The sequence below is a fragment of the Homalodisca vitripennis genome, chromosome 3 (assembly GCF_021130785.1).
Source record: "Homalodisca vitripennis isolate AUS2020 chromosome 3, UT_GWSS_2.1, whole genome shotgun sequence".
Taxonomy (NCBI): domain Eukaryota; kingdom Metazoa; phylum Arthropoda; class Insecta; order Hemiptera; family Cicadellidae; genus Homalodisca; species Homalodisca vitripennis.
This window is the reverse complement of record NC_060209.1, coordinates 143,594,961-143,883,318: the sequence shown is the minus strand read 5'-3', so window position 1 is coordinate 143,883,318 and position 288,358 is coordinate 143,594,961. Positions and strand designations below refer to the sequence as shown.

General features: G+C 33.6%; 1 protein-coding gene across 1 annotated transcript; it reads right to left on the bottom strand.

The window, feature by feature from the left end:
• Window positions 1–48,290: 48,290 nt before the first annotated feature.
• On the bottom strand, window positions 48,291–214,284 carry LOC124357614 (neuroglobin-like). The gene is made up of 3 exons (XM_046809554.1): window positions 213,756–214,284; window positions 55,668–55,899; window positions 48,291–51,767 (listed from the first exon to the last, which is right to left on the bottom strand). Exons 1-3 carry the CDS (start codon window positions 213,956–213,958, stop codon window positions 51,633–51,635), a joined length of 570 nt encoding a protein of 189 aa, XP_046665510.1. The 5' UTR covers window positions 213,959–214,284; the 3' UTR covers window positions 48,291–51,632.
• Between the last annotated feature and the right edge of the window lie 74,074 nt (window positions 214,285–288,358).

The following is a 288,358-nucleotide window of genomic DNA, read 5'->3' as shown; positions in this document are numbered from 1 at the left end:
AGCAATTTAATGTTCATTTTATTTTTGTACTATACACTATTATTTTAATTCTTCCATAACTTGATGTGGGTTTTATTGGCATTGTTTTTGAACTTTTAAATTATAAAAAATTTTGGGAATATTGATGGTTTTATTTATATATTTGGTTTTACTGTAATACAATGTATACTTAAATAGTATTTTATGTAATTGATATTCAATTAAAATGTACAGCTTTATAAATGCTTTTGTATAAATGGTAAACACCTTTATCAACAATGTACAAAGCAATATGCAATATTAAAAGAGTACGACCGGATGTACGGATGTACGTACGTAAGATGTGACGGCGCTATTCGCAGTTTAAAGACATCCGGAATTCAATTTAGTCCAGACCTGCAGCCTCCACTTCAGAGAATAGTGTCATTCTTTAGCGAGATCCTACGTTTGTGAATTCATGTAATTGCAGAACATTTCCAGGCATAGTATTTTTTTATAAAATAATTAATCATAGACAATTCTACACTCAAATGACGACTTCTAGGGCATACTGAGTTTATATAATGTTTCAAATTATTCCTAAATGACAACGTACACTTTAAGAAGAAAAAATAGTAGAACGTATTTTTAGGAAGTATTAATTAAAACACGCCTATAAGGGAGTTTATAAATTCTAAATTAATCTTACATACGTTTATGGAACTTTCCCAACATTATAATTACTATTATAAAAGTTTTACTATTGCTCAATTAATTGAAGTCTATAACCTACATTCACTAAATAAAAGTTATTAGTGCGGTACACCAGGTGTTGTGTAACGGGCTTCCTCGAAGTTAAATGTAGTGTTTTGCTTATTTCATTGAGATGTCCTGATGACAAATAGACAGACATACATAGAAATAACATTCTTTCTTATCTTTTTTTCTGACAGATAAGAGAGCAATTGATTCATTTTACTGAGTGATATACTTGAATGACGTTCAGTAAAATTCCATAGATGGAAATGTACCTTCACAGAACTTATTTTTGTCTGTGTGGTTATGAAGCTTCAAACAAAGTACAAAGTTTACAGATGAAATATTTATCGAGATATCTAACTACATGATTCCTTCACATATTTTAAATAAAGTTTGGTGTAATAGCAGTGTTTGAATAACAAAAGTGTTGGGGGTAGTAGTAGGGGTGCATAAGCCAAATTCAATGCAAAATGAAATGCACCATCACTGAACTCAATGATAACTATGTAGAAATTAAGCTTTTTCAAAAAATTTCAGGCCTATAGGTCAGTTTTTGAAACTAAACGAGAGAATATATTTAATGTTTACATTTTAAAATTAAGTATTACAAAAACTCATTAAAGCGGTTAACTACTTATGTGATATAAACATACATTTTTCACTTTTGAAATAAAAATGTAATTAAAGACGTGGTCATTGAAACTATTTTGATATAAACAAACTAATTTTTTTGGCTATCATAACAGCATATAATGGAAAAGTATAAATTTTATAATCGTGTCGTGCATTCCTAAGGTTTATGAACCGGAACTGCAGACACTAAAATTAACATTTCCCAGTTCCATAAATCACGAAAAGAACAAAAGAAATCCTTATCCATTTGATATATTTCCAAACTACGAAATATAAATGGATGTTTGAAACATATCACGCACTTAATATCGTGTAATATTTCATAGTATAGCGCCACATTTTAGGTACGGTACTTACTGAAAACGTATTAACATTTAAAATGAATCTGAATTTGATCTGCATTTTCGAAATTTTTTATCTCAAAACAGGAATTAAATTATATTAAATTTACCAATAACAACATAAAGGTTATAATTATAAAAAGAGCATGTAAATCCTTTTGATGTTACTGTATAAGGATATCTTAGACCGAACTACCCTTCCCCCTCGCTCTTCCCTACTCCCCAAATGTAATGTCGGCTGAAATGGGCGGTAGGTAAAATATCGCCCGGATACAACCTTGTCGTTCTACAACGCAACAATGTCTTCCTTTTGATATTGATTCAGTTTACAAGACATTGTAGGTATATTTCGACAATGAAATTGTTCCTCGAGCAAACAGAAAACTGGTCATTCATAGTTCATTAACTACTGCATATTGCTTTTTATTGTTTTACAATTCTAGGTGTTCTTGCCAAATAAGTTGAATATCTAAAATCGATCAGATTATTAATTATCTAAGATTAAATAAGTAATAAACATTTCCGTATTATCTTAAACTGTTCGTTTTTCAACATTTGGCACATTAATTGTTCGTGAAATTATGGAGGAGAGAGTCAAATTGAAATATCCATGCAAACTTATGAAGGTTCCACCAATCCAAGTATAATAATGTTTAATATGAGTAGTTTAATACTTTATAATATAAAATCGTTATTAGTTTCTCTTTACGAACACGTAAAAATTAAATAAGTGGTGTAAATTATAATTGAAAAAAATTTAAAAATAATCATACAATCATCGTTTTTCTTCTGTTTAATCGAAATTCCCTTGACTTAAAAGACAAACTGCAATCCTATGACTGCAAAATATTAATGTCGCAATTGGTGATTGAAACATTAAACCACAATATTTATCAGCACTATAAACACCCGCAACTCACAGATTGTTATAAGTATTGTAGATAAAGTGAGTCGTAACAAACTCCCCTGTGACGCTCTTCAAACTCAGGAAACAAACATTTACTCGAAACGTTTCCTCTGATATATCTTGTTCCGCTAAGTGGAATGAAGTAAAAATGTCTTTCCAGCATGTCTTAGGAATTCGTAATTTAAAAAACATTCACACTGTAATAAGAACAAAAAATAAAGAACTGGAAATTAATTTGAAGCTATTCATAATCTAACTATTGACAAAATTTTAAAAACAATACTGACAAAACACTAATAATTGATTATTTTGATGATAGCATATTATAATCACAACCTAAACTAATTTAATACGCCTCGATACTTATTATTAACCCTAACATTTAATCCGTTGAACGTATGACAGGAAACACACGTCTAATTGATAACTTGCCTTGTCAAATAACTTATGTTGGTTGATATGTAATACTTGTGTAGTATCAGGTGTAGAATACATTAGAACAAGTGATGGGAGCTGGAGGTGAGGAATAGCTCAAAGGTTATGAATTAACTGGCAAATTAGAACACTATTTTATTGCTTTCTTTTAAAGCATGTCTCCCAAAGATTTACACATAAATAACGTATTTATACCTTTAGGAATAGTTCAGTAAATATATTATATAATATAGTCAAATTACTCAAAGGATTTAAATAAACTACTAATACAAATAAATGTATTAAATTGTGATGGCGATGTCTGTATTAGCAATGTATCTCTTATATAACCTGTATTTAGTGAAGAGGTTATATTATATTTCTCGACAAAACTGTGATTATTATTTTATTTACAAAGTAAAATAAACAATGTATTGTAATCTTTTTTAATTATGGAATCTGAATTATTTAGTAAAAAACTATATCATTCCTGCTTAGAAACCATTATCACTAGATTACAATAAAGTTTTGTTAAGTTGCATATTTCTTTAGTCTGTGTAATATCTACAGACGCGTGCGCGCAATGATTAGATCGTGTTTACGTTCATTCGGAAATAATAACTATATCGTATGTCGAAAAATTTAAATTACTAATACTGCTAATACATTACCTTTCTACCTTTACATACCCAACTTTCAACACCACTTAGGGTAGTTTAAAATGTAAACATTAATAAGAAATAGTGAACAGTTTTGTATTGGTTCGTCTTATTTAACCTCACATAATAACGTTATTTAAAAATCTATGAAAAGACAGTTTACACGCAATTAGTTAGCTATCTAGATAAGAATAGATTATTAGATAAGGAGCAACATGGATTTCAATCAGGAAAATCTACAATAACAGCTGGAATAGACTTTATTAGTTCAATAATTGAATCAATTGATAGAGGAGAAAAGGTAGTAGGTATTTTCTTAGATCTCAGTAGAGCTTTTGACAGCGTTTCTCACAATGTGTTGTTAAAATCGTTAACTATTTTTGGTATTTCTGGTAAAGAATTAAAATGGTTTAAGTACTATTTAGCTAACCGTAAACAATATGTGGAAATTGAACATCTTGAGTCAGAAGTTAATGATAAATACATATATTTGAGAAAGTTTAATTCTCATAGGTTAGAAATACCACACGGAGTACCACAAGGATCTATTTTTAGGTCCATTATTGTTCCTTTGCTACATAAAAGGTTTGCCTGGGCTGATCCCTAGGGGCAATAATATTTGCCTGTATGCCGATGACTCTAATGTAACAATCTCTGGGAAGACCATGGAATGCATTGAGGAATTATCTTTTATTTGCCATTCAATCATTAAATACTTTTTGACAGTAAAAATCTTCTCATAAATTCAAGTAAAACTAATTTTATATCTTTTAATACTAAACAAAATAGAGAAAATGATCAAACAAATTTTTTTTGGACAACACTTTATTAGAACAAGTTGATCATACCAAATTTCTTGGCCTAATGATGATAAAAATCTTTCATGGGATAAACATATCGACTATGTTGTTAGTAAAATGTCATCTGGATTGTATGCCCTAAGACAAATGTCTAAAATAAGTAATTTGAAAACTCAAACACAAATTTATTATGCTATGGTCCATTCTCACCTAGCCTACGGAATTAGTGTGTATGGCGCTACAACAAAAAGAAATCTTGATAGAATACTGCTTCAACAAAAAAGGGCACTTAGAATAATGTTTAACTTAAAAAGAGACCAATCAGTGAAACATATTTTTGTAGAATTAGGCATTCCAACTGTTTTTGGATTATACATTCTGGAAACTGTAGCATATGTTAAAGTAAATATAAATTTTGTCCAAGAAACAAATAGGCATAATCATAACACTCGTACAAACAGGCAAGTAGAACCCCATAATTTGAAATTTATACTAAAAAAACAAAATTTGTAGGCATTAAAATGCTCTATCACCTTCCCCGGAAGTTTTTGTTGGAACAAAATTTGATTAAATTTAAAAAAGAACTAAAAGAATTTTTGATTAAAATAGCACCATATTCCATTGAGGAGTTTTGGGAAAGAAACTATAATTAAAATTTGTGTATACACTTTGTCTATTTATTTACTTATAAGCTATTATTTAAGTTGTAGTTTATGTATACACGTAGTGCCATAAACTTAAGAAAATTATGTGATAAGATCCTTTTTCTGTATAAGAATTTATGTTAGAAACTAACTACGTCTTGGAACATATATATGTGTGTGTGTGTGTGTGTGTGTGTGTGTGTGTGTGTGTGTGTGTGTGTGTGTGTGTGTGTGTATTTTTCTGTTTGGTGACCTGTTAATGTTGAATTGTTATTTGTTTTTAAATTTTTGCTAATTATTATATTAGTTTGGTTTAAGTTATATGTCAGCTGTTGCTTGTATTAATTTAATTATTATATGCAAATTTTAGTTATTGTTTAACTATTATTCAATATTATTAATTATTAGTAATTATACTTATTGTAGGTTGACGCTATTCATTGTACAATGTACATTTTATTGAATAAAGGATTTTTGAATTTGAATTTGAATGCCAGGTCACGTGTTTGACTTTCTAAATATTTTGTTCTGATTAAATGCCTACTATTTGATGAAGTACATAGAAATGTTCTGCAATTAATTAAATCTACAGTCGTAGGTTCTTACTAAAGAATGACTCTATTCTTGGAAAGTTTAGACTTCAGGTCTGGACTAAATTGAATTCCGAATGTCTTTGAAACTGCGAACAGCGCCGTCACATATTACACACATTCAATCATATCTTTTAATATTATTTATTGTTATGCATTTAATTGATTACATGTATACTATTATCGGTCTTGTATTTGAAAACAATTACGTTACCACTAACGCCTTCACACAAATTACTAAAAAATAACAAATCAATTACCGGTTTAAACAATATTGCTTTTACAGTGTAATTTTTGTGTTTAAAACAACATTACACAAAGCAAGTGTTGGTAAACATGTAAAAAATATATTATTATTTTTTTAATGCATATATAGCGGCATAAGATACGTTCCAACTTGAAGACAGCCGAGATAGTAGTACGTCCACCGTAATATGCGAAGGAATTGAAAATAAGGCCTTGGATAATGAGGCATAAGATTCTAACTGTATATGTATCAAACCTGTTTAATGATTAAATGTTGCTTATTCGTTTCTCATAAAGAGTTCTGCAAGGACATATAACGATCAAATAATTATCCGTTACACAGTGAAAATTAAAAATTAACCTTGTTTGTAATATTTATATTCAAGATGTTTGTAGCTATGGACGAAAACATCGGCTAGTTTCATCACCTCGCATCGACCGTTTGACCTGTAATATTCAGTAACTACCTGGAACTCCAAAGCTCGTACTACAATGGCTGTATGGGGCAGTTATACAGACATGTATATTGCCAGGAGATTCATAGCTGTGGCTGCGTGGGCGAGGTATTCCACCCACCACATCGCAGTTAAACGAGTTATATGCAGCTCGGAGTCTGAACTCCTAGTTACTACTGTCACATTTGTTATAAACTCTCCTCCTGTATTCTTCCTTCTCCCCTTCTAACTGTCTCCGTCAGTGATTAGTTCCTGAAATGAGATTTTATTTTTATAACTTGTATTTGCATAAATATATTAAATACTACTTTAGAATTTATTTTCTCCTGTAATATTGTTTCAATTAAATTTTTTGTATAAACCACAGAGTATTTTGCTGTCAATTTACTCATTAGAGAAATTCTGATCGATTAATTATTGAAAATCCTGCCTTTACTGTAAACATCATGGGGGTTGGTGGTGCATACCTCTTTTATGAAAACTGAGATTAAGTTAATAGTCTCTTTATAGACAAATATCGTATATTCTAAATCAGCATGTAATTTTTAAAACAAGATATTTCTAGTTTTTTCTTTTTTATTTATTAAACCTGTCACTTAAAATAAGCTGAGGGTGAATGAACAGAAAGGACTTATATCCAAAGATGAATTAAACAAGCAATTACCTCTGAATTTTACCACCCAGACTATTTAAAAATATCGTTTGGATTTTATACCATATTTGAAATAAAAAGTTTTAGTAATCTGAGAGTATTGTCTAAACCTGAACTATGAGGGTTGATTTTATGAATAAAGTGCTAATTATTGCTAAATCTGATATTCTACAGCAACTGAGTGTGTTACTACATCCTAAATACAAATAAAATTTCTACAGTAATTTTATTTTTTGACTAATTTTTTAATTGACTAAAATTAATGTTTCTTCAATTTTATTATTATGGAAACACGGAAGACTTCTCCTTAAATCTCTAAAATATCGTATTATCATTCTTTGTTAGATTTCTGTCACACCACATCTCAGTATTTTAGACTTGTGATTTCTAATAGTGGTGAAAAGTGTTTTAAAAATTAAACTCTTTCTCTGACGTTTTTGTATTTAAAGTAGCGCTCGTTTAATACCCATACAATTTGTCATTTATTTTTCACAGTTACTTTATGGTTAGTACACAATCTATTACTTCTACTAGAATTTACATTTGATTTTATTTATATAAATCAAATCTTAAGTCACGGGAGTTGTGATTAATCAGAACACCTATACTGAGCAGAAGATGATTGTAGTGGCTTGAAGAGTTATTGCAAGAGTTATATTAAAAATTGGGTACAATCTTAAAGTTTTGTAATCAATATCAGATTATTAGCACTGTTTAGCAATACTTTTTGGGCTCAGCTGATTGCAGTATCTTAAAGGAAACCATTCCAATGGTTTGGACCAGAGTTTGAATTCTTCTCCAACAAGTTGCTTGGGGTGGGGAGATGTTGTCTCTACGATTATACCATCATACAACATTATTCTGGAAGGAGTAAGCTTAATTATTCCCAGGCAATGTAAGATTCTACATAAAATGTATTTCATTAACTTATTAAATATAATATTACACCACTTATTTCCATTTTTTTTCAAGTTTTTAGTTTAAATTTTATTTAAATTATTCATTTATTTTTATTTTCTATTTTTACTCTTTTTCCACTATGCAATTTAATTTTTCTAATATTGTTTAATCGCGTAGCTGTCGAAAACTGTATGAAATATAACGTATAAAAAACTATGCCCCAACTTTATTAGTGTCCAATTAATGTAACCACTCGGAAGCTGTCTACAGATTACTGTTGTATACATTACGAAGCGTTATAATCGTATATACAATGTTATTTTTTTAGCTCCTTACACCTAATTTAGTATAGATTTCTGAATAACCTATATATCCCAATATAGAACAATCAACCCTATTCATCATGCATGAAATGAACTACCTATAATTATGTCTTCTGTATAAACAACTTTTAATTTTACGCCATGAAACGTTTGCCAACAAGTACTTACAGTTTGATTTGGACATTTATGCCCACAACATAGGTGTCTATACAATGGTAGAATGTATATTATAAAAAAATCCATAAACAAGGTGATTATATCATTGTTCATTGGCCAAAGAATATTTCTAAAATTTTAAATGTATTTCATATAAAAATTCTTAAAATTGTAATCCACTACAAATCATATCGTATCTTCCTGGCCTACATTATATCCACGTTATAACTTAAAACCTCACCTGCTATTTCAATAAACTTAGAAATCCATCCATAGAGACTTCACACTTCATGTCAAAGTACTTGTGTGAAAGCATCTTCAAAAAATATTATTGGTTAATTCATTATATATATATATATATATATATATATATATATATATATATTTAGTGAACAGATGCTTTCACAGACTACTTATACATCACACCCAGATCGGGTGCAATAATTGTTTAAAAAAAGACTACTGTACTGTTAAACTGTAAAATTATTTCATCAATACGAAAAGATCTGTTCAGATAACCCATGGTTTATTTGTCGGAATACAAACTCCGATTGTACCATAGATTAGGACTCGTCGATGTGATCTTGGACATAAATATTTAGTAAATCCTCCTTCTAAGTTTATGTAAAATTTAAATTTTATTCAAAATACTTTTTTAATTGCAAAATTACAAAACAGGCAAATGCCAATAATTGTATTTTTAATGTGGCTCGTAACAGTTTTTACTAATAAGTTTAAGAATTATTTGCGATACCGCTATAAAAGAATTCTTATTTAAAAATAATCCAAAAAATTCATAACTGTGGTGATTATGTCAGGTTTAAATCAAATACGACCATTTATTCACTAAAATACGACCGTATATGAGTTTTTTCACATTTCTCATTTATTACTTTACATAGTGCATAAACTTAAAAAAGTTATTCTCAGAACTTCCATAAAATAAAGATTAAGGTTTATGTAAACAATAACCACTAGCTGTATTTTTAAAATTATGGCTTGCAAGGGAGGTGATATAAATAATTTTTGGTATAGGTACAGTAGAGACAAAACAAATAAGTATCTAGTTTTGTAGCTCCTCAGAGACGATACAGACTGCAACATAACTTCTTCTGCAAACTAATCAAGAATTCATAACTTCTGAAATTAAGGTTATTTTTTTATGTAAGTTTCGTAGAAATCTGCCTACTGCAATCAACGTCATGACAAGTTTTGATGTATATGTACAGTCGACTCTCGATAACTCGAACTTCAATAAGTCGAATTCTTTGATAACTCGAATTTTTTTTTCCGTTCCCTTGAGAAAACCTGCCTAATTCGAAAAAAAAACCATGCGTAACTCGAATTAATTTTGTACCCGAATTTTACCTCAATAACTCGAAGTAACAGAAAATTTACCTCTATAACTCGAAGTTCAGTAGATAAGTCGAAGTCTTTAAATACATTACCTCTACAACTCGAAATTTTCAGATCAACCCTCGCCAACACGAAGCTGTGCTGTGTTTACAGCGAACCTGTGTTAGGTCATAGACTCAGCCGAACAGGTCTGGACATGTCGCTGAATTGTCCGACTGTCTACAAAAGGCCGCAGTGAACACTTTACGTAGCTACTTAGAATAATCAAGTGACGTACCAGACAACGTGTTCTCTGCTGTTGTTGTTATTAAGAACATTATAGACTTAAATTCTGAAAAAAGCCTTAGGCAGAAGAAGATTACGGATTATTTTCAAATTTGAATTGTATGTACGTATGAATTGTAGGCATACATTGCAGTGTGACAGTAAGTACAAATGCTGTATGTAGTTACAGTACATACATTAGTTTTGTAAAGGATGTAGGGAATAAAAAACATAGTTTATTTGTACCTCTATAACTCGAATTTTATTTTGTTTACCTCTGTAAGTCGAATTTCTCTGTAGTCGAATTTAATGAAATATTACCTCTATAACTCGAACTATTCTTAAGTCGAACTATACGTAACTCGAAGAAAACAGCCGATCCCTTGAAATTCGAGTTATCGAGAGTCGACTTTATATGTATATACCATGTATATTTATATGTATAAATATTTATAAAGTATGGATGTATGCAATGAAACGCAAACTTGTGAATACGACTATTCCCGTAAGTTTTAAAATATTTAGATTAAACTTGGTATTTAGATATAAGTACTATGATACATATAACTACTTACTTTTGGACAGACCTGAAATATCGTATAATTATGAAGGCAATATTACCTAAGCTACGATTTGAGTAAAAAGTGACTTTGTGTCCATTTTTCCGTGCAGTTTCGTTTTATTAGCATATTCTATATTTACATTGTATACTCTAATGGAGTTCAAAATACTTACAGCATCCTTAGTACATTTTATTACAGCTTTATTCCTTAGTACATTTAACAGTTCAGATTATATTGCTTGCCTAGAGTATTGGAAGAGGGGACAATATTTAACTGGTTGAGATACGGCAAATTTGTTATGACAAAACATCCATCCATAATTTACCATAATTTTCCTTACCTACTATCAAGTTTAAAATATTTAAGCTTGAAGATTTCTATTGAATGTATTAACCAGATTTATAACTAAAGTTTGTGTATTGGTATTTATTTCAGTGATCTTAACGTTCAATTAACTGTTAATAACATTATAGTAAATCTTTTACGCAACTTTTTAAAATTTAGTTATTGAAACGAAAATATTGGATAAACTTCAAACTATTCAGTTTGTTAATATTATTATTTATTACAGTTATTTTTAAGTGGCTCGTTTTAATTACTTTTAAAGTAAATCAATATTTAAATTTTATAGTAATAATATTATTACAATGATATGCTAGGACAATTTATAGACTTATTCGAGGTTTCTCTTAAAACAAGGTGGAGTATTCCACACTAAATGTCGTTTAATAGGCTTCGCTGAAGCTGCATGCAAATTTCGAGTCTACAGGGAAGAATAACTCATTTTATTCTTGAGATGTCCTGCTTATAGACATACAGACAATCATACAGAAAAGTGTTACAACCACTCGATAGAAAACAGAGAAACCCTACCATGCTCCAATAACACCTGGCCAAATCCCTTGGTTGAGTTTGTACCATGATAAGTAAAATTTTCTTTTTTGTGTAAAATGCAATTAATATCTTGAAATGAAATCTTTCTCGATGATCGCTTCACAGAATTTAACGATTGATTCAATCCATCCTGACAACGAACAGCAAAGTAAACTTCTTCGAGTAAATGTTTGTTTTTTAAATTTGATGAGAGTCACTAGGGAGTTTATTAGAACTCAATTGTATCTACAATACTTATAACAATCGCGGTATGTTCTATTGGCAAACGATAAATACATTTACTAGTCACATCCTGATAAACATTCAGGATAATCACCAACTCACTTTAAAATACTTTTTACCACCTGCAAATAGCGAAGTATAATTTTACATTAAGTAGTTGACACTGAAGTTAAACAGAAGAAAATAATTTTTATTTGTTATTATACTACCACAAAGTGTGTGAATGTGTGTGTATGCGCGTGTGCTTTCAACACTAATTGGCGCGTGGAGAGTTTTCAAGTGTTCTTAAGGGAAAACCGTTAACAAGTTTTTTTTTTTATTTTAATAAGTAGTTTACTACTCAAATTAAAATCTGTTAAACTTGGATTGCTAGAACCTCGAAACGCTTATGGTGTATTGATCTGACTCTTTTACTGCAACGGCTTTTGCCATTAATGTGTGTCATGTGAATAAAAGAATAATTTTTAAAATGAAGACGTGTGTTACTGATCCAGTTTAACAATGAAATTCTAAAGATTGAATTACAAAGAAATTACAAGATTGTATGTGTAGGATGTACCAAACCTATAGGTCCCATGTCCAATTGTGAGAAATTAGAATGTAAAATAATAGTTAGATTATTCATTGTTTTAAATCTCTTTGAAAACTTATTAAATCTCATTCCGATTGGAAATGTGTTTAAAATAATAATGAATAAAACTTATTTATGTTTACACATGATGGTTGTAATAACCCTAACTACAGAGCTTAATAATTCTGTTAGAGCTTATGTCATTGAAAAGAATGTTAAATTACGTGATAGTGGCAGGATTTTTCGGACATTTGCCACCGTTACATAAAGTGATACATAAAATCAGCAAAACTACGTTTTGAGATCTGCACCCTGATCTCTTCTTCGTGTAGATAGCTAACCTAACACATAACTACAACCTAGGTTCAAATAAACCAAATGATACCAGAGCGTTGTAACACGCATAAGTCCGGAATCACTACAAATAAGTGGTGTGAACCCATTCACAGTACTTCTGTAACATGCGCCTAACACGTTTACTCCCAGAGCTTACACGAACCGACTACTTTGTGCAGGCCATGATTAGACGCTGTGCCACTTAAGAGCCAAAGTGTTAATTGCGAAATCCATCGTAGTTAGAGAAGTAGTTATATAACGGGTATCCACAAACCAGTAGTACAATTTAGCTTATTAATAATAAAAATGCATGTACAATGTAAGCTTGTTTTGTCGTATTTATATAAAGAACCTAACATAAAGTTTCACTTTAACTCCATTGTGAACCCCTACATGTCGATTCGTGGCAAAAGCGTTTCCCCCAAAACAGAGAACCTCAATTTAGTAAGTTGTTTCTAGAAAACAGTAATTATATAAACATTATATATATTTTGTTTTTATGAAATTGTTAGTTACATAAAAAACAATTACAATGTGTTATTATGAGAAGTTTGATAAATATTATTACTGGCACTAATATCAAGTATTGAGTGCTCAATTTTCTAGCTAAAGTTGAGTAATTAAAAAGCTTTTGATCAGCTGGAGAGCATTAAGTGCTTTTTATCTGCAACAAGTAATCAGTCTGTTGCAGGGGAAGTGAGAGAAAGTATTTGTGTTGTCAAACTGAAACTATATTGTTAGACCATTTTTCCGGAATAAACACTATTATTTGTTTAAATTTTCGTAATTAATAAAACAAAATAAAGCCGCTAATAAATGTTTGAAAAGGATAATTTGAAAAGAAATAAACGCAATGTTGTTTAGTTTACTATAAAGCAACAGTTTCCAGCCTTATATTATTGCTAGACGCCAAGCGTATACAGCAAATTAATTATGTTCCACTACGTAAAAATAATTTCTGCCTCCTCTATCATTCTACCATATATCTTATCATTGCCCATTATATTTAATCTATGAGTGTTTTTTTATTTTACTTTTATAATACTTATTCTGAAACCCAAAAAATGTACGTTGAAATCTATTTTTAAAATGTACTAAGTCTGGTATGATGGACTTTATAGTAAAATGTTTGATGTATTAAGAAAACCACACAGCATAAACCTAACAATACAACACAAAAGTAAAAAAGAATAGAAGATCTTTTCCTCCAACCATCCAGTATACAAGAAATCATCCAAGATATACTTTCCTAGGGGAGAGAGCTCCACACCACAGCTTCTTATCCTGATACAACCAATCCTTAGTTTAAGGATAAGATTGGACTGTAGAAGATGCTTGTAAAGGTGGTGTGTTATGGATGCTCTGTCTATAGATGCCTAAAAAGTTGAAAGGCAAGATCTTTTGCAGCACAAGGCAATGTAGTGTACGGCGACATAACGTAAGCTGACTCCCAAGAGCTATCAGTGAACATTTATCTCCGGAAGTCTGTAGTTGTATGCTTCTCGAATAGGTACTCTTTCTGCGATAATTTCAAAAGCTGCTGATTCTGTTATATATGTTCTTGGAAACGGTACTGTACTGTAAAGAACCTCACACTGCACTAATATAGACCTTCTTGAATTTTATGTCTTGACGGTAACTGTGGAGGTCCATATATAGCAGCTTACCTTGAAAACCAGACTGATGATGGATATCCTTTTCAACCTGATTGTGTATGGACCGTCGCATGTTCTAGTTGAGCAGGGGAAGCCATCAGCCATAAAGCTGACAAAAAAGCTGAAGAATTTTTAGTTGCTTTGAACGACTGTAAAAGTGGGTGCTTAAATAGGAAAGTTTCAGGTGATTATATAGTAACGCAGCTCATTTTGTAGACGTGCCGGTGGTTATCATCAACAAATTTTACCCAGCTTCTCTATTATTTGATAGATTCAATGGGGTTTGTAATTAACGATCCCAATAGAATCGTATTCGATAGCTAAGGATCTACAAAGCTTTTCTCTGAGAGATTCTGAAGAAATTGAAGTAACAATTTATATCACACTTGATAGAGTAGAGACTATGGAAGTTATTTAACTAAATCCAAGATTATCTCGCACCAATAACGTAATATACTGTAAAGACCCATATACAACAAGCATTAAGTTTGTAAAACATTGCGAAATCAGTGTGGCGACAGCAGTTCCCAATCATAAAACATCATGCATGGAATCAATGCATTCACATCGAGACCTTTCACATCTCCGAGAGGAATCGCTGCCGCAGGGATTTTTTGCGTCTAATACGTAGCCTTGATAACCGGACGATTTCTTAAAGTAACCTACACTTATCACGTTATGTGAGGCTCTGAAGAGTTACACTTCCCCTTCTTTGGTTACTCGTGGGAGCAAAATGAAGAAGTCCAAGAACCAAAATAACAACAGGTCTTTTATGAACTGCTGGGAGACATCACCTTTCCGAGATAGTTGATATAGTAAAGCATTCTCTCCACGACGACAATTTACATGCCGATATAACCCGCCTAGAGACTTGGCGAATGTGAGAAGAATTTACAATGAAGTGTAGGTGGATGTGATAGAAAACACAGATACAGGACGTCTTCCTATCTTTTCGGCTATGAGACAGAGCATTCCTTTCAAAAAGGAAGTATACTGCATAGAAGAGGCGCCATGACAAGGGAATCCTTCTTTGGCCATCACAAAGACAACTAGGGGATTTGATAGCCCTCTTTCAAGAGGACTTTTTGGATTGATAAGAACAACAAATGTGAGCAAACTTCTTGAATAATGCTATTAACTTACTGTATACAAGTGTTTCTCGGTTTAGCAGCCTTGATAAAGGAATGACGATAAAACAGTAACATTTAATTACTAAGCACATGTAAAGATGTGGTATATATAAAAGGTTATGTTTATAATGGATGGATTATAATGATTAGTTTTGCTAGTATATAAGATAGTTGTAATGCATCTGAAGTATCTTTATTTATCATTGTAATTTTTACTGTTAATAATGACAGATTTGAGTCATGAATTGGATCTAGCAAAGAGGTGAGGCGCGATACACATAATGTAATGTTTATAATGAATCTCATACAGACCCTGTGTGCACATTCCAGCGACAGATATTTCATTGAAGTCTAGAAGCTAATTGCATACAATGTTAATTCGCTTTTATGTATCTACTTTACATACAGATTTATATTTGTGGATTAATTTTATAGCGAATATAACCAATGATTGGCCAACATAATTAATTATGGAAATTATGTTTACATCAAACTCGTCCTTTCAGTGTCTGACACGAATATCTTTTTGAAACGATAAAATTAAATTAAAACAATTAATTAAATTTGTATAAATGGTAACAGTTGAATTTCATTTCAATAAACATCGAATCTCAAAAAGTACCTACATTGAATCACAAAAATTTATCTTCAAAGTGACGATATTTTATTTATATGATACCATATCTGTAATTAAAAATGTTCTTTGGTAAACACATCACCTGAAAACGAGTGGAAATATTTGCAATATTTTATTTTAAAATATTTTTAACAATCCAATTTTGTCTTATGGAACGAATTATCAAAATTTGCAGATATATTCCAATAAAGGGAGCAATTTTTATGCGTTTATAGAGTAGTAGTATATTACAGTTATAATTGATAGTATTATTATTCACCTTTTATAGTGCCAGTGACAAGTAGTAACCTACTTAGTCTACTCTGTATATTAGCATTGCTATGAAGTTCAATTAGGCTTATTGATCACATATATTCAAATGCGCACGTAACTTATCCGATATTGGGTTCTCTTGATATTATGGTACGGAATATTTACAGTAGCTGAAGGAAAGAACATGAGGAATAATCAATAACGTACATGGATAACTCATAAATTCCATCACTTTAATTCAAGTAGCGCAACTAGCAGTTATATTATTGCACATGGAACTATAAGGCAAACCAGACATAAAATGCAATTTTTTGTGGATGAGGAATTATTGAGGGAGAAGCCCGTGTGTTTTGTTCTAATGAGGAATACGACACTGATGTGAAGAATAAACATATATTCCTATACTGAATTAATTAAATAGGATAATATAGCGAACAAAACTGCACAGACTGCGTTTTTTGGGAATAGAGTAAGGACTTGCACGGTAATTTATCATGTTTACAGATATTTATACTTTCCAAGATTGTAAACTCACAATACAAGCGATTATAGCAAACCGGGTTGTCTGCAAAACAGGTAGATTTTTTATATATATTAAAAGTAACGGTAAATATTATGGTTATATTTATTGTTTGCATTTTTGTTCTCCTGTTATGCACATATATGTATGTTTTGAGAATTCTCATACACGATAAAATAGCATGTTTCTCAAACATACTTTCTTCCGTTTCAAAATTATCATAAGACTCCTTCATATTAATTTAGTATCCCACTTTTGCCTGCGCTGGTGTAATGTGTAATAGTGAACATGAATTCGCGTGTTCGTGGCCTGCATCCTATGCAGTGACAACGCCAGGGTTCATTCTCTCCTGTCTGCACTCCAAACAGATTTCGCATATGTTTCACCCATTTTCTTTCCTTTCTTTTACATTTATTTTCCTTCTTTTGTAATGGACTAAATATTGTTTCACCTGAAGAAGAGGATAGAATTCAGTCCTAGAAATAGTGTGTTATATATCTTTTAACCTGATGAAGATGATAGATATCAGTGTTTGAAACGTTATGTTATAAAATTTGTAATATATAACGATGGCAAATGTTTGAAATTCAATTTGTTTTCAAACCTTCCATCATTAATAAGACACTCTAAACAAAGAACTTCATAAGTGCTCTCACTAAGAAAGGTAATCAACTCAGACTTTAGGATTCTGGTATCTGGTCTAAGATTAGTTCAAGTACTACTGATGTCATTTGAGCTGTCCGATAAAATGTGTTTCATTGTTGCACGGAAATTCGAGTGGGAATACATTCCCATAGGCATCATTTATCTCATGAGTGCAATGCCATTGATAAAAAAATATGCCTATAAAATCACTATTATTAAGCAAGTAATTCTTGCGAAGCAGCGATTTCGATCAACTGTATCAAACAGTTAAGACTAAATTCGTACTTTGTTGAAAAACAACTTCTGGCGCCTTAAAATTTCGGATTAGGTGTCAAGTTGGGGGGTTCATCCTAGATTTTGTGGACACGTTATTCATCATTCCTTGAATAACCCGCTGTCCTCATCAATCTACGTAAATGCATCCCGAGATAAGGATGTCCTCCGCCTTGTCAACACGTCTTTTAATCTATGTCTTTAAGTCTGTGTAGAAAAAACGTAGTGCGGAAAATATACTAGCTCCCTCATAACTTATCTGCTGAAACGATTTTTAACTAATATTGTTTTCTAATTATTTACAGCTTGAGAAACTTAGTATGTACTCCCACACGTGTTTTACGTAAATAACATTAGCATATCTCTTATTACTAGCTTAATATTTTATATGATTCATTTCTACAAGTTTTATAAACAACAATTAGTAAATTAAAATCAATTACTGAGAAAATTCAAAAATCTTTCTTTTAAAAGTGCTGAAATATAGATTACTTAACTAACACTTTACTATTAGTCTATATCAGTTAAAAAATTCAAAATACTCTGGAGTTTACATGGAGTTAGTATATATAGTATGCTTTGTCCAAAGTTGAGTTTGAATGTGAATGTACAGTTGCAGTAACAGCGTAGGACTGAAAGTGTAGAGTTTACGACACATTTGTTAATGATTGACCGCACCAATATATGGAATATTATTACTTTAGTAATACAGCTATTACATGTTGCAATCTGATGTGTAATTTACGAGATAATTTAACTACTAGCTCATTTATTACTAATTTGTCACATGGCCTATAAATCCTGGACATTGTCTGACAGTAAAATATTGATAGGCTAAATAACGATCTTGGCTAAAATAATGTGGAAATGTGTAACTGAGATATTTACATAAAGATAAATGTGTGTAAACTATATACCGTCAACTGGGTTATAATTTGTTCTATTTTTTTGTAGATTAGTGAAAATAATAGAGCTATTAAAATACAAAATATATTCATATTGTTTTTTTTATTTTTTCAGTGATTTTGTAGTAATTCAAATGTTACAAATGAATGGGCTGATGTTTGCTTGTAAACAGTGAGTTACTTATCATCCTTAGTACACGTGTTTACAAAAATCATGTTTATACTATTTTACAAATTAAACCAACACATTGTAAAATTGTTACATGATGAGGTTACAATTAAGTTGGAAGTAAATATAGAAACAATGATTTAATTTTTTAAACAGTATAAATTACACTTAAAAACAGAGTTAATTAGATAGCTAAATATTCCGATTCCGGGATAGTGTATATATTCCTATGGGATGCCATTCATGGCGGATTCATTTTTACAACCACATCTTCCCAGCCAAACATGAAACTGACTTGTTTTTCAGGTCAACGGCAACACTTAAGTTGAAAACTAATATTGAAATTCGCCTTTCCATTTTGTTTGTTTTTCATTCTTAACTTGGTACCGATTATTCTAATTTCCCTGATAATTACGCAATAAGATATTGATGTAATATATTTATAATAAAAACAAATAATAAATTTATCTCTATGCTGAACTTATGACACACGAGACTGTACTTCTGCTTCGTTTGCACGTTTAGTTTATAACCGGGAGAAGGTATTCATTCTGTATAAGATACAATTCATCTTTTTTAATTTATTCTTTCATCCATCTTTATCTGAGCATAAAATATTTGGTACTTAAATATCGAGTAGGTACCTCCGTTTTCGAAAAGGTTTTGATGGATTGATTGATGAATAGTTTCGTCGATAAAAATGTGTTTGTATCAGTATAAAATTATAAAAAAAAAACAAATTATCCTATATCATATAGCTTAATAAATAATTTTAAATGTTGCATTTTTGTACTTTAAAAATATTGCCTTGAAATAGAACCTGCAAATAACAATTCTTAAAACAAAAGAAATAAAACACGTTTTCGCAAATATATTTACATGAAGCCATTTTAACAATCATTCATGGTGACATGAATAATGACTCTATAATGAATACATGGTATAAAGAAAGCTTTCAGGCCTACTTGAGTATAACTAACTAAAACATGCAGCTCATGATGGCGACAGACATTACATTATCCCGAACCGAGCGAGGCTCACTTACCTGTCACTGCACCACTTTACCTTCCCGGCGACAATCAAGTTACTTGACTCTCCAAGTATGAATATTCAACGTTTTTCATTGCTATCTAGTCCATTACAAAGTAATATCGTCTAGTAATGGTTATTATCTTGATGTAAAAGAATCCTTGTGCTCAAAGGTTAGTATGGGAAATTTTATAACGATAAAAAAGATACTAGATATTACAGAGCAGGAGTACGCAAACCACGTTCTCATTTCGTCCTTGATATTTCCTGCAGACTGACAGAAAAACACACACACAATAATATAGAAAAGACATTTCTACATCATCCATACGTATATTCAAATGTTTGAGATTTTAAGATATACGTTTCATAGCAGAGTTAAAATTATCAAAGTTCCAGTAAGCAAGGGAGGGTACCAAAACGCAAGAAAGCGCAGAAATAAAATCTTTTCACTAAAATTGAACATTGACTTTCCAATATATTTCTTTCTCTTTACCCCATGAATAATAATTTCACATGATAAAATCTCATACGGTTGAACTCAGTTTGTTTACAAATTTATTTATTCTGCCATTTTCTCGTTTCCATCACGGTTATCCGTGAGACCAATTTAATAATATTTGCTAATACTCATCCAATTTTCATGTAGTGATCTGCACCATCATCGAACTCTGAAATCATAAAAGTGTTGCTAATATATAAATAAGGCTTCATTCCAAATCTTAAATCTATAACTCAGTTCGTTATACAGACGGACATATAGACGGCAGTAAGACAGAAAGAGAGAAATGGAATTTTTCCAGCCCCACTTGTGATAGCCTTCGCTGTAGATTAGCCATAAAGACTCTAACGAGTGTATGTATTGAAAGAACAAAACGCTGGCTGATAAATACAGTTGTTAACATTGTTTCTGACATCCACTTGTTCTTGTGATCGACTTTTAAATTCTAATTTGTTACTTCAGATTCCAAGAGTGATTAAAAAGAAATTATCTACAACCAATTATGTTTAGAATAAGAACTAGTCTAAGGACGTTTTTAAAAGTTATAGCTGTAAGAACTTTCCTACGAATTGTATTTGTTATAATTTGACCTAATTCCACATATTTAAATGATTATATTTGAAAGAATAAACATTCATAGTGCATTGCAAAATCGTATCTACAAGTTGCAATTCCAAATAACACAGTTTGTCAGTTAAAAGCATATCAAAGTTTATACCCAGGGATCACAGTTGCAAGTACTTTTTCTGTGTATAAATGGTTTTATATATTTCCACAGGTAATATAAACATACGATACCTGAATACATATTTTCGTTATTACAACAGTATAATGTTATAGTACATTTACACTGTTAATAAATCTGATATAAGAGGATTCATTTATTTTATAAATTTTCACAAACATAATAACATGTAAAGAATAACATCTGCAGGTTTGTTTTCTCATATTTTAGTATGCAGTTTCACTATGTATTGCAATAGAACATACGAGTATTCTTACTAATTAAAAATATTGTATTTTAAGAAGGGTTTGTACATAAAGAATTGATAAAGTTAAACTACCTAGCATGTCAATAGTTTAACCACTGTTACTACTGTTTTATGAATATTGACTAATAAGCCAATGGCGTAATGTAGCGGGTACGGCGGTTATCGCAAGATAACCAGATCAAGCAACGTCGAGCGTGGCTGCTGCTTGGATGGGTGACCGCTGAGCGATCCTGTCCTTGCAAACACCCCGCCTGCCCGGCCATTGGTGGTGGTTCTGAAGTCACCTTTAAGCCGTTGGTCCCCAGGTTAAGTGTTAGAGAGGGCTTCTTAGCCCTAACTTCGCCTGGTAAAATAAGACATTCTTTACTTTACTTCTTTACTTTAATAAGGGTTAAGCAAATATGATAATACCCCATGCTTGCAACGGGCCAGTAAAATGAACTATTTTGTAATAGTGTGATATTTTTATTGACAATTCTTAAAATATAAATTATAGAATAAACGATAAAGCACTACAGGAAGGTTTTGGAATACTTCGACAAGGATTAGAGTGACAGGTGATTGTGTTTAACTTTATCACGTAGGGCGTACTTTATGTCTGGAATGTCAGTTCTGCTTCGTTATGCTGGTGTTTGAGGTTACGTCATAAAATTTGTTTATTTTCATGATATATGACTATTTTATGTGAAAAGTGGTTTTTTCAGAGCGTAGAGTTCATAGTGAGTTTGGGTCGCATTTAGTGGATTCACCTCCAAGGTCTCCAAGATGGAGACCTGAAATGGAGTTAATGGAGTTTTGAAATTCATGACCACCAGAGCAGGTAAGCCTTGTAGAGATAGATAATACATCCACCAATACCATCCCTGTTGAATTAAACGTATCTATGTTGTGGCTAGCTGTCGCTAGCAATGCAAAAAAATTAGCTTCCTTTTGAAAATATTTGGGTACTTTTTTATTCAGCAACTACTGATAAGATAATAAATAGCACTATTGTGCTTAAAGTAAATATATAATGATTCTCAGATTAATTAGCACTCTTACCTATAAATTCGATAACACGTAAACTTTCCAGCAAAATTTTGTTCATATAATTATATTTATAGAGAAATTTTCATTTGAATTAAATATGACTTTGTAAAATATATTCTTTTGAAATAATAAGTTAAAAGGGTTGCTTGAAAATTAATGGTGAACGTTTTCAATCAATTTATACATTATTAATATCTATTTACTATGGTAATATTCAGTATGAAGAACTCAACAATTCAAGTTATTGAACTGAATAATTTGAGGTTTGAAGTGCAGTAAACTGCAATTATTGAAATTCTTCAATTATCATGGAACTAAAACGAATATTTACTTTTTCGCTGTAATAACTCATGATTTAACTTTAAAATCCTGAAGGAAAAACGTTACTTATTCAAGTATGAAAACACAAGTCAAGCCCAATTACCGAACTATTTATATTTAATCAAAAGATTGAAATATAAGATCTGACTCTAACATTTTAATATTAAAGTCGCATTCAAACATGTTGCTACTCTAAACTGATAAAATTTGTCTTCTCCTTCATTTGTCCATTTAACTTTCCTTTGAAAGAAGGTCATAGTTCTGTTCGCATTTCTAAGAATGAATTGAAATATGAAAAAATGAACTGCTAAATGTAGTATTTGTTTTATTCAGTGAAAATTTTCAGTATCCTTAATCTTAATTAAAAGGTAATAATTTTCTTTTCTACACTCGATGCAAGTGCAACTGTTAACTCGTTAATTTTCAATACCCACCTAATCTTAATCTTAGTACAAATTTTACATACATTTTCCAACTAAATAAAAATAGTTAAAAAAGTGGGTCTTTTATTTGTAATTAATGAATACTTTATCGTATACAGTATATTAAAACTGAACAGAACCAACGAGGAAATAAAAAGTTTTTTACAAAATAGAAAGATAAAATAGTAAAATTGTTAGTTATAATGTTCAATGTTTAAAGTAAAAGAGAGAAGGGAGAGGAGAGAGGGAGAAAGAGTATGTGACAAGAAGGAGTTAGAAGAGTAACTGATAATACATACTCCCACGAGCAAGAAGGCTGCATATTATAACCGCGATGTAGTTAGAGGAACGCCTCGCCCACGCTGCCACAGATATGAATCTACTGGAGTTACATGTGGCTGTATAACTTACAGTGCAAGCTCCGGTGTTCCAGGTAGTTACTGAATATTGCAGGTAGAACGGTCAATCCGAGGTGAACAGATACGTCTTTTCCCAATTTGTTACACATATTATACATCTAAAACATAAACAAGTTAGAAAGTTACTGTATAACAGGTTGATTTCTTACCTTAATATTTATTTTGTAAGCTCCAATTTACATTATTTATGACATATAGATTAACATATTTAATCATTAAAACCCATTTAAAATCAACCAATGGTTATAAGTTGTAACAATTTAATGCTCACCTTTTTTTCTTAATACACTACTCATTTAATTCGTTCAAACTCATTGCGAGTCTTGTTGGCATTGTTAATGTACATTTACATTATACAAGAGTTTTAGAATATTGATTTTTTAATTTATATATTTTGGTTTATTGTAATACTATGAATAGTTAAATAGTATTTTTTGTTATCGATTTTCACTTAAAATCAACAGTTTATAAATACTCATGCATCAGTTATGTACAGTACAGTATGTAATATTGTAAGATTGTGACTGGATGTACAAGTAAGTAAAATGTGACGATGCAATTCGCAATTTCCATGACATACGGAATTCAATATAGACAAGAGTGCATCCTCCACTTCAGAGAATAGTGTCATTCTGTAGCGAGAGCCTACGTCTGTGTTATCATGTAATTGCAGAACATTTCCAGGCACAGTCTATATTTAAATATATTAATTAGCTATGAAAAATTGTATTAAACTAAAAATATTAAAACTCACAAACTCAGTCGGAAATTAACTTACACTGAAGTTTCATGTAAAATGACCTAACAAATCGTATAAAACCTGCCCTACCTATTACTCCACTAATATACATTTTTGAGGGTCATTACAGTAAAAAATAATGTAGTTCGAATGAGTTTAAAAATGATACAGTGATATGTGAAATTTTACATAAAGGAAGAACCGGGAAGTTGTTACTTTATAACATATACTTATAATTCTAAAATACTGACAAGTAAATACACTTCTTTTTTGTAGTTTTTAAAAGGAAATGACAAATTTTAAAACTACGTATGTTTTTAAAGATTGCATAAAATTGAACCTGCATGAATTCTAAAATACTGACAAGTAAATACACTTCTTTTTTTGTAGTTTTTAAAAGGAAATGACAAATTTTAAAACTACGTATGTTTTTAAAGAATGCATAAAATTGAACCTGCATGAATTTAGGTTGATATAATTTAAAATTGAACAATTTTAACTTTAAAATATAAATTTTACGATAATCATTGAAATTGAACTATTTTAATATTACAATTGCGTATAAAGTAAAAGTAGGAATTTCATTATTGTGCATTGGTCGGTTTTATGGAAAAAGAATAGAAGGCACTAAAATTAAACTTTTCCCATTTCCATAAGTCCAGAAAAGAACAAAATAACTCCAATATAACAATTGTTTACACTTCTAAAGTACGAACTATAAATGTATGTTTAGAGGTTATTGTGTACTGCGTGATATTTCATAGCATGTTAACACATTTTAAATACTTATTCGGAAACGTATTTACATAAAAAAGTAAGTTTAATCTGTATTTTTGGAAGGTTTTACTTTTAAACTAGAACATAGTGGTCAGTTTAACACCAACAACCTAAACATGATAATTATAAAAGGAACATGTAAATCCTTTTGATGTTACTGTATAAGGATATCCTACACCGAACTACCCTTCCCCCTCGCTCATCCCTACTCCCCAAATGTAATGTCGGCTGAAATGGGCGGTAGGTAAAATATCGTCCGGATATGGCGTTCTCCAACGCAACAATGTCTTCCTTTTGATATTGATTTAGTTTATAAGACACTGTATCTCAATCCCCACTTTGAAAAATTCCCCCAGGAATTAGAAACCTCACATTTATTAATTGTTTCTTAAAACTACTGGTCATTCATAGTTCATTAACTCCTGTATGTTGCGTTTCCGTTTGTTTAATATTTGTCACAAATGATTACCAAATACGTTGACTTCCAAGAAAGCGTTAAGTGCAATCGGTTTAATAAAGACCTAAAATTGGTTCAGTAATAAATATTTCCGCATAAAATAAAATAAACTGTGTAACAACACTCGGCACATTAATTGTTCGTAACTTATAAAGCTAAATTGAAATATTCAATCCACACTAACGAAGGTTCCACCAATCCAAGTTTAATAATGTTTAATCTGAGTAGTTTAATAGTGTAAACGAATTAAATCTTTAATAGTTGTCCTGTACGAACACGTAAAAATACAATAAGTGATGCAAGATATAACTGAACAATTTTTAAAACTATACAATAAGCTTTTTTTATTTAATGGAAATGCCATATACATGAAAACCAAACTGAAATACTATATCTGCAAAGGATAATAGTTATTACGAGTTATTATCATTGCTATAGCTATTTTTTATTATTATTACTCCTAATATTTATTTGTACAAACATTGTTGTGATATTTGCTTATTGTTATCACTTTTAATGTTACAATTGTAACTTCCGCTTACAATAGTAATTATCACTTGCCTTTTTCAGCGATCTACAAATCTAATTGATTCTTATTTATTTTTAAGTTTGTTTGTTAGTCTTCTATAGCAATCATTGAATGAATAATGGAGATATATGTCCGTTGGAAAAAAATAAAAAAATAATACGTTTATGTCAGAATCAGTTCGTGATTTATATGTTTAAATTCAATATTTATCGCCATTGACTAGGAACACCCGCAACTCACAGTTTGTTATAAGTATTGTAGCTAAAAGTGAGTCGTAACAAACTCCCTTGTGACGCTCTTCTCAGGAACTCAGGAAACAAACGTTTACTCGAAATGCTTCCTCTGATATATCTTTTTTTCCGCTGATTTGAAACGAAGTAAGAATTTCATTCCAGCAAATCTTAGGAATTCGTAAATTATAAAAACTGCATACTGTAGTCAGAACGAATTATTAAGAGATTGAAATTAATTTCAGATGTATGTAATGTAATTATTGAAAATAAAAATACTGAAAAAACACTAATTAGTTTGATCACATGACATTATCTTCATAACCTGAACTAATCTTAGTAAGCCTCGATACTTACTGTTAACCGTACCTTTCAATGCTAAAACGTGACAGGAAACACTTCTGACTGATATGTTGCCACCTCTGTTAACTGAAAATTGGAGCGATATACAATTGGTTGTAGGTATAGAAACACAGTCTTTGTAAGCGAGATTCTGCCTCATCTAACAGCAGGCACGAAATGCCCGAGGTGATGTGTAGAGACAAAGTTTGTTTAGAGCAAGTGATGGGAGAGAGGTGAGAGATAGGAACAAAGTTCAAAGGTCAGGATTTGGCATTGGAACACTATTTTATTGCTTTCTTTTAAAACATGTCTCCCGAAGATTTGCACATAAATAACGTATTTATTCCTAAGAAATTATTCAGTAATCGTATTGTATAATGACATCAAATTATGTACAGAAGTTTTAGTAATTACTGGTAGAGATAAATATATATTAAATTGTGAATTGTGATGACGATATCTGTATTAGCAATGCATCTCTTATATAAACTGTACTTGGAGAAAAGATTGTATAATATTTCTCGACAAAACTGTGGTTATTATTTTGTTTATAAAGTAAAATAAACAACATGTAATCTTGTTTAACTATTGAATCTGAATTACTTAATAAAAAATTATAACTATGTCATTCCTGTTTAGAACCCCACCTATTTGACATTAAAGTTTTGTTAAGTTGTCTGTTTCTTTACTCTGTGTAATGTCTACAGGCATACATATTATCAAACACACGCACAAAAACATTAACCTAAACATAAGTTTTGGTATCGCAATTATTAGATCGTTTTTGCGTTCATTCATAATGAAAAATATCGTATGTATAAGAAGTCAAATTACGACGACATTCTCTTTCTAGCCTTACATATCCAACTTTCAGCACTATTTCCGGTAGTATAAAATATAAACATGTATAATAAATAATAAAAAGTTTTGTATCGGTTCGTCTTATTTAAGCTCACATAATAACGTTAAATTATGTGAGGTCAATTGTTTCATTTTCTAAATATTTTGTTTTGATTAAAAACTTACTATTTGATGACGTGCATAGAAATGTTCTGCAATTAAGTAAATCTGCAGACGTAGGTTTCTGCTAATGAATGACACTATTCTCGGAAAGTCGAGACTGCAGGTCTGGACTAAATTGAATTCCAGATGTCTTGGAAACAGCCAACCCCTTCACATTTTACACACCTTCCGTGTTATCATTTCAACATTATATGTTGTTCTGAACTTCATAAGTTAAGATATATAGTATTGATGCACTTGTTTGTGAAATGAATGTTAATCTATAAATAGAAAATCAATAGATTATGGCTTTTCTAAATATTCTTATAATATTACTTTAACACTTATCCGTTAACAAATCATGACCTAAATTACTCAAAAATCACAAATCAGTTATCTTTTAAAAACATTTGCTTCTACAATGTAATATTTGGGTTTTCAATATCAATACCGTAAAAACCAATGTTGGTAAAAATATGTATAATACTGTTTTTAACACGATACAGTAGTGGCAAGATATACACTATGTATCAACTAGACGACAACCGGGGTAGTAGATACGTACTCTGATTTTAAAAAGATTTTAAAAATAAGCCCTTTGAAAAATTAGCCCAAATTTTAACTGTAAAGGTATTGGTTATATGTTGGTTATTCGTTTCTCATGAATAGTAAAGACTATGATCACATAATTATTCGTGACACAGTAACAATCAACCTTGTTCATAATATTTAGATTTAAGTCATTTGTACCTATGAATGAATTCTTGGAGTAGTTTCTCCTCGGATTGACTATTTGACCTGTAATATTCGGTAACTACCTGGAACTCCAGGCTGTTGTAACTGTAAGGGCTGTATGGGGCAGTTATACAGACACGTATATTGCCAGGAGATTCACAGCTGTGGCTGCGTGGGCGAGGTATTCCACCCACTCACTACATCCCGCTTATGCGAGTAATATGCAGCTTAGAGTCTGAACTCCTAGTACAAACTGTCACATTTGTTATAAACTCTCCTCCTGTATTCTTCCTCTTTCCCTCTCTAATTCCGCCATTGATTATTTCCTGAAATACGATTTTATTTTTATAACTTGTATTTGCATAAATATATCAAATACTAGGTACTACTTTAGAATATATTTTTCCATTGTAAGATTGTTCCAACTAAAAGCCATTTATACAGCAGAGAGAAGTTGGCTGTTCATAAACTCATTAAAGAAGATTTCTTCAACATATTCTTGAAGACCACGCCATTACTTAGCTCTACTATAAGCATTATACGGGTCCTGGTGCATAGCTCTTTTATAAAAATTGAGATTAAGGTAAAATAACTGTTTTAACTCTAAATATTCCTGTCATTTTTTAAAATATATTTGTATTTTAGTCTTTTTACAAAAAAACCAGTTACTTAACATAAGCTGAGGGTAAATGACAAATAGGATTTATATCTAAAGATGAATTGAACCTCTCAATTCTAACACCCAGACTATTTAAAATATTGCTTAGATTTTGCATTGCTTAGTAAAATTAAACATTTTAATAATCCAAGCGTATTGTTTATTCCCTACCTATGATTTTTTTCTGAACGTGCTAAATAGTGTTAAATTTTGTCTTATTCCACAGGAAATCTCAGATACATTTCCACGGTAATACCATTCTATTGAAAACATTATTAATTTGCTAATATTTTTTATTTTCTTTTATTATCACAACAACACAGAAGGCATCTACCTCCTTCAATTCTTGAAATATTGTATTATAGTTTGTTACCAGACTGCTAGTGTTCGAAAGTGTTTGCTGAAGAGAATTGACGGTTTTCCGACCATTTCTTTATTTAAAGTAGGACTGGTTGGTATGGGTTTGGGGGGGGGGGTGGGGTACAGTTGTCAATTAGTCGTTTACAGTGATGTTATAGTTAGCGTACAATCTAATACATCCACTACGTTTTATATTTTATTCTATTCATAATAATCAACTCTAAAGTCAGGGGGAGGCTAATCAAAACAGATCATAAGATGGTTGTAGTGGCTTGAAGAGTTAATGTAAAAGGTATATTAAAAATTTATATTAAAAGCATTAAATTCTTCTCCAACAAACACAATTTGCTGTGATGGGGGTTGTATCCCCATCATAGCAACATTATTCTGAAGAGAGTAAGTCAATTATTCCCATAGCCAATGTAAGAATTCTCCGAATTGCATTTACAATCTTCAATAAACTTCTTGAATACAATATTACATCACTTATTATCGTTTTTAACCTTAGTTTGAATTTAATTTAATTTATTCATTCATTTATATTGATCTATTATCAGCCTTTTTCCGCTATGTACTTTCTTTTTCTTTCGTCTAGTATTACTAATTGCTGTCAATATCGAAAACTGTATGAAATACAATATATTAAAGCAAGCTGTGCCCCAACTTGATCATTTACCACTTGTGAACACTCGGAAGCTATCAACACCGTATTGTTGTGGACATTACGATACCTTATAAACGTATACACAATGTTATTTATAGCCTCTAACAACAAATTTAATACAGATTTCTGTATATGTAATCAAGCATAATTATCATGCTTGACGTGACCTATAATTATTTCACATGTAAATTTTTTTTAAATTTTACAGTATGAAAGATTTTGCCACCAAGTACATACAATTTAGTTTGAACATTTTTGTTCCTACTCTAGGTGTCTTTTAATTCGTCGCTATGAATTGTAACTCTAATGATTTTATGATTGTATGATTTAAGAAATCGTTATAAATCGTTTCGTTTAGTTATAATAATTAGTATTTGTTAATTGGATTCTTCATTCTTTGTTTGAAATTTATTTTTGACGATGGAAGGGTTGTGAAGACACAGGATTTTTCCGGACATTTGCCGTCGTTCAGTGATACAAGAAATATGGATTCTTGATCTGTTATATTATTTAAAATACTGTTCCAAGTTTTCGACCTTATTGATTTAAATACGTATAGAATTGGCAATACACCGAATAACTTGTGCATGTGTTTCTTTTTCCGCCTAAAAATCTGTTACCGTGTGAGTTCTGAGTGTGAGTGTCAAGGAATTCACTCGCAGTTTATTATTCATAGGTAGAATCTATATTACAGAAAAATCCATAAAACAGTGAATATATAATCGTTATTGGCTAAAGGAATTGAATACTCTATATTTTAATCCGTTTTCTAATACAGGGACAGACGACATAACAATACCACGAATTATAATGTTTCACTTTTATAAATCATTCTATTAAGTTTATTTAATATTTAAATGATCTAGCAGTGCAACTCGGTTTAATATAAACTTTCAGTTTAAGTTACGATGTAATATTTCTAATATTTAAAATTTATTTCGTATAAAAAATTCTTTACATTATAATGCGCAACAAAACATGTAGAATCTTGACTTAGATTACACCTACGTTATAACTCAAAACCTCACCTGAAACTTCAACAAACTTGGAACTTTATCCATAGAGACTAGACACTTGATGCCAGCGTACTTGTGTGTCAAAAGTTTTAAAACTGTTATTTCTTCAATCATTATTCTCTAACCTGTATGTAAAATAACCATACTAATTAAATAACAGATTATGAAAACTAATTTTTACGAACGAATGTTCTAACCTACTTATTTGTCACAGGCAGCTTCTGAGCAATAGTTTAATTTAAACGTGAACTAAAAATATTTCAGTATTCTCAATAGGCTGGAAAATTATGTAAAAAAACTATACAGACAGAATTTAGTGTTTTATGTACGAACTGCACTAATTTCTCTCTTTATTTAAAACTGTCTTAACGATCGTATGTACTGTAAAAGAGTCCGTGTGTCTGTTGTACGGAAAGATTTTTTCACATAATATATGGTTTATTTGTAGAAATACAACCCCTGTTTATACCATAGAAACAGACTCGTCGATGCGACCTTGGTCATAAATATATAGTGAAACCTCCTTCTAGTTTTATGTTATTTAAAACTTTATTCATAAAACTGAATAAATTTCAAAATAACAAAACACTGTGCAATAATTGTATTTTTTTGGCTCGCAAGTTTTTCACTAATAAGTGAAATAATTGTTTGTGATACCGCTATAAAAGAATTTCCAATTAAAAAAAAATCATACCAATTCATAATTCAGACAATTAAGTGAGGTTTAAATAAAATACGACCATACATACATTTTTCACAGGTCATGTTTATTTAGTGTTTAATTCTCCGAATTTCCATAAAATAAAGAATAGATTTTATATAAAAAATAACCACTAGTTGTATTTATAAAAGTATGGCTTCCAGGAGAGGATTTCGAGGTATAGGTAGAGTAGAAACAAAGCAAATAAGCATCTAGTTTTGTAGCTCCTCAGAGACAATACAGACTGCAACCTAACTGCTTCTGCAAAATAAGCAAGAATGTATCAGTCCGTACAATAACATAGATATTTGTTTTGTAGCTTCTCAGAGACAATACAGACTGCAACTTAACTGCTTCTGCAAAATAAGCAAGAATGTATCAGTCCGTACAATAACATAGATATTTGTTTTGTAGCTCCTCAGAGACAATACAGACTGCAACCTAACTGCTTCTGCAAAATAAGCAAGAATGTATCAGTCCGTACAATAACATAGATATTTGTTTTGTAGCTCCTCAGAGACAATACAGACTGCAACCTAACTGCTTCTGCAAAATAAGCAAGAATGTATCAGTCCGTACAATAACATAGATATTTGTTTTGCAGCTCCTCAGAGACAATACAGACTGCAACCTAACTGCTTCTGCAAAATAAGCAAGAATGTATCAGTCCGTACAATAACATAGATATTTGTTTTGTAGCCCCTCAGAGACAATACAGACTGCAACCTAACTGCTTCTGCAAAATAAGCAAGAATGTATCAGTCCTCACAATAACATAGATATTTGTTTTGTAGCTCCTCAGAGACAATACAGACTGCAACCTAACTGCTTCTGCAAAATAAGCAAGAATGTATCAGTCCGTACAATAACATAGATATTTGTTTTGTAGATTTCTTTAAAATCTGCCTATTGCAATCACCCTCTTGAAAGAAAATGTAAGAGACATTATTGTTTTTTCTCCCATCATGACCCCGAGAAACACCATAATCCGAATATATATATATATAAAGTATTTGTACATAGCTTGTGTGAGTTCGTCTTAACCAATGAAAAATGTCAAGATGGCGGCCATTCACAACTTTGCTAAGATTTTCTTCACTGAGCTATTTCCGAATATAGGCCCAAAATGGTAGGCATTTTTAATAATAGATAATGTAAAAAAAACTTTTTTTCCTATGTTTTTTCCGATATATGCTTATTGTTTCAAAATGAGTTCAATGCATGGAAAAGGAATTGTTACATCACAGTTACTAAGCATTGTACATTTAAACCAAAAGGTCATTTACAATAACGTTTATTATTACGTGTTATCTGTTAAGATTTCCAGATAGCAAACGTCCTTATTTTTTATTTTTATACAATAGCATTGCGGGATTATTGTGAACACGATAACTGTCGTAATTCTTAACTGATTCAGACAAAAGTTGGAAATAGACAGTGTATGCCTATAGCTTATTAGAGATCGTCTTATCCAACGAACATGTTCAAGATAGTGGCCGTTCAAAATTTTAGTGTATACAATTGAATCACTATGAAGGAATATGTTTAAAAACATAATTTTGGGTTAACAAAACAATGTACATGTTGTGGCGATGTTTTCTTTTGTAATGTTTCTAAATATTTGAAGGTGTTTTAAGAATATTAATTTTATGCATCACTTATAATGCATCTTCAGTTTGACATTTAGATATAACAGCCACATGTGAAATCTACTTTTATTTCGTCTAAGCCGGATCGGATATTTGAATATAGAATATATTCATTAATTCTTTCACATAACATTAAATATATTTTCCTGCTTTATAACCAATTACGATATTAATCATACGGTATAAGGATACTTTTAAATCAGGATAATAACTATTACTAGACGATATTACATTGTAATGGACTAGATAGCAATGAAAAATGATGAATATTCATACTTGGGGAGTCAAGTAACTTGATTGTCGCCGGAAGGTAAAGTGGTGCAGTGGCAGGTAAGTGAGCCTCGCTCGGTTCGGGATAATGTACTGTCTATCCCCATCATGAGCTGCATGTTTTAGTTAGTTATACTCAAGCAGAACTGAAACTTCATATAATATGAACGTAATATTATCTAAGCTACGATGTGAATGCAAATTGACATTTTGTTAATTTTTAGCGTGCAGTTTCGTTTTATCAGTTATATCTATTTTTATATTTTATGTTGTAAGGGAGTTCAAAATACTTACAGCAGTGTAAGTTTCATTCCTTAGTACGTAAACAGCTCAGAATATATTGCTTGCTTAGATTTTTAAGACAGGGGACTATGAATACAATACTATACCCATAGAAAAATATATGGTACAGTTGTTGTGCCGAAACGTCCTTTTATCAGTGCAATTTTCAATTTACCACTATTTACCTCACATACTTCCAAATTAAAAATATATAAGCTGGAAGATTTTTGTGGTATATAGGCCTATTACCTAAAGTTATTCCTAAATTATATGTTTCTAGTCAATCCAATGATCATTTTTTAAGTTCAATTAACTGTTAATAATAGATAGTAAATCTATTACGTGCATTTTAAAAATTTAGTTCTTAGAAGGAAAACTCAATATAGTACATATATTCAGTATCGTTAATATTAGTTATGCAGTATATTTTTGAACAGAAAAAAATCTTTTCCCGATGAAAAATGGTAAATTGTGCAAGCCTACGAATCTATAATTACGTTATGCCAAATCCCATAGTTGGACATGCACCATAATACAACTCATTCTTTTTTTTGTGCAATGCAAAATTTAAAAATCACAGATTAAATATTTCTCGACAGACAATTTCTTGAGAATTTAATTATCAAGGGCTGCTCGATAGAAATTCACGATTGATTTAACCTATCCTGACAACGTACAGGAAAGTAAACATCTTCGAGTAAATGTTTGTTTTCTGAATTTGAAGAGAGTCACTAGGGAGTTTGTTAGGACTCAGGTGTATCTGCAATACTTATAACAATTTGTAATTTTGCGGTGTGTTTTATTGACAAATGGTAAACAAATTTCCCGGGCTTGTGCTGATAAAAATTCAGGTTGATTAACATACATTATCAACAAAATTTGGATGATTATTTCAATGACGAACTAATAAATACTTTTTACTACCTGCAAAAAGCGAAGTACTCGTAATTGGCGGTGGTTGACATTGGGTTTATTTAGCAGAAAAACAATATTGCAGGGTTATTATTTTACTAATTATTTTTAAACAATAAGGATTATATTCATACGGGAAAACTATTATACAAGGGTTTTTTACATGATTACACCGCTCAAATAAAAAACTATTAAAATTGATTGGTGGAACCTTCAAAACGCTTATGGGATAATAATTTAGCTCTATAAAGTCAGCGATGTTTCACAGTTAATGTGTTCGATGTCGATAAACGAATAATTGTAAAAAATGGGCATCTGTATTACTTATTCCGATTTACGGCTAAATATATTTCATACACACTACTAATCCAGTCGTACCCAATGTTTTCACTGAAATCATATAATTTGGGTCTCTGTAGCCGAAACAGTAAGTCTATGAACTATATATTACTTAAACAAAAACAAAATTTGCAAAAGTTTATGAACTGTGAATTTATCTATTTAGAAACAATGAATAAAAACGTATAATGTTCTTAAAGGAAAATTTGCATATTGGTCAAAGAGCTACAATGTCTTATAAACTAAATCAATATGAAAAGGAAGACATTGTTGCGGTGGGACACGACAAAGCTGTATCCGGGTGATATTTTACCTACCGCCCATTTCAGCCGACATTACGTTAGGAGGGAGGGAACCAGAGAAGGGGTTGAGGTAGATTCTGGATAACGTGACCTGATGCAGTAACAATGGAATAAACACATAGTAGTTATTAAACTTTTGCAACGTAGCAAATGCAAATACGATTTTCCACCACAGTTTAAAGTGATTACATTTACTTCTAGTTATTATAAATTGTTTCAAAGACCCAAATTGCAAATGGATTTTGTATTATATGTACCTGTTACCCGTGCCAGTGGCTTAGCACGCAATTTCGGATTGATTAATAGATACGTCATACGCATATTCTTTTTAAACGGAATAATAAAATACTTTTGAGATAAGTAATAGTTACTGGAATTTATTCCAATATCCTGATCCATTTCAGAAAATTTAAGTTCAAAGAGTAATGTTTAGATGACCTGAAGTCGGATATTGAAACAGTTTTTATAAGAACCAATGAAATACACAGCGTTTCACAATATTAGCTTAAAAGTCTCCAACAATATAAGTTACACTTGCACTATTTTAGGCCAATGTGGAGAAATACTAAATCCGTTATATATTAGTGCTACACTATTAGACAATATGACAATCTTGAATCGGAAGTAGACATGTTCAAGATTCATATTTCATTGTTCACGATTAAGAAGTACAACTTTTAAACTACATACACTGACTGTTATTTCTGGATTAGAGCGTTAAGAAGCATTTCTGGTTGGAATGAATTTATTCTAGCTGACAGGCCTTAGTACATATTTTGTTGTTGCCACCCAAAGCAATATTCATAAATATTAGGTATGAGAAGCCTTCTTTATCAAACAGCATTTGTTACATGCTTTTGTAATCTATTTCCAGTCTAAGTTATTGCCAGTGCAGCTGCTGTAATAGCGTTTGCCTTGGTGCTTCGGTCAAGAAAACGTGCATATTTGTGTATGAAAAGTCTTCGTCAATCAAAAAGTGTCTACTTTTGATAATTGTAATCTACTTCTTGTCTTTCTAGTATTTTATTGTTTAATTGAATGTTTTAAGTTTTCACTTATTTTGTTTCATATTAATGTTGTCTCAATACTTAGTTTAAAAAAAATTCTACTTTAATATGTTATACACGTATAGCTTTGAAGTAAATGTTGACTTTCAGCCCCATTTCACTTTCCGCTTAATACATAGACTAAAATCGCTATCACGTCCGCCTGAAGAGATCCCAAAGTAATGTTCTTACACTGGTCACGTACATAAAAAAATAAACACAAAAAACTAAAACTATTTACATCTAAGTAAATGAACAAAAACCCAATGTGTTGTTTTATTTTATTTATTTATAGTGTTTGCACTTACTAGATACATAAGAAGGTGAATTATTTTATAACTTAGCATTGCAGGTTAAATTTAAACATTGTATGAAACCAACCAATATATAAAATTTACCGCATTTATTGATAAATTACCAGAAAATGTAATATAATTCAATTTTTCTAATTAGTTCCCTATGTTGCTCTTAATGCCAGTATATAACACAAATGTATTTAGAGTTAATTTTTGGCAGATAGAAATTGAGACTCCGAACTGAACGATAAGTGTGTATCGTTTTCAATACTAATTTAGAGGAAGTAGAAGTAGAGGTTTACCCTAAATTTCAACCCTCTAGGTGATCTCGTTCGACATTAAATCGTGCGTATACTGAGGCAGAAATCGGATTTCGTTTATCAGCAACTGGTGGAAGAGGCTCCGCTAAACGTTCAACTAATTAACCGTACTTTTCATATTCCGATTTCACTTAGAAATATATTTAAAATAATAATAATAAATACTGATTTATGTGAACACATGATGGATATAATAACTTTGACTACAGTAGAACTTAGATTAACTATTTTCAATTCTAAATTTTGTATATTTAGAGCCGAACTATTGAAATCCATATAGATGTCATAGAAATTATTTCATTTGTCACTTGATCCAAAGCTCAAAGAGTTATCGAAGGAATGCTGTAAAACCAACCTTAAACATTTCATCATTCAGAATCCTTCAGGAGTATTTAAAGCCAATAATTCTGTTAGACCTTAATTCTTATTAATTAATAATTACTTGAGGGCAATAGGATTTTTCGGTAATTTGCCACCGTTCAGTTATAAAAGAAATCAATGCAATTACGTTTTGATATCTGAAATCTGATTCATGTAGAGTACTAACCTAACACATACATACAACCTATATCATATAAACCAAATGATACCAGAGCGTTGTAACACGCATAAGTCCGGAATCACTACAAAAAAGTGGTGTGAACCCATTCACAGTACTTCTGCAGCATGCGCCTAACACGTTTACTCCCAGAGCTTACACGAACTGACGCCTTTGTGCAGGCCATGATTAGACGCTGTGCCACTTAAGAGCCTAAGTGTTAGTTGGGAAATTCATATTATACTATAGATAGAGAAATAATGATATAACGGGTATGCACAAATCATTTTACAACTTTTTGGGAATGCATTTTCGAAGTGTGGAACTCACTCCATGCAACACAGGGAATATCCACCAAAGCCGATACGGGCCACGGGGATCCAGACAGGCACCCTTTTTCGGTATTAATTCATGTCTAGCCATGTGTCTTGTTCCTAACAGATCCGTGCTACATTTCCGGGAGCCTAAGGGTCAGTCAGCCAATCATCCCCTCGGTGCGAACACAACGTGGAAGTACGCGGAAACAGCCTTCCACGTGTCCTCCCTTAGCAGCATTATCCCCACCACGGTTTCTACCGAGATATCATCGATAGTGGAGACAACTCTTCTTATGCGCTCGGTGAAACGCCAGCACTCGAAAAACGAATGATGGAAAAAGGGTATTTGCTTACAAAGTACATTTTCAGGAATAGCACTTCTTTGTACAGTTCCTGGACTTTTTCATGGCCCTGTATATACAGTGAGAAAAATTATAAATGAAAATTGTCAGGATTTCAACATTTTTTTATATAATTTCTAGCTCCTGGCAGGTAGACGTGAGGATTCCATAACAACTTATTTGTTTTATTAAAATCATAGGATGTATTAGCACTGAATGTTTTTAGAGATGGTCGGAATAATTATTAGTTTTGGAACAAGGTACTTGTAAATTTTATTTTATACATACATATAGTCATAATTACTAGGCGTACATTAATTCTTGTACTTGAGAATTGAAATACAGGGAACATCGTTCCCAAGTTTTTGTCGAGGGTGTGTAAAATCCTAGTAGTAATATTTAGCATATAATTAATCAAAACTTGTGTCTTCAATAGTTGTTCTGTGTTACCACTCCTTTCAGAGTGTTAGGATGTTATCAAGGGCTTTTAAAAAAATAATATAAACTGGACATGTCTAAGCAGTAAAATTATAAATGTATTATATCAAACCGTATTTAGCTTGTAGTAACACGTCTAATATTAGATCATTCATAAATACTTTTACACAATGCTCAGATCCTTTTCATTAGTACTGTTATGTTTACGTTGTACACTGTTGTTATGTACAAGTATAAAAGATTAGCTCTTTTTGTTTATTCTCCCCCCCCCCCACACTCATACACACATTCCAAATTGTTTGGAGACTGATTAAAACGTAATAGATTTTCCTGATTATTCTTGAAATGCTAAGCAATTGAATGAATCTACAGACGAAGGTTCTCGCCACTATGACACTATTCTCTGAAAGGTGAGGCTGGAGGTCTGGACTAAATTGAATTCCGGATGTCATTGAAACTGCGAATAGCGCCGTCACATCTTATGTAAATTCAGACCCACCTTTTAATGTTACATAGTGCTCTGTCCCTAATTGACGAAGGTATTTGATGGTGGTGAATATGTCATAGTAATTACTGATTAGTGACTCATTTATATTAATATATTTTGCAATATCTTTATTACAATATACAATGGTGTGTAAGTGTGTAATCAATATAACAATGAATAACTTTGTGTAGGGTAAATTGTTTTATTAAAAATGCCTATAAAACACAAACCTTCACTTGTCTTATAATTGCTTCTTAGGGACGAGAATCTTATAAAATATGTTTTCTCCTAAAACGCCAATTGCATGGAATAAAAAAGACAGAATCACACAGTTTTACCTAAGAATACTTTTTCTCACCATTATTATCCTTATAAATAATTTGGTTACATGCCATACCTTGACACATCTCAATCGAGGAAAATCATGGGTCTTTTTCGTTTAAGGGCCAGCACCTTACAAACATACTATACATGACTGACAGTGCATTTAATCGTTTTTTTGGTGTTATTAGTTCTTTGGGCAGTAGTCCAGGTACTACTTCTAGTATAAACTCGTCTTATCTTATCAGTGATAAACGCGCGCCGCTTATCTTTTGCCTGTAATAAAACCTGCGTTAGTTCTGTGAGTTATACTTAGTTTTTCTTGTTCAATAAAGCGTGGTGAGTTGATCCGGGCCTGGACTTTGCAAGCTCGAGTTAATTTTTTTTTCTAAAAGAGCAAGCAGCGCAAAGCGCTGCGCAGCGGGCAAGCATCGCGTGATCTGAGTTTTGAATAGGCAAGCTAGGGTCTTTTGTGCTGGCCCTTAAACGAAAAAGACCCAAAATCATTCTACACCACACTCCAATGTGCGTTAAATGCAACCATATTGTTTAGAAAACTATATTTATATTTAAAAAAACATGTAAGAAACTATTTATAAAATCCATGTTTTAAATTTACAATAACCTTAAAATTATAATAGGTATATAAGGCTTCTTCTAGTTTAGCTCAAAGATTTACATTAAATAGTAAAGAACAGTAAATCATTATTATCTTTATTTGTTTTTAATAAGCTACAAGTTTGAGAATATATTAGTTTCCACGCTCATCTCTACAAGTCCAAGAAAATCCCACATAAAGAAATACTTTCAGTTAGTTATAATTTCATTGACAATAAGATTTAAAACGATACACTATGTAACTATTATTTCAAACTAATTTTTGTGAATTGGATATAGGACCTCCATGTTTACTACATCCTGCACATACAATTATATGAAACTAGTTTACAATAGATTTTATAATGAGGTCATTTTCAATCTAGGATAAAATAAAAGGATTTTTTCTGTTTCCTTATTAATATCTCTAATAGTTTTCACTACTCAATTAGAACAACTGTACATTGACTCACCATGTACATTTGTCGAGGTTTGGAATAAATGTTGTCTTTTATTAAACTGCTAAGAAAATTCTTTATGTTGTGTTAAAAGTGAAAAATAATTTTAATCCACAAGGCAGGGTCCTCGAATATCCTATATAAATACACATTATATATTTTATTTTGATGGAATTAGTAGACACAAGAAAACAATTACTGAGTAGAAATTTCGGAGGTTTATTAAATATTGTTACTGTCTGTAATATAAAATATTGAGTGCCCAATTTTATAGTTAAAATGTTGTAAATCAAAAGATTTTGATCATCTTGTGAGCGGTAAGAGCCTTTTATCTGCAAAAAGTAATCAGTCTGTTGCTGGGGAAATGAGAGAAACTTTTTGTGCTACCAAAGTGAAGCTATATTGTTAGACCATTTTCCAGAAAAAACACCATTGCTTGTTTTAATGTTTGGTATGAATTCAATAATTAAAGCCGCCATTACATGAATATTTGAAAAGAAACAAAACGCAATGTTGTTCCAGAATAAAAAACTAATGCTTGTTTTCATATTTCTTATTAATTTAATAAATAAAGCTACTATTACATGAATATTTGAAAAGAAACAAAACGCAATGTTATTCCAGAATAAACACTATTGCTTGTTTTAAGGTTTGTTATTAATTCAATAAATAAAGCCGTTATTACATGAACAGTTTTCCGGCTTAGAATATTGCAACACGGCGAGCGTATACAGCAAATTAATTATGTTCCACCTCGTAAATAGAATTACTACCTCCTGTATCATTCTACCATATATCATATCATTTCCCATTCATATATACTTTTATTAGTGTGTAACAAAATAAAATTATCGTGGAAATAGTAGTTTTAAAATCCTTTCAACGATTCTAGAATTTTACCAGGTTATTGTCTTTCTTGTGATTAGTTATGACAATAATAAATGCTCGGAAAAGGTGTCGAATAAAACTTTAGAGATTTACATCAAAATAAGACACGTCCAAAATTAATGGTGAGCGATAACTTCTTTTATCTAAATGTAGTAAATTAATTTTACACTTGATAACATTTAACAACACTTTGATATCAAGGAGTAATATATACTTACATGGAGTTACATTACTTCCATGAAATACTCTGGTTATGAAAGTAGATCTTGTATTGGATTTAATATATTCACATCCATACGTTTACGAAATTAATCAGTTTTGATGTATAATGCAATTACAAACAAATGAAATTGTTTCAATAGGTGAAGATTTAGGGTGTGTTAGGGTACGACAAGGTTTCCGGCAAAATGGGCCACAATATAGCGCTCACTTTAGTAACATAAAGACTTTTCCTTATTTCCACAGCAACTGGAACAGACTGATTACTTTGTTCAGATAAAAGACACCACACTTCGGTTTATCAAAAGGTCTTTATTTACTCAACCTTAACTATACGAAAGAAAATTTGGAACTCAACACTTCATACTTTTTTACAGTAATTATGTTTAATACAACCCCCAAAATATCACATAGTAATTGTTCTTCAGCGCCGAACCTCGAATAAAACTAAAATACGAATTTCTCTTGAGACGAGCCAAAAATATATATGTACTGCCAAGCTCTTTTTTATATTACTCTATATTTAACACTAACTGATCGCATGTTAAAACAGGCGGCGATTATCCTGTGTCCGAAAGGGATGTTTTATTTTTATTGCCTTTTGTCTTGATACGTTAGCGTCTTATGTTAGTGAAAATGAGAATTTGAAAAACATCGGTCACATTGCCATTGAAACTCAAAGTGTGTATGTGTAGGTTTTAAACCTTAGGTGATTAGTATATTGACCATTTTTGTGGATTGTACTTCAAGGTACAGGCTTTGTACATAAAGAATACTCAGACAATACGATTTTTATTATAATTTCCTCTTAAAAAAAAAACACTTGTTGTACAACATTGTTACTGTGTTGGTTTTACAAGTTACATTTAGCAACGTTTAAACAATTTCTGTAATTGAGAGAAACAGCTCATAATTATTTCCTTTAAGCAAGAAAGGGTCCTGGGCCTAGCCTTTGTGTGGAGATCATTTCCTGTTTTTGTATATATGTACAGGAAGTTGGTTTTTGTGTATGCAACACTTTCTTGCTTAAAGGCAATCCACAAAAATGGTCAATATGCTAATCATTTAAGGGTAGGGTACGATAAGCGGACCCGGTTTTTTATATCGAAATTGGCAAACGATATTACTTAATCATAATCATCGATATAATCAATCGATACTGATTTGAACAATTAACTTAAATAATATATGTATATCAACAGCTGTTAACACTTTCAAATAATACACGTAGGGTAATTTGTGCTAAAGAAACAACTGTAACTGTGAGAGGAACAAATATGGTCGTCTTCAGTTTTCTTTATTTTGGTTATAATAATAATATGTTTGATCACTGCAAATATTAAATAAATAAATAAATATTAATTTCATATTTTAATTTAAAACATATGTTGTTATTGAGGACTGTAGATACTGTTATATCGATTGGTAGTCTAGGATTTGAGATGCGAATATTAGGTATCGGTGATTACATTCTTCGATATAAAAAACCGGGTCCGCTTTATCGTACCCTACCCGGTTTAAAACCTGTACATACACACTTTGAGCTTCAATGGCAAAGAAACCGATGTTTTTAAAATTCTCATTTTCCCTAACATAAGACGCTAACGAATCAAGACAAAAGGCAATAAAAATACAACATCCCTTTCGGACACAGGATAATCACCGGCTGTTTTAACATGAGATCAGTTAGTGTTAAATATAGAGTAATAAAACAAAGAGCTTGCCGGTACATATATATTTTTGGCTCGTCTCAAAAGAAATTCGTATGTTAGTTTTATTCGAGGATCGGCGCTGAAGAACAATTACTATGTGATATTTTGGGGGTTGTATTAAAAGTAATTACTGTAAAAAAGTATGAAGTGTTGAGTTCCAAATTTTCTTTCGTATAGTTAAGGTTGAGTAAATAAAGAACTTTTGATAAACCAAAGTGTGGTGTCTTTTATCTGAACAAAGTAATCAGTCTGTTCCAGTTGCTGTTGAAATAAGGAAAAGTCTTTATGTTACCAAAGTGAGCGTATATTGTGGCCCATTTTGCCGGAAACCTTGTCGTACCCTAAATCTTCACCTATTGAAACAATTTCATCTGTTTGTAATTGAATTATACATCAAAACTGATTAATTTCGTATACGTATGGATGTGAATATATTACAACCAATACAAGATCTACGCAGTGACTGAAGTATTTTATGGTATAAATTTGCTGAGTATTGTAGCTACCTCGTTTCGAGAATACATTCATTAGAAAGGATAGTGAGTACTAACGCTTCGTGACTTCTTGGAAGAAGAGGCATGTTCCATCTTCTACTAGTTAAAGGGGGTAAGGAAGATGTCTTTTTCATATTTACATTTAAAACGAAGGAATTCTCATCCACTCTCAATCAACTTTCGCAGTAAACTAAAATTATATTTCAATTATATTATTTATTTCAATTTTATTATTATTATTATTATTATTATTATTTATTATTATTATATATTATATATATATTATATATATATTATATATATATATATTATATATATATTATTATTATTATTATTAATTTTATTTATTATCAATTATATTATATATTTCAATTATATTTCAAATTATATTTTACCCCAATATTTCGATGTTTGCGTGGATTATGTGCCATGTTAAGGAACCGTAAACAACAGAAAATAGACAGAAAAGATATAAAATACGATGTTATACAAAACGTATTCTTAATACAATGTAAGCCAGTTAACACAACAAAATTAATAAAATCTGATTTTTTGTATGTTTTGGATACGTTGTAAACATTTAATTTATCGAGATCGAGGCGCAATAAGCATCATGAATATATACTAATTAAAAGAATTTATACTGTAAAATCTTCATATGGAAAAAATAACGTAATAAAAACATGAAATGTACAATATATATTACATATATTGCAAATTAATAAATAAATCAATAAAATAATTAAATATATATATATATATATAAAACACATATATATTATCACATGTAATATATATATATATATATATATATATATATATATATATATATATATATATATATTACCAACATTATATATATATATATATATATATATATATATATAATTATAATAAAATAAATAAGTAACACAAATACATAATAGCTGCATCAAAGCAAGTGTTCGACATTAAGATGATTACCAGATAACAACGGCAAAAATGAAAAAGTAATGATGAATGATAACATTAATATAAACCTAATTTTTTCAAAAGAAAAATATTATATCGATAAAAGTTTATTAGGAGGCTTGGAACCTCTCACACACTTACACACTCATACCACACATAACCAACATCTCTTTCTCTCGCACGTATAAGCATACGTTTGTATAAGCATTTAAAGAATATATTACGTTTATTTTAAAGAAATTAATATGATTCAACAAAAAAACACTTAACTTATGTTTAATATAAAGTTTTAAAGATGCAATTAAACAAAATATAACAGGCAATATTTAATATCGAGATACACCATGTTTATTCAATCATATTTAAAATATTCCAACATGAAATAAAAGTTTTGGAGAAAAAATTAAACATTTGGAACTAATAAATCTGCGATGATTTTAAAACGTAATTTCCTTTAATATTGTACATAGATTGATGTATTTACACACCAAATTTTATTTATAAGTTTACAGAAGTAAACTGTAAAAGTATGGCATATTTGAGTATTAATGTTTTAATACCCATACAAGGATAAGAAATTTTACATATATATATATATATATATATATATATATATATATATATATATATATGTATATATAGTTTTATATATATGTATATATATATCTATTATTATTATTATATGTATGATGTATAAATGCATCTTTTATTGATGATTTTTATTTTTCGTTCAACCAAAGCTTTATCAAGAGATGGGAAGTTTTGTAACAGCAACATACTGCCGACGCAGGAGTTTATATATTATATAATAACAGGTTTTAAAACGTATGCAGGAAGAAAGCCAAAAAAACGACAATATCCAGTACTGCCATAGGCTAAGAGAATAAAGAAGACAAGCTTAACCAACTCACTACAAATTTGATACCTGGAGGTAAAGATACAAAGAGAAGCCAATCTTGTAGAATCCCAATTCTTTGTACAATAAAGATACAAAACATACAACAGCTAAAGTAGAGTTTTCTCTCTCTCGTCCTTTTATTGGTAAGCTCACTGTACTTCATCATAAATTCTTAATATCAGTATTAGAATGTTTAATTTTGTGCCGTGAGTTTATACATTGTGATAAAAATAATCAAACAATTAGTATCATTCTACACAGTTATGGATTGTAACATTCATGTTTTTTATTTGACTTAAAATTAATATTTTAGTTGATTTATGCCAAATAAAACTTTTGGGTAGTTTCAAATTCAATTTAATTTTCATTCTCGTTATTAAGGACCTAACTGGTCATGTCGTTACAGTCTGTCTGTATGCCTTTCTATGAAATAACTCGTGATAGAAAGGTCATAGACTTGACCTTGGTACATAGTTTCATGTTCGTCCAAGGCAGAAAGCTATTGATTTAGAGGTCAAAATGTCAAAGGGAAGCACATATTCCAGTGTTAGGTAACTCTAAATAGAAAGATCCTAGAGATATTAAATTTTGTAAGTAGGTTCATGTTGTTCCAAGGCACAAACCTATTGTTATAGATGTCAAACGGTTAAAGGGCAGTAAATCTTCCAGTCCGTTAGGTAACTCTTGATAGAAAGATCCTAGAGATCTTAAACTTTGTACATAAGTTCATGTTGTTCCAAGGCACAAACCTATTGTTATAGAAGTCAAACGGTTAAAGGGCAGTAAATCTTCCAGTCCGTTAGGTAACTCAGATCATGTTGGTCTAAGACAGAACCCTATTGATTTAGAGGTCAAAATGTCAAGGGGCAGCACATCTTCCAGTCTGTTAGGTAAGTTTTAATAGAACGATCCTAGAGATGTAAAACTTGGTTCATATTGGTCCAAGGCAGAAACCTGTTGATTTAGGGGTCAAAGGGCACCACATCTTCCAGTATGTTGGACTCTTGATAGAAAAGTTAATTTTTTTTTTTAAATAATTTTATCATAATATTCTTATACGTTATTCTTAACTATTTTCTAAGTAAGTCTGGTCTTTTTTACCACTAAAAGAAGGCCGACTCACGTGCTCACTTGGTATTTTATGCCATATCTTACAGTTCTTCAAACTTAATGCCACATTTAAATTACGAACTTTAATATGACGAGATGAATACTGTAATAATTTAAGTAAATTACATGTAAGGTACGTTTTATTGTAGAATAACAGACATGCTAATCCATTTTTTGTTTAAGTTCCGGTATGAGAGGTACTACGAGTAATATGCTATTATTGTTACTCTTAGTAGGAGCATAACAATAAATGCTTATATTATTAATCTATTATTTTATTACTACACAGGACAAAAATAATAATTAATCATTTATAAATTAATTATTTCTTTTACACAGCGCATTGGAAAGTAATTTTTGTAGTGTGGAATTTCGCAGTTGTACCTTGCGATGGATTATACACAATACAAATGTATTTGTTACAACTTTATTTTTTACTTTGCATCAGAAAATACTCTTGATGCACTTTTAAGGCATTATGCAGATGCATTTTTATTTCCATGGATAGTTCATGTGTCGGTAAAACAATATTAAATTCATCACATCTGTTTGTAGTGGTTTTGTATGTATGTTTTGATTCTTTTATTTTAATATTTTTATGTTAAAAAAATAATTGTTTGTTTTCATATAGTAAAAAATTACAGGAAGTTTGGAACTATAATTACACTGCATATGCTATATAGTAACGCTAAAACGTAATTAATTAGATACTTGTGTTAGAGAACTATGTCCTCCTAGATCATGCAAAGTCTGCGTTCATTTATCTAATCTAAATAAACGTTACTTTATCTTCTCAGACTCATCTCTGTTTAGTAAAAGAGATCTAGAGAATTAGTTCTCGTCCTTGTAGTGATTTAGCAGAACTATCAGTTTTGATTATATTTCGATTTTTTTCGGTGAAATTACGTTCACCTGTGTTAGTACGAAAAACCTTACGGCGATCGGAGCGGTAGTCGCTGATCTTAATATTTACCTATATTTCTTGTATATATTTGTGGAATTGGTCGATTTATGGGCTTTAAGAAAGGGGTGCCCCCTCTAAAAAACATTGATGCAGAATTTTTCAAAACCACAGGAGAGTGAGACATGTATTTAAAACAACCATTACTAGGTAAGTGTATGTCTGTAATAATACTGCGAACGGGTTCCTGTTAAATATAAAGAACTAGAGCTGAACAAAATAAATAAAAAATATTTGGTCTCAAATCAAATCAATTTGGTGCTTTTATGTTTGCATTCAATCATGGAACATCTGTAACACTTCATTATGATTGCACTCCTAAAGATCACAACCTAAATTCAACCATGAATACGGTTACATGATAAAGGAAAAGCAGGTTGGAAATAAAACACTTTTTATAATAAATAATTTCGTTTATATCACGCTTATTTATATATTTTTACACCAAAGAACTATATAAATATTAACCAAACTAAAAATGTTACGCCTAGTATCTAGAAGTGTACAGGGTTATGTATACGGTGTAGTGGATACGTTTGCTGATGAAAGGCTATTGTCTTACGTTTTCCAGGTCGTTAGCTCAGAATATTGACACATCTCTGTAAAGTTATCTATCCCCAGTTGATGCAACGGTAGAATGTTACGGTACGTCTGAAGATGAGAATATTGAAGGGATTAAATATGTCTTTGTTATGTCATGAGTGAATTATGTAAGACAATTGCAATGAGTTCCAGGAAGACAGGTATTGCTGGAGGGGGTATTTTTTGTAACGATCTGCTAAAATAGGACGTTGCATTTTCTCGACGACACATGCCTTTAAACCCACGACATCTAACACGATACCCCTCCTACCAGACATACACACGCCTGCTCAGACATGTCGTATACTAGTACTGCTACGAGAAAGACCGTCTCTTTAATAAGTCTAATTGAAGTTAAAAAAGTCATTTTTAAATAAAAATGTACCTTTTATGGTATAAAAAGATGATTTTGTACGGAAAACAGGATTACTTTTTGTACAATTTTTAACCAAACTGCACACATGAAACGAAATTCTAACTTGCCTAAAACAAGAGTACACCACTGGTTAGGGAATTTCACTGGTGTGGTGGCAAATTGACTTTCCTGAGTTGTCAGTTAATTATAAAGGAGGCAGCTTTTTCTTAGTTCTTGTATATTTTGTACTGAATATCCCATAACACTGCATGCTTTGTAGAATTGATTCTTGGATTTTATGAAGTGTATTTACATACATTTTCTGTGCCTTTTCTTCATCTGCATGTATTTTTAACTAAAAAGCGCATTGAAAGTATAAAAGTTTTTAAAATCCTTATTAGGAAACATAAAATAGTATCCTTTTATCAATTCTGTTTCAATACCATGAAAAAAAAATTGAAAAATTCACTTTAACTAATGTAAAATGTGTTTAGTAACATCTGAAAAGAAAGAAACCTATTGCCATATTTCTCTACTAATGTTGATATTTCTACATATAGTTCGCACTTACGAAATTAGGCAAAAATGTAGGGTTCAGAGAAATTTTATATAAATGAGTAAGTCCTTTTAACATTTAGCAACAAGTTAGGTCATAAAAACAAATAAAGATAGTTATAATGTTATAAACTGCACTTGTTATTAGTTTTAAATGTTTAGCATAAAATATACATTTAACGTTAGTTTTAACTTCGAGATATTTAGCAGAACTGCAGGAAAAGTTTTGCTTCGCGTATAAAACACTAACACAAGTTGTCATAATATTGTATTTAAAATAAAATAAAATAAATTACTTAAATCATACAATATACATATTGTTACTATGAGTGTTAAAATTCACTACTTTGAAAAGGCATTGAAAACTGTATAACTCATTCAGAAATTAGAGGAACTATCGTTAATGAATAGGAAATTGAAGCCAGATGTAGTAATGTATTATGGGAAGAGGATAACTTGTTCTACTGAAGAATAGCAAAAAGGAATGTGTGGATGTTGGTAAGAAATGGAAAACAATATAACGTTGCCTATGTTGCTATTTGGTCCATTTTCATTTGTTTACCTTAATTGTGTTAAATTAATGGATCATGGAAAAAAATCTATTTTTCTGTTGTTTTAGAAACATCAAATAAATGAAACAACGATTATATCCTTTATACGAGGGTTACTTAATGTTACTCTGTTTAAAACCTCTTATTTTAACATTAACAGAGTGTTAATCACGTGCGAACCGAGGATTAACAAGTAACATACCAAAGAGGTGGTGACGTAGTTGAGTTCATTAGTGATAACATAAATGTACTTTTTATGGCTTAAAATTGCAATGTGTTTTCATTAGGTTTGTCAAAGCATTTCCCTAAGTAAAATTACATTCACATATTCAAAGTTATAATTACATTAATGAAAAACTGTTTAAAATATTCAAACAATAATGTGTTTGATTGGTTGACGTTTATTCGTTTTATTTATTTTGACTTTGTTTCTAAACAGTGGGCACATTTCTGGATAACACAGGGAGTAAAAACGTATTCTGTAATTTAGGCCTACTATTCAGATATTGTTTGTTACACGGTGGGAGTGCATTGGGGCTATTTACATAACTGTACGCAGGAAGATCGGTTTTTAGTTTTTTACCAAGTAAATGACAGTTTCGAAATCAGAACTAATTAAATTTAAATGTAACGTAAGCTATAAATAAGCGTCTAATTCTGACTTACGATATTCTACTTTGATTCCCGTGCTATACGTATAAATAAATACCTTTTTAGTCATATTAAAAAATACTTTTTAAATCAATAAGTAACAACAAAATCGTGACTGAATATGATTTTTTACCTTAATTTACAAACAGCTATAAACACGTCTGTACAATAAATCACTATGATGATACTTTGACTTTACGAACATCAATTTAACACTTTTTACGATCGTTCTTCTGTTCTACAACCATATCACACATAAAACACTTTGTAACAATGCTTTGGAAGCAGTGAAACAAAAACATCTAAAATAAAAGCGTTAATGATTGAAACCCCGATAACAATACTCGTTAAATAACAGCCAAACATACAATGTGTCCTAGCCTCTAACTGGTTCGGATGCATGATGATGATATTTATACAAAATATGTGGATACATGTGGTGGAAATTGATGCGCTTATGGTTTTTGTTTATACAGTGAAAGGTAACGGAATACGTATAAATGGAGAAGAGTGTATGATAGTTAATGTACACGACGTATCGTGGACATAACCTATTGCACTCATTAAGGTACACTCTTGCTGTCCAGATCAAGTCTTTTAGTTCCTAGGTTATGTTTGGTTCTTGTCGGCGGGATTCTTAAGGAATTCCTTGGTTCGTCGCTGTCGGAATCGTCAATAAACAAGTAAAATTTTTAAACAAAGCAATAAGGTTAATTTTACATCTAAAGACATTAGCAACTGTTTAGAACTATCCAATGATGTACTGACAGCAAAATATGTGTAACATTAATCTCCACCCGTATACATTTACACCACTGGGACACAATTAAAAACTAGTAGTTATTTACGAAACTGAAAGTCTTACATGACCCCGACAGCATTTAAAAAATGATATAGTAACTGATAAACAAAAGAGTTTTTATTCATTGAGTAGAGAGTACCCTCTCCAGCACTTGACCTAGAACACTGTGACCAGCTCCGTGTAACTGCTACTGCCAGTCACTGATACTTCCACCACACTGTCACTACTAGTCCTAGCTTCACGAGCCCTTGTATCCCTTCTCCAGAGTCTCTATGATCAGCTTGATCGTGATCTTGTAGATGTTCTCCACGTTATCCGTGTACCGGTCGCCCAACGTCATCTTTACCGCTTCCAGGAACGGCTTTTCGATTTTCTGTAACATATTAAACAATATTTAGTAAGGAACAACTGATATGTCTATCAAAGGTTTTACTGCTTCCAGGAACGGCTTTTCGAGTTTCTGTATCATATTAGTCAATGTAGAATCTTGGAGCATTGGAAACACTATTGTAGTATCACTAGTATAAAGGAATACAACATTTTCCAATATAATTTTTTATTTCGTGCGAGGCCTTTCTGAATCAAATATTCCATCATCAGGCACTTCACAAATTATAAGTCTGTTTAGATCACTAGGCTTGAGTGCCATGTTGAACGTAGAATCTTGGAGCTATGGAAAAACGGTTTATTGTAGTATCACTAGTATAAAGGAATACAACATTTTATTATAACACAAATTATAATTTTTTATAATAAATTGTATTCCTTTAAATAAAAAGTTATATTTGAAGAATCAATTTGAGGTCCTTTTTAATTTGGATTTGAGGTCACTTTTAGGCTTATAAGTAGTTTTTTTTGTTTAAAGAATCTTTTCTGGTTTCAGATTACTTTTAGTTTTCGCGGTTGAATTTATTTTCCAGGAAAATTAGGAGTTTCATGATAATATAAGGTTTCGGGTTACTTTCTTATGTCTAGATTTAAGCTCTTAAGTTTTCATGCAACTTTGAATTTTTTGGTGTGAAGCTCTTGGACGAGGAAGTTGTAAAATCGCCAAAGTGAACTTATATCAACTTTATAATATTTCCAATACGGCCAAACTCAAAACTATTAGATTCTATTCATTTGCAAACAGTGACCACCTTGGCAGATAACTATGATTCCTGAAAACGTTTGAAACTTTGCATAAAAAAATATAAAAAAGTATATATTTGTTACAAGTCAAATTGAAGTAATATAACAAATTAACATAAAGACGATATGAAAATTGTTTGTAACTTGTAAACTTCAGTGTTACAAGATTTTATTAGTTCTTGAAAGAAAGCTCTAATTTATTTATTTCTGTTATTCTTGATTCTTCTGAGTATTCAAATTGGTATAGCATAAAACGTATGGATTTTTAAAACTAAAGCTATTAAACTGACAGGCCTCTTTAAATCTAAGTATGGACTGCCGTTAATGTTATTTCTTTAATTCTTTTACATACAATTCTAAGGCGGGCATTGGATAACATCTCATAATAAATAAAACAGAATCTATTGTCTTCTTTGTTCTAATTGTAAATGCTGAATAGTTGGGAGGTAAAACAAAAAATGTACAATTTATAATAGGGTACTTTGAAATACACAGTGAAGGATATATAAATACTTAACTCATATCGTACAGGCATGTTTAATGTGAAATGAATATTCATGCTTTGATCGTTACATTTTTTAGCTCTGATGATAAAGCACGAAACATTATTCTACCGATGACATATCGTTTGTGTGCTTGTTCACGAGAGGTAATTTCTCACAGCTCGATTACTTGTTCGTCTCACTGATGTTCCACATTTCATCTGGAAATGGGATACAGAGTTTTGCATTTGACATTTTAGTCATAAAAACTCCTCTATAAAAATCACAGTGAAAATAAATTCTTAAAAAAGAGGAAAAGGCATGGGATTGATTCTTTGCGTCAAGAAACGCTCAAACCTAATTATAGTAGTTCTATTCCAACAACATCTTGTATTAATATTCGTACCTAATGACAGAATTTAGTTCGCTGTCACATGTTTTGCGTACGCTGCTGACATTCTTAATAAAAAATAATGGCTGGTATAAGTTGCCATAAAATATTTTCTTGCAATATATTCCTGATTCAGCTATAATGTAAAATGGTTATAACTTTTGGGTATTGTATTTGGGTACTCAGCTTTAAAATCGCCTTCTTTTAAGACAAACCTTAATTCAAACTGCTTGAACAACGTTTCAAACTTTTTTGTTTACCTTTTTTCAAACACACGGCTTTTAAGATTACTCAGATCATCAGATACTTTTTTAATCAGTAATTTATATTTCTCTTTAGAGCATCATTGATGAGTTTTGTAGAAATTAGGTTTATCCTCTTTAATGATGAAAACCCCTTGGTATAACAGTTTACTCTTGTAATCTTTACAACTCGCAGAGCTGACTGTCAGTTCCAAGCAACCGACTTGTCTTCTGGGTGTTTCAAAGTTATTAATTGGCTTCACTCAAAGCCACCTCGTAATTATCTGGTTGTCAACCTGCTTGTTTCAGCAGCCCTGGATATTTCTTCTGTAACATTACTCAATGGGATTTAACTTTTAACAAACTCTAACGTTCCACACGCAGTAAAGCTGCATCATAAGCAAGTTATTAACAAATACAACTTACTCATTTATGTGATACATTAAACTTATTAATTTATGAAGGTTCCCAACTCTCTCTCTCTCTCGTTGCATTTGTACTCAGATATGATGTAAAGAAATGAGTATTTTATTTTAAGCTGCTCTTTTTGTACAGTGTATACTTCTTGAATAGTTAAATAATGAAGTATAAGAAAATTAAAGATTTGTTTTCTGATTTATCTCAATTAAAACTGCCTTTTACTATCGTGTGTTACTCAGATACATCTTTTTTACAAACCAATTTCTCAAATAGGTAAGAAAAGGGAGGTCGCTATGCTACTTTTCATCTGGTTTTTATCTTGGTTGTAGTATTTTTTTAATGTGTTAGATTTTAATTTTTTGTAGCTCTGTTTGCTTATATCTTCTGTTTGTCATTTATATCTTCTATATATCCTATATAAAGTGGCATTGTTTCATGGACTCTAATGCTAAGCAGACCATAACTGTCAACAAAGATATGGATTCATACTGGGAGGCTGCCGGGAAAGTCGACGTACCCATCACTGGGCCATATAACAGGTCAAGGAAAGGAGCATTTGTTTTCCAACGGGTACGTTGCCAAACAAAAGGAGGAGTTTTTTGGCCATGCGATTTGGGTCAGTTTTCTTCCACTCTGCATACGGGGCAGTTATTGCGAAGATCTGAATGTGCTGCAATGTATGACAAATCAGTAGATCCCAAACAGAGTCGAAATCGGAAATACCTTCCAAAGAGTGAACAATGCTCATTCAAAACGTGGGGAGTTACCTAAGATCAATTATTACGCCAGACTATCCTCAGCTGTCAAACCACGCTAGTTTAAAAAAGCAGCGAGCAAATCGATCATGATTTTAAACTTAAAATACTTGAAGATTTCATAGAACATTAAGTGAAAATAACTTGAACAATTTATACTAAATCGATTTTGAATTCTTTTTAATTTCTCATTAATAAATGTATTAATTCATTGTTTTCTTGTTGCATGGACTTAGAAGAATATAGCGTAGAAGGTGTATACAAATATAAAGAATATAAACAGATAATTGAATTAGAAAAATAAGAAATAAACACTTTTAATTTATAAAAAAATCAAAAGGAAATTTGGTCTAAATCACTATTTAGACGATAAAGAAATTAATAGAAAGACAATTTAAATGTGATTATTGTTGTGATTATACACACACATTTGATTCCCCGTTAAGGGACCAAATAATCTATGAAATATAAAAACAAAATCTAAGAAAGAATAATACTTAACACTTTTAAGTGTTACTATATGTCGGTTGTATTAAAATCATCAAATTATTAAGAACCTAATCTCATATTAAATATGCTAAACCTCAACTAGATAAGACTAGCATTAGTTAAAGGATAGCTTTTCAGTATGTGTGGTTCATGTGTGTAGTATATCTAAGAAAGTCAAATAGGATACACTTCTTTGTATAAATATGGAATATTGCACTTAACGATTTAAAACTTAATTTATACAAGCAGATTATATTAGAGGACTGGCTCCGCAAGCTCTTATATTTGCGAAGAACATCACATCTTCATGTACTTATTACCATTTTACCATAACTGCAGTAATTAAATTTTAAAAAGTATTACCCAAAAATAGTCCGGTTTGAAGCCGGGGATTTTTCTGTGTGAAGCTCCAATTTGATGAAGGTACTCAAAGAAGGAATCGAGATCGTCTAGCTCCTTGATGCCCTCGTCTAGCGTGGACATGACCTTTGTTGCGTGTTCTTGTAACTCCATTGAGTTGGCTTGAGCGTCCCGCGTTTTGAGTTCCCTGAACCTTGTGAACAGGTCAAGTAACTCCTCGTGCTCCTCGAACAACCTGCAACAACCATTACAATTGTCAGAATTACAACTTATGTAATAAAATTCTTTTTGCTTAATTATAATGAAGTACAAATATTACACTTATTTGTTTGAGAAAGCGCCTAGGCCCAGCAGTAAGTTCTTTAGACTATTTTGGTGCCTCTGTCAACCACTTTTGGTCTAATCGATTGGGCAAGTACATAGAAAACTGTTTAAATAACCTGATAAATTATTAAATTTGAAGTGAATAGGTAGCTTACGATGTTTAACTGTCACAGTTGATTTTTACTGAATATTGATGTGCCACTAAGAATGAAACTGACATTTCATTCAGGAATAATTGAAAACACACCGAGAGTGAAGGTGTACAAACAATTTGGTGGAGATTGGGTCATGTTTTAATCCTTGAAGCCGATAAACCGCGAAATTGTAAGCCTGTATTCGATGGAGATATATTGAAAGAGAGTGAGGTTAGCTAATGTATATTTTGCACCCATCTCACGCCCCTAATCAAAACACAGTGATGCTGAGCTGTTACCTTAAAAAAATAAAGTTGGTAAACCATTATCTTTATTCTATATCGTTTTATGTTATAGGATGAAATAATTTAACAATGGTTATCGGAAGCATTTAACGCGAAAAAATCAACAACTACAAAATTATATACTATAAAATAATTAACATTGTTTAGAGGTAATCTGTTTTAAATTTGAGTTTATTTTCATTTTGAAATTTCAGTGATTCCTATTACCAATTTTTTATACATTCATCTATCTGACTATAGATCATATATCTGCCCAAAAATACACTATGAGCACATAATAAAGATATATTTATGCATTACTCATTTTACAAATGTTAAATACCTATGACAGTTTTCATTTACTAGATTTATTTATTAATAACTATGTATCGTTAGTGCAAAATGAATACACGAGGATCGTAGTTATGAGGCATCAGAATTTGACTTTCGGAATATGGTAGGATGTAACAGTTGCTCTCCAAGAACCTTGAAACAAGGGCGTTGTCGGAATTTACGTATATCGCAATTTATCTGGTACTCTTTAATGGTTTTCATAAATGTTATCAAGTACCATGTCATAAAACTCTGAAGTTCTAGTGGATCGTGGTTTACCGGCATTATTGTGTCGATTAGACGCAAAAGAACCAGTTTCACGAAGACGTTGCTGTATAGTTGAAAACTCTTTAGACAATGGGTACATTCTGTTAGAAAAGTTCTTTTATTACAACCGTCTAGCTTCAGAACTGTTGCAGCGTGCTAGCCCATACCTTAAATGCATGTCAGCTTTCTCCGGATAGGAATAGACATTATTATTAGCTGCCATTTTCAATAAATCAAGTAACGTTAAAGACATAACTCAGTTCGTAAAACAGAGAATAACTAAACTTTATTTTGAACGAAATGGAAATATGCGAACAATACATTCACATTAACAATGACAGGATCAAGAATGCATTCATACATAAGAGGGCAATCAGCTGATTTAGGACCAGCTGTTAAAAGGGTTTAACTTCTATTATATGATATTATATTATTTGTAAAACAATTTAAAATTATATTGTTAGTAAAAATACAAATTTTCCGTTATTTGGGAACCGATCATAACAATAGAAGTGTAAAACATTTCATCATTTAACAAGCTGTTTTATTTGCTTTTCATAGCTTATCTAATATTGTTTTCATTAAATTTAGCATTATAATTGTTAAACTGCGGCTATGTTTGTAACTAGTCAAGGTATTATATTTACCTTTTACAAAATGTTCTGTCTACAATACAAATTGACATGCGCAAAATTGCAAACCTACTGGTTTAAGAAATTTTTGAGTTGTGAGTATTTAAGTAAACAACACAAATATATGTACTGAGACCGAAAGCGAAGCATTTTAGGACTCCTGCAACCGAAGAATTCCTTGTGTTTACAGGAACGTTTTCTCTATTTTAGCATTAATTATCATTTCCTAAAGTTTATTAACGTAAAATAAATGTATTATAAAATAATTTGATTTAAATTACGTATTTTTGAAACTTAATTTAAATGGTGTTGGTAGTTGCGAACAAAATTACTAACAATAAATATTTTGGTATACTTCTTAAACCAGATTTAATTTCAACGTGGTAACTATGTATTGTACTGTGGTATTACAAATTCCATTACAAATATATCAAAGCAGCATTATAAAATATATTAAATAAAACAGCCAGAGGCTACAGAACATTAGGAAAACTAACTGTGTCGTAAACTGCAATGCTTTAGCTAAAGTGACATTGGTTACTCTGCTTTACGACATGTATACATACAACAAGTGTTAGTAAACACTTTATACTCTTGACTTTCCGTTCATGATCGCTTACACAGGCACACACTACTTACAAATATTAGATGTGCCAAGTAAAGCATTAAAATGTGACATTTTACACTACATATGCCAACAGATCATTAGTTCTGTGAGAGCTCTGCGTTTGTGAGATAAATTATACAATATTGATTAAGGGCCGACTGTAAGTTTACCCATGAGTTATGTTGAACTTCAAATAGTTTTACGGCCTTAGTTTTGGCCTTGTATTTACGGGAAACATATGGATTTAATGATGTAATTAATTTGCATGCATCTCGCTTTTCTTGTTAAAGTTTCTTGATATACTTTTAACTATTTAGGCCATTTTAGCAAAAGCGCTAGAGACATAACTTTACGAATAAACCTCATTCTGTTATAAAAAAAATGTCTTATATAAAAATATAAGAGCTCTGGTTTCGTTACTCCCTTTTTCTTATATCCTGCAATCAGTGATACTTTCCATTTCATTACAAACCTTAACACGTAAATAACTGTAATAGATCGGTAAGAAGAAAATCATCTTAACAAAGATTAATCGTAGGGCCTGGATGTTAAGTACAATCAACCATAGATTGTTAACGAGAGGCTGGACTCTCAGGCTCAGAATATTCTGTGCGATACGAGTCTCTTTGTTATTAGAACTTAACTATATGTCTAAGACAACGAAGCTTTTGTTATACACTAATCATGTGCGGTGTGTTAAAACAGTCTTTTGAAAACGTAGGGATTCAAATTCCCTTAAAACTAGATTCGCGTCCAGCTCTGACGCCAGGGTTATTAGGTCGTTTGTCCTTATATTTGATCGTAGTGCTTGGGAAAATCTAGTGGTAAGGTGTTACATGAGTCACGTATCCAAGGTTATTAGGAGCTGTTGGAACGAATTTTAAACATTCGCGTCGACAGGGACGGTTGGCGTAAGTAGCCTCACCGTGCCTACGTTAGTCATTCAATTTTTCGGTCCAGAGGAGTTCCTCAGTATAACAAAAACACTTGTAAGTCGTACAGCCAAGATTTTCAATACGAACTTACAAGAACTCTATCGCCTGTCCATGTAGGAAGTCATCAATACATCTCACTAAGTCTCCTCAAGAATATTAGAAGACCACAAGAGACGAAGTAAGAAGTACGAAAGAAACGGTTATACTAGTAATTGTGAGTCAAGAAAAATGGAAGATGGAAATCTTACGATTTGGTTACACTAAAGAAGCTGGTTAAGTATGAGATTGGAATGCAGACTACGAGGCTGGCTAGTATCAGAAGCAGCGTGATAGCAGAAGGAGGTATTTTTATAAAGTTTGATGAAACAGAAGGTTCTGCAAGAGTCTGGCTAAAAAATGGAAACCCCTCAAGGAAGAGGACTGCGATAGTGGTTTATAACATGAACGATGATCTGAAAGATGCTTACAGACTTCACGGTAGTAGGAAAGCAAGTTACTGTGCGGGAGACTTCAGATAAATATCGGAATAAAATGAAAAATAGAATGGTATTATCTTGCTCAAAGTGCAAGAGAGAAGGTGGTGTGGATGACTAATATATGGATGGATATTTTCATTTATCTGGCCTACAGAAAGTTTTGAAGAAGGAATGTAATAAACTTTTATGTGACGAACTTTTATGATCATGTGACGGGCCAGTAAAATTTCAAAAGAGCGAAAATGTTACGGCAATATTGATTTTTTTTTTTACTAAAATAGAGCAATTGATATGAGTTAGACCAAAGCTTGGAAGCTAGTAAGTGTCATGCATTAAAATATAATGAAAGAGGAATCATATTAAATTTATGACATGAGGTATTAAGTAATATAATTTCAATGTGAAAGTTTTATCTGAATGTTACGAATATAATTTAGGGAAGGAGTATATTCAGATCTTTGTAATCTCGACTCCCGATCTTAAATTATGTTTGAACAACCTATTTCCAAAGTCCTTAAATTGTTTATAAGGATGAAAGAGCGTTCGTATAGGAACAGATAATAGATAGATAACATTAATTAATTAACGTAATTAATTTACAACTGAGAAAAACGTAATTGTTTTATCTACGTGATCCAAACTGTTTATAGTTTTGTATGAAAATTAAAAATAATATTCATCCTAGCTTTAAGTACGCTGTAGGAATAAATTATCTAGGCCTATGAGAAAGGGAGGTTTATGCACCTTTATTGTAGTTAGCAGTTAACGCTTTGTTAGTTAGTTGGAAATACAATTAACAAGGTGACCGCCCGTGGCGTGGCGAGGAAGGCAGATAATTGGGACCCGGTTAGCCGTGTTATTGTATCAGATCCTGCTCAGCCGAGGGAAAACGTCAGTGTTTGAGGAAATTCAATTCAAACACGTTTGATGAATCACTTAAAACGAGGAAAATGGAGCTTTACAATGAGAGATCCTCTAACAACCCATTCATACTTTACATCTTGCGTGGCTTCTTCTATGCAGAAATTATTTCTAAAATATGATACATGTGAATTTCATTCATTAGGGGAATAATTTTATCAAATCCCTGAAGGGAGTCTTGAGTTCTTAGCGCCACGTTAATTTCTTGTGTTTTAGAAATCATTATCAGAGGTAGTTGAGCTATTACATTTAAGTTTTAAAGATTTATAAAATAAGACTTTTGAATTTCCCCTTTATTATTTTTTCAACCCATAACTTTTACTTATGACATATTTTTAATGTTTTAAATTGCCTTATAATAACATAAATAAATAATAATATTTTTTTAAATTCGTTTATATACATCAAAATGACTTAAATGTGTGTACTACAAATATACTCGGGTCAGTGTACTACAAAACTATAAAATAACTTTAATAGTTTCTAACAAAGGTGTTCCTGTATTGAAAATGTAAACTTTTTGTACAATGCCATTACATCTCAACATCCCATTTTTAACAAAATTCATGTATGCCAGGTCTATAAAACTCTTCTTCATTTTCTTCATCCCCCCCCCTCAAGCTTTCTTTTTATGTTTCTGTTTGACATTATTTTTTAATTATTTCGGCATATTCGTTGGTCCGAGGTAATGGTTCTAGGTTTTTAATCCCATGACACAATTTGTACCTTCATTGCCATTATCTTGAAGCATTCATTCTTTGTTATTAATGAAACCAGACTCTAATGTTTGAAATTTTAAAAACAGTATTTGTAATACGACTAATTTTAAAACTGTAATACTTGTAACTGCAGTTATCATTCAGCAATTGAAAGCTGTTTAGAAAACAAGTGCTTCCAACTACACAAGGTTACTTACATAGAATTTGAATAATTTTTATTAAATAAATTTCAATACTATTTTAAACGTAGGTTAGCGTATAATGCTATGTAAGTTAAATTACTGACACAATTAGGTTCAACAACTCTCGTATAAAGTAACAAGATAGAATGTACACTATCAAAGTGTGGGCTCAAGATGTCACGTACAACGTAGAATGAGGTTGTATTATAAAAAATCTAATATTTTGCTTACAAACTGACCATAAATACCTAAGTTGCACACATCAAAATCTTTAGAATAAAATTTTTTCTGAGCAGATAAATAGACAGCTTTTTTTAGATAGACGAATAATAGAAGATTCGTGTAAATCTGCCTTTAAATATAGTCTGTTTACTTTCCTGTCCTCAACTATCGACCTAAAGAGTAATTTATGATGATAATTTAAGTTGGATTCAGTAGAGACTAGATTTCCAAGTAAACACACTCAGTATACGAGACACGATCTCCACATGTATGTAGATCACGCTGGCAATTTCTATGATCTCTGCAAGTTACACGTGCTAACTTTTCATCTCCCAACACTAAGGCACTTCATGGACAGAACTTTCATGAACTAAATTTTAAAAACTGTTTTAAAATTATCCAGAGAATACTATATTATATTATGTATGGTTGCTACCTGATTATGTACCTTTTATGTAGGCTATACAAATTTAAACGAGCATGTATCATATAATTATACTAGTACTACGTTATATTCCAATGCGAATAATTTTTAATCGGGCATTTTTTATATTTATGAAAATATAAATATATATACATGAAAATGAAATATATATATATATATATATATATATATATATATTTCATATGTTTGTCAGTTAGTTACTAGTATAATCATTATAGTCGATTAGTACGAGAGTTTTTCACTTCTATTCTCACTCTAAGATATTATTGAAATATAAAACTGGGGTCATATTTCTGTTATTGTTCGTAAAGTAAACATTCGGATATTGAAAATAACAGCGGACGCTCAGTCTCGCAGATTAATCCATTCCTTTCAACTTCAGGCTGCGTTACTGGGAAATGTGAAAAACGTACAGCACCCCATAATCTTTTATATATTGTGCAAAGGCGATTATATGCATAACAATAATATTAATAATGATGTCTTTATTCAACAAAGGTTCATATACATGTAACAATACACCAGAACAACAACTGCAACAATTAACCCTAATAGACCAGTAAGTGCATCTTATGTGAATAAATGGTTCCCCTAAGCAATGCCTGATAGAGTTCCTTCAAGTTATTTTAATTGTTGTAAAGAAAGTCGTTCATATATTTTCAAATTTAGCTAAAACAATAACAATTTAAGATAGATAATTACTATTATACCAGTTCATTATATGACAGACGAAACATAAATCTCAAAATGTATTGCTAACGACAATATCGTTTTATTTTCTATAATTTAGGGGAAAGACTAATTAAATCTTGTAAATGAAAACTGTAAAAAACTGTAAATCGGGAATAAAAGGTACAATTCCATCGAAAGCTGTCCAATTCCACCGTCGTCCTTAAGACAACGTGAGGTCGAGCGTTGTCGTCAAGCAAAATGGCTCCGCTTGAGAGTGAAACATTGCTGTTGGTTCTGAATAGCGCAACGAAGCTTTATTAAGGTTTTACAATACCTCTCAGCATTTATTTTCATTCATAAAAAGCGCATTGTGAAGTCGCTTTTCAGTCTTTTCAAAAGCTATTTTATTTAGGTATAAGTAGAACTACGAAACGACTTAAACTACTTTCAATATTTTATGCTCTTTTTTAATTTCATGTCTTTATTGATAAACATATTAAAAGATACATTCTTGAAGCTCCTTTTTTATTGGAAATTATACATTAATTTAAACAAACTCTCCAATAATATAAGTTTTTATTTTTGTGAGGCCATTTGTACTCAATGACAACATTTTCGGACCCACACAACTGAATACAAAATTCAGAAAGGCCTCACAAAAAATTAAAACTTATATTATTGGAGAGTTTGTTTAAATTAACATAGGCTATATTAAAATATATTGAAATTTCAAGTCAAACTTAGAATCATAATATTTTCATGTAAACTACTACATTATCAGTATAACTGATGAGTTCCCGCTGTATATTTTTACGAACTATCAGCTCGGAAAGTTAGTACGCTATGCTATAAAGTTGTAGTAAAATATTAGGGTTAACAACTAAAGATATCTTCTTTTTTAAACAAGATATGTAATAATAGGTTTTTAAAACTGTACATAGATAAACACCGTGTTCACAACCACAATCAAATCTCACTGTTGTTCTACGTTCTGTTACAGATATATTGTCAAAATTAATTGAATTAATAAAAATTAAGCACGGTTAAAACTTTTATTATTTTTAACACGTAATCTGCATATTTCGGATTCAGTGAATCCATCCTCAGTTACAGTTGCGGGTTAAGCTAAATATAAATAAATACAAAGTTAATTGCTTATTTATTAACTTATTTCAGTAACTGTTATCTAAATGTCATGTAATGATTGAGTAATAATTTGGCTTCAATCTACCAAGTTTTACCAAACAGAATACTCCTTACAAGTAAACCAGGGCAGAAACTTTTAAAAAATTTAATACTGTAATGTTCTATAGACATTTGTGAATATACAGTATTGGTAAGTATATTAGTACTTTTTGGCTGAACGTTAGTGAAGCTTATGACTAGTAAGGTTGGAGAATTTTAATGTGCATGTCATTGTTATACAATAGGATTTGGTTGAGCTAGTGAACAATTAGTTAATGTAACCATAATGACAGCCAAAAATCGTGAATAAATAAATATCAAAACAAAAAGGAACAAAACTATACGAAATTTTAACATGCAGCCGGACTATCAGCATAATATATATTTAGACAGGTTCCATCTGTAGACTTTAAATTTTGTACGAAACTTTGTTTCTCCATAGACAAGAATGAGTTATATGAGTGCACATCCATCCAGAGGATTTGGTTGAGCGTCATTGAAGCCGAAAGTGAAGTGGAATGTAACAATGTATTATTTGTATGTCCGCAGTACAACTCAAGAATGAAATGAGCTGTATTTGAAATTTTGCATACAATCTCAGCGAAGTCGGTTACGCGAAATGTGTGTGTGGCATACACCTACCTTGTTTAATAAGTATAGACATTTTTATATTGACATAGAGTAATTTAAGGTTAAATGGTATAAAAATGTTATGTAATCTGTGTATATTTGATCATTCTTACTACCGAGCTTGGGCCATCAGAAATTGGCATGAAGTAGTAATTATATAGCAAGATAAAAATAAAATAAGTAATTACAGTTTTTTGTCTTGCCTAAACTAGGTGACGAGTTAAGTCACGTTAAATTAAATTTTTTGCTATAAGCGGTTAGGGACGGAGGTGACAGGATGGACAAGAAGGGGTAGAGAGACACCTGGCTGTCGAATCAATAAACACTCCTCAGCCGGGACTCCCTAACTGAGATACTTTGAGCAAGAAACTGTGGCAACACTTTGGGAAGAACGGATCTTGAACATCGTCTAGCAGCTGATCATTGTATGTAGACGATAAATTCAGCATAAAGTGTAGGGGCTATAAAATATTAACCATTGAGTTTTAAATACAAACGCAATTTTATTATATTAATGGATGTTGCCAGATATTTTTTCAATGGTGACAATGTACAATTCGAAACTTTTTTGGATATCTTAAAGATGTAATTTACTTCTACAATCAATAAAATACTACTAAGAACATTAATATTATTGCACAGGTTTTATCTGCTATAACTGATATGAATAAAACGATAGTACGAAAATTTAAATTTGGTTATAGGGATAGTTTTGGATTATTTAAGTTACAGAAGACTTGTTACATAATTAGGGAATAACACACTTTAAACAACTCAAGTAAAAACTAGTAGGCTATACAGTTCGGAAATCTATCTATTCACGTCTGAGGTATGAAAAGATTATTTACAGGGTAGGACTGAGCCATACCAAGTTGATTTGTAACAGTCTTCGCTGAGGATATATGGAAAAACCGAGTGTGTAGTTTACATGTTTTACTGAAACATGTTTTACTGCCATATGGTTGTACACGGTTTACACATTTATTTATACTACAATATTCTCATTACCATCACGGTTACAACAATACCACTTTAAGTTTTAACCTTTGCTAAAGCTCAACAAAATATCATGGAGAGACATATAACAAAAAACTCTCTTATCTAAATACAAATAATCCGATACAGTAATCTACAGAAGCATCCAACAAAACGTGACGAAAATCTAGTTTATTATTCATTCCATTTATCAATTGCAACGATTTACCAATTTACAATTTCATATTTTCTTATGATCCCTACTACAATGAATTAAGTATTATGTAACAAGTAAAACTTAATATTTTGGCCATAGACCTTCCAGCGATTCACGTAGCAATAGATAGCGAAACCAGCTTAACCAATAACAAACAACAATTTAACAATAAACACCTACAATAAAGACCTAAAGTTAGCAAGTGAGTAAGTAAGTAGTGTGATTAGTTAAAACAGCAAAAATCTCTACTATACAACGATAGTGTAAACTATGGAAGTAATAACAAGTAAAAAAAAACGGTAACAAATACTACAATTTTAAATAGAACTTCAACCATAGTAAATATACATATACGCGTACTAGAATCGTGTGCATCTATGATGAAATAAAAAAAAAACTTAGGTTTACTAATCTTGTAGACTGGTTTAAGTTGTAAGAAGTACTTAGCAACAAATAGCACTACTAGTTCAATAGACTAGTACAATAAAATTAGATAGCCATAAATACTGCAATAATATGCAACCATAATTATCCTGTGGAGGAAAGGCCTATTCTTATTATAACTGCGCCTTAACCCACTTTATTTTGAAGGAGACACATAGAGTAAGTATATGATCATTCGCGTCGAGATTGTTTCCTCCCTCAGCAGTCATTGGTTATTACTCGTACTGATTATATTGATTAATACTAGTATGATAGTAAGTGCCAGAGGTAGGAAGGATTCGCTCAAACAATGCGGCAGGCAGTCTAGTTCCTCTCAACACCCGGACGCCAATAGATGCCTGAAGTTCAGGACCTTCTACTATTAGTAGTTTGTTGAAAGAAGTCAATTATATCTCTCCTATATTTTAACGCCGGTAGATCCGCCACGGGAACCTCGTGATAACCATTGCACACCCAATCAGCCGAAGTAGGCTACTCTAGTTTGGATGCGTTCCAAGGCATCTATGTGCAGAGAAAAACGAAATGACCACACCACAGCCGCATATTCAAGGATGGGTCCTGAAGATTGTCTTAAAAAGCGTCTTGATTCCACAGAGTTTGTTTGCAAACGTAATTATTTTGCAATATTCTCGTTGCCATTATGTTTACCCATAAGACTGATAAAAATGTTCACTAAAGCTTGTAAATATCACGTGGAATGGTAGAACTTACCCATAAATAGAACTTGACATTGATGCCAAATTCCAAGTCTTAATGTTAATTTGTTCTCGAGATTTCTTTGTTAACACCAAGCCAATTATAAATAAATATTTGTATACATTATTTATAATTATTATTTTATATTTTTTGTAAATTAAGCACTTTATGCCTAATTTACAAAAATCGCAATCAGGTATTCATAGTAATACTTACATTTTTGCCATTCCAATAATTTAAATTACGAATGTCCTTCAGTAGGTTTACAGTAAGGAGTAAAATGGCTCCTTCTCCCTGCCCCCTTCATGTATCTTTTTCTCGGTATAATAAATTAACAACTTTCTTTTATTCTCTAAGTTAAAAAGTAGTTTCTCGGTTTTTATGAATTACTGCGTTACTGACAAATGTTCAATTGTCAAATTAAAAGTATCTACCCTAATTCTGAACAACGTGGTTAAAGACAGATGTTACCAGTACGTTTGTTAAACTACTCGTTTCAGTTTCCGATTGTAAATTATTTTTTCGGCGCAGTAAAAAATCCGCGATATAAAAAGATATATGGAATCAAGCTGGGCAAAGAACTTAGCCGCGATATTTATAAGGTCAATTTTTTATCAAGTTTTGACTTATATGCGCTTTTTGTGACTTTCAAAAGTGCTATCATGAAAACAATTGTAGTTGTTTACAAAATTTACCTAGTAGAAAACTGGTCTTTTTGTACTTTTCATCTTACTAACAAAAACTAAAAGTTTGTTTAGTTGAAATTCCCTGGAACAATTGAAAATAATTTAAAATTACTAGTAGTTATTCACAACATTGTTCCAAAATAATTTTTACTTTTAGGATAAAATAAAAATTGAATTGGATATATGTTGTTATTAGTAATTTACTAGTTTACTTATTTGTTAGTACATAAGCAGTTGCTGTGTGGATTCCGTTAGGCTCGTATAAACATATCATTCAACAAAAGACTAAGGATTAATATTTTCTTAATCAATTGCATTATGGAAATATAGTTGTGAAAATCGACTTATTCTTAATTCTTTATGTTATTCACTATCTGAAATAGCCTAATTTAAAATGTTTAGTAATAAAACATATTCGCCTTGAAACTACAATTATATGCTAGTCACTGTATCGTATGGTGAAGAGCCAAAATATTTCTCTTGTAAAAACAAAACACGAGAAATATCACTGCCTAGCCGCAGGCGTTTCAGCATAGTGAACAGTAAAAAGTGAAACCGTCGAAAAAAATGACAGTTTTCCAATAAATCTTGCCGCGACTACTCGCTTTTATCCCTTGAGGGAAAAATATGCTTTTTACCAAACACATTTTCTAATAATGGGAATTATTCAAGCATTAGCAGTTACAAGTGGCTTTGCACGCAATTTCCTACTAATAAACAGGGACATCTAGGGCATATTTCTTTTGAATTGCATTCTTAACCCTCCTGGGATAAGTGATAGTTACTGAACTATATTCTAACCTCCTATCCACTTAAGATTCTAATTTAAAGAGCAGTTTTTTATTTTAAAATTGGAAAGTAATGAACAAACCACTCACTTCAAATAACTTGAATTTCTCTTCAATATTCTACGACTTGTGGAGGAATCCTAAAGTCGAAGTCCTTAGCTTTTTTCAGTTAACGCACTAACGATGTAAAAATGGCTCTATGTAATTTGAAACAGAAGTAGGCATATTTTAAGTTCATATTACTATAGTCTTCACGGTAATTCTATGTTTGAAGTTTGTTTTTGACGATGGAAGGATTGTGAAGAAAACATGATTTATTTCGGAACACACACTTTTTGTATCACTGAACGATGACAAATGACCGGAAATATCCGGTTTAATGGTATAATTGTGATTCATAGTATTATCGTATTTTGATTATGATTCATATTTATAAAACTAATATGTTACTATCTTGTTTACTATGACGGTAAAGACTGATGGGTTTGAAAAATTGTAAAGGTTAAATTAGAAGAAAAGCCATTCAAAGCGAAAATTTCACCACAGAACAATAAAACGTACACAATACCACATATCCAAAATCCCATTTTAAGCTTCATGAGGCATATTGAAATAATCCAAGGGGGACTTGAAAAAATTATTATGAATCACAGAATTGCTTAATATCATTTCTGCATCGCAAATTCATTAGTTGAGATGGTCAAGGAATTTTAAGGCAATTATAAATGCATGATATGTGGAGTGTCGATTACTGCAATTCAAAGTTAATAGCAATGGAAAATTAGAGTAAGTAGCCACGTTACTACAATATTACTATCACTGTTACTGCATTGTAATGCACATATAAATAGATACAGAGATTACGAATAGCATGGTTACTGCGGTTACGGTTACTTTTACAGTTGGGAGTAAAATGGCTACTCCTCCCTGCCCCCTCTCTAATTCTTTTTCTCGGTATAAAAATTAACACATTTCCTTAACACCCTCCTTAATGGGGAGGGGGGTGGAGTTAATGCACCCGTGGCATTTTAAGGTAAATGTGAATTAAAAATTAGAATGAGTAGTTCTACGATTACGATTACAATTACAGTTACTGAATTTTAATGCACATATGAATAGATGAAGAGTAATGAGTAACATGGTTACTACAATAAAATTATGGTTACTTTTACTGCATTTTAAGGAAAATAAGAATGGATAAAAAGATAATGAGTAGCATGGGTACTACGGTTACTATTACTGTCTAAGGACATCTGTCTCCTATACTTTGGCATTACTAGTAATAATTTTTAAGTAGGAGGAAAACCCCTGTAATCGGATCTTTAGGCCACTTCAAAAAGTTCTTTCCTTTGTCTTACGATCACTTTATTCTCTTATTGTCACAATAGAAAAAAACAATTTAAATAGAAAGAAATCAAAAGTAAGTTTGAATGGTACTATTTAAAAAACGCATATCTAGGTTCGTGTATCGGTGAACTTGCTTGTATAAAGTAAGTTTTTCAGAACATCCACCACTTTTGGGTAGTAACAATGAAAAATTGGGATAACTTGAAAATTTAGACTCATGTTAATGAAAGGTCTTAACAAGCACTGCAAAAAAAAGAAATAAATTATATTGCCGAGGACTGACAGTTGTGAGAGGCTAGGCAAAAAATATAGTGTTTAAAATTACCATACTACATGGTACGGTTTTCATTGGAATTGGCTCACTAATTTAAAGGTTTATAATAGTTAATAACACCTACTATTTAGCGATAATGGGAGGGGAAGTTCAAGGATTGAAATATAATTTATAGTATGTGATGTGTCGTTCACCGACACCTTCTGAGGTTTAATGAGTATATAATTAAAATTTTCACTGATATTTTATGTACGACGCATGCATGTGTCATTCAGAATTGAGAAGTAATCGATTGGTGTGTTTATTTATCCAGGAAATCTCTTATATTTAGTTATTTAGAAGAAATTTAAGGATTTTTACATTAGTCTTGCACACAACCTTGATGCCAAAGAGAAAAGAATGCGGAGAGAAATTGTAAACAGAGTGTAAAGTAAAGGGTACAGCGCATTTAAAATTTTGAAGTAAGTTTTCAACACGTGTTAATAGTGGAATTCGATTTAAAGAAGTTGACATTTTACGATTGACCTGTAACGTCGTCTTCGTAGCAAGGTAACTGGAGGGTGTGCCAACGGGTTTAAACAGCCAAATGTTAAGAAGTATGTCCGATGAAAAATGGGGCTGTTGGTGCATGGACCACGTAAAGGTATTTCCACGGCGAAAGGGATAAAATGGTTATTCGGAAGCATAGTCTAGGTACATTTGCCTTAAAATCTAATTCTTACAAATGAACCTTATAAAAAGAAAGGATGTTTCCCACCGCGAAAGTAGTGTGGGATTAACACTCTTCGGCATTTAAAACGCAGAGACAGTATTTAAACCAAAGTTTTGCACTGGCATCATTTAATGGGAAAAAATTGAGTGGAAGTGGCATCGTATAGAAAAATTGTTGTTATCCGAAACTGAACATTAACTAACAAAGGAAAATAAAAGTGTTCTTGCACGACTTCAGAGTAATCCGAGATGGTCTGGTTGGAGGGTTTAGGCTACTAAACGAAGGCTCGTATATACGGTCGTATAAAAATACTACTGCCTTGATGGTTCGCTTTAGGGCATTATGGGGTTTTATGGGTAGGTATTAAGTAAAAATTTAAGAAGGTATTTTATACTCGACAGAAATGATAAAACGTACCCAAACAACATTGAAACATCAGTTTTAAAGTGGAATAATGTTTTATTAATATTTAATTTTTACAGGTTTTTAACTGTGAACATGATTAACCAAAACAACGAATTATTGAAGTATCCATCAAAATTTAACGAAAGACTTACAAACAAATCGCAAGTGATATTATGTCACATGATAAAATAACGTATGACCGTTAAAAGATTGTTAAAAAACATTTTATTTTATTTCATCTGTCGGACAGAGCGACAAACAAACCTTTCTTTGACCTTTTGATCTTGAAATCAATAATGTTCTTCACTGGCCCAAGAGGAACCTATGTACCAAGTTTCAAGACTTCAAGATGTTGCTATCAGGAGTTAGCGCAAGAACGGTCAGACAGATAGACAACGGCACGGTTTTAAGAAGACCCTGTCAGGTATTTAATAATTACAGTGTACATTTGGAAAATAATAAAATTGTCTCTTCATGACCACGTATACGCTTACTATACTTGACTCGCAATGTTGAAAATGTTTTCATCCATACAGGAAGGGCTTTGTTTTGTTAGCAGCGAGCCTTTATTCGCTCAACAAGGTGGCTGGAGGAGAGACAAGAGGGCTTGAGTTCACAGGCAATCGATGAAGAGTGCCTCAGCCGCGCCGCCCCGCGCCGGCATCACACACTGCGTGACCGAGCGACACTTGTCACCCTCATCGCTCCCGGGGGATACGCCGCGCCGGATAGATTCTTGATAGTTAATGTGTTCTTTCAAGTATAGTGATAGTAAAGTAGGTACTGTGTCACTAGTTTTTATCGTTCTACCTTGCTATTAGGAATTGTTTTTGGAAACGAGAAAGAAAACACTTTGTAATGTAGCAAACAATATAGTTGGTTTTAATGATTTTAAGTTGTTATTATTCATTTTAACAGTGTTACTGATGTTAAAATTATTAAAGTGGACTTATTACAATCATTTTATTAAATCTTCGAAGTTCATTATAGTTTCAACTTTAAGTGCAATGATTTAACGTAATACGTTTGGTATGCGTTATTTATTGTTCCTGTACGATACAAAAACAAATACGGAAAATTATGCAAGCATAGACGAAATATTTGTCTATGATAACGTCAACCTACTGACAGAACATTTAAAGTTACAACGTATCATCAGATAATTAAAGTAATATCTCTTCGCAACATTTACTTCAATGTCTTTATCTTTAATATGTAATACTTATTATAAATTTATAAAAGCCTAGGAAAAACAAAGATACATTATACCCATTATACCGTCCTATCAACGGTGACATAAAATTCAAAGACAATTTTAGTTGTCTAAATCAAAGAAAATTATTTTTATCGTAATATACAAAATAATTATTTTGACTTATCGATATTTGTCTTTAAAGTTTCTCTTCATGGTGCTTTAGAAAGTCACCTAGAACTAAATGCAAGTTATTTTGGTGAGCTAACTACAACTTTATTTTGATATTTTACTATACAACAACATGAGACGCGATGTAAAAATAGAAAATAGTAAACGCATTTCATTATTATAAAGAAAAAAAAACAATATTTTTAAATTGAATTAGAAGATTTTTTTTTCAGAATAATATGTTGTGCTTCACCATAGATTGATTGAAACTAGCTTACTAGCTATCGTATACGATTTTAACTTTAAATACTGGTATTATGGTACATTGTTTTCAACTAGGCTAGAAATATTTTACATCTTTAGCTGTTTCTGGACTTTAAACATTAAAGTACAACATTTAAATACTACGCGATTCATAAAAACATAACAAGCAATACATTTACATAATAATATACGACAGAGAATTCAATTATTTCTTGAATTAAGTGTTTGTACATGTTATTAAAAATTAACGCAACTTTTCTTTCAACACACGCATTACTTAAAAACATACGTATGCTGATCGGCGTTGGATAACCATTGTGTTAAATCCTGCTTTGGTCAAAAATTGCAAAAGTTTACAAAGTTAAGCAGATTTACAAAAAAATATAAAATAATATAGTGCAGTGTATATTTTAATGCAATGTGTTTTAATAAGCTGTCTGGCATTTAATACGTCTACCATCTCGTATTTTACCTCTAAAGATGGGAAAGAATTTCTGTTTTTAGAAGCAGTGAATACAAGCAAATGAAATCTTCTTTCGTACACTTTTAAGATGATTCTTTTCAATTAGCTCCACAGAGAGAAAGGAATCAGGTCTCTTTCAAGCAAGCACTTTTAAGTGTTCACTCTATTTCCTACGCCACTACACAGCTTGACATTAAAACCTCTTGTATTTACGCAAGTCGAGTTTGTTAGCAATTGATATGAACCGTAAAATGAATGTTTTAAATAAACGTTTAAAAACGTGATTAAAACAAACCTAATATTAAGGTAAGTTCATGCACAAGTTAGTTTATTTCAAGGCTTTGCAGTTACTGTATAGTCTGGGAGCCGAGAGAAAACTTGCATGATGTAAGGACTCAACTCGGTTTATCTTGAAATCGATACAGGAACATTTCTTTAAAAGGAAATTGATTATCAGCCCCGCTACTTTTAGTGGAAGTCGAAATGGGAGGACATAGAAAGAGTTAAAACATGAAATAATAAGTTTTTATTAGATGTGTTAGCTTGGTACAGTTAAAACCGACATAAATGTAAATAATGGTTACATCACCGCCAGACAACTAGACAAAGAGTCGCCACTGTAATGGCCTGTATATGGTTAGCTGTCGCTGATTTAACATTAGTCGTATAATTTACGTGTCTTGACGGTTCGTCAAGCTAAGAACAAAATATGATTTGTGGAAAGATTATCATGTCATATTCAAACATTTTGATACCTCCCACTCGATCTCAACCAAATTTGTCGCGGCTGACAATCACTTTGTTTCGTAGGATCATTTATTAATTTCAATAAAAATCGGATTAGTGCTTATACAACGTTAGTTGGATCCCGGCCCTTGGTAGACTAAGAAGTAGATTGTCACAAAATAATATCGAACAATGAAATATAATAAAGTTAAACAGTTTTATAGTGTTCTACATTCTGCAAGATTATATAAACAAATGATTTTAGTTTTGGTTATATAAATTTTCAGATTTTTAGTTAGGAAATATTTATTTGACTTATTTTAAAAACATAAAGTGAAAGACAGTACAAATAAAACATTAATGAGATACAGAATAATAATAAATCCACGACGTAATGACGTAATGGCACGTAACAATATGTTATATAATGATACAGCTAGGCACTCAAACTATTGAAATGGTGGAATTGTTGTGGAAATTATGGAAATTTTTAGGTTAATGTAATTCACTCCACATTATTTACGACATGTTTAATAAGAATAAGAAATAGAGAAAAATAATAAATGCACGACTATTCAATCTTTAGCGACTGCAGTACGTAATGGCGTAATGGCACGTAACAATGTGTTGGATAATGATACAGCTAGGCACTCAAACTATTAAAAATGGTGGAATTGTTGTGGAAAATATGGAATGTTTTAGGTTAATGTAATTCACTCTGCATTATTTACGACATGTTTGTTCCTGACGTAAGTTGAAATCGCTGGATTTTTCTGCTTGTACATCAGTTAGGCGATGGGTGCAACCACTAAATGAGGACCCACTATTTCAGGCGTTTTCCACGCTAACTTGCACGTTACACAATGTAATACCTTATAGGCTTAATTTCTTAATTGTGTGCTTAACAAATTTCAAACCTCTTAAAATTGTTTCAAGCCTGTGAGAGTGAAGAGCAATTGGATTCTACGTGCATGCAAAATTGGTGAAAACTTTTTCCAGTTATATAGACGGTTTGGAGTCATAGAGGGTCTATCATAATGATATTAATATGGCTATAATATATGTTAATGTATTATATACGTAAATTTCTAGAATAAGCTTCACTTGTTATTTTAGCTTAAGATTATGTTACCTTCATGAATGAACTCGTTAGAATGAAATAAATTAATAAGAATTATAAACAAATATTGAAATGATCTAAGGGTGTACAACATTTAGGTGCCCAATTCCATGACGGTTAGCGGGTGTGTGGCTATTCCATACCTAATTGAAAATTGCCACACAGCTCATAGCGATCATTGCGTCCGATTGACAAAGTACAACTAGCTTCAGTTTTATCCGATCCTAGTTAGAAGCTAGTACAGAAATTACTTTTCCTTATTTACTATGAATGCCAATATCTTAATATGGACGGTCTGCCAAAGGGACGGTTTATTCTATTGTTTATATTATTTATAAAATTGTTATTTTATGTATTATATAGTAGAGTTTCCACGTTGAGAGTAAATTTTGTACCCAAAACACACTATGATAATTTATGTAATTCTCATTAGTGCTGAATATTTAACTGAAATACACCTCCGATGCTAGTATAAACGTATTAATTTCAATCAAGATGACTAATTTATAATCTGTTTGTCTCAGAGTGGATAGAATTGGGTAAGGTAATCACGTTCCTGCCGCATAAAGGAATAGCATCTAGAGATCTCAGAAACAGTCGTATAGGCATTGTAGGCATCGACAGCCGTGTTAAATGGTTACTGGGTTAATCAGTGTAACTACCAGAGCTGAATGAGCTGTTCGGGATCACGTAATCTGTCCACGTACCTCACCTTTGTGATTTGGGTGAATTTAAAGTGGTCCAATAATACTGTCATCAGAACCTTTCCCGTCATTTCTAGTTTCTTATCTTTCGCACAAATTCGTAGAAGCGAGAGTATCGGTGTGGCGTGGATCTATTTTCATCGTGTTATATTTATATTTCCATTCATTACTTGGAAGAACAGTAACTAATTTCTAACTATTTTCGATTCAGCTTCATGGAAGTTGAAAGTCCTCAAAATAGACTTCCTTCTCTGAAATTTCAATTCTATTTTAACCATACCGTCTGCTGCCAGTAGTTTTTATTTTTGAGTAGAGGTGATAATCAAGAGTAACAAAAAAACGAGTTAGAGATATATTTTAATCCTCTTGACATGGTTGTGCCTTCAACTGGTGATACACCTCAGAAGCTCGGAAACATCCGTAAATATTTAGTGGCATACTTATAATTCTCAATGATTTGATGATCCATTCACATGAGGTTGCAGACGTCATTATTAAAGGCAAATATTTCGTACATGTGATGGTTGAAATTAAAAGAAACTGTACGTACTTGTTCTATTGATTAGGAGCAAGATCAGTTAATGAATCTGACGATTGGGTGCAGAGTGAGATGAATGAATATCCGGTCCATAGAAAAAAGGTTTTATTTCCGGTCACCACTTACAATTTGGATCCCCCTTTTTTCCTATGTTTTAAATCAGTGCAAACTGCTTTAACTCGTACAAACACAGAAATAACTTTATTGTTTAATTGATTTGGATCATGTACTCTATTCCCGGGTTAAATATTTTATGTCCAATAATAATGTTTTCATCTCGAATAGAACAACAAATTCGTATTGTGGTGGTGTACAATAGAAACCAGAATGTATTGTTGTGACGACAAGCATATTCGCACAGACGACGTGACGCAACGATCGATGTGACAGTGATACGGTGTTGCCGCTTTGTGGAGTACGATAATTTTTAACTGGAAATATTTTGGAACTTGCTCGTTCCCTCAAAACAGAGACGCCAGTTAGTTCAGTAATAAAAATATGTATTCGCGTGCCAGTGCAACCAGGCATGGATGTATAATTGTTGCGTTTTATGACGTCACCTGAAGATTTGATGAAACTCACCACCGTAAGTTGACTTTATATGAGAATTATTGACAAAATTAATGTCGATTTCGGAGGTAACTGGAGCTAAATGAAATATTTGAACATTTAATACACATCCACTTACCACCTACATTCTGATATTTTTTAAATGAACAATGTATTTTTATTTTTAGATGCTTCGAAAGTTTCTGTACTACACTGAAATGTGTTTTTGGCGGAAAAAGAAATATTAGACCCAGCGAAGTTATTCTTGAAATTACTTTCAATATTAATTATTACGTTCAATAATAGTGCATACTGTTAATATTGATCACGGTTGAAGTGTTTTTACTGTATATTCTTTTTATGTTTCGTTTATAGTTCCTATACCTCTTAATATTATTATTCATAGTATATAAAATATTATTAACTTCACACTTTTAAAAGTTAAAGTTACACACAGTTTTAGATGGTTAATTTCACTACTCTTGTGTTAAATTAACGCTAGTTTAAGGGTCATTTTCATTTTAATCGTTAAATGCACATGTTTTATTATCCAAGTCGTGGATAGCTACAAATGTTCTTTACTGAAAATATGTTCGATTATATATCAATATAGATGTATATATGCAGGTTTGTTCTCAAGATATTGTATGTACAGACAGACAGAAGAGACATTTTTCAGCCCATTCAGCCCTTCGCTAATGCTCAGCTAATAATGTAGATATAAAATAATAAAACGAATGAATAAGTAGTGCATTGATGAAACTTTGGTTATAACGTCGTTTTGCCAATGGAGTTATAACCCAGGAAGTTAATAAAAGTAGCAAAAGGAAACAGAAATATTATGGGGGAAGTCGTATTATGGGGAATAATCAGAATGAATAAACAGATACAGCGGAATATCGAACTACCCGGCAGAACGCAACTAAAAAGTTATCGCACAGATAGACAGACGGGCGCGACGCCCTTTGACCTTTTTGGTCTCAAACTCAATATAGTTATATTACTCTAACCGTATGTACCAAGTTTTAAGTTACACTATAACCCCAGAGTGACAGGCTTTACTAACGTTTAGCAAAGTATATGGAGCGATATGTCATCGAACCTGATCCTGGTTATGTTTAAATGAAATGTTTTCGTGATTTAAAATTCGTTATTTATAAGTCCTATAAGGAGACAGGCAGATAAATATTCAGATATACAGAAATGAAAATGTTCCACCCCATCGAGTAAGTGATAACGCTCATCCTATAAGTATATTTTAAAAATCAAATATTTGTATACGCTGATACTGATAGGTAAAATTACCGGCACATGATTGGTAATATTGTTGATAAAGCGGTTTATTTATCTGGTTTATAACATGAGAAGGTTTTAGAGATCCTACTATAATATAGAATCATTTCAATTGAAGTAACAAATGACACGGAGAGGCTCGTTATAACTAGTCTCCACGGGTAGCTGGGAACGCTAGGCGTCTGCATCAATGTTTCACCTGTTTTTGTTAATGCTAAGCCTGAAGAAATTAATGGCATCAGAATAAAAGGACATTGAACCGGACGAGTGCTGCTAAGCTACTTAGTCGGGTGCATTATTAACTGCAGTTATAGTACGTGATGTAATACGGAGAATATTCCAAGTGGAATTAAACATACTAACTGTTAATATTCTTGTTCTATAATACATGTTTTCTTAAATAATCAAATAATTTCCATTTACTAATTTATTTATTTCACGCAGAATTATCATTTTTACAGAATAATCAGTTGTCTTGAAACTGCAGTAAAATATTGAATTTGAAAGTGAATTAAGGAATACCATAACCGTGTCACGTGTTGTAGGTAATTTGTTTATTTTTTATTCGCTATATAAATTAATTAATTATATATTTCCAAATTGAAAACTGTTAATATCAACATAGATATAAAAACATAAAGTAGTGTTGTATTTTGGTAATGTTTATTGATCATTTTTAAATATTTTTATCACACGAGATTATATACTGGTATGATGATGTTATTTGAGCTCAAGGTGACATTTAACCTATTTGCACTGGTGTAAGCTCTATAAGGATGGTAATGAATTATATAATTAGAACTTGTTGGAGGTCAAGGGCCTTTTTGTGCAGAATTACCCAGATTGTAATATACGGGGTGTATAAGATGTAAATAATTGCATTATCATTGATTCCAGCTAGTTCTGAAAAATACCTAATTAAAGGGACCACCCTTGTACTTAATAAGTATTATGTACAATCATACAAGTGTATAATCGTTTATTCCCCTCAACGTTTTGCTTGTTAGCCATAAGGCAATGGATGCAAAGACTCTGTATTTAAAAATCTTGGAAATGGAAAAGTGTTCAAAGGCAAGTCCAAATAAAATCGGTTTATTTTTGAATGGACAACAGGATTACTGACATTTAATGTATTCATATTTGCTACTACAACAATATAATTACAACGTTTCTAGGACTTATATCTGCCCTCTTCTTCGGGTAATAAATCATAAAGCACTAATTCAAGAGAAGCAAAAATAATTTTTAAATGTCCCTTTCTGTTTCAGTTCTTTGTTTGTGTGCTTAACCTTTAAGATTAATTTTACATATTTGTGACACATCAAGAAAATACTTATTATTGATACAAGTCAAAAATCGTAACTAAAATTTACCGATTAAAAAAATTTTAACTGTACATATCAAAGTTGAATATGAAAATGTACTCTCGAATGTTTTAGCTGCCGTTAAAATCTCAATAAAATACGCATGGGTGAAAGAGAACCTGAAGTGACACCGTTGCAGTAATTAACCCAACGATACAATAAAAGACATACAATACGTCGATAATATAAAGTAGTACATAAAACAAGGAGGTAGATGATATTTTTATAAATTTCATGTATCCACGTGAATGGAAACAGCACCGGTGATTCCGGTTCATTTTACATGTGCAAATCATGTCTGCGGATGATCGAAAAGATATTATGAAATGCTCTTTTTAAAAGCAACATTTTGTTCGTTTATTTCATAATAATATTCTTAGGTAGACATTAATCGAACCCAATTTTCAATTCCTGTTTTAAAAACTAAATAATATTATTAACACGTAGTTTTGGGGCGTAAACATTTCTATCTGATGATTATCTTTTAAGTACGTGAATGTAATATATGATAAATTAATCAAATGAGTTACGTTATGACATATTTAGTGTTAAAATACGAAATTACTCTCATTAAATACAAAATATTGAACCAAAATGTTATGTTTAATTACGTTCACTTTTAGTAAATAAAAGGTATTTTGATCAACCGGGAAGCGGTAAGTATCGTTTATCGGAACAAAGTAATCAGTCTGCTGTTGTGGAAGTGAGAGTTATCAAAGCAAGCTATTTGTCTTTTACGAGATGCAATCCAAGCTCTATCAAAGACTATTGTTATTGGTAATTTAATTTGTTTGCTATTAAGTTAAAAATTAAAGCTATGATTAGAAACGTTTATTTTGTAAACTCTTCAAAAGGATGATTTGAAAAGCGATAAAAGCAAAGCAATTGTCTTGCCTATTTAGTAAAACCAACAGCAAAACGTTAGTTTACGGGCTTAGAATATTGCAACACACCAACCGTGTAAAACAAATTAATTGTTTTCCAACTCGTGGAAAGAACAAACAATGCCGCTCCCTCTATCTTTCTGCTATAGAATTTATCATCTCCATTTATATCTGTAATCCCAATTGTTATATTTTCGTTCTGTAATAGTTGTTTGGAAAAGTAAACTTTTGTGAGCTTATTACCATGTAATTCTTCTATAGTGAGTGTTAAATCTTACCAGCCCAGGTAATATAGTGAATGCACCTTATCCTGGACTAAATACCGTACTTACTGATGTTTTTATACGGCATGACTAGATTGCTATGGGATAATACTGAAATAAATGGTATACAATACTGCCAGAAAAAGGTTTTCCATTAAATGCGCTGAATAAAGCATAAACGTTGAGATCGCCTGTTCTAAGACAGGAGTAACAATAAAAAAAGGCATGTGAGCTAAAAGACTGTATAGGATGCTACATGAAAACTCTTAAATTCCAGAGGACTACTAGTTATTTTTTGAGTCCCATATTGTGTATATCAAATATGTTTTTTTAAATGTGAGGTTAACATTAATAATAAATATTATTTATGGCCGTTAGATTTTCCATTATATTTTACACTAACGTTCTAAATCCAACTACTACTTTTCTTGAAGCCAGTGAATCCAGTAAATAATTAAAGAACGAGTACTATTTGATGAGATTGATTGGTCGCTTGGAGAGACCTTTTAGAAAGTCAGAAGATATCGAAAATCAGTTTCTTACAATCTTTTTCCCAAACCAATAGACGAATAAGTTTTTTATGAAAAGGGACATTTTTGTAGGTCACCCGATTAATTTCACTAAATGGTTTTACTTACCTTTATTTTGTTCCAGTCTTATTTTATTTGATATTTTCCTATTAATAGTTTAATAAGATTATTTCTTCAATTAAAAAACAGTCTCTATTATTTTTTTTATTTTAGGAAAGGTCCTCAGTATTTTTCTTTATTTTTTTAGGTTACAACTTTGACTTAGAAATCAATAAACAAGTATGGCTTGGTACCTCTAAGTTATGTTTAACATTGTCATTATTACTTAAAGTCATTTATCACATGCATCAAATTGAAATTAACCTTTATACAAACCAGTGAATTCATATAATTCTTATTATGCATGGATTTGTCAAATCACCCTCTTCTGGAGTTTGAGTCATTAGTTGAAACCATTTTTTAGCTACGGACTTTAACATTAGACGCTTTTTTTGTTTTAAATGAAACAGACATACAGAATAGATTCTTTTGCGAGATACATTTACAGCACAGTTCCTTAATAACATTAAACTTTGGTTAATCATTTCCAAAATATAAAATATATGGTTAGTTATACCGTATTACGTGGTGTAGCATTGTTTGATAAGTGTAAAACAATGCTGTTGTGTCAAACTCTATTTACCTTATGTACTGTATGTAAAGATTAGTAAATAACTTTTACAATAAAACGTTTTAAGATTTACAACCGCTAGAATCCCCTGACATGTTTACGTTAACCATGAAACGCCACTGGTTGATTAATAAAAATAAATAATTTTAGTTTAAAATGTAATTGAAAATGTAATTAATAGAAATTATGTATAAAAGGCAGTGAAAGAATGGATTACTCCTGGTTAGCTTTATAAACCACCAAAATGAAAAACCCTCTTTAATGATGATATTTTTCCTGTCTCAATATTTTTAACACTTGATTAGTGCGTTTGCAGTTATCTTATAAATTCATTACGATGATCAAATAACCACACATTTTCCATTTATATTATTCAATACATCTATTTTACGAGTGTTTATCATACCACATATTGTTTGCTTTTTATACAGTGGGGTATGTACGCCGTCTAGTTTTTGGGATCCAACTTCCTCGCCAATAAGGGCGAGACATTGTACGATATAACTACTCACAGCTAATCACTGTTTGGGTGGCGATCGTTATCCAAAATAATTTAAGGATGAGAGTCGTTAGGTTCAGCACAAAATCGTCGTTACAATAAAAAATGTAACAATCACATACAGGATTTCAACCTGAACTATCTCTAACTCAGACCCCGTCCGATGCCCTAAACCGCTTGTTACAGGCTCTTCTGTGACATACTTTAGGCTTAGGTCGTACGATTATTTGTTACAGTCGGAAAAGGCCTTCCTCAGACCGGAATTCGATCCCGGGTCTCTTGGATTGTAATCTACTTAAACACCTGTAAAACAGGTAAGAAAATGTAGTTTTATTGGTATAAGATGAAGTAAATTGATTTTTGTATTGTTCATATTTTGCATTAAGTATGGCGGAAAACTTACTTTCGGTAATTTTCGTGGAAAAACATGAAACGCCACTGGTTGATTAATAAAAATAAATAATTTTCATTTAAAATGTAATTGAAAATGTAATTAATAGAAATTATGTATAAAAGGCAGTGAAAGATTGGATTACTCTTGGTTAGCTTTATAATCCACCAAAATGAAAAACCCTCTTTAATGATGATATTTTTCCTGTCTCAATATTTTTAACACTTGATTAGTGCGTTTGCAGTTATCTTATAAATTCATTACGATGATCAAATAACCACACATTTTCCATTTATATTATTTAATATATCTATTAGACTAATGACTGTCTAGACTCGGAGTTTAGTATGAGCGAATTTAATGAAGTATTGTTTAAGTATGAAAAGAAATAAATCGCCAGGTTTAGACAGAGTCCCGTACGAGTTTTATAAAAATGCCCCTAATTCCTTTTTAAAAAAACATTTTAAAGTATTTAATAAGATATTTAGAGAGGCAGCAGTACCGCCAAGTTTTAAAAGATCTATTATCTTCCCATTACACAAGAAAGGTGATTTTAGAATGTGTAGACAATTACAGGGATTGAGTTTCATTGATTGCGTAGCCAAAATATTTACAAGTTTATTAAACAATCGCTTAGTCAAGTGGGCGAATACACATCAAATAATCACAGAGTTCCAGGCTGGTTTCAGGAAAAATTATTCAACTATAGATAATATTTTTAGTTTAACTAGTATGATTCATTTAAGATTAGCTATGGGAGAAAGGAAAATTATATTGTTTTTTTTTGTGGACTTTTCCGCCGCTTTCGACAGAATTGATAGAAAAGCACTATTTTTAAATTGTTTAAATTTTGGTATTTCGTCACGTATGGTGGCAGTTATTAAAAGATTTATATGACAGGGCACGTCAGCGAGTGTCTGGACTCAAGAGGGTGAAACAAGGAGTTTTGACACAGGAATGGGGGTTAAGGCAGGCTGCATTTTCAAGTCCATTGTTGTTCTCATTATTTATTAATGAGCTTCCGGAAGTGCTGGGTGGAGGATGCAGTTTTGACACACACCGCGTCAATATTCTGCTGTATGCAGATGACTTAGTATTATTAGCTCCAACAAGCACCAGTAATGCAACACATGAATCAAAAAGCTAGAAATATATTGTACTACATGGAATCTGAAGGTTAATTTGAATAAATCCAAGATTATAGTTTTTTTAGAAAGGGGGGTAAATTGAGTGTTAATGATAAATGGTGGTTTAACGGGGAACGAATAGAAAGTTGTGAACAGTTACAAGTACTTAGGAATTACTCTTACATCGTCTCTTTCTTGGTCGGAACACTTCAAAGATAAAGCCAGGGCGTCAAATATTGCAATTAATTATGTTTGGAATCGACTGATAAATAACATTGATGTCCCAGTAAGCGCTAAGTTTACATTATTCAGCCTCGGTGGTGAAGTCGATACTTTGCTACGGGGCTCAGGGTCTGGGGATTCTCCGAAAATGAATACGTAGAATCAGTGCAGAAAAACTTTATTAAAAAATTATTTCGACTTCCGAAAAACACACCAAACTATGTTATTTATCTCGAAACGGAATTGAAAAGTTGCATATGTTTACTTTATCTCTGAATATTAAGTATTTATTAAAAGTTTTGGAGTCGGCCTGAGGAGCGGCTACCAAAAATTCTCGCTCGACAAATTGTAGAAAAAAATATTTTTTGGTGTAAAGATTGGAAAATTTTAGCAAGGAATGTGGGGAAAACATTAAATTTTGACATTGATAGTGATTTGCAATCACAACTGTCGGAAGTGGTGGAGGCAGAGCGGGCAGTTTTGGCGGGCCTATACAGTCGGCAGAGCCAGGACGTCTGTTTATCACAAACAATACTTGACACTTTGACCTTGACCTGGGCAACAGAACCTTTCTCACTGATAATTTGAAAGTTTCAGTTATGTCTTGGGCAATTAAGGTCAGAGCAGAGCTTGTTGATTTAAATTACAAACCCTGGATAACCGGCAAAAATTACTTATGCTCATTATGTAATAAAAACGAAAACGAAGACGTATTCCATTACGTGGCTTCTTGCCCTATTTTTGATTACTACAGAAAAAAATGGCTCGGTAAAACCTCCTTAAATAGGAACGAAATTTGAATCTTACCTCAATGGAAGGGATTGGCCTAATTTGGGTAATTATATGAAGGATACGTGGGCGTACCGTTGGGTTTTAATGTACGAATTTAATTTTTAATTTCTAAAATAAATAGTTAATAAACGGAAACCTTTGCATTTTATTTCATAATTTATTATAGCATATAGATGTTTACGAGAAGTGTAAGCAAGTTGAATATTATCTGTTTGTGTAAAATTGTATATTTTATATGTTGCTTGAATTTATGTATCTTTGATTAATTTTTCATAATTAGCTTTAAATAATAAGACGTAAAGTATACTTTTATTAGTTATTTGTTATTTTCATCACGGCACTAATTTATGTTATTTTATTTTCTTCTTGTTGTATTATTGTTATTATTTATGTTAAGTTTATTATGTTATATATATATATATATATTATATATATATATATATTATTTTATACATATAGATTTTGAGTTTAAGTTGAATACTGTATATAATTCTAATTCGTGGTATTGTTTCTTAAGCCAACCACCGACGGTCATTGACCATGGCTTATGTGCTGGCATCTCATTGTGGAACAAGAGACATTTTCTGCGTTTAATTTATGTATTAAAGTTTCATATTTGTAAATATGTTTACCATGTTCCAAAGACAACAAATGGTTTAATAAAAGCACTTTTCTATTCTCTATTCTCTATTCTTTCTATATCTATTTTACGAGTGTTTATCATACCACATATTGTTTGCTTTTTATTAATATTTTGTACATGTTTTTTACACTACTTTTTAAACTTAAGTCTACCATTGGGTCATAGCATATTAGTCTATATATTGTTATTTGTTACTTCTACCATCCTTGTCTTGTATTGCTCGTATTAAATTTACATATTACTATTATTGTTCATATCTTTATAGTATGTATTTCGATATTTGTTTTTGAATATTTATTTATTATTTATTTGTTGTTTTATGAAAAGTATTTTCTTTCTGTTAATGAACTGTCATTAATTTTTATTATTTATGTTTGCCTAATACACATTACTTCCACACACATTTTGTAATCACTCTTAATAAATTTAAAGTATAATGTTATTGAAATAGAAAGTTATTTCTCGAACATTGCGTTTTCACAGTGTAGTGTTGACTTGGTGAGACTATAATCTTATATTTTTGTAACCAGTAAATTTAATTCAATAACAAAATTATATGCGTATTAGATTGATAAAAGAAATTATATTACATCTTGCGTATACGGATTTGTTATATCCGTCAAACGTACAAATACAAAACCTCGAGAGTCTTGGAAAATGCTGCGATTTAAATTTATATAACAAGCTGGTTGCACAAATTGCGATAAGGCAGGAGTTCCATCTTGGGTTTTGTATTCGATGTCTAATCAAATCTTATCAATCTTTCTTGTTTAATTATCGATTGGTTTACAACGGTATTCAACAAAATTCGTTTTATAAACTCTGAAAATTAGAAACGAATATACTAACATTGCCCAAAAAATTCCATTGTAGTTACTACCATACAAGCTTTTTCTTTGGTTAAATATTACTTACTCGTACAATGAATGGATATATATTATATAATTGATTCATATTGTATACGATAATACGCTAGTGAATATTGTTCAGTGATAAACATTATGTATTTAACTAACAACATTATTTTAAAATAACATTTAAGAAAAATATATGTAAGAAACCATACCGTTAAATTATTGATTGTATGTTTAAAAGATACCCAATAAAAGCTTTAGTATACTTAAGAAGAAGAAGAAAGATTTTCGTCGAATGCGGCAAAAGAGATATGAAAAAGAGATTTGCGTCGATTTGGACGTTTGAATTATTTAACTTGAAAGACCTCAGCAGTTTTCCATTTCAGAGAAGAAAGTAATGCTTGCGGTTATTTGTTTTAATCATACATCCATGTTGTTTTGATATCCACTATCATTATGATACAATTGTGCAATGTTTAATCAAACGAAGGAGACCTAAAGCATTTTATATTTAAAACGTTGTTCATAATTGGGCTTCTGACTACGCTAGTTACATAAAATACATAAAAATACAATTTATTTATTGATTTCAAATAAGTTAATTCATTTTTATATAACTAATGAACTAAAACCACTAATGTTAGTATCTACACACATTACCAACCAAATGCTTTTACATATAGGTAATTAATAACAAAGAATAGCTATATTTATTTAAATTGGACGATCATACTTTCTTAAAAATTTGTTTACATTTAATAGAATACAAAGCTAGTTTAAATTCCCATACTTTAACATACCTTACATTCTTTGATTGTATACCAAACACAATTTTAAGCTCATTCCTTTTCTTAATAATAAGTTTATTAATAATAATATCTTTGCTTGTTCATAATCATTATATTTAAAGAATAAGAACATTTAAGTGCATAGTTGCCTCCAAATATGCTTAGTTTAACACGATAACATAATTTAATAAAACATCTTTTGTAATGTTTAAAAATCCTTAAAAATAATTTGAAGCAATTTTAGTACGCTTTATAGTGATTGAAAATAAGAAATTTATAAAACCAAAAGGAATCTCAATAATTTTATCTTATAAATTTAAATAATAGAAATCAATGGGCAATTTCGGAAGAAAGCTTCATATTCTTGAAAGTAAATCCATAGTGTATATAAATTTAGTAGATATCAAGTAGCAAGTAAGATTTTAAATAGGACGAACTAAAACATTAACGTAATACTAATTGGATAACAGGTACGTGTAGACCCATTATACACTTGGTTATATCCACAAATTGTGTCCATGCTTTTCAGATGTATATATTCCAATTTAAAAAAATTATATTGAAACCTATAACGTTTAATAATTATATTATAATATAATTATATAACGTCTTATCCGTCCCAGCTATGTTATGGGTTTACCAAGCATCATATCAGGCGAAATTAACATAGTCTAAAATTATAAAACGGATTTACATTTAGAAAGCAACATATCTTTGTAGTAATGTAATCAACTTTGAAATACACTTCATGCATTTATACGAGGAGAATTTCTATTCTAAAGGAGGTCATTGCTCAGACCCAGTTGAAAACTAATCTTTCTGCTCTAACATCACTTCTTATAAAATACAACCCCAAAACTCTTAAAACGAGGAAATATCGTAAATATTTAACTACATTTCTTTTTCAAAATGTATTAATATATTCCTGAATGTAAAACTACACATGGGGAGTTTTAAACGTCCTCCTCCTACATTTTCCCACATTTATTCAGATCACATTTAATTTATTAAATAATAATTTTATAATTTATTATTTTTAATTTAATTAAAAGGTAATAAATATCATTTATTATTTATTGTGTGAATATTATTAAATGAAGCTCATCTATTGCTTGTTATTAACTTAAAAATATGCCATCCCCATTGTTTAAGGAACCTCGGAGTACCTGTACCAAAGCCTCACACCAACTAACCTCAATATCCGCTTTTGTACATTTTCAAGTTCTTCCTTTAAGTATAGCTGGTAAAAAGACCACACGAAACTACAATATTCCAGATGGTCGTACTAGAGTACAGTATAAAATGTTCAATCAACATGTGTCCGGTAACGTTCTGGAGACATGACAGTGGAAGCCAAGGCTGTGAAGAGCCTTGTGGCAGACACCAAGTACATCCTCATCCTAACAGAGAACCGAGGAAAACAACAGAACAAGACCCTTTACTTCCACTTTCCTTTTTCAAATCTCCAATGGTAAAGCTAATGATGATGCTTTACAGTTGAAAAATATGCATATACATTTATCTTTATTTATAAGTTTCAAGCCGTACCATTCCTTTGACTCCAAGCTTCGACTATGCCGATGTCTTCTTGAAGGAGAGCAAAATCCTGAATTACTGATATTTAAGTATACATTTTCATGTCATTAGTAAACAATAGGACATTGGATTTAATATTGGAAACCATTTATGGAGTTGTTAAACAATAATGGGCCTAGGTGTGATCCTTGTCGCACGCCTGATGAAGCTGTGATTGACTTGAAGATAGCTTTACGAAATCTTACTGCAAGTTTCCTTCCAGATAGGTAACTAGCTAACCGCGCTAGAACAGATCCACCGAATCCCTATCTGCTAGCTTGTGGATGAGCTGGTGACTTACACTGTCAAATGCTTTTAAAAAGTATAGTTCAACCATATTCACTTGAGTCCTGCGCGATAAGGCATCGGCGACGTAGGAATGGAATAGGTCGAGTTTTGTATCAGTACATTTGTCAGCCTTAAAGCCATGCTGATGACCTATAATATGGCTAAAAATGCCAAATTTGATATTGGTCCTTTTTATACATGGGAAATATATGACCGATCTCGAAAATAGCCCGAAAGACGGACCTAGTAAATAGACTGTCTAGGAGTAATACGATCAGTTTAGAGCAGTATTTAACTACTGCAGGAGAAATGAACTCGGAGTCCGCCCCCTTTGTTGCCCAGAGGTTCTGGAGGACAAGTCTCACATCATTTTCTTCACTGAGAGAGAAGAGTAGCAATTTAAGACAGGGTAATAGTGAAAATCTGAGCAAAAACATCGTCAGCCACGAAAACAGAAGTGAAAAAGTCGGCATACATGTCCGCAATCTCTTGATAATCTGATGAGGATACATCACCGCTGGATATGGTAGCTGGAGAATCGTCTGATATGTTTACTTCTATTATGTAACTACAATATATTTTTTTGTTACATTTGAGATTATCTTGAATAAAGGAGCAGCAAGGCTCTGAGAATGTTTTGAATTGTGACTTTAGGCTCGAGAACTGATGATAGAGTAGCGGGTCAAACGTGACGCACCAGGACAAATACTTACTATTGATACATGAAAGAATCGCAACTAAAAATTAATTAATGTTTTTAAATGTGAACTGTGCATAACACAGTCAGTTATTAAAATGTGTACTCCACATCTTTCTCGCACATTGTAACCACCGCTACAGTCACCAAAAAATATACAAAGGGACATTTTAAATTGGTATATGAAACAAGAAGTAATACAAATTGCCTATAAAACCAATTAATACTAATATTTTTATATTAATCAACATCTTTTTATAATATTTTCATTCATTTTGTGTATCCATGTGAACGAAAAAAGCACCGGTGGTCCGGTTCACTTCACATGCAGTCTCTTGATGCAAATCATGTCTCATGATACACGAGAAGATATTATGAAATATGCTTTAATATCAAACTAATGTGTAATTCCTGTTTTAAAAATTAAATACTATTATAAAAACGTAGTATTGTGGCATAAAACATCTCTATACGATGATTACGTTCAGAGTACGTCAATGTAAATATTCTAGGTTTTGTTGAATAAGTAATATCAGTTACATTATGACATATTTAGCGTTACATACAATATTACTCTAAGGAAAAACTAAATATTGAAGCTAAATTTTATTCAGAACTGCATTTACTTAGTAAATAAAAACATTTTGATCAGCCAGGGAGCGATGAGCATCGTTTATCCGAACAAAGTAATCAGTCTGCTGCTGTGGAAGTGAGAATTATCAAAGCAAACGCAATTTACGAGATGCAAACCAAGCTCTATCAAAGACTATTATTATTGGTAATTTAATTTATTTGCTATTACGTTAAAAATAAAGCTGTGCTTAGAAACGTTTATTTTGTAAACGTGTCAAAGGGATGGTTTGAAATAGGGTAAACGCAAACCAATGATCTTTTTAGTATAAACAACAGCGAAACGTTAGTTTACGGGCTTAGAATATTGCAACACGCCAAGCGTGTAAAACAAATTAATTGTGTTCCAACTCGTGGAAAGAACAAACAATGCCGCTCCCTCTATCATTCTGCTATATAGTTTATCAACTCCATTTATATCTGCAATCCCAATTGTTATATTTACGTTGTGTGGATAAATAAGTTTTTGTGAACTTATTACCGTGGTTTTTTTGTTTGTAAATAGTGAGATTTAACTCTTATTATACTAGGTAATGTTCAATTACCATTTTGCATTTGTGTTATTTATTACATACATTTTACGATTATTTATTATAATACATATTGTTAGTTGTTTATTACCATTGGACCATAGCGTATTAGTCTATATTTTGTTATTTTTTACTACTATCTCTTTTTTATTTATTTTTTTATTCAAATTAGAATTTATTATTGTTAATAACTTTATAATCTTTATATATACATACAAAAGTACTTTTTGTGAATAAATGTTTATTCAAACTAAATTCGGCTATTGCCATTTTTACAAATTTAATTAATGTAAATACAAGTCGTTTGACCGGTATTTGGTCTTCCGAACATATGTTAGTTTGGTTATTCATACGCATATGTGACAGACGGCCAAAAACAAAATAATTGAATCGTAAAAAGTACGGGCTCTGTGGTGTAATGGAAGCACATTCACCCGGCAAGTGAGAGAGCCGGGTTCGAGCAAGTACTTTTTTGGATTCAATGTTTATTGAAATTTAATTCGGTTATTGCCATTTATACAAATTTAATTCATGTATAATAAATATCAGCATCATAAAAGCAGTCCTATAAAACAATTTACTCACATTGCCAGCTATTAAACGTATTTCATCTTGAGGAAATAGATATTGCAGAATGTGCATATACAAAACCTCACGGCTCTTAGGGAATACTGTTACTTAAATTTATATAACGAGCTGTTCCTGAAGTTGCGGTAAGGCAGGAGTTCCATCTTAGGTTTGTTATTTGATGTTTAATCTAATCTTTTATCGACCTTTCTCGTGCAATGATCGATTGGTTAAAACAGGTATTTAACAAAACTTTATTTTATTAACTCTGAAAACTATAACGTATATAGTAACATTGTCCAAAAGAAAATTGTATTATGTATTGTAGTGACTAACATATATATAATATATATATATATATATATATAATTCATTTTATAATTCACGCATATTGTATATACAGAAAGAAAATATCTTTCAGTTCTAAAAAATAACGTACATTTAATTTGACTAAAAACATTATTTTTTATGATATTTAAGAAGGAATGTGAGTAAGAAACTGAACCGCAAAATTATTGAATGTATGGTTAAAAATGCCGAATAGAAGCTTTAGTATTACTTAAGAAGAAGAAGAAAGATTTTCGTCGAATGCAGCAAAAGAGATTTGAAAGAGAGATTTACGTCGATTTGGACCTTTGAATTATTTAACTTGGAGACCTCAGCAGTTTTCCATTTCAGAGAAGAAAGAATGCTTACCGTTATTTGTTATAATCATACATCTATTTTGTTGTAGTATGGTACAATGTTTAATAAAACAAAGTATACTTGAAATATTTTAGATTTATAATGTTTTTCAGAATTGGCTTGTGACTACATTAGTGATTTTATATATAACTATATATATATATATATATATATATATATATATATATATATATAGTTATATTGATATATATTATAGTATATATTTGATATATTATTTAGTAGTTATATATATATATATATATATATATATATATATATATATATATAACTACCTATAAATTGATTTCAATCTTTTTTTATTGATTAAATTGATTAAAAGATTATTTGAAGGTTTATATAAATAATTATCACTAAGTTTTGCATTAATTGAAATGGGTTTAATAAAAAATAAGTATTACTAGTGAATAACTAAAGCAAAGCAAGCTATACGTTTTTAAACTGAACAACCAAACTTTCTTAAAAATTCGCTCGCATTTTTTAAGACAGCACGAGCTTATATTCTTTGGTAACACCATGTCACCATATATAATGATTTTAAAGTAATTTCACTTTTTTTAACAAACTTAAATTGTCATAATCACTATATTTAAAGAATAATAACATTCAAGTGTACATCTGTATCCAAATATACTTTGTTTAAGGCAATAAAATTATTCAATAAAACTTCTGATTATTATGATTAAAAACTATAAAAAGGCTTTAGACAGATTTAAAATCAGAAATTAGTGAATCCAAGAGCAATCTGAATAGGAAACACTAGAAGGATGCTTGAAAGTACAACTATAGTACTTATAAATAATAATTTAAGTAAGAATGAAGTTATAAATAAGATTTTAAATAGGCCTACTTAAAACATTTTACGGCCGTAACTCGTGTCTTTCCTTTACAGATGTTATATTTAATTTGGTTTATTATCTATTATTTTAATTTATATTAAAAAGTACTTTAGCCTCACCCGTCTCAGCAGTTTAAGACAAGTATGGGTTTAGCATCCATTCTATCAGGGGAAATTAACATGTTGTATATTCTATAAACTTAGTTACAACTAAGAAAGTAAGATATCTGTGTAACAGCTGATATGCAAAGAATTCAAGATATACGGTTGTGTAATTTGGCTGAAACCTTGGGTCTTGAGACACTCGAGATAAGGCACGATGTCCACGTTGCGCGTTGGCCCTATAATCTACTAAAGAACATGATGGACTGCCCTGGACTTCTCCGACCCATCTCCTTCAGAACGTCGATAGGCACTAGTTCACAGGAGCACTTTGGAAGGAGGCATCATTCCACTTCTTACCAGGCAAAGTCTACGACAGCCAGAGTCTAGAAAATGGGTAACTTTGAAATACGAGTATAAAAAAATTTATATTGTAAAGGAGGCCATGCATAAGCCTTCGTGGGTAAATATTCTGGTTTGTATTCTGTGTATTATAGCCTGTATGTTGTTTTTGAGGATAATAAAGTTATCATTTAATTTGAATCCCTTTATGCTGAATCGGTGATGGCATCTGGATATATGAATTTAATCAAAATGAAGTACTCGCTCAACAATTATCAGCAATTCTGGAGTCTGAAGAAAGTAGGGCAAATGAGGGGGAGGAGACATTTTAAAACTCACCCTGTACGATCATCATTCTTGTTGTCTTTCATCCCATTTATTTCTAACATTCTAACTACTATGCACTTCATAAATAATGCAAAATATATACAAAATAATGAAGTGTGATATTTTAGGCTGTGATATTTTGTAAAAATAAATAATTTACAAAATATTGAAGTTATACTTTCTTGGTATAAACTGACGTATATAAAAGTAAGTCCACTAAGACACTTATCTGAATTGAAATGTAGTTACATTGTGACAGCTTTAAAACCCTGGCCGTACTTACCATTCACTGCGATGTATGCGTTACTGTAGGTTGCCAGAAAGACTATTCTACTCCGGGTAGATTAAAATCTCCAATGAGATAGGGAAAGTAAAATGTACTCATTATATCGTTCAGGGTGCTGGTTAATACCTGGTAAGAAGATGGTATATTTGCGAGATGTTAAAACTACTTAAACGAATTCTGCTGAATTTTGCAAGATTACGTGATACAAACAGTGCCTCACACACTGTGTCGACTTGAATCATGGAGGAGTAAAACTGCTTATAAAAACTGCCTGATCAAAGACCTATCGCTTTTATAAACTAATCAAATCCAGGAATCCAAGCTCGAAGGAGGGAATATTATGTAAAAGATTACTTTCAGTTAGGATGTAGTGGGCTCTCTTTCTTTCTTGGTTTATGTTATCATGCAAGTGGTTGTTGACTACCAGAGTTCGTCGATGTTTTTCCTAAGCATTTATTGTAATAAATGCTTATCTTGGTTATTCCGCTGGAAGTACTAGTTAACTTAAATTTCTTTGTGGCTCTGAGGGAACCGTTATTAAATTTAATAGTAAGATCAACCTCCCCAGCTTTTGTGTGGTCTTTGATTGTCTTACGAAGTTCTTCTAAATACTTCCCCTTTTGTACAGTTCGATCCCGAGAAATGGTCACCTCAGATAGAGCTCCATCGACCCTCGAAAGAGATTCCTGAGAAAAGTGTTTTAATAGTACATACCTACTCACATATTGATGTTATCGAAAAAAAACCTTATGGGTCGAGAAGATCTACGAGGCCTACCACCAATTCGAAAAACGAGAATCCTTAGGAAACTTGAGGATAGCGGAAGCAAATATCTTGTGAATCAAAATTGTTCTTTTCATAGGATGAATTATTGGTAGATTCTGTTATATTACGCAGAATAATTAATGTCTTGCAATGTATTTCTAACTTTCAACAACTTACCTTATCTATTTTGAAAGTAAGAAACTGTCAACATTCGAAATCGGCGTTTATAATTAGTTCAGCGCTATTTATTTAATTACATTAGAATTAAACTAAACTAGTGTGATATACCTCTATTTATGATTTAAATTAGTTTTAATTAGTTTACGCCAAATTGAAATACTGTTGGTACTGGTGCGAGATAGTAAATAAATAAGAAAAAGAAGTCTGTGTGATGAAAGAAACTTTAGGAAGTCGCCTGACAAAGCTGACATTAATTGCGACAAGATATATCTGAGGCTACTGTTCAAAGTTGTACGACGACTGACAAACTTCTGCGGAACATTGTCCAACGAATATTTCTGTCATATAATACAGCGTTATTTGTTTTGTAACAGTAAAATGTACGATGTGTACTATTTAAGCTGTTAAACTTATTTTTCAATACAAGTATGTGAAAAGGTCCCTTTTTAATTGATTCTCGAATGGAATTAAAGTGTCGATTTGTTGGTTTTTTGTGAAAAGTCGTTTACAAGTTCACTAAGTACAGTATTATAAAAATGCTGATCATCGTTGCATCACGCCAGGTGCTGAGGGCCAATACTGATTACACTAAATGTGCATAAGTAAACCAGCTAGATTTTCTTGAAATCGATAGAGGTATCTTTTCTATAGAGAAATCGTCAGTTAGACATGTAGCTTTGGTTGAGGTCGAAATTATACTGTATCAAAGGGTTAAAAAGTATAAATCGATAACGTTTTCTTTGAGTTATATGTTTTTTAGACACGTAAATAAATAATTAATTAATTTCTGCTAACTACACACATACCCTGAAAGTAATAACTTTCAGCCATTGTCTAGTCGTCTACCGGTAATACAGCTACTAGTATTATTTGTGTTTGACGGCCGGTTTAAGTTTGTCAGAAAAAATATAGTCTGAAAAATAATACTTTTATATATTCCATTCTTTCAAAACCCTCTTATTTTGATCTCCAGCAAAAACTAGCGTGGCTGACCATAGATTCTTTCTTAGATAGAAATTACTAAATCGATTTAAAGAAAAACCGATCGATTTCAGGTTATGTGTTAATGTAATGCAGTTTATACCTCGCATTCTGGATTTATGTGTGATTTTTGTCATCCGCTGTTTATATTAATGTATTAAATCTTCTCCTTAGTTTTCTATGTTTTCGCCCTCTCCTTGTCCCATTTTACTAATCCCTGGCAGCCTCCGTTATAACGTTATTGTCTGGTTTATTCCAACAGCAAATCCAGCTGTTTTCTGTCAGAAAGCCTTGGGTATGTTTGTATTTTCCACTCTTTATCGAAACCATTCATAAACTCACCAACATTAAAATGCTTTATACGATCTTCCCACCAAACACGATTTTGGCGACTTCATTTACTTATATTTCAATTACATAAACTAGCAGTGTAAAACAATGTAATAATGTAATATATAATAAAATAAACAATTAATGTAATTTTATATAATGATATTTTGTTATCCCCTTATAGCACAGGTATAATTTTAGTTTAGTGTAACAACTGATTAGGTACTTGTAGAAAATAAATAGTTGTGTCTAGGATTTAAATTGATGTTCCTTTTTTGTTCCGAATAACTTTATCAAATTAATGCTCTGATTATGTTTGTTTTCATCCAGTTTGTTTCTATCATAATAATTATTACACTATCCATTTCTCCGGCAGTATCTCCCCCTCCACTATCCACTTGTAGGAGACAAGTGTGCTGTTGAATACTAGGTTATTTAACCAACATAGCAACAGGTGTTTTACTGTAACAGAATAGAAAAGGGCCAGTATTATATTAGAAAAATGTAGCACAGCGAAGCTTGCTTCCCTTTCTATAGTCCCAACATCACAGGACGTGAAATTCCCCAGATGCATCATCAGGTGAAGTACGCCCGGAGCAAACATGTCAGGTGGGGAGAGGTTGGCGTGAGGAAGGGAGGGGAGGCCTCCAAAGTTTAAAGGTTACGCTGGTATGCACTTTACGCCGTTCTGACCTCGTTACAGCTAAGGGATGTTTTCTGTTAGGGCTGTAAATAACAAGGATTACGCGAAGGCCCTATCTTGGAGGCAATTCTGGAGAAAACTTTCAGGCACACGATGGCTTTTGTGAACGAAAATAAATTTCACTTAGAAACTTTGAAGTCTACTGTTTGCACATATATAATAATATTAAATAACTTTTAGTTCAAGAATATATGGAATTATAGCCACGATTTCGAGTGTGATGACCTCAGTTATAGAATTACTTCGTTTATGGAGTTATTTGTTACCACTGTGTCGATTTAGTATAATAGTTATACAAGAATGCATAGAATTACAACCAAGGTTTCGTGTGTTACGCTAACAAATAATATAATGACTTGGATTATAGAGTAGTCTTTTACCATGGCATTGATTGAGTATAATGGTAGTAATGCATTTCGTTATGTTCTCTATAATCCAGGCTAAAAGAATATTTAAATTATGTATCGTATGAGATAAAACAAGAACAATGTACTTATTTGAAATATATTTTATTGTACTGTGTAATAGAACGTTTATAATAAAATTCGTTGGTAGGATAATACAATTTTTAAATAAAAATAAACCTAATTCAAATAATTTTAACATTTTTAGTACCCAAATCAATTAAATATAAAGTAAAAAGTATTCAATATGAAAAAAACAAATAATATAAACGAAAGTATCCGTTACATTGACAATTTACTTGTGTTATAGTCCTCCCTAAGTATAATGGGGAATGTTCCATAAGAAATAAAATAAAAATGTTATGTTTTATTACATATTATATTGAAAATTTATAGTTACAAAATATTAGCTTTAAGCAGTGAATATAGCTTTTCAACACTGTATATAATAAGTTGTACCCATTGTTAAAATGTGAATCATAAATAATAGTATTTAGTCCGCCTTGTCAGCAAAGTGATTGAATACAGAATTAAATTCTTAAGACCGGGTTTTAAGCCAAATTATATCCTTGTGAACTTATTTTGCATAACCGAGTTGTAACTTACATCCATTTTTTACAGTTTTACTTAGTTTTATTCTAGCTAACATTTTCCACCACCTTCAAAATGTATATGCCTTTGTTTTGAACAATATTTGTTTTCTCACTTAACAAAACTAAAATGTATTAGGAAATATAACGTAAGAAATTAAACGTTAATTGATTGTATTACAAACATTTTTAGAAAATTTTATTCAGTTCATTATTTTATATTTTTTTATTATTTTTTAGTTTTCGTACCTAGTGTTAAGTAACTTGTATTGTACTAAGGAATCCAGACAAAGATGTCAAACTAGCCCCTGCCGCTTGGATTTAGTAAAGGAGGGATTCTAGAGGACTCCGGATATAAATATAATGACTTTTGGGGTAAGCTTTGTCAATTTGAAAAATTTAATCAGTGCTTTCTATTCTGTTTCACTGCTCTAGGATAGATTCCATATTACCCCCATCAAGGACAGCACTCGGATCACGAACACCGAAATGTTATCTAATAATCAAGAAGGAAGTGATAGTCACTAGAAGCAAAATATATCTTTGAATCCCATTCTGTCTGATTACTAATAATAATCTTTATGTTCTAAAAAACAATACATTTATATGAATATTACTCAGTGGTATTTTTATGACTCATAAACAAGCGTAATCTGGATTCCTGAGATAAACAGGAGAATTTCTTATGATATCTCCAAGTTTGAATGTTATGATTCTATATCAAATTCCAACTCTACACCCTGTCCAGCCTCGCTGCTCTAGAAATGATTCTACAACTACCTCTAGTAGTGAGTTGGAACACCGTGGTTTTTATTAAATAAGCAAGGATCGGTGGAAGAAAACTATTTCTCGTCCACTTATTATATCCCAATAGTCCATGTAATATTGTATCGGCCTCCTAGAGGAGCATCATCTGCAATACAGAGTTTTCCACAACACTTTCATCTGAAAAATATCCATTTATCTAGTCCCATTGTTTCATGGCCCATTCCTTATTTCTCCCATTAATGAAATCATCCCGAACTAAAACGAAAAGTTATTTTCTATGATTACTAATGTAATTAATTGTCGTATTTTTTTAAGAATGTATTCATTGTTCCATTAAATCCTATTTCAAGTGTTTTATGTTATTTAAGGAAATGGTTATTGCGAAGAGACAACCAAGACAGGACTGGATAAATAATTGAGTTGTAAACCTAAAATTTTTAATAGAACCTGTTACGCGACACGTGGTGTACTCCTACATTACCTGTAAGGACGTAGGAATTGATATACTTGCAGTTTGGCCTCTTTCTTTTGAATGTATAGAATTAATAACAAGCCATAAAGCTGCAAGGAAAGTTATAAAGAGTAATTAAACACTCGAAATATACTGAGAAAATACAGAACACAAGGACTGAAATGCTCATTAAAACACAGTTAATAAAGTACTTAATAACTTCTACTCAGTCACAATGCTTAAACGGTGTTTATACAATATGGCGTCCTACCTACCCTTGTTTGCATATCTAATTTAAAACTACCGTATTAATAATAATCCATTGCAGCTATACAACCAATTAAGCACAGTCCCTCTTAAATTTTCACCCTTACTATGTACAGTATATTTTAATAGAATATTACATAGTTTAATATAAAAATGTAAAAGTGTCAGTAAATTAATATTATATAGCTATAATATAATTAAATTAATACTTGAAGCTAATAATATTTACATTGTACGAAACATAAAAAAGATCTGTTTTGAAACGATGATAGAGTAAATGCATTTATAATTAAGAGGAAATATCTTGCCTTTTCTACTTTGAAACCACGAGTGAAACATAGAAACGTAAAAATTTTATTCTCTCAAAAGACACAATCTCCAAGGAACCGAGTAATTGTTTTATTTAATCTGATATACATTTCAATAACATTTATGGCTTTTTCAGATTGGTTTTTGGTATCAAAAAATATATTTTCTGTTGCTAATAAAATGTATTTAGTTAAAAAAACTCTCCTTGTGTCAGCTAGAAGTACATCTTTATCTATCTGTATATCTTTATTTTAAAATCACAAAGTAGGCAGATTATCAACCTTTAACACGATGAGCTGAAAATGTGATCTAGGTTTGGAACAGTAAATGAAATAATAAACTCAAATGGTAAATCGATACCTACTTCCAAGAATTTGTAACAATGTTTGCCTCAAATTTAAAAAGTGCATATTACATAAATTCTTCTCCACTAATCCACACTCCACATATATTCAACTGTTCGAAGTTGATACTTCCAAGCTTGTTTAGGGTGATAAGGACCACCAATAAAAATTTGTTTCCGGTTAGTATTTATATTTAAAAACTGATCAGCGTTCTATATTTATATTCTTAGAATCAGGAGCATATAAAATGGGTGTTCAGGAGGCTCAAGCCTCATTCCGAAATGTTTAAAGACATACGTTACTATTGCACCCAGTAATATATATTAAGATGCAACACATTTACGAGTGCTTAAATATCAAAATTTTCCTCGGGAAACATTCCTGAGTTCTTGTTTTTGGAGGGTATTTTGTACCTCCTAAACAATCGAATGTGTCAGCCCTCTCTGAAATAATTTTCTATATTTGTTACTGCTTAGAATGCAGTCAAAGTCTAACTTTGTTGTGTATGAAAGTTTACAAAATAACTTATTTGTTGACACGTAACAATATTCCAACGCTTGTGTGAAAACATAATCAAGTCAACACAGTCTAGATTCCATCATCAGTCACTTAGGACTTGTTCAGTCAAAAAAGACATTTATTACGTACACAGTTCATGTTATGCTGTAATAACGTATAAAACAAATATACATTGATAAAATGTTTTGTAATGGATTTAGAGCATTAACGCCTAGGTTACGAAAAATATTATTTGTATAATGTGTGTCGGATAACTCAAAACAAAAAACCACATTCCGGATAGTAGCGACCCTTATGTATTTTTAATAATTTTGGTTTCGATGACACATAAACGTTAAATTATTATTCTGCTAAGGTTATTGTGAATTAAACTTGCAAAACTTAGAGAATACTATTAATAGTATCAAACCAAATTTATAATGTAAATCTCAGTACCATTGATAAAAAATTTATGTTTAAAAAAAAGGTTTTAGAAAAATTATTAACGTAAGAGGGTTATTAAAATTATTTTTTGATACAGTGGCACCAGTCCAACAAAACGCATATAAGAACTGATAAGACAGAAAACCTAAATTCCTCAGCCATAATTCTATCAGATATTGAAAAGTAATTGTGTGTGCTCTCACGTTTAGTTCTATATGACAAAAAGGTGAAAGGGTAACAAAATTTCGGAAACTTTCCATCGTTATATCTTTTAAACACTACTTTCTAGTATTGGAACCTATTATCTCTTCAGATGTAAAAAAATCTGAAAACAAAGCTACTAAAACATATATATATTTTAAGTATATATATATGCAATAAAGGTGTGAACCCCTCACACCAATAAAGGTGTGATGGAGAAAACCTCAATTGTTATTTCCTAATTCTCACGGTAAATAGAAAAAAAATTAAACTATTGTATATTGCACTAACTTTCCTACTAGTTTAAACAGGTTTAATGAACTCACGATTATAGATGGAAGATAGCTCAGAGGTACAGTTTCTTCATTCAATGTTTGATTTTCTTTTAATCGAAATGTCTGAAACTGGTATATTAATTTTACGTACAACTTGCTCTATGGTGGTTTATCGTTTAGGCACCTCAAGATGATGGATCCCAATCCTCGAAATGTAGTTTTTTATTTTTGTTACATATTCCGAAATGTGTTCTCTTTCAAATCACTTTATTAATTCGTCAACAATAATAACAGTAACCATATACAAAGAGGAAAAACAAGGTTTCAGAAATTCAGCAGGGTTAATCTTAAATTACCACCAATTAATGAACATATTAAATTTGATACAAATATGGCTTAGCGAATAGTAAATTTCGAAACTACACCCGTATTTAATTATTCTAAGTACTTGACTTAAATAAATATGTATAAATACGGCTTTGAGTTAAATAAGTTCTCGTAAGTACGCTACAACATCGTCAGGATTTTGCGTCGCAGCTGATGTGGGAGTCGGGAGGTAATGCCTTACTTGGTATTTGATAACTATCTCAACTATTGATTAAATGGTCCGAACAGAACACCGCCAACTCTATCGTAGCCGCTTTTCAGAACGAATCTCTTTGTTAGTTCATTTTCCAGACTTTACCTTGTGGATACTCCAGGACCAACGTTATTCAGCCGATAAATGTAATATTTCGTACCAGTTTATTATTTGAAATTATATTATGCCCTAGATTCCATGACTAAAAAGACGAAATATTCAACTATGAGCTATGTAAGTTGGCGTATAACCAACCTAAGTTACAAATTATATATTAAATTAAACTCTCCAATTTTGTATTGCTGTAGGTTTAATGTCTGTACTTAATAAGGGAATAAGTATGTAATCTTGGGTAAATCCAAGAATAAATTTTATGGACCTAATTAATTATCATTTGAAAGGATAATACGACTTCAGAAAATTGCCATTGGTGTATGTTGTAATTGCCCCCCCCCCCAAAAAAAAAGGATAGAGTTAAATCCTGGAAACGATGTGTTATATATTTTGTAACATTTAACAAAGGATAATTCCCTAAATCCTATTATGCTGTCAAAAATTCCATTGTTAATAACAAGCTTTTAAAAAAGAATTATCATTTAATATAATAAATATAGTTTTGATGAAAATCTGAGTAGTTTTTTTACGTACAAGGTTTGAATAAAAGAAAATTGAATATTTTAAAAGTTGTATTTTGTTTTGTTATTTAAAACTTCTTTTAATTGTTTAACATTGAATTATTATACATTCGGCCCAAAAAAGCGTGTTATACAATCGGGGCGAGATTGATAAAGACAGCATTTTAACCTCTGCCTAACTATTTTAATTAAAAAAACTCATTACCTATAAATTTTATATAAATACAATAGGAAACTCTATGTTATATTTTATATAAATATATTTGTTGTATATTCACAATTTATGTTTGTATAGCCTGCTGCATCTGGTTATTCTAGATATATAACAATACAACTTTTTTATGTTTCAACGCGTAAATATTTGTATTTATTTAATTTGCTTTGTTAAAGAGGTTACTTTAGGCACTGAGAAGGTGGTATAATTGTGAAAAATGTCTCGTGGTTCGTTTTAATGTTTTTTTTTACTGAGGGTGAGTATTTAATTTCCATCAATATATATCGTTGTTAAAATGTTTAATTTCTATTACCCACGTACGTATTAAGGATTTGCACATTATTGTATTGACTCCTCAGTACAAAGGTCACCAAATTTGAAACATACTTAATTTCTGTTAAAGATCAGGTCAGACTTGATCTAGATTTTAGTGCTCGATTACTTTAGTTGTATTTTAAAATGAAATCGTTACCCTAAGTAACTATATTTTTATAGAAGTAAAATAATGTATATTATTTTACATCTCTTGCATTAACTCTCTTGCATCAATATTATTTACCTTAGGTAAATAATATTGATGCAAGAGAGTTAGCTCACTGATTTTATCAATAACTAGTCTACAGTTTGCTCAGCTGTTCACGCTGAACATCAGTAACGTAAGAGGTTTACAAATAGTGTTATAAAAGTTCTACTGAACCCTTCGTATGTAGGCTACTTAATACAAACTTATCAATTTAAAAACTATTATTTTTTTATCTGATTTATACTTATTAAATCAGATTCTTGCTCTAACTTTTTGTGATGTAAGATTGTAGATGTAGATTGAGGCCGCATACAATTTTGAGAAGTATACTATTACATAGTTAATAGTACCATTAAATAAAATAACTTCCATAATTCTATTTGAATTGAGCAAAACGTGGTACCAAAATAGTTTAAACGGAGTCACAACTTTCAGGTAGTGGTAGTTTGCTTTTGTACCAAACATTTATCCCGGTGTTACACATTGTAAGCTGAATATAAATAGCAAATCTTTAGGAGTTCAAATAAAGATTTGAAGATAGCTGTTCGAAGAAATTTTTAAAATTACATCTTGGCTATTCAACTTTACAGGTCAAAACTAAAAACTTTATAAATTTTTATTGAACGTTATGTTTATATTTTATATTGGCTGTACAAATTTTGAAGAAGTGTACAATATCATATCGTTTACTCCATTACACAGTTCACGACGGTCAATGGGTTTATGACATGAAAATTAATGAGAACAATACAACCCAATTTCTGAAGTAGAAATCCAAATCATTAGTAATACCTTTTTTTAAATTTTAAGTTAAAGAAGCAATGAGTAATTTTTAGAAATATTTCTTCTTTGTCGTTTAAATACATATCATATTCAATAGTTAGTTAAAATGAGGGTCTTTAGGCTCATGCAAGATTTTAATTTAGGTTTTATTATCTTATTGTTAAAATATTATTTTTGAAAGTGGCATTGCTTCCAAAGATATGAAAATAATATAACATCTTTAGCAACACGTTTAGCTTTCAGAACTGATTTATGCATTTTCAATTTGATACTTTTACATGCCAGTCACGTATGACGTCCATCCTCTTCCGCATCGCCGGAAAGGATATTTTTATAAATAATGCTTTCCCATTTAAATTCAATTCAAACTCTTTATTAACAAATCATACAATATGTAAAATAAATAGCTTAAAACCCTATATCAATATATTATGCTATATTGAATGCTAACACAAATTACAGACCGTTAAGTTAACTATGTTCTAAATGTTTAAAGCTAGTTTATTTAAGTAAGTTTTTAAATAATAAAGACAGATTTGTTTGGAATCACATCAGCTTTTTTTGTGATTATTTAGATTTTTACTTGACTAGTTCTAAATTATGTGTGGAGCATAGCAACCTTGCTCCCATAAAATTTTGCTTAAAAAAAATAAAACGTTTGTGAATCTACACAGGACGATTTTTGTGGGTGTTGTAATTAAATTTCGTTGTTAAGTTTAAATTTGAACTTTCTTTACATGCAACACTATCTCTAATATAGGCTTATAAACACCATAAACTATAATAATAACTAATTTTGCAAAAAGATACTTGACGGAAACATCTTTTTTCAGATTGCATATAATTCTAATGGCTCCTTTTTACTTCAGTACTATACCCTGTACATATTTTCTTTAGTAGTAGTATCATATATGCTAATTCCAAAAGCTAAATGGGAATGAATTAATGAGTAATATATAGTTTTTAGAGTAAATAAATTGCTAAATTTTGATGTTAGCCTAAGAGCATATATTCCTGAAGCCTTGCTCTACACGTTTATCCATATTTAAATTCTTATCAATTATTAAGCTAAGATTTAGTGCTCGCTACTTGAGCCAAGCTTTGAGTGTCCAGAATTGTATTTGGTTTTAGCGAGATTGTTCGATAGAGATAGAAATAAAATTTACTTTACTTAAGCTTAAAATTGGGTCTTTACTGTCAAGGAAATAATCACTAAAAGGCTAGTAAATGACAAAACTTCTATATCTTCTGTAGGATTATCAGAAATTTTAATCTTAGTGTCATCAGCATATAAACAACAGAACAACCAAGAGGCAAAACGCCCGGTAATAATCTTAAATGACACAAGGAAAAGTCAGATCCAAGGATCGAACACTGGATTACACCGCACTTGACTAATTACTTGATACTTGTATTCTTCGTCAATGGACGGATTTCCCCGTATAGACTGCGTCAAAAGTAAAAAATGTTCATGTCAAATAGTTATAAAATTTACAATATTTACATATTTACATTTGTGCGGTGGTGTCACCCAAACAGTGGCTTTTCTTCCAGCTCCTTTAAGGAATAAAGCGGCCTCCTTATGAGCTCTTCATGCAAGGCTGTCTTGAACTTGGTATGCTCAAGATGTCTCACACTTATCGGTAGCAAGTTAAACAGCTTTTGACCATACCTAGGGAAACTCCTTAGTTGTACCGGAGAGTCGGCATCGTACGATGTTTAAGTCCCGGGCTCTGCGAGTGTCATAGAGCCGTGGATGTCGCTTCTGGAGAGAATACTGAAAGACTGCTCCCGTACCTGCAAGATGGAGTTGTAGACGTACTGGCTGTAGACTGTAAGGATATTCAGGCGGATGAAAATTGGCCGGCAGTGCTTCCAAGTATCCTGAAGAGGTTATAATTCTTACAGCTTTCTTTTGCAGCTTCAGCACGTCTTCACAGGCTCCAGAATGACCCCATAGTATCAGTCCATAGATAATGTGGCTTTGGAAGAGTGCATGATATGCTGTTTGTAAATAGGGTTCCGTTACCTGGTTCCTTAATTTCCTGAGGAGGCAGGAGCACTCTGGAGAGTTTGACACAGACCTAAGAAATCATGTGCCGTCCACGTCATTCTTCGGTCCAAATAAAAACCGAGCAATTTTACGTTATCATTGGTTTGGGAGCCTATGTCTCTCTTGAGTGTGCATATCAGGTGCTGGGTTTTGTCTGGGTTTAAAACTGCAAATGGTTGACTTCAAACCATTGTTTTGCCCTGTCCAGTAACATTATTGCATCCTGCCTCACTCTGTTTAAATCTTTCCCTCTTGTTGTTAAGGTTGAGTTCATCTGCGAATAGGAGAGAGCGACCCTCGAGTTTCCAGGTCATTGACCAGTATGAGGAAGAGTAAGGGCCCCAGAACAGAACCCTGAGGCACTCCGTGCTTGACCAGCAAGATCCCCGACTGCGCACCCCTCCAGAAAGACGGGCCTGTTTCCTGTTTAGCAGATACGATGCTAATGTCTTGTGGACCGTAGAACCTATTCCATAGTGAGACAACTTCTGGGAGCAGTAGTTTGGTGTGATAAGCAGTCGAACGCCCTGCTGAGATCGCAGAGTGTGTAAGCGCCATTGATTCACCCTCCTCAAATGCCTTGGTGTTATTTGTTCAACTAGTGATAATATTGCCGTAGTAGTGGAGTGGCATCTCCTAAAACCATGCTGCCCCCACCATGAACAGGTTGTTTTCTTCAAAGTATTTCACTAGCTGAATTTTCATGACACTTTCCATGACTTTGGCCAATACCGGGATTATCGATATCGGACGGTAATTTTCCAGTTCTTGATGGTCGCCCTTCTTGTAGATGGGGATCGTTCTAGATATTTTCATGTAGTCAGGAAAAACACCAAATCTTAGGCAGCAATTTATGGCTTTTGCATAGAGGGTCAGCTATAGCGTCGATGACGGACTTCAAGACTTCACCCGACATGTCGTAAACATCCTGACTTTTGGAGGACCTAAAGTTCTTCACTAAAGCGGTAATTAATTTGGGGCTTACCTCTTCCCATTCCCACAGTTAGGTGTTGGTAAAAAACCCAGGTCCAGGCTCACATCTGCAGCCTGCAGAAACTTACGATACAATATCTTCGACTGATTTGATGAAAAAGGTGTTTAAAATCGTCAGGGCTACCTGGATATGAAAATTGTTGAGATTTTACCTTGTTTTGGTTGATAACTTGCCAAGCCGCCTTGCAATCTATTTGGCGCAGAATCGATGTAGGAGACGTTTTGGGCTATTTTGGCCGCCGCCTTCAATTTACCCCTGTAAATTTTAAAATACTTACGGTACTGGGTGTCAAGAATGGTTTTTTACGCTTGCTAGAGTTACTTTCTTAGAAAGGTCATGCAGCATTAACACATGCAATTTAAGGTGTTTTCAACTCATCAGTGAACCATTTCTTGCCAGAACTCCTCGCAGCAGGCCTCAGAGTTACTTTAGGTTTAGGAGCACCAGTAGGAATAAGAGGAAAAAAATTCATTGAACTTATGACAAAACATGTGAAAAGGGAGTCAAAAACTTCCGGTTCACTGTTCCAGTCAATTTGGTATAGAGCCCTAAGCAAGAGTTTGAACCTTGTCATCTGAAATGTGCCTTTTATAAAAGTTGTAATTTTTTGTGCCATGAAATTGGAGGTACAACCTTACTCTCACCATAACGGATCTTGCCTTAAGTTTGAAGACGACTGCGCAGTGGTCCGCAATGAGAGGATTTTCCACACTAAACATCGAAGTCCCACTGGTCGAGGTTTGTGGCAAAGGTGTCCAAACAGACACTTCCTCTTGTTGGTTTACGGTTGCTATGAAGATATTATGACACCGCAGTAGGTTAGTGAAGGCCGCCTCTTCCTTGGAAGTTGTTTCCAGGTGTATATTAAAATCACCACACAGGATAATAGCTTTATTTTTTCAGTGATAGGCTTTCCAGACAATTGTCCAGTAGCTGAAGGAATTGCTCCAAGTCACCATCCGGGGATCGGTAAACCGAAATTATAACAATAGGCCTATGCAGACCTACAAAATTTAGTTCAGTAGCAGCGAGTTTCAATGGTTTTTTTCCAAACAAAAAAATGTTCCAGATCTACAACACGAGTAGTTAGTCCTTCATTCGCATAGATTGCTGAACCACCATTTTTTGTAATTTTTTCTGCAATATAAACTAGAGAGGGAAAGTGTGTCTATTTTTGAGAAATATTGGTATTGTTCAGACCTTAACCAATGCTCAGTTAAACACAGTTATGCTAGGCCTAGCTTCTTCCATATAATGTGTAAGAGCATTTAATTTAGTACTCAAACACTGTACATTTAAACAAACACAAACAAAACTGTCTTTATTATTCCAGGAGTCATGTAAATTGCTTAACCTAGTTGATCCTGTTTGGCTCTCCGGAATAAAAAACGCTTAATAGTAATGTTTTTTAGGCCATAGCGAGGATTGGGCTATTTGGTCTTTATGGATGTACTCAACACCTAGCCTAAAACTGTTATATTAGTCCTTTTGTATCCAACTTTTCTATTTCAAAAATCAATGTTTGGAAAGGTCCTGGTAACGAAACTTTCTACGTCTTTCACTTCCGTATTTTTTTTATACTTTACCTATGGTGAAACCACGCTTTTTTGGCCCCTGTTAGTCCGCAGTCTGTTTTTTGCTTCAGCAGTACCTATCAAGACTTGTGGTTTCCACGGTTAAGCACTTTTCACTGCACTAATTATACTTTTAGTGTCACAGTTTTTTAACGTTAGGAGAAGTAGGCCCACATCCATCACTTTGAGGTTTGATCAGCTGGTCCTTTTCCAGTGTTTTCTCTTATTCTTCTTCTTCTTCCCTTCCACCTCCTTCCAGCCATTTTGATCGGTTAGTAGATCTTCACCAGTCAGATTAACTACGTCACATGCAGACGGCAAAGCCTGATCGGTGTCTGGAATGGTGATCGACATGTCCGCAGATCGTCCGACACTTGTAGTTTGGTTGATCGAATTGATGGGGTTTGGAGCAGATCTGGTGATTCGTCGATGCTGTGACACAGATGTTATTGTAGATTTGTTTGCCGTAATGTTGGCAAAACTTATTGCAGTTTTCCGGCTTGGGTTCTGTCACATTGTCAATTTGTTTGGGGGTTAGGTTTTGTTCAAAATTAGAATTTAATACGTCCAGTTTTTTTATTTATCTCAATATTGTCATTGGTTATATCCTTTACATAGGTTATTAATTTACTAACTAAATTTTTTTCAGAAACGTTTAAAAATAGTAGAAACACCAGCACTCATACATTTATTGTGATTTAGATCTGCTGAGATGCAACGAGCTCATTGGATCGCGATTGACGTATCTCGTGCCTCATAAACGACTCAATACCTCTTGTAGGTTACCAAATTAAAGTTAAATGTATATTAAGATAAAGAATGAAATAAAACATTAGGCCACCAGCAGAGCGAACTGTTAGAACGGTGGGCCAACAGTAGACCGAATGGCTGACAGCGTTATGGCAACAGTAGACCAAGATGATTGACAGCGCTGGGACAATAGTATACCGAGCTTGCTTTCACGATGGGACAACAGTAGATCCAGTTAATTGACAACGTTGGGACAACAAAAGACTAAGCAGACTATCAGAACTTAGTCAAAAGTAGACCGAGCTGGCTGACAGCGTTGGGACAACATTATATCGAGCTGGATGACAGCACTGGGACTACAATAGACCAAACTGACTGAGAGCGTTGGGACAACAGTAGACCGGGCTGGGTGTCAGCGTTGGACTACATTAGACTGAGCTCGCTGACAGCGTTGGGGCAGAAGCAAGGCGCGCTGGCTGACAGCGTTGTGGTAAAAGTAGATCAAGCTGACTAACAGCGATAGGACAATAGTAGACAAAGTTGACTAACAAAAATCGTTTGGGACAAAATCAGGGCGAGCTGATTGACCGTTGGGTCAGAAGCTGGTCGAACTGGCTGACAGCGTTGAGAACGACAGTCCGACACACCAGCCACTATGGTAACCCAGCGAACAGTTGAACTTAAAAGATACAATATTTAATATATTCACAAAGCATACTAGTGCAATAAAATTAAGTACCATTTATATATTCTGTTTTCAAAAATCTAAATACAATTTATCACTGTAGATCCTGGTGTTTCACAATGACAAAATGTGAAAGGGTCCATACTGACAAAAGGTTGCGGCTGAGTTGGAAGTTGGCGGTGTTCGGGTTCAACATTCAATCAATAGTTCTGATGGTTATCAAGCACCAAGTGAGGCATTGCCACCCGACCTCCCACTTCAGGTGGGATGTAAATCCCGAACATTGGTGTAGATTTACTAATACATTTAACTGGAACTGATTCCAAGCAGTTAGTTTATATGTGATCTCTATGTAGTTCCATTACATCTAGAAGTACTCGATAGAATCTTTCCTTTTTTATAATTTGACCTTGTACATTAAAACTCTTGGGTCTCAATATTTGCGTTACAGTAGTGATAAGTTTATTTTTTTTATTTAGTAGTTATGTATTTACTAGATTCACGGACCAAACATTCTTTGTGTATAAAATTTACTTTTTTTTACAAATATATAATAAAATATTGTACTTGTTTCATACAAATAACAAAAAACTACGTAAATAACTTTTACTCTAATGTATTAGGTCATAGAGTAAGTTTAGTTTTACAAACGCTTTTTTCCCGATATACTCCGCTCAAATATTGCCCGTGGATATTTTTTGCCATCAAACATATGATTTTAACTGTATAATGTCCTCAATATAGAGACAAGGATATCCTATCTCTAGGGAGAAGCCCAAAGTTTAAGATATGATGTTGTAGAAAACTTTGAATGTGTTGAAAGAGAAACCTGGGAAGAAATTTATATCATCTAAGAAAGAAATACAAGCAAGCCATAAATAAGAACCAAATAGGAGGTAAAACATATGGAGATGAAACTAAGGGGATTCTGAGAATGAAAATTTCAGTAACCGTACAGGTTTTGAAAATGTTAACGATCTCCGAGGAAGGGAATAGAATAGAAAGAAATGAAGGGTAGAAGGAGAGAAGAGGCAACCTTGCATAGTGAAATGATCATAAGGAGGCTTTTAGACGTCGGGGTTCTACACGCAGAGATAGCAAAAGTCCAGGAGACTCCTAACATAAGTGAATTATATAGTATGACAATTAAATTTATGGTTCAATAGCTGTTATAACAAATCCTCCCATATTTATTGACAGTTCTTCTGACACGAATAATATCAACATAGTACCTGAAATAAAGTGAATTTATCAACTTGTACAAAAATATGTTAATATATTTCACTGCTGGCTGGATTATGTTGAGTGATATCGAATAGAGAAGAGCACTCAGCCTCTGTGCCGTAAGGCCCAGTCAACGTTTTAAACAGTACAATTATTTTAGCTATAATACTTGTAGTCTAAAAATTAAAATATAAGGAATATGTAAGCATATAAGGAGATTTTCGTGAGAAACTAAAAAAAAGAAAAACTATCTTTATTTATACAAAATTTTAATTTTCTCAATTATCTGCAGGCTCGCAAAATATTATATTACGTTATTAACATTGTTTTTTTTTAAGACAACGGTGAAAATCGTTTAAATAAACAAGTATTTTTCAACGTATTATGTATTTATGTACCAGCATAAAACCGTTTTATTTCTAGATATCCGTGTATTTATAAATATCTTGCTCAAAGTGTTCAAAATTATTCATTTAATATACATTTTTAACATAAAATGAAAAAAGAGAAAGCGTTTAAGAGGATCAAGTTAAAATTTTCCTCTAGAAAAGCCGAGATCGTCTTCATTAAAAATGTAAACGTCAAGAGACCGCTGCTAACTTCGTTTTCAGTAATACCAACAAAGCTGTTTGCATTGGGAAAAACTTTCTCGGCCAGTCTAAGAATATTTCTCAACAGTACAACAAATTGATACGGTTTTACTATGTTGGCCAACCTGGGAACTCATTACTGCCAACTATACAGAGTGCACCTGTCGATCGTAGTGCTCACTTCTGTTTACATCCCCGTATAAATTAGGTTTGTTGTAGCCACACTCTGCATAAAACTCACGGTTACAGTATTTACACGAATCTATTGCCTGCCTTTGAAGAAGATATTGCATTCGGCTATCTCTAAAAGTTGCATATAACTAGCTAGGATACACTGGTGCAATAAAATAATCTTTACTGTTTTTATGAAGCTAACACTTTTAATAAACCAAGTGCAAGTTTGGGAAATAAAGTTTACATTAACTATATATAGCTATAGATTATTACATTTTTAATATATTATCATCAACGTATAAAGTACTACTATACATGGGGAATGGCCGACTGTATTAGTTTGTAGAGCCATTTCCATTTAGCGCAGTACTATTAACTGTATTGCATGTAATATGTTTACCACCTTTTCGTAATTAATTATAACCACTGTTTCATTCGTTTGCCGCGAGATAGCGTGCAAACTCAACATGTAACAAGAGATAACAAATTTCAAAATTGGATTTAATATTTTTTCATAAACATAATCCTAAGCTCATAAACTATACTTAAAGAAAAAATAATTGTGTACCTTACCGTACTGGAATAGTGAAATTCGCCTTACCTGAAAAATAAAAAAAGATTCATTAACATAAAAACGTGTTATTATTTATTATTATACAGTTATGTAAGTCCTTAAACCCTTTAAAACTCTAAACTCATTTCAGTAACATAACTGCGATAAATAACAAGTACGTAACAAATCAGTACTTAAACAGAGAAAACACGTGAGAATATTATATATATATATATATATATATATATATATATATATACGAGATATATATATATATATATATATATATATATATATATATATCTTGTTGTAATTATAGTATTTGTTTATTCTCATACAACAGTTGATTAATTTAAATGCCAGAAAACACACACAAAATAATTATTGATACATAGATATCGCAAGCTAAATTTTAATTGAAATAATTTACATTACAATTTTTTTAAACCAATACATTCTCAAGATATTATGTTTTATAATTTGTTAATGTATTTTTAATATTTTTGAGGTAGTAATATTTTGCCAACACTTGTGTAAGGATTTTTACAATATTTTTAAACAGTCCAATGATTCCATGTATACTATGTACACGTTATAAATCTATTTTTAATCATTGTTTGGGAGTCTGGTAAATCGCGAGGCGTGACACTGAATGTTATCCGATTATGATTATGGTTATCGTTGTCATAAAATAGTCATATAATTTTGGAAAATGTATTGATATAAATGTATGTTTGATATTACGGTTTTAAACTTAGCAATGGATAACGTAAAGCTCTCTAACACAATTTATGGTTTTAAAATACGTATTAGTTTTTGAGTATCAATGTTCATTTGACAATAAAGATGAAGTATTAAAAGTAAGAAATATTATTTGAACTAAAGAAAATTGTTGAGCTGCATAAAAGTATTTACCTCTGTGTTCATAACCTGTTGTAGGTTGACGTAGATATTCATGTTAGATAACGTATTAAGGGCGGCACGGTATAGCGTTAACATTTTTTAATGTATTAAATCCCGAAATGAATAATAGATTACGTAAATTTATGTTCTACTCCCGTAATGTTTTGCGGTATTTTCAACTCATATTTGCTTACCAATGAAACTTTTTCCCGGTCGGATGTACACGTAAGCAGAACGTCGATAGAGGAAATGGCGATGGGAGAGAAGTTTTCACCAATAACAGACGGAGAGGCATCGACTGAACCTTGTGTGTCTGCTGCAATTTATTGTACGTATTCACATTTTGTATGGTATTTTTCAAGTACATATAAAATCATAATTTTTATCTATCGTCAAGCGCATTTCGCGTGTTTGCGTGTCATTCTCGCCCTCCTCACTCTCTCTTTTATGTTAAACATTTGTGTACGTTCTTTGTATTTCTGGTTAAAAATTACTTACTACATTCATGGAATTCACAAGTATTGATTTTTCAGTATGCTTTGTTTTAGATTCTAAACGATCGTTTTTACAGTACCATAGCACTGGTACTTAAAAATGATAACCTGTTACCTCAGTATTGGGATCGTATCAAATACATTGTCATAAGCACGGAAACGATTAAGTGTATATTAAGATTTGTAAATAAAAGAAAATTTGGAACTTATTGCTTATATGTGCATCAACCTACGTATCGTAGGTCTTTACATAATAACATATAATAACGTACAATAACGTAACAAACTAATGCGATAATAATACAGTAAAACAATATCAAGGCTGATTTGCTTGTACGTCATTGTTAACCGATTATATATCAGTCATACTGATTTAAAAGGTCTCATATTACTCACTTTTTCAATTTATAAGACTATTACAGTATTTATTAGGTAATAAAATTATCTATAACATTGTTTTATTGCACACAGTCAATTTAAAACGACGTTGTTGTTTTTAAATACGTATATTACTGAGTGAAAGTTTCATGAACTATTTTTAAGTTGGTATCGTTGTAGAAAACCGCAAGCAGTCTACAGTGGTTTATTTACTTATCAGACGTTAGTAAAGCCAACAATAGAATCTGGGCCGCGGAGAATAGAAAGGGTTTTGTGCCTTACATTGTCAAACTCACCAATCTATTATTTGGACGCAATTCAATGTTTGAACATAATCTTTAAAAACTATACTTGAAATCTCCTTATTCATAAATGGCATTACATTTATTTAGCTATAGTTGAATGCTGTTTGTAATAAATGTTGAGCAGAAGGCATCAAACAGACTGAAAAATTTTGGATTTCTTTTTAATGGGTAAAATTTAAGCCTTATCAGTTTCCTCTCCTTCGAGCATTAGGACGAAATGGCTAACTATTAAGACTTTTTTGAGACTTTTTAAATGGCAAATGAAACCATTATTAGTAATTTTTAAAGTAATCACTGTCCACTAGTACTTTAAGGAAGTAAGTAGATGCCTGGATTACAACTCCCAAACACCTTGTTTTAGTAGTTATGTTATTGTCCCACTGTTTTAAAATCAACAGTGCCAATACAATATCGGCTTTAGTGTTGTCAAATAAACTATAGTGGAGCTCACTTTAGTTAGATTGATTTTCCCTCAGGTTCCTTCCAAAATCATTAAACGAATTCTAAATGGAATTTTCCAGTTAGATAAGAAGCCTTTACATTGCCATTCAGGTGACTGGATAACTACTAGATCATCTATCAAACGGACGTATTGGTCCCCATTCCTATCTAGATGTAATAATAATAATAAATATTTTATTGCGTAAACAATGTACAAAATTGTATTGCAATTGTCAGTTTTATATGTTAACTAAAATTTACTATTCATTCACGACAATTGGACTCATTCATACATACAATAGTTTCCATTCTTAATCTCGTTCATTCGAATTTGTCCACTCTAGCCGCAGTGTCAATCAGCCAAATCAGCGGTCTCCCAATCGTTTGTTAAAATCTCGTCTGTATTATAAAATGCTGCACGGATTAATGCTGATTTCAGACGAGCTTTAAATGCCTTGGGCATATTTGCACTTTTAATGGAATTTGGCAGTCTTTTGACAAATTGAGCGCCTGCCTGTGAAAGCAAGCGTTCATGAACTACCGTCCTGTGTCTCGCAGTGCGGTAATTAGCATTGCCTATTTCATAAGAGTGTACATTACTACCTCTTAAATGTTCGCATTTGTACTTAAAAAAGAGACACACTTCTAAAGTATATTGGCAGGGTAGTGTCAACAGCTGCAAATTTTTAAATGCTGGCCTACACGACTCTCTCCATTGCAATTATTCTAACTGCTTTTTTTTTAAGTGAAAACATTCTGGAAAAGTTTGTGTTTGTGCAACTTTCCCCCAAAACCAATCCTTAGGAGAGGTGTGGGTAGATTACTCCATAATATGCAGTCATAAGCACCCGGGATGGGCAATATTCGGATAGTTGTTTCAATATATAGATTCCTGATGATAACTTGAGCAAACACTGTATACATGGAAATCCCATGTGAACTCCCGATCTAGGTATATTCGAAGGAATTCGTTGAGTAGACCTCGTCGATATAAGTTTCATCCAGCATGACTCTTGGATTGTAATCTGACTGACTTTGTCGCAGACCGAAATGAATGAATGTTGATTTAGCAGGATTTGTTTTGAGATTAAGTTCGTTGAATATTTTAATAGTACTGTTGAGCTCAGTGAATATTACCATTTCGAGTTCTCTGATTGAATTTATCTTAAAACAAAGAGTCGTGTCATCTACATACTGGACGAGTCTTCCATGTTGTAGCGATGAGCCAGCGTTATTATTATATAAATCAAGAAAAGCAATGGGCTGAGAATAGATCCCTGAGGTACCCCGTAGCTCAACCCTTTCTCCTTCGATAGTGAGTGGGAGATGTTCACAAATTGAGCTCTACCAGTTAGGTACGATTTGAGCCACTTGAAAGGCATGCCTCGTACCCCATAACGTTCCAATTTGTAAAGTAATGGCATTCCCGATCACAAACTCTTTACTTGTAAAAATGTTTCAATTAATAAGTGCTAAAAGAATAGAAAAGTTTTGAAAATTGGAATCCATCCTCTTCTTCAGGTGTCAGAAACCTAATTCATGGTGTTCAACAACCAGATATCATCATATTGTAAAAACGCACCAAAGAAAAAATTTAACCTAAAAAAAGTGTTGCATCGAAAAATCAAACATATATCTTAGGTTCATAGCCGTGAGGAGAAATCATGAAATTACTCAACACAGGTGCACTACCGAAAATATACTGTTCACACCAGAGAAGGTGAGACATTACGCGAGATGTTGTTATTGTCTCTACATTATTCTGTAATTCTTTGTGTTTCCTTAACTTTATGCCTTAGGTTTTTTGATACTTGAATATCATAGACTCCAATCCTCTTAAAGAAGTGTTGTGTTTTTGTTATCTTATAACGATGGAAATTGCATTAGTCAATAATACAATTTAAACAAAGAATGCATTTTTAAAAGAAAATAATTGGCAGAAAGCATACCTAAACCCCATCTATGTTTAAAAATGATAAACTCATCAACCACCACACTATTGTAAAGGTCTGTTATTGTTTAATGTCTCAAGGCTTGACATGAAACATCAAAAGGGACCTTATTAGACATTTTTGATAAAACGTTATGAAAAAAATTATCAACCAGTATTTTATTTAAACCTCAGTTTTACATCTAAAGCAAATATAACCACTATAATTATGGCGAACTAACCCCGTATTTATTAAATGTCGATTAATTAAATTTCCTCAAACTCTCCCTGGTGCACTACGGAGCAAAGCCGGCTGCGGCCCAGTCAAGTAATTTGTGTTTGATTACTTCGTTCTTACAACGACACAATTTAAAGTTCGATATAGTGACAGCGTACTCTTGTTGTTCAACTTTTTTTTATTAAAACACATATGTAACGCATTAAATCATAGTTCTGAATTACAATTCAGCATAGCAACAAAAGTCCAATAATTGAAGTTTAAATACGTTCTTTTGAATTACACTATTATGAATAAAACAGTTTTAGTAGAATAACATACATAATAAATAAAAATGCCTTTTATACCCAGTGATTGTCAGGTACAGCTGGTTTTCAAAACAGCTTCTAGTCATTACCTAACGTAATAAAACGTAGCAAAACTAACCTTACAAAATACAATACAATACTGCAAACTGCAACCCATGCACTCCATTCATCCTTACAAAGCATTCAATCCATTTACAATAATTTTAAGTTCTTTAAATGCTGTATAAGATAAGTTAAAGAGGTCTCAGGGTAGATCATTAATTTGTCGGGACCAGAAATATTATGATGCTGTGGTTGGTGAAGGATTAATTCAGAATAATTTTTCATTCTTTCATTGGCCTATTCAAATGTGTACAGCGATATAGACAAGATAACCCAGTCAAGAAACTACAAGCCTGTATGGCTGGCTCTCTATATTTTGTAGTCTAGCTGAATCTGATGTTTAAACTATGTAAACAGTTCATTTTGAGCTTCTACGCTAACTTGTTGTAATCTATTTACACACACGTGACTCCAGATTCAAGGAATCAAGACTGTGACATTGTCAGATAAAGTTGACTTGAGCTAAAGTCAACATTCACATAATTAACAAGTAGTTCAAAAAGTCCCCTGCAACAAAGTAAAAGTCATTAGGCACAAAAATAGCGGTGCACGAGGATCGGTTAAAATATTTCATCAAAAAAGAGCTTAAAACTGCTTACACAATTTTTACTGGACATTCTGAACGTGGATACGCAGGCCAAGGTACTAATTAAAAAAATACGCCATTTATCGTGGTCACCTAACAGCTGCAACAGTCCAAAACATCAGTGAACTTTATGTATATAGTGTAGTATAACTAAATGGTGTATGTATTGCTACGGAGCTCAAGGCAGCAATTACAGCCCTTGCCTCAATATCAAGTACGCACCAGTGATCACTATGTAGGTACTGTATAACTGAGTGGTGTATGTATTGCTACGAAGCTCAAGGCAGCAATTACTGCCCTTGCCTCAGTATCAAGTACGCACTAGTGATCACTATGTAGGTACTGTATAACTGAGTGGTGTATGTATTGCTACGAAGCTCAAGGCAGCAATTACAGCCTTTGCCTCAGTATCAAGTACGCACCAGTGATCACTATGTAGGTACTGTATAACTGAGTGGTGTATGTATTGCTACGAAGCTCAAGGCAACAATTACTGCCCTTGTCTCAGTACCAAGTACGCACCAGTGATCACTATGTAGGTACTGTATAACTGAGCGGTGTTAGTACTGCTACGAAGCTCAAGATAGCAATTACAGCCCTTGCCTCAGTATCAAGTACGCACCAGTGATCACTATGTAGGTACTGTATAAATGAGTGGTTTTTGTACTGCTACGATGCTTAAGGCAGCAATTACAGCCCTTGCCTCAGTTTAAAGTACTCACCAGAGATCACTGTGTACGTACTGTATAACTGAGTGGTGTATGTATTGCTACGAAGCTGAAGGCAGCAATTACTGCCCTTGCCTCAGTACCAAGTATTTATTAATAATCACTATCTGTACAACTGAATGGTTTCTTTTATGCGGCTGTATTGCTACGGAGGTTAAGACAGCAACTGAAGAACTTTGATCAGTACCAAGTACACATTAATGATCACTATGTATATACTGTATAACTGAATGGTGTCTGGTAGGCGGCTGTATTGCTACGGAGGTCAAGGCAGCAATTAAGGCAAGAGCCCTCGCCACGCTACCAATTAGCCGCTGCCTCAGCGTGCAGTTTGTCACATCAGCAACAACCCCCTTTCTTGATTCATCCTTTCAATTTTATTGGCTTGTTGGAGCTACCATCTACTGATGAAAATTACATAAAAAATTTGTAATTTATTTATTATGAAAACAAAAAAAAGCTCCTAATTTTGTTGTTTTCTATACATATTACTAAACTGTTTAGTAATCCAGTATGTTTTGTATTTTTTTCTTGATAATTTATACAAATATAAGTTTGGTTTACGAATTATCGAATTTTTTTGTATTTATACATAACTTTTTATAACCAAAGCAATTTTGAATGTTTTTAGAAATTCTCTTATTGTAATCATGTTTTAATTTGGTAACTGAAAACAAATCTTAAAACATGCGGATTTACCGTACGTAAACGCATGTTTTTAAATATTGCAAAATTTTTTGGATTGTTTAACTTATTTTTTTCGCAGTAATCTTAAGAATTTTAAGCTTTGTAATTTCTTTACTTCAAAGTTTGATTATTATAAAATGTAATGCATGAAACTGAGGGAAACTATATGGCAACAGATTTTTCAATTCAATTGGAGTGTAAATTACCATATTTACATTATAATACTTTAAGTGTAACAAACATACGTAAGATTTTTTACAAACACAAATAACCAAACTGTATCAAAAATTAATGATAGATAATTTGATACAGAACAGTACAAATTTTCACATTATTATAACCGGTGAAATATACACTCTTCAATGTAGCTCTTCATATGACTACCCAAATCATTTTTAAAACATTATAGCGTCAACTGTGAAATTGATTACTTTCTTCATTTTATTAAATTTGTTGAATAATAATTTTATGTCTGTAGTTGCAGAAAATAAAAAAAAAACTATAAATTATCACCTTTTAAATAAATATGTTCTTTTATGATGAAAATATTATTCATTAATTTCCTATTTTTGGCGGTTGATTGAATATGTAAATTTGCATTCAAAAAACAAAATCACGTTGTTTTTTTCAACTTTTTAATTTAGTATGCAAAACAATATTAATTAGCAAGTTAGCAAACGATGTGTAAAATTATGTAACGCACTGAAAACAGTTAAGTTTATACAGGGTGTACATAAAGTCCTGCACGGGTATAATATTTTCTGAACGATAACAGATAAATCAACAAGATTTGGTAGATCAATACTACACCTAAAAATCTACTTTTTGAAGGAACTATCAGTTTTTCTGTAATATCATGGGGACGTCCCGCAAGGAGTCGGAAGGAAATCTTAAATAGGAGCATAGGTCAATATGCACATCATTTTAAAGGGCTTATCTAGCAGAGTTTAATGCCGTAAACCGCACTCAAAAAGATTGATCCAGTACAAAAATGGCGGCTGTTCAAAGGTTTTACTTGGTTACATTTTATTAGTAGCCATAACCCCAGTAAAGCAAAACTGCAACCAAACGAATACTGCAGCTAACTACTACATTATGCTTGTCAGTTGTACAGAAGTGAGTTAGTTATCCTCAAGGGTTACAAATTTGGTCCTAATATATTGATAACGGGGAAAACCTGATAACAGTAACGATTAGAAATCTCTTATCTTTGGGTCGCAGTTAGGACTTTCCTATTAGCCAGTCTATTCGTAGTAAGGCTATTCTAGTTTTCTTGTTTTAGTAGTGCTGTCCATCCTTTCTATCAGTGCGCTTTAGTACAAAAGAGTTTGTCGTATTGCTTGTAGTTCTTCAACTACACTATGTCGCTTGACGAACGTGAACGTATAACACTTCTTATGGATGGTTGGTTGGGGAAATAACAGACGATCACACGAGGAAAGCATGCCATTTATTTAATGACTACTTTCACGAGAGGCAGCCAATTTCTAGAACAACTGAAGGGAGAACTGTTCAACGCTTTATGGAAACAGGAAGTGTTTCCGATCGTCATAGGTCAGGAAGGCCCGCTACTGCGACAACCGATGACAACTCTTTAGATGTATTGCAGTCATTTATTGAGAATCACGCAAGAGTCCCTACGCTCAGCGGCACAAACTCATGACATCTCTGTTACGTCTGTTAAAAAAACTTCTGAAAGGGTCTAATTTTAAGCCTTATAAAGTTCATTTGGTGCACGAACTCAACGAAGGTGATTTCGATCGAGGTATAGAATTTTGTGAAACTATGATGGCCAAAATAGATCGCAACGAAATTGATGTAATCATTTATGCTGAATGGAAGCGTAAACAGGCACAATTGCCGTTACTGGAGTAGCGAAAATCCTCACTGGATACGGGAGGCACATACGCAGTATCCCACTAAATGTGAATGTCTGGCTTGGTGTGATAGGTAACCAGTTGGTGGGTCCTTTCTTTATTGAAGGAAATTTAAATGCAATATCATACCAACGTTTGCTGGAAAAATGAAATTACACCAGCACTTTGAAACATGTTTGGAGAACATATCCAAAATATCTGGTTTCAACAGGACGGAGCACCGCCACACTACGGCATCGACGTAAGAGCCTATTTAAAACACTGTTTTTTGGCAAAGGTGGATCGGAAGGCGGGGACTGTAGAATGGCCAGCACGTTTCACCAGATCTGTCTCCATTAGAATATTTTTGTTTGGGTTTTCCTTAAGGACAACGTCTACAAAACTAAGCCTCAAAAATTTAAATGAACTGAAACAAAGAATACTTCAAGAATGTAAGACGATTCCTCAATTTGATCTGCAAAATTCTGTTAATAGTTTTTATGTGCGTCTTTCCAACTGTAAAATAACCGGAGGTGAACAATTCGAACATTTACTCTGAAAAAATTCGGTAAGTAAACATATTTTTTAAATAAAAACATTTGAACAGCCGCCATTTCGTACTGGATCTATCTTTTTGAGTGCGGTTTGCGGCATTAAAACTCTGCTAGATAAGCCCTTTAAAATGATGAACATGTATTGACCTATGCGGGATGGACAGCACTACTAAAACAAGAAAACTAGAATAGCCTACTATGAATAGACTGGCTAATAGGAAAGTCCTAACTGCGACCCAAAGATAAGAGATTTCTAATTGTTACTGTTATCAGGTTTTCCCCGTTATCAATATATTAGGACCCAAATTTGTAACCTTGAGGATAACTAACTCACTTTCTGTACAACTGACAAGCATAATGTAGTAGTTAGCTGCAGTATTCGTTTGCTTGCACTTTTGTTTTACTGGGGTTATGGCTACTAATAGAATGTAACCAAGTAAAACCTTTGAACAGCCGCCATTTATTACTGGATCAATCTTTTTGAGTGCGGTTTACGGCATTAAACTCTGCTAGATAAGCCCTTTAAAATGATGTGCATATTGACCTATGCTCCTATTTAAGATTTCCTTCCGACTCCTTGCGGGACGTCCCCATGATATTACAGAAAACTAATAGTTCCTTCAAAAAGTAGTTTTTTTAAGGGTAGTATTGATGTACCAAATCTTGTTGATTTATCTGTTATCGTTCAGAAAATTATTATACCCGTGCAGGACTTTATGTACACCCTGTATAATTGCTATGAGTAAAGTTTGAGTTGTGCAGGTCAATGGTCTAGATATTTATGAAATACTAGAACTTGCGTGACTGCACTTGCAGTTTCATGTTGAATTATTGGGTCAGTTATTCATAGGCGCATCCTTTTCTGAATGGCATAACAAACATTCAAAGATAACTGATGGCCACTGGAAGATATTCCTATCTCCAGATCCACTTTAGAATAATGGGAAGTTTAAGGAGAACCCTGAAGTGGGACAGTAAAACCGTGTTTAAACACAAAACACACACACACGAACTTTTTGATCGTCCCAGTTTACTAATAAAACTTGCAATACTTTAATTCCTTAAAAGTAAATCTATGCCTACTTTGCAGACCTCCTCTGATACAGTAGGGTACAAAAATACTTCCCAATGTCTCTTCGCTATACCATCCTATTTTCTTTTATATTGAATTACTCATACATACTCCAAATTATCCCTCATTAGTGAAAACTAGGAACTTAGTTAATACCTTGAAATTTAAAGCCCTCACCTCAAATGCTTTACACTTCGAAACATAAATTGTGTAACAGCCTTGAAGTATGTAAATAATTGTTCAGGCCGTACTTGGTCTCAGAAGTGGGCAGGAATAATTTACTAGTACTGTTTGAGCCGTTTTCCCTGTAGAGTGATTCAGTCAGGTTTCTTTTACATTTTCTATTGTTGGGTTTTATTGGCTGAACTTTAGCGAAGCCTGCACTCATGGGGCTAGAAAAATGTAATTTCTGTCTTTCTGCACTATGTATCAAAAACGAATTAAACTATAGGCTTAAACTTTTTTATGTGACTTCATTTCTATGCGAGAAACAGTAAGTTAGATGATGGTGCATGTCATTCCATGGGATTTGGCTGAGCGTCAGCGAATATCTTTACATTCGTCTAATACGTAATCATGATGGCAACGAGAAAATAGCTGAATAAATAAATCTGTAAATAGGATCATTACACCCATAAGAGATTGAAACATGTGACATATTAACACATGTAGTCTAACTATCCCAAAACATATAACATCATTTTATGGTTACTTTTTGTGTTGACTCATATTATATAAACACACATATAATATTATACTATAAGTTATATAACTTATACTATATTAAGTTTATTTCAATATGCAACAGTAGATAAGAAATTACTTTAACAGTAATTTAAAAATTATTTGACAATACATATTGTTATTAACTAATATTGATGTCATAAGGTTGCAATTTTATCCAACCTATTTGAGTAATCCACCAAAGCTCGAGATCAGCTTAGTTAGAGTATTTTTGTGCAAGAAACGCCGAATGAAACATCACAGCGGTTAGCAACAAAAATAAACAGCTGATGATTGAGCAGTTGTTACTTGGATTGATTAAACATAAAGGTGGCGTTGAAGAAAAGTTCAAGAGTTCCCACCGTTCAGAAGGAGAGTTACGGTGGGTAAAGTCGGGCCGGAAATAGCTGCTAATGACGTGGTTTGTTGTGCGGAAAGAGGGCGGTGGGGTGGACCTCTGATATTGTTACTTTCCAGCTAATAACGAGCACAGTTCTCGGGGATCAACTCACTCTCTGCATTCATTTTAAAACTCAAAGGTTACCTCAATGGTTTATAAAATTTGTCCAAAAACGTTATACATTCTACGTGTACAAATTACTTCATGTTTTATAGATCAATATTTTAAAGAATCTTAATTAATCTATTCTGTAACACCGAAATACAACCAATAACATGAAATGGTAAAAGGCAATGTGCAACTACTAACTAGATCCTACTTGGTTAACCCCAAAGAAAAATGGATTACATTGAAATCCACGAAAGTAACTCTAAACTGGCATGTTGTATCAACATTAACACTTAATGTTAACCAGAATGACTTCTCCTGTTTTCGAGCTCTTACATACTACTTTGACTAAGTGGTTAAGTAGGGAACTAGCACAAGTAAACATCAGACCATTGAGAGTCGCTTTCAGAGCCGGATGTTTTCCACTATATGACGGACGCAAAGCCTCCTATGCTGAATCTGGCTTGAGTATGACCTGGTACTAATTATTTAAATAATTAATTATACACCTCTGTTGTAGTGCCAGATCAAATTGAGAACATGCAATCTTTGAATTTCAACATTATGTCAATATTTGTGTTTCAAGAGTTATGATGTATATAATCATAAACGACTTCTATTCAACTGAATACTAAATATTTATAAGACCAGGAGACTTTGAAAACAACAATGAAACTGTTACTATGTAGTATCATCAGCTGCGATGAATAAAGTAAAGTAACGGCTATTGTAGCTTGGAGTGTAATGAATTTTCTCGGATCGCTGGCAGCAAGGTTGGCTCGGCTGCAATCAGCATGTAAATACTCAGATTACAGTTACTCTGAGTAACCAAAGTACAGCCCACAGTGCAGTTTACTCTGTGTATCTTTAATAACTAAGAACCAAGTAGTGAAGTATCCCGGTCTCGTCCGGATGTGATATCAGCCGCAACAAAGGGATTTTAAGCAGGTAACGCTCCAGTAGAAAAGTTACAACGATGGGCAGGCTAGAGGTAAAGTAACGGCTATTGTAACCAGAAATGTAATGCAGTTTCACGGGTCGCTGGCGGCAAGGTTGGCTTGGTTACAATCAGCAATGTAAATACTCAGATTACAGTTACTCTGAGTAACCAAAGTAGAGCTCGCTGTACAGTTTACTCTGTGTAACTTGGGTAACTAATAAAGTGGTGTAGTATCCCCGGTCTCGTTAAGGTCTACTTTATTTCTCATTTTTATCGTGAGTCCTGATTGATATAAGGATTAAAGGAAAATAAGCTAAGCATAAATTTTTGTTGAGTATATATTTCTTAATGTACAATTATTATGGCAATAATTCCATGGAAATGACAACTATTGAAGGTAAATGTATTTTTCGAACATTTGACATCGTTCATTAATACATAAATCAGTAACTAAAGAATACGGGTCACAATAGACATGAATTCAATAATTAGCCACGGACAACACTAACTTCTTTAGTTTGGTGATTTTGATACACAATGTCATGTTTGTGTGAGACTTATGCATTTCTCATCGCTTTGATGTGATTATTTTAAAATGTCACTGACCCTACGTATACCAACTCCACCCGATAACGCTCTGTATTGAACTCCCCCTCCAAACACATCTTCAAGAAGCACATCTTCCTCATCTGTCGCACTGTATGAAAGCTCAACTGTAAGCTGGGAGCATTATCTGTCCCGCAGACATTAGGATTATTTCTCAGAATCTGCCCGAAGAGGGGATTAACATCCCTGTTGACCTACCTGGTGCCTGAAGATTTATTTTATACTATTTTGTAGTTTTGTGTCAGTTAGCCACCGGAGGAAGATATCACATTGCATATTGAAACATAGAATTACTGATTTCTTGTATCACTGAAAAAAGGCAAATGTAAAAACTTAAATGTAAACTTGGACTACATGAAAACGCAAATAATATTGAAAAATACGAACGTGTGTACATGGAACTATTTGAACGACAAAATCTCTTCAGGACAAAATGAAAATGAGACTTTGTCGATTCTGACTTGTACAGGGTCCCCAAAGAAATCTTATGACTAAAATTTGCTCAATTTCCAACATGCGTTAATTCCAACCCAATTCCGATTGGTTTAATTGGCTCCATCTACACAAATGCTTAGTAAATGATTTCGTTACAACTTCTACTAAATATATTTCTTTGTTTAAATAAAATTATACCTTAAAGTAATGGGCTTCATAAAATCCACACATTTTAAACTGCAACGTATAACTTTAATAACAGTATGATTGCAGTCTATCTTTAATAAATTAGTTGATCCCAATTTGCACCGGATAGATTACTTAAAGATAATTTTAATACAAATGATTTACTGTGCTCATTTTGACCATAAATATACACTCCAAAAAGAACACTTGCATCTCGAATACAATGTTTTAAAAATAAAATGTAATAGTACAAAGACTATAGTTTTTTGAAATTTATTTCTAACTATATTTAATTCAATATAGATAGCATTTCATCAGATCGTGCTGTAGGTAGGCTTTAGAAAGAATCTATTACGGTTACGATGAAAGTCTGGAAACTTGTTTGCACGTAGGGGTTTAGTTAAGTATCACGTTCCTCACTTTTGATACAACTAACCACAGGTGGGTGGTTGTAAAATATCCTAAGTGCAAAGTTTCTCTCAGTGTAAAGATGGTGCAAATAACTGGTTAATATCTTAACTCAACAAGTGTCTGCGAGGTACAAATGGATGAAGATGTCTCATCTCGTCTTGTGAAAGAAAGAAGTGTAGCTCAAGGGACATGCTTTCTCTCTTTTGTGTACTCGGTACACTGCAGACTTTTCTACATGTGTGAAACATTGAAACATTAATTCAAGATGTCAGTCGAGCCTACCCTATTATCCACAGTCAATTTTTGAGTGAGGAAAAAGATAATGATGTGATTATTCATACAGCCTTGTTATTAATATGGACATATAAAAGCATCTAAAATGTTAATAAATAAAAAAAAACAATCTAGGTGTACATTTTAAAATGTAACGAGTTGTATGCGGAACTCTTTGTGTCATCGTAGACGGTGATGTATTTTTTGATCATACAGTTAATTTCAACATACAAATTATGCCTTAACAAACTTTCGGGAAACAAATATTTAGACAAATATATATATATATTTAGAAAAATATAAAAAAACAAAAATTCTCTCATGAAGGTAACGTAATATAATAGGTATTTTTCTTTATATCGGCCTGTGTTTTTCTATTAAGTTTCTTATCTAAAAAAACTAAGCTACATACTTGGGCAAAGCTACAAACTAAGAGTCATTGGTCTTATTGATAATGTAAATCATAATTTACAGACTGGCGGCAGCTTACATATTTTACCAGGGATTAACTAAAATAAAGTTTAAAAGAACTCATGTTTGCTAGCAAAATTAAATATCATACAATTTACTATACTAATTAAATAATAATAACACATAACCAAACAAAATTAAACTATGTACTTTATAACGTCGAAAACGTGTCTTTATTCTGCATGTTTAATCACTTAAAAAACTCTTATTATAGTTTTGAATCACACTATACAATACATATTTCAATCAGTTTTGCCACAGACTGCCAATTGCAGCTCGTTCAATGTCGAGTTCTCTTAGTGCTCAACTATTGTTACCCTGCTGACAGCAACAGGATCTGCAGAGATTATATCGGAAGAATACAAAGGCTCCCAGATTCTGCTTTACGGTTTGTATACTCGTACAAGCTGCTTGTGTCGACAAATCATGCTGTATCATTATTGTTCCTGGAGAGCTGTGTGAAAGCTGCAAGCTTGTTACACTTATATCAGAATATTAACACTGGGATGGCCGAAATATACAGCTGAGTATCTTATCTTCTACAATATCAGAATATTAACACTGGGACAGATGAATTATGTAGCTGAGTATCATATCTTCTAGAATATCAGAATGTTTACACTGGTACAGATGAATTATGTAGTTGAGTCTTATCTTCTAGAATATCAGAATATTAACATCTTGACAGATGAATTATGTAGTTGAGTATCATATCTTCTAGAATATCAAAATATTTACACTGGTACAGCTGAAGTGTGCAGCTGAGAATATCAGAATATTAACATTGAGATGGCTGAAATATACAGCTGAGTATCTTATCTTCTAGAATATCAGAATATTAACACTAGGACAGCTGTAATATACAGCTGAGTGTCTTATCGTCTACATTATCAGAATATTAACACGGGAACCGCAGAAATATTGGTAGCTGAGTATGTTATCTTTTAGAATGACGTCACTCTTGCCAAGACTCGTAAATAGCTCAACGTTTCACAGGGGGTTAAAGATTAATCGGTTAGGTAGAGGGATGATTATTTTCGAAAAAAATATTGTAATATTGATTTTATATGAAAGAGGTATGAATTATCAAATGTAAAAATCTAATTTCATGCAATAACTATAAGAAAAATTAAAAGCTCTAATTATTATTCGGGAAATGTAGATCCAAGTCTATGAGCTCATTGGGCGAAAGAGATGATTGATATTTATTTGGAATAATTTCGGTTTACCTGGAGAGTAGAACATTGGTGCGCATACTAGTACTTCTCTTTACTCATTTTATCCTCTAGAGTACTTTTTACGACACTTTCAGCTTCTAACAAAAGGTTTCTCAACTTAGTTATTGTTGGATTGCTGGGTGGTTCAACTTCTGAGTAGGCAACCTGAAATTATCTAATTGCGTCTGTAACGTTGCCAAAAGCAGTGGCCCACGCACAACACTTCACTTTTTGTTCAACATTAAAAGCCATTTCTCGAACTTCAATATCAGTAAAACTGTGATGGAGGAGGTTAGGTTATGTTTTTATAGCACAAGCAATATGCTTCAATCAAACAGCTGTTTCCAACAATGAGCGTTATTAAATAGCTGTTCTTTAAAACTGCAACGCAGTAATAAAATCAGGTAATTCTAGAAATGAATTTTCATAGAAAGCAAAATAAAATAAATGTTCAATATGTTAATATTTTGTTTCTGTAGTTGTTAATTTTTACAGAATATTTTTTAGTTGTGTATTTAACTTATCGTAAATATTGCAGTCGTATATTTAATCGATTTGAGTTTTGTGTTCCTTTCAAGGAAAATCTACTAGCATATTTACAATCGTTTTGAGATCCTGCATAAATCTTGAAATTATAGAAATACCAACTGTAAAATCAAACCAAAATGACATAGAACTCCTTCATATTACGTCATAAGTGTTAACACTAAGAATACTAACAAAGCTAACAAACTGCAAATTTATAATTTCTCCTCCTAGCCTAAGACAGTTCAAGTGTTACTGAATTCTTTTGAGCTATTCAATACAAATTAAGTTTAGACGGAAATTTGAATGGAAAATATATCTACCAATAGCCTTATTTTATTTCATGAGTCCTATGTCTATGATCTTCCTGTTATGGGACAGAAATTAGCTATGAAGCCACAAGTAACTTCTAATATTTATATACAAACTAGCTGTTTCCCGCGACTTCGCACGCGTCTCTTAAGCTTTGCCCGTATATTTCTTTGCCTTCAAATAGTGTTTGGATATTTTAATATACGTAACTACTGTGTTGTAATTGCAGTTTATAATGTGCAGGCGCTTTGATAACTTTTATATCTTGCAGTACAGCCTGGTGGTTAGTTACATCAATGGGCATTGCGTATAAACCTTCTACATAGAAAAATACAAATTTTTCATAGTGATCGGTCCAATAGTTTCTGAGTCTATAAAGGACAAACACACAAACATTCATTTTTATATATTATGATTGCAGAAACAGTTTAAACAAAATTTGTCGTTTCTCTTAAGCTTACTCTATGCTTTAAAACTATAAGTGTAAAGAAATTTATATATAAATATATTTTTTGTCGCATTATATATGTTTACAAAGAACAGCTGATTAAAAATTTGAAAAGACTCTTTCACTTAATAACATATGTTTGCTGCAATGCATTTCTTACGGGTATTTCTGTAACCAGTGGGGCGGAATCCTGAATCGGGAAAGGGATAAAAAGTATCCTATAACCTTCTACGGATCAAGACGAACAAATTTTAAAAAAAATTAGGCGAATCCGTCCAGCCGTTTGTGAGTGATGCTGTTACACACGAACAGTTTCATTTTTTATATATATAGATATTGTAATGATATAAAACCGTAATAATAACAAGTAGTACCTGACCTCTACGAGTTGTTAGGTAATTTCCCTCTACTAGTTCCCTCCGATTCTAAAAGCAATAAAGGTGGATCAAGCTGACTCCCCGCACTACTGTTTAATTACATTGGCCTGAAGATGCACATGCACAGCGTCTACCTCTGTAAAGGGTGATAAAAGTCTAACACTCAACATGAAGTAGTGGGGGATTGAACGTATTCAACGATTACACCTCACAAATTCATTTATTTGTCAAATGTGTTTTGTATGTATAAAGGTATTTAAAGATAAAACACAAATTAATTTTCTTTTACAAATATTTATTTATAAACTATTTGTAAGGAATACAATTATTGGCTGATCAGTAGCTAAGCCACAACTTTTTATTTAAGGGTTGAAAATTTTCATTTCTGTTTGTATATCTGTCTACATTATTGTGTTTTTATTATTGTGTCCACACAATATGTAAAAAAGGGACTGATCTATTGACTTGAAATTTTACGTATAGCTTCGTTTATATTTAGCCCAAAAGCGAATTGGATGATAGTGCGTTACTGCATAAGATTTGGCTGAGCGTTAGTGAACATTTTTAGATTGGTCTTATAGTTACTATGGTTGCAACAAGAAAGTCGCAGAGTAAATACATTTTTTAAGTAAACTGACTACAATCATATTTAACACATGACATTTCAACATATGACACAGTAAAATATGTACTTGACATGTATGTAGACTTGACATTTAGCGTGCAGCTCAGCGATGCATGTTACGCGACATGTAGTAATTATCTCATGGCACTAATAAATTAAAAGAGGGTTAACTAAGAATGTATGTATGAAAAAATGCAATCTCTTTAATTTTATAAAGTATAGAAATTCAAATTTTGTGATGGCAAGAATTCGCATGCAATACCAAATTTTGGTTCTGTCGACCTTGGAGAGAGGTGACATAGATTCTATTGTATTGAAATAATCGCCATTAATGTAAACAGTATTGTAGCTTTATATTAATTGTAAATTAGAATCAAAACATTACATGTTTTGCTACATTACCTCGTTTTCGTTTTAATTTCTTCTTCATTTTCATATTTTAGTATTAGATCAAAAATATGGTATTGCTCGTTCATGTAACAACTTAAAAACAAAAATAAAGGCCCTTTAGTAAGTTTACAATAAAAAATATTTTTGGAATTAATTTGGGGAATAAAAATTATCTGACCAATATAAGTGACCAACTGATACTTAATTGTTTTTGTTTTTTCAAATAATTTAAAAATCTAAGATGTCTGTAAAAACTGTCGTTAAAACAAATTGGTTTAATTAAAAACAGTTTTTAAAATTAGCAACGGTTCTTTTTTCTTTAAGTAACTTTGGAAATATTTTCCTACAGTATAGCCTTATAGTGATTTTAAAGACAAATAGCAAAATAAACAATTGTATAATTCAAAACTATTCATTAGATTTACATCAAATTCACTATACTTGTTGAACGAAGTGTTCACTTAAATGTGTTATCTGAAATAAAAATGTTTGTCAGCATTTTACAGGCTTTAACCGATAATAACAGGTGGACCAAAAATTAAATATCAGTATTTATTTTATGTTTAATTGGCCATGTTTTACGCGTTACATTGTATTTCATAGATTGTTTTTCCATTTTATACGACAAAGCTGTACGAGCGATTGTTTACGTCATCTAAATTACTATCATCAACTGCAGTCAATAAATATGTGTCTCCGTAAATTTTTTAGACAACATAACAAATATTAAGCGACTCGTATAACACGAACACATCAGTATACGTCAAAATAATATTTATGATTATTGAGTAGGCCATTTAAACTCAATTTTATAGATTTCGCATTTTCACATTTTATACCTACGTTAAAGTGTTCTACGGTGTAAGTAAAAACCTACTACTTAAATGAATTTCAACAATAATATAAGTCTAGAACTCCAATAACTTAATCTTTTTAACTTAGTAATTTAATGTTCAACAATCTTTTCATTCAATGATATTGAATCAATGTCTTAATTTTCTGTTACAGCTCTAGCATAAACATGTATACATGTAACTAAATTTCGTCAATAAATTTGTTTTTTCTACAATAACAAATTAAGACATAAAATTGTAATGAGCCATTATAAAATTGGAATTTATGCTTCTTAGATTTTATATCTAATTTAAAAGTTAACTTAAACAGCTGATATATAGATATCGAACTTTATCTACTTTTCAGGGACAAACTGACAAAAATATTTATTTATTTAGAAAAATTAATTCGAAAATCCACATAATTATAAAATTTTTTAAAGTTTACGATATTCAACGGGTTACGTTTTTCAATAATAAATTCAAGAAGGAAAAACAAATCTCAACGATGAAACTAAACTGCGATATTTATTTTTTTATCCTAAATATTTTTGGGGGAAACTGCCCAAACCACTTCCATATTTTGTGTTTACCATACAAAATAATAACCAACTCTTACTGTACTAAGATTGTCGAGTGCATGTTGGTTATATGAATAAATAACATATATTTACCCATAATCTTATAAACTATTAATTAAATCTTTAGTTTTTCATCAAGATGCCTGACCATGTAATGTCATTCAATACATCTGCAGCACAGCAAATTATATGTCTTTTCCTATTTGCAGGCGTTCAATTTAGAAGCGCTTTGTTTTCATAGCATTTTTATGATATTTTATGTACTTTTCACAACTTTAAACTTACTTAAATGATTCACTTTTGATAGCCTTTTGAAATATTTCCAGATAAAATCCAGAAATAACTATTAGGTACCTAATTTATTTTAAAGAAGCAGGGAGTTTATTTGATATGGGAGTGCATTTCGTAAAATCAAATTACACTATACACACTGGAAGAGAGAATCCTTCATAAAATGTTGTTAAAATACAATAAGGGCCATTCAAGACCTGCTTGGTCTTGAATTGTGTTTTCCTCAATGTTACTAGATGTGTAACTTAAGTGAGCATGAGAGAGTACGCAGACCCCCACGGGTTGTCCGTGTACGCCCTCTACACGTAACCTTCATCAGTGGGAGTACGTCGCTCCTTTGATCACTCTCACTCAGCTTCTGAGGTGTCCACAATTGTTACTCTGCCTGGACTATACACCTACAAGTTCCATATATCCGCAATTTCTGCAAATTTTGTCTACGAACAATTGTTCCTAATCCTGGCTATTGGAAGCGTGACTTACTATAAAAGTTATATATTTTCCCTCCAAATCATCCCTCCCCCTCACCACGCTCTTCTCTTGTATCAAATATTGGAGCGTCATAAATTTATATTACGGTTCTAACCATTATTATGTGGATTTTAAATGTAATTTAGTCCAACAGAAACTAAATTTTTAGTCATATTGTGTTTTACATCTACATTTTCCTTGATTATCTATGTTGTATTTTGTAAATAATGATAACTTTAAAGTGATTATTATATTGGGAACTGTACAGTACTATATAGAGAGTATATAGCACTTGTATAGTTAAATGTAAGACTTTTGTTGATATTCCAACGGATATAGTTAACTTGGATTTGTTTCATTAATTGAAGAAAATAAGGTATTCAAAAACTGGGAAAACATGGAGAATGCAACAAAATTTGAGCATTTTACTTTTACTTTTTAGGCTTTAACACACGTTGTTGTACACAAAGTGTGAATTCCGTTTTAAAAATATTTTTTCGTATGTTTTATATTACAATCAGGTTTTAATTGTCAGAAATATCACTCACGTTCTTGTGTTTGGTAAGCTCTTGGGATATGAGATGGCGATAATCAAGTTCATCACACTCCATCGTTAGTGGTTCTATTGGTTACACCAAGCAATTTCTTGTATCCTCGGTCTTACGAGTCCATTAGTTATCACCTAAATTCCACAAACAATTTTTCAGAACATTAAAGGACGAAATCCTGCAAAACAACAATTTTTAACAGCATTTTACTGCCTTGATAGTTTTGATGCCTTCATCAAATATTAACATTTCTATATATTTTATCACTCAAATCGGTATTATGTACTGTATACACAAACAAAAGCAAACAGGGAAAGCGGTGGTAAAGTAAGCTAGGAAAGTAATTAAATTAAAAGTAATTAATTATAGTCGATCCATTAACTACAGAAGCTGGACAACATACACCATACAGGCAATGGCAGACTTGTGATTACAGATTGGATCTTGTTTCTTGTCTCCAATAGTTTTTAGAGTTATCGAGTTACCCTGCAAAACTTCGTATTACGGTGCAAACTTTGTCTAAAAGGTCATATTTCATTACATTTCAGCTTATTGTCTTTTGAGTCAAAGACGTTATTTGTTTCTTCGGCTTATAGAGACAAATCATTTTGCTGTGAAAGTAACTTACTTCAAGTTATCTCATCTCATCTTCTTTACTCATCAAAGTTGTCTGAAGGGAATATAATATTATTCTTCAACAAATATATCGAGAGTGAAGTATCTTATTGTACTCATAATCTGATTATACTTTTCAATTTTTTTACTGATGTCAATACATTTTGACTTCTTTGGTAGATTTTGTTTTGACGATGGAAAGTTTGTGCAGGGAACCTGAATTTTCGAAAATTTGCCATCAATACGTGAGAAATAAACCATACCACTACATTCTGAGATCTTTGGAATCTGGGTTCCTCCTCAGATGGATAGCTGAAATGAATGGAATGAATCTTTTTAATATGGTGTAAATACCTTAAGGAAAGTACTACGGAGAACGGCGAAAAGTTTAATCTAGCCACTGACTCCTGATAGATTGATCGTATGTAAAAAGCCCAAGGTTTAGAATTTATAATTAACTTTAAAACCGTTTATTAATAGGACATCGTTCTAGTTTTCATACCTCTATGAAGAGATAGGTCTTTATATCATTATAACTTATTTACTCATTAGTATCATGTCATAAATCATTTACGGCGTTTATTGGCATGAGAACCTCAATTATTATTAGGACATCTTTACTGTAAAACGTAAACATCTTCAATTTACTTAAGATTATCTCATTGTTTGTTGACATTTCGATGTAAATCTTTCCTAAAAATCGTTAATCCATATATCGATAGAAACAATAAGATCAAGCAATGAAAAAATATACATAACTTTGATAAATTAATGGATAAGCATAAGTGTTTTCATATACTGTACGGACCTAATGCAGAACATCTAAATTTCACTAATATAATAAATGAACCTTTTAGAGAAGTAAAGTGAAAGAAAGCACTAAAACACTCAGATATTGTATAAAGTACATAAATGTACAGGTTTAAAATTAATATCAGGTTTCTTGCACGGTTTCCTGCACTGATAAGGTGAAAAGGCCAACTAAACCCCGATCGAGTGAGGTTTTACAATGACCGTGGGCAGCAAGCCTTATCAAACGACCGGGCAGCCAGAGACTGCTCATAGATTCTATTCCGAGCGGGATTGACGACCTAAACGTGTTAATGGCGCCATAACCGGACCATTACGGCCATTATTTGACGCGGCAAATGGCGACACCATCTAACTTATCTTTGTGGAGACGTCTTCTTAATGGCGGCCTCCTTTCAACAAGTCGCATTTGTAGAACTTTGCATTCAAACTTCTGCAATATAGACGCCATTAGAAAATAATGATGGTTTGAATATGAATCACTATATTAATTATGGAATGGCCCTACGGTGCAGTCCAATAGGAATAAATAGCCAATAAAAAACAATATGTGATAATCCCTGGAAAAAAAAAACAAAAAATGTTTTATATCACTCATATGTAATTTAAATGAGCACATATAAATTCCTCTACGATATTTATTCAAATATTTACGCAGAGTTATTTTATTTCAAAAAACCTTCATTCTCTGCATGTGCAATATTATGGAATAAAATGGAATACCTATTATGGATATGCACATAAGAATGGAATAAAAGAAACAAGAAATGTATTGTCATGATGTACACATTGGGTTTGGAACAACAGTAAACAATTGATGCTTTACCTATATCATGTTAGTGCCGACATATATACTGTATTGCCAACGTCAGGAACAGGTCGATATATCTGGTCACGCAACCTGCAGACCTCGTGGTCAACCTTAAAACTGTCACTGACTGGCCTAAACTTCTATTGTCAACAATACAGACTTTACCGTCAATACAACACTGAATTGTTGATGTTTTACTTAATGACAGTGCCAATATTATGGCCAAAATGACTAATAAATCTGTATATTTCATCACGCAACCAACAATCCATGTAGTGAACCTTGAAACGTATATTCTTCTACTATCGACAATGCCGTATTTACCATAAATACAACACTGAACTATTGACGTTAAACTTTATCTCCGTACTGACATATATACTGTATTGTCAACATTACGGAAATGACGTTATACCTGACCGTGTGTAAACCTGTTATCCTCGTGGTAAACCTTAGAACTCACTGACTGACCTTTGCTGATGTAAACAATTAATGTTAGTATTCACAAACAAACACACACACAAACGTGCGCGCGCACGCACGCACACACATACACATATTATATTATATTGACGTCACGAGCAGGTCGATATATCTGGTCACGCAACCTACAACCCTCGTGGCTGATCTTATATCTATCACGTACTGGTCTTTACTTTTACCTACAACAATCCCAACTAACTCAAACAAAATACTGTGTTATTGGTGGTTTACTGGTCTGTACATCAATTCCACTTTACGACAAACACAACAATAAATAACTGATATATCACACCCTACCAGTGCCAACAGATACACTATTTTGTAAACGCCAGAATATATCGAAATATTTGGTTACTGATTATCTGGTAGCCTTTGCATTTAGCATGAACGAACGATCCCACCTTTACCACAAACAATACTACTAGGCTTTGCTTTACAGGTCTGTACGCCGTGTTACTGCCAACATGTATTTGTTACCTACATACGTCACGAAATTATTGATAAAGAGCCATGAAATATGTTTCAAATAATCGGCTCTAATTAATTGTTTAAGTAATCGCTTTGTTAACCCATAATGTTGTGATTCTCACTAACAATGCGGAATAATACGAGTACTGCAGTACGCGGGCATTTACTGTCACGGCCTTTAAAATATCACGTAAAAACATGTTTTTTTTTTTTTTTTAAATGAAGGCTAAGCTAACGACTGGGAGTTTTCAATGGCTGTTTAAATAGTAAACACTGCTGATGTTGTTTCGTTAGTGGTTATGAGCGTGCTATTAGCATATTTAAATTTAACTACCGATGGAGAGTGTGTTAGCACCGGCTTGCTATACGAGACTACAATGTCACTGTAATGGATAGGTCGATACCATAGTCAAGTAACCTCTATTCGAAGTCGAACATCTACTACTAGGCTTACTGTCCAATGGAAGAATTGCTAGTCGTTGTCTTTCCTTTTAATGTAACTAAAAACCCACACACCAGTAATGTAAGCAATTTCTCCGTTTAACAAATTGAATAGCCTTTTCTTTATTCATATTTTATAACAAAACAAATTATTGTAGTCGCGTAATACATGCTGATTGCAAGGAGGCTAAGCAATTCTTAAGAATGTGAGTGTGTATAAGAGCAGATAGTTTAGGTATTCACACTAAACGAGTATTTAATAAAATTGGCTTACTATAAAATATTCAATAACAGTTTTTTAAATAACAATTTAACTCTCTATAATATATAATCATAATCATCAATTAAACTGAAATTGGATTGAAAATCTATTAAACGTTCATACAACATTCATACAGTAAATACAATATTGTTACAGTAAGTTTTCTCAAACTACTTACTAGGCACTAAACTGTTGCATCTATCTCTCAAAAGTCTAAGTAGCTCTCCACATCCATTTGCTGTTAAGATATTTCACGTTTGAATCCATCTATACATATATTTTTGTAGAAGTGTAAAAGATATACATAATAAGTTTTTATGAAATTAGTCGAGACGGTGAGTAAAGTATTCCTAAAGCTCGTTAAAATAAAATTAAGCGAGTTCACTATTGAATGGGTTACACGGAGGAAACAAATTACAGAGATAAGTATCAATTTGAGTTGAGTAAGCACCCTACTTAATTTTACGTAAAATTGATAGGAGTAACACATTTTGTATGAGATAATCTATTGCTAATTATGCTAGTTTTGGCAGTCGTGTAAATGGAAAGGAGGTTAGAGTAAAATACCAAACTATAGATTTGTTCCTAATTCAGTTTTTACCTTACAAACTTTACAACGCCGGCTGCACTGCAGTCATGTTGATTTTTAGGTCTATAATAACAATATTAAACCTCATTCACAAGTAGTCAAACCTTGATTTAGTCAAATAATTATGGGATATGTTTAATTTAAAAAAGAAAACTAATACATATCCAAAACCCTTTTTATTTTTCATACTTTTAAAAGTTATTCAGAATAAAACTCAAATAACTTTGTATGCCATTGTGTATTTAAAAGTATACTCTCCATAACGAAAATTAAAACTTGTTTGGATGTTTATTGATTATACGAGTTTATGTTTATTGATTACGTTTAAAATATGACATTTTCCATGATTCTACTATTAAAATTAAGGAGATAAAATTGCATTCTAAATATTGCTCTTATGAGCATAGAACTTAAGGTCGTTTTACCGGAGATGGCTTTTAAACACACCGGAGGACTTGTATGTAGCAGATATTTCAGTGTCGACCAACGAATTAATAGCCTGAAATGGGGGAAGAGGAATTGTGTCTGAAAAAAAATTTAGGAGTACAATGCAAATGACACTCGCGTCAGTAAGGGGATGGGCTCGATTATACAGAAATCTAAGAAGACATGAAGACTCCCTCATTTATGGGAAGTCGTGTCTAATTTATCTACCTCTATCTTCTGATAAATTTAATGGAAAGGATGAAGGAATATATCCTCAATTAAAAGTACGAGGTCATGATTCAGTCATCTTAATTGCAAATATCAACTCGATCGGTAAAATTATACATGACACAATTTATTCCCAGTATAATTAAAAAGACTGATTGACAGGTAAAAGATCACAAAGCAATTAACCCATTTTGTATTTAAAACATATTTTATTTTACAAATATTTTGTAAAATTAATTAGTTTACTTTAAACCATTATATTTGAAAAATTTTAATTTAATGGTGATTACTTAAGCACTTTCTGATAGGTTTTTTTATCCAGAAAACTGGATGCTGTAAAACTACGATATTAAAATTTATTTCTCACATCCTTTGTTTTGTTTTCACAGAGTAGGGCGTACGACAACCACTAATCACTCAGAGGTATGACAAAGCACCCCTTCAATGAAGGAGGGAGGCTGTCATCATTATTTTGCTTACAATGCTGTAAAATTGGTTTCTGTCGTTTGCTCAAAATTATAACGTCGACTAGTGACTGGAAAATGTTATAAACTGACACTTCTATGTTTATTATTATAAAGTTTCCGATCTATCCTGTCTTCGTCCTAGCCGGGATTTACGAGATAATGATTGCCATCTTTATTTTGTATTATAATAAAGATGTATGCCCTTAAACTATATGTACTTCAGTTATTGGTGACCGAGTTTCTAAAGATGTTACAATGAGCAATCCTACAACGTACCTGTAATGTGTAATTTGTATCATGAGTATTAATTATAAAGAGATACTCTATGTACTACATAAAACCCAGATAGACTTAGACACGTATGTGTAATGATTATAAATTAGGCAACCTTTAATGATATAACAATATTTTAAACAGCACATTACATGGAGTATGGGGTAACCTTTTTCAATGTGTTTCACCATATTCTAGCCATTATTCATAGCAGGTTTTTTAACGGATTAAAAATTAATTTTTATAGTTTTTTAGTATATAAGAAACATTTTATTTTACTATATTGTATCTTACATAAGAGGAGTGGTGGCATGAAATTCACCAATAAAAAATATTGTCAAACTTGTATGTTTAGTGTCGATATTTATTGTAAAGGTACGAGTAAACCGTTATGCGCTGAGGTCGAGGTGTATCTTATTTCCGGTGTGTAGAAGTCCTCTTATGGGGTGGGAGCCTACCAAGCTGGCCTACAGTCGGTCGTGTATTTTCTAATCTTATACTATACTAAAGGTGGGCGTGAATCTACTAATCTTGTATCGTACTAAAGTTGGCAGTGTGCCTAATAATCTTGTTCCGTACTAAAGTTGACCTTGTAACTACTAATCTTATTGTACTAAATTATACAGTGTATCTATTCATGTTGTACCGTACCAAAGCTGGAGAGTGTCTAATAATCTTATACCGTACCAAAGTTGGGTGGGTATCTACTAATCTTGTTCCGAACTATTGATCATTACGATAATCTTTTAAGCTCAGACTAAACTTTTAACTTTGAAAAGGTTTTCATTGAATTTTGCCTAGACACGTGGTAGGTCCGCAGTCAATTATAATAGAGTATGATTACTCCATTAAACTTTCCTTTAAGTAATGGGTTTTTCCGTTAAGTATAGATGAAATTAGTGTCTTTATAATTTTCATTATATTTACATCCATATTTCTTAAAAGTGTTATGTAATAATAGATGATTTAGTTACGTTCATTTCACTTTTTTGCATTTATTATAAATCGTTTTCATTAAGACAAAAATAAAATAATTTTAAAACTGTTTAAATGTTTTACTTCCACTTCTATTTTCTAAAATTAAAGATAAAAATTAATACGATCTGAGGACAAAAGAAGCATTATTATTTCGACAGGGCTAAGTGAATTATTGGCGCGTTCTTTAACACGAGATGTCCGTGTCTGCCTGGGAGATGTATGACAGAGAGAAGGAGGAATGTGTGTGATGGAGTCTCGAGATAGAATCCGTCACCGTCACAATCTTTAATCACTCCACTAATCTCTCTTACACCGAGCCAAATCTGATCTTATCTAACATTGATATCCTTTAATCCCTCGCGCATTAGTTTGAAGTTGACTCATTCGTTGGAAAACAGTTTTAATTATAAGTTTTGTGTTGAAATAGGTTCTCATTATGTTGTTTCAGTTTGAATCTTTCGCTAAGGACTACAACAATTGTAACCAAAGTTGTAAGTTGGCGCAGAGTAAGCTCTACCATTGAGTGCAGAAACTTGCTTAACGAATAAATGTATTATTCTTGACTGTTCGTTTGTATAATATTGGTTTTAACTTTGTGAATAGAATAATTATCCTTGTAGAGATAAAGTGTAACATCAACTCTAGTTTTATTGCACATTTAAACGTGAGTGACTTAAATACAATCTTATCTCGACTTCCAATTGATTTATTGGTTCATGTTTTTATGTTAGTCCCACAATATGTTTCTCAGAATTTCTAACAAAAATCCCTACGCTTTAAACATAACTGTGAGGAAAGTAAATCCTAATACTACCTAAAATGTTTTAAATGTTCACCAAAGCTAATAAATTCCCTGATTTTACAACAATATTGTGTTGATGTATTGATTTTAATTTAATCACGATATTTACTTTTACATATGCTATTGTAACGCTATGGTGTTCAACGTTATTGTTCTATACACTGTTTTATCTACAACTATGCAATATATGCTATAAAATTTATTGGCCTATGGGCCTATGCTGTGTCACTATTGTACACTGACTTATAGAAGATGGTACACCGGCATAGCTGACGCTGAGGCTTAAAAAAAAAACAAACAGCTGTTTGTAGTCGGTGAGGAACAGCTGTTAGCCCGCGTGTGAAGTTGCAGCTGAGTGTTAACACTGTTGGTAGCTTAAATTATTAACACTCTATGGCCAGATATTGCATTTAATCTGACATTGCGGTTACACGCTTTCTAGTGGCAAACGAACGAGACAGCAATTATATTTTTTTAATCTCATTTAAGCCTCAACGTCAGCTATGCCGAGCTTCGAAGTGCACTGGTTTTTTTATTAAAGTACAAAGTACATGATTGGACCTCCCCGGGATTTGAACCCGTGATCTCTCGAAGAGCCGAAACTATAACCATTAGTCTACGGAGGAGGACCTGTTGTATTAAGTAAACTCAATAGCACAAAATATAAACCTAAGAATTTAATTCTTAAAATAAGCTCGTAATAAGAATTGAAAGTTTGAACAGATTAAACAAATTAAAAAACCTATTTATTTTGGTAGTACTATCTATTCCGTAGTACCGTCACCAAACAGGCTTTACCGAATAAAATCCCCGTATGGATTCAAGATTTCTGTTCTTTTTTAAAGGCGGACATAGTTACAGTACTCATAATTTTATAATAAGACAGTTGTAGTTAAATAAATAGTAGTAGATTATTGGAAAGTTTACTAGATTAATCGAGTGCAAAAGCTAGGCTTTTACCCAAAAGATATTATTAAATTTTACAGTGTCTATAACACTATTTTTTAAAGATCTAGAATGAGAAAATATTTACGTCCCAATTTTTTAAATTATATTAGTATGAAATCATCAGTTTTATATAATTGCTTGGATTATTGTGAACTATAATATTGAAATAGTTGAATCAGGAATAATTGATACATATTATATGTCTACATTTCTTCTTACAACTTTTGCTTTCTTTTAGAGCTTACTTTCTAAAAACTATGGAAATATCAAAGTAACAATGAAATTACTTAATAAAATTAGCATTAACACTTTCAAACATTACCGCATTGAAGTATAAAGTAAGTACAATATTTGAGTTTTTAATTGTTAACTTAATCAAAATCATAAAACACTAATTACATTAATGGCTTGTAAGTGGTACACATTTTAAAAAATTGTCAGATGTTACAAAATTCTATTTAGAGCAAACACAAAATGTCGAGGTAGATTGTGATATCTCTGGGACATAACGGTTTTAAAATTAGAAAATGTCTTACAGAATTTTATGGATATAAAAACCATAATAATTATACATACGATTTAATACTATTCGATAACGATTTCATAATTGTATTCTGTCCTGCATTGTACGACCCTTTCAAATTTAACGTAAGGTTTTTGAAAATGTCGTTAATAATAACAATTTTAAAAATTTATTCTAAAACCACACATTTTAATGAAACACAGTGATTTCTAAAACAGTTATGATGTTCTTATTTAAGCTATATCTTATCTGAGTTTAGTTTAGTTTTTAATTACTAAGTTCTTAATCGTAACAAGAATCGCATCTTTCTTATACATTTCAATGTCATTATGTATTTCCTGATTATAAGACCATTTATTCTTTGATTTCCGAAATAATAACAGTTGTAAACATTATGGCACGTGCACCTGGTCAGATAAACCATACATAACAGGCCTGCTTTAATGGATTCCAACCCCTATAACAGCTTTACATGACTGTGAAGCGGACAGGAAATTACATGGCAACGTTGCTGACGTGATACACTGTTGGGATGAGGAATTTTCTATGACGTACAGGCCAACAAAATATATATTAACAGTTCACTGTCATACCTTGCTGTAAAAGACAATTACTACTGTTTTTAAGCCACTAAATTTCTTGGCAGTAAAAGATGTAGGTGTACTATTTCTATCGAAGTTTGGTACAGGCCAGTAAAGTATACATTGACAATTCATTATCACTCCTTACAGTAGAAAATAATTACTAATGTTTTTAAGCCACTGAGTTTCTTGGTAGTAACAGATGTATGTGTACTATTTATATCGAAGTGTGGTATAGGCCAATAAAGTACACATTGACAATTCATTATCACTCCTTACAGTAGAAAATAATTACTACTGTTTTTAAGCCACTGAGTTTCTTGGTAGTAACAGATGTATGTGTACTATTTATATCGAAGTGTGGTACAGGCCAGTAAAGTATACATTGACAATTCATTATCACTCCTTACAGTAGAAAATAATTACTACTGTTTTTAAACCACTGAGTTTCTTGGCAGTAACAGATGTAAGTGTACTATTTCTATCGAAGTTTGGTACAGGCCAATAAAGTATACATTGACAATTCATTATCACTCCTTACAGTAGAAAATAATTACTACTGTTTTTAAGCCACTGAGTTTCTTGGTAGTAAAAGATGTATGTGTACTATTTATATCGAAGTGTGGTACAGGCCAGTAAAGTATACATTGACAATTCATTATCACTCCTTACAGTAGAAAATAATTACTACTGTTTTTAAGCCACTGAGTTTCTTGGTAGTAACAGATGTATGTGTACTATTTATATCGAAGTGTGGTACAGGCCAGTAAAGTATACATTGACAATTCATTATCACTCCTTACAGTAGAAAATAATTACTACTGTTTTTAAGCCACTGAGTTTCTTGGTAGTAACAGATGTATGTGTACTATTTATATCGAAGTGTGGTACAGGCCAGTAAAGTATACATTGACAATTCATTATCACTCCTTACAGTAGAAAATAATTACTACTGTTTTTAAGCCACTGAGTTTCTTGGTAGTAACAGATGTATGTGTACTATTTATATCGAAGTGTGGTACAGGCCAGTAAAGTATACATTGACAATTCATTATCACTCCTTCAGTAGAAAATAATTACTACTGTTTTTAAACCACTGAGTTTCTTGGTAGTAACAGATGTATGTGTACTATTTCTATCGAAGTGTGGTACAGGCCAATAAAGTATACATTGACAATTCATTATCACTCCTTACAGTAGAAAATAATTACTACTGTTTTCTAAGCCACTAAATTTTCTTGGCAGTAAAAGATGTAGGTGTACTATTTCTATCGAAGTATGGTACAGGCCAGTAAAGTATACAATGACAATTCATTATCACTCCTCTACAGTAGAGGATAATTACTACTGTTTTTTAATCCACTGAGTTTCTTGGTAGTAACAGATGTATGTGTTACTATTTATATCGAAGTGTTGGTACAGGCCAGTATAGTATACGTTGACCAATTCATTATCACCTCCTTATCAGTAGAAAAGAAATTACTACTGTTTTATGCCACTGAGTTTGTCTTGGTAGTTAACAGATGTATGTGTTACTATTTTATATCGGAAGGTGTGGTGTATAGGCCAATAAAGTAGACAATTGACCAATTCATTATCACTCCTGTACAGTAAGAAAAATAATTACTACTGTTTTTTAAACCACTGAGTTATCCTTAGGCAGTAAAACAGACTGTATGTGTACTATTTATTATCGAAGTGTGGTAACAGGCCAGTAAAGTATACATTGACAATTCATTATCACTCCTGTCAGTAGGAACAATAATTACTACTGTTTTTAACCACTGAGTTTCTTGGTGAGTAACAGATGTATGTTTAACTATTTTCTATCGAAGTGTGGTACAGGCCAATAAAGTATACATTGGACAATTCATTATCCACTCCTTACAGTAGAAAATAAAATTTACTACTGTTTTTAAGGCCACTAATTTTTGGCAGTAAAACGATGTTATGTGTACTATTTATATCGAAGTGTGGTAGCAGGCCAGTAAAGTATACAATGATCGAAATATCATTATCACTCCATCAGTAGAAAAATAATTACTACTGTTTTTTAAACCACCCTGAGTTCCTTGGCAGTAACAGGAATGTATAGTGTACTATTTCTATCAGAAGTTTGGTTACAGGCCAATAAAGTATACGAATGACCCAATTTCATTATCACTCCTTACAGTAGAAATATAATTACTACTGTTTATTAAGCCACTAATAACAGGATGTATGGGCAGTTAAAAGATTGTAGGTGTTACTATTACTATCTAATCGAAGTTTGAGTAGGCAGGCCAGTAAAGTAGGTTTACAATGACAATTCATTATCACTCCATTACAACTGTAATTTCTACTGTTTTTTAATCCACTGAGTTTCTTGTTAGTAACAGATGTATGTGTAACTTTTTATATCGAAGTGTGGTTACAGGCCATGTAAAGTATACTTGACAATTCATTTATCCACTCCTTACAGTAGAAAATAATTACTACTGTTTTTAAATAAGCCACTGAGTTGTCTTGGTGACATTTATAGTCAGATGTATGTGTACTATTTTCTATCGAAGTGTGGTTATAGGCCAATAAAGTATAACCATTGACAATTCATTATCAACTCTTACAGTAGAAAAATAATTACTACTGTTTTTAAACCACTGAGTTTCTTGGCAGTAACTGATGTATGTGTACTATTTTATATCGAAGTGTGGTACAGGCCAGTAAAGTATACATTGACAATTCATTATCACTCTACCTTCAGTAGAAAAGAAGATAATTACTACTGTTTTTAAACCACTGAGCTGTTTCTGGTAGTAACAGATGTATGTGTACTATTTCTATCGAAGTGTGGTACAGGCCAGTAAAGTATACATTGACAATTCATTATCAACTCCTTACAGTAGAAAAAATAATTACTACTGTTTTTTTAAGACCCACTAAATTTCTTGGCAGTAAAAGATGTAGGTGTACTATTTCTATCGAAGTTTTGGTACAGGCCAGTAAAGTATACAAATGACAATTCATTATCACTCCTTACAGTTAGAAGATAATTACTACTGTTTTTTAGATCCACCTGAGTTTCTTGGTAGTAAAACAGATGTAATGTGTACTATTTATATCGAAGTGTTGGTACAGGCCAGTAAAGTATACACATTGGACAATTCATTATCATCTCCTTACAGTAGAAGATAATTACTAACTGTTTTTAAAAGCTCAACTGAATTTCTTGGTAGTAACAGATGTATGTGTACTATTTATATCGAAGTGTGGTACAGGCCAGTAATGTATACATTGGACAATTCATTATCACTCCTTAGAGTAGAAGATAATTACTACTTTTTTAAGCAACTGAGTGTTTCTTCGGTAGCAACAGATGTATGTGTACTATTTATATCGACGTGTGAATATAGGCCAATAAAGTACACATTGACAATTCCATTATCACTTCCTTACAGTAGAAAATAATTACTACTCTTTTTAAGCCACTGAGTTTTCTTGGTAGTAACAGATGTATGTGTACTATTTATATCGAAGTGTGGTACAGGCCAGTAATGTATACATTGACAATTCATTATCACGTCCTTACAGTAGAAGATAATTACTACTTTTTTTAAGCACACTGAGTTTCTTGGTAGTAACAGATGTATGTGTACTATTTATATCGAAGTGTGATACAGGCCAGTAAAGTATACATTGACAATTCATTAAGGGGACCTTGTAGTCCCTATACTGCGCATGTTAAAAATGTAATGTTTAGGTACCCTTAGAACAAGAACTACTTGGTGTACACATGTAAAACTTTGTACATTGCTTATTTGTATCTTTCTGAATAATGTTTACTTATCCATAAGTAAATATAACGTTAAAACAAAAAAATTACTTAAAAATAAAAAAACCACTAAAATTTTCAATTTTTTCCTTATAAATATTGATTTTTAATTATTTTCTGACAGTTTTAACAATTTAATTATAGTTAACATTGTAGGGCACACAGATATACATAACATAAAAATTCAGGCTGATAACCAAAGAGGTTAATGAAAAAAGTGTACCTGAGTGTCAGGAAAAGTGATTTTCCGGTAGGTGCCAAAAACTGCAAACTTGTCCTTTTGTCACACTAAAAGAGTCCAGCACCATACACAATAGTTTTTTCTTCTTCCATATCTTCCCTTTTTCTTTTGGCATTTCGTTTTTTTTTTTTTTTTTTTTTTTTCTTTTTTTTTGACCCTTTGAGTGCCACGGGTATTTTCCGAAGGCATATGCATAAAGTGCCACGCTTTATGCCACGCTGGGGTTTTCGCATATTTGTAAGCTTTTGGGAAAAAAGCTGTTGTAAAATAACTACCAAACAGATTTCCATCATTTTGTTGTTGTTGTTTTTTTTCTTATTAAATGCAGAATATGATACATATCGTTACAAATAAAATTTTATTTATAAAAATTTAAAAATTTTAGTATTTATAAAAAAACGTGTTTAACTTTTGTATAAAAAGTTAAGTTTCGACCTAATTTGTGTGTATGCGGTATTTTTAAGATTTTTTTTCTTTATACCATGATAAAGGCCATATGATTCTAAATAAAACCCATGTGTAATATCTTATTCTAGAATTTTAAAAAACAAGGCATTATATGTATTAACAAAATGCTGCCCGGTACCGACATTTTATAAACTGTACTTCATTTGTCAGAGTTTAGAAATTACTTAGTAATGATGTAGTTTTCCCAATAAATCTAATAAAACATTAATACAACACAAATAAATATGATTAGTAAATTTATAAACAAATACTTGCTAACATATTTACATAAAAGTTTACATTTACTAAATAATAACCCTAATAATATTTACATTGAAAATTCACGTTTTTCGCTTGAACACAACTCATATCATACATTACTTTTGTAAAGAAATACAGTAAAATACTGTATAAGTTACTATTTTATTTTGTATTTACTCAAATGCTTGGTTATCGGCACATAAACAACAAGAAAGGCCGTTACGCAACACGGTATTCGTCCGCTACGTCGCGTGACTGGAAGACAGAATCATCGTACAGGTACTTATCACAGCCCACTATTTTTGGACGAGTTTTCCTTATCAGAGATCAAAATAAACTTCATTATACGTTCCTTCTTCCATAATGAATCGAAAAATACTCGATGAGTCATACTTCCTATCTCCAAATCGTCTCCAAATAGACACACGAATGACCTGACATTTTCGAATAATGAAATGTTGTTCTTATAGTTTTTTATTTAATTGATTGTCGTAATAACTTGTAAATTCCAAAATAGGTTAAATAAACTCAGTTGTTTTTAATACTGTAATTTATTTTGTCCCCGATAAGGAAAACTCGTCCAAAAATAGTGGCTTCTTGATAAGTACCCAAACAACATAAGTTTTACAGATAAAATAGTAGAGAAACAACATAAAACTCGTATTTATTGATAGTTTGGAACCTATTGAATACAGCCGTCTGATTATTTGGCCAAAATAATCTTGTACTATATAAAATATATTATCGAAATACGAAACGTCAAAATTGGAGACGCTGGCACTTTATGCACTTTTCTTACCGTCAAAATTAGCGACGCTGTGGCACTCAAAGGGTTAAAGCATTCTAAGGCTGCTTTGTTGGCATTTAAAACCCTATTTTGATCAATTTCTTTTAGGCCGACTACACAATTTTCTCCAGCATTACCACATACTTTCTGAATAACTTGCACCTTACCCAGAGCACCACAGTTACATGCAATTATGGCATCTAACACTCCAACTTTTAATGTTTTTATTCAAACAAAGTTGTTTTTGGGAATTCTCGTCCAGATGACGTTATTTAATGACTCATTTGGATTTTGTGTGCGGCCATAAAGACATTTTTGAAGTAAATTTGTATTTGAAAGGTCCTTAACACTCCTTCAGTAGAAGATAATTACTACTGCTTTTAAGCAACTGAGTTTCTTGGTAGTAACAGATGCATGTGTACTATTTATATCGAAGTGTGGTACAGGCCAGTAAAGTATACATTGACAATTCGTCAATGTATACTGAATTGTCTTCACTCCTTGTAAGGATACTGTAGTAGAAGACAATTACTGATATTTTTAAGCCACTGAGTTTCTTGGTAGTAACAGATGTATGTGTACTATTTATATCGAAGTGTGGTACAGGCCAGTAAAGTATACATTGACAATTCATTATCACTCCTTGTAAGGATACTGTAGTAGAAGACAATTACTGCTATTTTTAAGCCACTGAGTGTCTTTGTTGTCTTGTACTATTCCTAGCAATTTGTCGATACATATTGATTTTTTGATTACATATTTGATACATATTGCATTCTACAGTACCAAATGAGTAGGGCATCGGCCGTCTTAAATTACTGAAATTATTGTTAGTGATGTTCTCGTAATATACTATGGCTAACGAAATTTTGATTTAAATCATGTTTCATATTACATTCTACAGCATTACAATATAGTAATATTTTAATGCTGGAGAATGTTATATTAAACAATAACTAAACGATATTTAAACAATAGTAATTGTTTTGTCCTAAGCTTCGTGGCAGTGAAAGTTATCATATACTATCATATATTGGAGCTTATGGATAGTTTATACATTATCGTATTATTAGTAGCAGACGATTATTACAGTTTTTAAGTCGCCGAGTCCTGGTCAGTGTAAGTTATCGTACAGGATAGTTACAGGAAATGATGTATAGTATATTTACTATCGCATTTAACAATAGCAGACAATCACTACCGTTTAAGTCACTTTTTCTCAAAATAGTGAAAGTTTTTATTGTATAGTATAGTAGGGAACATATTATCTATAGAATGTTTATAATCATATTGAATAAATAGTAGCAGATGATTACTACCGTTTTATATCACTGAGGTTCTTGGTATTGAAAGTAGTTGATATGGTAGTGAAAGTATACAACGGCAGTATAAATATTTAAATACTACAGCATTAAACAATAGGAGAAGATTACTACCGTTTATGTCATTAAACCTTTTATGGATCTAAATGTTAATATTGTACGTGAACACTATAGTTAGATCATTATTGTTATGTATCCCAGTCTACAGTAGTTAACGATGACATCTGTTATAACATTAACCACTAAATCGATGAGTAGTTTCAATATTAACTACGGGTACATTCTGTTCTAAAACATTTACAGCATCGCTACTTACCATATCAGTGAATGTATTCATCAGATTATAGCCTATCAACTGCCAAACACACACCTTTTGTAACACATTTCCAGTTATGTACTATTCAGAATAGTTTATGACCTTGAGTGTCACGTGTAAAGCCAACCGGTCTGATACATGGTGGTCCCAGAATAGCGCGTATATCACATATGTCAGTCATGTGGGAAGTTAATGTGACAACACATACACAACGGCACGCCAACATTTAGGCCCTTGCTGAATAACAATGGCGCTAAGCCATATGCCGTTGCCGCACCGCTTAGCTATACCTTCCTTTGTCCTTCAACTCACAGCGGGGTTTACTTGAGTACTTGTGCCGTATTCGTGATGTTCTACACAAATCCTTGGGATTTTCAAAACCGGCAACACCTCTCATGTACATAGTAAAACATAATATATACTTTTTCAGCGTACTCTGTCCCACAAAGGTGTAAATATTAGCAGATCATTTGGTGTTAAATCATCAGAATATTTAGTCTGATTACCACAATAAATTTTACCACTGCAATTAATACAGAAACCCGATGGGATTGTCAACATGCGAGGCTATGTATGTATATTCAAGATCAATTTCGATTGATTTTTTTTAAGTATTAACTTCTTTCATCTTAACTATTCACAGTTATTATACCATCATTTGTTATCCAAACGCTTCATTTTTTCTTTAATATAAAATATATTATACTGTACGAGTATGTTCACTATATATTTTGTGGAAATGCTATTTTGATTTTATAAAGAGTAATAGAGTATAGAACCGGGCAAATAGTCAAGAGAACAGAAAGAACACATACTGTGTTTGTCAACTTGCCATTGTCTGTCACAAACAAAATATATCTAAAAAGCAATATTTAGGCCAATTTTAAATATCAGTATTTTATTTGTTTCATCATAATATAGCAATGCATAATGTTTAAAACACTCGGAAACTTCGCAAAGAGTTGAATGTTTCTAAATAAAGTTACATAAAGTTTTCATTTTATTATCTTCAATTAACCGAAACATTTAATCATCTGACTAAAAATCCTAAACAATAATAGCTATAACAACGTTTAAAACAACTTTTGTCATATTACAATCTTGAATTGAAATTCAAAAGGAGGATTATAACAGGGAAATAAAAAAAGAAAAAGTTTAAGTGCACTGCAGCAATGCTACTATATTAACATGTATCAACTTGAAAATATATGTTAATAACACATATAAAAAAACAACACACAATATTGTGAAAAAAAGGTTTAGTTTGCTCTGAGACGTTATCGTGTTCACTTCTTCCTCGCCTTCTGTGCAGTCATTTTGCACTGGTGAAGTGTGGTCAAGTGAATATGCCTTCAGGACATTTACAGGGTGGAGGAGTGTTGTATATTTATAATATTTTGTAAAACTCTTTTAATACATTTTCAAATAAATTTCAAAAGTTCAGTATATTTTCAAAAATTAAATTTTAAACTTATGAGTATTTAAATTAAAGTACAGTACGGAAAATTATTTCTCCTGAGTAACTCAAATGACAACATTAATACATTTTGAAATATTAAAAAAATATGTTTTTATTTACTTTAAAAGAGCTCGAAACAACTTATTTATTGACACCTGTTTCCATTTTTTATGAACAAACATGTTCAAAAATTCCCAACGATGCAGTTATATATATATATATATATATATATATATATATATATATATATATATATGGTTATAAAGAAATATTATGTATCATTATAAATACGTATACCTGTTTTTACATAAACTAGTACCGGAACTTCAATACGTACACATATTACACATATTTTTGAATTGATTCCGTAAGTATAGGTTACGAAATATCACACCATGCGTTATTTATTACATCTCTCTCTGTACATAAACATACCAAATAAATTTTAAAAAAAAAATTATAATTAAAACTATTTAATATATTGTTTGTTAGTATTACGTTTAAGATGATGAAATGCTTTGTACCAATATTAGTGTCAAACTAAATGAGTCTATATGTTTGGTTCAACCTATTTATTTAATTTATAGGGGTTCTTGTTATATTGAAAAACTTAAACTGAAAGTTAAAATCCAACAATAAAATGTCAGTCTAAAACCAATGGATTGAACCACCGCATGAAATATAAGGAAAGAAAATCGTTATATAACAGTTCGGATAGGAAATGTATAATATAGAGAAAAATATTCAAAAAAAATAAATTATTTCATACGACAAAATTGGTAGCAGAATGGCTACTAAAATGAAAGTGAATGAAAATTGAAAACCTGTATCTGACATGTTTATTTTATCAAATCGTGTTTTCCCTTTGATCATGAGGTTTTACCTTTTGGCCAATAAAGTAAAATCTGTCTCCTGCAAACTGTTGTATTCAATCCGATGAAATTCTAAAAGTGTTAAATTGTAACATACGTAATTTTTACTTGCTTTACAAAATACCGTTATACGTCATATATGCACTTAACATAGTGGATAATATGGATGACTAATTAATTAAATTTTATTTAAAAAACATTAACACATATTTTGTACGTACTTACATAAATTAGAAAAATATTCATTACGTGTAACAAAGTTTGTGCGCACTTTGAGGAACAATCGGATGACAGATTAGGTGGCCCGTATGTTCTACGAAAGTTGTATATTTAGCATGTGTAGTTCTATTTTTAGATATCCTTTATTTCCATACTTTTTACGACTTTAAGATATCTCGTTTATTTATACTCTATTTTTGAAATTTACTATTATTCTCCAATTTGTTATAAAACCAAAATTAACACATTTATTAGATTACTACGTGCTACAAGGCATACATTATGATCATTGCCATCACGATGGGGAAATCCTGCTTGGGAACGATTTGTCTCATCCTCAATTTGTTGATTATCATCAATGTCTAAAAATTCTGAGACTCCTTCGTGATCACTGTTATCACCCAGATGAATTTCTTCAAGGGGCAATTTTGTCCATTCATTCGCCTTTTGAGTGTCATCAGCATTTATGAATTTATGTACTTCGTTTTCAGAAGCAGTGTTATTCAAGTACACCTCTTCTATAGTTATAGTTACTACTTCACTAGTACACTGGTCAACATTAATAAATTGTGGAATATAAAGAGCTGTTTTATAAACAGACTATGAAAAATTCAAATTCGATACCACTTGTTTTTAATAACCCGGACCATAGCAAAAGGCTCCTGAGGAGTAAGAAATACTGTCAACTCGATTCTTAGACATTCATTTGTTTTAAGATTGTTGTTTCTCGAACATTGTGTATTGTTATTGTGCGTATAATAGTGTGTTTTCAGTTTTATATATGTTAATGTACATTGTGAACTATATGTAGTATTATATGTTTTCAGATCTACAGATATAAAAATAAATTACAAACAAATATTTAAATTTATAAATAAACATAATACACTTATTTCAACATTAAGACTATGTAACGAATTTGAATTGTCTGAATGATCATCCAAAGCAATAACTTTAAACAATATGACCTCATATTTAACAATACGCCTGCACACTAAATAGGCTACAGTTCATATAAATAATCTTTCATCACATATGAATATATATGTAAAAGGATTGTATTAGGGAAATAAAAAAGTTCAATTACGCTGCGGTAATCAAGATTTGGGTAGGTCTGAAAAAAATGTTGCAGGCCTATTTAACCAGACTTATTTATTATGGACTGTACGCTTGATTTCACAAGAAGTGGTGCAGACTTATTTTGCTTACAGTCCGAAAAAATCCGAAAACTTCTGAAAATAGTTCCTTTTTGTAAATTCCATTTTAAGATATTTACAGTTTATGTTTTCTTGGAAACATAACTTCCTCTGTGTTTTAAATAGAATATAGATTGAACATCATCATATGCGTCTTAAAATATCGTTTAAAACATTTAAGATCAATAAATATAGTAAACTAAGCAAATATTTGGTTCGTATTGAATATTTCGTATTAGTTTGTTGTTTTGGTAAATAAAAAAAAAACAGTAAATAAATATTCGACTGAAACCAGTCTTGCACAAGTTAAGATTGGGCAAATTCTGAAAAATGAAGTTGACCTATATTCTTTGACTAAGTTTCTTTATTGCAAAACGGAGAGGTGGTTCACTTCGTCCTTACCATTCTCCGTGTGGAGGACAAGCAGATTAATGATGAGGAATAGATTGATACAGTGTGAGGTGAACAATAGTCTGCTGATAACCGTACTCTTTTTTATCACAAAAATTGACTTAACAGTTATATAATTGTCGGAAAAGCTCCACTGAAGCTAAAGCTAAAGACTGGGTTTTACAGCCCCGCTGTTTTATTACTACCTTCTCATTCTCACCCGGCCTTTACGACTTATGATCACTCGTTTATAAAACTCAAACACCTTTGGCGAACGCTTTAACTTCATTATTTCACCTAAGCTAATTATTTTTCAACATAGATTGAAGTGTACATCGTTAATCCTTTTAGTGAAAGAAAATTGCCATGATTACAAATTTTTCTTGATAATTAAGATTTTAAAACGACGACAAAGCAAAGTAATATGTAGCATTCTTATTTGAAAACAATATTTAGTTTACCATTATTGAGACATCTCTTTAAGTTGACAACTGTTAAAACGTCGTTCTACTATTGAAAATACAACAACTAGGTGAGTTGTTTTCAAAATGAATATCACACCTATTTAAACAGCAATAATAATAGCTTGTTTTATCTCTTTTTAGAACCCAGCTACGTCAGTCGTATTTGTATGAAGCTAGCCGATTCTCGTGTTGCGATCGCATTCCCCGCGGATCGATTGTTTAGAATTCTTTGTTTACAGTTTTATTGGTAGTCAGGCTCCATTTGTTACATGTAGCTATCATCTGTAACTCTCACCTGCACACTAAGATCACCTTGGTACCTCACAACGCCAATGGTTGTCATTGCAAAAGATGATTACCTCAGATACTCTAATGTGGTGAACCATATAGGTAAACGTCAGAACTGTGCATCATCATGTAATTGTATCTGAGAAGTCCACCATCGTAAAGCAAAGTAAATTAAAGATGTCTTATTTTGCCAGGCGAAGTAGGGCTAAGAAGCCCCTCTCTATTACAACCTAGGGACCAACGGCTTAAAGGTGACTTCCCAACCACCACCAACGGCCGGAGCAGGCGGACTGCTTGCAAAGACAGGATCGCTCAGCGGTCACACATCCAAGCAGCAGCCACACTCGACGTTGTTTGATGTGGTTATCTTAAGATAATCGTTGTACCCGCTACACTGCGCCATTTATATGTTGATGATTTGACGCTACACAACGATATGTCGATAATTTGTTGTGTTTCATCGTATGTATATGAAACACACTGTTCTCTCTGCACCACGCTATATCTTAAATGTAATATATTGGGGAAACATCTAATTTGCCCGTGAGGGGGCTGCTTAGAATAATTAAACTTAGTGAAGATAATTAATTTGAACGGAATGCCTGAAATCCCTAACATACCACCAGCCCGAACGCCATCCAAGCTTAAATATGATCGGTTCAGGATATTTTTCAATCATCGATTAACCTATTGGAGACGCTAAAGCGAGAGATTTCACTGCTTAAACTGATAACACAAGTTTAAATAGTTATATTTTGAAACTTTACTATCCGGCGATGAGTGGTCATGCAAGTCGATATTTATTATTATAACGTCTGTTTATGTTGACTTTGATAAACACGGGAATAGTAAATATTATTTAACCGTATAAATTAAAATAAAACAACACAAACAATAAAATACATGTCAACTATTACATTGAACATTTCATAAACGCTGTGGGGTCATATGGACTGCATGTCCCATTCATAATAGCAGAGAGGGTGAATGAGGGCTATTCTCGGCTCAGAATAAGTGAAGTAGACAGTTCCCAGATATGAGCGTATTGGGCGCGGTCTGCCCGTGAATAGCTCGGTCAGTCTCTTTGTACATCCCCCCTCCAATCTAGCTCACCTCTATTGTAAAGCCAAGTGCACTAGAGAAAATTATATCGATTAAAACACATAAAGTACCCAGAAATGTTTTCCGTACTCTATTCGTGTTCATATATTATCTTCACAGTTTTTAATTAAAAAAAAAACACACACACAATGTTTTGTTTTTTCGTGTTACATATCTTATAAAAGGTTCTCAATTTCGATTTCTTTCATATTTAGAGTCAGTACTGAAAATTTAAAATAACACTGTCCAGACAAGATCTCTATTATTATTTTCAACTAACCCTTTGCCTATTTTTAATACTCAACTTTGAAAACACTAAGAATCTTGAAGTTTTCAATAATTGAATTTCTGTTAAGGTCGTTCAAAAGTTTTCGTATCAATGTTTTACTTTAATGACAACTTAAAAAATATATACAATAAACTGCATGCGTGAAATTAATTAGTGATTTTTCTAACAAAGTTTTTACGTTTTAAATCTCCATATTTTTAAACATTAAATATATATCAAGATATATAGGTCGCAAAATTTCATTTCATCTTACCGATGTTTTATTGCGTAACAATTTAAGGTTATTTACTATTGCCCTGTGTTTTTATTTACGCTTTTCTACGGATACTAAATGGATCGCTCCTCTGGCTGCAAATCACTAGCGGTTTTTAATATTAAAATGTCCTGTTTTTGCAAAGTGAACATTTTAACAAGTAACGTTATAGCTAAGAAAAACACTCAACTTGGCAACGAAATCTTAATTGTGATTTCTAATACCCATGTATGGGTAGGGGGTCTACTTGCAAGTATAAAATCGGTCACCAGACGTCACCCATCAACAAATCTGTCACGCTTGATGTAACTTGCGAAATTCTGTTATCTTGCGATAATTGCAGTAAGCAACTTATTATTCTAGGGATATACAATTATTTGAGTTCTTTTTGTATGGTTCTGAAATACTGAGGAGACACATTTTCTCGATATATTTGAAATAGCTTTACCAATACTCACGATTAAAACAAAACACAAATGTTTGATATCGTTACATGGGGTAACCATCCTTATCGGTTTGAAAAATTCATTTACCATTAAAAGTTTGGATGTCATCCAAGCAATATAAAATCGGTTTTGGCCAATGCCAGAAAGTCACCTTTCCGGACGGTCTTCTTTTCCAAATTGTGGTATCAACGGGAATCCAGATTTATTTAGTGACGTGTTCTAAATTAATCAAAGGTTCAGAGACAACCATTCGGAGAAATCTTTCTCTTTGTGTTCTACAATTCCCTACATCCACCAGGCCTCAAATATGTGATTAAAAAAGAAGCTTTCATCAGGATTCTCAATTAATCATAAAATATTTACTCTTATTAGCTAATTGAACGAATATTCATGAGAGAGATTTCACTGTCTATACTAAATTATTACTATCAGGTGATGAGAGGTCATTGAAGCCTATTATATATTTATAATTATAGTAACAGCACCGGAGTGAACCTCTGCCGTGTAACAGGAGGCAGTGCAGGCCTTGATTAGAACCCGTCACCGCCATCACTCCACTAATCTCTCTGAGTCCGAGCCAAATCTGATTTGAATTTAAAATTCACAACCTCATCTCTGCTATAATGTGGCTCACAGATGATGAATCACGGTAACAGTCTGTCTCAATCAGGGAATATCTCTTCGTAGCTTAAGGATGTGTTGTCTCGCCCAGTATATTACAATATAGAAAACCAAACGAACAATTATTTTAAACACTATACCTTTTAACAGACAATGCTAATAAACTATTAATATATGATCTACACGCCTGATTTCGGGTAAGCATAGGAAGTTTTGGCGTTCACCTAATAGTGGAGAAAATCATGGACTCTCAATTAATGCACTGATGTTCACTATTTTCAATTTTATTATAGAGGTAGTAGAAGTTTATCTCAAGCCAAATTCAACCCTCAAAGTTGACTAATTCAAAAGGCATCCTATATACCTTCAAAGACAGAAATCTGATTTCGTCGTCGAGGGACTGCACTGAACGGACAACCAAATAAATCTGATGCTGGCTAATTTTAATTTATAATTAAAATGGCGTTAAACAGTTTTTTTTAAAACAATACTGTAGATTTACAAGGAATACATTTGTGGTACCATTTTCGTGTATATCTTTTGTGCATTTTTTGACACCAAGTTCACTTGGCTCTTATGTCAAATTTAACCCTCTTGAACAACCCATTCGATACTTATCGTACGTACAGGCATACAGAAAACGGATTTCGTTCCCCAAAAATTATAGGGGAGGCTTCGCTAAACGCTCAGACAATAATGGAGTTGTAGATTCAAAGTTCTGAAATAAAAAATATTACCTCTTCTTTACTTACTTGAGGTAATCTTGTAACAACGACGAAACGGGTTAGACCTACGGGTCTACTTTTGAGTATTATTTACAGCTAACATGTAATGAGGGGCCTTTATGAGGTGATTGAAGAGCTATTAGCTGTACATTATTGGAAATCTATATCAAACAGGAACTAAAGGGATGCTCTGTGATACAGAAAGGGTACTGACCTCAGTTTGAACCATCAATCGTTAGATAGTTAGAAATCATTGCCGTTGGAATGCTCCAAAAGTGCAATTTACCGCCACCGTATGGATTCATTACAGTAAATTTCCAATATCTCTCCTGGTGGTTTATGGGCAGTGTCAAATGTGGGGTCAACCGATCTGATATATGGTTGCCCCAGAATAGAGCGTATATCACATGCGTCAGCCACTGGGTTAGTTGATGTGTGACTCCGAGGCACGCTAGTGGTCCTCTTAGCAGAACAGAAATGACATTAAAGTGTAAGCCACAATCTTTACCCCGACAAATATACGAGCGTTTTTGTAAACGTAGCCTTACAGACGATAGGGCATTCAGTTCCGTTTGGGTTAAATTGGATTACCATTTATTGGAATCCTTCATAACAAAAGATGAATATTACGACCTGAAGTGAAATTGACTGGAAGCGCTTGAAACTTGTGCGGTATCTTTGCTATGAAAGCTGTTATTTTATCGCCATCATTTCAGAAACAAATAATTACAGGGGAAGGGAAATCTGCGACTTACTAATTGTTTTAAACAGGTTATGTTTGATTTAGTATAATTGTAAATATTTCTTGTTCCTGTTGAATTTTCTATTACAAAACATTAAAACAGCTGGTAAATATCTAATATAAGAATAAAATTAGTTTAATTCATATCTACAGCCAAAAAAGTCGTATGGGCTTTGCATTTTTTTTAAACTTTACTGTCCACAGGACAGACGTACTGATCAAAACAAAATAGTGCAAATTGAGTTATGAATGGGAATTTTTACATGAAGCTTCATTTTTATATAAGCAACATCGGGTTTGATAATGACCATCAACAGAACGTGGCTGAGCGTTAGCAAAGCTCCGTACTCCGAAAGATATCTTGAGATCATATTGGGCTGTAGATTTTATTTTGCACGAAACATAAATTCTACATAGACTAGTTTGTTGATGATTCATGCCCCTCTATGTCACGTGCCTAATTTCATCCTTAGCCAATCCTGTTATGCTACATGTAGTCTGGCCATGTCAATATAAGGGGATTTCCTAAAATAATAGTAATAATAACAAGTAATAGTCAAGGTTTAATAAATTTAACAAACACCCTTAATATCTTTCTATCCTTAACCGAAACATTGTTCGTAGCATTGTTAATACATTTCAATAGGTGATCCATTGTTTACTAGATAGACATCAAAACGAAAAATGTCGTGTATATTTACTAATCAATAAACTACTGCTTCAAGCATATCTTTCTCAAACAAGGGACACATATACTAGGGTCATCTAAGTTTTTAACTAAATATATTTTAAAATAACAAAAACGTTACAACGGAGATAGGTTTGAATTTCTTGGGAGGGTGGGAGTAATATTTGTCGTTACCACTTTAACAATCTTTACGAATATTTGTCTTTTAATGTCTGTACAATTATTACACTCAGTACAAAATAACTCTCTGAGTGATGGGTTACGCTAACGCTCAGGCAGTTCCATTGATATTCTTCTCGGCTTAAGTGAAAATTTCAATAATATGGTTCAGACAGAGACAACACCTTACGAGAATGTTTACGTTCAGATTCCTAGCCATAAACTACAGCTCTGATTATAGTCACATTATAATCACTGATATACGGAATGTTTTTGAAAATTGAGCCATAATATTGTTGTACCTGGCTTTGTCCTTATTGAAGACCTGAAATAGCCGTTGATTGAGAGTGTAACAATATATCATCGCATTTACTGTCAACATTAAAGGATATAATCGTGGCAATTGCATGGTAAAAATTAGGATTTCAATACGCACCCCTATTGGAGGCAAGGGTAAGTGAAGTATTATGCAGTGGATTGGAGTTCAGAGCAATGATGAAATAACCCAATATATTTTCCGACGTTTCATCGATTATTACAAAATTCCTTTGGCCGCTACAAGCTTCGAACATGATGGATTCTTTAGGACAACATAGTGTTTTATTTGAAAGCCATGAACATCACTTTAACGTATGTTGCGTAATCAAGATAACGAATGTATGACCAATGTAATCAAAACACAAATCATTCTACGGTAATACAAGTGGAACAAATAAAAACTGACAAAACATAGAAAAACGCCTGGTAGAATAATATTTTGGTGAAGTGACTGCGTGTTCGTTTTAATTATGCTGAAATGACGGTGAAGTGTGTGTGTGTGTGTGTGTGTGTGTGTGTGTGTGTGTGTGTGTGTGTGTTTGATCGATAAGTAATACAACACAACACGGACGGACACAAACACCCCCTCCACTCACCAGGATGGACACACTAATGGATTGCTTTAGACTGTGCAAACTTTCGCTAATAATTTGCATTCTTAGAAATATTTGTGTTTACAGCTAACTCAAAGTGTTTTGTTTGACAGTTTATAAACATTACCTTTCAAAATATATTCTGAAATTGGTCGTGGTCATAGCCCACTTTTAGTGGACATGTGGACAATCTCACTACTCGGGCGGAAATAACTTATATTTTGAGAACTGTTGGAAAACTGACCACAACCTGGGTACCAGGGATTTGAGGCATACCTTGGCAAAAGATCTTTCAGATCGTGAGTATTGGCCACTCCTTTTTTCTTTTCTGTACGACGTATGTATGTCTAACCATCTACCCATAGAACATCTCAAGAATTGAACGACCTATATATAGGCTTGAAATTTTGCAAGTAACCTTAGCAAAGCCTGTTATGTGACACATACTGTGGCTTACTCATACCCTGTGTATTTTGAAATCCCTCATTCGTTCCAATCTGACAAATACATTCTTTTAACCTGGGGTTTGTCTGCTTGTCTTTAATTAAAATAGATTTTCGAATTGAATCCTTTTTTATATTGGCTTGGAGGCCAAATTTAGAATATGGCTGTTGCTCTGCCAATGTACGACATGATCATTTTTAATCCTGACCTAATTACATTCCAAGTAGTGATATCGATCAAACTATGTAGACGAATCTGTTAAAATTAAAAAAAAATAAAATAAAAATAAAAAAAAACTGGGGTCAGTGACTTAAAGAAAAAGCTTAACAGAACACCACCTAAGCCTCGAAATACTCTTTTTATATTAGTTTACTTAGAGTTGGAGTTTACTTGTATCACACGTATCTAGGAAGACATAAACGGTCTCTCTATCTCTTTACATTTGGAAATATTCTAATAAATGACGGCATACGCAGTTATATAACTGCTCTTATATTAATACACTTCATTATAACATTCCTTTTTTTAAATTACTGATAATTAGGAAAATCAACCCCTTTGTAAAGATTATTTTGTTGCAAATTGTCAATCCAATTTTAACTCCCCCTCCCATTATTTCAACTCCCACACCAGCAACAGCCTGCTGATTAAAGTAGAAGCCACACACTGGCGTTTACAGCTCCTCTGTTTTACTACCCTTCCGCTTCCATTTACAGCTTCCCTATATGATTGCTTGATATCTCAATTTCACATTCAACAACTTTGTTGAGCTACACGGTTTTGGCTAACTTTACTTGTTGATTGGAATAATTAATTTGAAATCATTTAGCAATCGAGTTCCTATATTATTTGAAAGGATTGTATGATTTGAATTGAAAGGTATCAATAAAAGCAGCTGAAAGTGTAAGCGCCATGCTCCATAAAAAGTTGTGTTTCAATGCTAATTCAAAGCATACTGGACTTTACTTTAAGTATTTCTGTCAACAAGTTAAATTGAAGTAACAAATATTACTCTTTTAAATTCACAACTAAATTGTTTGAATAAGTAACATAATACAAACTTAATATTTGATATCAATATTAATTAAAAAATGTTACAAATTCGAGATAAAATATATTTATGCAAATTTACTTATGGATTACAATATTTTGAAGCATAAATATTGTTAAATTCAAGATGAAACCAGTACTACAGTGAAGAATATTAGCTACAAGAAAGGTTGTTTCTACAGTCTTACATAACGGAGAGGAGGGGGCGGAGGCCAATAACAACCAAGAGGGTGAAGAGGAGGAGGGTGAGCTGATGGCTCGGCTCCTTCAGGAAATAAATAACTTTCTGATTGAATAGCACCTTTACACTGTGTTATTGCAGGTATTAAAATATATGAGACCAAATACAGATTAAAACCCGTAATACTACAAATTGATGTTTAATTTTTGAATACTTAATCAGTTAAAACTCTTTTATGTACGCTATTTTGTAAATAGACAAGTAAAAACTAGTATATTAACGATCTGTAATACACTTACAGAAATATCATAGTTTATTTATATTTATCACATTGACTGTGGTGGACGCATATTGATACTAACCCCTCTGTCAGTACATGGCTCGTGTCGCTGTGAAGATGTTAACACAGATATATGTTGTATGAAAATAAAGTCAAATAAGCTTACATGATTACGTAAAAGTGTCACGTACACTGTCAACCCGTATTACACTAAATTGTATTTCAACCGTGTCACGTAAATTATTATTTATAGTGTTTTCTAACGACGATTTATGCTTTAATACACTACCCTTTTATACATAATAATCGCATTTATAAATAATAGCTTAATAAATAGTAAAAGTTAGGAAGTATATATATATACACATTATATATAATGTATATATATATATATATCCATTATATCATTATATATATATATATATATATATATATATATATATATATATACATATATAATAGTATAAAAATGACATGAAATACACATAATTATATTCATAATATATTATGACATATAATTATAAATATATACTATATTTAATATATAATTTAATATAATATATTAAATTATATATATATATATATATATATATATATATTATAATATATATGAATATAATATATGCATTATATATTTAATATATAAATAAATAGTCAAAGTTCAAGGTTTAGGAAGAATTAATTCTTTTCATTTAATTGGATTGTCTGTATTTTAATAGTTATTGGCTGAGCTTTAGTGAAGCCTATCACTCGTAGGGCTAAAAAATTAATTTTTTGCCTGTCTGCACGATATCTTTAAAACATAATTAACTATAGACTTCAATTGTGGATGAGGCTTCATTTCTATATCAGGAACACTTGATTCGATGATGGTCCACGTCATTCCCATGGGCTTGGCTGAGCGTTAGTGAATATTTTACATCGGGTAACCATGAATGCAACGAGAAAATTACAAAACAAATAAAATTGTAAACAAACCCAATACACCCATAAGAGACTCAAACATGTTAGGTAATAACATATGTAGCGTAAATATCACAAGACATGCAATTTCATTTAATGGTGACTTAGTGTATAGACTTTTATTATTTTAAACGCTTACTAAAAAAAATAATGTTTATTCAATATTATGTGGTAAGATATGTCGATAAAATGTTTCATTTGTAGACTTTAAATTTTTGCATGAATCCTTTCTACAAGAATGAGATCTATGGTCCGCCATTTTGTGGTAAATTTTTATATGAATATCTTCCTGTTTATGTGTCCGCAGGACATTTCGAGAAGAAGATGGACTATAGATTTGAAATTTTGTATACAATCTCAGCGACGCGTATTACAAAACGTGGAGTGGCGTACTCCTACACTACATTTACAATATTCAAACATTTGGTTACAATCTGAAACCGTCAATTTTTACTTTACTATTGAATTCAGGAAATAACAATGTATGTTTTATCTAGGTTTGTTTAAAATCTCTCAATAATACGTAGATTGGTACTTTATATTGCACTTACAGGTTAATATTTCTTTAAATTTAATTCAGTGTAGAAGCCATCGAAATAAAGTTCGTCTAAAAGAAAGTAAACATTTACAACTACATAAATAAGTTTATGTGATCTTAATAAAGCGAGTTTTATTTCTAAATGCGGCCAACAACAGATATCTAACAAACGACAGAAGCCACTGGACAGTTAGGGCCTAACTGGAAAGTACTAACCCCTCCCCCCACATGAGACAGATCCACTCTTTACGACTCCTAGATTCAGCTCTGAGTTCACTCTGGTGATAAATTCGTTTCATTATTCCGCAAGTCAGTGGGAATATAATTTATTAGTCATTATGTGTATTTCATGTCACGTACTCTTAATATATTTTACCGTACGTTAACTAATCAGCTTAAGGAACGATATACGTTAATAATAAAATATTGTTGAAGGCCTTTCATACCAATTAATCACCACAAAAACTCCTTAATTTGTATAATTCTTTTGAAAATCAAGACATCATTATGCGTGATTGACGGTTCATATGAGATTATCATATAATAGGATATACAAGACGTTTCAGTTCAGTGAGCGGAATTTCCGAGGTCGAAATTCTCGACTGGCTAAAATAGCTGTTTTGTCAGCAAACAATTAGAACCGCCGGGCAACGTTGGGCTAACTCTACATTTTCCATTTATTGTTTTTTCTAACTATACTCGAGAGAAATTCCTGCAACCAGTGTATTATTTTATGGTCCGGTATTTCCAATAAACGTATATTCCCATTATTATGACCTTAAGAAAAAGTAAAACTACACATTGTAGCATCTTCTACGAATCTTTTTGTTTCTTTCAAAGTGTGTAATATTTGAATATGTAAACTAAAAAGATTGAGATATTTTCTGAGAAACTCATAAAGGTTAAACACTGAAAATCGTTTGTATGGGAATTTGTATGAGATATATCCCATAATTCTACGACTACAAATGACGTCGTAAAGTCTTTGAAGTTTAGCATTTGGGTTAAAATTAATATGGCCATCAGTGCAGCCGGCTCTTAAGTTTTCTTTGCACACTAAAAATACATAAAAAAATTAATAGTTTTTACTTATATTTGTGATTTCATACGTTTTAGTATGTATACTAAATTTAAAAGTATTTTCAGTGCGTTGATTTTAGAATTATTATCAGTATTTTTACTGTACTGCCAGAAAAGTGTCTTGTTAGTTAATTGCGAAGAGACTATACGGCCCATTTCTTTGTGGCAATCAGTAGAAACAACGGTGATGTTTATCAGCTACATTGAAAATTAAATAAATTAGTGTGTTGTAGTATTTAGTTATGAAATTAGATATACACAAACAAATTCGTTTGGAAACATAAATTTGTACTTTTCCACACTGTTTACTTGTCTTATCACTATAATTTACCAGTGTCACTTTATTTTTATCCTTTGAAAAACTAGTTATTGTTATTGAAGAAAGTGGTTTTATAATTTTTGGCATTAACTTTCAACTCAGCTATGTACTCCACCTTCTAGGTATTTACAATTATAATTGTAATTCATTATTATATCGATTTTTTAAATCAAAACCCTAGCAAAATAGGAGTTTAATTGATCAGTAATATTCCAGTTGTGTCGTTGGTCGTTAGCCAGAGAACTGTTAACGGTTGTGCTTGATGTCATAAGTAATGGCTCTGGTTTGATCACAAAGCCCTCATTATACTCGCTATCCATTGTCCCTAAGCATAGTGTGACACAAGCCTTGAATTTTCGCCCTGTAATCCCCATTACAATTCTCGCCCTCTATCATCTAATTGTGTAATCTCTCAGTGCCAACAGTTTAGTTTACGATGTATAAAATCGGGTTAACATTAAATATTAGATATAACATAATTAGTGCACAAACCCACGGTTTTTGTGTTTTGAAAGCCATAATTATCTAAACGAGGGAGTACAGCGTGAACAATTAATAATATTATAATAACTACCCATTTATTGTAAAAGTGGTAGCAGAGTGTGAAAGAAGAGCTACTCCTGTTAGTATATGTCTTGATTTGAGTAAGGCCTTTGATAGTATAAACATATATGGCATATGTGGTATACGAGTAGCTGTAAAGGTTCTTCATTACGAAATAAACACTAGTGTCATTAAAGTGTTGGAGAACATAACAAGGGCTATTTTAAAACTAAAAGAGGGATTCTTGTGAATTAGCATTTGCAGAGTTGAAAACTCCTTTTCATGCATATACATTTATCTTACTTTACTGTACTATAAAGAGCATTTAATAAGAAACGACGTCAAATTTTATTCTTACAATTAATGATATCTATCACAAAATGTAATATCATATAAAGTTACACCTCATAAGTTGCCTTAAAAGCTGGAAAGTTAGTATTTAACTGTTAACCTGCCAAATAGTATGAAATAAATCATAGAATTGACACAATCTAAAAATAATCTTGGACCATTTCTTATTTCAATGTCTTTAGTTGCAGTCCAACAGTGTTACAATAACAATTACATATTTGGTTTTCTGTGATTACACACATAAGAATACGTCAAATTTAATTTAAGTCGCAGTAAATGTTAATAACAATATTTTACATTGTAGAGAATGGGTTTGATAATTATATTTAATTATAACATATATTACATGTTCAAGTCAAAAGCTGGCTGCTTCACACTACCCTTATTTCAACACATATGGTTATTCATTTTGATGACTAAGTAAGTACCGAGGTTTCAATTGATTTACTTTTATTTTAGAAACACTTAACTAAAACTTACATTATCCTCTTCTTGCTAGGGTTGTCGGTCAAAAGAGAAGATTATAGGCTTCATCAGTCTGTCAGCTCCATCAAACTTTTCAAGTTAACTTTGGCAGCCGGAGACGACAGCGCTTTCATAACTAAATTTTGTTTGGATCTCCTTTAGAGCATCATAAACCATGAATCGTAGCTCTTGGTTATTTGTCGATTTTCCTCATTTGATAATGTTTTGGTGGTTAATTATTCAAACTACAAAAATACATTATTCGTTCACAATTTCGCTTTCTTTACAAAGTAGTCACCTAATTTATTGTATAATTGAACTGATACTGGTTCGAATATGGCACTAAAGCAGTTGTCCGACACTGATGCCAATACAAACCTGATGTAGTGTGTTTATGAAGCGACGTTTATGGAGATAGACTATTGCATACTGTGAAAAGTAGTCATGTGTAGAGATATCTATCTACGCTGAATATTGATCTGTCCCAGGGATGTCGAAGTCGAAGCCTTCAGGCTTTGCTGTTTAAACCACTCGAAAGATTTTTTGTCTTTTTACAGCGCTATTTGTTCATTATTTTTGTCAATTCGTGATAATTGTGAGACGAAGAACAAAAGGATGCTGTATGTTCCAAACAATCACCATCCTAACCCCTTTTTCAGAAGATGTGTTACGAGTGCTCATACTGATGTTCCTGTCTTTCACGTTCTCTAGTGGTTGTGATATATCGTGCAGTATAATCGTGTGTAGTTGTATGGTTTGTATTTATTCTAAACAACCTGACCCCAAGTTATATGCTTGAGTATTTTTAATAGCCTCATCGAGTTCATCGATTAGTTTTTGATTGCTGAAGACAAGAATAGGCTGCAATCATCGAAACGCAGTGTTCTATTTCTGTAACATTAACAGAGGCAAAATTCCAAAATCCTAATACCGTGACAATTTTTAATGAGTGTAAAGGTCTCACTTCTTGTCTACCAAAAACCACATGGACATTTGAGGCTACAACTCGTTTATGAATGTTTTATGAAGATGGCCACCGGGAGCTTTGCAAGATCAGACTACTACCCAGTTATCCCACATGAGAGAGTTAGCTGAACCAAAGGGTTCAGTATTATAGGTAGTAGTGTATTTCTTATTAAACGTTTTCACTTCGGTTGTTATTCCTTTTCTCGTGTTTCGGCATCTTTAAGGTATCGGATACATTAAGATAATAGTATTTTTTTTAGTTGTTTATTAACGGTTGTATAACTCAAATGATATTTTGAGTAAATTATATTTCAAGATGTCATCACTAATTCTCTAATTTATGAGGAATGTAACGTAAATATATGTCAAACTAGAGGGTGGTGTACAAATTTGCGCAACAACCTTTGTGTACACTCTTATCTGATTGTAAGTTTAACCTTATTAATTTCTTATCTTAGTAGACACGTTTAAAGGGAAGTAAAACACATTATCTCTTAAAGACAGAGAACAAGTTGTTAGTACTTTAAGTTTCTTAGAAAGTACTCCATCAGCTTAACGTGTTCACCTTGTAGGGGAAATCAAGTTAGCGCAGTTACAAAATAAATCCTACCAGAAGTTGAGAATGGAACTGTTTGTTGTATGGGTCCGTGTTGGGGGAGTTAGGGATGAAAGGGGTCGTGAATCTTACACAGAGACAGTAAACAAACTCTGCTCTTTCCCACGAACAGGGTTTCTCGCCCTCGTCTTTTCACAGTTTGGCAGTGTAAGAGCACATTAGGCACGGTTTGACACACAACAACAAGGATAGGGTATTCACCAATGTCACAGCGTTATCTCGGTGCCGGCGTGAAGCTGTAAAATTGATTTCTGTCGCAGAAAGGTAATGACTGGAAGTTTGCTCTGTCAACGCGGCCAGCCAGTGGCTCTAATTTATTCAGATGCAAATTGAACGAGGCGGAAAATTAACGTGACTTAATTTACTAGAAAATTTAAAACCCTTTCTGAATAATGTATAACGTGTTGGTTGTCAATATGCACTTACGAGTTTTAAATAACAAATCGAGTACATCATTCATTGCTCTTGTGCTCAGTATTAGTCTCTCTATTATGTCAACAATCTGCCTCTTCACCATTTAAATTGGCGTTCTAGGTATAGGCAGAATAAGTCCAACGTGTTGTAAATATATAATGGAAAAACAATTAGTGATAGAGCAAGTTTATTTAAATGTTATTTACCAATTATGCATATTGTAACATAACCTAACAAAAATAAATTGATGCACAGGTCTAACAATAATACTTAAAATAGTTTAATTTTCAACATTGAAACAGTTTTAGAGCTATAAAAATAATAATTTTCAATTACTTTAAAATTAGATTCAACATGGCTTCTTCTCTTTTTTGAACTATGCCTTTTTTTCCTTTATTTTTATTTTTTAGAGTTAGAATATTTTGGTAATTATGGTCTTGTGACAAGTCATTTTGAAGAAAAATTATATAGATGCGGCATTTTTTTATATTCAGATCCACTACTTTGAAATTTTTTATTTACTGTGTTTGGCAAAAGTGTTAACACCATATGATATGTAACACAAGTTTTCGTTTGTAAAATTAAAAATATGAAAAGTTACTAAGTAATTAATGGATTACATTTTGCATAGATTTTGAGCGGTAATGTACAGCGACGTACATATAAGCGTTCAAGCATCAAATACACGCATATAGTGTCTATTTAGTGTTAGAGAAAGCTTCTTAGCCCTAACTTCGCCTGGTAAAATAAGACTACTTTACTTTACTTTTTTTTACACGTCTTATTCGATTGTCACCTTAAAATGCGCACATGACAACAAATAAAACAGATCTAGATAATCAAAGAATCAAAGTATGACAGAGACGAACTAACTGCATGAAAATATTCTGACGGTTGTATTTATAACTAAATGAAATTTTACATAACTAAGTCTGAGGAACTAGCTATTTATTCACATAGAAATAACTATTTTGGGACATTTTAAATGTTTCCATAAAAAAGCTTTGATTTATTATCAAGAAAATGAAAAGTAACGATAAGAAAATTATAACGTCTAGTATAACGGTGAGGTCGCTTTAAATTCCACACAACAATGGTGACAAACGTTTTCGTGTAACGATCTACGATCCTTTCTACGTTCTCGGTTGGGAATGGCGCAGGGAATGAGGCAATCAACAGTGCAGATTAGGGAGTAACCTACATAAGTGTATTCTTTGAGATGGACGCAAAGCTTCTCACGTTTATCCAGAGTTAACGTATATAAAACCCTGCTGTACCATTATAACTTATATACTGTAAAAACATATTTATTCGAAAATACCTTTCGATTTGATTAAGTGATTATAATATGTTTAATTTTAACTTCACATGTATAACAAAAAACAAAATTTATAAGCACAAGATTTTTAGGGATTTTAGTTTTTGCTATATTATACACATTTTAAGCACCATTGTTAATTTGAACTGCAGTAAATTTGAATTGTAAAATAATTGATAATTTTTATACTTAAGCTCTATTCCAAAACCTTTTCTAATGAAGAGAAGGAATATAAATTACAATAACGTTTACGTTTAGTTTAGATCACTTTAGCTTGAATGTTTTTAGTTATTTTTGTATTAGTTACTACTCTTATTTTAGAAGGATACAGTGCATTGCAGAAATATTAAAGTATTGTTAAATAATTTTCTTTTTTTCTTTACTTTATGATATACGTATTAAAAAAATATGTATGTCTTTGTTTAACCGATTTCCGATTTCTGTTCATTCTATTGTTCTATTCCCTTTATCTTCACCTACCATTATGACAGTTTATTTCTAATTAGTAACATGTACCTCATCACTGCCATGACTTTCTTGGTTCTCAAAAATTGAACTTATTGTATTATTTTGTATCTCTTCAATGGTCAAGAGCTTGCTAGTTCCTGGGTTTGTAGGCTCGAAGAGGGCCCCTTGTTGTGTGTAGTATGCTGCCTTTAAAGCATTTTGTGTGACCAACGCGTCCCTTTAATATTTCCTTTCCTATCCGAAAAGCAAATCGACATTATCGAAGTCACTTTCTTGTACATTCCGTGAGCATATTCGTAGTTTTGGGTTTTGTAGTAATGTTTTAGCAATGTAATGATTTGACTTTGTCATTGTGTAATTTGTAGCAACACTTTTGTTAATTCTATTTGCAAGTGCATTCTCCATCAAGGACTCTAGTAATAACTTCGAACGTTTGTAGGTCTGTAGATCATTCCAATGTTAAATCCTAAAAAGTTTCAATTCAATTGGTTTAGTGGTTTCTACGTTATAATTGGACAAACGTAAAAATATCCACACGCCAAAACTTTCGCTTACATAATATTGGTAGAAAAGAGATCTTTGCATAAATACAGTAACTAGTACTTCCCATAGTTTATTTAATATATTAAAGCCACAAACTTTTAGTTTCAAGTTATTTTTATCTAGTGGTGTACACTAAATCGTAGACATAATACTATAAATAAAATTAACAATAAACAAAGGCCATCCCTAAATTATCCATATGTTTATTTTGCTCTAAATCCTTAAAATAAAAAAGCATTGACAAAGAGACGAATGCCGACAGCAAAGTGATATGTTTTAAATCAGCTGGAAAATATGTTACATAATTATATTTAAGGCAATTTTATTGTTACAACTATTATAAACTGTCCTTGGCCTTACTTAAAGAATGAGCAATAAATCCTGAGTAGTGACGATGAACTGTTACAAACGAACTGTGATATTGTGAGGGACGGTACGGCCGACAATGAAGTCTGTGTTCGACAGAACAATCTAGTGGCGGGTAGTCGCACGATAAATGACGGCCATTGCCTGACCTCCCCGACCAAATAGGAATTATTTGTCCTCCCTTCTTCTACAGTCCTCAGAGTCTGCGATTTAGTTCTCACAGACAAACGACACTATTTGAGAGGGTTTCCGATTAATTTAAACCTCTCCGTTATACGTAACTTTTTCAATTTCCTCTTTGCGATGGGGAATGGAAACAATGAGGTTTTATTTTGTTTTAGCTGTTGCATAAACGTCACGAGGATTGCTCGCTTGATTTCGAACATGAGGCAAAGACCATTATTTCTAATTGGCTGAGCGTTAGCGAGGCCTATCGCTGGAGGGGCTAAAACAAATGTATTTATGTCTATCAGTTCACATGATATCTTGAATGAGACTTTAAATTTTCACCAAAGTGTTCGATGATGGTGCATGTCAACCCATAGGATTCGGCTGAGCGTTAGAAACATATTTACCTTGGTCTTATGGGTAACCATGGCGCCATCAAGAAACTCGCATAATGAATTAATTTTTAAACAAACTGAGTAAGATAAATAAAACTTAAATATATGAAGAAATACTCACGAGTAGCTATAGATTTGAGATTTTCCATACAACCTCAGTGCATCTCACTACACGACACGCAGTGTGGCGAACTCTTACCTGCTTTTATTCATTCATATGTAGCAAATTAGTACACTAATTTGTACTAGATGGATTGCGTTAGATGGATTGATCTCCATGACTTTAATCTTTAAGACGTTTTATCAAATATTTATATTTATTACATTTGTGTTCGACAAGTAGGCCTTCACACCTTAAGGTACCCATGCTTCCTCGTAATACACGTTTGTTATAAAACATCCAGGTGAGTAGCTCGTCACGTTCCGAGATTTCGCTATCCTTGGACTCGTACAATCGGTAGTAAATTAAAGTAATAGGTCTTGGTACACCAGTTTTATCTCAGAGTGATAAGATAGTGTACGTAAGCGTAAAGCGTGACATAATTTTTCACTAGTGGAGTTCTTATGAAAATGATAATTTAAGTCATTGGTCGACCAGTATTGTTGAGTGTATTGACCTTGATCGATGATTTTATTATTTCGTTTTAAACATCTACAACGCAATTAGAGTAATCGCAAAGCTACTAAATAAACTTAGTCCTAACTCGGCCTTTCACTCATTAGTAGTATACGGATCCACGCATGCAGTCGCGATAATAAAAGTTTTCCACAAATATCGAGTCGTGGCTCAAGAACAAGAATGGTCGAACGCGGTTTTAGGAGAGAATGTAATGAGGGCGAATTGGGGGAGTGCTTGATTATTAGAGTTATTTGGGTTAGTGTCTCCTACATGTTTTTCCACTTGATGGATTAAGCGGGACTACTTGCAAGGCGATAAAATCACCCTAGGGCATTTAAAATTAAATAATTTTAAACTAAGTAGTAGTAAATTTATTACTCGAAATTACATATAAGAAAAACTGGACATACAATATTCTGTTGTTTGTAATTGATAAAGGTTGTTACTAATTGTTTTAAACATAACTACTTGATAACCCTAATGTACACTTTTTTAATAGTAAGAATAGGTTTGATAGCGTCAAAAAAATAAAAATGTAATTATTTCATGGATATAAAGTAACTCTCGTTTTAATTACGTACATAATATTTAAAAGATCCTTAGAATAACTTTTACTAGTATTGAATCATATCGACTTAATTGTTTAAGAGCAAATCCGTTTTCCATCCAAAGCTATTTGTTATGTCTTTTAAAGACATGTTGGGCAGCACTAGTAGATCTTAGATATGCTCGTGTATGGATGCATCCGTTTCGAGAGATTTAAGAAAATAGCTTTAGCTCTGGACAACGAGCAAGATGTTTTGGTTTTGATCTATTCTTGAAAATAATGTCAGTCTTTTGGTACGATCCCCTTTTTACTGGAATGTTTACAAAATTTACTTTTATTTTCTTCTATGTACATTGGCCTTGAAGTGTGACATTCGGTGCACGAAGAGGAGGTATTTTTTGTATCAGTAGGTTTCAGCTAAAATATGTGGAATGAGAATTTGTTTCTTTGACATATCAATGGGCAATTTCTTTAGTAGTACAGGATGCTCTGCCAAAATATGAATGATCATTATTGCCAAAGTATCCCACATTCTGTGTGCCAACCATAGAGAGAAACTTCCCAAAGTTTTCCACTTCCGATTGGAACGACCGCAACGTCAGCAAAACCCACTTAGCACTTACGCTGCTCTACATCTTTAGTATCCACTATCTTAATAAAATGCCTTCAGTATGTTTTAGTTTCATTTTGTCTGGAATATGTTTTATCTCCATAAATAACATTTTATTTTGTTAGGTTAAATTTAAAAAAATATTATGCATTACTTGTATTTTCTTTATATCATTGTACACTAAAGCAGTATCACATTTTTCTCAGGTCTGAAGTTTACACCTTCATTGAGACTCTACATTGCGGTATCTTGACTACTCTTAAAGGTGTATGTTGCACAAACGAGTCTGCCGCAGTCAACGAGTTAATGAGAGTAAACATACAACTCAAGTAGCGAACATTGACGCCAAGATAAAGCACATGCTGCTTTATACCCAAGTATGTGTAGAGGCTAACCACTCTCAGTAATAAGTCATTCTACTTAGAGTAAAGCTACATTTGCAATGCTGACAATAGTTTGACAGTTTTCCTCTTCCTCTGTTCGTGAATAATAGGAAATATTTGAAATAAGTGGTTAAGTACTATGGATATATTTCCCGATAAAATTAACTCGTCATTTTTCCTTCCCTTGACTGAGAAACCTGCTGTTGATAAAACTAGCATTTCTGTCTTTGTTTCCTTCTCCCGTGACCTAGATAAAAGTTTTTCCTCAACTACAGCTTTTTCTGATGTTTTTTATGGAATCTCCAATTATTATAATTCTATGGTAACCTACATGCTATTTTGGGAAATAACACATTGTCTCTGTTATTGCTCATTTTCCTTAATGGTATATATTATTTTTTTAAGTGAATAATTACTGAAGCAACCAACACTGACTGCTTGACGAATGAGCCACTATTGATTATTAAGGACTCTACTATCGGCAGGTACTTCTTAAATCAGGTCACTCTCTGTATGTGAGTCCGTCTGTGCGATAATTCCCGATAAAAAGTCCTAGAGCAATGGTACACGGTTGTAGTAGGAAGAACTCTGTTGATTTTAGGGTTAAAAAGGTCAAAGGACGGTGCATCCGTTTATATGTCCATCTGTGCGATTATTCTTTCGTTACGTTCTCTCGGGCCCTTCGATACTCCGCTGTATCTGTCTATTCCTTCTGATTATTCACCATATTAAGCCTTCCCTCACTAACATTTATGTTTCCTTTTGTTACTTTTATCGGGTTTGCCTCTATTGTCAAAATGAAATTTTAATAAAAGTTTCATCAATACTACTACTTTTACGGCTTTTAACAATTTCGTTCGCGAAATGTGACTCGAGGGTCTGAAAGCATGTAATGTTATTTGTCTGCACACCCATAATAACTATAGACTGTTATATGAAGTTTCATTTCTATGTAGGCATCATCGAGTGCTATAATGCATGCACGTCACTCAATGGGATTTTGCCAAACTTTAGCGAAAATCCTTACATTGGTCTTATGGGTGGCAACGAGAAAATGGAATATAAAAAATGTTTTAACAGATTTTACAAAACTTTATGACATTTTAACATGTGAGATTTGGTGGATTGGTTGGTAAGGCTGTCATAACCATTGGGTACTTCTACAGATACCTTGTAACAGTTTATTTCTATAGAACCAAAATAGACTCGATTATGGTCTATGGCCCTTCATGGGATTCTAATGAGCGTGAGCGTCAGAAAATCCAGAGTGGTATCTCGAGAATTATTTGTTTCTTTCACTTTGACCACAGTATCGCTATCAAGTATCCAAAACGATTACTATCTAAAGAAGATGTTAAGATAATTGATAACAGGCGTTAAGAATTCAGATAGAGCATGATGTTATTTGGTAATGGAAAATATCAATTTATTCATAATTATTGAATGTGTGTAAAAAGGTTCAAGAGTTGAGTCTGCATACAATGCTTAATCTTCTACAACACCTCACATAATCTCATTCGAAAGTTGTAATCTGCACGAAGCATTCATTAGCATTAGTGAGTTACTTTAAGTATCCGCAACAATAGAGGTATAAATGTTTCCTTATGGTTTAATAAAAATAAAATAAAACAATATTAAGTAAAGGTATAGTGTTAAAACAATATTCTGTACCTTATTTAAGCCGTTAAAGCCAATAACAATTGAGTGTAAATTGATCACATGATGTGCCTACTATACATATCAATAAACATTTCAGTACATATAGACAGTGGTTTGATATGGGGCTAGTATAAACGTATCTACAAATCCGTATCACAATGATGTAGTGTAAACCAACTAACTAGCTAAACAGCCGCCCACAGGCAATCAGCGAGTTAACCCAATTAAGCATAATTGGAGATTGGGCAATATAACAATCTTCTAGTATCCCAATTAATTGTAATTAGCAATAATTAACTCCTTCGATTAATTTATGTGGAAGTTCAACTATAATTTAGACAATCTTAGAATCAAAGTACCTTAATAGAGTCTTTAAATACATATAAAAACTTCGTATTTTTACATTCTACAGAGAATATTGATTTTATTTAAATTTGAAACATATATAGGCTACCCAATAATTGAATACAAGGAAATTCTAAATATAACAAAAGGACGTTACATAAACGTTGAGAATGTAAGTTTATTGGTTTCAAAAATAGATTTTTATGATCCTGTGACCCAAGAATCTCTTATTATTGAAATATGAAAGTTAAACATAGACATTGGGCTAACACACAACAACAAAGCCTAATAAGCTAAATAGGCAACAAAAAACGCGGAAAAAATTATAAATAATATGACTATAATATGAAACATCTAGTTGATATCACGCTATAATAGCGTTTCTTTGTAAGGATTATTTCTGCCACCATCAAATCAGTGATGGGCGTGCGCACTTTAAAAAGATCAAACTGGAGCATTTCAATGCTGGAACAACCCAACGACGTTATTGGTTCGATTTTTAAAATTAGTATTGTTCAATAAGATTACCGTTACAATGTGTTCGGCACCTTGACGATGTACATCAGAGATATAATGGGTGCCAGAATTAGACCACATTGAATTCGAGTATAAACTGGGGAAAAAATTGGTAAAACTTCCTTCTTATATCTCTTGATGATGTTACCTCAGATGATCAACTTAGATGAGGATGCGCGCGTCAAACTCTATAAACTAAGAAAAATTTTATGGAATTTGGAAAATGATTTAATCTCCATCTGAACAATGTAGACTTGAACCCATGTTTGACATTTCCCCTTGTGCCAGATACATCATGTCTATCAAAGCTTATCTCTGTCTCCTGGTAAATTTATTCAATACTATCAGAGGAGTAGTTTAGAGACTTAACATTTGACAACTGTCTAAAAACTGGTAATCATACAATAGATTAGTTTACATTGTTCATAGTTTTTCCAACTCTACAGTGGTTTTCCTTTGTAACGTTTATTTAACGAGTAATTTTTCAAAACAATAATTTATTAGTTTGGTCCTATATGTTACAGTCAAGTTTACTTTGTACATGTATCATAATTGGATGGGAATTAGCAGGAGTAGGTTATATTTCCTTGGGGTCAAAGACTCGATGAAATTTGTTGTTTTCTCCTATCTCCTAATTTTATAAAAAGACTCATGTTAAATATTAGTGATTTACGAGGAATATGCATAATTTTACGGCAGTTGCTGGCTGTGTCTCAAAGGAATATCTTAAGTGCTTAATTCTCCAACTTCCTGATGCCAAAGAAAGTTTACTAGGAAAACTAAAGCATTTTCATAAAGATCAAACATTCATAGGGGTTTAATGAAGGTGCAACCCCTAGAAGAGCTATCAACTTCTCTATGTCTTACAGAGATGATATTTTACACATACACGGCTTATGCTCTCAAGACACAATTTTTTTGAAGAACAATCTCGCATGGCCGTTGAAATAGGATTGGAATCCCTAAAATAACTATAGTTTTTATTTCGTACTATTTCATGTCCTAGAAAAAATAAATTTGATGCTCATGTGCATATGTACTCAACACATTAAGGGCACTGAAAATACCTTAGACCGGAAGTAGACGCTTTTTTAGACCTATATAGTTATTTATATACGTCCTTGATCAGCGCAACAATACAAACACTGATACTACACCAGAGTTTCCTTGGAGCGGAATTCAATTACTGTGACCGGAAGTTTACGCTTTTTGATCAAAATAAACTTTAAAATCCAACTTATATACGCTACATATTTTATTAATCTAAATAACAATGCAAATGCTACTACAGCGCCAGAAATAAATTAGACCGGAAAATTGTAATGTTCTGAAGTATTTGCTTTTTGAGCGAAGAAGACTTTTCTCATATGTACATATTTTCTCCATTAGTGTAACAATACAAACGCTACTGCGGTACCAAAAATACTTTATACCGGGAGTTGATTACAGTGGCAGGTTGTAGGTTCTTTTTCACCGAAGAAGACCAATGTATTTTTATATCTTGTGACTCGGGCACCGATGTTAACGCTCCTACGGCGCCGGAATCACTTTATACTAGAGGTAAATTAAAATGGTCGGACACTTTTTGACTGAAGTAGAATTGTCTGACCAAGGTATGTATATATATTTTATTGATTAAGGCAACAATGCAAATGCTACGGAGACACCGGGCGTAATTTAGACAGGATGAATACTACAGAGGCCGAAAGTAGAAATGTTTAACTACATTAGGCCATTTGTAGACAGAGTATGTATATATTTTTTGATCTTAGGAACGAGTTAAACTCTACAATAACGTGTGGAAAATAACTTATTCTTATCAGTAATGGTTCTTCACGTTATAAACCTGAAGTAACAGCTGGTGCCAATCTTGTTTCACTTTTGAACCTCATAACATTGAACATTTAAATAATATATTCCTTAAAACATGTGTATTTCGATTCAACATTATTAAAGGGCTCTATCATATTACATCATAAGTGCTTTCACTAAGATTACTCTATAACAGTTTAAGTGTTACCGAAATTGTTGGAAATATTCCTTCAATATTATAGAATGTTGAAGAGAATTTCATTGGTACTCTTAAAAACTGTTCGATTTTCCGACTTAAGGGCCTCAAAAAATCGATCTTTAAACTTAAACTTCCAATTTCTCTGAAACGGCTAGGGAAGTTTGCATATATTCCAATGATCATAACTCATCTTCAGCAATGTTAATTATACCATTTACATAGGATGTGCTTAGGACGTATTTGTTATACATTATTAAATTTTGCGCAAAGCCGCGGGTAACTTCTAGTAGTTATAACATTTCTAATTATCTCGTACTTCTCATAAACTTGATACATATTTTCTACGACACCCAGCCATGGACGTAATGGATAATCCGTTACTGCAATGAAAGTAAATCACTATAATAACCTATTCTACACTGTCCAAGTGTTAAATATAAATATCTATTAATAGTATTAAATTTCCAAATGGTTTGGCCTGGACCGTCGAGACCTACTGGGGAAACATCTGGTTGGGTCATATAACGCGCAGAGAACAATTATGGCGTATGACGTCGACAATATCGGGTTTGCATTAACCTATCACAAACTCCATGTTAAAGTGCAGTCAAAGTGTCATAATATATCTAGTATGTGGTATAAAAGTGTGTTTAAAACGAACACCTCTATTGCATCGATACTTTATCTGCAATCTTGGCACCAATAATTAACTGAAATCAACTCAACCACAGAGATCAGTTACTATATTTACGAGTAAAAACGTAATATTACAAAGTTCATAGTATATAGATTTTATGTTTTAAATCGGCTGTTAACATTCATTTTTATATCTGTCTATGAGTCTCTCTGTCAGTTTTCCAAAGTTTCGAGAGTAAGTTATTGACTTAAATTTTGCTTCAGCTTTATTTCTTCATATGCAACATCGAGTTTTATAATCATGCATGTTTCTCTATGGATTTGATTGCGTAACATTAGCGTAGCATAACTGTCCGCAGAAAATCTCGAGAACTATTTCATCTGTAAGAAAAAAATGTTCGTTTCATGTTCGTAACTTCGTTTCAGCTTACATCAGATCAAGTTTAGTGGTGGTGCTTATCCATGTAATTTGGCTGATCATTTGCAAAACCAAATCTTACTTCAAATTTTATATGTATATTCATTTCGGCATCATGCTAGATGATGATGTATGTCCCTTTATGGGTCTTTGTTGAGCGACGTTAAGTCTGGCAGGTGAAAAAGTTCTTTTATGTCTGATTGTTTTTCCGTTTTTTTCGCAGGATATCTCGAGCATTAAACGGGTTTAAGATTTACAAGTATTACAACATCAGCAAAGCCTGTTATGCGACATGCGGTCTAGTGTACCTGCACATTAACCAGTTGTATATGCATACTATTTCATTGAAATATAATTAAAGTATTAATGTTAGGGTACTTTTGAAGTTCTCTAAATGAAAGGTCCTTAACCACCGATTGCGTCTTGCCCTTTGTAGTACTGAGAGTGGTGATTAAAGCTTGCCGAGTTTCAATTCACTAGTAAATTGACAGTCCTAGATTCGGAACACGTATTTCTATGTAATATATTTAGTTACGTGTAGTGGAAACGTAATTGAATTCTTTACATTTTGGTTTATTAATTTACTGATGTTAAATTGTTGACCTCTTCTATTCTGTGGTAACTATATGACTGATGATATTTATTGAAAGAATAATTAGGTCTTACTACAATTATAAATATAAACACATTATTATCGGTTACCTTCAAAAGCAGATCATCACCTTCAAGCACTCTATATTCCCATGTGCAATTCAAAAATTTACCCCAACCCGACACAAAACATGACATCGGTTGAAATCAACACTCTTTTATGGAAGTCAACTATAAACTAACAGCAAAATACATACGTACGGAGACTAATCAATTTTACTATTGTTATGGATACCCCGGTGGTATATCGAAGGCCGCTGTATGAAACTGTACAGTATTTATTTAGCAGGATTTGTCCAGAGTATCCAAGAACAGTCCCATAGCGATGATTGTTTAAACAATTTCCTTAAAAATGAAGACTGCGAAACAAAAGACAACGTGTAGCGAGCTCTTTGTTGCCCCGCCCCTGAGCTAGCGACGACAATTAAAACCCAAGATGAAACACTCCGCTTTGTGCTTTTAAATGTCAAAATAAATCTCCAACTGACTAATAAATGTAGTACTGACTTCATCTTAAAACAACATTTTTCATTATTTCAGAAACGGATCAATGATAATAGTATTAATTTTCATTTTAGAATTATATTTTACTTAGTACTAAATAATGTTATTTGTCACTCAGGTAAAAATGAATAATAGCCCTAATTGACTATATATTTGCAATACGTATGCATGGGTATGTGTAAAGCAATTTTTATTATATTTATTGATATTAAATTTTGATATTGCCACCCACACAGATTTGTCGTTTGGCAGATATTTGGCATTTCCATCGCGTGTTAGTTTGGTTAATAAACACGTGTGGCAAAGATAAGCAAATATAAAATAATGTATGGACAAAAAGTAAGGGTTCTGTGGCATAATGGTAAACTTTTTCTTCCGGCAAATAAGAGATTGGGATTCGAATCCCGGAGAGGCAAGTACAATCTTCATCAATCTTTATTGATATTGGGCTATTGCTACTTATGCAGGTTTAATGAATATATGAAAGACAGTTTCGATGTTTTCATGTTTAATGTTACAAATCTCTAAAATTATTTACAAAAATAATCAGTGTGAACCATATCACTTGTATGGTAATTTATAAATATCTTATACTACGGTCTTATATTTGTTCAATTTTTTCTCAATATAAACAATTTAGCTTGTTATATTTTATGGAATACGGTTTCATTATGTGATCATTAACCCAGTATAGATATGTACATTTTGTTGAATTAATTAATTTGAAATGACGCTTAAGTGTCCGAGGAAACAAATAAGTTGACAATTGAATTTTAACCAAAACTATACTTAGAATTCCTGTCTAAATCGTCTTTATTTAATGCGTGTAAAAGTCAAGAGAAATAGTATTACCCTTATAAATTCTATAATTCTCTCTCTTTATACTCCTGTTTTACAAAAATAATTTTGTAGATGTTTCTTTGGGAATTCTGTAAAGAACCACAGTAAAACTATCGTTAAATATTTATAGTTTTATATGCACACATCGCTGCTTCTTCATATATAGCGCAGCTCACTGCACTTAAAACTTGACTCAAGTTCTTGAAACTGGATTCGTTGTTAATAGTATTCTGAATTGCATTTACCATAGTCTTGGAAACACTCGAACAAACTCTGTCCATTAATACTTTAAAACCAGTTACTTTTATAAAACTACAACTAAAATTTAACTAAGTTAATTACTAAACGAAAAAGAGAAAATATAAGTTTACGTAATAATAACTATACATATAATACCGCATTAGAAATCGTTTAAGAATATCTCGTGCCTTTTTTTTTTGTTTTTAAACAGACTATGAATATTTCCAATTCCATGATGATTAAAAGAGAGCGTATAAGTATAGAAAATTGCAGTGGTGTAAAGCAGCTTGTTGTTTACATTTAGTGATATAAGGAATATTAAATTTTAAAACATTATTCGGTGACAAATTAATCAAGAACAGCTATAGTCTGTGATTCTTGGAAATATTCAGAATTCCCTGAACTAAGGGGCTTTTATCATGTTTTATTATTGTGGATGATAATTGGCTGACATACCATCCCTTTATGCATAATCTTTGACTCACGGTACCCTCTTTATATATGAAAGGATATTAAATACACATACCATCGTCATGTACTCAAACAAGCTTTTGTCGGTTAATTAGATATTCAACATCGATTGACTCACCAATAGTCAGAGTTTCGAGGTACAAACGTTTCAAAAGCCTTTAGAAGCAAAGCCAAACCACTCAGAGTACATTACACATATAGAACGAGTAATGTCGCTCAGACTTACGATGCACTGTTAAACAATTCTCTATAAACACAATTTTATGCCATATAGCCAGGATTATACGGGGTGCACAAGAAACGCTAGAGAAAGTGATGACTGGGGTGAAGGTCGGGGCTGTGAGCTACCCAGTGTTGATGTAGCGCTTACACTAAACCAGCGGTAAACACACTTAAAGATGGCTCAACTTGGTCCCTTCACACCAGTGGCAAATCCTCGCCAGATAGGACTTTCAAAGATGAGACTGCTGCGATTTAATACATCTGCAGAATATTCCAAATTTTCCTAAAATATGAGTTTCTAGTTATTGATTAAACAACCTACTCAACTCGTAAAGTGTTCGTAGTAAACTAAGTTATTAGTGTTGTTTACATGAATAGTGATAACACAGAGTTGTTATTAAGAGCATCAGCATTTGAACGTTTTCATAGTCTTTCAAATAAAAACTTTATTTCTTAAATAATTTTAATAGTTTTCTTCACTAGTATTTCTCCTCCTTCACAACTTTTATCATTTTTAACCTCCCTAATGGCTTTGTTAAATCGATATTAAACGCGTCTGTCTCTGGCTGTTAACTTCATTATACCCACAAGTTACTCACTTAGATCCAGCATTATGTTCGGTTTAAAGAAATCAATCGAAGTGTCAGGCATAAAACTGTCCAGAGTAAACAGAAACATACCGCGAGCAGAGTCGCGACTAGTGTCGGTCAGTTAAACATTCTAGAGTAAACAGATACGTACCACGAGCAGAGTCTCGACTAGTGTCGGACAGTTACACTGTCCAGAGTAAACAGAAACATATCCGCGAGCAGAGTCGCGACTAGTGTCGGTCAGTTAAACATTCTAGAGTAAACAGATACGTACCACGAGCAGAGTCTCGACTAGTGTCGGACAATTACACTGTCCAGAGTAAACAGAAACATACCGCGAGCAGAGTCTCGACTAGTGTCGGACAGTTACACTGTCCAGAGTAAACAGAAACATACCGCGAGCAGAGTCTCGACTAGTGTCGGACAGTTAAACATTCTAGAGTAAACAGATGCGTACCACGAGCAGAGTCTCGACTAGTGTCGGACAGTTACACTGTCCAGAGTAAACAGAAACATACCGTGAGCAGAGTCTCGACTAGTGTCGGACAGTTAAACATTCTAGAGTAAACAGATGCGTACCACGAGCAGAGTCTCGACTAGTGTCGGACAGTTAAACTGTTTAGAGTAAACAGATACGTACCGCGAGCAGAGTCTCGACTAGTGTCGGACAGTTCAAATCAAATCAATCAAATCAAATCAAAATGCCTTTATTTACAAGCGTTTCTCAGTACATACACTGTTTTGCAGAACAACTCAAGTCATTTAATGGCCTTAAATACTAAATAACAAAGACTTGTGATTAAAACTAAAAGGAACAACATTGGATTATACTAAATACTAAAACTTATACACTAACAACTTAAAATACGTTATTTATCAACACATATGTAGTCCTTAAGTTTTAATTTAAAAGAATTGCAACTGTATTGCTTAAGGCTAAGGGGGAGGTCATTGTACAACTTAGGGCCGAAATACGAAAAACTTTTCCTCTCGACTTCATGCCTGACTTTTCGGCGAAAGTCAAGAAGGTAGCCATGGCGGGTACTGCGCTGCGAGACCCCCTCCCGGAACAACAACCGCTCGCTAAGGTACTGCGGTTCCTGGTGTGATAGGACCTTGTGGACCAATGAGCAAGTCAACATCCTGCAGACGGACTCCACTGGTAGCAGGCTGGCAGCATCTCGAAAGGAGGACACGTGATCAAAACGTTTCAAGTTGAAAATGAAACGCACCGCAGAGTTTTGAAGTCTCTGAATACGTTCTACGTCCCCCCGCGAGATGCTGTTACCATAGGCTGGATAGCAGTAATAAATGACGGAAAAAAACCATCGACTGCATAAGCTGAAGCTTCGCAAATTCCGGCAGTAGAGATCTGAATCTGTATAGACCTCTTAATCTGCCAAGTGCACGTTGTATGACATAAGTGACGTGTTCAGAGAATGTTAGATCGCTATCAAGCATGATGCCGAGCGTTTTCACCCTGTCACACAAGGTCAAAAACTCCCCACCAAGAGCAATCCCCACACCACTGTCTGTTAAGGCCTGTATTGTGTTGTGTGGTATAGTATGAAGGACAGTGCACTTGCCTACATTGAGCTTTAACCTATTGTCTACAGACCATTTACTGATGTTTTCAAGATCAGAGTTTATATGGGCAAAAGCCACCTGAACTGAGCTAGGGTCATAGGACAAATGCAACTGGCAGTCATCAGCATACATATGAGCCGTACAGTGTTTAATACACTTTGGGAAATTCAGAGGTGTACAGGTTAAACAGTACAGGACCAAGACAACTTCCCTGAGGCACACCTCGCTCCCTACTTAGAGAGGCAGATGTCTCGCCCTCAACCCTTGTCACCTGGCTTCTTCCTTCAAGATAAGACAAGGGTGTCTTAGGTAACAGTAGTTAAACTGTTTAGAGTAAACAGATACGTACCGCGAGCAGAGTCTCGACTAGTGTCGGACAGTTAAACTGTTTAGAGTAAACAGATACGTACCGCGAGCAGAGTCTCGACTAGTGTCGGACAGTTACACTGTCCAGAATAAACAGAAACATACCGCGAGCAGAGTCTCGACTAGAGTCAGAAATTTTAACTTTCTAGCGTAAACAGAAACGTACCGTGAGCAGAGTTTCGTACAGTAAAACCGTCTAGACTAAACAGATCCTTCCCACAAGCAGAGTCTCCACTAGTGTCGGACAGTTACACTGTCCAGAGTATACAGAAAAAAACCGCGAGCAGGGTCTCGACTAGTTTCAGACAGTTTAATTTTCAGAGTAAACAGAAACGTACCGTGAGCAGAGTGTCGTACAGTAAAACTGTCTAGACTAAACAGATCCGTCCCACAAGCAGAGTCGCGACTAGTGTCGGACAGTTGTTTACGAGAATTGGAGAGCAGTGTTAGATAATAAAATTTGAATTATAAACATTGCCGAGATATCACTTTCGTTACGTAAACGTATTTTGCATTGACTCCCACAATAACTAGAGATGCAGCTGTCACAAGAAAAATCCCTCATCCTTGTTTACATTTTGCGGTAATAGCTGCGAAAGTTCCCTCGCAACTATACTAGCTAGTGTAATTGTAGCACTACCATCTCCTACAGCACAGTAATTACTTTTGTGGCCTCATGGCTCTCCCCTCGAGATAAGATAAGCGTGTGCGGCTCACTTGCTGTCTATCTACCGACGAGATGTTCTACTCAAATCACTCTAATCACCTCTTCTTGATGTCCACTAGAGTTATGAGACTGTACCTTATGGTGTAACTCTCTAAATGAGTTATGTAAACAAAACACTGTTTGTAAAGAACAGAACTTCAACATAATATAACCTCAAAATATAAAATTCAACCAATGATATCTTCATATAAAATATTCAGCGTGTAATTCTCTACATGTGTCTGAAAAAGTGTTCTCTCAAGAAAACTGGATTTTTATTTTTGTCTCTACTGCTAAGTACCTGACGATTTTACGTTTATTTAAGAGAAAGGTTCATCCAGTCATGATGTATCGAAGACGTGAAGTTTACTACCAAAGGTGAGTTTGGAGCCGGTTGTTTGGCCTAGTAGCCAAAGGCAACGCTGAGCTACAGCTACTTGATCACGATGTATCGAGGTGCAAAAAAGTATGTTTCTAGTATTCTCCATTGCTAAGTATCGGACGTTTTTACACTTATTTAAGAGGGAGGTTCATCCAGTGACGAAGTATCAAGGATGTGAAGTTTACCGCCGAAGGTGAAGAGTGGAAGTGGTTGTTGGGACAGGTGCCGGCGGATGTTTGCCCTGGCAGCAAACGGCAATGCTGAGCTACAGCTACTTGAAACTTGGCCATTCGCCACTCCCAACAACACTGTAAATCAATAGAGAATATTTCATAGTGGATCTATCATTGTAGCTTTATATCCTATCTTTAGATTTTAACTAGTAAGAGGCTTTCCTATTTTATATTCATATATCTGGATTTAATTTGAAATGATAAAAAAATTTCAAAATTCATGACAATAAATATAAACATACAAAATCTTAATTTATCTTTTTGTTTATTAGTTACTAGAAACATTTTTTATATTTAAATAAAATGTATAAGAGTATTTTTTAATAGAATCAAATGTTAGAGATTGTCGTAGAACCGTTAAATAATATACTTTTTACAGCACACTTTGTATAAAAAATAAAATGTTCATGAAATATGAGGATTTTTAATTTCAAATTCCCTTAAAATTAATTACAATTAAAATTACCTTCATACCAACAACAAAATGATTTCTACTAGTTTTATTTGGTATTATTCTATTACGGAATATATAGTATAACAAAGAAATAAATACAGTGTATCTTTTGAATATTTGTCATCTATGGTTTTTATAACATTAAATTTACAATGTGATATCTGAAACTATGAAAAGTACATTTAGGCTAATAACTGAATAACAATATTGAATAATTTTTATGGCGAACATGGAAATGTCTCTTTCTTCTGACCTTAAAAGCTTGGTTTACTTAGTTACATACTAACACGACGTGCCGTGTTATTACTTAAATTGGTATCAATTATGAGACCCCTCAAATGCAGCATTAAACTAAAAATTTGTTCTTTTTCAATATAAAATTGTACATATATTTCTTTATAAAGCCAAAATCCAAATACCGTTACTGTCAACTTAATAGATGGATTTGTCTAAAGATGAGTTTTAAGCAAGTTCGACACAGTAGTTTTATAGATATTTTAGTGTTTCATAAAATTTAAATCAAACATTTAATATAATGCTATTAATAAACGAGTAGCAAACATCGTTGAAGTATTAGTAAATTCCCTTTATTACAGGAAATATTACAAGAATGATACTCCATTACAGTGTACTGTATTTTGTAGATGCGAATTTCCCCGTATAAGGAAAGTAAACTATGAAGCTTTGCACTGACAATAACAGACCCGGCAATACAATCCCACTTGCTTTTATTGTGGAATGATTCGGCACACGGTTCTCAAATGAAGTTGACACTAACCACCGAGATAGATAAAGGCGGCATTAGTACCTTGTGTTTAATGATACATCTTACTGAACGACAAAGTGTTGTGTTTAATTGGTTTAGCGGAGCAGGGAGTTAGTGTGTTTGTTGACACCTAGCCGCCGTGCGGTGCCGTCCTTGAGGCTGTTATAAACCAAACCCATCATACATTATACAGTGAGCTCCGCCGTTTCTGAGGTAATATACTTGATATGTTATCTTGTCACGTGACTAATCGTCCGCACATTGGCTGTTTTCGTTGTAAACGAAACATCCAGCTCGAATAAGGTCTATTCTACCTCCTTTATGGGATCTATTACAATCCACGCCTCTAAACACTTTCAAATTAATATATATATATATATATATATATATATATATATATATATATATATATATATAAACTTGGTTTGAGTTCCACGTAAGATATTTGTTTGTTTCTTCCTGTAAAAGTTATTAATTATTGTATTTAATACTATGCACAGTCACTATGCACAAATTCCTAAAATGTTCCTAAAAATCGGTAACAGATCTTTTTCATTTTTTCTCCTTTTTTATTTTATTGAGCTAAAACATTTAACTGAAATTGACTAAAGATTGAATACAACCAAACACTTTCAGGAAACCTAAACCTATAGATTCATGCTACACCAAAGTTCTATTACTTTCATGGCATTCATTGCAGCATCACCAAAAATTCAAATACAGATACTGAGCTGTAAGTTACTAGTGGGGTCCACTACAGTCTATGTTGTGAGTTTTTACTCTTTGTCTTTATAACAAAGTAGTTTATTATATGTAATGCGTAAAACAACACACCTAGCTCTATTTGATTTGTAATAGTGTAAAATCCCTATAGCGCTAAAGTAAATTAAAATGTCCATTAATGAATAAAGAATTGCACGATGAAGGAGTTGTATGCATTTCGAAGTATAAAAAAGTATCATATTCCTGTTTCTGGAACTCGTTAATGTCCTTAGAGTTTTATCGCTATATGGAGAAATGCAGATTATTATACTTCAACATAATTTAATATGAGAGTTAAAAATATCAAGTTACCTCACGAATGTAGTACATTTATAACGACCATATATGAAACAAACAAACCATGACAAGACTATCTATTGTTATGCGGTAAAGCTTGATACATACAGATCGCTCTCCACTGGCCCGAATACCGCACGTCCCGCTTGTGTTGAACATATTGAATTTCAATTACTACCACATGAACACGTCTTCGTTGCCGAGCTCCTGAAGGAAGGAACTTTAATCCGATGAATTAGTTCTATTCGCGCAGGCATGATTTTATTATCATTTCTCAAAGCAGAATAAATTTCAGGTTTTTGCAAGTGCACTTATTGCTCTGTGAAGAACTGTCTTTCAGAAAACAAAAACATTTATCAATAATTAATCATTAAAATGTAGTCCTTGCTTTCAATTAAACCTTGGTTATCTTATTCTTTGATTTAAATATCTTCGCTGCGATAAGAATTAAAATAGTTATAAATTATTTTACCTTATTATAAATATTGTTATTTGTTTCAAGCACCTTTTACATATACCAAAGTTGAACTTAAAATACCAATTTTAAACATACGGCCCTCATTTTTTTCCCAACAAACTTCTAATGAATTACATCTGTCGAAAGAATTCGAAGATACCCCAAGGTTCCTTGGCTGCAACGTTGAGTATAGCATTCATAGAACTAATCGAGCTGGAAACGAAAGCTAATAAGGATTTGAGAACAGGGATATCGGATTCCAGAAGTGAACCTTGTGGTATGACGTAATCTCAACATTCCGTGACCCCTCTCCCATTCTGCTGAACCCCTCCATCCCTGCCGGTCCACCCACTTCCCTCACGTCGCAGCACTCTGTTCAGGCGTCCACCCTTTTACATTATTCTTTAAGTCACGTGCTTTGTCCTCTTTCTATTTCATTGCCTGAACGAGTTTCCCTTTTGATTGACTTCTCCTTACAATTTTGTGAGGAGATATGTATTGTGACTCATCTCCTTTACCGAGACCGTCATAATTTACGCGTATTTTGTGAAAACACACACACACACACACACACACACACACACACACACATATATATATATATATATATATATATATATATATATATATATTACATTAGTACATCAAATATGAAAAACTTGTTGAAATAATATAAAATTACTAAAAGTGACACAACCGAGGTAAGCAAACCATCTAGGAGAAGTTTAATTTGTTTCCATGTGGTGCTATACAGTTATATCAACAAAAGCAGATATAAACAAAATGGGAAAAAAACATGATTACATTAGTAGGATTTACGCTAAGTATTCAGAGTCACATTAAGAATTAAACTTGTACGGGAGGGGGAGCCATAGTCGTTCAGGTGGTACTACAATTCTTTCTGTGATAAAGGAGCCATTACATTACATCACCCTACCGAAATTTGTTTCGTATTTAATTTTATAATTGCCTTTTTTTCTTCTAGGTAGGGAGACAGCTCCCCTCTGCTCCTCGCTGGGTACGCCCATGTCAGTGCTGACATTTATATATCGGACTAAAATACATAGGATAGATGGCGCGATACATACTTTTCGCAACCTTTATACCTCTTATGGTAATTTTTCCGCAAACTAAAATTCTCGTGTTGTCTTGCAGAACTATATAGTATTAGCAAATAGATACTGCTGCTAGAGCCCAGGTACTGTAGTTTCACATCGACACACGTAGACCCCAAACACGCAAGAGCTGGGTATAAGTTTCCGCCCTATAAGATAGTTACCTCGTACAATCCTCCATGAAACGTATTTCTAATTTAACACAAAGTGATAATATTGTTAACACCAAACGATGAAAATGATGCCAAACAATGTATAATTTATTGAAATCGTCTCGGAGTATTGCTTAATCTTGAGTCCATGATGTTATGGAATAACCTGGGGCGGAAATCGGCAGGTGCCGGGCTGGCCTCAACCCTCTGCGCTCGGGAATGTGAGGGTGGATGCGTGCGTGCGAGACGAATACCTAGCCTCTCAGCTGCAATCCTTACTTGCTAATACTATAGTTGTGATTATAGTCGTATTGGAAATCCCTGCTCTGACACAGCGCCAAGCGGTCGAGCACCATAAGGCGATTCAGTGCGTCTAAACAAAGCACCTTAACCTTTACTAATAAACAGAATGTATTGGTTTATAAAAATACCATATTAAATAGGAATGAAGATGACGAATCGGCAGACACTGAGATGAAATGATGGACAATAATATCCATTAGCGGTCTAGTGATGAAGTGATGGTTTATGCAAAGGTCCATAACATGAGTCCAGTGTTTACATAATGCATATGGGTACATTAAACACGAGCTGCTAGGCACACCCTATCCTCACAATGTGGCTTTATGTTAATGAAATAGATGGGGCACGTATTGGGTTCTTTATTTTATTGTGCCTAGGGTATTATTGCCTTCAGAAAAACGCATCTTTATACCTGTGCTTAAAATTTTATCAGTTCCCCTTTCCATTAAAAAGGGGTTTTCACAAATATTTGTACGAGTATATTGATGAATTTTAAGTGAGTGCACTTGCATAATAATCTACTACTTTCGTTCCATTAATTAGAAAGTATAAATTTATTCCTACTAATGACCATAGCATAAAAAGGATCTATTAGTTCGGAGCCCAATTTACGTGTAAATTGGGTTAATTATTTACTTGTAATTAACTAATCACTAATTGATTAAACATGCCACCAATCCTTACGCACAATGAAGCACAAACACAGATTGGTCGGTTATTGAACACAAATACGTTTTAATCTAATATGCATAAATACCTGTTTGTGATTAAGAGTAAAGGTGTTTGTTGAAAATATTTGTCTTTTATGACGACGGCAAATATGAGAGTATTTTGTATATTGCGAGTGCTAGTTAGTGACAGTTGAAAATTACCTCTGAGAGGATATTACTATATCCTAGGTCTACAGACAAGAAAACAGGAGTTGAAATTGAATGTAGGTAATCCAACATCGTTGCTTCGTTAGTCAGGCAACGAAGCAGCAACATAACCATCAGACCTGTGACTTAATACTAACGTAAATTAAATTACACGCTGGTTTTACAGTCAAAACATTTTACTGAAATAATACTTACAGTTCAAAGACGGTTTGAATTTTTAAAACTCCTTTCTGAATACACATCAAGACAGCATTTAAAAATGATGTCTAGGCAGATCTGTATTAAGTAGATTTTAGACACAAAATCAGCCTTTTGCATATTGTTCTCGTGGGAGCACTTACAGAAATTTTCTGCACAATTTCACCCAACATGAACTCCAGAATGCTCAACCGCCCCCCCCCCCACAATGCGAATGCTCAAAAAAACGCCACACAGTATTGTAAAAACTACAACTGCCCCAAAATTATAATATTGGTACAAAAAATGGATCATATAAATATATCCGCTTAGTTCGCTAGTCTACGCATGGTACACTATTGCGTTTCAATATGGCGGTCATTCATAATATAAAAAAATGGTGACTCCGTTATTCATCAACCTATAATAAAGGTGTTTTGAAATGCTTACAGGATTTATAAATATTTAATAATAATTATTATTATTGTATCTCAAACAGTTTTCATTATATCGATTACACGCATATACCCAAGGATAAATTTCTTTTTTAGCTGTCTCAAAATCTACCAACTTTTTCTAAAAGAGCCGGAAGAATTATTCATTAATCCAACACATTTTGTAAGTATTGTAGATGTTTATTAGTAAGTACGAGAGGTCGAATTTCTTATAAAACGTAATAACGAGTAAACTAAACGACAAATCGTCTGACAAGTTCGCTAATAATCGAGCCATTAAATCCACCAACAGCTCTAATGGAATAGCGGTGTTTGTGAGATCAAGACGGAATTTGTTAAGTAAACTTCTCTCTAACCTATGACCTCTTTCCGCCAAAACTCATAACTCACGGAACGAACCCCTTTCCCTTGTCGTCCTCTCATCACCCCCGACCAACAACTCCCCCCCCCCAATCCCACAACACAATTGCCCACGCCCTCTTGGAATTGCCAAGTTTGCCCTCAATTGCTTTATTTGCACATTTATCGGGGCCAGTACGTTTGGCCTTCGGAACTTTTATTTTAATAAATGTTTACATCTGGCCTGGACATTCCACTTATTTATAAAGGAAGTTATCGTTTCATTCAAGATTCTTTGATCATAATATATAGTAAGGATATCGGATAGCTTTAAAATGGATATCGGCTTTAAAATTAGTGTAATTTTGTTGTAGGCTATTAATTTCAAGTATTAGTCAATACGTTTACAATGTGTTGCTACGATCATGTTTATGAATGATTATTGTCTCGAAACATTAATTAAATAGAGATAATTACTTTGTCGTTATTATGTACGAGTTTATCGAATATTATCGAAACCTTATGTACCTCTTAGAAACATTCATTATATAGATATAAGATATTGCAATAATATATATGATAATAATATGTACATATAGGTATATTAAGCTGTTTGCAAACCGTCTATTCAGGAACGTTTGGTCCGCAACGGTTGACAGGTGAATGATATATATATTTGTATGAATAAGAAAAATATTCATTTTCCTCAATTAGGCGAATTATAAATTCTTATAAATTCTAAATATAAGCGGCTACCACATTTAAACTTAGAATTACTGTTGTAATAAGCTTGATCTACAACTATTGAAAAATGCTGTAATGTATTTTATGATATGACTGAAATAGCTGTACCAACGAAATTATTGTACCAGTTCTTTTTTAAACGATATGAGAGCGAACAAAATTCGTTATCAGTACATTGAGAATACAAAACCTTATTTATTTTAGTCTGTGACTCTTGTTGGCTAACATTTTTTTTATGTAACACAACACTATCTTGAAACCTGGGTTTCTTAAACGCTCTTCAATTTTTCTTTGCCTTGAGTCGTGGGCAAGGAAAATGTTGCATTAAACATAACTTCCGTAATCTTAAAACTAAAGATCACAAATTGAGATGCAAAAACTGATTTAGCGAGTATCATTTGATTTTTTGAGGGAGAGGGAGAGAATTATTATTATTAGTTTCATATTCCTTATTATGTTTGTTCAAATTTTCTATCTGTTAGCATATAGGTGGTTAGATGGATTTGTTCTAACATTTTGTCTCAGACATTCTTTAACTGTAATGAGATTGTTTTTACGTCGTAAACAGCAAAGCATTAGCCTTTTCCAACTAGTAAGTCTTTTTATAAATATAATAAATAATAAAATTATTTTTCTAGGTTGCTTTTTTCCAACTTAGCAAAATTAAACTATTTCCATTTACTTCATATAGGCTGAAGTAAACTATCTTTATCAAAAACGTTGTTTTCTTTGTTATTCCGTCTATCTGGGAAAATAATCCGTGTATCCGTGAATTAATTATAAAATTTAATTATTAACTCTAATAATACGTAACATTGGTTTGCAAAATATTAAGTTGAGGCAGTCAATGTACATTTTTCTAGAATACATTTTAGCCTTTTGGTTAGGGGGGGGCAATACCGTTAGAAATTTATTTTATTTTTACTTGTTATCCTTTTTGCTAAGCTGCATTCTCTTGTATGTTTAAGCGGTTCTTATACTCAGATCCACTAAACTCGGATTAGTTCATTTTCGCACATATGTAACTTTTTTATGAAAATCCGCGATAGAAAAAAAATGAATTCTATATTTACCGTCCCAAAAACCATTCTAACTTTTCCTGTTTACAACTTTGCTATTGAAACTTTACAAACAACTTATCGTAGAGACAATACATGTTCGTGACGCCAATCCACTTAAGTGCGACACAAACACTCGGAATATTCCAAGGACAATCAGATATGTGTCACGTTTCCGAGGGCTACGTGTTATAGAGAAGAGTAGAAGGACAGTCGCAGGTGAAGGCGAGATTTTCTACAACACATGCCGCAATCTAAACATACAAACAAACATGTTACGTAACGTGTTAGCAGCTCACGCACGCTTGAAGTGGATGTTTGGTTACAGTAGCTCGGTATCAGATTGGTTGTTGACTATCGCTGTGTACCTATAGAGCGGTATATTGCCAATCCTTAGATAAGCCAATTACATGAGTCACAGTATGCTCGCTGCTGTTTGGGATCAATGTCAAGTTTTATCGAAGTGGATGTTTGGTTACAGTAGCTCGATATCACATTGGTTGTTGACTATCGCTGTGTACCTATAGAACGGTCTATTGCCAATCCCTAGATAAGCCAATTACATGAGTCACAGTATGATCGCTGCTGTTTGGGATCAAATGTCAATTTTTATCGAAGTGGATGTTTGGTTACAGTAGCTCGATATCACATTGGTTGTTGACTATCGCTGTGTACCTATAGAGCGGTATATTGCCAATCCCTAGATAAGCCAAATTACATGAGTCACAGTATGATCGCTGCTGTTTGGGATCAAATGTCAAGTTTTATCGAAGTGGATGTTTGGTTACAGTAGCTCGATATCACATTGGTTGTTGACTATCGCTGTGTACCTATAGAGCGGTATATTGCCAATCCCTAGATAAGCCAATTACATGAGTCACAGTATGATCGCTGCTGTTTTGGATCAATGTCAAGTTATATTGGAGTGGATGTTTGGTTACAGTAGCTCGATATCACATTGGTTTTGTTGACTATCGCTGTGTACCTATAGAGCGGTATATTGCCAATCCCTAGATAAGCCAATTTACATGAGTCACAGTATGCTCACTGCTGTTTGGGATCAATGTCAAGTTTTATCGAAGTGGATGTTTGGTTACAGTAGCTCGATATCACATTGGTTGTTGACTATCGCTGTGTACCTATAGAACGGTCTATTGCCAATCCCTAGATAAGCCATTACATGAGTCACAGTATGATCGCTGCTGTTTGGGATCAATGTCAAGTTTTATCGAAGTGGATGTTTGGTTACAGTAGCTCGATATCACATTGGTTGTTGACTATCGCTGTGTACCTATAGAGCGGTATATTGCCAATCCTTAGATAAGCCAATTACATGAGTCACAGAATGATCGCTGCTGTTTTGGATCAATGTCAAGTTATATTGGAGTGGATGTTTGGTTTACAGTAGCTCGATTATCACATTGGTTGTTGACTATCGCTGTGTACCTATAGAGCGGTATATTGCAATCCCTAGATAAGCCAATTACATGAGTCACAGTATGATCGCTGCTGTTTGGGGATCAATGTCAAGTTTTTTATCGAAGTGGATGTTTGGTTACAGTAGCTCGATATCACATTGGTTGTTGACTATCGCTGTGTACCTATAGAACGGTATATTGCCAATCCTTAGATAAGCCAATTACATAAGTCACAGTATGATCGCTGCTGTTTGGGATCAATGTCAAGTTATATCAGAGTGGATGTTTGGTTACAGTAGCTCGATATCACATTGGTTGTTGACTATCGCTGTGTACTATAGAGCGGTATATTGCCAAATCCCTAGATAAGCAATTACATGAGTCACAGTATGATCGCTGCTGTTTGGGATCAATGTCAAGTTTTATCGAAGTGGATGTTTGGTTACAGTAGCTCGATATCACATTGGTTGTTGACTATCGCTGTGTACCTATAGAGCGGTATATTGCAATCCCTAGATAAGCCAATGACATGAGTCACAATGATCGCTGCTGTTTGGGATCAATGTCAAGTTTTATCGAAGTGGATGTTTGGTTACAGTAGCTCGATATCACATTGGTTGTTGACTATCGCTGTGTACCTATAGAGCGGTATATTGCCAATCCTTAGATAAAGCCAATTACATGAGTCACAGTATGCTCGCTGCTGTTTGGGATCAATGTCAAGTTATATCAGAGCGGATGTTTGGTTACAGTAGCTCGATATCACATTGGTTGTTGACTATCGCTGTGTACCTATAGAGCGGTATATTGCCAATCCTTAGATAAGCCAATTACATGAGTCACAGTATGCTCGCTGCTGTTGGGGATCAATGTCAAGTTTTATCGAAGTGGATGTTTGGTTACAGTAGCTCGATATCACATTAATTGTTGACTATCGCTGTGTACCTATAGAGCGGTATATTGCCAATCCCTAGATAAGCCAATTACATGAGTCACAATGATCGCTGCTGTTTGGGATCAATGTCAAGTTTTTATCGAAGTGGATGTTTGGTTACAGTAGTCGATATCACATTGGTTGTTGACTATCCGCTGTGTACCTATAGAGCGGTATATTGCCAATCCTTAGATAAGCAATTACATGAGTCACAGTATGCTCGCTGCTGTTTGGGATCAATGTCAAGTTATATCAGAGCGGATGTTTGGTTTACAGTAGCTCGATATCACATTGGTTGTTGACTATCGCTGTGTACCTATAGAGCGGTATATTGCCAATCCTTAGATAAGCCAATTACATGAGTCACAGTATGCTCGCTGCTGTTGGGGATCAATGTCAAGTTTTATCGAAGTGGATGTTTGGTTACAGTAGCTCGATATCACATTAATTGTTGACTTTCGCTGTGTACCTATAGAGCGGTATATTGCCAATCCTTAGATAAGCCAATTACATGAGTCACAGAATGATCGCTGCTGTTTTGGATCAATTGTCAAGTTATATTGGAGTGGATGTTTGGTTACAGTAGCTCGATATCACATTTGGTTGTTGACTATCGCTGTGTACCTATAGAACGGTCTATTGCCAATCCCTAGATAAGCCAATTACATGAGTCACAGTATGCTCGCTGCTGTTTGGGATCAATGTCAAGTTATATTGGATGGATGTTTTTGTTTACAGTAGCTCTGTGTCAGATTGGTTGTTGACTATCTATGTGTACACTATAGAACGGTCTATTGCCAATCCTTAGATAAGCCAATTACATGAGTCACAGTATGCTCGCTTGCTGTTGGGGATCAATGTCAAGTTTTATCGAAGTGGATGTTTGGTTACAGTAGCTCGATATCTCATTAATTGTTGACTTTCGCTGTGTACCTATAGAGCGGTATATTGCCAATCCTTAGATAAGCCAATTACATTGAGTCACAGAATGATCGCTGCTGTTTTGGATCAATGTCAAGTTATATTGGAGTGGATGTTTGGTTACAGTAGCTCGATATCACATTGGTTGTTGACTATCGCTTGTGTACCTATAGAACGGTCTATTGCCAATTCCCTAGATAAGCCAATTACATGAGTCACAGTATGATCGCTGCTGTTTGGGATCAATGTCAAGTTTTATCGAAGTGGATGTTTGGTTACAGTAGCTCGATATCACATTGGTTGTTGACTATCGCTGTGTACCTATAGAGCGGTATATTGCCAATCCCTAGATAAGCCAATTACATGAGTCCACAGTATGATCGCTGCTGTTTGGGATCAATGTCAAGTTTTATCGAAGTGGATGTTTGGTTACAGTAGCTCGATATCACATTGGTTGTTGACTATCGCTGTGTACCTATAGAGCGGTATATTGCCAATCCCTAGATAAGCCAATTACATGAGTCACAGTATGAATCGCTGCTGTTTTGGATCAATGTCAAGTTATATTGGAGTGGATGTTTGGTTACAGTAGCTCGATATCACATTGGTTGTTGGACTATCGCTGTGTACCTATAGAGCGGTATATTGCCAATCCCTAGATAAGCCAATTACATGAGTCACAGTATGCTCACTGCTGTGTTGGGATCAATGTCAAGTTTTATCGAAGTGGATGTTTGGTTACAGTAGCTCGATATCACATTGGTTGTTGACTATCGCTGTGTACCTATAGAACGGTCTATTGCCAATCCCTAGATAAGCCAATTACATGAGTCACAGTATGATCGCTGCTGTTTGGGATCAATGTCAAGTTTTATCGAAGTGGATGTTTTGGTTACAGTAGCTCGATATCACATTGGTTGTTGACTATCGCTGTGTACCTATAGAGCGGTATATTGCCAATCCTTAGATAAGCCAATTACATGAGTCACAGAATGATTCGCTGCTGTTTTGGATCAATGTCAAGTTATATTGGAGTGGATGTTTGGTTACAGTAGCTCGATATCACATTGGTTGTTGACTATCGCTGTGTACCTATAGAGCGGTATATTGCCAATATCCCTAGATAAGCCAATTACATGAGTCACAGTATGATCGCTGCTGTTTGGGATCAATGTCAAGTTTTATCGAAGTGGATGTTTGGTTTACAGTAGCTCGATATCACATTGGTTGTTGACTATCGCTGTGTACCTATAGAACGGTATATTGCCAATCCTTAGATAAGCCAATTACATAAGTCACAGTATGATCGCTGCTGTTTGGGATCAATGTCAAGTTATATCAGAGTGGATGTTTGGTTACAGTAGCTCGATATCACATTGGTTGTTGACTATCGCTGTGTACTATAGAGCGGTATATTGCCAATCCCTAGATAAGCCAATTACATGAGTCACAGTAATGATCGCTGCTGTTTGGGATCAATGTCAAGTTTTTATCGAAGTGGATGTTTGGTTACAGTAGCTCGATATCCACATTGGTTGTTGACTATCGCTGTGTACTATAGAGCGGTATATTGCCAATCCCTAGATAAGCCAATTTACATGAGTCACAATGATCGCTGCTGTTTGGGATCAATGTCAAGTTTTATCGAAGTGGATGTTTGGTTACAGTAGCTCGATATCACATTGGTTGTTGACTATCGCTGTGTACCTATAGAGCGGTATATTGCCAATCCTTAGATAAGCCAATTACATGAGTCACAGTATGCTCGCTGCTGCTTTTGGGATGGGATCAATGTCAAGTTATATCAGAGCGGATGTTTGGTTACAGTAGCTCGATATCACATTGGTTGTTGACTATCGCTGTGTACCTATAGAGCGGTATATTGCCAATCCTTAGATAAGCCAATTACATTGAGTCACAGTATGCTCGCTGCTGTTGGGGATCAATGTCAAGTTTTATCGAAGTGGATGTTTGGTTACAGTAGCTCGATATCACATTAATTGTTGGACTATCGCTGTGTACCTATAGAGCGGGTATATATTGCCCAATCCCTAGATAAAGCCAATTAACATGAGTCACAATGATCGCTGCTGTTTGGGATCAATGTCAAGTTTTATCGAAGTGGATGTTTGGTTACAGTAGATCGATATCACATTGGTTGTTGACTATCGCTGTGTACCTATAGAGCGGTATATTGCCAATCCTTAGATAAGCCAATTACATGAGTCACAGTATGCTCGCTGCTGTTTGGGATCAATGTCAAGTTATATCAGAAGCGGATGTTTTGGTTACAGTAGCTCGATATCACATTGGTTGTTGACTATCGCTGTGTACCTATAGAGCGGTATATTGCCAATCCTTAGATAAGCCAAATTACATGAGTCACAGTATGCTCGCTGCTGTTGGGGATCAATGTCAAGTTTTATCGAAGTGGATGTTTGGTTACAGTAGCTCGATATCACATTAATTGTTGACTTTCGCTGGTGTAACCTATAGAGCGGTATATTGCCAATCCTTAGATAAGCCAATTACATGAGTCACAGAATGATCGCTGCTGTTTTGGATCAATGTCAAGTTATATTGGAGTGGATGTTTGGTTACAGTAGCTCGATATCACATTGGTTGTTGACTATCGCTGTGTACCTATAGAACGGTCTATTGCCAATCCCTAGATAAGCCAATTACATGAGTCACAGTATGCTCGCTGCTGTTTGGGATCAATGTCAAGTTATATTGGAGTGGATGTTTGTTTACAGTAGCTCGGTGTCAGATTGGTTGTTGACTATCTATGTGTACCTATAGAACGGTCTATTGCCAATCCTTAAATAAGCCAATTACATGAGTCATAGCGTGTATGCTGCTGTTTGCGTTCAATGTCAAGTTTGATTCACATGATCGTGTGTTCTCTGAATCATAGATAAGCGCACTCTCTGGAAGATTATGCTATCAAGTGACATAGACTACATTTCGAATTATCTTCGATAAAATTTAATACTTCTTAGTTCTAAATTATTATGTACACAGCATGTTCTACTATTGATATTAAAAAGTTCATTCTCCTGCATATTCTTCTTCAAGTACCATGTATATAAAACACAATATTGATAGTCGAGGCAAACAATGCAGCTCTTTATCTCATATCTCTTTTGACATGATTATAAAGAGTCCTTAGTCCTTTGGGGGGGGGGGGGGGTTCTTTGGGCTTTAGGCAGGTCTTCGTTAACATAAAAAGCCCCTGCTCGATCATTTACGTACCAAACGATTCTTTTCTTAATTTATTATAAACGTTATATAATTTAACTTAACAAATTTATTGTCAATGTCGTATTTACTTAGCCTTCACTCCACTTTCTCCCTTTACAGTAATCCCAAGAGTAGTTTGGTTATCTTTTATTGGTTATTTTGCTATGGAAAATATACCCAATGTTCTGCATAAACCCTAGTAGTACTATACAAGTACTATAAGAGTACAATAAAACATGTTAAGGATTTTATTTATTTTACTAATGTTGGTCCATTGCTACAAAGCAGATGTCTTAATCTTATAAAGTGGATCACTTGAGTGATTTTATGTCATATATTTATTTAACTGAAAACCTTTTCAGGGTCAAAATGTAAATAAATTTGTACATCCATCAATATATTTTGCATCGCAAAGAATACCACAGCGTAGCACGTAGATACACCACAACTGTTTTAATAACAATAAAATTACTACACTCATTAACAATTGCACACGTGGGGAATGTTGCCAAAAGCTTGCTGTTTGGCCGTGCACAGCTAAACGTATTAACACTAATGGGCATTACAGGCCACTGAACAAACTGGCGGATTTGTTGCCGTGTTCAGTGCGATATAACAATGTTCATTCGCAAAAACCAAGGGTGAATTAACAATCACTGTATTGTTATGTTAACCTCTTTCAGAATTCATATGAAGCACCGTTTGTTCTCGTACGTGTTTAAGTATTTAAGCTTGAGACCGAGTATGTACACCATAAATGTTAAGTTTCAGTTTAGGGGATACGTTCTGTGTTGGGATATTGAATATTTAAATAGGGAACAATGTGACTAAGGCTCCGGAAGTGTTGCTGTAAGATCGGATTTTGAGAATTCTTGTATTTTGAAACTGAGTTTATAGTGCCGACTGACGTCATCTCTAATGTTTTCGGTGATATAGCAGCATTGAGAGATCAAGTGAGTAATGAATTACGTTATTTAGAATATGATTTTTAGCAAATTAACAATGTACACATTATATAAATATTTTTATTTATTTTACGAATTTAAATGGTGTTTAACACTAATAAAAATTTGTTTTAAATAGTTAAATTTTGGTTTTTAGATTTAGTCATAATATGATTGCAGCTATAATAATGCATTTATAAAACCGAACAACGTATGATTATGTATTATTTATTTTATTTACGCTGCTCTATCGAGTTGTTGTAATTCACATTTTTGCCCTCTTACGTTATTTAACTGTGGTCCAGTTTGCTCCATAATCACTTATATAAATATAATTCTTTAAGTAATAAACTGACTCCAATATTTCAAGTTGATGTTTTTAAACAGTTCATTTTTATTTAGTTGTTTGCTGTAAATGTAACTAGTATATTTGTGAGGAGTAATTCTTATATATATTCTTATATATATTATATATTCTCTATATATTCTTGAGAAGTCTATGAGTGTGAGTTCAACCTGAAGTTCATTTCAATAAATTTAAATTTATGTAAACGTAAGGTAAAGTTTCCTTTGTATTTATTCATTTGTTAGTAAAACAAGTTTCAAAGTAATATTTGTTTGGTTGACTGTTCCATCAAATTATATATATTAAGAGATAAACGTTATTGTGGTAAAGATTATTTTTACCGTAGGCTGGTTGATATCACTGAAAATTCGAAGAGAGAGTTACCAGGTACAAATTATATGGATACATACCTATATTGTGAGGAAAATAAAAGACACAATACCGCACAAAGAAGCCGCATGACTAAGACGCCAAGGATTAAAAGTGAATGAAGAAAGTATTTGTTTATGCTTCTGTTGAGCTGTTCTCTTTCATAACTTCTGTTACAAAAACAATACTGTCTGGCAAAATGCTTAAACTGAATATTTTTACTCTCAAACTGTAACATAATAAACGACTGTTTCAGTTTTGCGTTACTTTAATAATTGAGATGACGACTTTTATTACTTAATATAATTTAAACATTTTTAATGGTTTTATACTGCTTTAATCTGTATAATATGTTTGAGTAATTGTTGTTAAACCTCTTTACCAATGTTTATTCTTAGACTATAACTCTGTACAGGGATAGTGTGTTAATGCCCTGGATTCTGATATGAACTGGTTGGTATTTAAGAGTAGATTTGTAGTGCTTTAGTTCTGATTAGTGAGTCCTAATGTACTTAGATCTGCGATTATATTTCGAAAATAAAAAACCAGTACAGACGTTATACTACTCGTATTATTTTTATAACATTACAAATTACATATAATTGACAGTATTATTTATATACAGTTTTATATAGTTATGGCTTTTTTATGTTATTTCTCTATTCCAAAGTAATGATAGAGAAATTCCTTCACTCCGAAAGACTTTCCATTGCCCTCTTGATAGGTGCATTTGAGTTGAATGTGTTATCAAGTAAAACTCTCAGAAAAAAATATAAAATGGTAGTTTGTCAAAAATTGACGTTCACCTTGGAAGTCGATAAATATATTGAAGGTTATATATTTTGCTACCAATAACAAAAAACTGGACTGTGATCAGCGATTCACGGTACTTTTCCGTTCAATGTCGAGTTATATTTTATGTAATGCCCTGTGTTTGAAAATGTGCTTTCTAAACTCTCTTTCATATCAAAACAATTTATCATTTTACTGTCTTCTTAAAGATATTCTAGAAGGTAATCAGCCATTACAAAACAGCTTGACATCCTATTTCTCCAAATCACCCGTTTTTTTCATTTTGCGGATGTTGTCCGATGCTTAACACATACTACTCCAAAGCCACCATTATTTGGAACAAGGACGGAGCTGTAAAGATGTGGCGATCTAGACTCTGCAGATGGTCTGTAAGTTTCCAAAGTTGGTTGGAGTATTTGTACGAAAGTAGCTTTGACTCCCTGCCCTTTCAGTTTGACATACTACGGTTGCCTTATTTTTCTTCTGCACAGTATAGATATGTAAGCAGAAAACTGTGCAGTGCTATATGTCACTCAAAACGCCCGTTTGTTAAGACTACTTTAGGATTTGAAGCTCGGCAATAAGATGTACTGAGATAGCGAGTGTTTTAGTAACGATTATGTACAATAATAACATATAAATAACGTAAATATATATTTATACTGTTTTTCATACTATTTTAGATGTGCGTAGAACTGAATTTATCGACAATTATCAACATTCCTTACATTGTTCTAATAAACTTATTAAAAAATATAAAATCTAACAAAAGTCATGTAAAGTTTAGTAATGTTACAATTAAAAGGTTAATTCTCCTCAACTCACTACTGTTAATGATACTTACAGCTAATAATGTTAAAAATTATAATGTTAATAATGTTACTCATGGTATAGTAATGATAAGCGATAACGTTTCACTCATTATCCAAGAGACCAGATCCAGTATTTTAACCTGTCTATACATACATGTAACATTTTATTTCTAAATTGTGGCATTATTTGTTTAATGTCGTTTATACTAGCAAATTTTAGCCTTAAAGGATATTAGCATACATGTATGACATTACTCAGAGGTGTTTTAGTTTTCCATATTATTTATTTAGAATTCATAATTGTGTTTATCATTCTTGTTTTCATTGTTTCATACTCTTTACATAACATTAACTGAATACATTACATACTAAAATAAAATGTTTGTGATGATTACTGTTACTTTTTATGGGTATGGAAATTGTTGAAAAAGTATGAAACATTCGACAAACGTATATCATCAATGAGTTCTTTTACGCAATTTTATTATTATGCCTAGTACTATATGGCCAATCAAGGTTATGTTTCATATTTTAGCTGTTTAGTAAACTCGACTTCGGACGCCAGGATAACACAGTTCACTAGCCTTCTCACTAATTTCATTTTACTATGGAAAAAATGTTTTTAAATTACACATTTGAATGAATGCATAAACTAATTTTATCGAGTTCGGCCATATTTAATAATAATATTACCTATTGCATCATTGTTATAAATAAATAATAATTTACTTTTTAAAAGAAGGTAGGAGAACGCCATATCACATGTCACGTAACATGCTTTGCTAAGGCTGTACGTCCTCCGTAGACAAAATATGTATATTGTGGCAGCCTACTGAGTAAAAGATAGGCTTCAATGAAGGCCAGCCAAACATCATGGTTGTAAATGCACCGTTATAGACTTACTCTTGTCTCTGTATAAATGAAAAGCTTAATTTTAAAATAACATATTACGAAACTTAGGTAATATTGATAATAAATAATAATAAAGTATTGTTCTATTTTTCACATAGCAAAAAATGTTAAAAGCATTAAAAGAAAAACAAACAGAAAAAGGAATTGTTGCCAGCCTTTCTAGTGATACAAATCGCTGACACTCAGTATATCAATATAATATAAAAATAAATACTTCGCCATAAGAATATTAATTTTGTTTTCCAGATTACAAATCAATGTGTCTAAAGTAATAAATTGTATTGCACAATCTTGTATCATAACGTACCAGTTTCCGAGCCGAGAAGGTAACAACTACGTCAGTAGCAAGATCGACGTGAACTTGTAATGCTGTCGCTACAGACCACTGTGACTGTAACTTCTGACAATTCATCATTCAATGTTAACATTGATTACAATAGCCATCCATTCTACTGTAACGTAACGCTCTATAAAACGGTTTTCAATCCGAGAAGGGAACTAAAACGTCAGTAGCGATAACGACGTGAACTAGTGTTGCTGTCGCTACAGGCCATTGTGACTGTAACTTCTGACAATTCATCATTCAATGTTAACATTGATTACAATAGCCATCCATTCTACTGTAACGTAACGCTCTATAAAACGGTTTTCAATCCGAGAAGGGAACTAAAACGTCAGTAGCGATAACGACGTGAACTAGTGTTGCTGTCGCTACAGGCCATTGTGACTGTAACTTCTGACAATTCATCATTCAATGTTAACATTGATTACAATAGCCATTCATTCTACTGTAACGTAACGCTCTATAAAACGGTTTTCAATCCGAGAAGGGAACTAAAACGTCAGTAGCGATAACGACGTGAACTAGTGTTGCTGTCGCTACAGGCCATTGTGACTGTAACTTCTGACAATTCATCATTCAATGTTAACATTGATTACAATAGCCATTCATTCTACTGTAACGTAACGCTCTATAAAACGGTTTTCAATCCGAGAAGGGAACTAAAACGTCAGTAGCGATAACGACGTGAACTAGTGTTGCTGTCGCTACAGGCCATTGTGACTGTAACTCCTGACAATTCATCATTCAATGTTAACATTGATTACAATAGCCATTCATTCTACTGTAACGTAACGCTCTATAAAACGGTTTTCAATCCGAGAAGGGAACTAAAACGTCAGTAGCGATAACGACGTGAACTAGTGTTGCTGTCGCTACAGGCCATTGTGACTGTAACTCCTGACAATTCATCATTCAATGTTAACATTGATTACAATAGCCATTCATTCTACTGTAACGTAACGCTCTATAAAACGGTTTTCAATCCGAGAAGGGAACTAAAACGTCAGTAGCGATAACGACGTGAACTAGTGTTGCTGTCGCTACAGGCCATTGTGACTGTAACTTCTGACAATTCATCATTCAATGTTAACATTGATTACAATAGCCATCCATTCTACTGTAACGTAACGCTCTATAAAAACGGTTTTCAATCCGAGAAGGGAACTAAAACGTCAGTAGCGATTAACGACGTGAACTAGTGTTGCTGTCGCTACAGACCATTGTGACTGTAACTCCTGACAATTCATCATTCAATGTTAACATTGATTACAATAGCCATCCATTCTACTGTAACGTAACGCTCTATAAAACGGTTTTCAATCCGACAAGGTAACTAAAACGTAGTGGCGATAACGACGTGAACTAGTGTTTGACGTGTTTGCTGTCGTTATGTTAAAACATTGATTACATTAGCCATTTAATTTAATCTAACTTAATGTTTTATAAAACTTTATAAAAGTTTTATAAAAGCAAGAAGGACCTGAACTAGTGTTGATGTCACTGCATACCATTGTGACTGTAACTTCTGACAACTCATTATTCAATGTTACCATTGATTAGAAGAGGCATTCATTCAACTCTAACGTAACGCTTAAAAGATATAATATAATACATACAGAGTTCTTCATAAGTATATTTGTCTTGTTTTCCAGATTACGAATCGATGTGTCTGAAGCAAGAAATTGTACTGCACTTTCTTGTATCGTAATGTAACCCTCTATAAAACAGTTTCAAAGCCTAGAAGGAAACATCTACGTTAGTGGCAAGAATGACGTGAACTTGTATTGCTGTCACCACAGACCATTGTGACTGTAACTTCTGACAATCCATCATTCAATGTTAACATTGATTACAAGAGCCATTCATTCAACTCAGCACTTTGCCTAACAACCCCTAAAACTAAAGCCATACAGTTTCTGTCAGCGTTAGGGTGATTGAAGTGGTTACGACCCTATTACTTAACTGTCGGGATACAGTGTTTGCTCAATAATCCAGCAGAAGTGTCGTTAGTCACATTAATACTAGCATCAACTGTTTTAATGTAACCCGTTGCAACGTTAGGACTTGTCTCCTATGTTTTCGTTTATTATGTTTCTAATTTCTCAAACCTTACTCAGTACTTAAATTCTTCCTTTGTTGTTAGTTAATTATAATTGTATGCTATTATTTACGATCTGGGTTTAGAAGTTTCAACATTTACTAAGTCAATTTACACATAATCGGACTAAAACAGTGCAAATTGTGCTATGTCTGGATTGTACAAAGTCAACAGTACAGTCCAATAGCAAAGAATCAATTTGCATTCTACAAGCATACAACCGGTCTTTCTTGAAATCGATAAAGAAATGTACCTTATGATAAAAGTTTATCTCAGTCGCGCTGGCTGTGGTGGAGGTCGTAGTTTAATGGCACTGAAAGGGTTAAATGTCTGAAACAATTATATTTTCTCAGAGTACAGTTTTTTAGCCCGACACGATTATATCCAACCTTGAGGCACATAAACAAATGTTTAATTAGCATCAGCTAACCACACACATACCGATTATTTGGCTGAAAGTGGTGACTTTCAGTGTCTTTATCTAGTTCAGTGATCGTGATATATCTACTTACTTATCTGATAATCGGCTATGTGTAAAACTGAAAAAGCTTTGATTTGAGAAAAATATATCTGCTCCCATTTTTAACCATCGGGTTGGCAATCTATTTCATTCTCAGGGGAAATTCATCCCTCAATTTCAAGAACAACTAGATTGGGTATTACTCAACGTAAATTGACTGGAAGCTGTTAGACTAGTTTATCCGGTACAATTAAATATATCCTGGATCTTTACTATGCAAATATGTAAGATGTAAATAGTATTCTACCAAAGATACTATGCGAAGCTACTCACTGTCTCACCTACCTAAGATTATGTAAACATACTTTAAATTACAAAGTACGATGTAGCGGGCGGGGCCGTTTTGTTTGAGAACCATTTCTGGCTTGTGTACTCTTTTATACTTGTAACACTATAAAAGCTTGAGTACTTCCAGATGAATTTGTAACATAAATGTTCTGTAACATTTTTATAGCGAAAAGAGGAGATCTGTGCAGCCGTTTCTAAGGTCATGATGATTTGGAAACACCTTTTTTCGCCTTAAGAGAATAATGTAACTCCACCAGGTCAAAATGTCCATACGTTCAATTGGGGCGTCACAATTAACCTGAATAATGATGCATCTCTAAGGATTACCATTAATATTAAAGTTCGTATTTTGGTAGAAATCCCAATCTATACATTCCCCCTGTTGCACTGTAGATTTTATAATTTCTAACACACGAGATAAGTAATGATTACCTTAAGAAATATCTGCACCTTTAGCAACTTACTGTCTATAGCAGCTTGTGGTGCCCCAAATGGGTAAAATCTAGAGATTCTCAAACGACAGCTCGTAGGAGGACCGTTAGTTGAACTTCGGCGGTTGTACAATGTATGAAAACAACCTTAGGTTTACATAGACATAACAGTCTAAGAAATACACCCAAAACATCTTCACAAACAATTGTTGACAGAAATGAAGTATTACTCTCTCGTTATTTATCTAGAACCTGAAAGATATAAGCCTATCCAAAGTTCAGAAGGTGGTCTTCTTGAAATTTATCTATTCCGATTATACTCTATGCTTCATCTGAACTTAAGACAATGTTCAAACTAACCATTCGTTTAAACGTGTGAACCCTCTGAACCCAATACTTGGTTCAAATATGTGTGTCTTGAGACAAACGTGCGCGTCCGAACGTGGCCTGTTTGTAGATCTATTGAACACAAAAACTATGTAAATACGATTGATTTCAATTAAGCATTGAAATATCAATGTATGTGCGTATATTTGGTTAGAGATACCTTGAAGGTATGCGTGGTGGAAACGTTCCTTGAAAAAGTTGAAACCTACTCACACAAATTTATACTTATAAAATAACTAAGGAGATGTGTATATATATATTGTATTTACAGTGTGGAATAATGTATGTGGTGAGCTCTAACTCACTTGGCACGGTATAAATAAACATTGTCATGAGCATATTGGCTGATGGGCGGAAACCGTTCATCCGGCACGCTACTGACTCTAGCGGCATTGGCTCTGGTACTAGGAATCTACCTACTTGTTTATGGCCTTGTATATATAATTCGTTTGATTTTTTATTTATAAATAGTATGTAAAATTGTTTTATCAAGAATAAAATTAATTCAATCCATTACTATAAAATAAATAATAAATGTTTATTTGTAATAGGTGTACCGGTACAAATTAATGTTTTTTTAGGAATAATTTAATAGTACCATCCCAGGTTTCACAACCAAACCTAGTTAGTTCAATTCGAATTTAACATCCAATTTCTAAAATATTGGGCAAAATCTTTGAACAACTTTAATTTTTCATGTGAAGACCTCCTCTATACTTCTTTTTGCAGAATAATCCACATTTCTCTTTAACCCTAGATGGTTCTAGTAAATAAAGTGAGTCTTGAACCTAAAAAGTTGAGACTCCTAGCGTAATCGGATATTCTCAGATTATCTACAAATAAGGAACCAAACAAGCTTGAGTCGTTTTAGCGATTGCTTCAGCCAAAGTATTGATTTCATAGATGTTCTTATATAGCTTTATCTTCAGTTTATGTGATGAATAATGATAAAATTTATAGAATTGCAAGAAGGATTATTGATTTCTTAGTCTAGAGTGTTTTTCATCTGGTAAATTCCTTCGACAAATCTCACAATTGTGAACTGTGAATTTTATTTCTTATAGACCATTTAACATTTGTTGTTTAGATTTTGTATAATGTTTACATCGTTCCAGGAAAACCCATCGGATGAATTTAAACTGATCACTAAACAATCTACACGTTTCTGTATTATACGTATTATAATACGTAATCTAAATTCAATATAATACGATCTAACACGAATATGATTACAAATCTTCTGTTTCTGTATTTGCAACTTATTGTCTAGTAAATAGACTTCTGTGTGTAACTGTCAGATTTTTATCGGAGGCATGAATAAAGTAACAGCTTCCATAGCCTTTTAATCAAATCAGTGCTAGTGACATCGTTGTTTCATATGGAATTACTATCTGTGGTTGAAGGTTTTAAAGAAAAAGATTTCCATTTTACGCGCTTCAAGTTTCATAATTTTCACAAATGGGCAGACTCAGGCTGTAAAAAATATCGATCGAAAAAACATGTTTATATATTATTATATTTTAATATTAAACATTGATCTTCAAACATATATAAGACATATGAATGATAGAATTCATATGCGTATGCGTGTTTATGTAAACGAAACGTTTATAACATTGGATTATACTATGCATTTTAACAACAAACACAAAACAAGTTAATTACAAAATAGTTATACTTATGTAATAGTTACACAGTACAAAGCGGAGCCAAGGATGTCACCTTTCTTTTGAAGGTTACAAGAAGCTTTTCGCCGGTATTAAATATTAAGATTCCACGGGAAGTATTATTTTTCTACAATAACCTTAACAGTTTAAGATTATTTATTTTTGAAAACAGTTTGAATTTATTCTCTACGAAGACAGACTACGTCCCCTTATGCACTAAGCTGGAGGATTCATTTTTTTGAAATGAATATATAGTAGGAAAGTGTATTAATAGGTTCCGAAATTATTTTAGAACTTCATTAAAGTTCTGTAAAATTTATATCCCATATAATAATAAAAATATTCTTGTATATTATTAGTCAAAATGTTTAAATAACGGAATAATGTATATTTACTAATATTTATAATTAGTCTAGTAGTCATGAATATCCAAATCCTCTCTGTCTGAAATACCATTTTTGTAAACTGTTAATTTATTTTTTGACGGAACTTACATAAGTTACTCTTACTTTATTTTGGGGAGAATCAGTCGTTTTCAAAAACACCTAGCAGTAAATAGCTTACATATTATACACCTGAGTAAAACAAATTGTCCGTAAGATATTATCTAAACCGTTACCGTACTATGATGTGTAATTGAGTTGAAAACGTTGGAAATCATTTCGTTAGTTATTTCCGAATCTTAGAGATCTCTAAAGGAGCTATTTGTAGATGAATGTATCAAAATATCGACATTCCAAAAGATTGCGTAATCTTCTTTATAACTTATTGATAATACTGAAGACATCTAAAGCTATTATGTTCTATTATTGGGAGTAATATATCTTTACAGTTTCAATACAAATAAATAAGGACGTCTAAGATTATTTGTCAAGGTTTAACACAAACGTGATGGCTTTGATTTAAAAAATTTAATTTTCACTTGTTGATCTTACGATTATAAAATATCCTTACTTGATAAACATGTAGACTCCGGTGGGTTCCATGGCCCTAGATATTCCCTTCCAAGAGGCCAGCATGCTGTACTTCTGTTTTGCTGTAAGTGGTAGTCGAGGGTCGGGGGGTGCGGGAGCCGGGGGATCGTCAGCCCCCCTGTTAGGGCCCCCCTCGGAACCCCCTCGCTGCATCTGAGCCAGTTTACCCAGTTCACAACCCATTGTCAACAGGTTTCACCACGCACACATTGTCAGCCCTGATTAGTTAAAATTTTATACGCGCACTGTTTGTAAGAAAACCACACTCGCACTTTTATTAAGTTGTTTTTATTCCACTTAAGTTTAAATTACCAAAAGAAAAATAACAAAAAAGTGAAAAATCGTCCGAATACAGAAGAGGAAAAATGAGAGAAAATCAAAACTCAAGTAACACACTAGGCGTAGTCCTACAGAACATGATAGTAAGTGACTGAGTGGAGGCAGCGTCACTGGCGGACTTACCGAGCACAGACTGACTGACATACAAGATGGCGGTGGCGGCGCGACGTGCAGGTGGCTACTGGGCCCGGGCAACCAGCGCCTGCGTCGTGCCACCCACCCACCCACCTGGGCACCTGGGTGGGCAGATAGTGCGGTCACTGACAAGTACACTTGTACACACTCATAGGCCAACTTTTGTTCAGCGTAAATTAACGGTGCATTTTTAAGAAATGCAAATTGGTCCAAGTTGTGTCAAAAGTTAATTTTGATTTTTAAATAAATTGAGGAGGAAATCAGTCGATGCTATCATAGATACTACCTCGCTCCAAAGTTGATATGTATTATGTAAATATTGAAGAAAACGCAAGTTATTATTAAAACCACTATTACATTCTGTCTCTTTGATAAAATTCAATAAAACATGTCTTTATTGAATTGAATGACATTAATATTGGAAAACAACCCCGATCACTTTCGTCTTAATTGTCTTTCGTCTACGACATAAAGAAGTATGTGATAAATGTTACTACGGTGGAAAACGAATTTATTAATTTCTTCAGTTCCTAGACGCGGGTCAATACAGAAATATCAAATTGTGTCAAATAAATTAGGGACACACTAATTCTTCATAAAACAGTCAGAACGAACGTAATCTATCTCAGTAACAAAGTTGAAATAATCTAGATTAGTGTCTAATCATAGAATAAGATTAAATAAACACAAAAATGTTAAAATGTTAAGACCGCCCGCGTCTGTTCCAATGTGTTCTTTAGCAACAAATCTGCATAAATGCTCCTATTACAAGGCACTTTAATGTGCATAACTACACACTCATAAAATTTTTTGATAAAAGTAATTATAATTGGGAAATACTCCTCTTCGCAATCCAACACATCACGCTGTAGTGAATGTTAGATCATTCAACAGCTCAATGATTAACTTAGATGGCGAGGTTACTACAAGAATCCCGATGTGGTTACTGGCATTGTACTTGATCTGACTCCAAATACCGTGATTGGTTGTAAGAGCAAACCGATCTCCGATCCTAACAAGTACCGCACTCGCTCGCCCACTTGGTTGTTTTCTTAATTTGTTACGGTTTTTCTTGAGGAAAACATGCGTAATTCTTTGAAGTAGTAATATTTGACACAGACTGACACATTACTATATTAACACACATCTCACAAAACTGCGAGCCAATAATACATTTAATTGTAATACTTTCTTTCGTTTTGAACGAATAATTTGTAGCAACTACCCTACAAGTCACTCTCAGATTTCCACGGAACTCAAATCCTAAATAAATACAATTTTGTAACAGGCGCTCAAACAGCAAGTTATTGAACAATCTGAACACAATGTTTGCAAACCGTACTTAAAACGTATTCAAGCTAATTTCGTTATAAATGATATCCTAGCCAACTCAGGTGTTGCTAGGAGTGCGGTACAGGCTTAGAAGCCGTTAATCACAAAATGCTGGGGGGTAACAGCTCTTTCCGTTCTCTCATCGACTCGCACGCACAAAATGCCCTATTTATTATTCAACATCGCCCACATTTACTAAGCACGCACTATAATAATGTGTTATTTTTAATTTTACTTTTTATTAACATTATCATCTTAAATTCCAATGCTAAAAACGTAGTTTTCTGTTTTAGTAACATATAAGAATGGAAAATGTCAGAAATTTCGTTATCATTTAAAACCTACGTATAGCGTTAAACGCACTGTGGTTATAAATCTTTTTAATTGATAAATAAATCGTCGCTAACTTTAAAATATTTTGCTAACAAAGAGCAATTGTTAATCAGAATATGGTAAACATCAGAAACAAATTTGAGTTGCGCTTATTAAGGTCCCAACTTACTGAAAACATATCTTTTTTCGTCCGCCTTTTCGTCCGTTGTGTAATAATTCCTTCTAAAAAGATATAGCGACTTGAAACTTGTTAAATAGCTTCTTATTTGTCTGAGGAAGATTTCTATTGATTTTAGAGTGAACAGGTCAAAGGGCAGTCTGTTCTCTCTGTCCATCTATGTATTAACTGTCGATGGAAAGGTTCTAGAGATTTGAAACCTGAAAGGAAGAATCCTTGGTTCCTCTCAGTCAAAGGAAGAATCCTCTTAATTTTGGGATCAAAAAGTTCGCATCTCTGTGCGATAATTTGTGATAGTAAAAACATATAGGCTACTTAAAAATTCGGTAGATTTCACGGAAAATTATGAATTTATTTTAAATGTAGATAATTCATTTTCTCATCAATATAATTTCATTATGACTGTTACATTTTTCTTTACACCATCTATTTAAATGTAAACTAGTTTTAGTTTGCTCCATGCCAAAAATATGTTGTATTAAGGTCATTTTCTGTTCATGCGAATATAAAAACGATATATATATATATATATATATATATATATATCAAATAAATTTATAGTATGAGAGATATGAGCCAATTTGCACTGTATAAGAAAAAAACTTAATTTTTGGTGTATATATATATATATATATATATATATATATATATATATATATATATATATATATATATATATATATATATATTTTACTAAAAAAGAAATTGATCGTAAGTTGCGCTATTACGATTGGACAAAATATGGTTAGGGGCGGGCGGGGTAGTGAAAAAGTTAAAAATTACAAATGATAAACTACTCCACAAATAATGTTTCTTTAGCATGATACATTTTAAAATCGTCAAACATGTAAATATTTTTATATCTTATCAACCAACGAGATAAAATCTAAAAATCAAAAAGTCAGTTATTAGTTGCTTACATATTTTTGTTGTATTTCCCTATATATATCTACCAAAGTTATTGTGATGTTAAAACAGTCTTGGTTAACACTTATAGAGACTGATTCTCCAAAATCCTTTGATTATAAAATTCTACTGATTCACTGTCGGACCAACTGACACACCGTCCATTGTAGGAACTATTATACATATGTATTTTTATTAAATATATTTACCGCCTTCGCTGTGGAAAATATTATATGATGACTTGTATACAACTGGGATTTTTCGACTTTCTCTAGGAATATATGTTCGACTACAGAAAGGTTTGGTTTGAGCGTTCACCGCATGTGAAAGCTTTTTAGGAGCGTTTACAAACCTATCACTCTCTTGGATTTTCATTTGTGTTTCATGTCCGTACAATACATAAAAAATTACCTATAGACAACATTTTTTATTAAGTTGGATGATGGTGCATGGGATTTGGCTGAGCGTAAGCGAATATTTTTACGTGGGCAACAAAAAACAGAGAATAAATAAATAAAACAAACACAGGTTAAGATAACATAACATTTTAACGCGTGACATTTTTATTCATAGATTAAATGGATTCATAGATTGGACATTCTAAGTGAAAAGCCGGTGAACAAATCTTATTTCAGTCCGCAGTTGCGTTGTACTGTTCCCTCCCTAGCTCACAGAAATTGTTGTTATTTACATTGCTATGAGACTTAACGTATTGAACAAAAATGTGAATGTATCATATGGAAAAATATCTCGAAAAAGATTTCATCTATACATTAAACTTTTTAAGAAACTTCATTTATACATAGACAAAGATTGGAGGTTAAGTGGTAGAGAGGACTTTTAAGGACTAACTTCGCCTCTGTAAATAAAGACATTTTTCATTTATTTTTTTTTATTTTACAAAGATGAGTTTTATTGACTACTACCATCTACATGATGGTACATGTCCAACCGTGGAAGTAAGCTAAGCATCGATGTAACCTGTTACTCAGTATGCTGACAAATTACTTCTCTTTTGTCTGTAAGAAAAGTAAATAAACATTGATGTATTTTCTTTATGATTGTCTGTATATCAATCTATGTGCGGAAAGTGATATGAGCTATAGATCTGAAACTTTTAATGAACCTCAGCGAAGCTTCTTACGCGACACGTGATGTGGCGGAAATATTTAATATTGTTATTATAACAAACACCTTTACCAATTCAAAGATGATTTTCACTCAAATAAAAAAGCAGGTACCAGTTCTTAAAACTACTTTGTTCCACTTGTTTGTGTAATATAAAAATGGGTTATATCCGCAAAAACATACGATGTTGAGTGCTTCCCCATTCCGAAGAAGGTATCCAACTGCAGTAAACAATTGCTTAAAACGTGTTACTACTTAAAAGTAATCTAATCAAATTTTGATTAGATGCATTTTTAATAATTAATTATCTAAAATAGTAGAGTTTTAATTATCCATGATATGAGTTCTACTAGCCACTTCTAAGCAGCGATCTTTTTTGTAAGAAGTATTTTTCCTCTATGATTCAGAAGCTTTGATTATTTCCTATTGACATTGCAGAAACATAAGCATTGCTTTGAGCGGTCAAGTTTTAATCTCTTCTAAATTAACTCGAATTTCCTTATTTTAACAGTATATTTTTCTAAAGACTAAGTTTTGGCCCTGAACATGAATTATAAACTATTTTCAATTCTGACTGAAACATCGTCACTCTCCCGAATGCGACGACGTATCAGATTGTTGTATCAGAATGTTTAGAAATCTGCAATCAGTATTGTTTTTCTTTAATTAGAAATTTGGCTCATAGAGTTATATACCGAATTTAAACTTATATTGACAAGCCGTTTTCAAATTTAGTTTGTCTTTGGTACAGAATTATTACTTGACAAGGTTGGTAGAAGGTTCCGGGATATGCTGTATATTATTTTAAAAGCCTCTAGGGAAAATAAGCAGATGTATAAAACAAACTAATAACCTCCAACACTAAAAATAGCAGCCTTACAAAGTATAAAGTAGACATAGTGCTAAATAAGATTTACCATCCTTCTAAAGCAATTTTTTACATTCGCTAAAAATTATTGATCAGCTTTTATGACAGATGAAAATAACCCTAATAGCCGATATTTAGTTTATTATGTGTAAACTTCATTAAATGTGATTATACTCAAGCTTATGTGTTTTCCTAGTACTTTGTGCGTGATTGGAAACTACAAATGGACAAGTACTTAGAAAAATTGTTAACCTTCCGAGCGTCTATCATTGTTTATATGCCCACCTATTTTTACAAATTTGTTTTTAATGTAAAACAACTACCGCAACATACAAATGTTTTCTACATCTGTATATCTGATGTGTTGCCACTATATTACATTTATAATCTTTGAAACTTGTTGTACTTTAAGCAAAATTGTTATTTCGGGTATTTCGCAGAATAAATCAATACTGACACTTTTAAAATAAACTCATCGATTAAGTTCCAGCAAATTTTATTCCGACTATGTTTATAACTTAAAGTTTCAAGATAGCGGATACTTTAAAGTTTTAGAAGTATACAATATCATTGTAAATCATTATAAGCGAATATCTATACTAGCAATAAATGATTATAACTAAATAAAGTCCACGCTTTTACAAACAAATTAGTATGCTTCAAAAAAAGCTGATGGAGTTTTCTAAATATTTGGAAGTGTTACGAATATATTACGGTGGCAACATTCAGCCATCGTACAAGTGTTGTGCAAATTTAATGTCAAGACTAACACAACAAAATAGTGAAAACATTAAACACGAAGCTTGTATACAATTTCCAGGTATATATAATCAATTTAATGAAATAATTAATGAAGCTAACAACATTATGTCCAAAAAAGCCTAATCACTACTAAAAAAACTTTCAAAATTGTGCCTGGAGAGAAAATTTGGTCATTCTTTCTCATACCAACGGTGTTTAAGGATATGTTTAATCCAAATTCAGAAGATACTTTAATAATCAACAATCCCTCAACCAGTAATACAGTCAAACCAGTCATAGCAAGTAATGATCAACAAAATGCAACAAATGTTGGTGAAAGTTATAAAATAGTTAAAAATATCTCAGATAACTGCAAATCGATTGAAAATTTATCTGGCTACATACCTAATAAAGCTGAAATGTCTGTACTCTCTAAAGGATTGACTTTTTCACCTACTCCTAAATTCAGTCATATGGACTTGTAGCTGATGCTCTTGCTTTTGCAAGAGATGTCAGTGTGAAATTTTACTTTTCGCAAAACCAAATTCCACTTCAGTCTCATATACATGAATTTATTATGAAGTTCAAGACACATTCTGAGTGGAAACCTCCTATCCTACCGCCTAATCATCCTGTGGAACAGTATATTAATACCATAATATAAAATATAGCAAATCCTACACTTGGTGATTCCCTTCTAAAAAAGCAAAACTTGAGTTATAATGAAAGAAAAGCTACCTTCAGACAAAAGCAAACCCATTGTTATTCAAGATATCACTGACTATACGATAGAGGCTGAAAGACAGCTCGGTAATACTACTACATACAAATTATTGTCAAAAGATCAAACTGAACAATTTAACACTGAAATTTCTGAATTTTTGAAAATAAAAGGCCCAACTCAAAATTTGACCGATCAAGAAATCAGTCTACTAACACTAGACTCACCTAGAAATCCAGTTTTCTACACTCTACCTAAAACACATAAACCGATTCGCCCTCCGCCTGGACGACCCATTGTTTCCAGCTACGATTCACCAACAGAAAGATTTAAAGCTTCGTTGACGCTCATCTGCAACCTTTGGCCAAATCTTTACAGTCACACATAAAGGACACCAACCACTTCATTGACAGACTTTCTGAAATACCTTGGACGGTGAACTAATTTTGGCGACGGTTGACGTGGAATCACTGTACACAAATATTCCTCATGACGATGGAATAAGAACTGTAGAAAAAAGTTTTTTTTCTATTTAGGACCTAGGAATTCAAAACCTTCTACTTCCTTTTTATCTGCCCTAGTAATCTTTATTCTTACCATGAATAATTTTAGATTTAAAAACGAAAATTACTTACAAGTGAAAGGGACCGCAATGGGCACCTTCATATGCAAATTTATTTTTGGGACTTCTGGAACAAAAGTTTTTAACATCTGAAAATTTAAAACCGTTAGTTTGGTTCCGGTTTATTGGCAATATGTTTATTATTTGGCAACATGACATGGATAGTTTAAAACATTTTATTCAACAATTAAATTCCTTTTCAGTTTTAAAATTCACTTTCAATATTTTTTTAAATCCTGTTACGTTTTTTGATGTCGATGTGTTTTTAAACCAGGGACACCTACAAACAAAAATCCTTGTCAAAGATACAAATTCAATGCAATATTTACATTATTCAAGCTGCCATCCTGGTTACGTTAAAAAATCTATTCCTAAAAGTCTAACTATTAGAGCAAATAGACTTTGCTCTAATAAATACGATTATGATTGTCACACTGAAAAATTAAAAAATGCCTTTAGAAATAGAGGACATCTTAAGAACATTGTAAATTGTAACATCAAAAATTAAAAAACTCTACTCCTAGGAACTACAACAGCCAAAGAAAATTTATTACCGCCTACTATTCAGGGCTATACAAAATTAATGGTATAATAAAAACGGCACACCATATTCTACAAGCTTCACCTGTAACCAAAGATTTATTTACTAATCCACCTAGAGTAATTTTTAAAAAGCCTCAAAATTTGAAAAACATATTAGTAAGACCAAAAGTACCCTCTGATGACCTAATTCAAAATTTAAACAAACCTTTTGGCTGTGAACCCTGTTTTAAGCCTCGCTGCAAAACATGTAATTTAATAATAAATTCAAAACATTTCTGTAGCAGCACAACGAAAAGAAATTATCCAATAATTGGTAAAATGACTTGTGAATCCAGCAATGTTATTTATCAATTGTCATGTAAAGACTGTCCGAAAGACTACATTGGTCAGACCATAACTCCATTGCACATAATAATGAACAAAAATCGCAGTGATACAAACCTTAAAATTAAATCCAATCCTATTTCGGCCCATGCAATAGAGCATAACAAAAAATTCGATGAATGCTTTTCTTTAAAAAGTATTAACAAAATTCAGAACCCCCATAAACTTAAAATGAATTATTCAGAAATAGCTCATCAGAGGGTGCTACAAATTAAACATCCGGATGGTCTAAATTTAAGATATGGATAGCTGTATGTATAAATTACCATTTAAAATTTGAATTTGTTTTATTTTATAACATTATACATTTAACTACAAATTGAATTTATAACTTTATATTCCTTGTATTAAGCAAAATTATTTACTCTTTGTACGTAATTCAAAATTAGTTTTATTAACATATATGATGTTCGTTTGTTTATTATTTTTTGTTGATATATTAACTTATATAGGTATCTCTTGAAAATCTCTTAAGACGAAATATAGAGAATTTGTATGTTCCTTTTTTTCTATTCTTATTGGTGTCTTATTTGGTGTTTTTCTTTTTATAGGTGTCAGTTTGATTTACAATATATATAGGTGTAAAAATATGCCACCTGTATACGCAATAATTGATACTGGAGATACGAGCTACTTGAAATAACTCTTATTAAAACAACATAAACTTAAATATTGCTTTAACTTTCGACAAATACAAACTCAACTATAGGTAAAGAATAATTCACGAGCTTTCTATCGATATGGCATACATACAAGCCAACGTAGTGATAGCAGCACTGGTAGCATTATGTTTACTGGCGAGTGTCTGCCGTTGCAATTTGCATCGATGGCACTTAGGGAAAGGTTAGGTCAGACGCTTAAAGTGGACGCTTGTGCTTTTACTAGCTGTAAACATTTTAGTGATATAAGTTTATCTATTAATTATATGTCTGATTTTTAATTATTGTATTCAAACTCTTAACCTTCTTCCCAAACACGGAATAAATTAATTTTAAAATGTATATAGTTCCATTTTATATTAACTTGTTCTGCACGTAGGCTGTAGTAAACTGTAGAATAGTTGCGAAATTTACATCATAATACATAACCTATCAAGATATTTGGTTTCTGTTGATGTCAATTAACAGAATGTATAAACATTACTTATGACAATGTAATCATGAAATTGCATGATTAAATTCTTTCCACGCTTTTTATTTTTATGAATTAAGTAGTTTCGCATTCAATAAAGTGAACATGTGCCGTGACTATTTATAGGCTAACAATGTTTGTCTTGAGCTGAGCTAAGAGGTCAAAGAATTATAGTTAGTCACAAGAAGGAGCACGTATGTTTAGTTAAGTAACAAAGATTGAGTAAGAGCAAATATTTTAATGAGTCTATATTTAATGTCCTCATCAGTATCTTTATCATTACCATTACTAAGAAAGCTTTTCGTGTTTGTGATATTTGTGTTGAAATGAAATGTGTTAACCATACTTTAGATGTATTACAACAATAACATTAGATTTTCTAATTATAAATTAATTTAATTTATATTTTTCACGCTGTTGCCCGCGGCTTCACACGTAATTGTCAAAATCTAAGTTCTTGTACAACTTAGTAAAAGCACTTATAATGTAATAACATAGAGTTTTATGAAATTGTTCAAACGTAAGTATACATAAATCAGGTAAATATTATTTAAGTATTCATGGTTAATAGTATCAGAGTTTAACCTCATCTTATAACATGTTTTGCTTGTGTATGAGCATTTCTGGTTCAAATTAATTATATGTCTACTCACAGCTGAGTAAACCTTGTGAATGTTGAGTACAGCTCTAGTTAAACTTCCTTCTTAGTACAGCGTCTGAAATCTGACTTTGTCAAAGATTTCTGGAATCGGGAAGCATGTTAGTCTGAATGGACAAAAAAACTCGGTGACGAAGAAGTTCAAAACTCTTTACACCCTTTCGCCATCAATGACACATAGCATTCATAATATAGTTTAATTTAGGTGAAGGGGTATCCTCATTGTTTCATCAGTTGCACAATTGTAATATTGATCAAGTCTGTGACAGTGTCAGATTCCAGACAATACACTACAATTTAGTTCTATGTGGAAAAAGCTGGCAGCACTGAGAACCATATGGTTCTATCTGATGCTTACTTAGTTGGACAGCAGCTGATGTTGTTACTGTAGCTATATTCACACAGCAAGGTATTTTGAGGTTATGTTTCATATTATTTGACTCATAAGTGATCTATTACAGTTATTTAGTGCACTATAAAGTGAAATGGAGTATTCACAAACTGAATATGATTCAGAAGACAGTAGTGGGTCTGAATATTTGCTTGGGTCATAATCAGAAAATGAGTCCGAAGAGCTAAACCCCCATGAAAAGAAGAAAGTTGACCAGAAAAAAGGAAGAGGAATCCTGAAAATTGGAAGAAGAATATTCGTAAAATCAAACGCCAACGTGGAGAGGAATACATAAGCACTACAGATAAAAAACAATTCCAAGTAAAACAATTGAGCATAAGGACTGCAGATGCAAATACAAATGTTTTTTCTAAAATATCAAAGGACGATAGGGATTTTATAATGATAAGTTACTACAAACACCCTTGATGAGAATGAGAAAAAAACACTTCTTTAACACAAAACTCCCAATGTAGTTCCACTCAAAACATAGCTACAAATTCAACAAGGAAAAAGAATGCATTTAGTTTTTTTTTTTTTTTGTAAATAATGAAAAGACAAGAGTGTGCAAAAGTTTTTTTTTTACTTTGGGTATAAGCCAAAAGACAGTCTACAATGTGTATTTCAAGAAAGACAAAATGTTTAAACACACCAAAAACGTGATGAAAGAGGTAAAAAAACTAAGGACAGAATCAAACAGTCTGACAAAGATGTGATTACAAAACATATAGAATCTTTCCCTCGTATTGAGTCACACTACTGCAGGGCATCAACTAAAAAGGAATATTTATGTGGTACTCTTAATTTATCTAAATTGTTCCAACTCTATGTGCAAAATTGCGAAGAGAGAACAGCTTGGTGCCCTTAAAGGAATCTATGTATAGAATGAATTTTAATTACGAGTACAAAATGGACTTTCTCGCTTCAAAATCTGACAGGTGTGATCTGTGCGAAGAATTTGCAATGGCGAAAAAAGAAAAACAGATTGACGACAGAGCTTAACAAAATGTATTGAAACGCACATTGTTGAAAAAAAACATCATGGGGCAAGAAAGAAAGTTAGACAAAGAGAGAAAAACCTTAGCAATTTTGATTTGACCTTCAAAACGTCATCTCTTTGCCTCGAGCCAAATGTTAGCTGTTTTTTCTATAAACGTAAGCTTTAATACTTACAATCTAACAGCCCATGCGTCAGATGGTACTAATAAGCATAGGTTTTATGCAATATGGCATGAGGGTTTGTGTGGTCGTGCGGGAAATGATATCGCTAGCGCAGTGGTTAAACTTTTGCAGAAAAGAAAATAAGTCCTCTTTATCCAGGAGCAAATGACATTATCTGTTGGAGTGATAGTTGTGTGCCACAAAACCGAAACTCATTAATTTCTTCTGCTGTAGCATCTTTCCTTCAAGATAACAGAATTTATAATAGAACAAGATAACAGAATTAATAAGACAGAATTCAGTCCATAATTTTTGAAATATTCTACACCTGGCTACTCCTGCATTCAGGAGGGTAGACAATATACACTCAAATATAGAAAAGGTTTTTGGCTTTATCCGAGGTTTGGTCACACCTATCTCTAATGAGGAGTTCTTCTGTCAGCAAACAAAAGAAATCCATATCATGTCGTATAGGCGATGAAAAAACGACTTATTTTTATTTTCAAACAGTGGCCAAAAGCATGTATTACAAAACTGTTCCATACACTAAAGTAACTCAGCTAAAATTTTATAAAAAATAACTTATTTCATGTCTTTTTTTAAGTTGAGCCATAATGAAAGTGGCGTGAAAGTGAATGGAATCACGCCGCAATTCCTCAAAAAGAAACCAAACAGGAAATGTGTCATCCCACGGGTTTCCGCACCCAATGGTAACAAAAACCAGGCCTTCTGTGTCAACTGATAAGGTTAATGACTTAAAAAGCATGTACAAGTGGATGCCTTCTGTCGATGTTGAATACTACAATGCGTTTTTTTAAATAGAACTATAGAGAACTCAAAAGAAAAGTATTATACAAAGCCATAAGGTTCTATCTAAGTGTAAAACATTTTTAAGAACACAAATATATACGAACTGTTTTGTAATTTTTGTATAAATAAATTATATTTGTGCTAAGTATGAATTCATATTCCTATTCCATCCAGTTTATAACTAGATATATTTAATTTGTATGGGGTAGAAAAAGGATGCAACATTAAAAATAGTCTCCTGAACATTTTTCAAATACTCAGATAGAACCCTCTGGTTCACACGTCACGAAATGTCTTTTTAATTCCAAAATATTCCAGCTAACTTTTAAAATATGCCTCTTCATATAACCATGGATTTCAATGAATATTTTTTTAATAATTAGCCGAATTGGACCAGCCGCTCTCAAGAGTAGTGTTTAGCAACACATTTAGCGATTCTTTTTTTATTTATTAGAAGACGAGAAAAAAACAAATAACTTATTTTTAATACTACCACAGGTTATCTTGAACATTACCAATGATTCTAACTACGACTTTAGGGGAGTCAGGCGTCAAAAATTGGCAAAATTAAGTTTTTCTGTTTATTTATTTTTTTTTTTTTGTTAAATCCCTCATTCTTTTTTGTTTAATAAGATAAAAAAATTATTAATTTCTTAGCTTTACTTTTTGAGTTATGAATTTTTATCTAACCGCGTGTATCAAACCTTTTGACCACTACATGCGAGTCACACTGTAGTATTCTAGTAGTATTAATAGTTGGTGCAAATTTCAGAGGGCGCAAGCTAACAAAGAGGCTTATGACCACAATGCACACACTCACTACCCAGAGATAGTAATGCTGCAGATCAAACCAATCTTTCAAGACCTAGCTCATCCGGACCTTCTTCGACGATGTTTGCACGGCGGAACACAGAATGCGTGTGAATCTCTGAACAGCGTTATATGGGCAAGGCTTCCAAAGTCAACCTTCGTAATGAAGAAAACTCTGGAGATCGGTGATTATGAAGCGATATCCACCTATAATGAAGGAAATATTGCCAGACTTCGCATTTTGAGCAAGCTAAGAATTCCCCCAGGTGAAATTGTGTCGAAAGAATGAAGCGAGTCGACGTGTGTCGTATGAAAAAAGCAGACAAATGTATTGAAGAAATCGAGAAAAAGTGCCGGCAGACCAGAACCTTACTAAAAAGAAAGCTTGAGGACATCTACGAGAAGGAAGAAAACCCAGACAACCCTTCCTATGGCGCTGGGGTGCACTAAGGTAGCATTCTTGCTATAACTCAATTTTTAAATTGCGTTTTCCGAAAGTTGTGTTTTTCCAGGAATAAAATATTTTTTCTCCATAACCGCTTGAGATATCTTCATGATTTTTGTGTGTTCTGTTCATAAGACTAAGCTGCACATTTTAAGCTAAGGAATTGTCATTATAATGAATGTATGGCTAAAATATGACATTTTTTCAAAGACAAACAAACAAATTGCCTAAAAATATATACAATTTTTAAAACATTTTGTTTTTTTATTTTTTTAAGTAAAGGAAAATCCTTCACTTAAAACAAAGACAAAGATAGTAGTTTAAAAATATAAAAAATTATTGGAATAGCACAAGTAGTTTTTGAGAAAAGGTATCTCAAAATCAAGCAAAATAACATGGCGGAGATAGAAACGCCCGACTCCCCTTGTGACTTTACAGTATTTAAAATCAAGGTAAAGCAGTGGCTTATGAAGAATGTGAGGTTGGTGGTCCAAAACCTCCAAAATGAGTACAATACTACTTATTACAAATAGCCTGCAGGGTATTTGTAAAATGTGAACAAAAAATTAAAGCATTGACTAAAACCTTTTACCGTTATCAAAATGTCGTTCTCATCTGCTTAAGTTGTGTGATGATGTACGATGGTGTGACGAAGTTAAGATTTGGAAAATATTTTTAAGTTAAATTTATAGCTCTTTAAGATAACTTTCCTGAATGCAGAAATCGTAAAAATATTTTGATCACTACTCATGAGTTTAGTGTCACAGTAGGTAGTTTAGACAGTTTTGCAATCAGCCCAAGTTAAAAACGGCTGAAGAAAAAATGTAACATTTTAACACTATACAGGGTGTTCTGAAAAAAAGGTGCCCATAAGTCAGGGCGTGATTCCTCACATCAAAATAAGAAAAAAAGGTCTAATTAACATAGGTCCGAAAATGCTTAGTTACCAAGTTATACAGGGTGAAAGATTTCGTCTGAATTTCAGTTCCCCTGCTGCAACGAAGCCTACGGGTATTTGTTGGCTGTTAATTAAGATGTACAATTTAGCGTACTTTATGTAAAATGAACTGAAAAATTGAATAAAACCGTTTCCAGACCTGTAGCTACAGTAATTTTTAAGATATGTGACGAAATACGCGAAACTTGGTCCCGAAAAACAAGTTTACATTTAGGTTTGAAGCAGATTACTATGTTAAATGTACAATAAACACAAAATATTTTTTCACGGTACTTGTAGAAAATTTAATTTCGAAGAGAAAGATGTAAAATAAGTCTATAATAGACAAACGCAAACTTTAAAAAATAATCCTTAATTACATACAAAACGCATGAAAAAATAGACAAAATCTGTTAAGCTCTCTACAAATGTAATATTGAAATTAAAAACAGCTGTTTTATTAAAACAAATTAATGAGTTACTATTATTTTTTATCAAATAAATATTTTTAACAATCATACATTATCATACATAAAAAAGTTATCTGAATTATCATTCAACAAAAAAGTTACACTGGTCCTAAAAAAACTAACCACGTCACAGTAGATGTTCAAAATGTTTCCCCTCATTCAAAATACAAGCATCCAGCCGTCTTCTCATAGACTGCCGAACTCTTTCGAAGATCCCAGGTGTCTCACGTATCCTTTGAATCCCGTTAACAATCCTTATTCGCAACTCTTCTATGGTATCCACAGGCGAGTCGTAGACAAGCGTCTTTAAATGTCCCCATAAGAAAAAAGTCTAGAGGATTGATGTCAGGTGACCTTGCAGGCCATGCTACTGGGGCTCCTCGACCAATCCATCTGTTTGGATATGCTTCATTTAAAAATTCTCTTACTTGTAATGTGTAATGAGCTGGAGCTCCATCCTGCATGAACCACATGTTGTTGCGTGTGTATAGTGGCACATCTTCGAGTAACTCATTCAGATTAGTCGTCAAGAAATGTAAATAATTTTCACCATTGAGCGTATCAGGTAAAAAACTAATAAAAATTTTATCACCCAGAATAGCAGCCCATACGTTTATAGAAAACTGATATTGGTGACGGTTTCTCTGAAATAGCACGTGGATTTTCAATTGCCCACATGTGAGTATTGTGGGTGTTAAGAATAGCCATTCTTGAAAATTTTGCTTCATCAGTAAAGATAATGTAATTTTAAAAAAATGTGGATTTCTGCACCTTTGGGATAAGGCATTGGCATAGCTGAACACGAGGAAAGTAATCTCGAGGTAAAAGAGCCTGGACCCTTTGATAGTGATAAGAATGCAACTGCTGCTCGTGTAAAATCTTCCAGACAATTGAATTACTAACACCGAAATCCAAGGCTAGTTCTCTAGTACTTCTTCCAGGATGATTCTCTATTTCGTCCAACACGCCCTCCTCGTAATTCAGCTGTACACGTTGTACGTGGCCGTCCTGATCTACCAACTTTTCCAGATTTTAAAGGTTCCCGTCTCGCTTAGCCTTCTATGAATGGAAGAAAACATTTTATGAGTCGGTAACTGTCTATGAGGAAAATGTTCCTGATAGAGTCGTCTAGCCTGACGACTGTTGCAATGTGTGCAAGACCGTACATTGCCGTGAAATGCATGTCTGCCATTTCACCATTAGTGTACATAATATTCATATTACCTGCCATGATGAATAAGATATTATTAGCTATCAAAAATTAACTTCAACGGCACTCGCACTAACTTGTATTAAAGTACAGATCAACACACGCACTTAATGAGCAATGGAAAAATAGCTGCTTGTAATGTTTATTTAAATTATTATAAACAATGTTACATTGTTAAAACATATGTTTTAAATAGAAATTATTTTGTTTCTCAAATCAAATATTTTAATAAAACAGCTGTTTTTAATTTCAATATTACATTTGTAGAGAGCTTAACAGATTTTGTCTATTTTTCATGCGTTTTGTATGTAATTAAGGATTATTTTTTAAAGTTTGCGTTTGTCTATTATAGACTTATTTTACATCTTTCTCTTCGAAATTAAATTTTCTACAAGTACCGTGAAAAAATATTTTGTGTTTATTGTACATTTAACATAGTAAATCTGCTTCAAACCTAAATGTAACTTGTTTTTCGGGACCAAGTTTCGCGTATTTCGTCACATATCTTAAAAATTACTGTAGCTACAGGTCTGGAAACGGTTTTATTCAATTTTTCAGTTCATTTTACATAAAGTACGCTAAATTGTACATCTTAATTAACAGCCAACAAATACCCGTAGGGCTTCGTTGCAGCAGGGGAACTGAAATTCAGACGAAATCTTTCACCCTGTATAACTTGGTAACTAAGCATTTTCGGACCTATGTTAATTAGACCTTTTTTTTCTTATTTTTGATGTGAGGAATCACGCCCTGACTTATGGGCACCTTTTTTCAGAACACCCTGTATACATGATCTATATTTAGGAAGTGACCCGTTTTTACTCTTTTACAATTTAAGGAAATTATATATTTTTATTGATTTTAATTTAAGTAAACTAAATTGTTTCATCAATTTTTCTTAACGAACATTTATTATGAGCTACTCATGAAATAGAAGTACCTGTAATTTTTAATTGATATAAAAAAATTTCTGCTTTTTTTGTATTTAGTTCAATGATCTAAAAGTGTGATTTCCATTCCCTAAATCGATTACGCCACTGTAATTACATGCGTCTCTATCTACTATTTTCCGATAGATAACGTTAACTAACTCACATATTTACTTTCCCTAATCCTATATAAGTGAAGGTCGTCTCTGGAACTACTGCCGAATTGGATTGTAGCTCGTAAGCATGACGGATGTAATTTATATCAACCAAGTTTGCATTGAATAATGCCTGATTTAAATCGTATATAAAAAGAGGTGCTAACCAAATAACTAAATGGACGAGTCTAAATATCCGCTAGGCTACCGTGCTACGGTTAGAAGTGTGGCTATTGCACTCCCAAGTGCTTGGTACCACTGTATAGATTAATCAGGCTTTTATCAACCTAGGATAGGCTAAAAACGGCTAAATCAAACGCACCACTTCTAAATAAATACATAAACTTTTTATATGAGTTTTAAAGTTTATTAAATCTATAAATTAATTTAACGCTAAGTTGTAAGAGGGACAACTATAATATTGACTTTAAACATAAATTTCAAATTTTTGTAATTTGAAAAAACTTTTAACTTTTAAATTTTTTGTTTTTAATGTCCGATTAGAAATTGAAATGCTACCATACTACAATTTATATTTAATTGTACATGAATAGACGGAAAACTGATTTATGTAGAAATAGTTGTATTATTTTTATTGTGATAAAATCGCAGTGATTTTAAAAGCGTGACATGGAGATTACTAATATCATATTGAATGTAACTGAAAAGTACGTTTGTGGGTATTCAATGCCCCGAACAGGACACAACTAGAACATGTGTACATTAATGCTCTACAATATTACTACATGTACCAATTTCCAATGGACATCCAATATTTTTATTAATGATGTAATTTGTTACCAAGTAATTATTCGGCCGCATCCCAAACCCCGAATGATAATTATTTACTGAGGTAGAACTAAAACAATATTTACAATGAGATGTTGGAGGATTAAAATTGTATATACGAGCAAATGAGAGAATTGGAGGAAACCACATTTACTGTGTTCAATAGGTCTCTATTGCAAAATTGTAACGTTTATTTCACTATTGTTATCTCTTGATGTATTCATCCGATAAATATTACGCAGTTTTTTAGAGTTTATGAGCGAAAGAGTGAGCTTTTAAGCCCGAACTTTATCTTGATAAATAAAATTATTGTTACTAATGGCAAGCTACTTTCTTTGCCTTACTTGGGAAAACTGTTTAACCCGTTTAACGCGAATAAGAAAAGTGGAAAGCAGTGGACCGTAAATAACAACACATTGCTTATTAACGTACATAATGCAGAATGTTATGTTGTTTACATATGTAAAAAAAACTATTTTTCTACTTATTGGGCTGATTTTTAATTCATTTGTTTTGTTTTTATGTAAGGAAATAAAATGTCTTTGTATCAGAAGAGGCAGTCTTATTAAACCTTTTAAAGTATATGAAGCCTTATTATAACTACTATTAGAGTTTTAATTCTTATACTTTTTCTATGTATGTACCCAGAGCAGTTTAAATTGAAAGGTAGATAGTAAAATGATGTTTAACGAACAGCTGTTTAATAGTAAACATCACTCCCTAGCAAGATATTGAACAAACCTAGTGTGTTGGTTTAAACTAGAAAAGGCAAACATATTCCTTATAATATGTATTTATACTTCATATACGTACTATAAAAATGTATTATTCATGTATTAACTAATATTATTTATTTTAACTTTCTGATGGATACGCCACACAAGGAATTGGTATAAAATCTTACACCGAATTATGTATTCTATATTTATATACCGTATATATTCCTCGTGTGCGTGTGTATGTCACTGAACCTCTCCTATATGGCCTAACCGATTTTTTGTGTGTTTTCAGGTGGATTCAAAATTAGTTTAGGTTTAGAAATTTAAGCAAACAACATAAATTTAACAAATTAAATTTAGAATATGGAATATAAAAGTTTTGAAAGCTCGCACTTTATAAACTGCAATTGCGAGACAGTCACGTATATTAAATAGCCATACACTATTTGAAGTCGCTAAGTTATGATACATATATTTAACTTTAAAATAAATTTCTGGTTGTGACTTAAAGCTTAAGTGTTATATAATAAAGTACATGTACGTGTTGCATGCGTCTTCTTATAATTTTGTTGTGGTTTGCGGGATAACTCAGCCTAAAAAAATTTAAATCATCCATAATTCAATTTATAAATATGAGTAGCAATGATCATCATGAAGTAATTTTCACTATTTAGTAACGTTACTTGAATTATTGTGTGTTTGTAAAACTAACTTGATTTTTTGTCATTACTTACGGATTAGAACTGTAGCAACAGATGCTTTTACTCTTGTTACAATTACTAAAAACTGTATCTACAAATCCTAATCTTAATAATATTAATGCAAAAGTGCCTTTGTTTGTTTTTTTCACGCACAAATTATTCAATCGATTGCGCTGAAATTCGACATTGACAGTCTTAGGATCCTTGTTATGATTGTAGGGATATCTTAGTTCTAAATTCCCTCCGGACTACGCCCCCCCTGGTTTTTAAAGTGGCTACAAAATGTCATCTTGGGCTCTAAAGTTGTGAAATATTAATGAAAAGATAAACACTTTTGTATGATAGTGTCTTGTAAATTACAGATTCTCTATAGGGTATGGTTATAAAATACTTATTTAAATTATTTACAAGTCCACTTGTCTGTCCATTCATTCGATATTTCATGGAAACAAAATTTGGTTCATAAGTTCCTCCTGGTTCAAGGAAAACCCTAGGGTGCAAAGGTCAAAATCTTAAAAATAAAATTATAAAATCTTACATTATCCATAAGACCAAATAATTACCCTTAAGGATTGATTTGCCATAATGTAGAATAAAGAAATTTATAAGCAAACTAGTATAGTTATATGATATTTTTATCATGTGACATAGTAATACAAGTGATAAAGTTACAATGGTTGGTAAAACTCTCGTTATATTCTGTAGGTCCCTCGACACGCCGTTGTATCTGTTTATTTGACAGTAATGATTTCATTGTTCGTTTGAAAAATGTATTGCAACACAAAAATCATATTTTGAATAAATTGGTGTTTTATTTTATTACTAGGTAAACGCTGCTCAATGCAGAATTCCTAATGTAAAACGGTTACTGTAAAATTTAACTGCCATTTTCATTTAACTAAATAGTATAATTTATTTACAGTTTATGTCCCCATTATAAACATTGAAATAAATATAGACTTGGTAGTAGTCAAGTCCTCATAAGCCTCATTGCGTATTAACCTCGAGGTCGATTTTATTAGGAATATAAACAACAATGTTTAGAACTACTATACCACAGAACAAAACGTCACCATTAACGAAAATTAATTAACAGCTTAAAAACTTGGCGTGAAACCAATAGATTGCGTTTATCAAGGTATATGTTCTACCAAACGGCTATGGTACTATTTACAAATCAGTTATAAGCAGTGCCGTATGTAGGATTTTCAAAGTAAGGGGGCTAAATTGAATCTGTGCATATGGACAATGGAACATATGGAACAAGTATATTTTAGATGGTTGGCAATGTTAATATTGTTAGGCGTGGATAATGTTTTAAAATAATTTTTTCTCTTTGATTCAAAATTTGGACCCTATATGAAACAATTTGGAGTTCACTGCTTTATTAAATATGGTTCACGATACTATTTATACATCGTGAAAATTAACAACGCTTTATCCAATATTTAGTTGACCAATATCTCCATTTTTGCAATAAGCAAGTAACCGTAACACATTCCTCCGCCAGACAGTACCACAGTTACTGCCCTTCACTCTTTATCTGAGAATTTAATTAATTAACGTGGTGACGTGGTTACTTGGTCAGCCCGGTGTTACTTAGTTCAATTGCCAATTCCATTTAGGTCCTATTGTGAACACAGACCGGTTGAAATGCATTTCAGTTTCAATGTTGCTGGTAAATTGATAGGATACATGCACACATTAGTGGTTGTATTGATACATTCTCATAACAAAGTAAAATTAGATACTGCATGTAATACGCTTTCATTAATTATGTACTTATTTTCCAACTGTTGAAGTGGTTCAAATCTACTATATTGTTAAGAATGTTAAGTATGAGAATATTAAACAATGCTCCTTCTATACGGTATTTCTTTCCACGCAACAAGGTTGATAGACATTTGAATGTCTTAATGCTGAATATTGAATATTGAATGCTGAATATTGAATTTAAAGTCAAGTAAAGATGTCTTATTTTACTAGGCGAAGTTGGGGCTAAGAAGCACTCTCTAACAATATTAACCTGAGGACCTACGGCTTAAAGGTGACTTCCGAACCACGACCAATGACCGCTTGCAGGGACAGGATCGCGTAGCTGTCACCCATCTAAGTACCAGCCACGCTTGGCGTTCCTTGATCTGGTTATCTTGCGAAATGGAAAACGCGGACGTATACCTGGAATACATGTTTGAAGCGCGTACCAATGGTCAGACTCAGTACTATAATTTAAAGTCAAGTAAAGATGTCTTATTTTACTAGGCGAAGTTGGGGCTAAGAAGCACTCTCTAACAATATTAACCTGAGGACCTACGGCTTAAAGGTGACTTCCGAACCACGACCAATGACCGCTTGCAGGGACAGGATCGCGTAGCTGTCACCCATCTAAGTACTGTACCAGCCACGCTTGGCGTTCCTTGATCTGGTTATCTTGCGATAACCGCTGTGCCCGCTACACTGCGCCATTTAGGTAGCTAAAATAGCACAATTACCAAATTATGTTGTCTGGTCCCAGTTACCAATCTCAGCGAGACATCTTAGATTAGACAAATATACGTGATGATATTAAACAACATTAAAATTAGCGATCGTTTTCAACATTTATCGTAAAATTACACCATATAATTAACCGATTTTTTTTGTTATTTAAATAAAATTTGAAATGCACTGTGTCAGAACGTTTTCCCGAAATTTTATAAATAGGATCTAACCAATCATGTCACTGGATTTAATCATTTTTATGTTATAACATGGTCCAATGATAACATTTGGGATTTACACAAACAATGTCAATTCTGACGTGTTAAATTTTATATTAACGATATGTAAATTGCAACTGTTAAAAGTTTATATGCTCAATTATTGTTATTTTAAGAGAAAAGATATATTTCATATTGTAAAAAGCACAAATTTTGTAAATAAATCACATCTGACGTGTAAATATATCTAGTATATCGTAAGCCGATTGTTTATGAGATGGCCAGAATGATCTAATTGAGGAAAATATATTGTGTTATTACCATTGACGTCAAACATATAAACATATCCTCATTTTTAACTTAATTTAAACAACATAGTAAATAACTGTAGTAATGGGCTGATCTAAAATAAACAATAATTTAATTGAACACCAATTTATTTCTTTGTGCCATTTACGTTTGTTCAACTTTCTCTTTTTAAATAAAACAGCATCAACTGAAGAAAGTTGAATTGTTTTTAAAATAAAATTTAACCAATATATGTTATGTTAAAACAATTATGTCAAAACTAATGTCTGAATCATAATAAACAAATAATACAGAATCGAAAGAAATAAATTGAATATATCGATTTTACTATCATACAATTAAAACAAGATAGTCAACCTTGAATCTTGGGATTATTTTATATGAATTATGAATGCGGTGATTTTTTTTATTTTTAGACCAAATATTGCAACGGCATATACAATAATACTATTTTTATAATTTCCGTTCGAAATTAATTCTTCTTAAACTCGGTCTTATTAAGAGATCATTATTTGAAATAACAAAAACTAAATAATTTCATCACTCATTATATCGGATGGTCCAAAATAACCTGACAGTTTTCGAAATTAAACAACGTTACACGAGATATACTTAACATTTATTAAATAGTCAAAGTATGTAAATATTTATGCCATTTTCATTTATGAAATATAACATCACGTAAATGTTACCAACCAACATCCACACGTCTGTAATCTTTTCTGAAAATTTACCCTTACTTGACGTACCATGGACATTAGTATTGCAGCAACCTCATTTCTTATGCAGTTCTTTCACTCGGCAATGGCGTGAGGTTTCGTAACAAAAACTTAAGGTCTTAATGTAGCTCTACAGCCATAAATCGCAAGCAGTAAGATCCGGAGACAGGGCTTACTGCTACAGGGCTAAAGGGCTACAGGGCAGGTAATGCGATATCGCCAAAACGCGAACAGTCCCGGCAACAGTCTTGGTAAGAGAATCATTGAGACATCTGCCGTGTGCGCAGTCGCTCCATCTTGCTGGTACCATAATGAGTTTATTTCTATTACCAACTGTTACAATTGTGGAACTAAGAAGTTGTGAATCATTTCTACGTACCGTTATTTATTCACAGAAACTCTTTCACAGTTTTAGTTTCAAAAAATACGAGTGTAAGGCCCAATAACGCCAAATCGTGCAACAACACACCATACAGTCACCTTTTCAATATGCAGAGGTCGTTGATGAATTTACCTAATATTCTTTTTTGATCAGTAACGACAATTTTGCAAGTTTACATTACCAAGAAGATCAAAATAAGCTTCATCAGACATTATTAAATCCTGATGAATTTTTGTAATGTAAAATGTTTCAATGATTAATGAGGTGCCATAGCTTTTCACAAAAAAAACACATTATTCAGGATCAACAGGATAGAGTTTTTGTGTAACTCCTAATTTTTAGAGATGAAAATTCAAAACGATGTAAAGTTCTAACTTGTCTTTGAAAGTCCTAATGCGGTAGATTGCTTCCGGATTGATCGATTTGGGGTTTGCAGAACAGGTACACGCACATTTTCAACGTTTTCTGAAGTACGTACAGATCTAGGCCTACCGCGTGATTTCACTATTAATGTAGAAGCACAATTTATGTAATTGGTCACCCACCCAGCAGTATTCCTACAAGAAACAGCTCCATGGTGAAGAACGTGGAATTTGTTACGAAATAACCGTTGCGTAGCAGTGACAGACTCATTATTTTTAAAGTAGGCTTCAATAACAAAAGCACGACGTTGAACCGTCTACCGCTCCATTTTTACTGAAGTTGCATCACATGTTTTTTTTTTTAATTATTGCAACAATCAAGACTATAAACATAATAACAGCGGAAAACAGTTGTTTAAAATGTAGTTTTATTGTACCACCCGTGATGATTACCACTAAAAAAATATTGTTAGTATTTTTGGTGTACCAAAGCTCGATAGGAGACTTTAAAGCTTCAGTTTTTCATTTCATAACTGCGCTTGAAAATACAAGACAAAATCACATACTATGATTGAAATGTTGGTGAACTGAGCCTTACGGATCATTCTTTGACGTTAGTCCTAAAAGGATCTTTCTGCTGCTTCTAAAGTGAAAGGATGTTCTGGATGGTTAGGGGTAGGGGCCGACTCATGTCAGTTTCTGTAAAGAGAAATAACGGGCATTATCTCAGATCCCTTATAAGACATTGAGGCTTGCTCTTTTTCAGCTTCTTCCAGTCAAAGCGGATAGAGGGAGACACATTCCTTCATGTTCAGGCTTGTAAATACCTTTAAAGTTAAGGTCGTCCCACCCACTCAACAGTCATCCTCCACAGTAAATGAGACTAATTGGCCAACCCTTTTACCTGAATATCTCGATACTTGCGGTAAATGATGTGCCACTCCTGAACATCATTTGGGTTGCCTAGATTTAGGTGACACATCGTTTGTTGCTGTACCTAGTTTAGGTTTTACTTACACGTATAAACCAACCAGAAGTGAACCCTGATTTCTTAATATAAAAAATAGGATATTATTTAAGACACAAATTTTGGTCCTACACCAAAGTCAACTGTGTAACTGGTCAAAGTTATATGTTACAAAAACACATTTTAAATTAAAATGATCTAAACCTCTCAATTCTAACACGAAGATTTGAACAATCACTTTCGGTATCGAATACTCAAGGGCTGGCGCCTAGACCACACAGGAATTCTGAGACGAATAACAAATAAGTCTGACTTTCATCTGGTCAATACAAACCAACACAACGTATCTAATAAGGAACTACGGTGACAGCACTCCTGATGGGTAGATGACTGACCACCCGGCACCTCCGTGACGTGGTGCGCGGCACGTCCTCCCCACTTCGGCATAGAGATGGACTCATCGGAGGTGACCTCCACCATGCCTTCCTGCAGTCGTACGTGCGTGACACTAGAAGTGGTTGTCCAAGTTTGGCAAGTGTCGTTACAACTTCAACTGTTGAAATTGTTTACAACTTATGTTTAGAAATAGAAACTTTGACATAAGACTACTTCGGGATACAAACTCAGAATGCAATCGATCAATATAGTACTATCGGTTGGTAGATAAAAATACTACCAATACCAGCACTGGTTTTCTTCCTTAAACACACATTATATAGGTTTTAAGTTTTAAACTAAAACACAATTAAATATATGTTTGAAATACGATTTTTAGTGAGTAACTAATTTTTTGCCATATCATAACAATACATGAACATTTGTCATTCAATTTAACTGTCTCTATGTTATAATAGAGTTTATCTGATAACAAGGAATATATATATACTTTGTGTAATTGTATTAAAAAGTTACATTGGGGTTATATTTCGTTTAGGAATTTTATTTTGTCCATTTTTGCTTTTACTTCACAGAACTTTTAGTTTACACATTTTCTAAAACTTAAGCACATTTAAATTTTGAGTGAATATTTGTTAAATATGATGTTCCTCACTCCATGCGAAAATGACATAAAAACCTTTTAACTGTTAGAATGGGCAAGGGTGCTTGCTAACATCCAGTGTTATCAAGAAATGTTGAACTTAAGAAGTTAAAATCCATAAATATTATTAGTGGATATTAATCGATGCATATACAGGGTGTACATAAAGTCCTGCACGGGTATAATATTTTCTGAACGATAACAGATAAATAAATAAGATTTGGTACATCAATACTACACCTAAAAATCTACTTTTTGAAGGAACTATCAGTTTTCTGTAATATCATGGGGACGTCCCGCAAGGAGTCAGAAGGAAATCTTAAATAGGAGCATAGGTCAATATGGACATCATTTTAAAGGGCTTGTCTAGCAGGGTTTAATGCCGCAAACCGCACTCAAAAAGATTTATCCAGTACAAAATGGCGGCTGTTCAAAGATTTTACTTGGTTACATTTTATTAGTAGCCATAACCCCAGTAAAGCAAAACTGCAACCAAACAAATACTGCAGCTAACTACTACATTATGCTGGTCAGTTGTACAGAAGTGAATTATGACATTAGTTATCCTCAAGGGTTATAAATTTGGTCCTAATATATTGATAACGGGGAAAACCTGATAACAGTAAACAATTAGAAATCTCTTATCTTTGGGTCGCAGTTAGGACTTTCCTATTAGCCAGTCTATTCATAGTAGGCTATTCTAGTTTTCTTGTTTTAGTAGTGCTGTCCATCCATTTTATCAGTGCGCTTTAGTACAAAAGAGTTTGTCGCATTGCTTGTAGTTCTTCAACTACACTATGTCGCTTGACGAACGTGAACGTATAACACTTCTTATGATGGTTGGTTGGAGGAATAACAGACGATCACACGAAGAAGCATGCCATTTATTTAATAACTACTTTCACGAGAGGCAGCCAATTTCTAGAACAACTGTAGGGAGAACTGTTCAACACTTTATGAAAACAGGAAGTGTTTCCGATCGTTATAGGTCGCTGAGATTTCTAATTGTTACTGTTATCAGGTTTTTCCCCGTTATCAATATATTAGGACCAAATTTGTAACCCTTGAGGATAACTAACGTCATAATTCACTTCTGTACAACTGACCAGCATAATGTAGTAGTTAGCTGCAGTATTTGTTTGGTTGCAGTTTTGCTTTACTGGGGTTATGGCTACTAATAAAATGTAACCAAGTAAAATCTTTGAACAGCCGCCATTTTGTACTGGATAAATCTTTTTGAGTGCGGTTTGCGGCATTAAACTCTGCTAGACAAGCCCTTTAAAATGATGTCCATATTGACCTATGCTCCTATTTAAGATTTCCTTCTGACTCCTTGCGGGACGTCCCCATGATATTACAGAAAACTGATAGTTCCTTCAAAAAAGTAGATTTTTAGGTGTAGTATTGATGTACCAAATCTTATTTATTTATCTGGTATCGTTCAGAAAATATTATACCCGTGCAGGACTTTATGTACACCCTGTATATTACGCATGATTATAAACCAAAAGAATGTCTATAATTTTGATTATATAGATTTTTTTACAGAAGAACCACTTGATAATTGAGGGGCTCAGAGGAAAACTAGGCTAAGTGAAATTTTTGTAATTTTTCGTATAAGCGCATTTTTGGAATATAGATACTAAAATTTATCATAGAAAAATTTTCAAGATCTCAATTATATTTATATATATATAATAGAGATCTGGAAAATTATTATATATTATATATTATAATATTATATATATTATATATAAACAGGTGAAAAAATTACAAAAAAGTTCACTTCTGAAATAAGGCCAACGCCTTAAAAACAGGAGGAAAAACAGTCTAAGTGATCATATGATTTTATTCTGTATGTTGTTAGACAGCCAGCTGTTTTTGTACACCAGTCTAACTGTTTGTTGCTAAACAAGAAGGTTATGTTGGACTTGATATGGAGAATAAAAGTTTATTTAATAATAGAAAGCTCCTACTTGAAGCTTTATCAGGTATGTTATTACATATTATTATACTTGTTTTTCATCATATAAATACTAAAAGCCTTTATTGTATCTCAACGTTTGATTGAACCAAAACTATTGAAGGTTAAACTACTACATGGCTTTACTAACGATATAGTTATTGAGTTGGATATATATTTGTTTATTTAACAAAGATCTCACCCAACCATCAATTAGTTAATATAAAGAGAAATTGACAAATAATTCCAGTCTTGGTACAAAGAAATCAGACATTATAAGGAAGATCACATCAATATTTTATTATTTACCTAGGTATGTGTTTTGTTGTTGTGAGAAATACAAATAATTTTATTCATACTGAACTATAAAACTATGAAGTGTGAATGTTACAAATTTACTTTAACATATTGTATCAGAATAAGAAATGACCAAAAATATTTTAGAGAAAATAAACAGACTGTCTAGATCTACTACAAAAAAGGCTAGCCTAACTGCCACAGAGTGCTGTCAGTATAAACTGTTAACTTGATTTTCTGGGGTCTATTCATAGCTATTTAAAAGAAACTAGAATCTTAGTAGGCTTATTTAGAAGCTTAATATAATGTAAAACTAAACTACCTTCAGGCACACAATTACTTGTACATTGTAAAAGTTTGGTTATTTTGAAACCTGTTTTGCTTTCAGGAACTACTATTTTACATACTTATTTAATGGCTCCTAACATAAACTTTCTTTTTAGATTCTGATGACTTGTTCTCAAGTGACGGTGAAGAGGAATGGCTTCCGGATGATATTGTGCCCCCAAGTAGTGAGGATGAGGACTACATAGTGCCTAATAGTGCAGTCATTGAAGCATTATTGCTCCGAATTTTTTTACTGTGAACCGAATTGCATACAATTTTGGAATTACGTTCATCCTACCCTTAACTTCAAAAGTGAAAATGATTTGAACTCCGCAACCACCCTGGGGGTGGTTGCCACCCCTTCTCAGGGGTGAATTTTTCTTTTTTAAAATGACCTCGGATATCGATCGATAGAAGGTCCAATTTTAAGCATAAAATCATCTAAAACGTTTTTCGAAAACTTTAATACTTTTCAAGTTATTGGCAATTGAAAATTCGCATTTTTTCACGTTTTTCGTCGGTTTTTTGCAAATATCTCCAAAAATAAACGTTTTATCGAAAATTTTATAAAGAACAAAAGTTTAGTAGGTTAAAAGATGAACAATTTGGTAATTTTATAAAGATTCTAAGTGCAATATTAAGCTAGATATTAAAGATCAAAGCCGATTTTTATTTTGTCTGAAATTTAATCGATGTGGTCAATGCCATCTAGCGGCGAGCAGATGCATTTTAGGAATTCTAATAAAAAAGGGTTTTGTAGTGCTTGAAATAAGCTTTAAAATGAGCACTATTAAAAGTCTTTTGCACGTAAAATAAGTGAGCTGTATTGCAAATAAGAGGAGCATCTAATGTTTTTTTCTTTTAAATCAATGGGTTTCATAAGTGTAATTTCCGCCAAAATTAAAAGTAATCGTATTCCGCCTAGAATTAACTTTATTATGAAGATTTTGATGGATTTTATCAGTTTGGCTGCTTTAGGACACATATGTTTCAAAAAAGTCACGATTAAAAAAATTCAAATTTAAAAAAAACCACCTTTTTCATAATATCTAAAAAATCACGACAGATACGTATAAAAGTGTAGGGGTGACAAATTTAGGTATTTTTTTTGACAAACAATTTGGTCTTTTTGTTTTTTATGTAAAACAAAAATTGACGGAGATATGATTGTTTAAAGAGCGCGTGGCAGCGCAATCACAGCCTCTCTTAAGCCTTTTAACCCTTCACCGTTTTAGAAAAAGGTTTTTTACTATATATTGCAATAAAGGATGTTGTAGCTCTCTTAATTACCTTTACAATGGTTTTTTATTAATTGTGATAGCATGAAAATTGAAGGAGTTATGGTCCAAAAACTTATATTTTTTTCTACTTAGTAACTGAACATTTCGGAGTGTGAATATTTGGAGCAATGTGAAAGTACGCAGTATAATAGAGACCCAAAACTATTGTAATGTGTATCTATATACATAATATGGCTCATATATTTTGGAAACGTAGGCATGAATACATACCAACGTGATATATGTTGGTATATATAACAACGCTATATATAACACATTTGAGTGAATTTTATATAATTTATAAATATTTTATTCAAAAAATGTCAATTTTTTACTCTAAATTAATTATTTTTAAATATGTAATCATATATATTTACTGTTTTAATTTAGGGGTAGTTTTAAGGGTAGAAAAACTTAAAAATATGATAATCATATTCGAGAGTGTGGGATAATATTTCAATCCTTTTCATTTTATCAAAAAACATTTTTTAACAATTTTTTATCAAGGGGTAGTTTTCAAGGGTTGAAAGGGGGCTAAAAATTTGATAATTATTATAGAGAATATAAAATATTATTTACTCCATACTTACATCTTTTTGTGTCAAACCAAAGTATGTTTTGTGATTTTTTTCAATTTAGGGGTTGTTTGCAAGGGTTGTAAGATTTTCAAGGGGTTTAAAATTATTTAAATATGAGGTAATTGTGTTAGAAAACACTTTACAGTTTCACCACTTACTATTAGACATGTTTTCTAGCGATAAATGGCTCAATGTCAATTTTTCCATTAAGGGGTTGTTTACACCCCTTAAAAATAATAGGCGGAGTTCAGATCATTTTCACTTTTGAAGTTAAGGGTAAGATGAGCCTAATTCCAAAATTTCATGCAAATCGGTTCACAGTAAAAAAATTCGGAGGTAAGACCGTATTTTTCGCTTCAATGACTGCACTATAATAAGAAACGCAATACTGGTAGGCTACCCAGCAAAGTAAGTGAAGTAGTTCAGTCAAGTAATGTTGAATTATCAATTGCAAAAGCATTGGCCCCATCAACGACAAATGGAGGCCTTACTGACAGTCTTGATCTAGAGAAAACAACACAACCTGTTTCCCCAATAATGTAATGATTGATGAAACTCATTTCTCACCTCATGTTACTCCTGAAAAAACTATAAAGAGGAAGAAAAACCCAAGTAAAAGAGAAACAGCTAAGGTAAAGAGGAACCTTGGGCAAGAATATATTGGGAACAAAGGAATAACTAAAAGAGAAAGGGAATTAAAGCCTTATCCGCATAGCTGCCGTTATAAATGTACAACAAATTTTACTAAAGAGGACCGAAAACAAATTTTTAATAGTTTTTGGACTTTAGGTTCTTGGGAGCTTCATATGTGGGCAAATACAATTAATAAAGCCTAAAAGAATCCGAGTTAATGCAAACAAGCACAACTCTCGCAGTAAAATCATTACATTGAAAAAAATTAGAGTGTGCAAAGAATTCTTTCTAAAAACATTAGACATTTCTAATTGCAGGTTCAACAAGGCTACTGAAAGGCGTAATGAATCAGATGTTTCACCAAAAGAAAAAAGGGGTAAGAGTACCCCACCGCAAAAAGTCAGTGAAGTTAGGAAAACTGCTGTGAAACAACACATTAAAAATTTCCCAAGTATGTGAGTCACTACTCAAGAAAAGATAATCCTCACAAAAAAATACAGGTCTCCTAATGTAAAATTGAAACAAATGTATGACCTTTATTGTGATGAATGTAAGGAAAACTGTGATGAACCTGTAAAACTATGGCTGTACAGGCAAATCTTCAACACATCGTTTAATCTATCTTTTCATCGCCCTCTAACAGACACATGCAATAAATGCGACGAAGCAAAAACTGTCATCATGAAAGGTGAAAGGAATCCAATGTTCAAGGAAACAGATGAGTATAAAAAAATCATGGAAAAAGATACACACCTCAGAATGGCTGAAAAAGCAAGAGAGTCCAAAATGTATGCAGCGGATAAATCCAAAATTGATGAAGAATTGTTACCTATATGTTTTGATTTGCAAAAAAACCCTACCAACACCAACGTTAACCCCTAATAAAGTGTACTACATGTGTCAACTATGGACACTAAACTTTAATATTAATGATATCAAGAATGGCCTTGGTCATATGTATATATGGGACGAGACAATTGCAGGTAGAGGCTCTAATGAGGTAGGATCATGTTAGTTAAATTTCTTTAAAACTACAGTTGAAACTAAAGGCATAACACATGTCATTGCCTTCAGCGACTCATGCAGTGGCCAAAATAAAAATATTGTCAAGTTTTACATGTATGCTGTCAAAGATTCTAGTTGCCTTGAATGCATTGATCACCAGTTTTTTGAACCTGGACACTCGTTTATAGAGTGTGATGAGGACTTTGGGGTTATCGAAAAATACAAGAAGCAAGTTCCCTACATGTTCATACCGAATGAATGGAAGCAGGCCATAGGCAGAGCGAGTAGGAAGTTTGTTGTCAAGGACATGTCTCAACATGAATTCAAGTCAATATCAGCCATGGATGAAATTATTGTAGTAATGTGAAAAAAGACGACAAAGGAGCACACATTAGTGGCGGCAAATAAAATGGATTCGTATAAACAAGGATGACCCATTGACAATGATTTTCAAATACACATTGGATGAAGAGTGTGAATTCAGGAAAGTGTCTTTGAAAAAGGTAAATGTAGGAAGGTCTGTTAATGTAACATTGGGGCTGCTCTATTCGCAACCGATCCCCTTGAAGTATCCAAAATGGAAGGATCTACAGACCCTTTTACCTTACATTCCACCTTGCTACCACAGCTTCTATCAAAACCTTCCTCATTTACCAGGACCTCATAAAAAAGATAAAAGTAAAACACAAGACCCCCCTTCTTCAACAAACAGTGACTTGATCGATGACTGGAACATCCTTGCCAGTGACTATGAAGATGAGAAACAATCATCTAAATAGCCTACCACCTTCTAAAGACAGTACAATAGTATCTCACGTTTCAATTACATTTATGAGTATACAAATAGTTGTATAAATACGATTAATGGTTTATTTATAAATTGTATTATTTCTATTCAGTATAAACCTTTTATTTTTATGTTAAATGCAACTAGAGCAACAACAGTAAACCCTATTGGACTTTGAGGCTGTATGGAATATCCCAAAGACAGTTCTGTTTATGTTAACGCACAAAAAAACAAAAAGAAGGAAAGCGATATATTTTATGCTGCTGCTGCTGCTTTGTTATTCCAACTACGAATTTTATTGTATGGCGTAGTTTAGCGAGTTTTATTTTGGCAAAAGAATCGTGTACGGGTCTCATTTAGGCAATCAGACGGTTTAAGTAATAGATAAATCTATATTTCTTTATAAATTTTATTTCTTACTCGACATTTAAAAATATTCTACATAACAGCTGATGATAAATTTAACGTTTATTGCATGCATTTTGTCTACTACAGTACACTGAAATAATTCAAAAATATCATAGTACTCCATCGTAGTATGGGATGGATGAGGACTGTCCATAAGTATTGAAACTTGTAAGTATAATTTATGTTAATTGTAGTTTTTAATTTTCAATAACAGGATCTATAGCATAACATTTTTTTTGGAGATTGAAAAACCTAAAACCAATCGTCAGGCACGTAAATAATGCTTATATTACCATCAGCAAATGAGATAAAAAGATTTAAAGTTGTCATTTTCAGCCAAATAGTCTTTATAGAATTATATGACCCTGATTTAATTGAAAAATAAATCCAGACTGTGAAGGCCATAAAAACAAGTAAATATCTTTAATTTACCAAAAATGATGGAATTACATAGAAAAATTATTTATATTACTGATTTATCACAGCCGAATTTAAAAGATGTGGATTTCGTACAATAGAGAGTTTTCTGTGTTAAGAACCAAAATGAAACACGTGTTTTTTTCGTTTAGGTGTTAGTTTGAACCCTGTGAATATACATAGTTGGCTCGTTGAAAAAGTTTTTTTCGTTAACTTCAGTGATAACAATTGCACATACGCAAAAGTATGGTTTTGTTTGCCTTTTAAATTGTATGATATTGTGGTTTATATTTTCCTTTTAATCTCTCCTAACATATTTTCAACTTTTCTTAGTTCAGCTCCGATGTTTATATTACAGGTTGTTTATGTTTCGGTAATCTATCATTCTGCTTTGAAAGGGTATAAACATAAACATGCGTGACGCTCTGTACGAAACAGAAGTTTTCCCCCGTGCAAAACGTACATCCATAGCTCGCCAAAAGAAGTAATCAATTCAACAAGGAGCGACGGTAACCTCTCACTAGCACGTCTGGATAGCCACTGAAAGGAGACACGCACTGACATCAAAATGGCCGCGATAGTCCCGCCTCTAGCGGCTACAGAGCGAACATGCGTAGTACGTGACTTTCTGTGGCGCGAAACAACAGTTTTTACCCGTGCCAAACATACATCCGTAGCTCGCAAAAACAAGTAGTCACTTCAACAAGGAGTGACAGTAACCTATCACTTGCACGTCTGGATAGCCACTAAACGGAGAAACACACTCACTAAAAATGACCGCGATTGTCGAATGACTACCGTATGTCGATGAAAGCGAAAAGATAAAATAAAGCACTATTACGAAAGAGGTTCGCGACGTACTTTTAGTACTTTTTTGTATTCAACACCGGACATTTCACATGTTGATCAGCTAACTTTCGTTGTCAGATATGTTGACAAAGATGACGTGCCGATAGTAAGGATTATTTGTTTTGACCTAAATGTTGGACTTATAGCTTAACAAACTGTTTCCACGGTCCTTGGATTGTTTAACAGTTCTATAAAAAGTTCGAATTTTTACGAGTATTAAAAGGACTGGCACCCTCAGAAATTACAAAAGAAGTGAAATTATTGAGTGTGTACTTCGATGATTAAGCATCCCACTGAATGAGATAATCAAGCATTTGCGCCACTGTGATGATTTAGATATCTACCCTAATTATCGAAGCCAATAATTTTATTGTTGGTAAAGTTAAAAATTTTTTTAACACTATGCATCAACTTCGTTACAACATTGATCAAAAACACGGGAGAACTGACTGTAGATATACAGTATCGTCAAGCGGTACGCATCATACTGCTACGGTGCGCCTGAATTAGCACCCCCTGGACATAGCACCCCCTCGCTACTGACGTCATTTTGACGTCACGAAAGGGGTGCTAAATCAGCACAGTGGCCGTGTCCAGGCCCTGAATAAGCACCCCCTTCGAATACGGGGGTCCTAATTCAGCGCCTTGACCGTGTTCATGTTCTGATTTAGCACCCCCTTCGAATAGGGGGGTCCTAATTCAGCGCCTTGACCGTGCCCATGTGCTGATTTAGCACCCCCTTTGAATCTGGGGGCTGCTAAATCAGCGCCGTATTGATGAGATGAATAATTACCACCAATGGAATAGAATAATAAACGTTTAACCATATTGCGATATATTTTTCTATAAAATAATATATATATATATATATATATAATATATATATATTATATATATATATATATATATATATATATATATATATATATATAGTCATATATATATATATATAATTGTAAATATATATATATAATAATTTAAATATATTTCAATGAGTATATTTACTGCATTGCTGTGGTTTACTTAATATTTCAAAAACAAACAGTTCATTACCAATTGTAAAAACTAAGCATGAAGTATACTTCATGCTTAGTTTTTACCTAAAACTAGATTCTAGGCATTCAAATACAGGTTTAATTTTAAAGTAAAATTAATTTGAAATCATGGTACGAACAACGCCGAGGAACTGATATTGCGTAAATCGGCATGCGTGATAAATATACATAGTCAGAGATTATATCAACCTATTAACCACTTTAAAAACAATTATTTATTTATTTTAATTTTTCGAATACCAATCAAAAGCGGGAAAATTTAGAACCGTGAAATTGTAATTTTGCGACGGCTAAGAGCCAATTATTTTTAAGGACCCATCATAAACTGAATTATACTATTTAAACTGAATAGTATAATTCAAACACACTTGACAAAACAATTTAAATATTATTTTATATCTACAAGAAACAATATCATTGTTATATCCATATTAGTGAGTTCAACTATAATTAAAAAAAAACGTTTTAAAACAATGTTAAAACACTCGTAGCAATAAATATACTACCATATTTTCAAAAGCGTTATTGCTTAGGTCAAAACATACATTTATATACTGAGTATTATGGATCTACATTGCTTAATTTCCCCTCTGTCGGTTAGTGTGTGCGTTTTTTTTTTGTTGTTGTTAAAAATGGAATATCTTTTAAAATCTAAAAAGAAAACCTAATAAATTTAATCCTACCAAGTTTTGGTCAAAATTTTATGGCGGCTAAAAAATATATAATGATGTTATCTTTAATACTTTCACAATAGTTTACTATTAAAACATTTTACCTTTTAACTTCTTAAAATCTGCAATTATTCTAAATATTGCAAGAAAAATGAATTTGAGAGAGTTCTATCACAAATCTAATGACCAAATATATAAAATATCATATGCACAGATTTACTGTAACAAACCACTGTCGACATTGAGGTTTCTCAGCGAGTAGGTCACGATACAAAAATCGAGTAAACGGCAGCTCCAGAATATCTTATGCCAATTGTGCTCACATCTTAGTCCCTTCATTTAAAGTACAGGAAATACATTAATATCTGTTGCCAAGCAACTTTTTTTCTAATAAATTAAAAACTACTAGAGATATTGAAAAATTTATCAACAATGAACGCCTTTATGAACAATGAAGGACAAAAACCAAACGTCTTAATTAACAATAATAACTGTTGTATTTATCATAAAGCTTAAATTTTTCACAATATATGTTAAAAAAACTAATAAAGTGACTAGTTTATTTGTTATATATTAAGAATAATAAACAAGAAAAATCGTCCAGTAATATTCAAGACAATAATGCTGTTATAGATGACAAAATCAAAGATAAGCGGTTTTTATTGGAAATACATCTGATTGTCGCTTGACTAAATTTTCATAAATAAATATGTCCTAAAACAACAGATATTTAAATAAATTCATTAAACATCAAATATATGATTCTATTCTATCCTTACATAGGCCTGAAAACATGGTATTTAAAATGTTTTGCATAATAAATGACAAAAATAAAAAATAGGGACAAGATACTCTAAAGCTGGTGTTAATTTATTTTCACGAACCATGTTTTTTTTTACAGTATATATGCTCTTAATGAGTTATTTATTATTAGTTTGAAATAGTATTTAAGTAATTAGATTTGTGATAAAATCAACGATCAGATTTATTCTTGTATACCTGCTGGATTTTAAGGCATTCAAAGTTAATCGATTTAATGGCCGCCATTTCGAAAGTATTAATGAATATTTTTTTATAACTGGCCTCTTATTACCACAAATAGTTGATCCAAATTAGGTAGGATTTGTTTAATTCGTTTTAAGATATTAAAGCGAATTTGTCTATAAAAAACACATAGAGACTGACGGATAGGAAACAAAGCACCAAAGATCTATTTCCATATATTGAAAATGCGTTTTCCATGACCTGAGCACTTGCGGTATATAGTCCTAAGAATTACAGGGCACTCTGAATATAAAATTAATATACAGAGTGTTCCACAACCTCTACCAATATTTTCAGACATTATTCATGGACCAAAGGCAAAAAACATTCACATTCACCTCTCTAAAACTCAATAATTACTCAAATAGCCACAATTTTGCTTTGTTTTTGTCTTTTTTTACTTTACTATTTATATTTGATGGATTTTTTAGGTTAAAATTTTGTATATACCTTTATAACCTTAAGGAATAATTAAATCAAAAATTTAAATTTGTTACAAGCTTTATTTTTAAAATAGTGATTCCTAAAAAAATCTTTAAGTGTAAATATCTTAAAAGCGATATATGGTAAACAAGATCTCAATTATTACACAATTTAATTAAAAATCCAACGATACCAAGTTTTAAAAATTGGTTGTGAAATAAGGGAGATAGTTTGTTTTATAAAACCAATTACTGTTTTTTAAACCAATTACCAAAAAAATATCCGCCTTTATTATATGACAGCACTGAATGTGGGCTGCAACAATCAGCTGTTTTGATTTTAGCTGCTCTAATCAGGTGATTTTAACATTACATTGCTGAACTGTGGTTATAATGTCCTTAATTATTTGTGAATATAAGTTTATTTTGATTAAGACGTCAGAAAAAAACAATCTAATACATGTTGATTACCTAGACCTAAAATTAAAAATGTCTATTTATAGTTATTATATTCTATTTAATATTTTGTTTTTTAAATGGAAGACCTCAGACCTCAGACCTACTTCTGGCTTGTAAATTTTATACGGAGTTTGTAGATATGCTATTGATTACGGTGGTAAACGTAGATGCTTAAAATGTACCAGTAAAGATTGCTATTTGTTTGCAGTTGTTAAGTTTGTTTCTAACCGAGGTTTTGAAGATTTTGTTCTACCCGGAAAATAAAACATTAAAAAACATAAAAGTTTACTGTATACAAAATGACATATTATGTATATTTGTATAGTATTTTTTTTATTACTACTGAAGTAATATTTATGCTTCTATACATCTGTTGACTACCTAGTTTACAAATCAGCTATAAATATTGCAACGAATTGAAAATTAGAGTGTAACAACGTTCATTACACTTTCCGATATAAATAGCCTTAAAATAAAAGTACAGCTAAGCTGAAGTGTAATTTTAAATTTTTACCTTTTTTATAGACGCTTTATTAAAGACTTCACTCAGATTTCACTCTTCTTTATACAATATTGTAAGAATGTTTCATCCTTAAGTTTGACACTCCCAGATACATGGGGTTAGAAGTGCACGTGTGACTAATGTAAACACACAATAGTTAAAGATTATTTAACTGCATACAAACAGGCGATGATTTTCAAGTTTTTGTCCATACATAATTACCGTGTGTCTAGTTTATCCTTTTCTCTTTACTCGTGTAAAAGTATACGTTACCTAGAGAGTATAATATGCCACACCTTGGGCCTGTACACTCGAACATTGTTTGATTTCTTCTTATATTTTTTTACGAAATTTCATCAAACAAATTCACTATACATAATAAGTTCTGTATTAATATAGGAATAACAACTGAGAATAACATCGATATTATTACTCGACCACTTGATCCGGCCCAGATCAGTTTTGGACAGTAGGGTCGGTAGTGCACGGACGGGGTTTCGTCAGCTTCGTCAAAATTATGTGTGCACCTACAGTCCTACAATCGATATTTGCTGGTTGATTTCACTCTGTATATTTCATATTTGGTAGACGGCCGATATATAACGAGCAACGATGTGAAGGCAAAAATAAGGAGTTTCAAGTTTGTATAATATGTTTACTAGCTGATACCCGCCCCTTCGTACGGAACTTTTGTAGAATAACTGGTACGTCATAGAACATCTCCTGTATGTCTTAAAAAAAAATGGCATACTACTGATGAAATAAATTTATGGTCATTGGAAAATATTCCAATTTTAATTTAAATGCAACATTCCATGATTTTTGTCCATGAATTTCATGCTTCCATGCTTTTCATGCTTCATCTGTTTCATTCCATAAAACCTAATTTTGAAATGTAATTTAAAATTAAATATGAAAAAAAATGCCGCAAAGAAAAATTCTATACTGTGTAACAGTCAACTATTTTGCCTAAAATACGAGCCTAAATTGTTTACAAAATTATATTAGTTTTTTATTTGAGTTAATTAAACTAAAAAAAAAGAACACTCCATTTCGGTGAACCTATTAAATGAAATAAATAGTTTAATTATGGATTCGTATACAAATAACATAGTTTTAATTATATCTAGAAACATGTTTCATTGAGTTTTCACGATTGGATTAAGGATTGGATTAACTGTTAATGCTCAGTGAATACCCTTATCTAACTATGAGTAGATCTTCCATTGGTATGGACGCCCAGTACTCAATACCTGTACAATAAAAATGACACAGCATAGATACTAGACTAATTGTGTATAAAAAACCATAATTACATTTTACCTTTCGTATATTCCAAAAATTCTACTCAAAAATAGCTTTTACTTTCACAAAAATGTATAACTGTAGACACAGCAGTAAATATCTTATATTCGAGAGGAAAACAAATGATGGTATTTTTATAGTATTCTTATAGTTGATATGAAAGAACTTAATATACAATAATACAAATCTTATATCTCAAAAGAATGAATCAATACATCTAAATTAAGACAGCTAAATTAAAATTAAAAACAAGAGCAGCATTTATCATTAGTTTTAGTTTGTCTCTAATTACTGTATACTCGTAATTAAAAAACGTAAAGGGAAAAGTGCCTACATGGGCTTTAATCATCTGTGCGTAGAGAATTTTATGTTTTTTTTTATATGTATATTTAGCAGTGCGTTAATTAAATTTACAAACGTATTAACTGAAAGAATAAACTGAAATAGAATAAATGAAGGATATGATTTAATTAATTATTTTAATAGGTGATATTTAGAAAAAATTAAGAAAGCAAAGTCATGAGTGAAAATTATTACACAAATATGACAATGCGTGTGAGAGGGAGGAGTGCTAAGGTCTATTAGCCCTTGTTAGTCGGAGCATTATTATGTAATATTAAGTCTATGGTAATTTTGAAGAGAAAGTAGCCATATTTGATTATTATAGTAATTTAATCGTGTATCGGAAATTGCAAAACAATCGTAGATAGTAGCTTATAAGTGGCAGCGTCACAAAAATCCAGATAACAACTGTTATATTTATGATTAAATTGAATATGTAAAATATAAATATCCTTTTTTGCTGGTTGAATGCTAGGGGGTGCTAATTCAGTGACTGAGCCATGTCCATGCGCTGAATAAACACCTCCTTGGAACAGGGGGGTGTTTAATTCAGGGCATCGACCATGTTCATGCGCTGATTTAGCACCCCCTTGTAGTCGGGGGGTGCTAATTCAGTGCCTGGTCCGTGTCCGTACGCTGAATTAGCACCCCCCTGCCGTGACGTCAGAGCCCGAGGGGGTGCTTATTCCAGGGGGTGCTAAAGCAGCGTCCCCACTGCTACTACACTATTCTGGCTGCGCTACTGCTCGACATTAGGGGCGCTTGTGCGTGCCAAAGTTATTGTCGAGACAATGTTACCACCCTTCCTCGCAATAAATCAGCTGGCGTCCTGTCAGTGTCGCCGTGCCACCGCCCACCGGCCGAGAATAGTTGTGTTGTGAGGTATTTCGTTGTGCGTGCCACCGGCTCAAAGTATTTTTATTGTGACAAATATTATTATTAGTGTAGTGAGTCAAGTGTTAGTGCATAATGAGTAAGAACGAAAGCCAAGTGCAGAAAAAACATATTAATAACGTTAAAAAAAGTAAATTCCACCTCATTTTCTACGTGTTTAGATGAAAAATGCTCCATCGGCATCGGCAAGTGAACTTATCTGTGAAATTGATCCCGAGCTCGATGGTCTTATCTCAGTTGAATCAGGAGCGGTTGGAGAAGTAGACACAGTAAGCACTGTAGTTGTAATTAATTTTATACCAATGATCCTGCGTTATGGAACGTTAATGAAAATCTTAGAGACAATATATGCATCAAAGGAGTGTCTTAAAATAGTAATCTAGACTTTCAAAAATCCAAAAAGCATCATCCAGACAAATCTTGTTGCCCGCCAAAGACATTATTTGAGAAAAGAATAAAAAATGGTGATACGAAAAATAGACCATCGCTCGTTTATTCTCCTTCCACAGGTTACGTGTTTGGTGTTCCCTGTATGCTTTTTGGGGAGTTGAGAAGGGAACATTTTCAACGACTGGAAAAATGCAAATCACCGCGTTGATGAGCATGAGGACAGTGCGTACAATAGACATATTTTGACAAAACCTAAACTTAGATACAGTGTGAAGGGAAATGTAAATGTTCATCTTATTGGAGAATTCGAACGCGAAATTCAGTATTAGCGAGAAGTTCTTAAACGAGTTGTAGCGGCCGTCAAGTACTTGACAGTGTAAGGGCTCGCATTGCGAGTACACATTTAGGTAGATTCGATAGTGGAACTTTTCCTGAACTCTTGCTGTTTCTTGCAGAATTAGATCCTTTTATAGCAGAATTTAGAATGGTGACAGAGGCTTGGAAAGTACCACAAACGTTCGGGCACTTTATTTCTACTTTTCTGTGACTGAAAAGATAAAGTAAAGCACTATTACGAAAGAGGTTCGCGACGCAAATTACTTTAGTACTTTTTTTGTATTCAACACCGGACATTTCACATGTTCATCAGCTAACTTTCGTTTTAAGATATGTTGACAAAGATGGCGTGCCGATAGAAAGGTTTATTTGTTTTGACCTAAATGTTGGACTTAAAGCTTAGCAATCTGTTTCCACGGTCCTTGGATTGTTTAAAAAGTCCGAATTTTTAGGGGTATTAAAAGGACTGGCACCCTCAGAAATTACAAAACAAGTGGAATTATTGAGTGTGTACTTCGAAGATTAAGTATCCCACTGACTGAGATAATCAAGCATTTGCGCTACTGTGATGCTTTAGATATCTACCCTAACATTGAAATTACCTTGAGAATGGTTTTATGTGCTCCTTCTACTAACTGTGATCTTTCTCTAGTCTCCGTCGTATAAAGAATTACCTACGGTCAACAATTGGTCACGATTAACTTTCATCACTGGCACTGCTGAACATCGAGGAGAGGCTGACCCAGGGGATTCAATATGATGACGTCATATATACGTCGTAGATACATTAAAATGATGGGAACTATTTACTTCTTCTATTTGAGCTAGTATTCTGCTAAAATTATAAAGACACTTCATGTAAATCACTCGTTGTTTAGTATTAATAACGGTTACACATTTTTACACGCTAAATCCGGCCCCTCAGGATAACATTTTGACATGCTAAAGTAAACAGCTAGATAGTTTTCTAGTTTTAATTAGTTAGTTTATTTAAGGAAGATACATTTAATTCATCAACATCCATGTAACATATGTATTATGAGAAAGATACATCAACCGTGACCTATATTTCGGGATAAAATGCCTGATGGGTCACTGGCGAAAAGCAATCCCTAATGCTCACCAAATATCTTTTTCCCATATTAAATTATATTCCGGAATTCCAAAGTTTCAAAAAAAATTGCAATATATTGTAAATAGCAATAAACCTATTTGTCCTTGCCTTCGGGGCCGGATTTAGCGTTTTTGTGCCCCTAGGCCCAATATGTTTTTCGTCTCTAGTCTGGTTAAAGTTACTTTCCTAAAAAACTTGTTTTAAAAAAAATATATCAGGCTTGTATGTTAATTGCTTTAAAAATACTTCACGATGGAATGTTATCGTTGCAAATTTTTTTGAGAAACTTACTTGGTTCTTGGCTAAATAATATATCGTTAGTATATTAACAAAAAATTGTTTAATAACTTTTATTTTGTTCAATTTAGTAATTTGGGCAAATAAAAAAAACTCTGTAATACATTATAAAATAGGTTTATTCTCAGAAACACAGTTATTTTTTTAAGACACAAACACTGTGTTTTAAAGTAAAACTAGATATTTTTATGTACAAATAGTAAATTGTACTAGTATAAAAACTGACATTTTTCCGTTCGATTACGATATTGCCTCTCAAAAATAATACAAACAAGTATGTAAAAGCTATGAAATTGAATAATATAAATAAAATTTGTACTTACGACATAAATTTAAATTAAGGAAAATGTGTAACCGTTATTAATACTAAACAACGAGTGATTTACATGAAGTGTCTTTATAATTTTAGCAGAATACTAGCTCAAATAGAAGAAGTAAATAGTTCCCATCATTTTAATGTATCTACGACGTATATATGACGTCATCATATTGAATCCCCTGGGTCAGCCTCTCCTCGATGTTCAGCAGTGCCAGTGATGAAAGTTAATCGTGACCAATTGTTGACCGTAGGTAATTCTTTATACGACGGAGACTAGAGAAAGATCACAGTTAGTAGAAGGAGCACATAAAACCATTCTCAAGGTAATTTCAATGTTAGGGTAGATATCTAAAGCATCACAGTAGCGCAAATGCTTGATTATCTCAGTCAGTGGGATACTTAATCTTCGAAGTACACACTCAATAATTCCACTTGTTTTGTAATTTCTGAGGGTGCCAGTCCTTTTAATACCCCTAAAAATTCGGACTTTTTAAACAATCCAAGGACCGTGGAAACAGATTGCTAAGCTTTAAGTCCAACATTTAGGTCAAAACAAATAAACCTTTCTATCGGCACGCCATCTTTGTCAACATATCTTAAAACGAAAGTTAGCTGATGAACATGTGAAATGTCCGGTGTTGAATACAAAAAAAGTACTAAAGTAATTTGCGTCGCGAACCTCTTTCGTAATAGTGCTTTACTTTATCTTTTCAGTCACAGAAAAGTAGAAATAAAGTGCCCGAACGTTTGTGGTACTTTCCAAGCCTCTGTCACCATTCTAAATTCTGCTATAAAAGGATCTAATTCTGCAAGAAACAGCAAGAGTTCAGGAAAAGTTCCACTATCGAATCTACCTAAATGTGTACTCGCAATGCGAGCCCTTACACTGTCAAGTACTTGACGGCCGCTACAACTCGTTTAAGAACTTCTCGCTAATACTGAATTTCGCGTTCGAATTCTCCAATAAGATGAACATTTACATTTCCCTTCACACTGTATCTAAGTTTAGGTTTTGTCAAAATATGTCTATTGTACGCACTGTCCTCATGCTCATCAACGCGGTGATTTGCATTTTTCCAGTCGTTGAAAATGTTCCCTTCTCAACTCCCCAAAAAGCATACAGGGAACACCAAACACGTAACCTGTGGAAGGAGAATAAACGAGCGATGGTCTATTTTTCGTATCACCATTTTTTATTCTTTTCTCAAATAATGTCTTTGGCGGGCAACAAGATTTGTCTGGATGATGCTTTTTGGATTTTTGAAAGTCTAGATTACTATTTTAAGACACTCCTTTGATGCATATATTGTCTCTAAGATTTTCATTAACGTTCCATAACGCAGGATCATTGGTATAAAATTAATTACAACTACAGTGCTTACTGTGTTTACTTCTCCAACCGCTCCTGATTCAACTGAGATAAGACCATCGAGCTCGGGATCAATTTCACAGATAAGTTCACTTGCCGATGCCGATGGAGCATTTTTCATCTAAACACGTAGAAAATGAGGTGGAATTTACTTTTTTTAACGTTATTAATATGTTTTTTCTGCACTTGGCTTTCGTTCTTACTCATTATGCACTAACACTTGACTCACTACACTAATAATAATATTTGTCACAATAAAAATACTTTGAGCCGGTGGCACGCACAACGAAATACCTCACAACACAACTATTCTCGGCCGGTGGGCGGTGGCACGGCGACACTGACAGGACGCCAGCTGATTTATTGCGAGGAAGGGTGGTAACATTGTCTCGACAATAACTTTGGCACGCACAAGCGCCCCTAATGTCGAGCAGTAGCGCAGCCAGAATAGTGGTAGTAGCAGTATGATGCGTACCGCTTGACGATATATCTACAGTCAGTTCTCCCGTGTTTTTGATCAATGTTGTAACGAAGTTGATGCATAGTGTTAAAAAATAATTTAACTTTACCAACAATAAAATTATTGGCTTCGATAATTAGGGTAGATATCTAAATCATCACAGTGGCGCAAATGCTTGATTATCTCATTCAGTGGGATGCTTAATCATCGAAGTACACACTCAATAATTTCACTTCTTTTGTAATTTCTGAGGGTGCCAGTCCTTTTAATACTCGTAAAAATTCGAACTTTTTATAGAACTGTTAAACAATCCAAGGACCGTGGAAACAGTTTGTTAAGCTATAAGTCCAACATTTAGGTCAAAACAAATAATCCTTACTATCGGCACGTCATCTTTGTCAACATATCTGACAACGAAAGTTAGCTGATCAACATGTGAAATGTCCGGTGTTGAATACAAAAAAGTACTAAAAGTACGTCGCGAACCTCTTTCGTAATAGTGCTTTATTTTATCTTTTCGCTTTCATCGACATACGGTAGTCATTCGACAATCGCGGTCATTTTTAGTGAGTGTGTTTCTCCGTTTAGTGGCTATCCAGACGTGCAAGTGATAGGTTACTGTCACTCCTTGTTGAAGTGACTACTTGTTTTTGCGAGCTACGGATGTATGTTTGGCACGGGTAAAAACTGTTGTTTCGCGCCACAGAAAGTCACGTACTACGCATGTTCGCTCTGTAGCCGCTAGAGGCGGGACTATCGCGGCCATTTTGATGTCAGTGCGTGTCTCCTTTCAGTGGCTATCCAGACGTGCTAGTGAGAGGTTACCGTCGCTCCTTGTTGAATTGATTACTTCTTTTGGCGAGTTATGGATGTACGTTTTGCACGGGGGAAAACTTCTGTTTCGTACAGAGCGTCACGCATGTTTATGTTTATACCCTTTCAAAGCAGAATGATAGATTACCGAAACATAAACAACCTGGGAGGGAAACCCAAAAGCCCGAAGCCCACGATCCCGAGGCCTCTGGTAGCACACCCAAGGCTACCTACAGAGAGGTCGCGGCGATCAAAATAGCCATAGCCCTCGAAGGCTACCCGGAGGCGAAGCTTAGTGCAGAGCAAGGAGAAGCCATCGAGGACGCAATTATGGAAGAAATCCAACCCCTAGAGGATGGTTCCGTTCCATCGTTTGCGGGCACCTACCTAGAGAAAGGTGTTTTAATTGCTTCCTGCATCAACGAGCACACCAAACGTTGGCTGGAAGAAGTTATTCAAAGAATAAAACCTCTGGGAGATGACATCTCTCTGAGAGTGGGTCTGCGTAAGGACATGTTGAGGTCCACTAGGGTGTTTTTCAGAGCTCACCCGAAGCTTCTGAAGAAGACACCTGAAAAGGTACTTGAAATGTTCAAAAAGCAGAATCCCAACCTAAATGTAAATGAGTGGAAAATCCTTCCATCCAAGTCAGATCCGAAAGGTTACGGATTCGTCTGTTTCCTGGACGAGGTCTGCTACAAGGCTGTGAAGGCTTCCAACTGTAGAGCCAACCTAGGACTCTGGCAGGTCTCAATTGTCTCCTCGACAGTCAAGGACAATGCCACGAGTTCTACAAATCAACCTCCAGCACAGTAGGGCTGCTTCGGCAGCCTTCTGCCAGTTCTTCCTCCAGGAGGGATTCGATCTGGCATTGATTCAAGAACCATGGCTTCACCAAGGGAGAGTGGCGGGCCTAAATGAAACCAAAGGTAAGTTAATTTACTGTACCTCTCTAAGGAATGTCAGGACCTGCATCCTGTTGAAGAGAGGCTTGGATTTTCTAACCCTCAACGAATTCTGCTCCAGAGATCTCACTGTGGGCACACTGACCTGGAAGAATGGAGGCATAGTACAGAGCACAATTGTAGGCTCCGTATACTTGCCATATGATGCCAGGGAACTCCCTCCATCAAGAGACCTAGAGCTCCTGGTGGAAGAAGCACAAGCTAGACGTCAACAACTTCTTCTAGGTTGTGACGCCAACGCCCATCACTCTGCTGGATGGGGCAGCACCAACACTAACCCCAGAGGTGAGGCACTTTTACAATTTCTTCTAAGCAGGGACCTATTTATATGTAATAAAGGTAACCGCCCCACGTTCGCAACACGAACTAGACAAGAAGTTATTGATATAACAATCTGCACACAAGGTATACTTGGAATGGTTGATAAGTGGCACGTAAGCGAAGAGGCCTCATTATCGGATCACAGGTATATCCGCTTCAACTTGCAAGATGAGGCTGCAGAGGTCCTCTATCGCAATCCCAGGAGGACTGACTGGTTGGGATATAAGTCTGACCTTCAGTCACAGTTGGGATCGGTAGGTGGAAGGGTGCGATGCTTCACAGACATAGATCAGATAGCTTCTGACCTGCAGAATGCTATAATCAATAGCTTCCACGACAATTGTCCATTGCGACGGGGGAAGAGTCGAACCAATACTAAGTGGTGGACTGCGGACCTCGCTCGCAAAAGGGCTAATGTTAGGAAGCTGTACGATCAATGCAAAAGGAGCCGTATCTGGGAGTCCTATCATAGAGCTCTAACAGAATACAGCCTAGCAATTAAAAAGGCAAAACAAAGTTCCTGGAGGCAGTTTACACAGAAGGTAAATGAGTTAAGCGCGGCAGCTAGACTGCAACGTTTACTAGCCTCAGGTCCAACCGGTCACTTGGGATCTTTAAGGTCCCAGGGAGGTCAACACACTTCCGGGTCTAGTGATAGCCTCAAACTTCTCCTTGAGACTCACTTCCCTGACTGTATCTTTGAGAATGACGACACTGGAACGTCTGGTAACCATGAGGCAGGCTCACGGCCAAGAGCTTATCGTGGTAGCTGGGCCATTGCCAGAAGGATTGTCACTCTCTCTAAAGCCAAATGGGCAATTTCTAAATTTGCCCCTTTCAAATCTGCAGGAGGGGATGGAATCTTTCCGGCCTTGCTTCAACAAGGGCCGGAGAATCTCCTTACCCTTCTATGTGAACTATTCAGGGCGAGCCTAGCTTATGGGTACATACCACAAGTCTGGCGTCTCAACAGGGTGGTCTTCATCCCTAAAAAAGGGAGAGCGGACTATTCTGTCCCTAAATCTTTTCGTCCCATCAGTTTATCTTCGTTTCTACTGAAAACATTAGAAAGACTGGTGGAGAGGCACCTGAGAAAGGGAGTTCTCTCAGACACTCCCCTTCATCGCAACCAACATGCATACCAGCCAGGCAAATCCTGTGAATCAGCACTGCACCAACTAGTCAGTAGGATTGAGGATAGCCTGTCCGCCAAGGAATTGGCATTGTGCACCTTCATAGACATTGAAGGAGCTTTTGACAATGCTAAATTCACTGCGATGGTAAGTGGAGCACAGCGACGTGGCCTCGAGCCGGCTCTGTGCCGGTGGCTTAGGGCCATGCTGTGCTCCAGACGGATCAGGGCCGATCTCAATGAAGAATCGCTCGTGATCGCACCCACAAGGGGATGTCCTCAAGGAGGCATCCTGTCACCTCTACTGTGGAATCTAGTAGTAGATGGTCTACTTGAGGACCTTACTAACAATGGAATCTATGTCCAAGGATATGCAGACGACATAGTCCTTATGGTACAGGGAAATTATACAAATGTTGTTGTTGATATCATGAATACCAATCTTCAACATGTATACAACTGGTGTCAGGGAGAGGGACTGAAAGTAAATCCCTCTAAGACAGTAGTTGTACCATTCACTAGGAAAAAGAAACTAGAGTCTCTTTCTAGGCTGAAACTCGCATCCACACAGCTTGAGTGGTCAAAGACAGTCAAATATTTAGGACTGACTCTAGACCATAAGCTTACGTGGAATGATCATCTTAACAATATCCTGCACAAAGCAAAGTGGGCGCTCATGACGTCCAGGAGACTTGCAGGAATCTCATGGGGCGTAAAACCCCATATAGCACTATGGCTTTACAAAGCAGTTGTAAGGCCTCAAATCACTTATGGTTCATTAGTCTGGTGGACAAAGGTGAATCAGGTAACTGCCAAAGCCAAGCTTGAAAGCTTACAAAGGCTTGGCACAATCTTTGCAACCGGAGCATTCAGGAGCAGTCCCTCAGCAACCCTCGAGGTGGCTTTAGGACTTCTACCTCTTGATGTCCATATAAAAGCTGAAGCGCGTAAGTCAGCTTATCGGCTGATGGTTGCTGGCTTGTGGAGGAATGGCGCGTCTAACGCGAGCCATGGCGCCATCACTGAAGCTGTAAACCCAAGCGCTATTCTCGAAATGGTCTCCGACATAATGAGAACGGAGTTCGTATTTAATAAGCCATTCTCTGTTGACTTCTACTCCAGAGATGAGTGGAAATCGCAAGATAACATCCCAACTATAAGAAAGAGCTTTGTCTGGTACACGGATGGCTCGCTTATTAAGGGTAGAACTGGATATGGAGTGTTTAGTCAATCCCCTAGAACTGCCCTTTGCGGCAGTTTGGGTCGGAACTGCTCCATATTTCAAGCCGAAATCTATGGTATCCTAGCCTGTGCCAATCTAGGCCTCACTAGAGGGTACCAGGGAATGAACATCTGTATAATGTCAGACAGTCAGGCAGCTCTTAAAGCTCTTGACTCCAACAGCATCTCATCCAGGCTTGTGTGGGAGTGCTTTAACACTCTCTGCAAGCTTGGATCACGCAACTATGTGCGTCTTGGTTGGGTACCGGGCCACACAGGCATAGGTGGTAACGAATGCGCCGACAGGCTTGCTAAAAGCGGAGCAAGCATGCCATACACCGGTCCAGAACCGAGTTGTGGTATAAGCAAGTCAGCCGCTTACCAAAGTATAAACAAATGGTCCAGGAAGACACACCGCTTGCGGTGGCAGAGTCACCAAGGACAAGCACTCGGCAAAAGACTGCTTGCTGATTCTAGCTCCGGCTTCACCAGATGGCTGATGGGGCTGGGCAGGGATCGGGTAAAGCAAGTGATTGCCTTGATCACTGGACACGGCCACTTCAGGAAACACCTAAACACTCTAGGTTTACGACTCGGAGTGTAGACTCTGCAATAAGTCTGAAGAGACTGCAAAACACATAATACTGGACTGTGAGAGACTGGGAGCAAGGAGAAGGGCTCTTTTCGGTGATAAACAACCAGGCGACGAACCAGATGCTAGTATCGGGGAAAAGCTTCTTAGCCTAATTAAGGGCACAAAGATAGGCTTACCCCTCTAACATCAAAGGGGCACACAATAAGCTCAGGTTGACGTGTGAGGATCTGTGAATCCACCCCAATACCCCAAAGCAAAAAAAAAAAAAAAAAAAAAAAAATGGGTCTGTAGCCAGCAATATTCTAGAGAAGTCAATACTGTTGCTACATAGTAGTGTAGAAATAGGTATTATCATATCCGGCTCACTTAGTAATTCGCTTTCATCGACATATGGTATTCGAATATTATTCCAGGGATGCTTTTGATTCTGTTACTAAACACAAATATTACAATAATATACGCTAAATTAGAAATCTGAATTTAAGTAACAAAACAAATTTCTACAATGACATGCACAATAGACGTTTTTCATTTTATCTCGATATTACTGCAAAAATATAAAATTGGGTATACTAGACACTTTTTTACAGTGTTGATCTTTAATATTAGATTTGTTTGTTTATTTTATGTTTTCTTTGAAATTTTAATATCAAAATTGACGATCCATCCTATCCCCCCCCCCCAAAAAAAAACAACAGTTAAAAGTGATAAATACTTAAAATATTTCAAAATGGTCACTAATCAGAACTAAAATATTTACATTGACCAATGATATAGTCTGTGGCATCTTGAGAATGTATAAGTGGTCCCAGTTGAAATATTTCTCCAGCCAGAAATATTCTAGTGCAGTCAATAATTTTGCTACTTAGCAGTGCAGAAATAGGTATTATCAAATCTGGCTCACTTACGTGTCTGCTTTTCTCGACGTACAAGAAGCCGAATTGTATTCCAGGGATACTTTCCAATCTGTAACCATATTCAAATACTACAATAATACGTTAGATTATAAATCTTAATTTTAAGTAACAAATCAAATTTCTACAATGACGTGTACAGTAGACGTTTTTCTAAATTAAAAAAAGTAAATTCCACCTCATTTTCTACGTGTTTAGATGAAAAATGCTCCATCGGCATCGGCAAGTGAACTTATCTGTGAAATTGATCCCGAGCTCGATGGTCTTATCTCAGTTGAATCAGGAGCGGTTGGAGAAGTAGACACAGTAAGCACTGTAGTTGTAATTAATTTTATACTAATGATCCTGCGTTATGGAACGTTAATGAAAATCTTAGAGACAATATATGCATCAAAGGAGTGTCTTAAAATAGTAATCTAGACTTTCAAAAATCCAAAAAGCATCATCCAGACAAATCTTGTTGCCCGCCAAAGACATTATTTGAGAAAAGAATAAAAAATGGTGATACGAAAAATAGACCATCGCTCGTTTATTCTCCTTCCACAGGTTACGTGTTTGGTGTTCCCTGTATGCTTTTTGGGGAGTTGAGAAGGGAACATTTTCAACGACTGGAAAAATGCAAATCACCGCGTTGATGAGCATGAGGACAGTGCGTACAATAGACATATTTTGACAAAACCTAAACTTAGATACAGTGTGAAGGGAAATGTAAATGTTCATCTTATTGGAGAATTCGAACGCGAAATTCAGTATTAGCGAGAAGTTCTTAAACGAGTTGTAGCGGCCGTCAAGTACTTGACAGTGTAAGGGCTCGCATTGCGAGTACACATTTAGGTAGATTCGATAGTGGAACTTTTCCTGAACTCTTGCTGTTTCTTGCAGAATTAGATCCTTTTATAGCAGAATTTAGAATGGTGACAGAGGCTTGGAAAGTACCACAAACGTTCGGGCACTTTATTTCTACTTTTCTGTGACTGAAAAGATAAAGTAAAGCACTATTACGAAAGAGGTTCGCGACGCAAATTACTTTAGTACTTTTTTTGTATTCAACACCGGACATTTCACATGTTCATCAGCTAACTTTCGTTTTAAGATATGTTGACAAAGATGGCGTGCCGATAGAAAGGTTTATTTGTTTTGACCTAAATGTTGGACTTAAAGCTTAGCAATCTGTTTCCACGGTCCTTGGATTGTTTAAAAAGTCCGAATTTTTAGGGGTATTAAAAGGACTGGCACCCTCAGAAATTACAAAACAAGTGGAATTATTGAGTGTGTACTTCGAAGATTAAGTATCCCACTGACTGAGATAATCAAGCATTTGCGCTACTGTGATGCTTTAGATATCTACCCTAACATTGAAATTACCTTGAGAATGGTTTTATGTGCTCCTTCTACTAACTGTGATCTTTCTCTAGTCTCCGTCGTATAAAGAATTACCTACGGTCAACAATTGGTCACGATTAACTTTCATCACTGGCACTGCTGAACATCGAGGAGAGGCTGACCCAGGGGATTCAATATGATGACGTCATATATACGTCGTAGATACATTAAAATGATGGGAACTATTTACTTCTTCTATTTGAGCTAGTATTCTGCTAAAATTATAAAGACACTTCATGTAAATCACTCGTTGTTTAGTATTAATAACGGTTACACATTTTCCTTAATTTAAATTTATGTCGTAAGTACAAATTTTATTTATATTATTCAATTTCATAGCTTTTACATACTTGTTTGTATTATTTTTGAGAGGCAATATCGTAATCGAACGGAAAAATGTCAGTTTTTATACTAGTACAATTTACTATTTGTACATAAAAATATCTAGTTTTACTTTAAAACACAGTGTTTGTGTCTTAAAAAAATAACTGTGTTTCTGAGAATAAACCTATTTTATAATGTATTACAGAGTTTTTTTTATTTGCCCAAATTACTAAATTGAACAAAATAAAAGTTATTAAACAATTTTTTGTTAATATACTAACGATATATTATTTAGCCAAGAACCAAGTAAGTTTCTCAAAAAAATTTGCAACGATAACATTCCATCGTGAAGTATTTTTAAAGCAATTAACATACAAGCCTGATATATTTTTTTTTAAACAAGTTTTTTAGGAAAGTAACTTTAACCAGACTAGAGACGAAAAACATATTGGGCCTAGGGGCACAAAAACGCTAAATCCGGCCCCGAAGGCAAGGACAAATAGGTTTATTGCTATTTACAATATATTGCAATTTTTTTTGAAACTTTGGAATTCCGGAATATAATTTAATATGGGAAAAAGATATTTGGTGAGCATTAGGGATTGCTTTTCGCCAGTGACCCATCAGGCATTTTATCCCGAAATATAGGTCACGGTTGATGTATCTTTCTCATAATACATATGTTACATGGATGTTGATGAATTAAATGTATCTTCCTTAAATAAACTAACTAATTAAAACTAGAAAACTATCTAGCTGTTTACTTTAGCATGTCAAAATGTTATCCTGAGGGGCCGGATTTAGCGTGTAAAAATGTGTAACCGTTATTAATACTAAACAACGAGTGATTTACATGAAGTGTCTTTATAATTTTAGCAGAATACTAGCTCAAATAGAAGAAGTAAATAGTTCCCATCATTTTAATGTATCTACGACGTATATATGACGTCGTCATATTGAATCCCCTGGGTCAGCCTCTCCTCGATGTTCAGCAGTGCCAGTGATGAAAGTTAATCGTGACCAATTGTTGACCGTAGGTAATTCTTTATACGACGGAGACTAGAGAAAGATCACAGTTAGTAGAAGGAGCACATAAAACCATTCTCAAGGTAATTTCAATGTTAGGGTAGATACATTGTTCACTTGCCGATGCCGATGGAGCATTTTTCATCTAAACACGTAGAAAATGAGGTGGAATTTACTTTTTTTAACGTTATTAATATGTTTTTTCTGCACTTGGCTTTCGTTCTTACTCATTATGCACTAACACTTGACTCACTACACTAATAATAATATTTGTCACAATAAAAATACTTTGAGCCGGTGGCACGCACAACGAAATACCTCACAACACAACTATTCTCGGCCGGTGGGCGGTGGCACGGCGACACTGACAGGACGCCAGCTGATTTATTGCGAGGAAGGGTGGTAACATTGTCTCGACAATAACTTTGGCACGCACAAGCGCCCCTAATGTCGAGCAGTAGCGCAGCCAGAATAGTGGTAGTAGCAGTATGATGCGTACCGCTTGACGATATATCTACAGTCAGTTCTCCCGTGTTTTTGATCAATGTTGTAACGAAGTTGATGCATAGTGTTAAAAAATAATTTAACTTTACCAACAATAATTATTGGCTTCGATAATTAGGGTAGATATCTAAATCATCACAGTGGCGCAAATGCTTGATTATCTCATTCAGTGGGATGCTTAATCATCGAAGTACACACTCAATAATTTCACTTCTTTTGTAATTTCTGAGGGTGCCAGTCCTTTTAATACTCGTAAAAATTCGAACTTTTTATAGAACTGTTAAACAATCCAAGGACCGTGGAAACAGTTTGTTAAGCTATAAGTCCAACATTTAGGTCAAAACAAATAATCCTTACTATCGGCACGTCATCTTTGTCAACATATCTGACAACGAAAGTTAGCTGATCAACATGTGAAATGTCCGGTGTTGAATACAAAAAAGTACTAAAAGTACGTCGCGAACCTCTTTCGTAATAGTGCTTTATTTTATCTTTTCGCTTTCATCGACATACGGTAGTCATTCGACAATCGCGGTCATTTTTAGTGAGTGTGTTTCTCCGTTTAGTGGCTATCCAGACGTGCAAGTGATAGGTTACTGTCACTCCTTGTTGAAGTGACTACTTGTTTTTGCGAGCTACGGATGTATGTTTGGCACGGGTAAAAACTGTTGTTTCGCGCCACAGAAAGTCACGTACTACGCATGTTCGCTCTGTAGCCGCTAGAGGCGGGACTATCGCGGCCATTTTGATGTCAGTGCGTGTCTCCTTTCAGTGGCTATCCAGACGTGCTAGTGAGAGGTTACCGTCGCTCCTTGTTGAATTGATTACTTCTTTTGGCGAGCTATGGATGTACGTTTTGCACGGGGGAAAACTTCTGTTTCGTACAGAGCGTCACGCATGTTTATGTTTATACCCTTTCAAAGCAGAATGATAGATTACCGAAACATAAACAACCTGGGAGGGAAACCCAAAAGCCCGAAGCCCACGATCCCGAGGCCTCTGGTAGCACACCCAAGGCTACCTACAGAGAGGTCGCGGCGATCAAAATAGCCATAGCCCTCGAAGGCTACCCGGAGGCGAAGCTTAGTGCAGAGCAAGGAGAAGCCATCGAGGACGCAATTATGGAAGAAATCCAACCCCTAGAGGATGGTTCCGTTCCATCGTTTGCGGGCACCTACCTAGAGAAAGGTGTTTTAATTGCTTCCTGCATCAACGAGCACACCAAACGTTGGCTGGAAGAAGTTATTCAAAGAATAAAACCTCTGGGAGATGACATCTCTCTGAGAGTGGGTCTGCGTAAGGACATGTTGAGGTCCACTAGGGTGTTTTTCAGAGCTCACCCGAAGCTTCTGAAGAAGACACCTGAAAAGGTACTTGAAATGTTCAAAAAGCAGAATCCCAACCTAAATGTAAATGAGTGGAAAATCCTTCCATCCAAGTCAGATCCGAAAGGTTACGGATTCGTCTGTTTCCTGGACGAGGTCTGCTACAAGGCTGTGAAGGCTTCCAACTGTAGAGCCAACCTAGGACTCTGGCAGGTCTCAATTGTCTCCTCGACAGTCAAGGACAATGCCACGAGTTCTACAAATCAACCTCCAGCACAGTAGGGCTGCTTCGGCAGCCTTCTGCCAGTTCTTCCTCCAGGAGGGATTCGATCTGGCATTGATTCAAGAACCATGGCTTCACCAAGGGAGAGTGGCGGGCCTAAATGAAACCAAAGGTAAGTTAATTTACTGTACCTCTCTAAGGAATGTCAGGACCTGCATCCTGTTGAAGAGAGGCTTGGATTTTCTAACCCTCAACGAATTCTGCTCCAGAGATCTCACTGTGGGCACACTGACCTGGAAGAATGGAGGCATAGTACAGAGCACAATTGTAGGCTCCGTATACTTGCCATATGATGCCAGGGAACTCCCTCCATCAAGAGACCTAGAGCTCCTGGTGGAAGAAGCACAAGCTAGACGTCAACAACTTCTTCTAGGTTGTGACGCCAACGCCCATCACTCTGCTGGATGGGGCAGCACCAACACTAACCCCAGAGGTGAGGCACTTTTACAATTTCTTCTAAGCAGGGACCTATTTATATGTAATAAAGGTAACCGCCCCACGTTCGCAACACGAACTAGACAAGAAGTTATTGATATAACAATCTGCACACAAGGTATACTTGGAATGGTTGATAAGTGGCACGTAAGCGAAGAGGCCTCATTATCGGATCACAGGTATATCCGCTTCAACTTGCAAGATGAGGCTGCAGAGGTCCTCTATCGCAATCCCAGGAGGACTGACTGGTTGGGATATAAGTCTGACCTTCAGTCACAGTTGGGATCGGTAGGTGGAAGGGTGCGATGCTTCACAGACATAGATCAGATAGCTTCTGACCTGCAGAATGCTATAATCAATAGCTTCCACGACAATTGTCCATTGCGACGGGGGAAGAGTCGAACCAATACTAAGTGGTGGACTGCGGACCTCGCTCGCAAAAGGGCTAATGTTAGGAAGCTGTACGATCAATGCAAAAGGAGCCGTATCTGGGAGTCCTATCATAGAGCTCTAACAGAATACAGCCTAGCAATTAAAAAGGCAAAACAAAGTTCCTGGAGGCAGTTTACACAGAAGGTAAATGAGTTAAGCGCGGCAGCTAGACTGCAACGTTTACTAGCCTCAGGTCCAACCGGTCACTTGGGATCTTTAAGGTCCCAGGGAGGTCAACACACTTCCGGGTCTAGTGATAGCCTCAAACTTCTCCTTGAGACTCACTTCCCTGACTGTATCTTTGAGAATGACGACACTGGAACGTCTGGTAACCATGAGGCAGGCTCACGGCCAAGAGCTTATCGTGGTAGCTGGGCCATTGCCAGAAGGATTGTCACTCTCTCTAAAGCCAAATGGGCAATTTCTAAATTTGCCCCTTTCAAATCTGCAGGAGGGGATGGAATCTTTCCGGCCTTGCTTCAACAAGGGCCGGAGAATCTCCTTACCCTTCTATGTGAACTATTCAGGGCGAGCCTAGCTTATGGGTACATACCACAAGTCTGGCGTCTCAACAGGGTGGTCTTCATCCCTAAAAAAGGGAGAGCGGACTATTCTGTCCCTAAATCTTTTCGTCCCATCAGTTTATCTTCGTTTCTACTGAAAACATTAGAAAGACTGGTGGAGAGGCACCTGAGAAAGGGAGTTCTCTCAGACACTCCCCTTCATCGCAACCAACATGCATACCAGCCAGGCAAATCCTGTGAATCAGCACTGCACCAACTAGTCAGTAGGATTGAGGATAGCCTGTCCGCCAAGGAATTGGCATTGTGCACCTTCATAGACATTGAAGGAGCTTTTGACAATGCTAAATTCACTGCGATGGTAAGTGGAGCACAGCGACGTGGCCTCGAGCCGGCTCTGTGCCGGTGGCTTAGGGCCATGCTGTGCTCCAGACGGATCAGGGCCGATCTCAATGAAGAATCGCTCGTGATCGCACCCACAAGGGGATGTCCTCAAGGAGGCATCCTGTCACCTCTACTGTGGAATCTAGTAGTAGATGGTCTACTTGAGGACCTTACTAACAATGGAATCTATGTCCAAGGATATGCAGACGACATAGTCCTTATGGTACAGGGAAATTATACAAATGTTGTTGTTGATATCATGAATACCAATCTTCAACATGTATACAACTGGTGTCAGGGAGAGGGACTGAAAGTAAATCCCTCTAAGACAGTAGTTGTACCATTCACTAGGAAAAAGAAACTAGAGTCTCTTTCTAGGCTGAAACTCGCATCCACACAGCTTGAGTGGTCAAAGACAGTCAAATATTTAGGACTGACTCTAGACCATAAGCTTACGTGGAATGATCATCTTAACAATATCCTGCACAAAGCAAAGTGGGCGCTCATGACGTCCAGGAGACTTGCAGGAATCTCATGGGGCGTAAAACCCCATATAGCACTATGGCTTTACAAAGCAGTTGTAAGGCCTCAAATCACTTATGGTTCATTAGTCTGGTGGACAAAGGTGAATCAGGTAACTGCCAAAGCCAAGCTTGAAAGCTTACAAAGGCTTGGCACAATCTTTGCAACCGGAGCATTCAGGAGCAGTCCCTCAGCAACCCTCGAGGTGGCTTTAGGACTTCTACCTCTTGATGTCCATATAAAAGCTGAAGCGCGTAAGTCAGCTTATCGGCTGATGGTTGCTGGCTTGTGGAGGAATGGCGCGTCTAACGCGAGCCATGGCGCCATCACTGAAGCTGTAAACCCAAGCGCTATTCTCGAAATGGTCTCCGACATAATGAGAACGGAGTTCGTATTTAATAAGCCATTCTCTGTTGACTTCTACTCCAGAGATGAGTGGAAATCGCAAGATAACATCCCAACTATAAGAAAGAGCTTTGTCTGGTACACGGATGGCTCGCTTATTAAGGGTAGAACTGGATATGGAGTGTTTAGTCAATCCCCTAGAACTGCCCTTTGCGGCAGTTTGGGTCGGAACTGCTCCATATTTCAAGCCGAAATCTATGGTATCCTAGCCTGTGCCAATCTAGGCCTCACTAGAGGGTACCAGGGAATGAACATCTGTATAATGTCAGACAGTCAGGCAGCTCTTAAAGCTCTTGACTCCAACAGCATCTCATCCAGGCTTGTGTGGGAGTGCTTTAACACTCTCTGCAAGCTTGGATCACGCAACTATGTGCGTCTTGGTTGGGTACCGGGCCACACAGGCATAGGTGGTAACGAATGCGCCGACAGGCTTGCTAAAAGCGGAGCAAGCATGCCATACACCGGTCCAGAACCGAGTTGTGGTATAAGCAAGTCAGCCGCTTACCAAAGTATAAACAAATGGTCCAGGAAGACACACCGCTTGCGGTGGCAGAGTCACCAAGGACAAGCACTCGGCAAAAGACTGCTTGCTGATTCTAGCTCCGGCTTCACCAGATGGCTGATGGGGCTGGGCAGGGATCGGGTAAAGCAAGTGATTGCCTTGATCACTGGACACGGCCACTTCAGGAAACACCTAAACACTCTAGGTTTACGACATGAGGACTCGGAGTGTAGACTCTGCAATAAGTCTGAAGAGACTGCAAAACACATAATACTGGACTGTGAGAGACTGGGAGCAAGGAGAAGGGCTCTTTTCGGTGATAAACAACCAGGCGACGAACCAGATGCTAGTATCGGGGAAAAGCTTCTTAGCCTAATTAAGGGCACAAAGATAGGCTTACCCCTCTAACATCAAAGGGGCACACAATAAGCTCAGGTTGACGTGTGAGGATCTGTGAATCCACCCCAATACCCCAAAGCAAAAAAAAAAAAAAAAAAAAAAAAAAATGGGTCTCTAGCCAGCAATATTCTAGAGAAGTCAATACTGTTGCTACATAGTAGTGTAGAAATAGGTATTATCATATCCGGCTCACTTAGTAATTCGCTTTCATCGACATATGGTATTCGAATATTATTCCAGGGATGCTTTTGATTCTGTTACTAAACACAAATATTACAATAATATACGCTAAATTAGAAATCTGAATTTAAGTAACAAAACAAATTTCTACAATGACATGCACAATAGACGTTTTTCATTTTATCTCGATATTACTGCAAAAATATAAAATTGGGTATACTAGACACTTTTTTACAGTGTTGATCTTTAATATTAGATTTGTTTGTTTATTTTATGTTTTCTTTGAAATTTTAATATCAAAATTGACGATCCATCCTATCCCCCCCCCCAAAAAAAAACAACAGTTAAAAGTGATAAATACTTAAAATATTTCAAAATGGTCACTAATCAGAACTAAAATATTTACATTGACCAATGATATAGTCTGTGGCATCTTGAGAATGTATAAGTGGTCCCAGTTGAAATATTTCTCCAGCCAGAAATATTCTAGTGCAGTCAATAATTTTGCTACTTAGCAGTGCAGAAATAGGTATTATCAAATCTGGCTCACTTACGTGTCTGCTTTTCTCGACGTACAAGAAGCCGAATTGTATTCCAGGGATACTTTCCAATCTGTAACCATATTCAAATACTACAATAATACGTTAGATTATAAATCTTAATTTTAAGTAACAAATCAAATTTCTACAATGACGTGTACAGTAGACGTTTTTCTAAATTTAAAAAAAGTAAATTCCACCTCATTTTCTACGTGTTTAGATGAAAAATGCTCCATCGGCATCGGCAAGTGAACTTATCTGTGAAATTGATCCCGAGCTCGATGGTCTTATCTCAGTTGAATCAGGAGCGGTTGGAGAAGTAGACACAGTAAGCACTGTAGTTGTAATTAATTTTATACTAATGATCCTGCGTTATGGAACGTTAATGAAAATCTTAGAGACAATATATGCATCAAAGGAGTGTCTTAAAATAGTAATCTAGACTTTCAAAAATCCAAAAAGCATCATCCAGACAAATCTTGTTGCCCGCCAAAGACATTATTTGAGAAAAGAATAAAAAATGGTGATACGAAAAATAGACCATCGCTCGTTTATTCTCCTTCCACAGGTTACGTGTTTGGTGTTCCCTGTATGCTTTTTGGGGAGTTGAGAAGGGAACATTTTCAACGACTGGAAAAATGCAAATCACCGCGTTGATGAGCATGAGGACAGTGCGTACAATAGACATATTTTGACAAAACCTAAACTTAGATACAGTGTGAAGGGAAATGTAAATGTTCATCTTATTGGAGAATTCGAACGCGAAATTCAGTATTAGCGAGAAGTTCTTAAACGAGTTGTAGCGGCCGTCAAGTACTTGACAGTGTAAGGGCTCGCATTGCGAGTACACATTTAGGTAGATTCGATAGTGGAACTTTTCCTGAACTCTTGCTGTTTCTTGCAGAATTAGATCCTTTTATAGCAGAATTTAGAATGGTGACAGAGGCTTGGAAAGTACCACAAACGTTCGGGCACTTTATTTCTACTTTTCTGTGACTGAAAAGATAAAGTAAAGCACTATTACGAAAGAGGTTCGCGACGCAAATTACTTTAGTACTTTTTTTGTATTCAACACCGGACATTTCACATGTTCATCAGCTAACTTTCGTTTTAAGATATGTTGACAAAGATGGCGTGCCGATAGAAAGGTTTATTTGTTTTGACCTAAATGTTGGACTTAAAGCTTAGCAATCTGTTTCCACGGTCCTTGGATTGTTTAAAAAGTCCGAATTTTTAGGGGTATTAAAAGGACTGGCACCCTCAGAAATTACAAAACAAGTGGAATTATTGAGTGTGTACTTCGAAGATTAAGTATCCCACTGACTGAGATAATCAAGCATTTGCGCTACTGTGATGCTTTAGATATCTACCCTAACATTGAAATTACCTTGAGAATGGTTTTATGTGCTCCTTCTACTAACTGTGATCTTTCTCTAGTCTCCGTCGTATAAAGAATTACCTACGGTCAACAATTGGTCACGATTAACTTTCATCACTGGCACTGCTGAACATCGAGGAGAGGCTGACCCAGGGGATTCAATATGATGACGTCATATATACGTCGTAGATACATTAAAATGATGGGAACTATTTACTTCTTCTATTTGAGCTAGTATTCTGCTAAAATTATAAAGACACTTCATGTAAATCACTCGTTGTTTAGTATTAATAACGGTTACACATTTTCCTTAATTTAAATTTATGTCGTAAGTACAAATTTTATTTATATTATTCAATTTCATAGCTTTTACATACTTGTTTGTATTATTTTTGAGAGGCAATATCGTAATCGAACGGAAAAATGTCAGTTTTTATACTAGTACAATTTACTATTTGTACATAAAAATATCTAGTTTTACTTTAAAACACAGTGTTTGTGTCTTAAAAAAATAACTGTGTTTCTGAGAATAAACCTATTTTATAATGTATTACAGAGTTTTTTTTATTTGCCCAAATTACTAAATTGAACAAAATAAAAGTTATTAAACAATTTTTTGTTAATATACTAACGATATATTATTTAGCCAAGAACCAAGTAAGTTTCTCAAAAAAATTTGCAACGATAACATTCCATCGTGAAGTATTTTTAAAGCAATTAACATACAAGCCTGATATATTTTTTTTTAAAACAAGTTTTTTAGGAAAGTAACTTTAACCAGACTAGAGACGAAAAACATATTGGGCCTAGGGGCACAAAAACGCTAAATCCGGCCCCGAAGGCAAGGACAAATAGGTTTATTGCTATTTACAATATATTGCAATTTTTTTTGAAACTTTGGAATTCCGGAATATAATTTAATATGGGAAAAAGATATTTGGTGAGCATTAGGGATTGCTTTTCGCCAGTGACCCATCAGGCATTTTATCCCGAAATATAGGTCACGGTTGATGTATCTTTCTCATAATACATATGTTACATGGATGTTGATGAATTAAATGTATCTTCCTTAAATAAACTAACTAATTAAAACTAGAAAACTATCTAGCTGTTTACTTTAGCATGTCAAAATGTTATCCTGAGGGGCCGGATTTAGCGTGTAAAAATGTGTAACCGTTATTAATACTAAACAACGAGTGATTTACATGAAGTGTCTTTATAATTTTAGCAGAATACTAGCTCAAATAGAAGAAGTAAATAGTTCCCATCATTTTAATGTATCTACGACGTATATATGACGTCGTCATATTGAATCCCCTGGGTCAGCCTCTCCTCGATGTTCAGCAGTGCCAGTGATGAAAGTTAATCGTGACCAATTGTTGACCGTAGGTAATTCTTTATACGACGGAGACTAGAGAAAGATCACAGTTAGTAGAAGGAGCACATAAAACCATTCTCAAGGTAATTTCAATGTTAGGGTAGATACATTGTTCACTTGCCGATGCCGATGGAGCATTTTTCATCTAAACACGTAGAAAATGAGGTGGAATTTACTTTTTTTAACGTTATTAATATGTTTTTTCTGCACTTGGCTTTCGTTCTTACTCATTATGCACTAACACTTGACTCACTACACTAATAATAATATTTGTCACAATAAAAATACTTTGAGCCGGTGGCACGCACAACGAAATACCTCACAACACAACTATTCTCGGCCGGTGGGCGGTGGCACGGCGACACTGACAGGACGCCAGCTGATTTATTGCGAGGAAGGGTGGTAACATTGTCTCGACAATAACTTTGGCACGCACAAGCGCCCCTAATGTCGAGCAGTAGCGCAGCCAGAATAGTGGTAGTAGCAGTATGATGCGTACCGCTTGACGATATATCTACAGTCAGTTCTCCCGTGTTTTTGATCAATGTTGTAACGAAGTTGATGCATAGTGTTAAAAAATAATTTAACTTTACCAACAATAATTATTGGCTTCGATAATTAGGGTAGATATCTAAATCATCACAGTGGCGCAAATGCTTGATTATCTCATTCAGTGGGATGCTTAATCATCGAAGTACACACTCAATAATTTCACTTCTTTTGTAATTTCTGAGGGTGCCAGTCCTTTTAATACTCGTAAAAATTCGAACTTTTTATAGAACTGTTAAACAATCCAAGGACCGTGGAAACAGTTTGTTAAGCTATAAGTCCAACATTTAGGTCAAAACAAATAATCCTTACTATCGGCACGTCATCTTTGTCAACATATCTGACAACGAAAGTTAGCTGATCAACATGTGAAATGTCCGGTGTTGAATACAAAAAAGTACTAAAAGTACGTCGCGAACCTCTTTCGTAATAGTGCTTTATTTTATCTTTTCGCTTTCATCGACATACGGTAGTCATTCGACAATCGCGGTCATTTTTAGTGAGTGTGTTTCTCCGTTTAGTGGCTATCCAGACGTGCAAGTGATAGGTTACTGTCACTCCTTGTTGAAGTGACTACTTGTTTTTGCGAGCTACGGATGTATGTTTGGCACGGGTAAAAAACTGTTGTTTCGCGCCACAGAAAGTCACGTACTACGCATGTTCGCTCTGTAGCCGCTAGAGGCGGGACTATCGCGGCCATTTTGATGTCAGTGCGTGTCTCCTTTCAGTGGCTATCCAGACGTGCTAGTGAGAGGTTACCGTCGCTCCTTGTTGAATTGATTACTTCTTTTGGCGAGCTATGGATGTACGTTTTGCACGGGGGAAAACTTCTGTTTCGTACAGAGCGTCACGCATGTTTATGTTTATACCCTTTCAAAGCAGAATGATAGATTACCGAAACATAAACAACCTGGGAGGGAAACCCAAAAGCCCGAAGCCCACGATCCCGAGGCCTCTGGTAGCACACCCAAGGCTACCTACAGAGAGGTCGCGGCGATCAAAATAGCCATAGCCCTCGAAGGCTACCCGGAGGCGAAGCTTAGTGCAGAGCAAGGAGAAGCCATCGAGGACGCAATTATGGAAGAAATCCAACCCCTAGAGGATGGTTCCGTTCCATCGTTTGCGGGCACCTACCTAGAGAAAGGTGTTTTAATTGCTTCCTGCATCAACGAGCACACCAAACGTTGGCTGGAAGAAGTTATTCAAAGAATAAAACCTCTGGGAGATGACATCTCTCTGAGAGTGGGTCTGCGTAAGGACATGTTGAGGTCCACTAGGGTGTTTTTCAGAGCTCACCCGAAGCTTCTGAAGAAGACACCTGAAAAGGTACTTGAAATGTTCAAAAAGCAGAATCCCAACCTAAATGTAAATGAGTGGAAAATCCTTCCATCCAAGTCAGATCCGAAAGGTTACGGATTCGTCTGTTTCCTGGACGAGGTCTGCTACAAGGCTGTGAAGGCTTCCAACTGTAGAGCCAACCTAGGACTCTGGCAGGTCTCAATTGTCTCCTCGACAGTCAAGGACAATGCCACGAGTTCTACAAATCAACCTCCAGCACAGTAGGGCTGCTTCGGCAGCCTTCTGCCAGTTCTTCCTCCAGGAGGGATTCGATCTGGCATTGATTCAAGAACCATGGCTTCACCAAGGGAGAGTGGCGGGCCTAAATGAAACCAAAGGTAAGTTAATTTACTGTACCTCTCTAAGGAATGTCAGGACCTGCATCCTGTTGAAGAGAGGCTTGGATTTTCTAACCCTCAACGAATTCTGCTCCAGAGATCTCACTGTGGGCACACTGACCTGGAAGAATGGAGGCATAGTACAGAGCACAATTGTAGGCTCCGTATACTTGCCATATGATGCCAGGGAACTCCCTCCATCAAGAGACCTAGAGCTCCTGGTGGAAGAAGCACAAGCTAGACGTCAACAACTTCTTCTAGGTTGTGACGCCAACGCCCATCACTCTGCTGGATGGGGCAGCACCAACACTAACCCCAGAGGTGAGGCACTTTTACAATTTCTTCTAAGCAGGGACCTATTTATATGTAATAAAGGTAACCGCCCCACGTTCGCAACACGAACTAGACAAGAAGTTATTGATATAACAATCTGCACACAAGGTATACTTGGAATGGTTGATAAGTGGCACGTAAGCGAAGAGGCCTCATTATCGGATCACAGGTATATCCGCTTCAACTTGCAAGATGAGGCTGCAGAGGTCCTCTATCGCAATCCCAGGAGGACTGACTGGTTGGGATATAAGTCTGACCTTCAGTCACAGTTGGGATCGGTAGGTGGAAGGGTGCGATGCTTCACAGACATAGATCAGATAGCTTCTGACCTGCAGAATGCTATAATCAATAGCTTCCACGACAATTGTCCATTGCGACGGGGGAAGAGTCGAACCAATACTAAGTGGTGGACTGCGGACCTCGCTCGCAAAAGGGCTAATGTTAGGAAGCTGTACGATCAATGCAAAAGGAGCCGTATCTGGGAGTCCTATCATAGAGCTCTAACAGAATACAGCCTAGCAATTAAAAAGGCAAAACAAAGTTCCTGGAGGCAGTTTACACAGAAGGTAAATGAGTTAAGCGCGGCAGCTAGACTGCAACGTTTACTAGCCTCAGGTCCAACCGGTCACTTGGGATCTTTAAGGTCCCAGGGAGGTCAACACACTTCCGGGTCTAGTGATAGCCTCAAACTTCTCCTTGAGACTCACTTCCCTGACTGTATCTTTGAGAATGACGACACTGGAACGTCTGGTAACCATGAGGCAGGCTCACGGCCAAGAGCTTATCGTGGTAGCTGGGCCATTGCCAGAAGGATTGTCACTCTCTCTAAAGCCAAATGGGCAATTTCTAAATTTGCCCCTTTCAAATCTGCAGGAGGGGATGGAATCTTTCCGGCCTTGCTTCAACAAGGGCCGGAGAATCTCCTTACCCTTCTATGTGAACTATTCAGGGCGAGCCTAGCTTATGGGTACATACCACAAGTCTGGCGTCTCAACAGGGTGGTCTTCATCCCTAAAAAAGGGAGAGCGGACTATTCTGTCCCTAAATCTTTTCGTCCCATCAGTTTATCTTCGTTTCTACTGAAAACATTAGAAAGACTGGTGGAGAGGCACCTGAGAAAGGGAGTTCTCTCAGACACTCCCCTTCATCGCAACCAACATGCATACCAGCCAGGCAAATCCTGTGAATCAGCACTGCACCAACTAGTCAGTAGGATTGAGGATAGCCTGTCCGCCAAGGAATTGGCATTGTGCACCTTCATAGACATTGAAGGAGCTTTTGACAATGCTAAATTCACTGCGATGGTAAGTGGAGCACAGCGACGTGGCCTCGAGCCGGCTCTGTGCCGGTGGCTTAGGGCCATGCTGTGCTCCAGACGGATCAGGGCCGATCTCAATGAAGAATCGCTCGTGATCGCACCCACAAGGGGATGTCCTCAAGGAGGCATCCTGTCACCTCTACTGTGGAATCTAGTAGTAGATGGTCTACTTGAGGACCTTACTAACAATGGAATCTATGTCCAAGGATATGCAGACGACATAGTCCTTATGGTACAGGGAAATTATACAAATGTTGTTGTTGATATCATGAATACCAATCTTCAACATGTATACAACTGGTGTCAGGGAGAGGGACTGAAAGTAAATCCCTCTAAGACAGTAGTTGTACCATTCACTAGGAAAAAGAAACTAGAGTCTCTTTCTAGGCTGAAACTCGCATCCACACAGCTTGAGTGGTCAAAGACAGTCAAATATTTAGGACTGACTCTAGACCATAAGCTTACGTGGAATGATCATCTTAACAATATCCTGCACAAAGCAAAGTGGGCGCTCATGACGTCCAGGAGACTTGCAGGAATCTCATGGGGCGTAAAACCCCATATAGCACTATGGCTTTACAAAGCAGTTGTAAGGCCTCAAATCACTTATGGTTCATTAGTCTGGTGGACAAAGGTGAATCAGGTAACTGCCAAAGCCAAGCTTGAAAGCTTACAAAGGCTTGGCACAATCTTTGCAACCGGAGCATTCAGGAGCAGTCCCTCAGCAACCCTCGAGGTGGCTTTAGGACTTCTACCTCTTGATGTCCATATAAAAGCTGAAGCGCGTAAGTCAGCTTATCGGCTGATGGTTGCTGGCTTGTGGAGGAATGGCGCGTCTAACGCGAGCCATGGCGCCATCACTGAAGCTGTAAACCCAAGCGCTATTCTCGAAATGGTCTCCGACATAATGAGAACGGAGTTCGTATTTAATAAGCCATTCTCTGTTGACTTCTACTCCAGAGATGAGTGGAAATCGCAAGATAACATCCCAACTATAAGAAAGAGCTTTGTCTGGTACACGGATGGCTCGCTTATTAAGGGTAGAACTGGATATGGAGTGTTTAGTCAATCCCCTAGAACTGCCCTTTGCGGCAGTTTGGGTCGGAACTGCTCCATATTTCAAGCCGAAATCTATGGTATCCTAGCCTGTGCCAATCTAGGCCTCACTAGAGGGTACCAGGGAATGAACATCTGTATAATGTCAGACAGTCAGGCAGCTCTTAAAGCTCTTGACTCCAACAGCATCTCATCCAGGCTTGTGTGGGAGTGCTTTAACACTCTCTGCAAGCTTGGATCACGCAACTATGTGCGTCTTGGTTGGGTACCGGGCCACACAGGCATAGGTGGTAACGAATGCGCCGACAGGCTTGCTAAAAGCGGAGCAAGCATGCCATACACCGGTCCAGAACCGAGTTGTGGTATAAGCAAGTCAGCCGCTTACCAAAGTATAAACAAATGGTCCAGGAAGACACACCGCTTGCGGTGGCAGAGTCACCAAGGACAAGCACTCGGCAAAAGACTGCTTGCTGATTCTAGCTCCGGCTTCACCAGATGGCTGATGGGGCTGGGCAGGGATCGGGTAAAGCAAGTGATTGCCTTGATCACTGGACACGGCCACTTCAGGAAACACCTAAACACTCTAGGTTTACGACTCGGAGTGTAGACTCTGCAATAAGTCTGAAGAGACTGCAAAACACATAATACTGGACTGTGAGAGACTGGGAGCAAGGAGAAGGGCTCTTTTCGGTGATAAACAACCAGGCGACGAACCAGATGCTAGTATCGGGGAAAAGCTTCTTAGCCTAATTAAGGGCACAAAGATAGGCTTACCCCTCTAACATCAAAGGGGCACACAATAAGCTCAGGTTGACGTGTGAGGATCTGTGAATCCACCCCAATACCCCAAAGCAAAAAAAAAAAAAAAAAAAAAAAAAAAAAAAAAAAAAAAAAAAAAAAAAAAATGGGTCTCTAGCCAGCAATATTCTAGAGAAGTCAATACTGTTGCTACATAGTAGTGTAGAAATAGGTATTATCATATCCGGCTCACTTAGTAATTCGCTTTCATCGACATATGGTATTCGAATATTATTCCAGGGATGCTTTTGATTCTGTTACTAAACACAAATATTACAATAATATACGCTAAATTAGAAATCTGAATTTAAGTAACAAAACAAATTTCTACAATGACATGCACAATAGACGTTTTTCATTTTATCTCGATATTACTGCAAAAATATAAAATTGGGTATACTAGACACTTTTTTACAGTGTTGATCTTTAATATTAGATTTGTTTGTTTATTTTATGTTTTCTTTGAAATTTTAATATCAAAATTGACGATCCATCCTATCCCCCCCCCCAAAAAAAACAACAGTTAAAAGTGATAAATACTTAAAATATTTCAAAATGGTCACTAATCAGAACTAAAATATTTACATTGACCAATGATATAGTCTGTGGCATCTTGAGAATGTATAAGTGGTCCCAGTTGAAATATTTCTCCAGCCAGAAATATTCTAGTGCAGTCAATAATTTTGCTACTTAGCAGTGCAGAAATAGGTATTATCAAATCTGGCTCACTTACGTGTCTGCTTTTCTCGACGTACAAGAAGCCGAATTGTATTCCAGGGATACTTTCCAATCTGTAACCATATTCAAATACTACAATAATACGTTAGATTATAAATCTTAATTTTAAGTAACAAATCAAATTTCTACAATGACGTGTACAGTAGACGTTTTTCTAAATTTAAAAAAAGTAAATTCCACCTCATTTTCTACGTGTTTAGATGAAAAATGCTCCATCGGCATCGGCAAGTGAACTTATCTGTGAAATTGATCCCGAGCTCGATGGTCTTATCTCAGTTGAATCAGGAGCGGTTGGAGAAGTAGACACAGTAAGCACTGTAGTTGTAATTAATTTTATACTAATGATCCTGCGTTATGGAACGTTAATGAAAATCTTAGAGACAATATATGCATCAAAGGAGTGTCTTAAAATAGTAATCTAGACTTTCAAAAATCCAAAAAGCATCATCCAGACAAATCTTGTTGCCCGCCAAAGACATTATTTGAGAAAAGAATAAAAAATGGTGATACGAAAAATAGACCATCGCTCGTTTATTCTCCTTCCACAGGTTACGTGTTTGGTGTTCCCTGTATGCTTTTTGGGGAGTTGAGAAGGGAACATTTTCAACGACTGGAAAAATGCAAATCACCGCGTTGATGAGCATGAGGACAGTGCGTACAATAGACATATTTTGACAAAACCTAAACTTAGATACAGTGTGAAGGGAAATGTAAATGTTCATCTTATTGGAGAATTCGAACGCGAAATTCAGTATTAGCGAGAAGTTCTTAAACGAGTTGTAGCGGCCGTCAAGTACTTGACAGTGTAAGGGCTCGCATTGCGAGTACACATTTAGGTAGATTCGATAGTGGAACTTTTCCTGAACTCTTGCTGTTTCTTGCAGAATTAGATCCTTTTATAGCAGAATTTAGAATGGTGACAGAGGCTTGGAAAGTACCACAAACGTTCGGGCACTTTATTTCTACTTTTCTGTGACTGAAAAGATAAAGTAAAGCACTATTACGAAAGAGGTTCGCGACGCAAATTACTTTAGTACTTTTTTTGTATTCAACACCGGACATTTCACATGTTCATCAGCTAACTTTCGTTTTAAGATATGTTGACAAAGATGGCGTGCCGATAGAAAGGTTTATTTGTTTTGACCTAAATGTTGGACTTAAAGCTTAGCAATCTGTTTCCACGGTCCTTGGATTGTTTAAAAAGTCCGAATTTTTAGGGGTATTAAAAGGACTGGCACCCTCAGAAATTACAAAACAAGTGGAATTATTGAGTGTGTACTTCGAAGATTAAGTATCCCACTGACTGAGATAATCAAGCATTTGCGCTACTGTGATGCTTTAGATATCTACCCTAACATTGAAATTACCTTGAGAATGGTTTTATGTGCTCCTTCTACTAACTGTGATCTTTCTCTAGTCTCCGTCGTATAAAGAATTACCTACGGTCAACAATTGGTCACGATTAACTTTCATCACTGGCACTGCTGAACATCGAGGAGAGGCTGACCCAGGGGATTCAATATGATGACGTCATATATACGTCGTAGATACATTAAAATGATGGGAACTATTTACTTCTTCTATTTGAGCTAGTATTCTGCTAAAATTATAAAGACACTTCATGTAAATCACTCGTTGTTTAGTATTAATAACGGTTACACATTTTCCTTAATTTAAATTTATGTCGTAAGTACAAATTTTTATTTATATTATTCAATTTCATAGCTTTTACATACTTGTTTGTATTATTTTTGAGAGGCAATATCGTAATCGAACGGAAAAATGTCAGTTTTTATACTAGTACAATTTACTATTTGTACATAAAAATATCTAGTTTTACTTTAAAACACAGTGTTTGTGTCTTAAAAAAATAACTGTGTTTCTGAGAATAAACCTATTTTATAATGTATTACAGAGTTTTTTTTATTTGCCCAAATTACTAAATTGAACAAAATAAAAGTTATTAAACAATTTTTTGTTAATATACTAACGATATATTATTTAGCCAAGAACCAAGTAAGTTTCTCAAAAAAATTTGCAACGATAACATTCCATCGTGAAGTATTTTTAAAGCAATTAACATACAAGCCTGATATATTTTTTTTTAAACAAGTTTTTTAGGAAAGTAACTTTAACCAGACTAGAGACGAAAAACATATTGGGCCCAAGGGGCACAAAAACGCTAAATCCGGCCCCGAAGGCAAGGACAAATAGGTTTATTGCTATTTACAATATATTGCAATTTTTTTTGAAACTTTGGAATTCCGGAATATAATTTAATATGGGAAAAAGATATTTGGTGAGCATTAGGGATTGCTTTTCGCCAGTGACCCATCAGGCATTTTATCCCGAAATATAGGTCACGGTTGATGTATCTTTCTCATAATACATATGTTACATGGATGTTGATGAATTAAATGTATCTTCCTTAAATAAACTAACTAATTAAAACTAGAAAACTATCTAGCTGTTTACTTTAGCATGTCAAAATGTTATCCTGAGGGGCCGGATTTAGCGTGTAAAAATGTGTAACCGTTATTAATACTAAACAACGAGTGATTTACATGAAGTGTCTTTATAATTTTAGCAGAATACTAGCTCAAATAGAAGAAGTAAATAGTTCCCATCATTTTAATGTATCTACGACGACGTATATATGACGTCGTCATATTGAATCCCCTGGGTCAGCCTCTCCTCGATGTTCAGCAGTGCCAGTGATGAAAGTTAATCGTGACCAATTGTTGACCGTAGGTAATTCTTTATACGACGGAGACTAGAGAAAGATCACAGTTAGTAGAAGGAGCACATAAAACCATTCTCAAGGTAATTTCAATGTTAGGGTAGATACATTGTTCACTTGCCGATGCCGATGGAGCATTTTTCATCTAAACACGTAGAAAATGAGGTGGAATTTACTTTTTTTAACGTTATTAATATGTTTTTTCTGCACTTGGCTTTCGTTCTTACTCATTATGCACTAACACTTGACTCACTACACTAATAATAATATTTGTCACAATAAAAATACTTTGAGCCGGTGGCACGCACAACGAAATACCTCACAACACAACTATTCTCGGCCGGTGGGCGGTGGCACGGCGACACTGACAGGACGCCAGCTGATTTATTGCGAGGAAGGGTGGTAACATTGTCTCGACAATAACTTTGGCACGCACAAGCGCCCCTAATGTCGAGCAGTAGCGCAGCCAGAATAGTGGTAGTAGCAGTATGATGCGTACCGCTTGACGATATATCTACAGTCAGTTCTCCCGTGTTTTTGATCAATGTTGTAACGAAGTTGATGCATAGTGTTAAAAAATAATTTAACTTTACCAACAATAATTATTGGCTTCGATAATTAGGGTAGATATCTAAATCATCACAGTGGCGCAAATGCTTGATTATCTCATTCAGTGGGATGCTTAATCATCGAAGTACACACTCAATAATTTCACTTCTTTTGTAATTTCTGAGGGTGCCAGTCCTTTTAATACTCGTAAAAAATTCGAACTTTTTATAGAACTGTTAAACAATCCAAGGACCGTGGAAACAGTTTGTTAAGCTATAAGTCCAACATTTAGGTCAAAACAAATAATCCTTACTATCGGCACGTCATCTTTGTCAACATATCTGACAACGAAAGTTAGCTGATCAACATGTGAAATGTCCGGTGTTGAATACAAAAAAGTACTAAAAGTACGTCGCGAACCTCTTTCGTAATAGTGCTTTATTTTATCTTTTCGCTTTCATCGACATACGGTAGTCATTCGACAATCGCGGTCATTTTTAGTGAGTGTGTTTCTCCGTTTAGTGGCTATCCAGACGTGCAAGTGATAGGTTACTGTCACTCCTTGTTGAAGTGACTACTTGTTTTTGCGAGCTACGGATGTATGTTTGGCACGGGTAAAAACTGTTGTTTCGCGCCACAGAAAGTCACGTACTACGCATGTTCGCTCTGTAGCCGCTAGAGGCGGGACTATCGCGGCCATTTTGATGTCAGTGCGTGTCTCCTTTCAGTGGCTATCCAGACGTGCTAGTGAGAGGTTACCGTCGCTCCTTGTTGAATTGATTACTTCTTTTGGCGAGCTATGGATGTACGTTTTGCACGGGGGAAAACTTCTGTTTCGTACAGAGCGTCACGCATGTTTATGTTTATACCCTTTCAAAGCAGAATGATAGATTACCGAAACATAAACAACCTGGGAGGGAAACCCAAAAGCCCGAAGCCCACGATCCCGAGGCCTCTGGTAGCACACCCAAGGCTACCTACAGAGAGGTCGCGGCGATCAAAATAGCCATAGCCCTCGAAGGCTACCCGGAGGCGAAGCTTAGTGCAGAGCAAGGAGAAGCCATCGAGGACGCAATTATGGAAGAAATCCAACCCCTAGAGGATGGTTCCGTTCCATCGTTTGGGGGCACCTACCTAGAGAAAGGTGTTTTAATTGCTTCCTGCATCAACGAGCACACCAAACGTTGGCTGGAAGAAGTTATTCAAAGAATAAAACCTCTGGGAGATGACATCTCTCTGAGAGTGGGTCTGCGTAAGGACATGTTGAGGTCCACTAGGGTGTTTTTCAGAGCTCACCCGAAGCTTCTGAAGAAGACACCTGAAAAGGTACTTGAAATGTTCAAAAAGCAGAATCCCAACCTAAATGTAAATGAGTGGAAAATCCTTCCATCCAAGTCAG

Excerpts from the sequence above, each read along its gene's own strand:
- LOC124357614 (XM_046809554.1), bottom strand. The coding sequence starts at position 213,958 with ATGGGTTGTGAACTGGGTAAACTGGCTCAGATGCAGCGAGGGGGTTCC. Across the intron at positions 55,900-213,755 it reads GGAGTCTACATGTTTATCAA|GTTGTTCGAGGAGCACGAGG; the intron begins GTAAGGATATTT and ends TGGTTGTTGCAG. Across the intron at positions 51,768-55,667 it reads TCAAACCGGACTATTTTTGG|AAAATCGAAAAGCCGTTCCT; the intron begins GTAATACTTTTT and ends AATATGTTACAG.